General features: G+C 42.3%; 2 protein-coding genes and 1 pseudogene across 4 annotated transcripts; all 3 read right to left on the bottom strand.

Moving 5' to 3' along the window:
- Window positions 1–23,747: 23,747 nt before the first annotated feature.
- Window positions 23,748–32,160, bottom strand: SAMD5 (sterile alpha motif domain containing 5). Its single transcript, XM_066622753.1, has 2 exons — window positions 31,699–32,160; window positions 23,748–23,819 (listed from the first exon to the last, which is right to left on the bottom strand). The coding sequence occupies exons 1-2, from the start codon at window positions 32,158–32,160 to the stop codon at window positions 23,748–23,750; spliced, it is 534 nt and encodes a 177-aa protein (XP_066478850.1).
- Window positions 32,161–54,580: 22,420 nt separating this feature from the next.
- Window positions 54,581–211,941, bottom strand: STXBP5 (syntaxin binding protein 5). Of its 3 annotated transcripts, XM_066615477.1 has the most exons (28): window positions 211,766–211,941; window positions 209,714–209,811; window positions 179,148–179,229; window positions 175,456–175,556; window positions 162,104–162,238; window positions 156,473–156,536; window positions 149,836–149,919; window positions 130,079–130,202; window positions 127,956–128,034; window positions 120,446–120,600; window positions 119,572–119,644; window positions 118,588–118,735; window positions 118,438–118,505; window positions 117,707–117,747; window positions 114,900–115,120; window positions 113,387–113,565; window positions 109,828–109,953; window positions 105,959–106,110; window positions 101,728–101,793; window positions 94,857–94,916; window positions 94,711–94,758; window positions 82,011–82,061; window positions 74,876–75,115; window positions 72,684–73,053; window positions 67,266–67,431; window positions 65,765–65,876; window positions 63,007–63,227; window positions 54,581–61,977 (listed from the first exon to the last, which is right to left on the bottom strand). In XM_066615477.1, exons 1-28 carry the CDS (start codon window positions 211,919–211,921, stop codon window positions 61,936–61,938), a joined length of 3,462 nt encoding a protein of 1,153 aa, XP_066471574.1. In that variant the 5' UTR covers window positions 211,922–211,941; the 3' UTR covers window positions 54,581–61,935. The 3 variants fall into 3 exon arrangements, with proteins under 3 accessions (XP_066471574.1, XP_066471584.1, XP_066471594.1); XM_066615487.1 differs by lacking the exons at window positions 94,711–94,758; window positions 94,857–94,916; XM_066615497.1 differs by lacking the exons at window positions 82,011–82,061; window positions 94,711–94,758; window positions 94,857–94,916.
- Window positions 181,588–181,706, bottom strand: LOC136637537 (5S ribosomal RNA; annotated as a pseudogene).
- Window positions 211,942–288,358: the final 76,417 nt, after the last annotated feature.

The raw sequence follows: 288,358 nt of genomic DNA, 5'->3' as shown, positions 1-288,358 counted from the left end.
AGTCAATTACATCTGGTTCTTTGAGGGACCAATCCTATACAACTTTCCAACACTGATGCAACTGTGCCAATGGAGCATGCAATGCAGCCAGTGGGCGGGCAGTCAAGGAGCTCTCCTCAAGGTAAGGCAACATTTATTTTCTTACCTCGGGGCTGCGTTGTGGCTGCTTAAGCACTGGGAAGTTGGATAGGATTGGGTCCTCAGATTGTGAATTTTCTCATCTCAACAAAAACTGATGCCTTTCTTTAGACCACTGGCACTCAAACTTTTCAGGAGTAAATCTCCCAAGGTTAAGTCTTTGCAGGGGTGGAGGGAGGGTAGCAACGCGATCCCCAGAATTGTGCCGCTGTGGGGGAAGGGAGGCTATTTTTAAACTTCCCTTACCTGCTGCCAGTGTCTGGGGGGTGCGGGGAGCCCCATGGAGCACGCTGCATGGGTCCTCACAGCTTCAAGAAAGTGAAAGTAGCAATTGCGATCCACTTCCTGGCAATTATCATTAAATCCCGCACCCCTTAGAACCGGACAACAGATAAGGAAAGTTTAAAAACAGCCCCCTTTCCCCACAGTGATGCGATCCTAGGGATCGCACCGCTACTTTTCTCCTATCTCCGCCACTTAAAGGGAAAAAGGAAGGAGTTCTTGGGCTGGTGGGTTGCAACTCTCCAGTTTGAGAAACACTGCTTTAGCTCAGCCTTTCCAAATCAAAAAAGAAAAAGATCTATATTTTGATAGGCAAAATATTTTCCAAATAGTATCACATTTATGGGGTAGTGAATGTTTATATGATCCATCTTATCATATGTAGAAAACTGTTCTATAAAGCCCATGAATAATTGAATGTTCCTGTGGAAAAATTTTAAATGGAACCAACTCATTGCTTGTTGCTGAAGCACATAACTCCCAGAAAACAAAAAGAAATTCGCTGGACAAGCATGGATGATAGAAAAATCTGCTGATTGCCAACAGTCTTTCTATAGGGATGAAAAAGTACAATGCAATAGTCTTTGCATAATAAATAAATTGCATAGAATAAAATTATTTGGAGTCCTTCAAAATTATTGCCAGATATCACATTCAATGTAACAGTTTATGTAACAATGGATATTTAACAACAACCTGAGCATATATTAATGTTTGCGTTTTTTCATACTGTCCTCATTCAAAGGGGTGTCCTTGGTGATCTCTGATTTACTACACCTGTTCCAGGAACTGTTCCAGGAAAAATGAACCATCTTGACTGACTGTAAAAAATTACATTGACTTTTATTCTCCTGTACCCATATGACTCCTCAATGAAGCTCATAACTTATCTACAAGATTTCCATTCACAGAAGCCAGACTAGTAATGTGTATTCTTGCATCCTAAACAAACTTTTCAACTCTGTTTCAAAAGGCAACATTGGGGTGGATCCAAAATATGTCATTGGCTTGGGCCGTCTCATGCCATCACAAGAGGTTTGGTGATAGAAGGCATAATTTTTGGTTATTTCCCCCTTGCTCTTCTTCTTCAGTGGTGGGTACCATTGAGAAGTGGTCACCACTGGGAAGCATCTTTCACATGTCTAGCCTTAGAAAGCCGAGACACAAACGAGAGTCAGTTAGCCAGCCAGCCTGCCTCCAGATCTTAGTGAACAGATAAATGCATATGAAGAAAGTTGATCCTACAGGTACCCTGATTCTAAGTCATAAAGGGCCTTAAAGGCAATTACTAGCATATTCAATCACACCCACAAATAAACTGGTTCCAGCTGCACTGGTTACTAAAGAGGGGTCTTGTCCCAGGCAAGACCCAAGCAGCTACATTTTGTACCTGCTGAAGCTTCTGCAGAGGGTTCAGGGGCAGTCCTACATAAAATGCATTCTAGTAATCCAACCATGGAGTCACTACAGCCACGTCCCTCTGAAACAGTTACAAGCACAGTTGGTGTACCAGTTAAAGTTGAAAGGCACTATTGGCCACATACATTACCTGAACATCTAGAAGCAAGGCCGGGTCTAGAAGTGTTCTGACTCCTGCAAACACTTCAAGAAGACTGCAGCCCCATTAAAAACATGCTGGAGCACCACTGCCAAGTTAGTAGGTCTCCTAACCAGGAGAACCACTTTCCCATCCAGACAGAAGTTTGTTCACTTCACCTACAGTTCACCTAGAGTCTGTCACTTTACTGACTCTTGGAACAGCTTCAGAACCTGCATAGCTTCCTCAGCTGAGGATGGCATAGATATGTAAAGTTTGTTAAATTAATGACATTCAGCATTAAACCCCCCAATGATCTCTCCCAGCTGTTTTACATTCAGTGGTTCTCACACATTTAGCACCAGGACCCACTTTTTAGAATGAAAATCTGTCAGGACCCACCAGAAGTGATATCATCAAGTAGGAAAATTTTTAACAATCCTAGGCTGCAATCCTACCCACACTTACCAAGGAGTAAGTCCTATTTACTATCATTGTTGAAAACATATACATAGTAGCTTGTTAAAAGTACAGGTCTATAACATTTCCACAAATGTAGTCATATACCATGGTAGCATCAAGTCTAATATATTAAAAATAAAATACTGAAATGAATGGGGACCCACCTGAAATTGGCTCGCGACCCACCTAGTGGTTCCCAACCCATAGTTTGAGAAACACTCATGTAGATGTTAAAGATCGCATTCAGTAGTAGTATTGGCACCACAATTTAAATATGTTGTTCCATAATGAACTATTGAATTAACATCATGATCAGACACTCTTAGCTTCAGATTGTTAAATTAACTTTAGTCTTAACAGTAGAACAGTTAAGCTATAAAATTTCAGCTGTCAGAAGGCAATTGAAAGAACTATTGCTAGTTTGAAATTTCACAATCCAAATCAAGATGTTATGACTTCAGAATCTATTTGAATGAATGAAACAAGCATCAACTAAATGCTTCAGTACATCAAATAAAGACTGTTTCCCTCTGTATTGGTTGAGTCTCAGTATTCACGAGGGTTCCATTCCCAGAATTCACGTGGAGGACAAAAAATCACATTAAAGCAAATTCATTTAAAAAACAATGTCCCTTTGCTAGGCAATTTAAAAACTGCCTTGCTGACCTTTGTGATATAAGACAAAGTCATTAGGCAGACAATCCATCAATCTGTCCAGGCACTTAGAAAGGCTTCACCCCGAGCCAGCAAACCATCACTTCATCCAGAGCGCAGCGCTGAGAAAGAATACAAAGTGATTATCTTTCTTTCACATGCTCAGGGGGAAGGGAGGGGTTGCTTGTCTTGGAGTGAAGCTGTTCTAAGTGTCTGGAGAGAGTATGATCCGATGGATTGTCAGCCAGCTGCCTTCTCTCGCATTTACGAGGCTATTGTTAAATGACTTTTCCCCTTTAATTTAAAGGGCCTCATTGCGCTGAGATAAAACCACAAGTGAAAAATCCATGGATAATTAGGCTATACCTGTATTTGTTGTTAAATCTGAATACAAGTTAACAATCAACAAACCTGTTCAAATATCATTTCACTAACTAATGGCTTGTGTGCACCTAGGTTCTCATAGCAGACACATCAAACAGTGCAGTCTAATGCATTACACGATAACTTTCAGAAATTAACAAGTTAGCATGATTAAACATTCCCACTGCAAACACAGGACAAACAGGAGACTGATTTGGCATAAATGACAAGCAATTTGACACTGTAGTGTAAACACTTTCTTAAGCTGCTGGGTGAGCTGGTGTTAATGATTTCTTTAAAAAGAAAAATGTTTTCACCTTACATAACAAACAGCAAGGCACCTTGGCTTAACCTTGAACTTGAAATAAGATTAGATAGCAATATTTTACTATAACAGGTATGGTTACAGCTATTCAAGTAGATGGAATAAAAATTCAGTAACTGGTTTACAGGTTTCAAAAGTCTATAGCCTCCCAGCATAAAAATTTAAGGAATTATTTATTTTGGTCTTGATCGCAGAAATTCAAAGCACACATTTTTATTTCTCTCTTACAATTTTTCACCCCATCAAATTATTTGTTATTTATATAGCACCATCAATGTATACATCAAATGGGGAGAAGAGACAAATCTTCACCCTGAAAGATTTACAACTGAGACAGTGACCAAAGCAGACAATCAAGGATGGGGGAGAGAAGTCAGAGACTGGGTAAACGGGGTAAACATATATAATTGTTCGGTTACACATGAGGAAAGGTTACAGTGAGGAAAGGAAATGTCACCAGTTATAATATCTTGGCTTCAGGTTTCTGGGCATATTATGGAAGAGAGGAAGATAGAGGGTTCTCTATTATGGAAGAGAAAAAGACAGAGGCCAAAGAACTATGAATAAAAACAAAACAGCTGCTACTGCATTCATTCAGCCAAGGCCGGCAAACAAACGTCCAGAACTCTGCAAGAGAACCACAGCCAAGCAGCACCAGCATACTGTATTTAGATGACCAATGAAAAAAGCAGAGCAGCCCTAAAGGCTCTTAACCTTGACCAGGAAAGCTCTTTGGGTGAAGTTCCGTCCTTCTCCCAAAAAATACCCAAACATTCTATATGTTGTTGTTGTATTTTACATAAGATGTTTTAACAAGCAATTGTATTTTTCAAAACCTGTGAGCCTGTGTCCAGTGTAGAACCTGATGCCAGGGGGGTGGCATAGGAATACTATGCATTTAAGGCGTGTGTTTCACTATAGTGTCATGGCCCCCATCCTGCCCACCCCATGTCTTTGTCTTTTCACAGTCACAACTGGAAGCAATGACCTGACCAAATGTCTCAAACAGTGCCAAATATTGCCAAATATTTTTGCCCGTGCCAAAATATTTTGCTGCCTGAAAACAGAGCATAAAAGGGGTGGTCTCCTAACTTGCTTTCATACAATGGCACAACTGCAGGTGAAATTTCCAGCAACCTCCTTCCCACAGCAGCCTGTTAAAAAGCCGCTTCTAAGGAATGGATTATCCTTGGGAGTGTGAGAAGCGTGGGATGAGATGGTGCGGGATAGGGGCAAATTCCCCCAATCAGCTGCAAGTACCTTCCACAGTGGAGCATGCAAGACGCTAGTGACCAGCTTGTAAAGATTCCCTCTCCCCAGCATGCACTATATTCTCATAGGTCACCCAACCCTCAGGTATGACTTTCTAGGTGGTTCAGGGAGCTGGTGTGGAAAAGAGAGAGCGGGGAAATTTGCCAGTAGTGCCATTGTGTGAACAGGATACAATCTAATATGGTTTTGAAAAATACAATTGATTATTAAAGCATCTTATGTAAAATACAACAACTTATAGAATGTTTGGGTATTTTTTGGGAGAAGGAGGGAACTTCACCAAAAGAGCACAAAAATGTACTTGGCATGAAAATTACTACAGCAAGCAATCTTAATGTTTGCAAAGTGGAAAAGATTCATAAGAGAATATGATTTGTACCATACTGGCTGTTATAATCCCATCATTTCACTTTAACTTTCAATTAATTTTAAATAACGAAAGGGGATGCAAAAGGATACATATGTATTCTTTAATGTACAAGATTGTAATTAATATAACATCTGTTCCAAATTTATTATTATCTATTAAAGAATAAATAATTTTACAGCTTTATAATGTGCACCTCTTAAGCTTTAAATCACTTGACCATAACTAATAAGCTGTATAGTATCAAGAGTACCGTAACTACAACCTTAGACTGCACTTTTTTGGACAGTAAATCACCATCACTTTTAATGCAAAAGCAACAGCAAATCTCTATAATTACACAGTGCATTTTGAATCACTTTTATGGTTACTGCTCAAGACCCATTAAAAATCCAAAACACTGAGCTGCACAGGATATAAAACTGGAATTATGATGCAGTACAAGCTGTAATTGAAATCCATAAATTTCCTCACCAGTATTCAAAGTTATTTTGATGCCAGAAATTGCTGTTGTGCAGAAATGACTTTGAAAATATTTACTTTGTCTTGCAAAGTAGTTGTGGCAGCAAGACCTGTATTCTGCTTCAGTGCTTTGATAAGCTAAAAAAGTACACAAATAAATTTGGTGATTTGTTTCTAAAGCTTATGTTTAGCAAGAGTGAACGAATGAGCTTTCCATTTCCTTCAAGCAGCAGCAATTCAAAAATTATACCAGTTCAGGAGTCCCCATTCTTATTCCAAAGCCCCTTTCTGTACTGTAGTTCAAAAAAGATATAAGAAAAAACCTAATCTACATACAGTATAAGTTCACTAGGTTATTCAGCAGCGATCACCATCACATGATTAAGGCCTCACAAGCCCATGCAACATATGGCAGATAGCTAGAAACATGGTCAGATTTCACTAGTTTTTTCCTGAAGCACACCATATCAAATTTATGTTGCATATATTTGTTTTTCATTGTAAATACATGCTTAAAGTAGTTGCCTCAAAGGGTTTTTGCAAAGGATATGTTTGTTGACTATGAAGGGACCATGAATATAGGGAATACTTTGGGAAAGGCGGGTATGCAGCTCCATAAGAGAAGAAGGGTGAAGAGAAGAGAAGAGAAGAGAAGAGAAGAGAAGAGAAGAGTCTGGTCCAACAAGAAGCTGACGGAACATACCAAGATCCAGATCTACAGAGCTTGCGTCCTGAGTACACTTCTGTACTGCAGCGAGTCATGGACTCTTCACTCACAACAGGAGAAGAAGCTGAACGCTTTCCATGGATGCGCTGCCTCCAACGCATCCTCGATATCACCTGGCAGAACAAAGTTCCAAACAACACAGTCCTGGAACGAGCTGGAATCTCCAGTGTGTATACAGTGCTGAAACAGAGATGCCTGCATTGGCTTGGTCATGTTGTGAGAATGGGCGATAGTCGGATCCCAAAGGATCTCCTCTATGGAGAACTTGTGCAGGGAAAGCGCCCTACGGGTAGACCACAGCTGCACTACAAGGATATCTGCAAGAGGGATCTGAAAGCCTTAGGAATGAACCTCAACAGATGGGAAACTTTGGCCTCTGAGCGTTCTGCTTGGAGGCAGGCTGTGCAGCATGGCCTTTCCCAGTTTGAAGAGACACTTGGCCAACTGACTGAGGCACAAGCCCTCCCCCCACCCAGTAACGCCCCCTCCCCATGCCCACCTTTGCCACTTGGGTCGGCGTGGGAGCCGCAGCGGAGGCTTCTGCCTCTGTCCGTGCACTGGCGCATTTGAATGCGCCGATGAGGCTCCCACTCACGGAGGCACAAACGTGCTTTATGGCACGTTTGTGACCCTCCAGGGCCACCTATGCCAGCATAACTGCTGGTTAGGATTACGCCCTTACTGTCTGCATCACATAACCAGCTCACAGGAAGAAGGCGTGACTGATCTGAGCTTAGCTTCTCCAGAGCATCCCCCAACAGTTTCATGAAGACAGTTTCATGAATTCAGAACTTGTTCACCATCAGATTCTTTGCAGCTCACAGTGAGCACCTCTCTCAATTGTCCTGTCTGCTGCAAAACCTTCTGGGAGATATGCACATGAGCTGCAGCCGCTATGGAGCTACTAGGGCAAAATTGCTGACGTAGGTCTGATTAGCCGCATGTCAGGAAATCAGGCCTGGGAAGGAGGATAAAATATAGTGGTAGTCCCCGCCACCGTCCTGTCTGCTCCCTGGTTCGATCTGCCTTCCCTACCCCTACACCTCCTCCCCGCTCCCATTCTGCCTCCCCCTGCCCCACCACCCAGCAGGCACTTATTTGTTCTTGAATTTGGCACTGGCAGGCCAGCACAGGCATCAGCACCAGTGCCAGGAGCATCTGTGCTGTCATGACATGCTTTCTGGCACTTTTGGACATTGCATGTGCTCATTCCACCAGTGCTACACTGGTTAGGACTGCGCTGTTAATTTTATTAACTGCCTTGAGGTGTGTTGATTACTTCAGCAATTTAATTTGTTCTACTTAACCATTTTTCAAGGCACAAACTGGTATCTGGAATTGCCACCCTTTCCCACCAGGACTTCTACACCTTTAAGAGCTACATTACAGTCAAATAGTCAATAGCTGAAGCTTTTCCCCACTGCATCTCCACACCCAAAAAAAAGAAAGAAAAAAAAAGCTTCTACTTCTGAATGCATAAAAAAAGCTTCTACTTCATGTAAAGCATATTCTGAACTGGGAGCATTGTCTGAACAGGGACACAATGCATCTGGTTTCTCTATCATACACTCTACTGCAGTGGTTCCCAAAGTGTAGGTCACAACCCACCATAGGGAACTAAGACTGGGCCATTCCCCCTTAAGGGGAGTGGCCCAGTAATAGGTGTCCCGATGGCACCACAGCGATCATGGCACTGTGGAAACTCAGGGACTTTTCCTCTTACCTGGCGGTGTCATGCTGGCCTCAGGGACGGAATTGGGACCTCTGTAAGTCTTGGTGGGGGCAGGGCAGAGGAAGGACCTGACAGCACCACAAGGACACAAGGACTTTTTCCTCTGGGGATTGCGCTGGCCTCAGGGAAAGTCCAGGAGGTTCGCAGCCCCCACTGTGGACCCACCGATGTTAGAAATTGCTCCATTTGACAATCGGAGTACACTATGGAAGTGAGCTCCGACTGCCAAACAGAGCAATTTCTAGCATGGGGGGGGCGCAGAGGGGACTGTGCCTCCTGGCCCATCCCTGAGGCCCACGCGACCCCAAGATAAGGGGAAAAGCCCTTGGGTTCCCGCAGCACCACAATCGCAGTGGCACCGTCAGGTCCTCCCCCTGCCCTGTCCCCACCAAGACTTACAGAGGCTCCAATTCCCTTGCAGGGGTTTGGGAACCACTGCTCTACCAACGTTCAAACCAGATGTGGAAACTAAGCAAAGCTTTATGAAAAAGAGAACAGATTTACTGTGCCTTTTGATACTTCAAATTTCACATGAAATATGTCACCTGCTTCAGGCACAAAAAACTTATAAACTGTAGCAGGGATGACATTTTTCCTTTGCAGCTTAAGATAAGAAGAATATCCAGAAGAAACAAGTTACCCAGTGGCAGAAAATGATCAGGATAATAACTACCAAGCTTTTATTTTTAGATTTTTCTTTTAGGCTTATTCTTAAACCTTGTGCATTTCCTCACTTATTTAATCTTCCTTTTCTCTTTATTTCCATCTTCAAGATAGAAGCTGAAAAGAAAATTATCGAACACAGAGCAATTTCTCAAAACATGCAACTTGACAGAATATTTCTACACGTAACCATTAGAAAAAAGCATGAGAAAAGATTAGATTTCAGAACAGCCCTGCTTTGGGCAATATGAAATAAATGAGTTCAGAGGAGGTAGAACACGTAACTCCTTTCATGATGGTGGTGGTATTCAGATACAGAACTGACCCAGAAATTAGTCACATGAGCAACAACATAGACCAATGGTTCGCAAACTGCCTGTGGCCCCAGGGGGTTATGACCCAATTTCAGGTAGTTCATGAAACTGACAGGGTACATTAGGCTTTGTGCATCAAGAGTTAAACAACCTGCAACTTGGGGGTAGATTGTTGCTCAATCACCATTATAGCCACAGAGGCTTGAGTGACTGCTATAGTGAAACTTTTTTTTTTTAGATGAATCCTGAAGCTAGAAAGTTTGAAAACCAGCAATACAGCCAGCCCTCAGTAACTATGGATTTGAATATCCATCGGCTCTGAACCCATGAGGTGGGCCACCTATAGCTCTCGGAATCCAACTGGAGCTGTGCTCCGGTTGGGTCCAGAGGCCCTTCTGGAGGAAAGACATGCTGATGAATCTGGGCCAAAAATCAGGTCATGCTTTTCAGCCCTCAGAAGGGCCCCTGGACTGGAGCTGTGCTCTAGTCAGGTTTGGAGCGCTTGGGGGACCCAAAACCTGCAGATTCCAATATCTCAGTATCTGCCAAGGTTCCGGGAATGGAACCCCAGCGGATAATGAGGCCTATCCTGTATATCAATCATTGTTATGGATGTGAAGATAACTGGAGTTCAGGTGTACAGGTGTGTGTCACTTAGTGACGTTCCGCCTAACAACTGACAGCATATACAACAGTGCTCAAATGTGAATAAAACTTAATAGGCTGTAGTGCGAAACTGCTCCCACGCACCTTTCAAAAATCTTTCCAACATTTTCTTTGCTTAACTGAGGGAGATTACGGTCTTCTCCTTGCACACAGGCCTCTGAACTGCTTCCAGTCTGCCCAGATCGCTTCTGTTGTTCCCTTGTGACCACTTAACGAGCCAATGAGCATGTGTGTCAGCTTAAACACCTGATCTGCTTATTTAATGAGGAGATCAAGGCTCCTGTTGCGTGCCTGTGTCTACAAACTTGAAGGCAAAGCCTGTGCAAAGCCTACTCAGAAGTAAGCCCCACTACGGTGAATGGAGCTTACTCCCAAGAAAGTAAACATAGGATTGCAGCCTTGAGGAGCTTAATGAGCGAACCAGGATTCCTGCTGCTGGTGCACGCATTTGTTTAAACACCCAATCTGCTTGCTAGATGGGGCTGAATGTTCACTTAATGATGGAATCACATAACAATGGGGATTTGAGAGCCTATTCCCATTGTTAAGTGACGCACGACTGTATTAGTAGTCTCTAAGATTTATATCACTGGTTTAACTTATTCTTTTACTCTATCAAACCCTGGGACCTGTAGTTTAGCAAGGAGCTATAGATCTCTTACAGAATTCTCACAACCCTCGCTAAACTACAATCCTCAAAATCCCCTCGGAGAAGAAATAACAGCTAAATTTATATAAAAATCATTCTACATTTGTTGAGTAGATAAGCTCTCCTAGAAATCATTATCATGAACATTATTGTTGGCATAGACTACCCTGAAGATTTTTTGCCTATTTAAAAAAAGAGTGAACTATTCAATGCAACAAACTCAAGCCTGGCCCATCAGACAGAATATACAAATAAGCCAGAAAGCAGCAATAGTCAAGCTTTTTAAAAATGCCACAACAAAGATCAGGATACAATTGTCCTCTCCAGGCTCAAGTGCAATGTAAAATTGAAATACTGTACTCAGCAGAAAATGCCAAATGTCTTTTCCAAATGCACATGATGACATATAATCCACTTATTATTAAATAATAAACTTGGAACACCTCTATGAGATCATAATTTTATAAGAAGACATTAATGATTTCAGCCTAACCTACACACGAACAGGTGAAATACTGTTAACAGAAGAAATTGCAGCTCTTGTTTCAGCAGTAACTTCATCTTTTATACTCTGCATTTGAAAGCATTTAGATTCCTGTTTAAAAATACCTCCTCACGGAAAATATATCTAGCACGTATAATTAATCTTCATGATACTGCTTTATCTTCTGATAGTTTTGCTCTTATATGATTTTTATTATACCCTTGCTACAAATATGAGTGCCAATTTGACCTTAGAAACTGGGACAATCTATCTGCCTTAAGGATTTTGTAGAGGTTCAGAATTTGTCTATGTAGAGGTCCCCATTTAATGGGCAAGATCCAATTTCACTTTATAGTTTTTATATGGTGGCATGGAAAGCTGGATAACTGTAATTTGTAGACTGCAAGGAAAAATATTTTATTTCAGTTTCTGTCTTCTCTTCATTTAATCCCTCAGGAATAGGCATTTTAGGCTGCAATCCTATATGCACTGTTTTGAGAGTAAGCCTCATTGAACACAATAGGAGGCAGGAGGTCTGGTCCTCCTGGGCAGGAGGTCTGGTCTAGAGGGTAGAGCCTCCATTTGCCTGAAGATTAACATCCACAAGGTCGCCAGTTTGAGGCCACCGGCACCGTGCGACCTTGAAGCAGCTGGCCAGCTGCAGCTGAGCTGTTCCATCTGCTCGGAGCGTGGGAGGATGGAGGCCAGAATGTTAAACCAGATCGGAGTGTAACACCTTGAATGTAGTGGTTCTTGAAAGAAAGAACCTTCTTTCAATTTGTAAAAATCCCTGCGTGGATTTAATAAGCCTGCCTATGTAAACCGCCTTGAATAAAGTCTTGAATAAAGACCAAGAAAGGCGGTATATAAATACTGTATATTATTATTATTATTATTACTTCTGAGAAGACATGCATAGGATTGTGCAATTTGAAGTAGCTGTAAAATTGGAAATTTTACATAGACATAAAACATAAAATTATAATTTGAGATTGTCCTTTTTTGAATGCTCCTTGATACTGCCAAAAAAGATGCTAAACATGGAAGGTGAAGACACCAGTTTATGCTCTGGAAACTGTTCAGTTAGTTTTCCCATCTTAATTGATACATATCATGCAAGTTACTTCCAACACTACTTGACTTTCCTTTAAAACTCCAAGGTATTATCAGTGAAGCTTGTAAATTTCTTATTCAAAAATCTGTATAGTTTTCCTTTCTTCCACTCTTCAATTTGCCATAGCAGGAACATGCTATGATAGGCAATATATGCACAAGCAACAAAACAGATTAAAAGCTGAAGCTGGGCTACCTCTGCCCTCACCAGCTGCTGCCACTGCCAACATGAAATGGTGTAATTCACAACATGACACCACATCCTATGTCGAGTGTCTGTGAGTAAACTCACAACAAACGTAAATTTAGCTCCTCTCTATATACCTAACAGTATGGGTACATTTTCATGCAAGTTTCCCAGGTCAGGATGACAGCACTAAAGCAGTGTTCAGATTTAAAAGGAAATCTAATATGGCATAAGAATATTCTACAACACTATGGTTGGGTCATACAAACTCCATGGCTTACACTAGCTCTGCAAGGATTGCTAGAATCTGAAGGCCTGTACTCCAGTTTCAATTTCTGAATGAGCTATGATGCACACACCTTAGGTACTCAGATGTCTGCATTCACATCAGTCAAGGGAACCAATACATGTGCATTCTTTGCAAGCACAAATTGGATCCTTCATATAAATGTGCCACAATGGTCCCCTGAGGGAAGGGTCAGGAAAGAATCCAGGCAACAGGGTGTGACAGGGGCTGGTCGCACTTGGAAACTGCTTATGTATGTAAGTGCAACCTTTCCATCACAAGCTGCCACACACAATGGCATTGCTAGGGGGTGCGGGCTGCACCAGGTGACATGCCGGGGGGTTACGCGCCCTGGGGGAAGGACGCACTAACATCACGGGGTAGGAGCTACCCCGTCATGCCATACACCGTTGGATGCAGAATGGCCAGTGGAGCGCAGTGCAAAAAATGGAATTGAAATAGCTCCTTGCGTTCAAACGTTATGGCCAAAAAACCGGAAGGAAAAATGCATGGAGCCCTATGGAAAGTGAAAGTGAGCCGTATCGCGCGTTTACTCGCGAGTAGGCATACTTGCCATAGTCCGTCGGAAAGGGCAGGCTGAGAGGAATCCAACGACACCAGAATGGTCCCAAACCAATGAATGCAGCCCCCCCAAAACACCCAAGAAGCTCCCCCTCCCAGCTGCGAGTCTGAGCCCGAAATGAAGCCACCTGGCTGCGTTTACTCACGAGTAGGCAGACTTGCCTTAGTCAAGGCAGGCTGAGAAGCTCCAAGGGCATCAGAATGGTCCTCATCCAATGAGTGCAGCCCCCAAAGACACCGGAGAAGGAGATTCCTCCCTCCCAGTTGCCTCCCTCCCAGTCTATGGAGCCTTATGGAAAGCAAAGCAGCCTCATAGTCGTGTTTACTCGTGAGTAGGCAGATGTGCCTTGGCTGGTGGTCAGGCCAGGCAAAGGGGAATGTGAGAACACCAGAAGGGTCCTGATCCGATGGAGCTGGAGTGCAACAGAAGGCAGCATCCCCCCCTAAAAAGAACAAAAAAGAGGCTTGAATGGTAAGGGGAAGTTTTCTATTTTGCACTTGCAAAGGCAGGTGGGTCCTTATATGGATATATATGAATTAGAAGAACTTTAAACTGGGCACTGGAAGGGCTGCAGATCTCACTGATTCTTTTTGGGGGGTTGTTATTGCAGGCAGACTACAGGGTAAGCCCCATTGACCACTATGGAATTTACTTCAGAGTAGACATGCATAGGATTGGGCTCACAGGCTGCAATCCTACCCACACTTTCCTGAGAGTACGCCCCACTGACCACAATAGGACTTACTTCAGAGTAGATTCACTTGGTGGAACAGGACTGGCCTCCCCTTAATTAATTATTTCTTTTATTTTAATTTAATTATTTATAATTATTTCAATTTGCTTGATGATGTCACTTCTGGCCATGACATCACTTCCAATGGGTCCTGGGCAGATTGCCATTCTAAAAAGTGGGTCCCAGTGCTAAAAGTTTGAGAACTGCTGCAATAAGTTGTTAGTAAGTTGACACAGGGGTGTGTGTGTGGGACTCTACAAGTTTTCAAAATCACTAAAATCAGAATTTGGAGGAATAATACCATCATGTTATATATCAATCAATGTGTAATTTCATGCATAATGCAATGAAACAATCCACATTGAAATATGTGTTCTAACAAAAGGTACAGCCAAAAAACCAGTGGGGGCAGGGTGATGGTACATCACCACGGCCACCTGGGGCGTTGCCCCGCCCACTGCATTGGGTGATGTGCAGGCCTCCCGCACCGAGTGACGCGAATCCTAGTGATGCGACTGGCCACACACCTCCAAGGCTCCAGTAACTGGTGGGTAGAGAGGTCAAAAGGAAGTGCCCTAGATCAGGGGTGTCCAAAGTTTTTGGCTGGAGGGCCACATCGTCTCTCTGACACTGTGTCGGGGGTCAGGGAATAAAAAGAATTAATTTATATTTAAAATTTGAATAAATTTGCATAAGTTTACATAAATGAATATATTAAAGATGAACTGATATGAATGAATGAAGGTCTTGCAATAGCTCAAGGCCTATAAAAGGCCTTGCACAAAGCAAGGCTGGCCTTTCCTTTGCTGCCTCTGCTGCATCACAGACATGAAACAGCAAGCAGTGGAGGGAGCCCTCATCCCACAGCTCACGCAAGAGGTCAAACAGTCGCCCTCACGCTAAGAGCAGTTGTGTCGGGCCAGTGCGGGCTCCAACAAATCTCCAGAGGGCCAGAGGCTCATTGGAGACTTGGGGCTCCCTGAGGGCCGCATGTGGCCCCAGGGCCGGAGTTTGGGCATCCCTGCCCTAGATCAATGGCTTAGATAGTAACTTATACCAGCTTTCAAAAATGATTTCTATTTAACACAGGTTTATTTGGGTGCCAAACAAGGTGGCACCCCAAGGTGGATTGGGTGACTGACCAATCCATATTAAGACATCTATATTGCTTATGCATATCCAAACATTAGTAAGTAAGAAGGATTTCTAAACCCCAACACAGGGAGAGAGCATCCTCAAGAAAGTAAGGGCACATACATTTCAAGGCAACAGCAAAATAACAAATCTAGCCAACTCTCTGAGCCCAAATCCTAACCAACTTACCAGCACAGACACAGCTGTGCCAGGGGGGCATGTGTTGCATCCTGCACTCGGCTAGTAGTCATGAAGGCCTCCTCAAGGTAAGGCAGTGGTATTCAAACTGGGGCCTTGTGACACCCCAGCCTGTGGGTCCTGGCCTCTGCCCCCTTAAGGGGTGGAGGCAGCCGGGAGACAGGGGGAAGGCAACGGCGTGATCCGTAGGATCGCTCCGCTCAGGGGGGCTGCAGGGGCTTGGGTGCACTTGCCCAAGCCTCCTGTAGCCTCCCAGGGGTGTGGGGAGCCCTGCGCAACCTTCAGCAGGGCTTTCCAGGTCAGGAAAAATGAAAGCGGAGTGATCGCTCCCCGCTCTGCAAAACCGGAAGAGGAGCATGATCGCTCCACTTTCCCTTCTGACAGGGCTGCAGGGACTTCAGCCTCCAGTAGCCGTCCCTGTGTGCGGGGAGCCCTGCGCGAGCGCCTGCAGGGCTCGCCAGGTCAGGGAAAGGGAGAGTGGGGCGATCGCGCTCCACTTCCACTTTTGTGTAGGCAGAGCAGATTGCTCCACTCTCCCTTTCCCTGACCTGGGGCACCCTGCAAGCACTCGCGCAGGGCTCCCCACACATAGGGATGGTTGCTGCAGGGACTGGTGAGTGCATCCCAGAACCTGCAGCCCCCTGAGCCTGGGGATCGCGTCGCTGCCCCCCCCCCCGCCCCTGTAAAGACTTACTGCGGGTTTCAAACTCCTGGAGAGTTTGAAAACCGCAGAGGTAAGGGAATGATTGCTCTCTTACCTCAGAGTAGCATTGCCCTCAACTAAACCTTAGTTGATTCTCCAAGATTTGCCTGCATTCATACTTGAGGCAGTCACCCTATAACAGGCCCTATGAAGGCTGCCTTTGAAGACTGGATACTACAATTAGTGCAAAACATGACAGCCCTTCAGGTCTCAGGAGCTTAGTGATTTAACTCTGTCAGACTCCTGCTCCTGTAGCTATATAGGATACTTGTTCTGTTTCCAGGCACAATTCATATGCTGATTTTAACATTTAATGCCCTTTATGACTTTGGACCAGAGTATCTCAGGAGCCACCATCTCCCACATGAACTGGGTCATCCCCATATGTCATCAGATGCTCTACTTTCAGTACTGGCCTTAACTGAAGCCAGGGAACAAGGGGTAGGACCTTCTCCCCAGCAGTGTCAATATTACGAATCTCCCTCCCAGTGGCATTGAGAACTACACGATCACAGGAGGCCTTCAAGCAGGGAATAAAAGTGTTTCTGCTCCAGTTGGCCTTCCAATCTTACTTTTGATTTAAATGATACTATCCTTGCTATTTTTAGATTTTTTAATATTTGCTGCTGTTGCATTGTTATATTCATTTTACCTTTTATAATGCTTTGTGCTGGCTTCTATTTTGTTTCTTATGCTTTTATCTTTGTATTTAAAAGGAATATTGTAAGTTGCCCTGGATGCCCTTTTATATTTTATAAATCTTTTAAATAAATAAATAAATTTTGTTCACATGTACACTGAATGCAAAAACTGCATGCAAGGCAGATACAGCAGCATGAAGGCTATTTTAAGTATTTCCTTCTCATTCTAACAGTTTCAGTTATTCACTGATTTTAAATTACAATTTGGCTGAGACTCTTGGCTGTTAGCCTCATTAGCCATGATTAGGAAATGGAAAGAGAATGGAAGAAGAGATGTTCCTAAACAATTGCCAGCATTATAATGCAACATCCAAGTTGCATTATAGCCTATGCAATGTTCGTACATGAAAAATTCATACAGATAATGCTTAAAATACTATGGTGAGAACACCATCTCTTGCAGCTATTACCAATACTGGTAACTCAACTACACCTTATTACACTAATTATAACTAGTTAAGTAATGAACTCATTTGAACAGAGATAAAACTGAAAATTTGTGCTAAAACAAATCTAAAGTCTGCATTCAGGAACTCTAACTGCAATATGTTTTGTGTATTAAACAACTCTGTAAAATGTATTTGCATATGTGTGGATACTTTGATTTTTTTAAGAGATGGTGAAGTGTAGCAAGATTTGGGCTTGATTTCTAATTTTAGTAACAAAGGAAAAATGGGCAAAGCTCTTACAATACTGGGGCTAAAACAGGTGAAGATTCATATGGGTAATGTCCTGAATATACTGTGTTTCCCCAAAACTAAAACACTGTCTTATATTTTTTGTGGCTCAAAAAAACACACTAGGTCTTATTTTTGGGGTAGGTCTTATTTTTTTTAATGTACAACAATCCACAGTCATTCATGTACAAAAATATACTGTACAAAAATATCCCCTCAGCATCCAGGAGGATCCCTGCCTGCCAGTCTACTCAGACGTCAGTCCCTTTATAGTTAATGGGACTTAGTCCCTGAAAGGTGTGGAGAGGGTGTCCCTTAAGCGCCCAGGAGGATCCCTGCCTGCCAGTCTACTCAGAAGTCAGTCCCTTTATAGTTAATGGGACTTACTCCCTGGAACATGTGGAGAGCCTCAGAGCCTGGTAGGCAGGGTTGCTTGCTGCTTCCCACCTCAGCTCCTCCTCAGCGTCCTCTGCCCAAGGCAGCACAGCAGGCGCTTTCTAGGTGGCATGCCGGAGTGCAGCATTCCCAGTCATGTTGTCCACCTGCCCCCCCCCCCCCGGCCCTGATCACAACTAGGTCTTATTTTGGAAGTAGGTCTTATATTTCAGTAATTTTCAAAAAACACACTAGGTCTTATTTTTGGGGAAACACAGTATCTGAAGACCAGAAACTGACTTTTCTGACTACAGGGGGCCTTCATTTTCCACAGGAGTTCTGTTCCTGGAACTCCTGTGGATATGAAAAACTGCAGGTATTGAAACTCGCAGTTTTTGGGAAACCCCCATCCTCCGAACCCAACTGGACCTGGGCTCTGGTCAGGTCAGGACGGTTTTCTGAGGCCTGCAGAGGTTGCCCACAGTCACTTTTTAACACTACTTCAGGTTTTATCATAAAACTGGAAATGGTTTTATTGCTTTATAAGGCATTCTGAGGCCCGGGGAATACTCCGGGGCTTCAGAATCACTTCCAGTTTTACAATAAATCTGAAGTAGCCTTTTTTTTTTCCTTTGCGCTTTATCAGGCATTCTGAAGGCACTGGCAGCTGTCACACGAAGCCTACGCAGGCCTCAGAAAACCCTCTGAACCCAACTGGAACCCAGGTCCGGTTGGGCTCAGAGGGCTTGGGGAGGTGATTGGCACCCATGGATGACTGAAATCTGCAGATGACAAACCCATGGATAACGCAGGTCCCCTGTACTGGGAAGTACTACAATAACCTTTTTCCAGGTTGTAAACTATTTACATTTTCTCAGGTTTGATTTACAACCACAAAATAAAGGAACTCCATATAATCCAATGTGTTTGATTAAGACTGGAAATACCCACTCACCCATAAAGCTTCCTGGTTTGCTTTAGATAAGACACTTTCTTAACCTAACCAACGTCACAGAGTTGTTGTAACTGAGATTTACCACTCTTTTATTTTCATGTTCCCTTGAGTTCCTTGGAAAAAGGATAGGATAAAAATATGATAATATATTTGAATAAGAATGAATATTTTCTGGATTCTTGTACTAGCAACCAAATTTGGCATTGAAGTCTACATTCCATAACCTGTGTGATGTTACCAATAAAATTCATGATTACGATTGCTAGATACTATGCTTTTTCATTAGTGTCACCACAGACAGCCTGAGGGTCCAATCCTATCCAACTTTCCAGCACTGGTGCAATTGCAGTGCAGCCCCAAGGTAAAGGAACAAACATTCCTTTATCTCAGTGGTTCTCAAACTGGTGGGTCACAACCCACCAGTTCATGTAAAGGTTCCTCCATCCCTTTAATGGGAAGGGGAGAGGCAGGGAAGCGACCCCCAAAATCGCACCCATATGGGTGGGGCGAGGGGGAGTGCTTGTTACTTACTTTATGAAGACAGGGCTGCAGGAGTTGCAGGAAAGCCTGTGCAGCCCTCTGCAGCGCTCCCCGAGGCTTGGAACATTTGGAGAAAGCGGGAGCAAAGCACTTCTGTTCAGCAGGAGGTGCTTTGCCCCTGCTATTACAGAACGTTCCAAGCCTCGGGGAGCGCTGTGGAGGGCTGTGCAGGGCTCCCCACACCTCCTGCAGCCTGCTGCAGCCCTGTCTTCATAAAGTAAGTCACAAGCACCTCCCTCACCCCCCCTTAGTGGCGCGATCCTGGGGATCTTGTCGCTGTCCTAGCCCCTCCCCTGCAAGAACTTACTGAGGGAGTAAAGCTCCCTCAAAGTTTGAGAACCACTGCCTTATCTTGAGAAGGCATCTGTGTGTGCCCCCCCCCACAAGATGCAGCGCATGTCCCATTGGTATGGCTGCACCAGCACTGAAAAATTGGATAGGATTGGGCCCTGAACCTAAGCTGCCTCAGCACCAGTGATGTTTTTCACAAACATGCCATAAGGCAAATTTGCGCCACCCAGAGAGTAAGCAGCACCAGCATGGGAGGCCTACACAGCCTTGTTGACGCTGCAGAATGACCCCCCGGGCGCTGGCAGAGCACAGCGCTAAGTGATGCTGTTTGGAGCTGCTGCTCCTATGCTGGATAGGATTGGGTCCTTCAAGTCCTGAATTTAAAACTATATTTATCTGTAAATAAGTGGCAAAACATTCAGAGAAATGAAAAATCAAATCTTACTTTCCTTGCTTGCAGTGCTCCAGAGCTAATTTAGCTGACAGCTTTAACCTTGGAGTTCACACCCTATTGACAGTCTGTCAAAGTCAGAGGTTAGTATCCTTGGCTGAGATACAAAACGTTGATCAGACAAGTAACATGTTTTTAATTACTGCACCATATTATGTTCTCTTTCTAATCTGTGAATACTGGCAACAATACTCGTTTTCCACATACAATCAATGTACAGAGTGAGAGTTTTACTATAAGAGATAGACCACAGTGCTGGGTTGCAATGCATTTGCTAGTAGTATTTGCTAGCAGTGTTACTAAACTTCTAGTGTACCAACAGAATGGCAAATCTGAAAATGTTTTACACATCCAGCACATCCCGCTGAAAAGTATGTCTTAAAATAGCATTTCTGAGCTAAACTTAGTGCTGGCATGGTGTCTGAATAAATTAGAATTGTTACAGCATACACAGTCCTCCACAATTTGTCAAGACATGTATATCAATGTATGATGATGCGTAAGCCTAGTCAAAGACATTGACCCAGATATGCTACTTTTTAAAATAACTACCTAATTTAAACTGGCCAAGCAAAGAAAATTCAGACTTGAAGTTAATTTTCTATTCTTAAATCTTATTCTTACCAGCATTCTAGGATGCATAGAAACCATAACACTGTTTGCAATTACATTATTTCTGACACTCAAAAAAAAACTGCATAAGACAGTTCTTCCTTTAATATTATGAAAAGGGTGTGTGTGCTTTAGATTAACATTCTTCAGGGGAGTTCATTATACACAAAAATCCAAGTCACACAAACACAAATTAAAGTTGCAAACTAAATATTAAGAATGATTCCAAATAAGGTGCAATATAACTACATTAAAATTGCAACTTGACAGGTGGTACTCTTTGAACATTTTTCATTGATTTCAAAGTTCTACAGAAAAAGCAACAAGCATAGAGAAGGTGGTTTTCTAAAACTATTATAGACACCTTATCCATCCTATAAATACTTTTGTGTACTAAGTTGAGGAAAGTATCTCAGTGCCTCTTATTCTGTATAAGCTGCCTTCATACCAGTTTTTGTTTTCAAAGGAATTCTTTGAGCACAAGCTGGTAAGTTTTATCTATTTTGAGGGAGATTGGGTGAGAGTTGTGTATCGCATGAGAATAAAGAGATGTGTTTGAGAGTGATGTAGTATGTGTGGTATTGCCTTAATTTACTCCTACTTTTGGCAACTGCTCTTGATAACCTCATTTACCCCCCTATAACCACACAGATATGAAACTCAAATATCCCTCAAATATCCTACACATCAGAACAACTTGAGATGCTTACACTTTACAATAAAAACCTTAGAACAGACTTAAGATTGAAACTACAATGCTGAATTCTATATATTCATTTGTATTCTATTATTTTCCTTTTATCTTCTGAAGCAAAAGGATGCATAGTATATCTGACAGGACCTAGAAAAGGTGTGACCACAACCAATAGCAAAATTTCCCATCAACTGATGCAGATATATGCGATTATATAAGAAACTAAATACAGGGTGACCCAAAAAAAACAGAACCCACAAATCTTTGAATAAAACTGTTAATTTTAATTTTTCTTCTTTTTTCTTTCAGGGTATACAAGTCGACTTTGTGCATGAAACATTGGAACAATAATCTTCCCAATATGTCTTTGAGTTTGAGTCCAGAAATTTACTGGACCATTGTAGGATTTAATAAAAATTTTATGGGTTCTGTTTTTTTGGGGTCACCCTGTACTAGCTCTAGACCATCTTGCACAAACACATGACAAAATTACCAGACTAAGGCTGCAATCCCATACACACTTGCCTGGGAGTAAGTACCACTGAACACAATAAAACATAATTCTGAGTATATACATAGGATTACCGTGTGAGTGGATGGGGGCTGTTATTATCTACATTGGTGGATGGGGGCTTTTAATCATTCATCCACTCCCTGCTTTTTCTTCTTTATGGACAAATCAGAACAAACACCATGCACAGTTTAGTCACTGGATGCTCCAAGAACAAAAATATTACTACCAGATTCCAATACAAGCTTTTATCGTTAAAAAAAAATAAAAAATCAAACATTCCCATTTTTATTAACCATCAATAAACAAGACTCCGTGTCCTGAACCATTCAGATTTTTCATGAGCTACTATGTTTTCTTTTTTCAAAACACACACAGAGAGAGAGAGAGAGAGAGAGAGAGAGAGAGAGAGAGAGAGAATGAATTCTGGGACAATCTAATGGAGACCATTGCCTTCCCCCCCCCCCCCAATAAACTGTGCAGGGCCATTTGCAAAATGGTATAAAACTTGAAAGCACACTTGAAATCTTGTTTTGAAATGTTGTTGGAAAGCTCCTAAGGAGCTCTGGGTCTTCTCCCAATACCTTCAGATGAATGGGTGACAGCAACAGCAGACAATCTGCTAACAAAGAGCAGCTTCATCAAGAACCAGGTGGAGTGAGAAGCCTACAAGGATGGAAAGGACAAGAGTAGGGTGCACAGTGGCACTACTAGGGTTTGCATCACCCGGTGTGGGAGGTCAAAGTGTCACCCCTATGATGGATGGGCAGGGGCAATGCCCTGGGATGTACCATTGCCACACCCTTGCTGGGTTTTCTGCTATAACTTTTGAAATAATAGAGATAATTTCATTACAATAGATATTTGTTTCATTACATTCTGCATGAAAGTATGCTTTGTTATATAAAATGATGGTATTATCTGAAAATTGCAAAATTTGAAAAATTTTGGCAAGTAGTGGTATTACCCCCCCCCGTGTGCGTCACCTGGTGCAGCCCGCACCCCCCCCCCCACATCCCTTTAGTACTTCCGAGGGATTCTTCCTTTGGCAGCTGCACATAATTGGAATCGGAAAACCAGGAGACATAGCAGGAGTGCGCACCTATCTGTCCAGCTGCTCTGGTCTCCTTTGTGGAAAGGAATGAGAAAGAGAGAGAGAGAGAGCAACCATCTCATCTGCATTCTCCTTGAGGAGGCAAAGACATCAACAGTTTTGAACACATTGCCTTTCCTTACTCTGGACACAAGAATAGGCTCCAAATGCTCTGGAGGGTGATTTTAATTGGGGTTGAAAGGAAAAGAAAACAATTTCAAATCTGTTCTGCAAAGCAGTATGCTGAATTTTGGTTTTGTATTACTTCAAGGAACACTGGAGGTTTTAACTTTCCACGCCAAAGACAGAAATAAGCTTCACAGTCCAAACCTTACCTGCATCGGCACACCTAGGATACATGGCCTGCACAGTATCCAGCAAAGGTTAGGAGGCGGCTGGAGGTCTCCTTTGGGTAAGGTGATATTTTTCCCTTTAACACATGTTGAACCCCAGCCTGCCCTATGGGGCTTCTCGGATCCACGACAGCTATTTTACTGGCGCAAATTCAGGAAACCCTGTGTAACACCAGGAGGGGGGTATGGTAGGGGGGTATGGTATGGCGGAGAATACCTCCGCCGATCCTGCCCTCCTCCCAAGCTGATCTACCCCATTTAGCCCTCTCCCACCCAGAAAAGTCCCTCCGCATCACCCTCCCCATGCTCCTGTGCCTACCTGCTCTGTCTGGTGCTGCTCCTGGACATAGTACCAGCAGGCCAGTACAGGCCTTTGAGCCAGCGCTGCAAGCTCACAAGTAGCTGCAAGCATGGCATACTTGCTACTGCTCTGAGCTAGCTCAGGGATTGCTGCGCCAGCTCAGGTAGCAATTTGGGTTGTGCAATCAGTCAAGCATTGTAATGCATTGTTAGCAGAATCTGAGATTTCTTCCTTTAAGAAAAAAGATTAGGGATTAGTTATGTGCCTAGAAACCATCCACAGAGAAATCTAAATTGTTATATTAAATATGTTATATAGCTGCCTCAAGAGACAAGAATTTGGATTTGTGTTAATGTTTTGGTGTTCATTTACATCTGATCCCATGTTTCAGACAGGGTATACAGTTTTCAGCATGCACTTTCTAAACTACTTGATCACCCAGCATTTATGAAGAATGTCTCATATTACTAAGTCACAGCATATAATTTTATGAGATTTCTCTTTAGTAAATATTTAAATATCCATTAATTTATATTTACTACAGTCAAGCAAATCATTTTAATTGAGATGAGTTTCTTAAATGGATGTGTTGGCTGAAACAATTTTATTTTGCACGTACAGTACTCTGCGCAATTCTCTATGGAAGAAAAATTGAATAAAGTTCCCCAAGAATGGGTCGGGTCAGGTCAGTTATTTCAATTAGAAGGAGTAATGAAATTTCACTAAACTATTAGATACCACTTAGTCCACATATAAGATAAATAGGATGCTTAATTCCTCTTGACATGTCCCATAGTTATGCAATCCTCACTTTCTCATATGTTCAATCTCCAATTCCCATTCAGTTTTCATAATTTGGCAGCCATTTTAGTAAATCTTTATTAGCTGTATCATTAATCATTCATTAACCGAGCAGATTCCCATTACCACTGCTTTTCAAATACAATATGGAATAGTCTGCTTTGATGTAGAATAAAACTGAGCTCACCATACCTATATGGTTAACTGGTGAAGAAGCTCACTGAATAACAACCTCCCATCTTGTTTCACTAACATGAATCTCTTATTTCCTGAATTCTTCATGTCATTTCCAGAGAAAGAAATGTCCCATTTCATCTGTTTTGAAGAAGGGCTCTTACTCTAAGCATTTGGTTCTAAAAATGATTTTATCTCATACTTTTCTAAAACTGCCTAGAGTGATAATTATACATCTTTCCAGTTCATTGTACATCCTGTTTCGGTTACTCCTAGGGCATGCACCCCACCACCCAACTCTACTGATGTATACTTCTGTCACAACCTGATGCCATACAAAGCCCAACAGAATGATTGCCATGCAGTGCAACATAATCATGTTTCCTCAGAAGTAAGTCCCACTGAATTCAGTGGTGTTTACTTCCATGTAAACATGTATAGGACTGCAGCCTTAAATTCCTTTATCCAACCCCCCCCCAGCCCAGACCAATGGAGTCATTGCCTGAATTTAAAAGGCTGCATCCTACCTGTTGAGACAATGCCTACTGTTCCTTCACCAACCAGCTTATGCTGATGTGCAGGGCTTCCATAGTTCTGATTTTACATTTTAAGGCAGGGGTGCCCAAACCCTGGCCCTGGGGCCACTTGTGGTCCTTGAGGCCTCTCAATGCGGCCCTCAGGAAGCCCACAGTTTCCAATGAGCCTCTGGCCCTCTGGAGATTTGTTGGAGCCCACACTGGCCCGACACAACTGCTCTCAGCGCGAGTGTGACTGTTTGACCTCTCACATGAGCTGTGGGATGAGGGCTTCCTCCACTGCTTGCTGTTTCATGTCTGTGATGCAGTAGCGGCAGCAAAGGAAAGGCCAGCCTTGCTTTGTGCAAGGCCTTTTATAGGCCTTGAGCTATTGCAAGACCTTCATTCATTCATATCAGTTCATCTTTAATATATTCATTTATGTAAACTTATGTAAATTTATTCAAATTTTAAATGTAAATTAATTCTTTTTTTCCCCGGCCCCCGATACAGTGTCAGAGAGATGATGTGGCTCTTCTGCCAAAAAGTTTGGACACCCCTGTTTTAAGGGATTTTCATTTAATCTTCATCCCTTGGTTTTTGTGCTTTATATTCCAGTATTTTTACTGTTACATACAGCCAGTGCTTTTTTTGTAAATAAAAAAGTTCAGGAACTCACTTGTTAATCTTTTATTTATTTATTTATTTATTTATTTAAAAACCATTTTTTATTGGAGAAATAAAATATTTTTTATGTGCTTCCCCCCTAAAGATGAACTTACTTCTGAGTAGACATGCATAGGATTTGGCTGTCAATCTCCACATTCCCTTCCCCCTAGCTATTTTTTCTACACATGGGGAAAAATACTGTACAGGTGCACTTGTAGCGTGTAGTATGTAGTGTGGCACTACTTCGAGGAGAGGAAGCAGTGAATGGATTCCGAAAAATGGCTTACATGAGTTCCATGTAATAAAATTACTCGAAGCAGCTGTGGGAGTAAGAACAAAAATTCTTACACGAGAGGGGTCCTTAGGTGCACATAGAAACAGCTACGTTTGCAAACAAGCGATTAAATATGGTTTAATTCAGGTATCAGAATACTCTGTGTCTTTGAGAAGGTGCTTGGCATGCAATTGTATGTTCTCTGCTGCCCTGAGCAGCTGCTGTGCATTGCTGGAGAGGAGCTGCAAACGCTGGCTGGCGGAGGGCATGCTTGTGGGGGAAGGATGAGGAGGATCTCTGGCAAGGCTGGACAGCACGTTGTACACACATAGAATCCTTTTCACCTGCCCCTAGCATGTGAATACGGGTGCAGATATATATCTCTGCCAGGATTAAGAGCCCAATCCTAGGTATGTCTACTCTGAAGTAAGTCTCATTCTAGTCAATGGAGCTTACTCCCTGGAAAGTGCCTAGGATTGCAGCCTAAGAGCCCAATCCTATGCATGTCTACTCAGAAGTCCACTTTAGTGAATGGGGCTTACTGTGGATAGGATGGCAGCCTCAGGGCCCAATCCTGTGCCTGTCTACTCAGAAGTCAGTCCCATTAGAGGCAGTGGGGCTTCCTCCCAGGAAAGTGTGGACAGGACTGCAGCCTCAGAGCCCCTCCTGTGGCTGTCTACTCAGAAGTCAGTCCCACTAGAAGCAGTGGGGCTTTCTCCCAGGAAAGAGGACTGCAGCCTCAGAGCCTTCCTCTGCCTGTCTACTCAGGCTGCAAGGCTATGACACTTTCCCAGGAGCAAGCCCCATTGAGACCCACCCACCCAGCCCCACCCACCCAGCGAATGCCACCCTTGGAGATGGGGGCAGGAGGAGGTCATTGTGCAGTCAGGCAGGGGCCAGGCACCCGCCCACCCTGCACCCCCCAGCACCCACCCAGTGAATGCCACTATTTTGCTCCCCCCCCTCCTGGAATGGCTCCAAAGGGGAGGGGCCCCTGCAAAAAGGTGCCGGAAAAAGGTGCCCCCGCGTTCCATTAGAAAAAAAGCCCTGCATACAGCAAAGGATAATTTTAAAGATTTTAATTGCAGGTGTGCATCATTAGTGGCCTTCAGCCTAATGATAGACCGAACAGATTGAGTGCATATAGGACAGTGATGAAAGAAAAACAAAGAGGCTCTTAATGAGGCAATCCAGTCTCCAGCAGCCTGTGCAGCAAGTGTCCGCACAGCAAAGAAGAGTCTGTGCAGTGAATGTCTGGCAGAGAGTGTCTGTTTACACAACAAGGACACTAGATGGGGCTAAATGGTCACTAATGGCCTAATCACATAAGGACAGGGATCGGGATTGACGGAGAACATAACCCTGTCATTAAGTGACGCACATCTGTATTTTAAAGCAGTGCCTACAAGCAATTTTTTTCCTTTCTTCCTGCCAGGAATATCACACAGTAGACCTATAATACTGTTTCGTTTTATAAACATATAAAAACATAATACAAATATTCTTGCACAATTTTTTTTAGTGCAGGTTTGGCCTTCCCTTCAATATGAATGAATATACACAGTAGCTTGTTAAAAGTACAGGTCTGTAACGTTTATCCAAATGCAGTCACATACCATGCGAGCATCAAGTAATATATTAAAAATAAAATACTGAAAATAATGGGAACCCACCTGAAATTGGCTTGCGACCCACCTAGTGGGTCCCGACCCACAGTTGAGAAACACTACCTTAGAGCAGGGGTCTCCAAACCCTGGCCTGGGGGCCAGATGTGGCCCGTGACAAGCCTCGATCCGGCCTGGGCCAGCCTTTGATCCCCTGAGAGCTTCTGGCCCAGTTGACCAAACACAACTGGAGTTGTGCTTGTGGAGTGAGGGAATGGGGGCCCATTTAAGTTGGACTGTGTTGGTGTTTGGAGAAATCCTGGACATTTCAGCTCATTCATTCATTCATCTAAGTTCCCTCTCTAATGTATTTATTTAAATTTTATATTTAATTTTTTTTCCTGGCCCTCCTCACTGTGCCAGATATTTGATGCAGTCCTTCAGCCGAAAAGTTTAGAGACCCCTGCCTTAGAGGAAACACTGCTTGCAGGATGTTCCCTTCTCTTACTTCCTTCAAATCTCTTCTCAAAATCCATCTTTTTTTGTGAAGCCTTTGGTACTACCCCTTTGTCTTTCTACCATACAGGCAGCCCAATCCTGAGCTCCCACAGCATGTGGCTGAGGCGGCACCTAAAACAGATGCCGCAGCATCCTGCGCGCCAATGGCAGCTACAGGCGGCAACTCAGGAGAAGGGGACTTTCATCTCCTTCTCCCGGGTAAGGGAAGTAGCCCTGCAATGGGAAGAGCATTTGTGTCTGACACTGAGCCCCACACAAACACTCTAGATTGGTGGAGCAGAGCTCCACCAGAACCACCTCCCTCCCTCCCCACTCCCTCCCCCCGCATGCCTCCAACCCGCCCTCTCCCTGCCTCGCTATCACGTCTCCTCCCTGCCCTCTCCCTGCCTCCCCGGAACGCCTCCTCCCCGCCTTCCCCCTGCCCCCCTTTCCTCTCCCGTGGCTCAGCAGTCCATGTGAGTAGGTGAAGTAAAGTTAGCATAGGCATTTGCCTGGTGGTATGGCATGTTTGCAGCAGTGTGTGCCAGCGGTAAACTGGTGCATTGAGCCTAGGATTGGGATCTAAGTAAACATAACTGAAATAATCACATATTCTTCCCCGTCTAGCCTGGCACCATCCCTTTGTTGTCTGACTTGACTCTATTTTAGATCCTTGGGGAGGGACTTCTACAAAGCATGATGCACACGGGTGGTGCTATATAAATTGATAAAGAAATAATCTCCTTTCCAAGTTGTTGCAAGGATTCCTAAGCCTAAGCAAAATACTTCTGAGAGAGAGAGAGAGAGAGAGAGAGAGAGAGAGATAAAACTGTACTATATAGTACTATAACTGCAATATATACATATACTATAGTTTACAATATAAAACTATTATTTTTGGTCCCTGGAAATATCAGAAATAAAGAATTTACTATGTTGAGTACATTTATACATCAAGTATGTTGAGTATAACCAGGAACATTTATGTGGATTTATATTTAGTAAATTCATCCTGTTATATCCCTGTGTGTTACACACTGAGCAATTCTAAGCATGTTTAGACAGAAGTAAGCCCCACTAATTTTAATGAAGCTTACTCCATAGTAAGCATGCACAAGATTTCAGCCTCAAGCTAAAGATTCCTTGATTTATTCTCCAAAGTAAGCATAAGAGAACATCTTGCACAAGTGGAACAGGACTTGTCTCTTATTAATTCAGTGCTCTACAATGAAAATGTAAGGAATGTTAAAGAGGCAACAGAAGCAACATTTCTCAATTTTTTCTGAATACTGTCCAAATACAGCACAGTGACTGATCATAGCCGGAAATTAGTGGAAGAGACATTCACTTGAGGGGAAAAAAATATGAAATGGCAAATGTCTTTATTCTCTCTAGTCACAGCAAATTGTAATCAAGGAAGTGAACAGTTTATAAAACCACAATAGCAAACTTAGTTTCTGTAAAGGGTTGCATTTCTGTATTTAAATAAACGTTCAGCAGCAGCTTATTTTACATGGTTTTATGTTGTAAGCATGCCTATTTCTATTTTTAAGAAAAGGAAAGAAAAAGAAACTTGCTCTTGTACCAGATAACAGTTGATTTGTTTCAGAAGATGATTTATTTCCAGAGGATACAAGAGTTCACACACTGTCTTTGCCAATTCATGTTAAGACTACCAGTCTACTGAAACTACTTTGTTGTCAGCCACTCCCTGACAACACCAATCTATGAAGTTCTATCATCAGAATAAAGGAAAGACCTACTCCTTGACCACAGCGTCTTTTAGGGCACAATCCTAACCCCTTATTGTCAGTGCTTTCCAGCACTGACATAAGGGCAATGCAGCTGTGAGGTAAGGGAACAAATATTCCCTTACTTTGAGGAGGCCTCCATGAGTGCCACCCAACTGCAGGATGCAGCTAACGTCCCATCGGCACCGCTATGCCAGTGCTGGAAAGTACTGACATAAGGGGTTAGGATTGCACCCTTAATGTCATGGCACATAATTCCCACTAGACATACTTTGCATAGTCACAAAATCCATCTAATTTTGGAGTATTTTCACAAGCAAATCCATCTAATTTGGCAGTATTTTCTTCAGTAAATTTTAAAATTAGGTATCCAGCTTTTAAACTATTTTTTTTTTAATTCTGACACACAGTTCACAAGCACCACAGTTGTTATTTAATACCTTCCACAACTTTCATAATATGAGATGGCCAGCATTGTAAATAACTCTCTTCCTTTTGGTGTGCCACTGTTTGATAAGCTGACACTGATTTTTATCTACACACTTGTACATCCAAATGCACTCATTCATCTATTTGCATTTAGAACTGTTTTTACTGCATGCTGGCCAGTCATTCTCCACTGTGTTACATAGGATGACTGTGAAATATTTTCCAGTGAACTTGCCCATCTATGAGAAGCTTAGACTATTACTGAATTAGATCACAGATACCAATTTCACCTGTCATCTACACTGTCCAGTTCCACAGGGAAAATAAGCCTGAAGTTTCCTTACAATGCTACTCTAATCATCTAAAAAATCCCATTAAGCGTCTGACTATCCTCTTGCAAAGTCATGATTTCCCCCCCAAAAGTTAAGAATTCCTGAACTCCATGGAAAACTTGCATGTCCTTGGCATTTCCGAAATAATAATAATCATTATAGGAGCACGTGTTAACTATGACTAGGCCCAGTGACGCTTGCAAAGCACATAGTAATCATCTCTTTCCTCACGAAAGAACTAACTAGGGCTTTAACACTTTTCTCCACAAGCCTAGGAAAATTTGCACAGAACATACTTCCATTGAATCTGGAGGCATTTACTCCTGAGTAAGCATGACTAAAGTTGGATTACAAGTTTCCTTTCAAGTTTCTTGAAGCAAGTAAAAATCCATCAAAATTTGAACACAGACTGAAGTCCAGGATGTGGGGTTCACATCCTCCAATGGTCTACTAATAAATAAACCTCTCCCAAACTCCTGTGGCACACAACAATGTGCGGTGACACATTGGTTGAAAATCACTGCCTTAAGGAATGTTCGTTCCCTAGAGTGTCATAAAATTAGGAGGAAATACCTCAAAGCACCTATTTTCTTCAAAGTCATACTACTGTATTTTAATAATTTAAAAAATAGTAAGACACACACACCACTACGCTGTCAACTAGTTTCACAAGTATTCCAAGAGCAAGGTACTAACCAATATAGATATACCTTTACATACTGAACACACAGAGAAATAAAACAACATACTGAAACCCACAGGTTCTGTAGTTAACCCTCCAAACCTTGACTCCACATGGAAGATAAGTTATAGTCTATTACTGCTGGGGTCAAGTCCTTCCCCCACCCAGATCTTTCAGCAGCTGAGGCGCATGGGCAAGACAAAGTCATAAAACTCTGAGCAAGCAGAATGAAGCAAGTGACTAAGCAGAGAAGCTGTAATGACTCTTTGCAAAACTTTAACCGGACAAGCGGGATGCCTCCTATCTCCAATGAGGTACTAGAGCTGGAAAAACAGGAGAGTTCATTTTTTAAAAAGAAACAGAGGGGTAGCAATGCCTTACCTTGTTGGAGTAAGGGGGCTTGCTGAGGTTGATTCCATCCCGGATGAGTTTATCCCTAATCATGATTTTCAGTCTGAGCTTGGGGTAAGTCACCAGCTCCTTGGTGGAGATGCCCACTTTCCTGGGATGTTCCTGGGTCTTCTTAGAAGGGTGCCCCTTCCAAGTCTTGGCCTCATACTGCTCCACCAGGTGGCTGGTGTAGATCTCCGGGGAGGGCAAGCAGTGCTGAGGTTCCAAGGTGAAGTAAAGCCCGGCGGTGGTCTCGTCCTGCTCCTTCAGCCTCCGCACGGCCTCATGGATCCGGCGCCTGTGCTGGGGCACGGAGACCCCGATGGCATCCAAGTCCGGCTCGCCGATCTGCTTGCAGACCTCCAGGTCGTCATAGCCATTGTCCACGAAGGACTCGGCGTACTGCGAGAGCTTCAGGGTCTTCAGCCACTCGTACACGATGTTGGCGCACATGATGGAAGGAAGCGATGCTGGCTGGGGGGAGGGGGAGGAGGAGGAGGAAGGATCCAGCTGCAACTTTGGACACCCCCAGTAGCTTTCCTTGCAGGAAAAAGGGGGTCCCCCCAAACCAGACCCAACAGGAAGAGAGATGCAGGGAGCGGTGGTCAGCAAGACGCCATCATCCCCTGGGCAGGGGGGGATTGAATCCCAAAGCAGCTCCCACAGCAGCGAGTGGCGGGCAGTGCCAAGACAAGCGCCTGGCTAAGCCTCTCCTCTTCTCGCCCACATCAGACCCGGACGTCTCCAGCCCTCAGGAGGGGCGGCACCAGCGGCCACCCGCCGCCCAGAGGTCCCTGCAGGCAGGGTCCCATCTCCCCAGCAGGCAGGAGCGACTGCGTGGCTTTGGCTTGCTGTCACTGCTCGCTCGCTCTTCCCCCCCCCCAGTTCCTTTGCCTCCTGCCTACTCGGGAGTCAGTCCCGTGACAGTCACTCCGGGCTGCAGCCTCAGTCAGCTGCGCCCGCGAAGGATGCTCCGCTGCTCTGCTCTGCTCTGCTGGGGGCTTAGCGAGAGCGCGCGCCTGGATCCTCACCTCGCTCCAGGTTGAGGAGGGAGGGGAGGACCAGACCTCCTTCACACGCTCGCCCTCCCGCCCGCTTGCGCAACAGCCTCGTCGCCTCCTGTCCCTTCTCGTCAGGCTGCGTGTGTGCAGAGCGGTGGCGCTTTCCTCCCTCCTCGGGGCCACCCAGCCTTCCTCTGGGGACTGGCACTTGCCCGGCTTCGCCCTCCTACCTGGGAGGATGCCCAGTCAGCCGAGCCCCCCCCCCCCATTCAACAGTTTCCCAGGCTCCCGCCTTTTCAGCGCCGCGCGCCTGGGGGCTCCCTCTCACCACCTGACAACTTTGCCTGGGGAGAGGCGCCACAGAGACTGATTGGGGGGTGCAGAGCAGCAGTGGGCGGGGTGGGGAAGGGGGAAAACAAGCCGGGGGACCCCCTCCCTACCCCCAGGCTCCTCCACCCCCTGAGGAGGCACCTCCACTCCGCTGAGGGCTTGCCCCCCCCTGCACCCCCAGGCTCCTCGAGAGTGGGGCGAGCCCTCAGCGCAGCCACCGCGTCTCTCCTTTGGGTGGCAGAAAAGAGGGGCCAAAGGAAGCGGCCTCGCCGCCGGCCCTGCGACTTTCTGAGGGTGCGCGCAGAGAGGCAGGCGGCGACCTGCAGGGGTCGACTCAGGAGGAAGCCCTGCTGCGTCCGAGGGGGCTTCCTCTCAGGAAAGTGTGGCTGGGACGGCAGCCTCCTCCGAGCCCAAGCCCAGGCATGTCTACTCAGAAGCAGGTCCCATTAGAGTCAATGGGGCTGACTCCCAGGAAAGTGTGGAGAGGATTGCAGCCTAAGGGCCCAAGCCTATACATGTCTACTCAGAAGCAAGTCCCATTATAGGCAATGGGGCTTACTCTTCGGTAAGTGTGGCTAGGATTGCAGCCTTCTTCGCTTAGCCTCTGCAAAGGCTTACTCGGAAGTAAGCGTCATTGAGCTGAGTGGGGCATAAGCCTGCAGCCTTTCCTACCCGCCTCCTTAATACCCTCCCACGACGAGCCCCCCCTCCTCAGCCCGCTCCCTCCCTGCTTCTGCCCTCCGCTGCCAGCAGCCCTGGAGGGGGAAACAAGCGCTGGAGAGCCGCGCCTTGCGCTGCGAGGCGGAATGAATGGAGGGGAGGTGCCCGGGCAGGGACGCCTCCAGCCAGCCAGCCAGCAAGCAACAGGTGATTCCGGAGGAGGCGTGACAGAGACCTGGGCGCAGCAGCCTTTGCCTTGCCCACCGAGGGCAGGAGGACAAAGGGGGAGCCTGCAGCGATGGTGGGGGGTTGAGCACCCGGGAAGCGAACCCCAGCTCCAGGGTGAGGAGGAGGAGAGGCGAAGCCCCTTGCAGCCCCCCTTTCTTTCACCCTGAGGTTGAGACTGTGCGCCTCCATCCAAGAGCAAATTGCACGCAGGATGACTGCGGCCCTGGCAGAAGGTTGTTCTGCCCTCCCCTGTTAACTGGGTGACTGACTGACTACCAGCCCAATCCTATCCACACTTTACTGGGATTAAACCCCTTTGACTCTAATGGGACTTACTTCTGCGTAGACATGCATAGGATTGGACTGTACATCACTAATTCACTAAAAGAAACCAGACCGCACTATTTCGGGGGGGGGGGTGTCACTTGAATGCTTTTAATTCAGGGTGACCAGATGCCCTCTTTTTCCAGGATAAGTCCTCTTTTTTTGCCTCATGTCCTCGAAAAGAAGGCAAATGTCCTCCTTTTCCCTTGAGCAGGCAGCACATAACCTTCTTGTAATTAATAAATCATATGTAATAATAAATTATATGTATAGTTTTAAATTTAATAATGAGTAATATAGTGTTTAGCCACATGAAATCAATATACAAGTGTTTTTAGCTTGATTGTCATGTCCTGCATTTTTCTTGGATGTCCTACATTTTGAGGTGCCTGGTCCTCTTTTGCAGTTATGACATCTGGTCACTCTGTTTTAATTGGATCTCAGGGAGCACCTAAAGAGGACCATTTAAAGGAAATGCACACTAGAATGGCCCTCCCACACGCACCTTGATTTTCAGTGTAATCCCGTTACTCAGAGGTAAGGCCCCCTGTGCTCAGCAGGGCATACTCTCAGGTAAATTATAGATTTGGAAACAGAGAGAGGGGGAATAGCAGAGTGAAGAAAAACCTCCCAAGATCAGATCGTCTTTCTTCACAGCTTCACAGACAGGAAGCAAGTACTGGTGTACTTTTGCAAAGATTTGTATTTTTTCCTGCAGCTCTACCCAGATCCTCCCATCTGTACCTGTTCTCCAAGGCTGGACTCCCAGCACCCCCTGACGGCCTCTGCTGAAAATGTCCAGTGCGCTCTCTTTTAAGTGAGAGGCTGGCTTCAAATACTGGTAGAATATGTATTTTCTACCCGAGAAGCACTTTCGGCCAGGAAACAATATGAGAAGAAAGAAAAAAAACTTCTGTAGAAGGCTACCTGTGATGATTGCACACAGGCTTGCATTCATCACTTGTGACATCATGGACATAATACCATCCTGTAGCAATACAGAGCCAGAACAAACTCCAGATTACAATATGTAATTGCCCATTTAGAATTTGTTCTGTGATTGTTTTTTCCTTTTGAAAATGCAATCACATATTCAGAGAATGGCTGATGGGAGATCTCAGTCAGGTATAAGAAGAGCCCTGCAGAATCAGGCCAAAGGCCCATCTAATCCAGCTTCCTGTATCTCACAGTGGCTCACCAGATGCCTCAGGGACAAGACAACAAGAGACCTGCATTTTGTTGCCACTCCTTTGCATCTGGCATTCTGAGGTAGCCCACTTCTAAAAACAGGAGGTTGCATATACCCATCGCAGCTTGTAATCTGTGATGGACTTTTCTTCTAGAAATCTGTCCAATCCCCTTTTAAAGGCAATGAGCCAGATGCCATCACCACATCCTGTGGCAAGGAGTTCCACAGACTAATTACACGCTTGGCAAAGAAATATTTTCTTTTGTCTGATTCTCTCAACCCTTAATTTTAGTGAATGTCCCCTGGTTCTGGTATTGTGTGAGAGGGAAAAGAACATCCTTCTATTCATTCTATCCATCTCTTGCATAATTTTGTATGTCTCCATTATGCTCCCCCTTGGGCACTTTTTCAGTCCTTTCAACTCTTTTCAATATTTGACTGTGTCAGTCCATGTGTTCAGATTTGCTTCTGAATGTGAATACATCAAACATTACCATGTGAATTCTGTATCACATGTTACTTGAACCTGGGAGAGAGACTGTAAACACAGTTTGCAAGGGAAGAGGAAGGAACCCTATGCAGGGAAAAAGAAAACACAGTTGAAGATATCCATATGGAACTGCAATCAGGCAACCATAAAAACCACATGAAAATCTCAAACTGTGATTAAAGTCATGGTTGTTTTGGCTCTGACATACATGTAGAAAAGACATATAACAAGGCTATTTCCACACAGGATATTTTTCCTGGGTAGGTTTGGTATGCTGCACCACTATAGATTATAGCTAAAGATTCGCATGACAGTGTTCACAAACTCCCTACACATAAAACACTAAGGGCCCAACCCTAAATTCCTTGACTGCCAACTCTGAGCTCCAACGCTGGCACTGGATGTCACAAATGTGATGTAAGGTATATCTGTGGCACACAGGGAGGAGGGTCGCCAGAGCTAGGCCAGGGTCAGTCGATGCTGGGCCTCAGTGTCAAGTGAAGATGCTGCGAGAGTGCCCAGAGGCCAGGCAGCAGGTTTTCAGGGTGGGGGGTGTTTCAGGGTGGGGGGAGTAACTGGCCTAGGGCTCCACTGCATCCTGTTTTCCATATTGGTCTGCAAAACAGCCAGCACAGACTCAAGTAGCCCCACTGCAAGGCCAAACATCCCCTTCCCCCAAGGAGACCTATAGCAGCGTCAGCGGGATGACAGGCTACAGAGGTTGCTATTTTAGTGCCACTGGACCTAGCGGCCCTGCCAGGGATAGGATACAGCTGTAAGAACCTTTCATGATGACTGTATGGAGCCTCCAGATTTTACAGGTTTGCATCTCTAGGATAACTCTTAGACTAATTTTTGTGGATGCACAGACATGAAAATGAGTGGCAAATTGATCACTGGCAAGTCTTTAGACTGCACTTATCCAAGCTTAGCACATGAGTGGATTATCTATTTGGATAAAACATTTATATTTACGTACTTTGGGAATCATTTAGTAGCCATACACTGAATTCAAAATGTTATATCAGATAAAAGAAGAAAACACAACAATCACTGATATTGTAAATGACAGGCCAGTCCTGAGCTGCCCGGCACACTGAACTGCAGCGGCACCAAAAATGGCTGCTGCTGCATACAGTGTGCTCCAGGCAGCTGCTGCTGGCTTCTCAGGAGAAGGGGACTTTCATTTGCCTCCCCTGGGTGAAGTAAGTAGCACCGCAATGGGGCTACTCGATTCTATGGTGACCCAAAGTTCAACTTAGAATCAAGAGCCTTCTGTGTCGGGTGGCCAGCTGGTTCTGGATCCAGTGAAGTGAAGCTCTTTTCAAAATAAGTAGGTTGTGGTTTTAATACCATTGGCTTTTTTAAGTAGTTGAATAGCTGGGGTTTATTACCCTGCTAGAATAAGAGACACTACTGTCATATCTGCTGCAACATAGATTCTCTACGGCCTCTGTTTTAGACACATAAATATCACCTGTCTGCACATCAAGAATTGTGGTGGTACTTCTTGAACGTTTGTGGGGGGGGCAGGGGAAGAGCTGTGCATGTTTTAAAAACCACTAGAGAGGATACATGTGGATATCTGCCCCAATCCTCCAACAAAGGCAAGGTAATTGCAGGAGAATGTCCTGTACTAGCAAAGGGATGGTGCACAGAGTAAAATCAATTTAGTTTCAGGAAACCAGTCTTTCCAAAATCCATGCACTCCGATTTGGAAATCCTCTTCCCTAATGTACAGGGGAATCTCTATAGTATCTCAGTGGTGAGAAAAGTATGTCCTGTATCTTCTCAGAGTCAATACCTCTTATGTTTTCCAGAGCTATACACTGAAAACAGATACCAAGCCTGAGCCCTGGCAGAAATTAAGCATCTAGATTCCATGTCTGCATTGCTGGTGACTGGTGTATGCATTCTGTAAGGTCAGTGCTGTCATCCTTCAAAGTGTTTGTTTATTTGAGAGAGAGGAACAACTCAAATTGCTTATTTAAAAGAAAATAAAATGTGAATTTCTGTCAAAATGTCAAAGGCTAGTATGGAAACACGATTCTCTATTGCACTTTTAGAAAATTTAAAATCTGCAGCTATCCAAACAGTCTTAAGAGCAATGACCTTAAAAGTATACTTTGCAGCTGCAATACTGTTTATATATTTTTTGCAATAGAATGTCTGTGAATATACCTGATTTTTTTCCTATTCAGCTACGCCAATGGTCAAAAGCAATATGAAACCATGCTATGTTCTAAAACAGAGATTCTTAACTGGGGGTATGGGACTTGATCGCTGAGCAATTAAAAAAGAGGTCCCATTTCTGAACAGTCAAGAGGAACAGCGAGTTTTGTATTCCCCCTGCTTCTCAGAGCTGTGTTTCTTCTCTGATTTTTCCCCCACCTATAAATATCACATCTATGCAATAAATAACAATTTGTTCATTTGCCACAGGAGGAACTCAAATGGAAAACACACACAAAAATATCCCCCAAAGTGGCTGTATTCACTCCATCATTTAAAGCAGGGGTCTCTGAACTTTTTGGCCAGAGGGCCACATCAAATATCTGTTGTGGTGTGGAGGGCCGGAAAAAAAAATTAAATATAAAATTTAAATAAATAAATTAGAGATGGAACTTAGATGAGTGAATAAATGAATGAATGGGCTTATTCATTCAACCTCTCTGGCCCTCAGAACACCCTCCAGACACAATCAGAGCACAGTTCTGGTCATGTTCAGTTGAACGGGCCAGAGGCTTTCAGGGGACGAGAGGTTGGCTGCGGGCCGGAAAGAGGCTTGCTGTGGGCTGCGTCTGGCCCCCGGGCCGGGGTTTGGAAACCCCTGATTTAAAGGTTTGCCTTTGTATGTTTGCAAGAGGGTTATGGCATTAGTTGTTACTTCACTATGAAAATTTGGAGGGCAGTGACATAAGTTTTTGAACTTGCTGGAGAGAAGTTGTACTGGTCCTCCAGCTGTTGAGAGATTTATATTGTTAGGTTCTTTGCTTCTTATTCTGTTCATTAAAAAACTCTAACATTATTTTTCGTGCCTTTTGTCTTCCACGCATTGCCCTACATGCACATGCATGTTGCTCACAGTAACTCTCAACAAGGAGTTTTTAATCTCATTTTTCTAAATCTTGATGTTTGTATTTAAAATGCTTGCTATTTTACTGCCTCCCCATTCCTATTTGTATAATACTCAATATAGTAATACTGTACCTTAAAGCAAAAGAACAATATAAAATTGTTCAATTAGTTTAGAAATTAATTGTTCAATTAGTTTAGAAATTAGAAATTCAATTAGTTTAATTGTACTGTAGCTGTTTAGTGATGCCATTGAAAAATGGTCCAGGAAGGCATTATTGCTTTGTCAAATGGCCAGGGGAAGAGAATTCAGTGACTGGAGCCTTGATAAACTCTACATACTCACTGTTGTATGAGTTTGATGCATGAATAATCTTCTGAAGAAGACACACTGAATTGATCTTAGCTGTAATTTTGACTGCTAAGATCACTAGAGGTGTTTATTTCTGGTGAGTAACAGCCCAATCCTATGCATGTCTACTCAGAAGTAAGTCCCATTAGAGTCAATGTGGCTTATTCCCAGGAAAGTGTGGACAGGATTGGGCTGTAAGATAGGTTTACATCCTTAAGTAGTACTGAACACAATGGACTTACTTCTGAGTAAAGTAAATAACAGTTTTCAGACACCTGTAAAAGTGCCAAGTGCATTCCTTTCAACCACAGCCAATCTTTGCCTCAGTCTCTGATTATGGAGAAAGTGTTCACAGTCAAGGTGCATGAATTCCAGGTTACATGGAGCAAGACTCTGGAACAAGACTAAAGTTCCAGTGGTGAAATGCTGATTCTTTTTAGCATGACAAGAAATTCACTGTAATGGGGAAAAAGTACCTCTCCTGTTAAATGGAGTGAAGCAAGAATAAGAATGGATACAATTAGACATTATCATCATCATCATCATCTATTATTATCTATTATTATTATCTATTATTTTCATAATCATCCCTGTGCTTATCTATCTGGGATCAAACATTTTGCTTTAATATTGGTTGTAATTGGTAACAGAATAACTTGTGTTTCTCAACTCAAATTTTGTAGAATTACAAATTAAATTTTAGAAGAAATAGCTGTATTGACTAGAATATGTATTTGATTTTAAATAGTTCTCTTCCACTTTACATCTCACATAAATGTTAAAAGATGAAGAACTGCAGACAAACCAGTGCCAGGTTGCTATAGCTCTCTGGAGTTCCTACCCATGCCTCCAAATTCCTGTAAAGAGGGGAAAGAAACCACTTCCTATTTTTGTCGCAAAACTGAAAGTGGGGTTTTCCCCCTTTTTAAAGGACTTTGGAGGCACAGGGAGGGCTGCAGAGGGGATTGCAGGCTCCCCAGACCTTCCGGAGAGCAGTAGCAACCCCCAGGTAAGTTAGAAAAACACCCTCCCAGTAGCAGTGTGATTGTGGCAATCAGTTGCTGCCAATTTCTTGGCCACTCCCCTTAAGGGGGAATAGTCTTTTCCCAGTTTCCCTGGAGGGTTGCGATCCACCATTTTGGGAACCACTGCCCTCAGGTGTTTCACCATCCATCTAAATTGAAGCTTTGTCTAAACTAAAACTGTTCCATATGTTGCTTACTGTCTGGTGCAGTTTCAGGTACTTGCACAGAGATTTTTGTAGTAGAAGTCTCCCTGTAGTAGGAGAAGTAGAGAATTTCAGCCAGTTAATATATGTGAGTAAGAAAGCTCCTTTAAGGATTAATGGTTGTAAATACTGATAGGTGGGAAGATAAGAGAAGCAGTAGCTTGACAGAGACTTTTTACCCCTTGCATCATCCAAGGTGATCATTTAACGATGCTTTAGAAAACTATTCTTATTCTGTCACACTTCTGTACAGTGTCTGGGAAATGGAAATCTAGATTTTCATCAGTTTGTTAACAGCCGCCCAATGTCACACCCAGATGCTGTTTATTTGAAATTATCATTAATAGATGTAATCTCTAGCCTATCTAATTAGATGCTTTTAGATTTCAGAAAAGTGCCTAGCATAATTTGACAACACTGTCTAATTAGCACCTGATGCTTAATGGAACAATAAAGAACTGTGAAAAGCAGAAAGTGTTAAAAGAGAGAGATTCACAGGATATTTTCTTAAGCTACAAAGATAAATATTAATTATGACTGACAAGATCTAAACTGGTTCAGAGCACAGTTTTTGTTGGATATAGGATTGTAGGAGAGATTTGAGTTACACAAGCATCATCCTGCTACAGCAATCTAGGTAAGTTGCCATTGGCATCCAACTACATTACAGATTTGCTTTTAATGGGCAACATTCAGACTATAATTGGCTTTTGATTAAGAACTTTTTAGAAGTGATCCCTCTAGAACCTCCAAAGCTATTTAATCTCTTCTTCATGTTTGGTAGCAAACACATGAAGTATCTTACATTCTCAAAACATAGACAATTACCAGCCATGTATTATTCAAAGATTACTATCTGTTTTGCTCCCATAATTCAGCCAAGTGGCACCATAAAAGTGGCACAACTCTACTTACAAATCTATATTTCCAAAAGAAGTATTTCTTACTACAGAGTTTGTCCTGCATTCAATCACACTGTACCAAAACAAAGAGTTCTCCCACTTTGGAATTGACAGTCCTATTTCATTTTTGTCTGTGGAGCAAAAATGCTTGTGGCAGGAATTGTGCAGGGATGTTTACTTTCCATTTACCAGCCATACATCATAATCTCTTGTACAAAACAACTCACTGCTCTTTGAAAATAACACTCTCCTCTTCAGATAACCATTCAACAGTTCCAGCAATCCTTCATATGCCGGCCTCTGGGACTCCAAGAATTGTACTATTCCTGCAGCTATAGTTTTTCCACTTAGGCTCTAGTTTTTGACATAACATGAATTGATCCAATGATTCTGGTGCAACTCAGTGCAGCTGATTCTCCTCACCACTGGTAATTCTGATGGGAATTCTCATTTCTATCAGTACTGCACACTGGTCATTGAGGTCAACAGCCCAAACTAACTTAAAAAAAAAAAGCACTTCATTGTGCAGAATTCTTGCTAACACACATACAATTATCAGCTTGATTCTAAAAATATATATTATCCTATACATATAAAAGCTACAGGTGGGGTCTCGGTATCCACAGGGGATCCATTCTCAAACCTCCCCCCCCAACAGATGCTGAATTTTGCAGGTAATTAAATCCACGATCAGCCCTTAAGCCCTTTGAAGGCTCCGGTCCCCTCCGGAGGGCTTTCTGAAGCCCACAGAGGCACAGAGGCCGCCCAGTGCCTCTGCAGGCTTCAGAATGGCTGTTTGACAAAAACAAAACAAAACACTACTTCTGGTTTCCCAAGGGAAAACTGAAGTGATGTTTTATGCCATATAAGGCATTCTGAAGTCCAAGGAAGCCCTGGTCTCAGCATGCATTATATGGCATAAAAATGCCTTATATGGCTTCAGAAAGCCCTTCATTATATTCAGAAAGCCCTCTGGAGTCAACAGGAGCACAGCTCCAGTCGCCTCAGGAAGGCTCAGGTGGGACCAAGTCTAGCTCCACAGAGGTCCAGCAGACCCACACTGAGCCAGATCTGCAGATGCAAAATCTGTGGATATGGAGGCCCCCACCTCTATTTCTAATTTGGCTCCAAATCAAGCATTAAAAAACCCTCCCAAAACAGGCATTTCTCATGGAATAAGTGTACCTTTGGATGTAAAAGCCATGTGGGTTTCCTTTATAGGTTGAGCCTCATAATTTACGTTGGTTTCATTCCCAGAACTCAAGTGGATGGCAAAAAACACACTAAAGCAAATCCATTTAAAAAACAAAGTTCCCTTGCTATGGTGATTTAAAAACAGCCTTGCTGACCTTTGTGGTGTAAGATAAGAGTCCTTAAGAAGACAATCCATCAATCAACCCTCCTCCAAATGCTTAGAAATGCGCTTTACTCAGCCCCTCCCTTCACCAATGCAAAGTGATTACCTTCCTTTCACATGCTCATGAGGAAGGGAGGGGTCCCCTGGAGAGAGAAGTATTGATGGTCAGCCAGTTGCCCCCCCCCCGCCTCTCATTAAGGAGGCCATTGTTAAAGGACTGTTCAGTTTTTAAAACTGATTTTAAAGGGATGCATTTTTCCCCTTCTCCAGGGATCAGCACATTCATTCTCATTTTCAGGGGCCATTTGTGTTGAATCAAATCTGTGTATAAAAAATGCGTGTATAACAGGGCTGTATCTGTATTTGTGAGACATCCCAGAGATTTTTGCCACTGAGTCAAACCTTGTAGGGATCAGCAGCGATGAAGTGGATATTAAACACCACCCATGCCTGCTCCAGATTCTTCAACTAGATTTGATACTCCTTCCTCTCCTCCCAAATGCACAACATTTCAGCCAAAGGGCTACTACAGGGACCAAGAGCCATTCATGCAGAAGAAAAGTCAAGGAATGTTGGAGAACTACAAGCTGGTCAAGGAGAGCAATAATTATGGCAGTCTACGACAACCATGAACTTCAGTGTCCTTACTGTTTCCTCAGTGGGGTGGTGTATCCTACCTGGGTGGCTCAGGGATGGTTCAACTGTGTAGACATGCTGCTGCACCAAGGGACATGGGGGAAGAAACAGATGGTGAGGAAGACGTTTCCCTCACCTCAGCTACGACCTTCCCTATCAGATGAGTTGTCTGACATCCTTGCTGATTCAGGCAACAGATGTCTGTTACAAATAATCATTCCCTATTCCCTCTGGAGAACGGTTTTAGCACACAGGTTGGCCACTTGATGGACTCAGGGAGAACTAAGGTAGGAAGCCTTTTAGCTTTAGAAAAGTGTTACTTAAAACCAACACTTTGGGCAGTGGGGGAGGGGTAGAATTTCCTGCCCTCAGCATCAATTGTGACAAAAATTAGACAGGCACTGCATGTTTGCTATTCAAAATAGTGTTCTCCTTTGCAGAAATGGAGCAACAGAGAGCTCAGATGACTGCAGCAGCAAGTTGATCCAAGGACATGCAAGCATTGCAGGGATGGACCGTGTGATCTGGTGCAAGAACTTTGCCAGATGATCCAATACAGAAACTCCTGCACAGTTGCCATGCCTGGGAAGGGAGTGGGGAAATCAGCAGAACATACTTGTATCCTGCTGCTGTGAGAAAGCTGTTACAGAAGGGCAGGTGGAGGAGCTCAGAAGGAGAATGAGGAGGGACATATGGGGACACAGGAGGGATGAAGGCTGATTAGTTGGATGTTCAGTCAAACCCTGGGAGAAGATATTGGAGGTTTTGGGGTTTAGGAACAGGTTCATCTTCCCTGTTCCTGAAGAAGCAGGAATAAGGAGGAGATTGGTGGGGAAGAGAGGCAAAGATTGGGTGGTTCAGACTGCAGGAAGGCAAGGGCCCTGGTTGGAACAGCTCACTGTACTTTGAACTGAGCCAGCAGGTGAGGCAAGAGCTCATGGGCATACCATCATTGCACTTAACTCATTTATGGTGAAGTAGCTCGTATCCCTCAGCACTCAAGCATAAGCACTAAGCACTCCCCTAGCATTCTTGATCAATGCCTTAAGCACCACAAAATTTGACAGTGGTGCCAGTTTGTGATGGAGACTGTCTGCAGAGGGACAGATCAAGGGAGTTTCTTTGAGAAAGGAGGTCTGAAGCATATTTTGAACTTCCAACAAATGGTACAAAAAATAGAGAAAACACTCATACACCCCCAACCATTGTAACAGTCACCATACGAGGACATGTGCCACTCCTACCGCAGTAGGTCATCCTGGGCACCAAGCAATTAATTGTCTAAGCTTCCCATAAATGTTTAGAGAATCTTTCTGCTCAAAAGCAGGGAGGGAAACTAATTTTTTTTGAAGGGGGTCCACTTGGAGAGGACCCTGCTTTTTCTGTCAAATACTATAAATTAGTGTGGAAATGAAAATGACCGTGAAAATGACTATCTTTTCCAATGCTTAAAACTGACAGATTCTGTTAAAGATTCCCTAATAAGTCACTAAAGAAGTTTTGACAAAATTTCTGGACTTCGGATAAGTAAGATAAGCCAAGACTCTTTTAGCATTTAAGAAGACAGTTTTCAACATTTGCCGCTGGGCATATCTGAAGTTGACAACATTTCCATTTTGGAGCACCCATCTGAAATTTTATCTCTTTTGCTGATGCATTATGCATTCCTTTTTTCTTGCTTCTCTAACTATCCCAACTTGAGACTTTTGAATGTGCAAAATTTTGCATTTTCATTCTCTTGGATTATTAGCTTCTTTTCAAATGTATTTTTGTGCTCCTTTGCATATTTCTCAGCAATGCCTGAAGTCAAATTCTTCACATACAGACAGAAGAATTCAGAGAGCTGTTCCTTTGAGAACTCACACGTGGTCATGTGCTCAGTCATAACAGAATTTAATAATCACGACACAATACTCCACATAAAATTCTTTGCCTCTTTAGTTGTGTAATTTAGAGTCCTGGCATAGGTTTTCCTATTTTCCTATTCCTTGAAGACCAATTCATAGTTACAACTTCATATTAGAAAATTTTGTATCACTTTTTGTCCAGTTGTGAACTAAAAATATTTTTGGCTCCAGTTCTAATGATGAATGAAATTAAATTATTGTGTTATAATTATACTGGTCAAGACCTATAAATATATACCTTAAATTATAGAATGGTGCTTTCAGTTATTGGATAGAAACAAGTGACCTATGTCAACTTAAAAAGAAAAACTTTTCCATCATAAAGAATAGGCTTTAGGTTTTATGTAATAAAATGTTAGGTAGGGCTGCCACCCTGTGGTAAAAGTATGAATCTGAGGATATATGCTGCTAGTCACTTGTAAATTACTGTGCAAGATAGTTTGATACAATGGAATAGCCTATTTTACAAGAAACTGGACAAGTTGTCTAAGCAAAGAGAAATTAATGGAGGATTAAGTCTTCAGAAGATATGGGTACAGGCAGATAATGGGCCAGCCTATCGAAAACGAGTAATTAAGGAGATGCAAATTTACTCAAATAAGTTCCTTTAGTTTACCCCAACTTTTGTTCTAGTCAGTTTTGGTGATAATCTCTCATAAAAGCATTTTACTGGTTTCCAGTCTCACCACTTGTCTGCCATGTTCATTGATGAGCTCCCTCTAAGAGCAAATTCCAGTGTTACCAATGCCATAGCAGTGTGATACCAGCACATATGACTTCCAGTTGTTATGGTCTCCAGGTAGCTGCAGCTGGAATTTGATCTGAGACTCAGAACAGTTTCTCCCACTGTAGGAAGGAGTTGCTTGCAAAAGCAATCTGATATGCAAGTCTCACAGGCATCATCTGTGATGTTTATAAACCCCTAAGCTACAAAACTTATCTTCTGGACCAGAAATATTCCTAACCCTCAGAATTATAAATGAGCATGTGTGCACCATTAAAGATATGATCCTATGTGCACTTGCTTCCAAATAAACATTCATAATGACTGGGCTGCATGAATGTAGCCCATTCATTCTAAAAGTTTCATTTTAGACATACCTGAGAAAAATTTCATACACAGCAGGATGTTTAATGGACAACCAGCAGTATTAATCAGATATAGTAGTTGATTTTGAGTTCCAGTCCACCCATAATTTCTTAAGGAAGTATGTATTGGAACTTAAATTCCTTCCTAACCTTTCACTGGAGCTCATTCAATACATGCAGCAGGGATACTTAAATACACTTGCTTCTTTGAAACTATTAATCCCCCTCCACCTGCTTCCTCACTGTACGAAACATGCAAGTACATTTGTTGTTCCTACTGGGGCAGAGACTATCTTCTGGGATGAGATTAATTTTCACTGATAAACCTTTACATGGAAGGTAAGCATCAACCCCATCCCTGAATTCCATTGTCCACAATCCAAAATGATCCTCATTGCTATTTGTAAAATAGATGCATTCATACATCTTCATTCATCTCATTTGGCCCTTAGCTGTGTAAGATCAAACTTTATTTTACCATCTTTTTTTGTTATGAAAATGGTTTATTCATTAACATGGTGTTTACATGGTTTGATCCAACCAAAGGTCAATTTAGGCTACAATCCTGTACACACTTACCTGGACTAATCCCAATTGAACTCAGTGGGGCTTACTTCTGAGTAGACATGCATAGAATTTTGCTGTTAGTCCACTATATTATGAGAGTGGTTTGCAAGATGCTCTGGAAGTTCATCGACTAGTTCTGGCATGTCCAACAGGTAGATCACGATCTACCTGTAGATCGTGGAAAGGTCAGAGTAGATTGCCAGCCCCACTTGGCTCCATCTCTCCAGGAGCTTGCTCAGTCACTAGGAGAGAGCTCGTGCTGGCAGGTCGTCTGCCAAGGGCTTGCCACCGCCGCTGATCCTTTGCCTGTCTTTTTCCCCTGCCTGCAGGAATCTTGCCTGCGTGTGTATTGGGGGCGCTTGGTGTTTTCATGCCAATAGTTTGTGGGTACCCCAGGGGGCCGCTGCCCGCGCCCCGCAACGAGACGCCACAGGCCTGGCGTCATACCTGGTCTCCTGCCTCTCAGAATCACCCATTCCTGCCCCCGCCCGAACACCCCTTAGAAGTGTGTTATATACCGGGCAATATCCATTCGCCTGGGCTTTAACTGAATACACTTACCGTATTAGCTGTGTCGTGTGCTGGTCATTGGTCGCTTTATAGTTCACTTTAAGAACATAAGAACATAAGAACAGCCCCACGGGATCAGGCCATAGGCCCATCTAGTCCAGCTTCCTGTATCTCACAGCGGCCCACCAAATGCCCCAGGGAGCACACCAGATAACAAGAGACCTCATCCTGGTGCCCTCCCCTGCATCTGGCATTCTGACATAACCCATTTCTAAAATCAGGAGGTTGCGCATACACATCATGGCTTGTACCCCATAATGGATTTTTCCTCCAGAAACTTGTCCAATCCCCTTTTAAAGGCATCTAGGCTAGACGACAGCACCACATCCTGTGGCAAGGAGTTCCACAGACCGACCACACGCTGAGTTAAGAAATATTTTCTTTTGTCTGTCCTAACCCGCCCAACACTCAATTTTAGTTGATGTCCCCTGGTTCTGGTATTATGTGAGAGTGTAAAGAGCATCTCCCTATCCACTCTGTCCATCCCCTGCATAATTTTGTATGTCTCAATCATGTCCCCCCTCAGGCGTCTCTTTTCTAGGCTGAAGAGGCCCAAACGCCGTAGCCTTTCCTCATAAGGAAGGTGCCCCAGCCCTGTAATCATCTTAGTTGCTCTCTTTTGCACCTTTTCCATTTCCACTATGTCTTTTTTGAGATGCGGCGACCAGAACTGGACACAATACTCCAGGTGTGGCCTTACCATCGATTTGTACAACGGCATTATAATACTAGCTGTTTTGTTCTCAGTACCCTTCCTAATGATCCCAAGCATAGAATTGGCCTTCTTCACTGCCGCCGCACATTGGGTCGACACTTTCATTGACCTGTCCACCACCACCCCAAGATCTCTCTCCTGATCTGTCACAGACAGCTCAGAACCCATCAGCCTATATGTGAAGTTTTGATTTTTTGCCCCAATGTGCATGACTTTACACTTACTGACATTGAAGCGCATCTGCCATTTTGCTGCCCATTCTGCCAGTCTGGAGAGATCCTTCTGGAGCTCCTCACAATCACTTCTGGTCTTCACCACTCGGAAAAGTTTGGTGTCATCTGCAAACTTAGCCACTTCACTGCTCAACCTTGTCTCCAGGTCATTTATGAAGAGGTTGAAAAGTACTGGTCCCAGGACAGATCCTTGGGGCACACCACTTTTCACCTCTCTCCATTGTGAAAATTGCCCATTGACACCCACTCTCTGCCTCCTGGCCTCCAACCAGTTCTCAATCCATGAGAAGACCTGTCCTCTAATTCCCTTACTGTGGAGTTTTTTCAGTAGCCTTTGGTGAGGGACCGTGTCAAACGCCTTCTGAAAGTCCAGATATATAATGTCCACAGGTTCTCCCAAATCCACATGCCTATTGACCTTTTCAAAGAATTCTATAAGGTTCGTGAGGCAAGACTTACCCTTACAGAAGCCATGCTGACTCTCCCTCAGCAAGGCCTGTTCATCTATGTGTTTTGAGATCCTATCTTTGATGAGGCATTCCACCATCTTACCCGGTATGGATGTTAGGCTGACCGGCCTATAGTTTCCTGGGTCCCCCCTCTTTCCCTTTTTAAAGATCGGTGTGACATTTGCCATCTTCCAATCTTCTGGCACCGTGGCCGTTTTGAGGGACAAGTTGCATACCTTAGTCAAGAGATCTGCAACTTCATTCTTCAATTCCTTAATAACTCTTGGGTGGATGCCATCAGGGCCCGGTGACTTATTGATCTTTAATTTATCAATGAGGTCTGAAACATCTTCTCTTTTAACCTCTATCTGACTTAACTCCTCGGTCAGGAGGGGCTGTTCGGGCAGCAGTATCTGCCCGAGGTCTTCTGCCGTGAAGACAGATGCAAAGAACTCATTTAATTTCTCTGCCATCTCTAAGTCTCCTTTTATCTCCCCTTTCCCTCCCTCACCATCCAGAGGGCCAACCGCTTCTCTGGCGGGTTTCCTGCTTCTAACATATTTGAAGAAGCTTTTATTATTCCCCTTAATGTTGCTGGCCATGCGTTCCTCATAGTCTCGCTTGGCCTCCCGTATCACCTTCTTACATTTCTTTTGCCACAGTTTATGTTCCTTTTTATTCTCCTCATTAGGGCAAGACTTCCATTTACGGAAGGAAGCTTCCTTGCCCTTCACAGCCTCTCTAACTTGGCTGGTTAGCCATGCGGGCACTCTCCTGAATTTAGTGGAACCCTTCTTTCTTTGCGGTATACACTTCTGCTGGGCCTCTATTACTGTTGTTTTAAGCAGCCTCCATGCACTCTGGAGAGATTGGACTCTTTTTACCCTCCCTTTCAACCTCCTTCTAACCAGCCTCCTCATTTGAGGGAAGTCTGCCCTTCGGAAGTCAAGGGTTTTTGTTAGAGATTTGCCTGGTATTCTTCCCCCAACGTGCACGTCAAAACGGATCGCAGCATGATCACTGTTCCCCAATGGCTCAGTAACGTTTACATCTCTAACCAGGTCCTGCATACCGCACAATATTAAATCCAGAGTCACCTATCCTCTGGTGGGCTCCATGACTAGCTGCTCTAAGCCACAGTCATTTAGCACGTCAAGAAATCCGGTTTCCTTATCGTGACCAGAACACAAATTGACCCAGTCAATATGAGGATAATTGAAGTACCCCATGATTACAACCCTGTCCCCCCTTGTCACCTCCCTGATCTGTTTCCTCATTTCAAGGTCCCCATCCAATTTCTGGTCTGGAGGACGATAGCACGCCCCCAGTATTACATCGCTGCACAAGCCTGGTAATTTAACCCACAGAGATTCTACAGTGGAGTCGGATCCACCTTCAATCTCTACTTTGCTGGATTCTATCCCTTCCTTAACATAAAGGGCCACCCCACCTCCAACACGCCCCTGCCTGTCCCTCCTGTAGAGTTTATAGCCCAGGATTGCGGTATCCCACTGATTCTCCGCATTCCACCAGGTTTCCGTTATGCCCACTATGTCAATGTTTTCCCTTTCTTTAAACGTTCTTGGGCAGACAACAAAGTATCAAGAATTTGGTGATTTTGGTGGGCTTTTCCCATTTTGTTTAACTTGCCTATGCCTTGCCTTTGAATTGGTTCAAACAATTCTATTTTGCCTAGCCTTTGCATTGATTCTGCACTGTAATTTTATTTCGCCTTGCCTTTGCGTTGATTCTACACTGTGTGCATAATGTATTAAATCGCATGTGGTGGTATTTGAACTTGTTTGGCGGTATTTGATTTTATCTGGTTTGCTGGACAGGTGTTTGAGTTTTTTTGATGATTGTTTGGTGGTATTTGATTATTGGTGCCAGTATGATGAATTCTTATTTTTACTTTTAGAACTGCATGTGTGGTTTTGGCATCTGCAGTCCTTGTACTGCACATCATCCAGAGGTCTTCAGTTCCTGTTGATCTTTAATACTTTGGGACAGTGACAGTTTTGGACCAGATTCAGCCAGTGTTTATACTAACTTAGCAGATTTGGCCTTCTTACATCCAGCCACCCCAGTATAATGAAGATGAGTGTTCCAAAGAAGAGCAAAACCTACCACTTTCATGATGAATGGGAAATGGACAAGTCACTTCATCATGTGAAAGACAAGTGTTGTTGTTTAATTTGTAACGCCCCAGTATCCTTGCCCAAAAAGGGTAATCTGGAACATCATTAAAAGGCTCTGCATAGCAATAAGTTTGGTGCTGATTTTCCATCCAAAAGTGAAATTCGTAAACTGAAGCTCAAAGAACTTAAATCGAAATTGGCTACTCAGCAACAGTTGATGGCGAAGCCAAGGTCACATTCGGTCAATGCAACCATAGCATCCAGGTCAGCAATCTGATCGCAAAGAAATGCAAACCTTTCACTGAAGGGGAATTTGTAAAAGATTGTCAGCTGCTTCAAGAAAACAATCTTTTTGAAGGATTTAAAAATAAGAAAGAGATCATAGCTGCTATTCAAGATGTACAATTGTCAAGAAACACTGTCGTGCGGCGAACAGAAAAATGTGTGGAGACACAACTGAACAATTGTTGGAGGATGTTTCAAATTTTGTTGCTTTATCACTCCAACTGAATGAATCTACAGACATAAGAGACATAGCCCAGTTACTAGTCTTTACCCGGATGGTTTTTGAAGACTTCAGTGTCAAATTGAAGAAGAAGTGTCAAATTGAAGAAGACTTCAATAATACTTGGAATTATTTATTGGAAATGACCGGAGAACTACCGGTCAGGAAATATTCAGTTCTTTCCATTCTTTTGTGACAAAGTGTAATCTTCCATTGCATTGACTTGTTTCCATCACTACTGATGGAGCAAGAGCAATGACAGGTGAGGTTAATGGTTTCATAGCCCTCTATAGACAGCATGATGACTTTCCAGATTTCCTTTCTTACCACTGCATCATTCACCAGCAAGTTTTGGCAAGTAAGAGACTCAATACAAAGACTGTCATGGACATCACTTTCAAAATTGTAAATTCAGTTCGTGGAAGATCACTTCTATCTTACTCTTGATGAAGGGGCAGCGGAATTCATTTTGCACACAGATGTAAGGTGGCTAAGTAGGCACAAATTTCTGTAAAGATTTCGTGATTTGCTGAATGAAATACGTTTTTTGAAGGAGGGGGAGATGACCAAGCAGAGTTGGAAGATGAGGAGTGGTTATATGATCTGGCATTTCTCACTTACTTTACAGGCGAACTAAGTGATACGAACCTTGAACTACAAGGTAAAAACAAATGCATTGGCGAGATGATTACAGTTTCATCCTACAACAGCAAATTTGAGCTAATGATGTTGTTGTTGGCATCCTTCAGTCTCGGAAGACTATGGTGTCACGCTCTGAATGGTGGTTCTGGAACAGAGTGTCCTCTCCAGTGCGCGAAGCCTGGGTAAAGTAGGTATGGAGGATAGGCTGTTACCCATGCAGCAAATCCCCCCTCTCCACGTCGCTGGAATGGTCCAATGGAAAGGCAGAAGCCAATACGGTTGGTTCCAGCGGCATCGCAGGAGTTGCCAGAACGTGACTGTGTTCAGCCATGAACTGCCTCAGGGACTCCGGCTCCTGATTTTGCCTCGAGGTTGACTCCTGAAGCCTTTTCCATAACTGGATGTAGCCACAAGGCAGTGGAGGTTTGGGGTCAGAGTTTTCCTTCTCTCAGATGAGCTGCCTTCCCAGGCTGACGAGTCCCATCGACCCGGTGGCTGTTTAGTCGCCTCTTACGACAAGTACAGCCAAACTGAGGGTACAGTTTGGCTGTACTTAGCTAATGATGACTGACCTTGCAAACAACACTTTTGATCATTTTCCTAATACGCAGGACCATCTGGGATAATATCCAAATTTTGTTTTTCAGAACGAGAAGTATGTGACAAATCTGTTCTGTTATTCAGGAATTCGAAAATAGATTCTGTGACTTCCAAAAAATTGGAACAGTTGTGGAGTACTTGTTATACCCATTCAAAGTAGATGTGGACATTAAAGAAACTGCAGCTGCTATCAGTAAAAATTACTCATTGAACAAGCCATCTCTTGAAAACGAAATATTAACCCTTAAAAATGACATTTTTCTCAAGACGAGTGCTGAGCAAGAATCGTTTTGGAAGCTAGTGCCTAGAGACAAATTTCCCAACTTGAGAAGATGCAGTGAAGCTGTACACTCCTGTTTCAGTTCAACTTATTTGTGTGAATCTGCGTTTTCCCATCTGAAAATGATAAAGAGCACACAACGTTCCAACGTGACAGATGAACATCTCCAGGATTCCCTGAGACTGGCCCTCTCGCAATATTTACCCAACTTCAAAAAGCTGGTGGATGAAATGCAGGCTCAGACGTCTCACTAATGAGCAAGAGCAAAATATTAAAGATTGTGCAAGGTCAACCTGGATCAATACTCGACCTAAATTTAACACAAATTACTCAATAAAAGTTAAAGAAAGTTATTAAGACATTTAAAGAAAGTTATTACTCAATAAAACTAAGAAAAAATGTACCTTCCATTTCCCCTTGCAGTTCTTACTGGATCTTCGTCTCTCTGTTTTGTTTTTGCTTAATTTGCTTAACAGCTGATCACATCCAAGTGAATGAATGAAGATTCATTAAAAATGGGGGGGGGGGAATCCTCCAGTTTTATTAGGTTAAAATTTAATTTGAAACTAATTTGAAACTTAATTTTCATGGTGGTAGATCACCAACACTTTTGGCCAGAAAAAGTAGATCATGACCTGTTTGAAGTTGGACATGCCTGGACTAGTTCATAGACTAGAAAGGCGACAAGTATTTAATTCATTTATCTTATTTCTATCCCGCTTTTTCCCCCAGAGAGGAGCCATCACCTATATGTTCTCAGCAGCTAGTGTTCGGAGGTAGATTGTTCTGTATCTGGAGATCATCATCTGGAAGTTGTAGAATCATCACAACTAAAATTCGCTAAGCAATCCTGCATGGTAAATTAAGCAGCTTGACTTGCTACAAAACCTGCCTCTGAGCAACTGGGAGCCAACAACATCCCAAAACAGGCAAAATTACACCAAAGGAGCAAGTCCTTTCTGTAAGCAGAAATCAGAACACAAAAAAACCCCAAAGGATTCCCCCCCCCCAGGAGACAGTCTTCATTTTTAATCCAGGCACCTTAATATTCTGTTACTAATGGAATTACAAACTTATAACACCAGTTCATTTAACTAAGGAGTGTTTTGTGTTATGTAAAATTACTAAAATATGAAAGGAATCCTAAAGGGTGTTCATCATTTTAGTATAAAACACAATGCTAAACTCTTTTTTGACCTACTCCAATGGCACCCCAGCCATCACATTTCATTGCTAATAGATCAATCTCAAATGCACAAAATCAAAACATGTTCACATAAAGTTGAATATAGAGTGTTCCAAGTGCAATGTGTGTATTACATGAAACACTAAGATAGAGAATTATATATTAAGAAGAGAAATTGACACATGAAATCAAATTAGGTTTTTTTTCATTTCAGGAGAGATTTGAATAGTTTATTTTGCCCAGTCAGAGCCCTTCAGCATAATGACACATTCATGTACACATATGAACATTATTTTCTCAAACATTAATGTATAATACATTTTTTTTCTTTTAAAATACCAGCTGCACAGGTATTTTTTATTTACAAAAATATCCCATACTTAATTTTAATGTTATGACATAAGTTAGAATCAAGTACATTAAGTAAAATAACTACGCAATCTAACATTTCCATTTGTAACTGTATGGTTTGCAGTTCATACGAAACTATATTTGTAGACAGATGAAATTGCAATCCTAAGATGCATTTCCCAGTTTCATCTTCAGAACACATAGTGGGGCGCCGCAAGACTGAAATTAACAAGCAAAAATGAGAAATAAAATAGAAACATGTACAAAGACTAGGATACATATAAGCTAGAAGTTCTATATTAAGCATGTTTACCCAGTGAGTAATGTTAGCAACACTTACTGATGTTCTCATTTTTGTCCAGTGTTGCTTGAACAACAAAACAGTAGATAACCAGAAAACTGTGTTTGCTCAATCTAACCAATATGAAGTCGTGAATCAGCTAAGCGTAAAATCACTGTATTTGCACTTTTTAAAAAGGGAAACTAACACTCAACTGTTTCCCCACTTTGCATTACCCAATATCAAATAGTAACCTCAATGGATTATTGAATACTTCATCCAAAAATTAAACTTAGTAAAAATGTCGCTGTCAAATGGAAACATACTACAATTGCCTAAAATTTCAAAATATCAATTTCTAAGTGCTTTTCAATAACAAATACTGATTTATTAGTTGTTGATTTATTAGTTGATTTTTGATATTCAAACCCATGCCTCAAATTATTTCAAAAAATGTAAAAAATTATACTCATCGGTGGATTTGAAACAAACATGATTTCTATAGGACATGAATTTAATAATATTCCATGCACTTTTCTTGGTGTGATTCTCAATGCATGTTTAATTTCAGATAATTCACATGTACTGGACATTTAACTTTGTTTATCCCACTCCCCACCATAAATTCATTCAACATGATCTTTTTTTTCCTTTTTCTTTTGGCAGCAACATCACTAACATTCACAGAGAAATAAAATTCACAAGACCATACAGATATTTAATCGGGCTGTGGGAGTAAGTGCAGCTGAGAATTTGTACAGTAAACAAAAGGCAAATAATGAGCACTTTTAAATAATTGCAAACACACTACAAATACACTGCAAGTGCAGTCAGTCGCATCCCATATGCATCAGAGCACTAACAAATAGGATGATTAATTAGCCAGAGATATTTGACTTTAAAAAACATTCTGAAGACAAAGAGCAGTTAATGGGTATAAAATATATGCAGAAACCAGAGCTCCAAAATACAAAAGGAACGCTTTAATTGACAAAAATACATGAAACCCACTTGTTTTTGGAAATTTTCAAAGACTAAAGAAAATACCTGAAAATCTAGAATTATATATATACTCATTGAAAAATAAGAGTTATGATAAATATCCATCAAGAAGCTGCAGCTATTCCAAAAGATTTTACACTTCATATAGTATTTGTGTAAACACTTTACTTTCCCCTTGGAGCAGTTAGTTTCGATTTTAATTAAATGAGGAAGTTGTTTTAGGGGCTATCACTTTACTGTAAAGAATTTCTAATCAATTAAGATTGAATAATTTGTTGCTGTTATCTCTATATGAGATTTTATGTAAGTTAAGTTTGATGTTTATCTACACAAATTAATTTACATTCCTTGACAAACACATGTTTTATTTAAAATGTAGCACTATACATACTTTAATTTCATAAAACTATGTTCTTATAGCATTATGTATAAATAGATTATTACTATGGCTGCAGTCCAGCCATGGCTACCTGTGCTTAACTCATTAATTTCCATAGAACCAAGGCATACTTCATTGTAGACTAAATTTCAGTTGTGTAATCAGTAAACAAATCTGAAAGTGTTTCAGTAATTCAAAAATAAAAATGCAGACAAGTTGTCTTTAGTGCTTATACTATATCGCCCTACCCAGTTCCTAGCACTGGGGCTCCAAATTGCACATGGAACTCCCCTCCCCCACACACTACTGGCTGATCCATTTCAATGGAGGAAGCGGATCCATCTGTACATTTCTTACTCTCACAGATTTTCTCCCTTAGTAGAAATGGAATAGAGAAGCCCCTTTCCAGAAGGGATCTGTCCATGCATTACACAATGCACAGCTATTTGTTTAGACAGACAGTTTGCTGAAAGGAATGTTTTAAAACTGTACTTACATAAATACAGATGCATGTACATATTGCATGAATTTAAAATGCAAAAAATAAGTAAAAGGAAGTAAGTCTCAAGCTGGCATTACTTAAAGTGCAGGGAAAAGAAATTCAAGTTTATAGTTTGATTAGATCAGTGCTATAGGAAGCAAAAAGGAAAAGGTCACTGCATCAAAATTGCCTTTGGCTATAGCTTTCTAATGTTGTATTTTCACATGAGGGATCAAGCAAAAATGTGTAAGAAAACAATACAAGGACAAGGATAGGCGTTAGCTTAATTTTATACTCAATGTACTAATGAATTTGTCTGGAGAGGATGGTGTCACACTTTCAGACTTGCTTGAAATACACAGATTTACATGAACATTCAGAAGTTACAATTTGGCAGTTTTCTAAACTAAAGAAACATTTCTTCAGTTTATTATAAATTAAATATGGTAACATTACATGAAAGACAAGTAGCAGCAGATTGTTTGCATTTTATCAATATAAAAAGAATACAATAGTTTTCCTAAACTGTATATTCTCTGGAGCAATGGCAGCAAATTGCACCTATGCCAGCCCTGTTCCAGTATTGGCAGCTTGATAACCACACAAAACACAATGGAAGAATGAAGGGGCCTTGCTGGAGAAGAGCCTGTTCTCTCCCTTTCTGTAATTCCCAATTGCAGCTGCTTCCCCTAGTTCTATATACAGGTATCTGATCTGGTCATTTCACATTCAAGGACAAATTGTATTCTGCCCATGCCTCATGCAAGCACATGGACTCCATCCTTTAAGATACTGAAATCTCTTTTAATAATAGCTCAAAAAGTGATCTAGGCAGAGGAATAGGTCATGCAATGTTAAACACATCAGTATAGCTCCATTTTTTAATAATCACCTCCCAGTGGAGAAGCCAGATCAGTTGTGGGGGTTAATCTTTTTTATCCCCACTACAATACTAATCTGAATCACCCCTGAGTGCTATTTACCCAAAGCCAAAAGCTGTCATTGCTACCAAATGGTAGATAGAAGGTAGGGGGAGGGGATATAATCTGGTTGGCACCACACTGGGGAGCATGTATTTTTAAAAACCCTTGATTAATCCCAATTGGGACTACCTCTCCGGCATCTGGCATTTAAAAATTAAATACATAAACCTACAGTGATGAAATGGTCATCTCAGACTTTGCCCAAGAATAAGAAATGCATTATAGTTATCAGTCACAACAGTCGACAACAGTAGAGAGGTGTTTTGTTAGTGTTTTCTCCTCCTGCAAAACACACTCCCTGTTTCACCATTATTTTGGACAAGCACTCAGTGTGGGACAAACACTGCTCATGACACTCCTCCCAGGAGCTACACATCCCTCTTCAGCTGTTCCTTCTCCAGTACCATTTTTAGCCAGTTTACAGCCCTGATTAAGTACAGCTTTGGTGCTTTTTAAAAAAAGACTGATCTTCAACCCAGAAACAGATTAGTTTATCCATATAGCTAGACAGCAAACCAAACTTATAGGTAAGGTCCTCGTACAGAGTAATTTGTTCGCTTTCAGAAGTATCCTCAACTAGCCAAATTTTCTTGACTTTGTGATTGCATTACTGTTCCTAGAAGGAAGAAAGTGGATTTTTAAGAATGCACCAGAGAAATAGTTGAATTCTGCAAAGAGTAGCAAACTGGTGCGAAAACATGGGTGTGTGTGTGCACTTCTTTGAATCTATTCATACTTGCCCATTTTGAAATCCCATTTTGCATCAAAAATTCAAACCCTGAGAAAATTCAAGCACAACGTTAAGAGAAAGTTGCAAACACAGTTTGACTAGAAACAATCACAGACCTCAAAATTGAACTTGTATACCATGGCCAATGATAGCTCTACAGTACTTCCTCCAAGTCCCCAAAAGCTATAAACTTTATTCCCTACTTGCATTGAACAAAAGTTAACAAACGTCGACTATCAGGATAGCTGTAATTTTCTGCCCATATTACACCAGGGACAAATTCTCTACAAGTAGTTTGCATAACTATACCTTGCTTTTGTGGGGTCGGCAGGCATTGTTGAAAAATAGATACAACTGGACAAAGACCAATTTCTGCAAATGTTTTGTAGGCAAATTTTATTCATGGGCATAACCATGTGAGAACATGCGCATACAGAGGAAATTATAGCAGGTGTCTGCTAACACATCCTTTGTGTTAGCATGTGCTTCCTCATTCTTCATCATTTGTTGACAACTGTCAAATGCTTGTTTTTCAGAAAGCTAAGCTAACTTGTTTCAGAGCTTTCATCTCAAAATGATGTGACATCACAAGGAACCACCATTTCCAGAATTTCTTAAAGGAATACTGTTGCACACATCTTGATTCACCATTGATTTCCTTGTTCTGGCCATTTTTATAGGGGGCAGAATAACTATTCTATTTAATTTTTAGTACTGTATGTAGAATAATTTATTTTCATTTTTAAACAATAATATTTTAGTGTATTGGATGTTATGTTTTTGCCTGTAAATACAAAAATTAATATGTATTGGGCATAATTCCAACCATTGCGAAGTACTTTCAAATCAGTAATATGTCAGTGACAGTGCTAAGCATGTGCTTAATTCTTTCCAATTTAAAAATCAATGAAACATGAAAGTGCTTAACTTTGACTAAACGGTTCATTTATATATAAATTACAACTTAACAATGGGAAAATTAAATTGGTAATGCACAGAAAACAGTTGTGGCAAATGCATTTGTGTCACCACAACAAACACATACTACTGATAGCATTCTAATGTCCGCATCAGTTACCCTTTGATTTCTGGGTTTCATTCAATATAATGGTATATAGCTAAATAAAAATAAAATAAATTTAACACAAAACATTTTCAGGCAGCAAATTGTTAAAAAGATATGTAGCTCCTACACATGTTGCTTTGGAACCAACTCAAAATTTTGTTGCAGAAGTTTACCTGCTGCCCCCAAAATGAAAGGTTGAGGTTTCTTATGGCTGCAGAAATATTTGAACTGCTTCCTAAATGGGTTGATGGAATTTCATGGTATTTCATGGCTGCACTGCAGTGAGGTGATGAGCACATGAACACATAATCCAGGTGTCCAAGTGTTCTCACATTCTGACATTCAATCATTCCTGTAGATTGTGGCATTCCAACCCCCTGGAAGTGATCTTTGATTGGAACTAGACTCTTTCAAGTATTAGCTGCATTAAATTTGGCTGGGGGGGGTTCACCTTCTCAAACCTATTTACTTAGAAGCAAATCTCATTAAATTTAATCATATACACACCATGGTCAGTCAGTAACTTGGCATGCGCCATCCACATGAGTGTCATCCAAATTTGTTGTAAGCAAAAAACAGGAAGAATAATTTTGCACACCTCTGCTGAACTCACATCAAGGAATTTTGTTTTGGCTCTAAATGCAGTCATATGTCAGACAATTCATTCAACATGTGAAGAATCAGAAAAGAAAGCCTGAAGTTCCAACTGACCGTGTACTGGCACTTGCTTATAAATAAAGCCTAAACTAGTTAAGGCTATTTGTGAATGATCACAAATTAGTCATTATTTCCAGCTTCAGAAACAGTTATGCTTTTTCCTAAATATTTTTTAAATAAATCAATTTACTCATTACATTATGGCTTTGCTGCAGCCTTCAGTAGCTAAAAATATACTGTTTCAATTTGGCACATCTTAAATCCCTCTTACACAAATCTAAATAGCAATCTGCTAATTGCTCAAGTGGTAAAATACTGAGATTAAATTTTTGTTTTTAGTGCTGCTAAATCCACTCTGACCAACTTCATTCTGTAACTCATACAGTTAAGGACACTTACAAGGAAGAAAATTCCATTAAAATCAACGGGACTTACTCCAAGTAAATGTGCTCAGAATGTTGGTGGACACCTCTTTGCTAGCAGATCTGACTTGGCTTTATAGCCTTCACTTGTTAGTAGTTTTTTGAACTGGAGTAGACAAACTTCTAGAAGCACTTTAGCCCAATACGATTAATAAGAAATGCTTGCCATTATCCATCAGGAGTTCAACACTGTTTGCACTCAAGAATATTTCATACCTGGTAGCAAAGTTCAGATTGGGCATGTAAGCTACCTACATGTCAGATAGATCTTCATTAAGTGGCTGCACAAAATACATTCTGTTCAACACACAAAAGATGTACAGCATGAATGAAAATCATAACCAATTCAGTGTTTTATAAATGAATCCAATTGTATTTGCAGAAAAATAAAAAAATAGTTTGTTGAAAGATGACAAATATTTCTCATTGTAATAGACATTTTTACTTTTCACACAACACAGCCATAACACAAATGAAAAGTCCAGCATGATGTGCAGTTCAATCACTTTTTTTCTTTACACAATGCAAAAGTAACTTTTCTTGCTTTGCACTTGACATAGTAGGATGATGCAAATACAAGAATGCTAGATCAGGGGTCCAAGAAGAGACTATGTGCATGTTAACTATGTATAGATTCAGGATGGAGTTCACATACTTCCAGTTTGTCAGATCAGAGAGGTGGTAGCAGAATAAGTTGTTTTCAGTAACAGCTATTATGACGTGCTCTAAGGAGGGTAGGTGTAGATCAGCTACGAATAGTCCAAGAAGGTGAACAACTTTATTCTAGCTCTTGGACCCCTGATTTATTGCAGCCTCCCACAGGAGGGTGAAACACTGGTAGCAACAACAATAGCACAAAAACTTTTGGCATATGAAATATTAAACACAGGATAGATCCTGCATTGCCCCTGCTCATCGGATACCAAATTTTTCTTCCTGTCCATGTGTCCTCTTTGTTACCTCAATTCTGTTCCCAAGCTCCCAGTCTGCTCACAAGTAAGACACACAAGCAAACACACAGTATGACTGTGTGCGTGCCAGTTTTCAATATAGTGATCCTCAGTTAAAGCTGTATGACTGAGGTAAAACAGTGTGTAATTTGTGCTCGGAAACAACAGTATCCATTGGCTGACACACTTCCAGTTCTGCTGGTCCTGCAGAAGTTAATGAAAAGGAGATTTCTCTTCAAGGTAAAGTTATATGGATGAATTTGAAAATGCGTTGTCAGAACTGGTACCATTTCTTATCTTTGCATTTCAACATCATCTAAAACAAAAAACAGACCAACAAAACAGTCATATATTGGATAATGTACACTATGTAGCTTATTTCACAAGAGGAGATGGAACAGTTCTAAAAACAGAATAAAGAACGTACAAAATAAAGAAACAGAGCCAGTATAAAGAGGAAGATTTAAATAATTAAGATTAAATAATTAACAAAAGCAAATGATTACAAGGTGTGCATTATAATAAGCTTTCTTGCTATATGTCCATGATAATATAATTCTGAAAATGTAGATCCAATGTATTTTAGACAGACACACTTGGGGAATTAATTTTATTTTTGCTCTTTTCACCCCAACCTGCATATTTCACTGGTTTAGCAATCTGTTGGGGTTTTGTGTGCTCTTAAGTAGCATCCAGCTCCCTCTGCTGGCTTTCACTAGTTATGGAATCCAATATAGCCAAGTTATTTCTGTGTGTCCAAGTCCTTGTGAGTTCAAGTATGTTCCATCACGCTACTTGTACATTTTTCTACCCCCTTTCCCTACTTTATTAAAATCCCCAAAGGAAAAGGAATTAAATCAACTAGTCAATAAAATCAACTGACTCTTTGCTTGCCTATTCTATATTCACAAGTAATTCAGTAGGCTATCATGTTTGATCACTTGCAGGTGTGAGTGACTTAAATGAGAATTACCTGGGTTCTGTGCTGTCCTGAGAGGGGTGGTTTTTCCCAGATGGGCCATTTTTGCCCAGCCCACAAGCGTACACATTTGGTCCCTGTTGCATATATACAACGTTGCGCAGAAATGGTTTAATAGGTGGAAAACAGCTTCAAACCATCTCAAACTGATTTGGCAGTTTCTTCTATTTCTTTCCCATTTGAGCAGGAAAAACATCGGAATTTTCTAACAAATCTGGGGCAAGAACTCAGCAGCTTGCCCAGCTATAATTACACCCCAGGGAAGCCACTCCTATATCTCTGGAAGCAAGTGCAAACCTGAGTGAAGGGGACATAGTCCAATTTTCACCTTGTAAATAACCATTCCAAAACTATATAATGACTTACCTCATGCGCATGCTTTGAGAAAGAATCAGCACTAGCTAACATAGCTGCTGTTCGTTCTTCCAGTTCTCCCAACTTCTGTCCTCTTTCGTCTAGTGCTAGCCTTGCCCTTGCTAATTCACATACTACTCCAGATGCAGCTCCTTTGACACCTTCAATACCACCAGGTCCTGGAATATGCTGGGCAAGGCTTCTTGATGCCTTTCCAGCAGCTGATTCTCCAACTAGACATTTAAAAAACAACAAATAATATATTCTTAACTTTCTTAAAGGCCCTTTAACTTTCTTAAAGGCCCTTTCAGATGGAAACTTTTACTAGTAGGTTCAATTAAATGCCAGGAGATCTGATGCACATTATGTTAACAAGACCAAATGGTAGGAAATCTAAGAAAATAGGGCCATAAAAACCTTGAGCATAGCCAATTTTTTGCTAAGTGCTGTTATTTTTCCTCTTCATGCTTCTGTACTGAGTTATTTCTTGCTCGGTTCTTTTAAACCCTGTTAAAAATTTCCAAATGCATAACATTTGATCACTTCCTCAAGGTTTGTAAAAACAGGCAGGGGTCTCAATACTGAGTTTCGAGGGACTGTGTGCAGAATGTACAAAGACAAGATAAACTATTTAATAAGCTGCATGTTGTGGTTGTTAAATCTATTTGGACAAAAAGAGTGGCAAGTGCACTTCTTAAGTTCATATACTGTGAAATGACAAAGTTAAAGCTATTGTTGGCCCAAGAATTGTAGCTACGTACAAGTATAACCAAATTATCCATGCATTTTTCACCCACGGTTTTATCTGAAATCAATGAGACAGGCACTTTACATTAAAGGAAATAATCAGTGGGTTGTACAGGTGGGACCTCAGTATCCACTGGTTTGGTATTCACTGATTTAACTCATCACTGATACTGAGGTCCACCTGTAAATGCCTTGTAACAAGGAAAAAAGCTCCAAAATTCAATTTCCTACCTTTGCACAGTTAAATAATTATAATTTTATTCCATTAGATTCAATTATTTACCCCATCTAGTGGCTGAATACGGTACAGTATCTTTACCAATGCATTCTGGGGCGACAATAGAGGAGCAAGAAACCTGGAAGTGGGAATGGAACCCCAGTGGATAATAAGGCATGACTTTGCAAGGAGTTAAAGGAAGGTTTGTGTAAGAAAATTGTCTCTCCCACAGCAGCTCACTGCACCCTGCTAAAGCTTAGGATTGGCAAACCTCCATAAAGGGGTTGAGCAGCAGAAGAAATAAAATCCAGGCAAGACAACCTCCATGAGAGGAGCTCCAACTTCTAAACTGGTTCAATTAGTACAAAAGAGGAATCCAAGTTCCCTGAACCATCCAGGGTGGTTGCTTTCTGCAGTCTCAGTTTGGGGCACTGGAAAGTGTTGAAACTTGGACTGCCAACAAAGGCCAGTGGTTGCCTTTTACAGCTTGAACTTAAGAGCGCATGTATTCCAAATGGCAGCTTCTTGGCTTCAAAGTTCTTATGATCCCTTGTTGACAAGGGCTTTGCTGAGCTGGAAAATCTTTCTCCTGGGTGTGCAAAGCCTTTGACAACCAGGAAATATGGCCGTTTGGCAACTGTATAACTCCTGTCAAAAGGTTTTTGATCTCTCCTAACTGAACAAAGCCCTCAGGCTTTTGACTACTGTATAAACCAGGGATAGTGTGTGCCCACCGAGCTATCAGCGTATACAGTGGGTGTTCCTTATCCGCAGGCTCGGCATCTGCCTCCCCTCACCTCAGAATGTGTCCAAGAAGCAACCTCCAATTTGTATCCACAACTTCCAGTCACATCAGGGTGGTGTACTGAGGTGTGAGGAGGCCCACAGCCCACTCCATTGACAGCTCTGCAGCTCAGAACACCCTTGGAAGCAAACCAAAAGTTGTGGACATGAACCAGAAGTTTTTTCTGGTCTCTTACTTGAGGCATTCTGAAGTGTGGGGAGACCAATGATGTGAGCTGTAGCCCAGTGCAACCTCAGGAGGGCCTAGCATGACCTCAAAGTAAGGTGCTGCAGCAGCGCGACCGTGCTCCCACTTGACCTTCATCCAGGACTCCAGCATGCATGGATTTTGGTATTTGTGGGAGGTCCTGAAACCAATCCCCTGCCGATACCGAGGGCCTACTATGTGTTCTCTAGGGCTTACTAAGCATCATAGACCTGTCCAGCCCCAGGCACCTCTGTAGGAGCCTCCAAAGCTGGGTGATTCACTGCTTCAGCAGCTGGGGAATGGGACTGACTTCACCTGCAAGAGGAAATAATTTTTTTACACCTATGAAAACTAGAAATTCTCCTCTGGCTTGCATTGGAAGCACCAGAGGTCAAGAATTTGGGTTTATAAATCTTGACTCTCGTTTCAGATGGGCTTTTATGGGTTTAGTTTCCAAGCCTGACTCAGGAGAACATTGTTAGGATTCCTAGTCAAAATACAATCCAGTGGGCTCAAACAGAACTCACTTTGCATAGGGTTGGATTTAGAAAAGTTCAATCTGCATTATTTCTGATTTAGAAAAAATTGCCTGATACCGAAGTGGTAACCACAAGCACATGGGTTCTATACTAATCCAGTAAAAAATATCTGTAATGAGATACAAATTATTCTAGAAGAAAACACAAATCTAAATTGCAGCTTTAACATCATTGGCTTTATTTTATTTTTGACCTGAACTATATTTGCCAAAGGGATTCTGCATGATTTTCCAGTTTCCACCTGTGAAAAGTTATTTAAAAAAAAAACAAACTTACAGAGTTCCTCTCTGTCAAGTGACTGTGCACCACCTCCAAATAGGCCTTTGAAGAACCCCCTGTTTGGTGCTTCTGGTGTTTCTACTGGTGTGAAGAGTTCGCCCAACATTTCCTTTAGAGAGGGAGGAAACCCATTGACAGAGTGATAGTTAGATCTCACAAGAAAGCACTTCTAGCACACTTTTACAACATTCTCACTTGAATTTAGATAGAATCTCATCATTCAAACTGCTCCAACAGTTCAAAATTGTTAGTTCGTAGTAAATGATTGAGCCTACCATTTAGCATGTATTTGACCTAGGCCCAAATCCTAAACCACTTTCCAGCACTGGCATAGCGGTGCCCATGGGAGATGTGCTGCATCCTGCAGTTGGGGGGCACTCACGAAGGCCTCCTCAAAGTAAGGGAATGTTTGTTCCCTTACCTCAGAGCTGCATTGCCCTTATGTTGGTGCTGGAAAGTGCGTTAGGTTTGCGCTCCTAATGTTCAAACATTTGGTCATAAGTGAAGAAACAAGAGTAGACTGGATTTCACAAGTTTTAACGTGTAAGCCACAGTACATTACTCCTTGTCTAAATGGATACTTACTCTTACCTAAGCTAAATACGAAAAAGAGCATCAAATCTTTCATGTTCTCTCACTAGTGAGTGAGCAGCTTTGGGCAGAAAGGGAAAGGTTTTCTAAACGTTAACAAATCCTAAATATGATTTTGCTCAGGTTTATCCTAATCCTGTTGCTTTTCTCCCAGAGACAAAACAATCAGACTGCAAGTGGAATAAGGGACTTCTTTGCCTCAAATATTCTCTTGATGACCAAAAGTTTTAAGCAACTTAAAACTTTTACTGTAAAAGCCGCATTATCTATTTGGTTAAGCCGCAAACTCAGTTAGTTTGAACCTTTGCCTGCTGTCTTAGGAAGTGGAAATGCCAATTAAGAGTGTGCTGTTTACTGAGGCATTGGTTAAGCAATCACCCAGCCCCCTCCCTGGCAGTATTTCCCTTTGTAGGGCCACTTTGCTCTCCTTCCTTCTTTACAAGGATCCCTAGAAGAGAGATGATGTTTCACTTCTTTCCTCAGAAGACCCTTTTGAGGAAGGAAGTTCAACAGGTCTCCTTTAGAGGACCCTCATAAAGGAAGTGACAAAAGTGACACCACAGAGGGAGTCCAGTCAGGAAGGGAAGGCTCATATGTCTTGTGAAAGCTGTGCTGTGCAGCATATTTGCTTAACAGGCAACTCCTGTTCCCTGGAAGAAGAAAGAACACTCACTGCTCACCACTCAGGCACAGCATGCATATTTGGAAGGTTGGTGGCACTTTTCCAATCCTCCTATTGACATAGAAGATGACCTGCTTCCCCCCCACTACCAAGTGAATATAAGGCAAGTGAAGGAAATTCTGCCTCTCTTTAACCCAAACTTCTGCCAGCCAAGCTTATGCGACTTGAAGAGAGTATCCTTCAAAGCGTGGTTTTTGAAAGAAAAAAGATGCAGAAATACTTTACCTGGAGATTTTCACACGTTTCTTGACTATAGGTGATTCTCTGGATTTCTGTAGGTGAGACAAGGTACAATGCCTGCCCATTGTTGGTGAAGCAAAATGTTCTTGCTATCCGCATGTTGGTAAGTGGCAGGTAATATACATCCAACAGCGGCCTTAAACTTGGCAAACTTGAGAACAGAAATAAAAGATAATTAAAATGAAGCAAAACATTTTATCATGCTCTTTCTAAAACTTGCTAGTGTAGTCAACGTTCTTTCTCTTATGTTTTAAAACTGATACATGTGGGCCTAGGAGAATTTTTAGTTCCTTGCCCTAAAGTTCAGCCTGCCTGAATGTGTGATATATACAGCACACCTTTGCTATGCAAAAAAATTTCCAGTAAACATAAGAATACATTTGGTGGCATGCTGTCCATTGTAACTAAGAATGGAGCCACGACTGAACTGAATTTGATTGGAATTTGCTTCTATAATTTGAGACTGGGAACAAGTTTGTTTAACTTGCTAGTAAAAATTGATAACATTTATTTGTCCAGACTAATGTTCTATCCTCTTAAGAATTTAAATAAAGAAGCCAACCTAAATTTTTCAGTATTAAATGTATACCTACAAGCCACTAGCTAGAACCAAAAGAGCTACTACAGGGGTTTGTCGCTTAACAACCTTCCACCTAACAACGGACCGCATATATGACAGTGGTCAAAGCACAACAAAGAGGCTCTTAATGAGGCAATCAGGTTTTCCATAGCCTGCAGCAGAGTGTCTGTTTACACAAAACAGAGGCTCTTAATGTAATGAGGCATTCGGTCTGCAGTAGCCTGTGCAGCCAGCAAATGTCTAGCAGAGAGTGTTTATAGAAGCAAGGCACTAGATCAGGCTGAATGTTCACTCAATGACCTAACTGCATAACAACAGAGATAACAGAACGTATCTCTGTTAAGTGACGCATACCTGTATAGGTTCCCCCCCTTTGAACTATGCTTCCTCCCAACTATTCTATAATCACTCAGGCTGCAATCCTAACCACACTTTCCTGAGAGTAAGCCCTGTTGAACAAAATAGAACTTACTTCTGAGTAGACCTGGTTAGGATTGTGCCCTCAAACTAATAAAAAATGCTGCTTTATTTGGCCCCAAACTAACTGGTCTTTTCTATGGGGCTAAAAGTATCGGGATATATAGATCCCTAAAAATATAAGTCAAACTAAACTGACCTTAACAGAATCCCATTCTGATCCCAGATCCCAGAATCCCAAGTCTTCAATTTCAAAAGCAGTTTGCCATGTAACAGAAGGGCTGTTATTTGAACACCACAAGCCTAAAACTCAAATTAGACGTGCAGAACTAGTTGTTTGGTTCTTTTTATAACAGTCACCATAGAACACCCATTTTGATCCTGCCAAGACTGGAAGTGTCAACCTCACATTACATTGCATTAGCAGATACTCCTAAAAGACTCGTCAAAATAGTATACCCTTCAAAAATTAGACAATATTAAGATTACTTAAAGAAGTAGATGACAATACTGTCAAATTTATGGCACCTGAAACCTGTGGAAGTATGAAATGTTAGTGCACTTTTTCCAGATGTAACACATGGATAGTATTCTTAAGCAGGTGGTTTTAGGGTCTATCGGCTTGCGCTGAATGGGGTTGCACTCCCCCTGAAGGAGCAGGTCCGCAGCTTGGGGGTCCACCTGGACTCGCAGCTGCTCCTGGATTCCCAGGTGGTGGCTGTGGCTGGGGGGGCCTTCGCTCAGCTTCGGCTGGTGCGCCAGCTGCGGCCGTACTTAGATCGTGCAGACCTGGCCACAGTGATCCATGCCTCTGTGACATCGAGATTAGATTACTGTAACACGCTCTATGTGGGGCTGCCCTTGAAGACGGTTCTGAAACTGCAACTAGTGCAGAATGCAGCGGCCTGTGTGGTTACTGGAGGTAGGCGGTTCGACTCTGTCAGTCCGCTTCTCAGCGGCTGCATTGGCTGCCCATTCATTTCCGGGCCCAATTCAAGGTGCTGGTATTTAAAGCCCTATACCGCTCTGGACCAGGGTATCTTAGAGATCGCCTGCTCCCGTACAATCCGGCTCGTACTCTTAGGTCATCAGAGAAGGCCTTTTTACAAGTGCCGCCGCCTAGGGAGGTACGTGGGGCGGCTGCAAGAAATAGGGCCTTCTCAGTAGTGGCACCAACGCTATGGAACTCCCTTCCCCCTGACTTAAGAATGGCTCCCTCTCTTGAGACCTTTCGGCGAGGCCTGAAGACCCTTCTGTTTAAACAGGCCTTCTGAATTCTCGGCCTTTTAACATCTTTTAACATCTTTTAATATTTTTTACAGGCCTGATTCTGTTATGACTTGCTGCTGCTCTATGCTCTTTTTACCTATTTTTTACTCTGACTGCTGTTTTTTATGATGTGTTAATATGTTTTTATTTGTTTTTAAATTATGTTTTTAATATGTTGTAAGCCGCCTTGAGTCCCTTTGGGGAGAAAGGCGAGATAAAAATAAAGTTATTATTATTATTATTATTATTAATCCTATTAACCCTCAGTGTTGGCACTGAGCTTCAGTGATGCATGGAGGGCTGGCCGGCACTCCTGCAGTGCCAACTGGCAATGAGTATTTTTGGGGCAGAGGGAAGTGGGGAATGAGTGGAATAGGGTGGGTGGGACAGGGATAGAAACCAGGGCAGGAGGGAGGTGGGACCAGTGGAGCTCTGTTATGCCATATACTATCCTGTATGTCGGGATGCAAAGCCCGACATGGAGGCTCTCAAGTCTGCACCAGCAAAATAGCCAGTACAGACTTGAGAAGCCCCATTGTGGGGCCTGGGGCTTTCCTGGGGGGAATGGGACAAAAGTCTCTTTCCCCCAAGGAGACTTCCAGCAGGACTATTGGCTGCAGTGGTAGCCATTTTGGTGCCACTACACCCAGCAGAGCTGCCAGGAATAGGATTAGTCATTTTTCATGGTCATGATGTGGTATAAAATGAGGTGGTGATCACCACGGAATAACTTTAAACCAGTTCAAGTTTTCATAGGTTATAAAAGTCAACCAATTTTTTCTCCTCAAGAAATTACTAGGCTGTGTTGACTCTTGCAAGCACATCAGAGGTGGATCACTGTTTGATGGCGAATACAGTGAAAAGTTCTGTTTAAGGTGAACTGGCAACTGTGCAGTAGAGTACATGCTTGCATGAAGAAGGTCCCAGGTTCAGTCCCCAACATCTTGAGATACAGCAGAGAAAAATCCCCATTTGAAACCCTGGAGAAGAGTTGCTGCCGCTGCCAGTTGGCACTACAATACTGAGTTAGATGGACCAATGGTCTGATTTAGTACAAGACAGCTAGCTACAGATTTTATTTGACTAAAAATAAAGACTTTATCAAGTTAAAACTCTTGACACACTTTTAGAATTCTACAAAGAAGCCTATGACCTCTTTTAGCCACATATTGTCTAATATTTATGCCAAAGCAGGTTGGTTTTTAAAAAAAAACACACACAAAGCCACAGCTTACTTCAGACATCACGCTGAACCACGGCTAAGAAAGTATATGATTTAGGGCACAATCCTAACCAGGTCTACTCAGAGGTAAGTCCTATTTTGTTCAATCGGGCTTACCCTCAGAAAAGTGTGGTTAGGATTGCAGCCTTAGTGTAGTATTTCACTTGATAAGAAACTAGAGTTTGAAGTGGGTTTCCAAACAGGGTTTGGCATAATTTCTATTGATATCAACAACTCTAAGCCCTGGTTTGCCTGTAATCTAGGAAGCTGAAAATATTGTCTTGATTTGATTAGTGCAAACCATGAAGTGATGCTAGAAGGTCAAAACTCTTACTGGCACTATTGGATGCAGCGGTAGCCATTTTGGCACCACTGCACCTGGCAGAGTTGCCAAGCAGAGAATTGGGCTTGTTAAACTGGACTGTAACAAGGATAGTATTTTAAGTAGTTATGTTAGTCAAGTCAAATTGCAGATACTGAATAAAGACTGAAGCAGAAATGGGCCTTGTTACCAAGTCTTTCAAAAACTCTGCTAGATCATATAACCAGGTAAACTGCATGCAGGTTCACATACTATCCAGCATTTCATGTGTAAATGGTGAAGCAACCCTTGGGACCAAATGCCCTCCATACTGCACATACAACCTTCTAGATTGGGGTGCCCAAACCCTGGCCTGGGGGCCATTTGCAGCCCTTGGGGATCCCCAATCCGGCCCACAGGGAGCCCCCAGTCTCCAATGAGCCTCTGGCCCTTCGGAGACATGCTGGAGCCCACCCTGACCCAATGCAACTATTCTTAGGGTGAAAGCCAACTGTCTGATCTCTCGTGCGCTGCTTGCTGTTTCACATCTATGAAGCAGCAGCAAAGGAAAGGCCACTTTTGCTTTGCACAAGGTCTTTTATCTATCACAAGACCTTCCTTCATTCATAAAATATCCAACTCTAATATATTCATTTATGTAAATTTATTCAAATTTAAATGTAAATTATTTTTTTCCTGGCACAGTTATTATTTTCCTGGCACAGAAATTATTTTCACTCCTGACACAGTGTCAGAGAGATGTGGCTCTCCTGCCAAAAAGTTTGGACACCCCTGTTCTAGATGAACTGAAGGCAACTCTAACACTCCTATGTAGATTAGGGTGCAATCCCAACCCCTTATATGTCAGTGCTCTCCAGCACTGACATAAGGGCAATGCAGCTCTGAGGTAAGGGAATAAACATTCCCTTACTTTAAGGAGGCCTCCAGGAGTGACAACCAACTGCAGGATGAACCACATGGCCCACTGGCACTGTTATGCCAGTGCTGGAAAGCATTGACATAAGGGGTTAGGATTGCACCCTTAAATACATAAATAAATGTAGATTAAAGTGATAAAATCAGCAGCTTAAAAAAATTGAAGTAGGAAAAGCTGAAAACTATAAATTCTCAATTATATTCTGATATAAACATCTTCATGAATGTATTCAAAAAGCTGTCAGTCAAAGAACAAATCCAAAAACACAGGCTACAATGGTTTGGCCCCCTATGCAGAATGAACAGCAGTCAGCTGCCACACAAGCTCCTCTGGTGAGAGTGACCTCCCTAACTGGAGGGTTCAATGGGCAGCGCCAAAGAAAAAATGGTTCAAACACATTGAGGAAAATTTAAGGAACCAGTGATTGACCATCAACGAGGCTAGAAATATTGCCAACAATCACCAAGAGTGGAAGCATGTCAGGAATGACATATGAATCCCAGCAGTACCTACAGCAGCGTATTGGTTGAGAGGATAACCTCCTCCCCAAGCACCAGCTAATGATTGAAGAAGAAGAAGAGATATATTCTTGTTTATGAACATTTTCCAAGAATGTGTGTACATTTTATCATGTATTATAACTCTTTTTCACCCCCAATTAGCATTTGAAGTCTTACCTAAAAGTCATAATATGTCCGTTGGCACAGAAACACGCAAGGCAGATACTGTTACTCAGTGCCACTACATCTCCACGAAGGACAAATGAAGTCTCTGTTATATTTTGCTTATAAGTACAGTTCTGTGAGGGCAGTGAAATAACTTTTGCTTGTTTTTCAGAACATATCACTGCATATTGGTTTTCACTGATTTCCTGAGAGGAGGAGGGAGACACTGAGACGGGCCGCCGTTTTTTCAACTTATCCTTTTCATCTTTGTCTTCAGGAACATTGGGTTCTCTCCAGGGTTCATATGCTGGTGGAACTAATGACCCTGTAGTGTCCAAAAAAGCCATTCTCAGGATTGCCCCTTTCAGCCGTAGAATGGTTCCTAAAACACAGATGTTAAAACACATTTCTAAATCTCTAGATACCAAACATTTTTAATCAAAGCATATTTTAGCATATACTTTAATGCAGTTTCCAAAGCACTCTTAAATTATATATTCCAATAACACTATCGCATGTAGCATATGCTACTGCTACTCTCTCAGCACCACTGAGTTGGCAGGACAGGAATATCCTCAACCTCCTCTTGTAATCTTCTTAGCAGAGTTCAGAGGTAATGGTGGTGAGAGTTTCTCATCTCAGCAGCACTAAGTGGCAGAAGATCACTGCTTTTTACCTTCATCAATGTCTGGGAAGGAAAAGGCAGGAGTCTCACTGGATATGTTTTCCAGAGTGGCACTTCAGGCAGGCAACCAAGGAGGAGAGATAATATCATCTCTAATGTAGTTGCAAAGTTCACCCAACTATTGTTTCCCCAATATACTAGCATCTAACCCCTTTAGCCCTTGTTACAAAATGCAACATTAAATACTACCACTAGCAGAAATCCTTAGTACTAGGAACTAAATATTATTTATTACATGTTAAAACCTGCAAAATATCAGAGAATGTTCAGAGAACACTGGCTCCTTGCTGTTAGCTTGGGAAACAACTTCAGGTGTCAATATCAATAGAAAACCAAAGGCTAAGAGTTATACAAATCTCAATTACAGGTACAAAGATTGAAATTAAGGCAAAAAATACTGTAGAAAACAATAAGTTGTATAAAATATTTCTTCCATAAGGGATCTGAAGAAACAGATGTTGGAATTGGGATGTTCAAAAACATTGTGCCAACTGGTGTCAACACTGAGACTGCAGGACAATTCTATTCCAATCTGACAATTTTTTTGCACAATGTGTAAAGGAAAAAAAAATTGCCATCGTTTTTGGAGAGTTTTGTTTTATAGTTGTATGTTTTTATATGGCACAACCTTCTGGTCCCGCTGGTTTACAGTGGGGCAGGAAGAGGACCGGAAATTTTTCCTCTCTTCTTCCAAAAATAGGACTTTTGTGCATACCTCAGGATCCCTTTCATCTACAAGAGCCCCCTCTAGCCTTATCTTTTCTCTACCATTTTAGTCTACCTGCACACGAGACTCCCCTTTTAGGAAAATGATAAGATTATTATGGTTGTGTGTAGAAATGTAAACCATCCTGGGTGTTCCTGGGGGGGGGGGGAGGGAGCAGGGCAAACATTTCTTCTAAATAAATACTTAAGCAAGCTTGCTCTCTGGTTAGGAAAGACTTCTGCCTGAGATCTTAGAGGGGTGCTACCAGCAGCAAAATGCTAAGACTGACAACTCATATTTTTAAAAAATCATTTTGGAGGCGAAACTTATGCTAAAAGCAGAAGGTTAGAGAGTTTATATTGCCCAATTATTATGCTTCTTGCAGAAGATCATACTTCCTGATTTGTGCAGATGAGCATCATAACGGACACTGCTCCAGGTGTCACTGCCACCTGAGAGGGAGGCAACTGGAGAAAGTCTTTCGGTTGCGGCAACCCATTGGGGAAGTTGCTGCTCAGGGAAACTCATCAGGCATCCATACAGATATCCTCTTGGTGGACAGAGACCTTGCTATTTTCTCAGTTCTTTTAAGATTTTATTTTTAGCTGCTGTTTCTAACTGCTGTTTTAATATTATGATTATTTCGTGCTTTTAAACAGTAAAATGCCTTAAGAAATTTGTTTGAAAATGTGGTTCATAAATACCAGAAATAAATAAAAACAATATTTTCTAATACAACACATTAATTACACATAATACCTCACAGAGATAAAACCCACCACCTTTCCAGAATATTGCATATGAAATACATACCACTGGGGGATACAATTACTGGCTGAAGTAGTCTTTGTTCTCCTCCTGGGGGTAAATTCAATGCAATGACTAAAACCGTGCCCAAAGTAGTTCCAACCCACAAGCATGGTGAGGGGGCTGTATCAGCTTTTCGAGTGAAAGTCTCACAGAAGTGAAGAGCCGAAATTGCTTCTCTTGATTCCTTATCAATGCTGGTTACGCTAGAACTCCTGGATCTGCTGAAGGAGTTGTCTCTAACATCTGAAAGATTTTATTTTTGTTATAAGACATTTCAAAATCACATTACACTTGTCATGTCATACAATGTGTTACAAGCAGCTTCATTACATGGAATCTCTAAAAACTCAAATTAATATTGTTAGGTTCATGTTACATATTACATCTTTAGGTGTACAGTTTACTTAAACAAGTACAAATATGAGAAATATGCTTAGAAACCTAAGTATCAGAAGAAGGTACACTCATGAGAGAAGCAGGTTTGCCTACAGCAGCCTATCAAGTGAAGACACAATCACTGGCGTTGCTAGGGGGTGCGGTTCGCACCGGGTGACACGCCCAGAGGGGGTGATGCACTAACTTCGCAGCTTTAGGAGCTACCGCATCATGCCATACACCGTTGGTATGGCCAGCGGAGTGCATGTAATGGAAGATCAGAAGATCATCAGGTGGATGATGTGGTGTTGACAGTGATCCCATGTTTTGACAGCTGTTTGATAGCTCTGGGAAGGGTAGGGCTGGCTCCACAGCTGTAATAAATCAAGGCCAATGGAGACCTGGTTGGACACCTGAGCTGCATTTGACCTTGATGGGGCTTTGAATGAGCTAAGGAGGTAGCTCACAGCTGAGCTGCATTTGCACTTAATGGGACACAAAGGATAAAAGGCAGCTTCAGAAGGACCAAAGGAGCCAGGGGCGGGATGCTGACCCAGCCGGAAGCGGAGCGCTGACCCAGAGGGAAACCCGGACCCTGACCCAGAGGGAAACGCTACCTGATCCGGAGAGAACCAGACCAAGAGGGCTACCTGACCCAGACCTACAGGAGAAGGGGACTGCTAGGACTCTGCTGGAGGATACAGAAGACTGGGAAGACTGGACTGTGCTTTGGAGATCAGATTTGACTTGAATTGGAGGCTTCAGACCTTTACCCACTGAGTTAAGTGGAGTTTTGAGGAGGGAAAGCCGCTGGACAAGAGGACTTTCAGGCAGGGTCTGTGTTCATAGCAATAAATTTGGGCAGTTGCTATAGATAAGGAGTTCTGTGTTCATTCCTTTGCACACCACAGCGGTTGTTCTAGAGATAGAGAGGGTGTTAATTAGCCAAAAAGCAGGCATTAGAAAGGATTCGAAAATTAGGATAGGACAGTGCAGTGCAAAAAAATGAATTGAAATAGCTCCTTCAAAAGTTATGGCCAAAAAACAGGAAGGAAAAAATGCATGGAGCCCCATGGAAAGTGACTCGTATCGCACATTTACTCATGATTAGGTGTACTTGCCATAGTCTTTCAGAAAGGGCAGGCTGAGAGGACTCCAATGACACCTGAATGGTCCCAATCCAATGAATGCAGCCTCCCCAAAACACCCGAAAAGGTCCCATCCCTTCCAGCTGCGTGTCTGAGCCTGAGCTGGAAATGAAGCCATGTGGCCGCGTTTACACGAGTAGTCCTTCAGAAAGTGCAGCTGATAGGACTCCAAGGATGTCAGAATGGTCCTGATCCAATGAATGCAGCCCCCAAAAACACTGGAGAAGGAGGTTCCTCCCTCCTAGTCTATGGAGCCCTATGGAAAGTGAAGCAGCCTCACGGTCGCATTTACTCATGAGTAGGCAGATGTGCCTTGGCTGGTGGTCAGGCCAGGCAAAGGGGAATGTGAGGACACCAGAATGGTCCCGATCTGATGGAGCTGGAGATGCTCCAGAAGGCAGCCCTCCCCCACCCCCCACTAAAAAGGACAAAAAAGAGGCTTCAGCTGGTAAGGGGAGGTTTTCTATTTTGCACTTGTCAAGCCAGAAGGGTCTTTGTATTGATATGCCTGAAATAGAAGAACTTTAAACTGGGCACTGGGGAGGGCTGGAAATCTCACTGATTCTTTTTTTTGGGGGGGGGGTGTTATTGCAGGCAGACTACAGAGTAAGCTCCATTGACCACTATGGGATTTACTTCAGAGTAGACATGCATAGGATTGGGCTCACAGACTGCAATCCTACCCACACTTTCCTGAGAGTAAGCCCCATTGACCACTATGGGACTTACTTCAGAGAAGACATGCATAGGATTGGGCTCACAGGCTGCAATCCTACCCACACTGTCCTGAGAGGAAGTCCCATTGACCACAATAGGATTTACTTCAGAGTAGATTCACTTGGTGGAACAGGACTGGCTCTCCCTTATTTAATTATTTCTTTTATTTTAATTTAATTATTTATAATTATTTCAATTTGCTTGATGATGTCACTTCTGGCCATGACATCACTCCCAATGGGTCCTGGACAGATTGTCATTCTTAAAGTGGGTCCCAGTGCTAAAAGTTTGAGAACTGCTGCAATAAGTTGTTAGTAAGTTGACAAAGGGGTGTGTGTGTGGGACTCTACAAGTTTTCAAAATCACTAAAATCAGAATTTGGAAGAACAATACCATCATGTTATATATCAATGAATGTGTAATTTCATGCAGAATGCAATGAAACAAACCACATTGAAATATCTGTGTTCTAACAAAAGGTACAGCCAAAAAACCAGTGGGGGCACGGCGATGGTACATCACTACACCCACCACCTGGGGCGTTGCCCCACCCACTGCATGGGATGATGCGCAGGCCTCCCCCACCCGGGTGACGCAAATCCTAGTGACACCACTGGACACAATAGAGAATGTAGCATTCTACCATATATCATGACAAATGGCTTACAATGTGTACTGTACCCTGGATAATCACTGTGCATGGTCATCTTTTGGATTCGGCAAAAATGACAGTGGTGATCAAGTACCCCCTTTTTTCCCAAAGGAGAAAATATATGATAATATTGCATGATACACCACCTTCTCAGTCATTTTCTGATCAGTGACTCTAAATACTATGAACTATTTTATTTATACAGGTATTTATATACTGCCTTTCTTGGTCCTCAGTTTTCTCCTCAGACTTTAATCCAAGGCGGTTTACATAGGCAGGCTATTCTAAACCCCCATAGGGATTTTTTTTACAACTGAGTAGTTCAAGTCTTTCATAGAACTCCTAGTTCCAGCTGGATTCCTTCCCGGTCTGGCCTCTCTCTGGCCCTTCACCTCCCACGCTCCACTTGATGGCAACTCCTCTCTGCCACCTAGGGTCAGCTCATCAGTATATCAGCGTGTTGTCAGTTCCTGGGTACCTCTGGTTGTTTTGAACTGGCAGCCTCAGATCTTCAGGCATACAAGGCAGCAGCTCTACCAACTGAGCCAGACCTCCTGCCCTTCACTATACCAGTGTTATTCAAACTGTAAGGCGCGGCTCTTTAGGGCAGCGCCAGGAACTCAAAGGGGAGGCGCAGGATGTCCTCTCGCAGCAATACAGTCACACCCCTGGACAGAATATAAGTCTGTCTTCTGCCTGTCATCTGCGCTTTTTTTTAAAGCAGAAGAAACGGGAGTTGCTCAGCTGCGAGAGTGGCTGCTGCTGCCCCGCCCTCTTCCGAGCATGCTCGGCTTGCAGTCCTTAACCCTTGCTGATCCTTGTCTGGTTGGTTCCTAGTTCCCAGCCTGGGATCGATTCTCATCAAAGTGAAATCTCTCTTTTTAACCCCCTCCCTCTTCCACTCGCCCCTTCCAATCTCCAAGCCTTCCCACTTTCCTCCCCCTCCCCAAATAAAATGCTTCCTATTTTACCAGTCATCAGGACTCTTAAAGTTGTTTCCATGCAGCTGGCAAAGGGGGAGGGGAGAGACAAGCACACACTTTACTTGGCCAGGAGCAGAAAAAGAGTACTGTTTTTAAAGTGATTTATTAATCTTGCTGTTTGACTGAAGAGGAAAGGCTGTATTTTTAAAGTGATGAATCTTGCTATTTGAAAGGAATACTTATCAGCCATTGATGAAGTGATTGCCAGCCCAATCCTATCCACACTTTCCTGGGAGTAAGCCCAATTGACTCTATGGGACTTACTTCTGAGTAGACATGCATAGGCTTGAGCTGTGCATCTCCTAGTATAGGAGACAAATCAGCTTCCTAACCAAACCTTTATCAGCTCTGATATATTTTCATGGTCTATTTTTGTTTTCCCCACCCGCTGCTGGAAAAATTTAATTTCATTAAATGAATAAAGGGTTCAATCCTATCCAAGGAGAATGGGAGAAATGACTAGTTGGATTGGGGTCCACAGGGGCGTGCGTGTGAAATGTTGGTCAGACTGGTTGTTCACAAAGTTCATTTGATGAAACAATTCTATTAGTATGCTTACAAAGTTTAAAAAAATGAGTCCTCCTGGACCAGACAAAATCTACCTACTCTAGCATCCTGTCTCCAACAGTGATCAGCAGCTGATCATTTATAAAGCATGTATATTGCTGTGTATTAATAGTATATTTTTAAGATCTACATTTAATTAATGATATGATTAATATAATTAATATTAATATAGTTAATATATATTTAATATTATATTATAATATAATAAATATAATATTATATTATATTTAATATAGTTAATATTTCTGGCCACTTCCTGTTTAATGATGTCACTTCCAGCCCTCAGGAACATGATGGGGAGTCATGGCCAACAGTCACAGGGGTCAAGGGAGCCACTGGCTGGAAAAGTTTGAGTACCACTGAACTATACTATACTGGAAAATAGTGTTTTAAGAATAAATTCATTTTTAGTTCAGATAAATTCTCTTGTCTGCTTATGTGTTTTGTTATTACAGTTTTAATATAGATGATTTGCTGATAACATGAACAATGATGAAATGAATGCACTCTATTTGAAACTGTTCAAAGCAAACAAGCTTTAAGCCAGGATCACAGAAAAAGGACTAGAGTCCACTCAAACATTTATATATCCACACAGCACAATCGCCTACAGATATCCGGAACATGTGTTTTTAAAAGGTGAGTAGATAGGAAAGGGGTGGCAGAGTAGAGGTAGGATATAGCTGCCTAGTTAAACTTAGAACATTAAAAAAATGTGACAATTTGTCTGAAATCTCTGCAAGGTGAGAAGCTGGTTACTTGCTTACCATCTTCCCAATGTCCCTTGCTAATTCTAAGTTCCTGCAGGCCTCACAGCCTGTTGTAGGCAAAATAATTTAACTTGTAGGAAAAGGATTCCTTTGCAGTATTTCTCTAGGTGTGAATACATTTGAGAAGGGGCACACATTTTAGTATTGATATTCTCACACACATACACTCATGCACACAGAGTTAATCTTACCACATGACTGTTCGATATGTATATAAGGCAAGTCTGTTGTTACCAGAACTGTGAAGGCTTGCCTAGGAAAGCCTTGCCAGTTACGTTTCCTATTTGTATTAAGTAAGCTCAAAAAGACCTCTCTGTTCTAGCAGACTTTTGATGATGTTTTTAACTAATGTTGTGCTGCCACCTTGCTATACTGCCTTGTTTTATTGTTGAGTTCTAAATTGGTATTTTAATGCATTTTGAGAAAAACAAATTTGAAAGCAACCTTATGTACAGGATACAAGTCTGAATAAAAAAAGTGATAAAAGAGGTTAACTAGATACTCCTCAAACCTACAAATATCAAGATTCCCAAATTGCTTGTGCCACAAGAGAAGCTGAACCGTGACTTCAAAATTTAAGCCACAATGTTGAATGAATCCACCATTCTATGGAGCTTCTTGCTAATGGAGCATGCAGCATTGTTTCCCCACCTAACATCAAAATATGGGAAGATTATTCTGAGGGAGAACGCAAGAATGCAGAGTTGACCATACACTTGGTCTATGTGAAACTGTTTTCATTGGATGCAAGGTATGAACAATATAAACAAAATTATTTCTGAACCATAAAATCCACAGCTGATCATAGTGCCCTTCTCAGAGAATGTCTGCTTTAAGATCAAATTATAACAGCATAATTCTAAACAAATTGATATAATTAATATTTTCTTGCATTTAGCACAAGTCAAAGAATCACATAAAAAACAGTATCTGTTAGAGAGTAGTAAAGAATAATGAAATTTCAAGAAAATCTGACACTCATTACCAAGAACAAAAGAAGTCTTATAACCCATTTTAATTAGGAGATGAGTGTGACTTCTTGAACATCTGGATTTTAGCTTGCATGTACTTTTGTATTGCTTTATATGGTAATTTTCTGAGCAACACATGAGTGTTTCTACAGACAGGTAAATTGGCCAATAGGTGGCTTAAGAAAGTGGCATGCTACTTGATTAAGGAATTAAAGAACAGATTTAAAGTGAAGGTTAGCTCTATAACCTACAAACTGGTATGGATGCTAGTACTCCAACATCAGTGAAATTATATAATAATCAATACTCCACATTACACTAAATTCCAATGGATTTTAAAACCAGGGTTCTCAATACCGAGGCCGCGATCTGATGAACCATAAACTAGTCACCTTAGCAAAGCGAACTTTCAGATAGGGGAAACTCATTTCAAGAAACCTATCCATCCCCGTGTTCCAAAGCAAACCAGCTTTAAAACTGTGTGTAACAAAAGGTGGCTGTTTGGATCTTTTATCTATTTCTTTAATAATTTAAAAGTCAACCCAACAAGGCACCCTTGTAATACACATAACAAAAGAGTCTGACCCTCCAAGACAGCTGTTTACTGACTCTACAGTCTACTTGAATTAAGACTCAAGCGCTCAGTGAATACCTAGGTACCATATGGAATCTGAGAAGCAGCCTGCTTCGATAGCTATACAGAATTCCTTTATACTATTCTGCTGGTCATACAGTGTTTTAACAGGAAACAAAGTGACTGCTGTAACAAAACTAATAATTATATTCTTGCTGTGGGTGAAATTTTTTCAGGACTTTTAAAATACTGGAACATAAAAGTAGTTCCAAGCAGATGACAACACATTCTCTTCTACTTAGGCAAAGTCAAATCACTAGGTTTATATTTTTTGAAAAGCTATGAAAGAAACATTAATATAGGCTTTAAACCAATACCTACCTAACTCAGGCTTCAATTCGGTTGGTAAGCTTAATTTTCTAGACATCTTTGCTGAAAAATAATGTATAGTTTTATAATAAAGCCAGAATGATATTTTCACATAACAAACATTAAAACTGTCAGTTTTCAAGTTAAGAAATTAATCACATAATAAATTGCATCATAGACTGTATGAATACACATTTGTAATGCACTGCACATGTAATTAAGAAGTATGACAATTTCCTTCATTGAAAAATGACCATTTTAACACATGAGTATGATTTTTAGCTGCTTGAACATCTCTCTTTTAGTATGTTTCAGGACCATGCAAATTATTTCTAATATGCGTGTGCGCACACATGGAGCATGACATTAAATGGACATTGAGAGAGGGACTCAGTTATTTAAAACAACCTATCCTACCGCCTCCTCATATATTGAATACTGACAGAGAAAAGATTCACAGAAAACTGCCACAAAACAGAGTGGCACATAGCTACAAAGAGGCTTAACTCAGAACTCAACTTGTGGAATTTTAGAATACAGTACAGTCAAAATTACACAGAGAAGTTAAATATCATAAAGATTGAAGAGTAGACTATATGATCCCTGCTCACTTGCTCAGATCTTTTCCAAAAACCTGCTGTTTGTGCCATTCCTGTTAGATTAGAAAGCTGCTACAGGTGAAAGGGGCCTTAATGGGAATTATGAAACCCTTTCTCCCAGAGGCATCTCTCCAGTCTCCTCCCATTTAAAAATCAATAAATAAAATTATGGGAGGCTAGTCTGTGGCAGACATTTGTTTCTAAATCTAAATATCTAAATAACTCAACCAAGAAAAAGGGTAGATTTAAATCAAATTATCAACTTTCTAATATGTTTTCTGAACAAGTAATTATATTAGTTGGGTTGCGAACAAATACAACCTTTATACTATGAGCAAATGAATATAAATAAAAAAGGCTACCCAGAAGCCAAAATATTTGGCATGCAGCCACATCCCTGTTGTACTATAGAAATAATTTTTGAGTAGACTAATAATCACCTACTTACACAGTTGTCAAGGCAACTTGCTTAAAGAATAGGGGCTAAACGACACACACTATGGGCAGTCTTGTGGTTCTCTACATGTCTGTCCTATTTCATACCTAAACCTGCAAGGATTTTTTAAAGTTTATACACAAAGTTAAAAAAAATTCTAATTTTATATACAACATGTAAACACAAAAACCACAAAAGCTGCAGACCAAGCCAAAAGAATAAATTTGAATCTATACTATCAGTAAGTGTTATGAGAGTGGGGGACTTAAAGTCAACATACAAGATGTTGCATGCTCTGTTGGTCATAAAACAATTCCAATATACAAATGTCAATTATTCCCCAAAATGTCCACTGAGTAAATTCCTCTTTCCTAGAGGTGTTTATGTGACTTTATTCAACAGCATACAAGTGCATACTTTATCAATGCTCAATACTAATTTCAGACTTTTGGCAAGCATAAGTCAAGCTGCTATTAACAAACCTCCATAATTATACATTATTTCTTTTCAATCTATATAAATTGCCCCACACCACAAGTAAATAATTTTCTGGTATTGCATTAACCCAGGGTTTCTCAAACTGGGGCATTGTGACGCCCCAGCCTGTGGGCCCTGGCCTCTGCCCCCTTAAGGGACAGGGGCAACCTGGAGGCAGGGAGGAGGCAGCGGCGCAATCCCCAGGATCGAGCCGCTCAGAGGGCTGTATGGGCTTGGGTGCACTTACCTCCTGCAGCCTCCTGCAGCCTCCCCAGGGGTGCAGGGAGCCTGGTGCAACCATTGGCAGGGCTCCCCGCTGCAGTGAAAGTGGAGCAATTGAGCTCCACTTCTGCTTTAGCGGAGGCAGGACGCAATTGCTCCGCTTTTACTTTCACTGCTGCGAGGAGCCCTGCCAAAGGTCGCACCGGGCTCCCCGCATCCCCGGGGAGGCTGCAGGAGGCTTGGGTAAGTACACCCAAGCCCCTGCAGCCCCCTGAGCGGTGTGATCCTGGGGATTGCGCTGCTGCCTTCCACCCGCCCCGTTGCCTCTCTCCAGCCCCTGCAAGCACTTACAGTGGCTCAAACTCTCCCTGAGAGTTTGAACACCACTGCATTAACCTATGGTAGGAGTCAGCAACCTATGACCCACAACCAAATTGGTCTCCCAACTGAAGTCATATGGCCTGAGTGTCCAAAACAGGAAGTAGCAGGTGGCATGGATGATGTGTCAGAAGCATACTGGCACTGCTGAACAGAACTGGAGCATGTGAGGGCAAAATTTTGATTGGGGGAAGTTCTGGAATGGAGAGTAGCTGCTGCTGACTTCTTAGCCTCTGCTACTGCTACTTTGGGGCTGTTGAGCAATAGCATAACAGTATCCTCATAGCTAGGACCCAAAAGTGGCCAACTGCAGAAGACACCCAACGCTTGAGCCATGCCCACCAACTGCAGTTTCTTTACTGACAGAGCATCTAATTAAAATGAATGTTTTTGTGTTCCAGCCTGTCATGAAGATGTACCATTGAGACCTAAGCCTGAACCAAACTAAAGGGAGTTGTAAACAGTTTTCACAGCTGTGGGAAAGAGAGCAATTAGCTGAGGGGAAAGGAATGTGTTGCCTCCCTTTTGATGGCCAGAAAAGGCAGATAACAGAGTAATAGCCAATTAGTGTGCAAGGTGCCTCTTTGGGCAGAACTACTCTCATCAGAAGTGATTGAGTCCAGCTGTGTATCTCCAGATGGGAGAGGTACTAGTTAGGAGCAGTAGCAACAGGCCTTCTTTGAGAAGTTGGAGTCATCAAGGAGCCTGATTGGTCAGTAGAATAATTACACAGTCAACTCAGTAATTATTAGCAAAAAGGTGTAATAATGGACCTCAAGCGGTGTGGTATGTTCCCTCTGAACAGAGTCTTGGGTGCAGCATCACCTGCTAGTCGTGGTTAGCTCCAATGTCCAACATGGGCACCTGACCTCAGAGGTAACCCTGGAGCCAAATGATCTTCAGTGGGGAACTAACCCAGGTGAGAGGTAGGTATTAAGTTAGAAATAGAAAGTTGGTTTTATTATTTTAGACTGTGTTTCATAGATGTTTTGTGCCTCTAGCAACTGCTGCCTTAACTTTGCTTGTGTAACCTTATGTACTTTAATAAACTAAAATATCTTTTATAAGCCTGTGTTATTGACTACTGGAACCTAGAGTCCAGAATCCTGCCTAGCTGTACAGTCAAGCTATCAAGTACTCGTTGAGGTCTACAGCCTTGAGGGCTGAGTCCTAATTGGGTAAAGGAGCTTATTGCAAGGGCTAGCAATAAGCTGGGATGGGCCCAGTTTCCTTGGATTGGTTCACTGGCTAATACAGGGTGGTGGCAGTACTACCGAGTAAGAGGGATTTGAGGTCAAGTGGACCTAAGCCCCTTGTTTTTATGACACAGCCTGACTTGGGTTATTCTGCCTTGTTCCTATTTCAGCCTCACTCAGTCTGTTTTGAAATCTAAGTGGCAGTGGCACTGCCTGGACTTCATTCTTGAGCTATGATGGGCAGGTACCTTTTCTGAGAGTTCAAGGAGAAAAGGGATTTTCTCTGAGTTGCACCCCTGTTACTTAAAGCTCAGTAACTGAAATTACTAAAGGCTCGAGTACTGAATCCAGAACAATACCTATGTGCGTAGTTGGCGCCCCCCCCCAATTTGTCTTTATTGTCTCTATGCCTCCCAAATCTCTCTTCCTTTCTCCTGCCCTTTGCAGGAATTTGTGCTTTTTCAAACACCTGTTTCCTGGTGCTTTGCTCCTTGTTGAACTGAACTCTCCCCCACAATTGCTAAAGTCACCCAATCCTTTTCTGCATGGCTGAGGCTCTGAACTTAGCAATTGTGAAGACTTGCTATGTGATCCGTGTTTCACAGATACCTGTCACCAATGAGGTGGGTAGACACCTGCCCAAAGGGCCTTTGATTAGCAGTAGAGTCCTAGGCCCAGAATCCAGGCATTGTCTTCTGTCATGGTATCATCTTCTCTCCTTTCTTCATAGCAGTGGAGTGCCAAGGTTCATCCTGGCACAGAGTCTTGCTAACTGACAACTTCCCCTCTGACATTCAGAGCCAGGTGCTTGAGCCACATGAATACAGCAGCAAAATTGATAGTTGAAATTGAATGGGTGGGGAGTTGGGGGGCAATATTCTGGCAATGAGATTCAGCCCTCTTGCAAACTGAGGTGCCCAGTGGCCCAAAACACCACAAAGATGAGCTCATTGTGATGGTATCTTATCCACAGTTCTAGGATGCTTTCTCCAATATTTTCAGTGCTTCTGATCAGTGAAATTTTTATGGGAATGAGGATGCACAGGACTCTGGCTCACTTGCAGATATATTGTGTTTCCTGTATTAATTTGCCCTGCTGAGAATCCTGGACAGTGATTTGACAGGTCTGGGCAGGATGTGCTGCGTGCCAGCCAGATTGCTGAGAAAGGGGGGAACCCTCTCTTTGCTTGTGGTTCTCTGGATCATTTTGCCTGACCTCTTCATGAATACTCTCAGCAAAGGGATAGTGACTGATGTAGCTAGAAGAGGCAAAAACACAATCTTGAAAGATGCTCACTGCTTGCCTTGAACAAATGTTGAGGCGGAAGGGAGGCGCATCTTCTTGCCTCCCCTGTTTATTGCCATGGAAGAAGGTTGCTGGTTTATGATTTATGGCATCTTTGATACAATGACATATTTTGTCAATGTTTTGTCCAATTCACATTTCTATCAAATAGGAGCTAGAGTGACCCTGCCCTTCTGATATGTCCAACACACAGCAGGGAATATTTTTCATAATCTGTATGTGGTATAATACCATCTATATTGTAATTTATAAAACGTCTTATAGAAGTAACATAATAGATCAACTTAATAGAAGATATATAATTTTCCAAACACGGTCTTGTATTGCAGTACTAAACTTTCCCAATTATCCTTTGCAGTTCTATATTGATTATTAGCTTGCATTAGAAGTACATAAATATCTAGAAAAACATTTTTTAACTTCTTGGGGAGCAGCAAATGTTCAAACTGTATCTCAAGAGTTTAATATGAATGGGCATTGACTAGGTTTGTCCATAGTTTCATACCTTAAAGCAGTGACATCAGTAGGGTTGGCATCACCCAGTACGGTAACTCATGGTGTCACTCCCATGGACCTCCTACATATACAGACCACACCCCCAATAAAAGGTAACCCTGGGACTTTAAATATCTTGGCGCATCAACCCTTGGAATTTTTCCATCAGTTGAGCTGCAAAAGGGAACCAAGAAGGATGAAGTGGAAAAATCCTCCTCCCATCCTTATCCTATGAAGGTAAGTAGCCCAACCCAATCCCTCTGGCAACCAAAAAAGGGAACTGTGCTGTGCAACAGAGTCATTTGTCCAAGTATTTCCTACCGTCTCCATCCCCCACAGGATCGAACAAATGCAGAATTCAATGACAAAAATATTGTACCCCTCTACATTTACCTGACTTTACCTGTCTTTCCTTCATTTTCTTTCCTTACATGTCCTTCAATATTAACTGGCATCCATTCTGATTTTGACCAATTAATTTCATAATCCAATACATGACCAGAAGATCAGGGTTACCGGTAGGGTTACTTGTGATAACATAGTCAGTAGTCATGAGTGCAGTACCTTCATTTTGTTTGTTCTGAATGTGCATCCCTAGTACCAGAGCTTCATTTAAAACCTGCAGTGCCATTTGTTTCAATACAGAAGTGAAAGGGAAGAAGGGAAAGTGGGGAACCCTGCCTTCCACCTCTTTGTGATTTAATACGGAGATGAATGACAATTTATAATAGTTTAAGCAGGGATGGTGGAGTAGATCGTGTCTATCCAGTTTCTAAAGTTATTCCCTGGTCCAACTCTTTCAGAAACAAACAATCCATCAACATCAACATTCACAAAGCTTTTTCAGCATCTACAAAATAAAATAAAATTATTTGTGCCTGCTGCCTTATGCTAACCATTTTCCTAATACTCCAACGTAACAAAGAAAACTACTTGCCTTCCCCTATAAATTTTTAAACTTTATATAGTATCAAGTCTTAGAATGCTACTAAATGCCATCAACCTATAAGTCATTAAATTCAATATACTGTACACTTGATAAAGTTAACCTGATTCCATCAAGAACAGAATAATTTTTTTATCACTTTTATTGCCTTCAACCTCACACAGACAGATAAGTAAATCCATGTTTGGTTCACATCCCACTGTGAGCACAGGAATCCATGTATTCATTGTTTCCTGTTATTCATTGCGGATTCATCTGATTTATACAACAGACTAAAAAAAAGCTGCAAATTCCTCTGCCATATTCCAGTCTGTACATACCTTATCCCCTTTTGGCTTTTGAATATATCTTGTACCTTTATTTTCTTTCTTATCAGCTAGCAGATTTGCCAACAATCTTCTAGAACAGCAGTCTTCAAACTAGAGACGGCTGTGCTCCTAAAAAAGCCCTCCCTGTCCCAAACAGTGCTTACTGTTCTATAATGCTGCTGCTTTGTTTTCCTCTCAATCTGGGCACAGGGACACTCTGGATAGTTGCATCTGCCTGAACAGTCTGCTGCAAAGCCTGCTGGGACATTGGGTAACAGACGTGACTGCTCAGAGCATCCAAGTGCCCATATTGGGAGGAAAACAAAGAGGCAGCATGGCAGAAGCAGCAATGCACACGGGGGCTCTTGCCAAACACTGGACCCAGCCTGCAGGTTTGGTGAGAGCTGTTCTAGAATATCTCTGGCCATATTCAATTACAGCCTACAGATTAGACCAGCAATTTTCTACCTTTTTAATGTCATGGCACACTGACAAGGCTCTAAAATTATCAAGGCACACCATCAGGTTTTTGAAAATTGACAGGGTATACCATGCTGCCAGCAGGGACACGTGGTGAGTAGGGAGGCAGGTGAAGCAGAGTCTTTCCACCGGATTCCTTTGAAACGTGCTGCTGTCCTACATGGAGCCCAAGTACTCTCAACCCACAGAGCTGGAGCCCCTGCCTGAAGACCAAGGGCCTCAGGTTCTGCCTCTAGGGAGGAGGACAAGGGTGTCGTGAATCCCTTCCCCCTGGCTTGGTCTGAGGCTTTCCCTGCAAGGAACCCCAGGGAGGTGGACACCCCACCCAGGGGTCCCAAGAGACCAGCCAGCCAGCCCTCAGCACCCCGCCTGGTGACGCCCAGAGACCCCCCTTCCTGGCAGCCTAGTGTGGAGTTCCCCCAGGAAAGGGGTTAGGACACAGTAGGGCAGCACACTTACATGGTCCCGCCCCCTCCCAGGCCCAATCCTCCCCTCACTGCACCCTCCCTGCCCACCCCCAATTCCAAAAACTCTCTCCCAGCACCCACGGCACTCAGTGCAACCTTACTTGTGCTGGCAGGTAATGGGATGGGATGTGAGGCTGGCGCTGCCATCTCACAAGTCATCACAAACAAGCCTTATGGCACATTTGCAACACTCTGAGCCAGCACAGGGATCGCTGCACTGGCTCAGCACAAAGTTAGGATAAGGATAGTCATTGGCAGTCTCATTTTGCTCTGAGCAACTTGCCTTATGCTCTAGTTCATGTTACTTAATATCCTACATCAGTGGTTCTCAAACTGGTGGGTCGCAACCCACCAATTCATGTAAAAGTTCCCCCTTTCCTTTAAGGGGTGGGGGAAGGGGCGACATGATACTCAGGATCCCATTGCTAAGAGAGTGCTTTCACTTACTTTCACTACTGTAAGACTTGCAATGCAACCAGGAAGTGCTTTGCGGTCGCATATTTCACAAAGTTCCAAGCAATGGGGAGCCCTGCGGAGGGCTGCGTGGGGCATTCCACACCTCCTGGAGCCTCTAGCACAGGGGTGTCAAACATAAGGCCTGGGGGTTGGATGCGGCCCGCAGAAGCTTTTTGTCTGGTCCTCAGGCTTTCAGCTGCTGAGCAATGCTGAGGTGACACTGCTGAAAGGGTGGCCTGCATGATAATTGGGCTCTTCCATATCTTGAAATATGACCAAGATTTGTGTAGTTTTTCCCGTCATTTGCAGCTAATGAGTTCCTACACAAGAACAGAGTGCTTATTTCTGGTTTTGAATTGTTTAATGACATCACTTCCTGTGTAATGGCATCATCTCTGGCCCTCAGCAGGCATCATGAATGCTATTCGGCCCTCTGTATGAAATGAGTTTGACACCTCTGCTCTAGCAGCAATACAGTAGTGAAAGTAAGTGAAAGCACCCCCCTGCCCCCTTAGCAACGCAATCCTTGGGATCACATCATGCCCTCCCCCCTCCCCCACAAAGACTTACTTAGGGAGTAAATCTTGCTAAGAGTTTGAGATCCACTGTCTTACATTATTAGACCCCTTGTTTTTTATAGCAGGAAACCAATATTATAAAAGCAACCTCTAAATATATTCCAGACTAGCAAATGTTCTGAGAGTCATTTACTTTGTAACTTAAATCCTGATAGTACTTTAGTTTGAAAGGGCATTTAAGATTCCCATTTTTATTGCTCTACCAAATCTTTATTATAAAGCATTCATTTAGCTTCTAATAGGTCATATAGACCCAAACCATCAAAAATCTGTCAGTCAGGCATGATCCACCTACAAGGTGACCAGATGTCCTGTTTTTTTAGCCTCATGTCCTAGAAACAAACTTAAATGTCCTCCTTTTCACTGTGAGCAGGCCCCTGCAGGCAGCACATAGCCTTCTTTGAATTAATAAATTCTCTGTAATAAATTCTATGTAACATAGTTTTAATTTTAATATTAAGTAATATACCGTTTAAATTAACCACATGAAATCAATATACAAATGATTTTAACTTTTATGTTATGTCCTACATTTTTCTTGGATGTCTTACATTTCAGGGTACCATGTCCTCTTTTGTGGTTATGACATTTGGGTCACCCTGATCACATAGATCATGGTTAAGATACTTATATTACTAGTTTCCTAAGGTGGTAAGACAGTGAAAAAACAAGTATATCCTGGTGTCTGGGGCCCTCAGTACCCCGACATGGCTGCTGCAGTGGGGGAGCAGAAATCCGCAGCTACCTGCCCTGCCTCCTAAGAGGAGAAGGAGTTGGCAGCAATGGGTGAGCTGCAGCACATACCCTGGTGAACCCTGCCCCCAATGGCAGAGTTACAGGGCCTTCTAGGGTGAGCTCCAGACCCAGAAGCCAGAAGTCTCGGCCTAGTGCCACTGCACCTCTCCCAGCTTGACAATGAGGCTGCAGGACCCTGGCTGGGTCAGGTGGAGACAGGTTGTGCTGTGTCCTCCTCAGAGGCACAAAAGTGACAGGGGAAGCCTGGCGGCAGCAGCAAAAACACAGAAGGGCAAAGGGGGTGGAGCAGGTTAGGAATCCTCCTTTAAATCAGACCATGGAGGGGAGTGGGCCAAGCCCATGGACCAACCCTATTTAAGGCCAGCTGGTAGACCGATGAGGAGGCTAACAGCCCAATCCTGAGCTACCTGGGGCGCCCAAGCTCGACGGCACTGAGAAGGGCTGCCGCCGGATCCTGTGCCTCCCGGGCTACCGCGGGAGGTGCCTTGGGAGAAGGGGACTTTCATCCTCTTCTCCCAGGTAAGGTAAGCAGCCCTGCAATAGGCTGCTCACTTTACCGCCTTGTGTAGGGTGTGCAGCCCTACACAAGTGCCTTGGATCCTGCGGAGCGGAGCTCAGCGGACACACCTCCCATCCCTTCCCCAGGTACACCTCCAGCCCGTCCCTCCTTCCAGCGTCACTTCCCCATCATGCCTCCTCCCTGCCCTCTCTTCGCCCCCCGCCAGCCTCCTCCCTCCCCAGAATGCTTCTTCCCCGTTCCCACCTACCGTGCCGTGGCTCCGCGGTCCAGGAGACCACCAAACCATGGAAGCTGGGCGACTGCCCCTTGCTAGCACATTTGTGACAGTGCTCGGCTGCATGGAGCCGTGCCGCTGAGCACAGGATTGGGCTCTAAGTTGTGAGATGAAGTTCCCAGTGACTCACACAAGAGGCTAGAGGCTCAGGAAGAGGGCACAGGTGCTAGAACCCCTCCCCCGGCCATATCCGAAACCATTCTACTAAAGGGGATATTCCTGAGGGGCCACCAACATTCACCCCTGAACACCCAAGTGCCTCACAACAGACCGAAGCTCTGGGGGCTGGGTGGCACACAGCACCTGGAACACATTTTGTGCCTATGTGAATAAAACAGTCTCTCCTCCCCAGATAAAAATTCCCCTAGGTATCCAACAACAAATTACTAACTAGTCAATCTGGGAAAATCTTGGGGTTTAACAAATGATTATTTACTTTAGAGACATTATTTCAGAGACACTGAAATGCTGAACTATCCTGTTTTGGAGGGGAGCTTAGTGAGGTCCTTTCAATGTGCTCTGAACTGAGGCAAGGCTACGTAAAGAAGCTTCAGATGGCCAACTGTGTTTGACTTTTTACCCTCATTTCTTTTTAACTACCTGGAGTTTTATCTTCCCTATATGGAGAGTGGCTTCCAAGAAGTCAGGGTGACATCAGGCAAGGAACAATACAAATGACAGTTAGAGCTATCAGCCAGAACTCTGAGATACAAGTATTTGAGGGATGGAAGCAACTGCAGAGATTAATAACTGGCCCATTCCTTGTGCAAACAAGGATTTGTGTGATGGCACTAGGGAGATGTGGAAAATGTGGTTGTTTTCTATCCTGTGCAAGTTCTTTTGGCATGTTCTTTAAACAAATCGTTCTCATACCATCGTTCCTAAATTATCCATTCCTCCCCACCCAGTTTTGTTGTATGTATAATTTCTGTGGTTCTTCCCATTAGAACCCAAACCCATTCTTCTCATTTCTAATTCTATCTACCATCCCAGACCATTTCTGTGTCTGTGTTACTTCTGTGTACTGGAGTCAAATAAAAAAAAAAAGTATTATACTTCCCCCACTCAGTATTGATTTCCTTAGAAAACACCCGCAGTGATCTTTCTGAAATTTTTCAAGGAACTATCCAAGGACAAGCCTTACATTTTCTGCAACTTTGATGAGAATTAGAAAGAAAACAAATAATAAGCTTAAACCTCTAATGCTGTTTTTATTGGTAGCTCTGGTTCCTTTGCAGGTATTTTTCTAAAGTTTCACAGGGATCTTATCTGGGGACATCTCCACATTTTATACAAGGGTCATGCAGACTGAATACAAAGACACAGCAGGACTAAAATAAATATTTTCAAAGGATCACACTTTAAAAACTGTCCTTTGGATGAACTTCATTGGGTTCATCCCTCCCCTACCACTTGAAAGTTTTTCTTCCCTACAAATATTATCCCATTCTGGCAGCGGTGGTGGGGTATAGTCAATTCAATTTTTCCCATTGAAATTAATTCAAAACTACTTAATTAAAAACTAATCAGAACCAAAATAAGATATCAAGCCAACAAATCAAACAACCATCACACAACACAAAAAGTGAAACAAATTTTCTTTTTGCAGATCTCTAGGCCTAAAACAAGGATGAAAGTTTAAAAGGTTTGTTGCAATTTTGTACAAAATACACCCAATTCTACTAGGCTGTTTATACATGAATATTGCCAGCCTGAACTTAAAAATGTATTTGCTTCTCTCATTATACAGTGTTGTATAAATAGTTTCAACCTGATCCTTCTACTGAACACTAATTACATAAAAAGCAATGATGCAAGAAAACCACTTATTTCTCCATAGCATCAGGTTACCTGGACAGATGATAATTTAACCACATCTACAACATATAATATTTCCTCTGACACTCAATGTAGTGGTAAATTAAGTACAAATATTAAAAAAGAAATGTGATCAAGAAAATATTAATTTGTTACATGCTGTGAATATGCAATTTAGAAGAGAAATAAGCCAATGTTTACTGTGTAAATGTACATTTGTATTAATAAAGTGTCACTACAAGTAAGCAATCAGAGAGACTTACAAACAAAAATGTGAGGATGAGCCTGCAAAATAATTTAAATTGTTTGAATAGACGACCAATGTGTTTAACAAATACGCTCTTCAAAAAAAATAACCACCATTTCCAAGCAAGAAGGTTTTCCTTAGTGCCCCATATGTTAATTCAGCATCCACCATATTTATATTCTTACAACTGAAGGGCTCAATCCATTTGGTTTATGCAGTGCAAACCTGTATGCATGTTTTGGAAGTATTTGCAATTTGTCATTCAATTCAGTTAGCAGTAAGGATACAAAGAAGTATTTCTGAAGATTATGACTGGAAGTGTGACATACTTTTTCCTAAAAAGTAAAAAATTCTAATCATTCATATTAGCATAATCCATATTGTGTCACTGGCATCAATACTTGGAGGCCCTATGTAAAAAATTTGTTTTGTTAGCAATGCATACTGGATTGAACCCTTTCAATGTTTTTGTACAGAAACCAAAATATTTGTAAAGGGATGTATATATGTATATACTGTATATACACCCACACAATCAGAGAAAATTAAACAACCCAGTCTCCTTGATTGTGTTAATCATTGAGCCCAATATATTAGCAAAGAAGCAGCCCAAAAGAACACCACTTATGGTTAGGAGAAGGTTAACTTAACCAATAATGCAATGCACCTTTGCTTTGTTTTATTGCTGGGTTAAAGCTCTGCATAAAGGAAGGTACCAGATAAGGAGCAAAGGAGAATTTTTCTAGTTCCTACCTATATCACTGGCTACCATCTTGGAAAACTTTCTGCTTTTGGTCTTCACTGCAAATAATATTTTGATACAAAATGTCAATGTACTGTACTAAGAAAGACAAACTATAAAAAGAATTATAATTCTTTTAAAAATAAGAATACTGTACCCTTTTCTATAAAATTATTTATTTTTTGATCATCATCAGAATTGATGGGAGAACCAGAACCTACATGAGTGAAGACAAGAATGAAAGGGATATACAAATGGGTATTCATTCCAAACAAAAAATTATGACAGATGACAAAATTAAGACATAAGAGTAAGTCCTAGCCTGTATCATATGCAACAATTAAAGTCCTGACTAATTATCTACAACCTCTCTTAAGATAATATGAATGATTTAATTCCAGGTTTTTTTTCCAAGAACCTCAGAATCTCCACAAGAACATGCACTTTAGAGACAGATCTTTTACTTCCCTAGGTTTCCTTTGCAAAGGAACTTCCCTAGGTTCCTCAGGTAAAACTGCACAGTTAATAACTTCCTTTAGCACCCCTAATTATGCCAAGAACTTGTATTAAAGGCAACACCCTACAACCATAAGAAGACTGCAGAGGATATGCTTGGCCAGGGACATTGGAAAACCTGGTTTGGAAAGATTGCTTGTATTCACATTAACAAAAAGCACACAGATTAGCAGTACAGCACAACAGCAGAAAATGTAATTCCTATTTTATATAACTATGCATTGCATGACATGCTAAATATAATTCAGAAGGGGAAAAAAGAGTAATCTCAAGTATGTATCTAAAACCTCTATTGCAAGTGTCCTCAGATAAATTTTCTGATTTATGTAGGCATCAACTTAAATAGTTTTCACTATTTGTAAATAACACAATTTTGACTATACGTAGATGTTTGGGCAGGGGCAAGAGGAGCCATCCGAGCCTGACACTCACCATTCTTGGAACAAAGCAAGAAATGCAGGGTGTTCCCTCTTTCATTTAAAGAGCACACCCAATTCTCAAAGCCCAGTGACCTGACTCCTTGCCTTCCCAGTGGAGGAGAAAGCAAGGTGGGAAGACAAAGGGTTAGACTGCTGTGCTTCAGGAATCACGCAGCAGCATTTTGTTGCTTTTGAGATAGAGAGTGATATTTCTTATGCCTTTCTTTTAGTTCTTCCTACTAAAAAAACTCCACAGTCAGGGATCCTCTCATGGATTGAGAACTGGTTGAAGACCAGGAAAGAGAGAGTGGGTGTCAATGGGCAATTTTCACAATGGAGAGAAGTGAAAAGCAGTGGTGTCCCAAGGATCTGTCCTGGGACCAGTGCTTTTCAACCTCTTCATAAATGACCTGGAGACAGGGTTGAGCAGCGAGGTGGCTAAATTTGCAGACGACACCAAACTTTTCCGAGTGGTGAAGACCAGAAGTGATTGTGAGGAGCTCCAGAAGGATCTCTCCAGACTGGCAGAATGGTCAGCTTCAATGTCAGTAAGTGTAAGGTCATGCACATTGGGGCAAAAAATCAAAACTTCACATATAGGCTGATGGGTTCTGAACTGTCTGTGACAGATCAGGAGAGAGATCTTGGGGTGGTGGTGGACAAGTTGATGAAAGTGTCGACCCAATGTGTGGCAGCAGTAAAGAAGGCCAATTCTATGCTTGGGATCATTAGAAAAGGTATTGAGAACAAAACGGCTAATATTATAATGCCGTTGTACAAATCAATGATGACAAGTTTCTGGAGGAAAAATCCATTATGGGTTACAAGCCATGATGCATATGTGCAACCTCTTGATTTTAGAAATGGGATATGTCAGAATGCCAGATGCAAGGGAGGGCACCAGGATGAGGTCTCTTGTTATCTGGTGTGCTCCCTGGGGCATTTGGTGGGCCGCTGTGAGATACAGGAAGCTGGACTAGATGGGCCTATGGCCTGATCCCGTGGGGCTGTTCTTATGTTCTTATGCCAAGAGGAAGAATGCTTTGCTTGAGCAGTGCAAATTGCCTTCTCCATCAGTGCTTCTCCCCCACAGCTGCCATAGTGCCTTTAAAGTTGGTTCACTATTGCTCAGGGAGGGATGTTAGCCCCTCCAGCTGCATATTGTGAGGAAAAACAAAAAAGTTAGCCTCCCCTTTAGGCACACTTTCTTGTCTTGTTTTGTCTACAAAGTGGTGAGCGTGGGAGGCTCCCTTTGCCTCTGTTCAAATTTTGCTCACCTGCCTTCTCTTCCCTCACCTTTTTCCATGCTCATCCCAAACCCTTCCACATAGCTGCACATGTGCAGAAAGAGATCCAACATGGAAAAATGGACTTCTGTAAGAGTGTCTGTAATGGAACCATTATGTAAGGCAGGGAGTGTCTGTAGTGACAAAAGCACTTTTCTTCACCTGAAGAGGTGGAAGGCGCCTCTGCTATCTTGTGCTTATTTTAGTAATGGTTTTACAAACTGAGAACAACATGGCAAGGGAATTGAGCATTACAACATCTAATGCTCCAGCTCAATTTGTTCAATATAGACAATAATTGATTAGGACCCAGAAAGAGTTCCTCAAGGTTGTAAACCATAACAAGTTGATTAAGGGCATAAGGGCATAAGATTATTATTGTCATTTTCATGTGATACATACACCTAAGCCAGAGGTTCTCAAACTGGGGCATCACAACTCCCAGCCTAAGAAGCTCTGATCCTGCCCCCTTATGGGGCGGGGCAACCATGACAGCATCGCCAGCACTTCTGCAATTGTGCTCACACAGGGGACACTGGGGCTATTTTAAGACTCACCTAAGCCTGCAGATGCCCTCCAGAGGGTGAGGGAAGTCTGCAGGACCCTCTGCAAACCTCCATGCACTTTAGAATTGCTGAAAAAATGTTTACGTGACCTACTTCTGATTTTGCGACAAAACAGAAGTGGGTCGTGCAAGCATTTTCCAGAAATTCTAAGGTGCAGGGAAGTTTGCAGAGGGTCCTGCACCCCATCTTCTGGAGGGCATCTGCAGGTGAGTCTAAAAATAACCCTAATGTTCCCAGCATTGGCATGATTGCAGCAGCAGAGGAACCACCACCTTCCCTCCCTAGTAAGGACTTACAGTGACTCCAACTCTCCTGGAGAGTTTGAAAACCGCTCACCTAAGCCCTATAGTGTGTGCTGAAGTTGTAAACCTTTAATTACAAGATACTGGACAGCATGTATACAGTGAGTGGCCTATAGTAATATCCATCCTGCTCTGTTTCGGAGTTTCCCATTGTCATTTCATTGCTAACTATTGAAGACAGAGTGCTCAATTGATCTTGCGTACGCAGTTCAAGTGCAAAGATCTGTGTAAGGTATTTGTTTCCAGTGAGTAAGATAGCATTACAGCCTAAGCCTTTCTGAACACAATGAGCTTACTTCCACTAAATAACACTATTTTCAAACATCTATAGTTATGCGGCAACAAGATCTGTAACTTTACCATTACAAATCCTGAAGTTATCTAAATTAAATCAAGGTCTGATACTTAAGCAGAGTCACTGCAATAACTAAAATGAAAATATAGTTACACTTACCAATCTTCTCACTTTCAACCTTAGCTAAAAAAAGATTTAAAGTATAGTGGCTTTCCTATGCGCTACTTTAAAAAGCAAAATACCCTTTACAGGAAAAATAAGTACATGATATGAAGTGTTATCTGGAACTAGTAATGTGTATGTGTTGATTTTCTTCAGAAGTTACATCTATTCTCTACTAGTAACATGCAACAGTCCTCTTCCTCTTGCTTAGAAGGCCTTGGCAAACAGATTTTTTGTCTTCTCTTTGAACTAATTTATTCCAAACCAGTTACAACTTCCACAACACCATCAGGCTTTGGTAAGAATCTCAATGGACTTTTAATGTAAGTGCCAGCTACAATGAAATTGCAAGCCCTCAACTAAACAAGTATCAAACTGTCTCGCTCAAATATTTATAAGCACAACTGGGACAAACAGAGCCCTGATCCCGGGGCAAGCAAACCAAGAGATCAAGACTGTGTTTGGACTAACCCTACAAACAGTCCAAGAACAGTCTTGAAAGAGATTCTAGCAGCTAACATCAGTTGCAATGGCTCCATTTTCTGTGGGTATATCCTTACCCATGAATGCTTGACTCATGCACAGTCACTGCATAAACTGCATCTCTAATACTATGTTTCTCTTTTTAAGAGCTTTCCTCACAGTTCCTTCTTTACAATTTGAAAATAGGTTATTTTGATAGTCACCATACAACACAATAGTTTGTGTAATATTTTGGCTTGTACTGGAGGACAAGAGAAAAACTTGTAAAGGTACAGTAACACATGTATTTACATTTTGTCTTGATACTGGGGGAGAGGGAAGAGTGGAGACAGTGAACATTAGTGTTTTGAACCTCCTCCTACTTGGCAGGTACTTTTCTTCTGGTTCACCAGAGGCATAAGGCAAAGACCAAAGGGCTCTTTGTTTTCATCACCTTCTTAGTGCCACTCCATAGAGGAGCGAGAAACACTGCATAAGAGGTGCACTTCTGAAACTTCCATTAGTCAGAAGAAAAAGTGAACCATTCATGGCAGTAACAACTGTCACAGAGCAGCCAAAATCCAGATAAGAGGGAAGAGAAAAGATGCATGCATGCGCATGGCAGCAGCAGACACCCCCAGCCTAGTGAGAACTGAATTGCTTCAAGGAGAGATGTTTCCCTGAGATAATCTGGATGATCAAGTGGCAGCTGTGGCCGGGGTGCGTGCGTGCAGAATACTTTAACCACCTTAGGTGAACAAGGCAGCTGAGACTATATGCAAGTCGGTCAGATCTGACCACAATAGTCTATGGTTGTGATGCTATTGCTTTTCGTACTTTACTGGATTTTTTAAGCTTGCGTCTTTTTTATGAAGGGAAAGGACAGGGTATAAATGTTTTATAATAAATAAATGAATTCACAAAAAGTGTCATCCACTAAACCACCACAGTGACCTTCTACTCCTATATTTGGTGACTACCACAGGTCTGCAACTGCTTAAGAGTAATTACCCTCATAATAACTATGCATGACTCTTCCAATCAAGAAACATGACTACCGGTGAGTGCTGCTTTGTGATGCTTCAACCAGTGATTGGCCACATATGCAATGCCACCGCTGGTTCCTGCACATACACCCCCAAGCATCTGAAGGTGGAGGCTTTTCTGAGCAGGGGCTCAGAATGCCCAAATTACAGAAGAGACACTACTTCCAGTTTCCTCATGCGCTGCCTCTGCAAGGCTCAGAAAAGCCTCTGGAGGCAGGGAAGAACAGCTTGTCTTTGGAAGTTTTGTGTACAGTCAAACTTCGCTTGATGATGGCGGTCCCGTTCCGCATCCCTGTTGCTAAGCAACGCAAGACTGTATTTACCTTCCCTCTCATGGAACACACTAATCTGTCCAGTGACTACTTCTGGAGAGGAATGGATGTAGGGCAGTGTAATATAACTAAAGAAGAAGGGGCAGACTACAACAAGAGAACATTCAAAAGAAACAGCGTCTTCCAATATTGATTCCAGCTGACAACTCATCATGGCTTGCAGGTCATAAAAGTGACCCCATCTGGGAACAGTTTGAAAAAATCTCTTCACTGGGTAAAAAAAGGGAAGATGTAAACAGCCCAACAAGATCCAAGGGCCAGATGCCAGGATGCAACATCAATTCAAAGTTTTATGGCATAGCAATCAGTATGTGCTTGTATTTAGAAAGTACAATAAATAGAAAATTTGATAAAGTGAATCAGTTCAATTGGCCTTTGAATCCAATTTAAAACCTTGCCCCATAGCTGCTATGGGTTCAAATGCCCTCCCCAGAAGCAGCTGGTTTTGCTCCCATGGTGGCAGAGAGTATCGATTGCTTCTGCAACCATTTTCCGGGTGTCAAAAGGAGAAGAGACCTTCCCGTCAGTGAGACCTCAACTAAGTTAGCAGGTGGATTGCGAAGAAGTATTCTTTTTTAGCTCTGATAAGACTCTGAGGCAGATGAACACAGAAAGCTAGCATCATATTTAAAATGAGCCAAGCCTCATGTACCTTTGCTCTTTTCCTGTTGCTTCTCTTCCTTCCCGAGTCTTTCCCAGTTTTGTTTCCCAGTGATTATTTAAAAACCATATGAAAATCACAAAGCAAGGTTGGCTTCTTTTTTTTTTTTAAACACAGAAGAGGGTCCCTGTATCAACTAGTTTCAGAAGCAGTTTTCCAAACAATCTGTTTCAGAAAGTGTATTAATACTTTCAATAGGGGAAAAATAATTTACGTATATCATATTGGTAAGAACAGGGTGAACCGTAGTGCAACTTAGCAGATATAGCAAGAAAAAAACATGCTAATATTTTCTCTTATGGTAATGCATTCAGAATTGTGAGGAGACTATAACAAAGAATATTAAAAAAGGACATTTAGAAGTAAGAAACAGAAGTAACTGTTTTTACTCATAAATATCTGTTTCTAGAAATTCCCATTATTTAAACCTCAGTAACTTTTTAATAAAATGTCCCTATAAATCTAGGAAAACAGATATTTAAGATATAAAATATATCAAATATAAAATATAAATGTTGACTTCATATATTCAAATGTACAGTTGAGTGCAATTTTTAACCCACTACTAACTATAACATGGGAAAAATTCCACTGCAATGTTTAGTATGATTTTTTTTAATACTTCTAGGGAAATGAGAACTGTTTGCGAAATCTGTGATAACGTGAAGAACTAGAGCAACAAAGAGAAAACTCTATAGAGCAATTGAGTGGTAGGCATCACTACAACCAGCTGCCTCAACTCCACCTGCAGCTTCTTCTATAGCCTTCTTCCCCTCTGAAGGTAAGCTATATCATTTGAAGCTATATCATCAATTGTCAGGATCCAGAAGATGCCGCCACATGCATCCCCATGTATTCATTCTATAACTTTATCTTTGTGGCCTTTTATGTAAAAGCTGCTTTGGAAGCAAAGCAAAGCATGCATGCAATAAACAAGTTAACCTGTATTTACAAGTAAGTGCTGTAAGAACACCTAGTTACCTGAAGTGGGCGACTTGCAACGATCTTCCTGCACTGCCGAACCTTCATTAATATCACAGAGACCCGCTGCAAAATAACAAACAACACTTTACGATTCTATAGAGAGAGAATCTTAGAACACAGAATACTATATTGGCTCCCAAATGCTGTGGCCCCATTCTCCCCCCCCCCCACATTTTCCCCGCACAGTATGTACATCCTGCATTAGTGACAGTAAGTTTCTTGGCTAGCTCTCATGAAGGCCAATACTTACTCATTTTAGGAAGTAAGTTCCCCCATATTATTTACTGAAATTCTACTGCTTATTATGCTAGAAGTAATTTTTATAGTTTTGAGTGTGCTATGCACAGAGTTAATTCTCAGATACCAATTGTTGTTCTGCTCTCTGCCATTCAGAAATAATGTTTTCTAGGTTGTGTCTTATGACGAAGCAAAACAGCCTGTATGAAACCATCACTGTAACTCACTGGGAAGTTGAGCTAAGTTCAGTGGGACTGGCTCAAAAGTGAGTGTGGCTAAGACTAGTGGCACATGGAAGCTTGTGAGCTTGTGCATGTTCATTTAGGATAAGGTGAACCGGGGCAGACCTGTAAATGATGTCCAGCTTAATGATGCATCTTGAATGAATACACTTGTGAATTTGAAATTTTTCCTATTGAAGAATGGCACCTTTACATAAAATGCCCACTTTGATGAGACTGAAATCCTTCCTGGGTGCTGCTTTCAGTGGGACATGACTCTCAACTAGACTGCAGCATCAAAGTACAGTATTTTGAGCGGGTGTTTCTCCCATGCATTTATTCACCTCTTCAGAGTATTTACTGAACAAACACATCTCTCAGTTTGCAGGGAAATGTGGGGTGATGAAATCACTGTTTAGATAGTATGCACATCTGCATCCTAGACATCCTTTTTTTTTAAGAGCAGAAAGACAGCTTTTGAAAAATAAACAAATATTGTCAACACATCATTTAATAGCCCAGATTACGTAGATGAATTTACAAAGGTTCAAGAAGTAGAAGCAAAACATAGTACCCACTTCCAAAATATTTCTCTATATGTAAATATATATTTAAATCACAAAGAGTAGTATTTGTCTTCTTTGAGGCATTATCACATTGCTGACTTGTAGCTACTTTATGAATGATCAAGATTTGCATATTTTCTCTTCTGTTATTTGCAATTAATGAGTTCCTAGATGAGAACAAAATGCTTATTTCTGGTCACTGCCTTCTTAGTGACATCACTTCCAACCATAAGCAGGTGCCATGAATATTATTCAACCCACAGTATGAAACAAGTTCGACATCCCTGATCTAGATTGTTCAAAGCCTCCCCAGCATTAGATGGTATGGAGTGACAGAGCTGGGTGTCATCTGCTTATTAATAACCCAACTCCAAAATCCTGGATAATCTCTTCCAGTGATTGCATACAGCTGTTGAACAACCTGTAGAACAAAACAGATCCCTGCGGTACCCCACAAGTCAAAAAGCAGAGTGCTGAACAGGAATCCCCAGTATAGCCTTCTGTTGGCCAAGAAGGATCAGAGGCACCATAAAAGGTTACCAACCTGCCCAGAAGAGCAGCATGGTTGATAGTGCCAAATGCCACTGAGAGGTCCAGCAGGACCAACAGGAACACAATTCCCCTGTCTAATTCCCAAAGTAAATCATCTATTAGGGTGACAGGGCTATTTCTGTCCCAAAACCAGAGCTAAAATAAATTTTAAAGGGTCCATTTAATCAGTTTCATTAAGGAAACTGGAACTGAAGCATCACCACCAATTAATTACCTTTCCCAGAAACTGAAGACTTGACATCGGCCAGAAATTCTCCAGTATAATGGAATCTAGGGAGTGCATTTTTGTTTTGAAGCAGGAGGTGAACTATCAGCAATTTCAAAGCAGCAATACCTCCTTCTTCGAACATGCGTTACCACCCTCCCCGCATAATTGGACAATCTCAACACTCCACAGGATCCTGTTCACATCCTCAAATCATACAAACTGAAAAGAATCCATAGCAATAAATGCAGACAGAACATTGCCAGACACTGTCAATGTGAAATCCAAGTCATGGCAGATGCAAACAATTTTATTGGCAAAGTGTCTAGCAAGTTGAACCGTGAAACACTGAGTTGTCTCCACTCCTCCTCAGGAGCAAGTTCTCATCATGGTAGAGACTGGACTGGGTATCTACTAGTGCTAGAAGACTAAAAGCTGCAATTTTTCATCCACTGTATCCAGGCTGGATTATGTAAACAGTTTAAAAAGTGAGCACCAAAAAAGTTTCAAGTAGCTTAAAAATGACTGTGATGACCCTCGAGGGTCTCATGCTTTTGTTTTACCTAATTAGAGACGACTACTGCATCTGTCTAAAATACATTTACAGTCCCACCACTTGTCTAAGGGCAACATTATCTAGAAGGGAAGCATCTATTAACACATTTGATATGATTGTTAAAGGCAAGTAGATCTATATCAAAGTAATTTTATATGCCATGAGATTTAATGCTGGGAGCTTTTTGTGACACTCAATCAAGGGCTATTTTTGGACAGGTGGAAATACAGAGGGAGTTCACAGATTACTGGAAAAAGGGTACTTCTGTGTAAGCATACAAGTTCCATAAAACATATAATAATTTAAGATGATTATAATTTATTTATTAAAGACAATTTCCACTTTTGTCTGTAAAATACATGAAGAGTGAAATCTTGATCATATTGTAGTCAGAATTTTACATCAATGCCATCTTAGATAAAAGTATATCGTTGCATAAATATAACGCATCTCTAGGAAAAACGACTATAGAAGATTAAAGTAAAAGGCTAACAAAGTCAAGTTTCAGGATGAATGAATGCATATAATCAAGCTGGATGTAACACACTATTAACTATTATGAGACGACTTACTTATATAAGAGGTGCGAAGTTTTTTCACAGACTCTGAATATAAGTTAGAAAGGCCACACATGCAAGAAGAAACAGCCATCATGCCTTAATGAAGCAATGAGGAAGGAAAGAGACACCAACACAATAGGTTTGGAGACAAAATCTGCTGCAGAACTTGAATTGTGAATATTCTGTGTATTTGTCAGAAACAGACTTGTTAAAGCAACACACACACACACACACACACACACACACAGAGAAGATTTTTAAGTTTATATTCTGAATTCACACATTATTGTGAAGGAGCTTCCTGCCTGTAGAGGTAGAAAAGAATGTTCTAGAAGGAAATGAATCTTATGTTTACACTTTATGTACACTTATGTACATAAAATTATTTTCTCTCTCTCTTTAAAGCCCCACCACAAACCTCCACTGTAAATTGTAGTTCTTGTTTTAGGCTTTGTCCATACCAATACTGTTATAAATTTCACCTCTGAATTCCATTGTCTAAGCACCAAAAGCTACTTCGTATTTGTCAGCTTGGTTACACTGGTGCCCAACCAATATTTATTCTAGTAAACATGATGTATGAAGGGCACGTCTCCATTATTTTGAATGAATTATGTCTTCTCTTTTACTTGATTATAGGAACAAACTACTGTGGAACCCTTCAACTGTCAAAAGAAAGTGTGAAGTAGGTCCAAAAATTTCCTGTTCATATGCACTTATCCTTCTCAAAAATTTCACACTTGCATCTCCAGCCTCTCCCAATACTGTTAAAATTTGTGTAATTGTACCCACACACCAACACATTAAATTCTGTATGCTGAAAAAAGCATGTCCCAAATGGAAGAGCATTATTGTGAAATAGGTAGAAGAAATTAGCAGGTTATCTATGGTGGAAGGTTGCACAGCTGCAGTAGCATAAATTCAGTAAGAATGAAAATAAAATATGGATTATGAAAGAAGGAGCAACAGAAAAGGTAATGCGAAACTCATCTGGAAGAAACTCAGAAAGCCTGAATCTCTGGGTGAAGTACAACCTTTGGTACTGGAAGTCACAAAATAAAATGCTAAATGACAACAAATAATGATGGGTCATAGATGTGGCAAGCAGTATGTCAGCTCTTAGCTCAATTTGCTTTTGATAATTATGAAAACATTGTCTGTCTGGACACACTATTAGAAACAAGAAAGTACAATTAGAAGATTTTGCTATTTTTATGTATTTGCATATTTTTCAAAGTGACTAGTACACTGCACTCTTGGACAATTATCAGATCAAGTATTAAAAAACTTCATCTGAAAATTTTTTTTACCTGCAAGTGTTTGCACCTTACCTCCTGATGGCTGTCTGCTCTTGCGTGGTGATCGAGGTTCTCTCCTATAGGGATCATTAGAACCATACAATTCAACCGTGCCAAGGTTTAAGAGTATGGTCTTTTGGACGTAATCGATCATTGCGATACCATTACAATTGCCAAAAACTACTCTGAAAGAAGATTTGTTGGAAATACAATTTTAATGAATGGTTTGCTGGCCACATATATTATTATACGAAGTACTATATTTTATTGACATCTTTATTGATTTTCATATTTACTAAGTCTGAAATCTATTCTTAGAATTCTTAAATGCAAGTTACATTGAAAAACTTTGCTTTAGAAATAATTGCTGAATAACAGAACACAGAACTCAAAGTGACTCAAAGAGGCTTCTTTCAAATTGTGTCCTCTTATATTTAGCAGGTGGAGAGAAACTGTCCCTCTTCATCCCAGCATGGCCTATTTTCCTATGATTGTTGCTGGCATCTCCTCTGTACTGTTTTTTGTGAGTCCTTTGAGGATAGGGAACTATTTATTGATTTATTTTATTATGTAAACCATTTGGGAACTACTCCTGTTTAAAAGTGGTATGTAATATATACAAATTCTTAACAAATTTGTGACTCCAGTTTACACAAATGCTCAGTTTCAGCATCTTCCTCAAGGATTGAGATTTTTGTAGCAGTGAAAGCAAACTCTTCAACAGCTGCCCTGTTGAGCTGTGCACCTGATTTGAGTTTTTAAATTAATTTACTGTAAGCATTACTTCAAGTCAGGTTATAGCAATATACATATTTTAAACAACCAGCAAGATAAATACAGCAGAACCCACACACAAAACCACTACACACAGTAAAAATAACTTGTACTATGCATTATGTTGCATATCCAAATAATAATTTTCACATAATCCAGTCCCCCCTGTTCCTGGCTGCTACACTGCATACCTTGCTCTGCCACCATACTTTTCCCTCTAGTCCTTTTCTTCACAATTTCTCTGTGCTCCTCCACCCTGCCTAAAATGTTTGATTACAGTGGTTTGACTTGCATCTTCCTGCATTTGGTTTTACCTGAAAACATGGCTACACTTGCTTCATTCTCAGCACTCCATTACAACCTCCCACTTCATTCTCACTCTCTTGTTTTCATCTCAGGCAACTGAGTCTGTTTGCTAGTAGAGCACATTCTTGTATCCTCCGTCACATTTCCTTCTCCATACCCTATGGCCTGTTTGCCTCATCAAGAATTTGGACTTCTGTCCATGCCTGTCTTTTTTGTTGTTGTGAAGTTCATAGCATACTAGGGAACAATGAACTTGTATGTGGTGCCATTTAGAAAAGACAACAACCTACAGATCTCATTATAGCAGCAAATGACAATCTATAATGTCATATTTTATCAAACACAACATGTACCCAAATTTCCTTTAAAAATGGCACATGATGAAGTTTCAAAGAAGTTGAAGCTAAATTTAAATTTATGGAAAGTATTTAGATTTCTTTATATTCAAATAATTCTCAAGGTCATTAAATACACCTGCCTTTTAAACAAACACACATCCCATCTCTCCAGCGTCTCTTCAGAATATCACTGTACTTCACAATAGTACACTGGTTGTGCATAATTGCCTCATCTACCACCAAGGTTGTCACAGTAAACCTAGGGCTTTGACTGCCTGGTTTGCTTAACTACAACTCCCCATATTTGGACAAAATAGGAAACTGCAGTCGGTAACAAACCATAAATATCAGCTTCAAATTGTGTGCAGAAGAGGAGAGAGCACACAACATGCACAGCCCAAACCTATACTAACTTTGTGCCAGAGTGAACAGTATATGTCATTGGATGTTGGTACAATGAATTCCCACTAGTGTTAACAGATGGACCATCAAGAGGTGATCCACGAATGCCAACAAAATGACACACTAAGGGTGCAATCCTAACCTCTTATGTCAGTGTTTTCCAGCACTGACATAAGGGCAATGCAGCTCTGAGGTAAGGGAACAAACATTCCCATACTTTGAGGCCTCCATGAGTGCCCCCCCCAACTGCAGGCTGCAACACATGTCCCATTGGCACTGCTATGCCAGTGCTGGAAAGCACTGACATAAGGGGTTAGGACTGCGCCCTAATATACTTCCAATAGGCATGGCAAAATAAGGTTTGTTTATCTAATCTGCCACAGTGCAGCAGTTAGAAGTGATCATTGGTACCACTACAACCAACAACTACAACTTTGTAGTTCCAGAGCTATTTTCCACTCTCTTTTGACCCTGCCATGAGCCTTTCTGGACAGTCATACTAAACATAAATGCTTTGCTGGATAAATAAAAAGCCCATTGGTTTAACTCAAGCATTTCTTACCTGGATCTCACATTGAGTCTTTTGTGCAGTAGACTACCAGCACCCTGACTAACATGAATGCTGTTGAAGCTCCTCTGGTGACTTATGCCAGTCACTCCACTGGCAAAAGGGTCCTTCCAGCTAAGGGACTCAAACCCTTACCACAGAGAGACTTGTATGCTTACATGACTGCCCCCTTCCAGGGAACTCTCTCATCTTTTACTCTGCTGTGGTCAAAAAGTTATTTCTTGGACAAGTGTGAATGGCATAAGATGACCTGAGTACTGGGTGCTGGGATTCCTAGGAGTTCTCTGCTTTTGTCCCTTGATTTAGGGGATGGTTGCTTTACTGGGGCATCTCCTCAAAGTGGGCACTGCGGACTGTTTCTGTGGTATTCATTCCTAGGAGCCACTGGGTGGGGCATCATTCCAGCTTTGGTTGTTCATTGGACCTGTGCCTACCTTGCCCCCTACTTGGTTCACACTGGCAGTACTTCTCTGATGACCAACCTAGGTAGATGTGGCAACTGGCTCCTTGCCAGCCAACATTAGATTGCCATTCCATGGTTGATGGGCTGTGTTGAGGTTTCCATGGACACTGGCACCATGCCTGACAGGGCTGGGGAAGCATGGTATTGCCTACATTTTGGTGATCCTTTTCCCCCTTCACGCTGTGGGTAGCAGAAGTCATTTGGGTCATTCTGCCAACATTGTGCTATTATTGTTGCGCTGCCAACACAGTGTTGGTATAGGATTGGGCTACAAGGCTTGTGCAACGAAGTCCCATAGTTAGTATAGCATTACATGTTAACTACGCTTATTTAACAGGAGGGTAGGAGGTCTGGTCTAGAGGGTAGAGCCTCCGTTAGCCCAAAGATAACATCCGAAGGTCACCAGTTCGAGGACACCAGCAGCTCCCTGAGGGGCTGAGAATGGCGAGACCTTGAAGCAGCTGACCTCCATGTGAGAGATGGAGCTGTTGTCAGCCTGCGTGGGAGAACTGCAGGCCAGAAGTGAGACCAAACCAGGAAGATTCATTCTGAAATGTAGGTTCTTGAAAGAGAGAACCTCTATGATTGTAAAAATCCCCTTGAGTAATTTAGAAACGCCTGCCTATGTAAACCGCCTTGAATAAAGTCAGAGGAGTAATCCGATGACCAGAAAGGCTGTATATAAATACCTAGTTAATAATACTAATACTAATAATACTAATACTAATTATTATTATTATTTGTTGGGAGCACACACCACCATGTTTTCATTTTTGGTAAGATTCTGTGTATCAGAACAACTGTCTGCTCCGCCTAGTAAACAAAAGTGAAAAAAGGACACTATTTAACTGAAAGGACACTATAAACTGCAGTCTATTCATATCCTGAAACAGGCTTTGGGTGGTTGTGCACAAAACCTTTTAAAGTAACTCTCTACTGCATAAATGGAAGGAAATGCTACTTCAAACATGTACCAGTAGCTTAACAATGTTATATGGCATTAGCAAGAGAACAACTATTAGAAAAACAGTACAACACAAAATATACTTACAAGCCATAGGAAGAGTTGATTGCAAGACTTGTTATTTGCTGAGGAGGTTCTCCACTCACCCACACTAACTGGATAACCAGTTCAACCTGGTAGCCCGGAGACTGTTTGAGGGGAGAATTTTTAACTCTGCAATATAAATGCAACATATGTTCTTTATATTACTGTCTCCATTTTGTCTTCTTCTTGGTAAAAAGGTTACCAAGATAATAAAGGCTAGTTGAGTTGTATCAAAAAATGGAATATTTCACAAACAAGTACAGGTGTGACCTTGATATCTGCAGATTTAACTCACCGCTGATACCAAGGTTGCCATTTAAATTCATTCAAAATGAAAAAAGTGCCAAAATTGAATTTTTTACCTTCGTGCGGTCAAACTGTGCGGCTTCCAAGCCTCTCACAGCTAAATATAATTCAAGACACTCAAAACAGAATAAGTTCATTTCATTCCATGGCATTTCACTCAGCATCTCTAGCGGCTGAATGTAGTATAAACCAAAGCTGGGAGACCAGGAAGGACGTCTTTTGAGTTATTTTTAGCCCCAAGACGCTTGGAAACCACACAGTTTGACCATGCGGAAGGTAAGGAATTGTTTTTGGTGCTTTCTCCCCATTTTAAATGCACTTAAATGGTGACTGTAGTATCAGTGGATTTTGAAATCTGCAGAGAATTCTGGAATGGAACCCCTGTGGACATCAAGGTCAGACTGTATAGTGTCACTGAAACTGAGTTCAGTTGCAAGTTTCAAACATTTACTTGAAGAGACAGATATGAATAATACTTAGATCAAAGAAGAAGCTGATTGGTCTCTGCAGCTAGACCAGTGAAACTAACCAGGTTTGTCAGTTTTACTGGGTTTCTCTGGACCAGCTTCAAAGTTAGAAGAAATCTGTCAATTTCATCAATGGTTTAAAAATATTACTGTGCACTACAGCCTTGACTTGTTCTTAGTCCCTTTAAAACCAAACAGCCCTGAGCTGGGTATGATTTGTACTTGGGCTAGTTTTTTCAAAGTGTTCACCAATTGTGTGAGATCCGCAACATCTGACAGACTGAAATGCAGGCAGAGAAATGCTTTCTTCACTTTCTTAATCTTCATCACTTTTATCTATAGTGTGAAACAACTTCCTGCCTGCTTCTTAGACAGTAGGGCAGGCAGAAGGTTTCTAGCTCTCACATACACATTAGATAGTTTGAAATGTATTCAGGGCAGGGGGCATAGCAGTATATATTGTAGAAGTCAGTCCATGAGCCATTCTGGAGTTGAATAAATTCCACAGAGTGGAATAAATTTATTCTCTGCCATGTCAGATACCACCCATTCTTAATTTTTTATCTTCATATGATTGATGGGCATTAGTAGCTAGCTCAAATCCATTAAGTCCATGTCTGAACTGAAATTTGAACCAAGGACTTCTACATCATTTTAAATGGGACCAAGAAGAGGTGGGGCAAGCAAGTGAAGAGAGATTAGAGTAAGATGGTTTATATTATTAAAGTACATGATTGAGACTCATAACAGAGTTGCAACAAAGAAGGAGTTTAAAAGGACAGCAATTTTATTTTTCATTAAAAACTTGTGCAGCTGATAGTCTCTATGATAAAGAAAGCCCCTGTCTCATTCTTAATACCAGTTATAGCATTTGGTATTAGGTCTTCATAGGACCGAGAACGTATAAGCAGTTTTTAAAGAGAGGAGCTTTTAAAGTGAGGGTACTTTTCTCTTTAAAAAGCTTACAAAAAATGGGATTGTGGTCTGACTTGCTCTTCTGTGAACTGAAGGCATTTCCATTCAACCAAGAAGGGGAACAATTTTTGCCAATTTCCTCTTATTCCTGTAGTACTAGGTGTCCCATTCTGTACTGTTCTGAAGTGCCCCCAATCTTCTGGAGTGGATTTTTGGGACACAGATATTGCTGTACTGAGAAGGGAGTGGGGAAGGTTACAACCATGTTATGCTCTTTAGGATACAACCAAAGTACATTTGTAGACATAGTCTTGTTGATATTAAACTTTTGGTACATGCCTGAAATTTACAAAAGAAAAAGAGTCCTTTCCTACCACTCTACAAATTCTTACAGACCAATCCTAAACTGTACCAGAACAGCCAGGCCACATGGCCTGCACTGTATCCTATGCAGGTCAGGAGTAGGCTGGAGGTCACCTTGGGGTAAGGAGATATTTTTCTCCTTAAGCAGTGTAAGACCCCCAGCCTGTCCTATGGGGCTAATCGGACCTGCTCTAGCTACTTAGCTGGTACAAATCTGAGCAGCCCATGTAGAGCTGCCCAGGCTGGGCAGAAGGGTTAGGATATTAGGATATCCCACCCCATTCCAGGTCCGATCTGCCTCCCATTCCACCCTCCACCCGCTCAGAAACTCCCTCTCCCCACCCCTGGAACACTCTTCTGCCACCCTCTCCCACCCCTTACACCACCGAGCTCAAACCTATCTGGCTCAGCCAGCACAGGGATGGGATCTGGCACCTGCAGGCCAGTACACATCCTTAGGTTGGGATGGTCTGCTCCCGAGTAAGTGCAAATATGTTTTATGGCACATTTGCGACTCTCGAGAGCCAGCAGAAGGCATCAGTGCTGGCTCAGCATTACAATCCTATAATGCTGCAGTTTTCAAACTCTCAGGAAGTTTGAAAACCGCAGTAAGTCTTTGTGGGGGTCGGGGGGAGGCAGGAGGGGCAGGGGAAAGCCAGTGACTTGATCCCCAGGATCGCGTCGCTCAGGGGACTGCAGGGACTGGGGTGCAAAACCAGAAGCTGAGCGCAATCTCTCCGCTCTCACTTTCCCTGACCTGGGGGGCCCTGCAGGCACTTGCGCACAGCTCCCCGCACCCAGGGACGGCTGCTGTGGGTGCACCCCAGTCCGCTGCAGCCCCGTCAGAAGGGAAAGTGGAGCGATTGTGCTCCGATTCCGCTAAACCGGAAGCGAGGCGCGATCGACCCACTCTCACTTTCCCTGACCTGGAGAGCCCTGCTGAAGGTCATGCAGGGCTCCCCGCACCCCCGGGAGGCTGCAGGTGGCTTGGGCAAGTGTACCCAAGCCCCTGCAGCCCTCCTGAGCAGCACGCCTCCTCCCTGCCTTCTGACTGCCCCCACCGCTTAAGGGGAAAGATACCAGGACCCTCAGGCTGGGGCATTGCGACACCCCAGTTTGAATACCACTGCTATAATGGTAAGGATTGTGCTCTTACCGAATTACTTGCTGAAGGAGATTTTTTTAAGAATTATCACTAAGCTTTGTTTTTTAAGATACAATTTGTGAAGATTCAACATGGAATGCAATTTTTATTCCTGATGCAACTATTATAATCAAAAGTTGGCAGGTATACAAATGGTTTATATGTGCCTGTAAATGTATATATAAAATGACAGTGTACAATGATGCAAGCACAATACTGACGCTTTGTCTTAGCATATTTTTACTATCCCACACTCCAGGAAACCAGTGCATGTCAAAAGGCATTAAAGTCTTTTCTACAATTATCTGACTCAATAATGTATGGAAGCAAGACAGGATGTGCAGAAATATACTACACTTACAATTACCTTAAACATGGAACATTATCACGAAGTCCATCAGATGAGCTGCTGCTAGTTGATGGATGAGACTGTGGAGCAATGGACTGAGGATTAGAACCTGTGCCTGGAGTAGGCAGAGGTGGCACTTGCTCAGATTCTGGAGATTCTATATAATTTATTTCATACAATAGCCGTACTTCAAGCATCTACAAAGGAGAAGCAAATAATTTTCAATCAATTCTCAAGTCTGACAACTACAAACATGCCATTTTGCTCTCAACTGCCTTACATAAGGCACTAAACAGTTTCCAAATTGCATGAAAAATCATAATTCCAAACTATCTATGAAACGATTTTTTCCTAACACACACAGAGGAAGAATGCAGAAGTTATTCAGTTACCAAGTATCCCGTGGCTAGAGAAAAAGATTGAGCAAAACTTCCACAGATTTTGGAAGCTTGTGACAGAAAAGTGGAATTAAACCATTTTTCCTGGTAGGCAGATCATTTGGCAGTTGTTTGTAAAGTATGCAGCAGTTCAAATGCACCAAAGAGCACCAACTGCTTTGCAGGGGTTAGGAGACAGTTTTAAGAATGGTACAAGTATAGGCAATTTCACATGTATTGAATAAATATGCCTCTATTCTGTTATGAGGTTCAAAAATAACTCCTGCCTTTAAAAACTAACATCCATGAGCAAATGTGTTGGTAAATTAATTCTAAAGTAGCCATGGGTAGCTAAGTTGCTCATACCAGGTACTTAATGAGAGGAAAGATTGAGTTTGGTCATATCAGTAATCAATATTTCAAAAGTTCAAAAATAAATCAATGACAACTGCCAGGAGTTAGTCTACAAAAACCAAAGCTGTTCCTTCTATAAAGGAATGAAGAATGCCATAGCTATGTGTGTGTGCAGGAGTTGCATGAACCCTGAATCAGGGCTACTAGGAGAAAACTTGTCTTTTCGCACAACATGCATTTCCTGGTACCAACTCTCATTTTTATTTAGTCTATTTGACTACTTTGCTTGCTTTAAAAAAAACAAAACACAATATTTTCATGTGCATTTGTATAATGGTTAGCAAAATTACAGTGCCTTTGTGCTGTGGTCTCAAACACTATTGTATCAAGCAATACCACACCTTTGGAAATACAATTCCAAATGTTGAGCAGGTAAAGGAAGCAGATCTCTTCAAAATCTATTATTACATTTATCAGGGAGCATCATAAGCAGCCCACAAGCTATTAAAAGTGGCTGGACAGGCTGAAATATTTTTAAGGAGGATCAGAGTGATCAGTTGATTGGTGGAGTCCCCCCAGTTCCAATCATAATATTAAAAATTTTCCACTTACTGATGACACTTCAAGCCCTCCACAGGAACCATGAATATTATTTGACCCACTGTATAAAATAAGTTTGACCTCCCCTTATCTAGCCAATCATCATGATCAGGCTTCCATTAAAAATGAATGACTTTTAGATTTGATGGAAAGAAATCTAGAGCTGTATAACTGTATTTTAAGTATAGACTGTCATTTACCGGAATGACTTCTGTTGCGACTTCCTGTTTGCTGAATCTATAAATAATTACATGTGCAGAAACTCCTGATATGCACAGCATCCTGCTTTCTGGACACCATGAAATGATTTGAATGGCATATGGGTCTTCATCTACAATGTCTGTGCTGGGCCTGTCATCTTTATTTCGTGATTTTTCAAAAACTTTTGCTGTTTTTAGCTTGTATAATACTTGCAATGTTACTAGGAATAAAGAAAAATAAAGTTAGCTCTATAAAAACAAAAATGGCCACCCTAGATCAAACCAAAGGCTATCATATCCCTGCAGTACCCAACCAGATGTCTCCAGGAAATATAGAAGAAGTTGAAGGTATATCCTACCACTGTTCCCCTGCAATTTGTTTTTCAGAGGCAAACTACCAATGAACCTGGAGGTAGCATATAACCATCATGACTAGCAGCCACTGATAGACATTTCCTTCATGAATTTGTCTAATATCCTTTAAACTCCTTCACCACATCTTGCACCAATGAATTCCACAGATTAACAGACCAATCCTAACTAAATTCCCACACAGCAATGCAGTGGTGTCAGCAATGGTGCAGGCTACACTGTATCCTGCAGAGGAATTTTGGTTGCTGGACATTTCCCCAGAGTAAGGGGACATTTGTCCCCTTGCCCCTAGATAAGCCCCCAACAGCTGCTATGGGTCAACTCTGACCTGTGCCAGCAATATTGCTGGCGCAAGTCCAAGTTGACCCATGCAGGCAGATCAGGCCTGGGAAGAGGAATGGGATATGGTGCAGACTGGTGCTGCAAAACCCAGCTCCCTCCTGGGCCCAATCTATCTACCCTTGAATCTCCACTCTGTTCCATCAGTCCCTACCCTCCCAATGTCCCTGCACCAGACTTACCTGGACTGGCAGGCCACTGGCATGTCAGCTAGAATTGATGTCGCAAAGGGCTTTACAATGCTTTCATGACAGCAAGCTAGCGGAACACATATTCCACTGGCTTAATAGGATCAGACTGCAAATTATGCCCTGAGTGAAGTAGTCTCCTTTGTCTATTTCAGGGGTGCTCAAACTCTGGTCTGGGAGCCATTTGCAGCCCTTAGGGACACCCAATCTGGCCCACAGGGAGCCACCAGTCTCTAATGAGCCTCTGGCCCGCCAGAGACTTGCTGGAGCCCACACTGTTCCACTGACACGACTGTTATCAGCACGAGGTCTGACTGTTTGACCTCTTGTACAAGCTGTGGGCCAAGGGCTTCCTCCACTGCTTGCTGTTTCATGTCTGTGAAGCATCAGCGAAGGAATGGCAGGGGCTGGGATCTGGCAGTTCAAGCCGCTCCGCTCTTCTTGAACTTCCTTCTGGCTGAGCCGGTTTAGGCCCCTATCCTGTGCTGGATACAGCGTAAGCCTCCTGGCTTGCCTGTTCCAGCGCAGGGTAGGATTGTGCCCTTAATAACACAGGTCAGAGAGATGATGTGACCCTCCTGCAAAAAGTCTGGACATCCCTGGTCTATCCTAATTACCCCACTGGCAAATTTCATTAGGTTAGGAATTCCTTCTTCACTCTCCATATTACCAATTACACAGGCCTACAAAATTGAGGGTCAGGAAAACTTTTCCCAAACTTTATGGTGGTTTGATATGAATTTGAAAAGCCACGGTGTAGGCTTCCTCATGAGGAAGCTGCTTGAACCATTCACTAATGAGGCTATATTATATCTCCAAAACTAGACTTAGAATTAGCACCCCAAATATACCCAGGAATTGGTGTAACATTTAAGGAAGCAAAATGTGTGTTGGCCTGTGTTATTTCATAGGTCTCAATCACCTAGATTGAGACCTGTCTAAGCTAAGCTAGTTAAACTAACTCAGAAGTTCCAAATGTTGTAGTGCTCCAAAGCATCCAGTCTGACAACCAATATACACTTCTCTAGTTCCTGATCAACAGCAAAAACAGGAGGGGGTTGTCTGACTACTGCTTAGTCACATGCCTCCAAAACACTGTTTTGCACAATTTCAACATGTCCCTTTCCTGCTCAAGGCACCACTACTGAGTGGGATTAAATAAGCTTCTTTGCCCCCCTCCCTAGTGCTTCCTGCTCTAGAGCAGAAAGACAGAGAAAGAGGGTTTTGCTTGGTGGGTGAACATCATTTTGGCTGTCAAGGACAAGCTACAATTGTAGACCCCTGAATAAAATGGTACATGCACATGTGCATGCACGCACACACAGGTTACATCAACTTTTAGTGAAGACAAATTGTTCTTCCAATATTTCCAATTTGTGTATTGAAAAGGGACAAATATCATACAGGTTGTTCATTACATATCTCCTTGTTCAATGACAATTTTTAATCTGATCTCCTCCATCACCTTCCTTGTGAGCATCAGTATATTAAGCTACAAAGAAGCTTTAGGGAGCAATTCTAACCAACTTTCCAGCACTGGCATAGCTGTGCCAGTGGGGCATGTGCTGGATCCTGCAGTTGGGGGGCAGTCATGGAGGTTTCCTCAAGATAAGGCAATGTTTGTCCCCTTACCTTGGAGCTGAATTGCCCTTACCTCAGTGCTGGGAAGTTGGTTAGGATTACACCTGTAGTTTGCTAATAAGTTATTTGTGATTAATAAGTCCCAGTAATTTAAAATGAACTTAATTTCCATTTGATAGTTAAATTAGAGCCTTAATATTTGTGAGTGAGATAGAAAGGAGATTAATAATTCCAGCAGTAAATTCATGATTCCATTTTAAAGCTGAATGCAGATTTAAGAGCAGTTTCCTTACACAGGAACCTTACACAACTTCACAAAGCACTCACTTGCAGAAGCATCCCAGAACTTGATTGACCCATCCGCATGTCTATGAAAAAGAGAATTTTTTTAAAAAAGGTTTTTAGAAATGAACAGTAAGTGTGGTTAGATTTACAGCTTCTCACACAAAATATAGAGAAGTCTTATAACTGTACTTGCTTCCTTACCATTAAGAAGTTATAGCAAAATGCCCAACATTATTACAGGCACGTTGTGTGTTGAAGGCTTGCTTTGTGTAGAAAGTTTGTGCAAGTTGTAATGCACTCAGCAGTACTTTTGAGTACAGCAATATATCATACGTCCAAGAAGTTCCTAAGAGTTAATCCAGACCATATAGTATTCTAGGCAGTGGGCAGATTTACTCCTCAGTGTCCTGACGGAACTAAGCTCAGTGCTTAACTTCTCTCAATAGAAATTGATGGCAGCTACGCATACAAGAGGATTGCACTAGAGTCTACACTACTTGGGCAGAAGTTGAATTCACATGGTAGCATCCCTAGCATATTCCAGGGTGGGCAGGTTCCCCATCCTGCATCCAGCTATAGAGCAGATTACAGTTTACTTTGTTTACAAAACTAAATGAACACCACTGCAAATCAAGTCAGTCCTTTCTTGATTCCGTTTCTTAGGCATCAGAGTCACAAGTAGATTTTATTTGTATGAAATGTAAGTGTATATTTAATTATCATAATCATGCTCTCACGGCCTCTGCCAAGTTGACTACTATCTTGGTACTTACCCAGTAATAATGATTTCTGGATAACTTTGTGTGACCAAACCCCAGTTTCCACCATTGATGGGCCATTCCTAATTGAACAAACAAATAGATTAAATACAAACATACCTAACATAATTGCTAATAAATAAGATTATAAACTCCATTTGGTACCTTTTTACTATAGCCTTGACGCTTCTGTCGAGCTCCAACTGAGTAAAGTGCTGGAATAAGGTCCACAGGACAATCCGCAAAATATTCACAACATGTGACGGGAGATTCATGTATACTCAAGGGATAGGGATTCTCAAATATAGGATACCTTTAATGAGGAGAACATTAGCAAAACATTAAGCTATCAATTAAACAAAAAATCACTTTCCATGTCCATAGTAGGTTTCAACTACCACAGAATGTTAACTCAAGAGTGTAAAAATTAGTAACTGAATGCAAGTAACATTGTACACAGGCAGCAAAAAAAGCTGAAATATTTACATTTCACTTTAATAATACACTATTCATGTAAGGTAATCACTGAACTATAAGTCATGTTTAAATAGGAGAAAGTAATTTTAATGACAAGCAATATTTTTATTAATTATTTAATGTTTTATGACAGATTGCTTTTAATGCTGCTGCTTGCCACTTGTTGGCTTTTATAGTGTTTTTATGTGTTTTACAATTTTTATGTGTATGCATTTTTAATGTATTGCAAGCTGCCTTGGGTGCTCTTCCAGGAGAAAGATAGGCTATACATAAAGGAAAAAAATAAACTCTGTTGCTTAGGTGCTGTAGTTATTGTAGTCACAGAAGTGCATGTGTATAGTCCACATCATGTTACATTGTAGATATGAGGACACATCAGCAATCATGCTCCTCTACTACGAATACACAGGAACAGCAAGAGTGTTAACAGGGCTAAAGTATGAAATATTGAGTTCTTGAAGAGCTATAGTTCTTTATTCCAGATTAAGAGAAAAAAGTTCAGTAGTCATTTTTTAAAAAATTGTTTTAAGGTTCACTAATTTAGTATCAAATGATACAGAAAAATATTTGCAAACATATGGAAAAACTTTAATTGCTAATCTGCATTTATGCCATAATGCAGTTGTTTAATACACCTCCACATAGTAATCTCATTATATCCTAAATTCTTACCCATTTTGTGCAAGGTCGATAAGTACTAAATCTTTTTCTAGAAGAACAACCACAGCATATGGCTCTTGAAAATCTAAAGAAAAAACAACCCAAAACAAGGCAATTTCTTATTAATATGCTTTCGCTAAATAAGTATACACTACTGTGTATCCTACCTGATTCCATGTGTACTCCAGACATCATTTTCAGGTTGCGAAAACAATAGCTTGCCCTTACTTCTGAATCTGATAACAGCTAATAACTAGTTACTGCTAGTCTCCAAACCCACTGCTAGTGTCCAAATTGACTGCTATGGTTTACAAACCCACTTCAAGTCATTTAAAATTCATGGGATAATGGACTTTTAAAGGAATGCATATAGTGTAACAGACACTATGGACTGGTTCAGACTAAATGCCTTTGTAGTTTGGGAACAAACTGTGGGATTATGCAAGCCTTCTTCCTGATAGTTCCCCTTTGCATGTGAATTTCCTCACATCATTTTACCCAGTTTCAACATTAGTTATGGGATCATCATGATGTGGTTTAAAATAAACACATTTAAACTCACAATGAGAACCCAAATTTAAAAACCAATTCTCAAAGTTTTGTAGCCTACCTTTGTTTCATTGTAACATGTATTAGTGATGGTCATAACTAATACAGAAACTGGGTAGAGGGGAATTGGGTATTGGCACAAGAAGCAGAGGAGGTGAAAAAACTATGTCCATGGCCTGCTCCAGATGTTTAGAATACTGGCTAAGCTGTACTGTTGAACTAGGTGAAGGTCTGCACCTATAAGAATTTGAAACAAGGAGACAAAATTCTAGAACATAGTAGCCAAGATTTACTACAAACTACTCAAGAGGGTGGAAATAATCCTTTCAGAACATACCATTTGGGTATGGAGTTTCACAGAGGGTTAGAAAATCAACTATTGAATAATCCATTTCTAAAACAGCAGTGCTCTTTCCGTGCATGACCGTTAAACAGGGTCTTCTTCCTACAGTGTCATATGACAAGCCACCTGATAAAATGATAAAAGGTTCTCTGAAAAGATAAAACACAAGAGTTAAGATTATGAAAGTCTGAATTACAATACTAATGATTATGCACTTATAAAAGATGTCTGAGATAAAGAGATTGCTTTATATACCTAATGTAAGACCAGGAACTCTCTGTACAAGGCCCGTTTAGATCAAGGCTGCCCAAACCCCAGACCCCGGGCCACTTGCGGCCTGCGGAGGGCCCCAATCCGGCCCCCCAGGGAACCCCCATCTCCAATGGGCACCCGGCCCACTGGAGACCCGCCAGAGCCCTCGCTGCCCCAAAGGGACTGCTCTTCACAGTGACAGTGAGGAAAAGGCTAAGCACTCATGGGAGAGCAGGAACCCTGCCCATTCACAACGCTCCCATTAGGTTGGGAAGGCTGCAGCTGAGTGCAGGCGTCGGATGGGGGTGAGAAGTCCTGGATCTGTTTGTCCTACTTGAGTTTGGCTTGGGGGGGGGCAGGCACTGAGGAGGGAGGGGAAAATGAGTCTATTTGTGCTGCTTGCGTATGCTGGGGCAGGAGCTGCAAGGGGAAAATGCTGGAGAGCATGTCTACTCAGCAGTAAATCCAATCAGACTCAGTGGGGTTTACTCTCAGGAAAGTGTGGATCCAATTAGACTGTGAGTGTGCTTGGGGTCGGGGGCTGGCACTGCAGGGGAGAAGTCCCGGGGATGTTTGAATGCAGCTGGAGAGCATGTCTACTCAGCAGTAAGTCCCATAGAGTCAGTGGGGCTTACTCCCAGGAAAGTGTGGATCTGATTGAGCTGTGAGTACTTGGTGTTGGAGATGGGCGCTGCAGGAAAGAAATTGCAGGGATGTTTGAATGCAGCTGGAGGGCATGTCTACTCAGCAGTAAGTCCCATAGAGTCAGTGGGGCTTACTCCCAGGAAAGTGTGGATCCGATTGGGCTGTGAGTGCTCAGTGTTGGAGGTGGGCGCTGCAGGGAAGAACTCATGGGATGTTTGAATGGGAAGCTCAGTAAAATTCATTCATTCATGTAAGTTCCATCTCTAATATATTCATTTATGTAAATTTATTCAAATTTGAAATGTAAATTTTCCCCAGACCCCGACACAGCGTCAGAGAGATGATGTGGCCCTCCTGCCAAAAAGTTTGGACACCCCTGGTTTAGATTAAGAATTGTACAAAAGCACAACTGGTCCTTACCAATACACTTCTCCACACTGTATTAATCAACACACTTTAGGTATAATACACTTCAGGTATAAGCCTGGCTGAAATTCAGTCTTTTAAACAGTATTTTAAGCTGTTGGACAAAATGCTAATCAAATATTCAGCAGATATATATTATCTTAGACCCTGTTCTAACAATGAACATGCAAACCCTCCTGACAAGTATAGTTAGCCTTATTAACTCTACAGGTTTGCTTCCCTTTCATTCAACAATCTCCACTTACAGTTAAAGGCCAAATTTGGTGAGAATTCTTACATTATTATCATTATCATTATCATCATCATTATCATCATTATTTTCATTAACAGTACTTATATACTGCTTTTCAACTAAAAGTTCACAAAGCGGTTTACAGAGAAAAATCAAATAACTAATGGCTCCCTGTCCCAAAAGGGCTCACAATCTAAAAAGATGCAAAAGAACACCAGCAGACATTCACTAGAACAGACACTGCTGGGGAGAGGTGGGCCAGTTACTCTTCCCCTGCTAAAAAAAAAAGGAGCACCCACTTGAAAAAGTGCCTCTTACCCAATTAGCAGGGGCTAGTTGGATCCTTTTCCTCTGTATGAAACTACAACACTGTAGGCACATAAAGTCAAACTGCTTACATTGCATTGTGGCCACAGTAATTTGAAGATATTATTTGCTTCCAATTATCTTTACATGAAAAGGATTTGTAGAACCTTGGAAAACTGAGACGGATTGTAACATAAACCCTTACACACTAAATTCCATTTTATCAGATACTGAAATGTTACACTCAATTGGTAGATACAGATGAATGTATTTTACACACACAGGTACAGAGGAAAAAAATATAAATGAGGGCTAATGCCCATGAAATGCAAGTCATATAGTCTGACTATTCTTGTTAAGCTTAAATGTAAGTATGGTAAGTACAAGAAGAATTCACAACAGTAGTACAGTTTCCCTTTGTTTAATGCAAGGGTTACATTCCAGAGTCAGCAAGTAAAGTTAAAATATACATAGAAAGAATAGGCACTGTCCCTTTAAAAATTATGACACATGCACAAACTGATACTGACTGAGGGAATGGCAGCTTAATTTTCTTATTTCAATCATGTACTTAGCAAGTAGATTTGCCTTCACTATTTAAACAGTTTTTGCTTGCTTTGCCAAGCCATATACAGGGGGGCCCTGTATCCACGGATCCCCTATCCATGGATTCACTTATTTGCAGATTGGGTCTGCACGACCCCCATGTGACCCCCTCCAGACGCAAGGGAAGCTCTGTCCCCTCACCTTTGAAAGGTCCTTTGAACCCAGCAGAGGCCATGGATGAACATCTGCAGACTCTGCCGGACTCAGACTGAGCCCAATGGTAAAAAAAAAAAATGCTACTTCCAGAGAATCCAGAAGTGATATTTTTAATGCCTTATATGGCATTGGGAGGCCCAGGAAGCCCCAGAGAGTTTCCCTGGGCCTTACAACACATTAAAAATGTCACTTCCTTTTCTCCGTGAAACCAGAAGTAGCATTTTTTTTTTTTACTATTTGGGTCAATCTGAGCCCAGCAGAGGTCGCGGACATTCATCCACAGTCTCCGCTGGGCTCAGAGGACCGTCCAGAGGCGAGGGGAGCACCCCTGGAGGGTGGTGGGGCATTCCCTAGTATCTGCAGTTTCAGTTGACCATGGAGGGTTCCAGAACAGAACCCCTGCAGATACTGGGGCACACCAGTAGTTGAATTTGTGCAAGTCAACTGTTCCTAAGATGACTGTAATTGGAGATAGCAAAACTATAAAAATTATATTAACACACAGATATACAGGGCCACAGAAAACTATTCTATTCAAGGCAAAACAAACAGAATCAAACTTCATAAATTCTATTTCAATAGGTTCATATTGGAAATACTCTCCCTTTGATTTTGAATATTGCCATATTTGGTGTCCAGTTTGAATAGAAATTAACCAGTTTGCCCTACAAAGACCAAACAGCATTGTTGGAAGGCAACAGCTTATATCACATTGGAAGAGTAAGCAAGTGAACCCCCAACAGTATGGCTCACATCATTACTTCATATGATAAAATTTCCTGAGTGGATATGGACGCAGAGCTGGAATCTGCATTTATTGAAGAGGTTGATCCTGTATTGCATTAACTGTTACTGCTGATGAGTAGCTGTTTCAGGTTAAATGATTGTCTGTGAAAGGACAGACCTACTACCCATGGACTGTGAGAGGAAAGAGTTGGGTTGTGCATCAATGATACAATGAAAAGGTTTTCAACTGGGAGATGCAGGTGACAACAGCTGGTATTCTGTCATTTTCTTTTGTTTGTTGTTTAGTATGATATCCCTAAGTATGAGTCACACTGAATCTTTTAAAAACATTATTCATTCAGATCCTATTTCCCATTCTTACATGTGGTCATAATGGTTCCCATACAAGGGATGGATCAGTAGACTCAGTAGACTCAGCAATGCTTCAATATCAGTTGCTCTCAGACACCAGGCACTCTATATGGTAACATCTATCTTTTATTGCATGATGGCTTCTATACAGTTTACAATTAAACTGTTGTTGTAGACATAAGTATATTCCCATGAAGCTCTCCTCCACTACATCCTTTAATGAAGGAAGGGAAAGCATTTGATGCAGTCCGCCCCCAACCAATAATTACGGAGTGAGAAGGCCTCAGTGCATTTTTTTCATCAAATGGCCAAAGTATGTTTTGCTTTCTTTCCAGCGCTTCAGGACTACTGAAGCCAAAGCAATTCCTTTTCTAGAAAGCTTCAGAACATCACATCTATATTTCTACATTAATGCTTATATACAAAACATTCAATTTATTCATTTTAAAAAAATGTAACACATTTTATCAGACAATTAATATTATGTTCAAATGGCCAAACAAAGGAGCACAGCAATGGCAGATAAAGATACAGAAATCTTTATCTTTATATGAAAGTTTGCACTGTCTCTAAAACATCCCCACCTGTATATTTATATTCCATACCATGATACAAATGTTAAACAACAAGAAAGGATGCCAGCAGAAATAACAACCTGAAAAGACCATGCAATTTTACAAAGATAACGCCCATATTTTAAATCACGGCTCTCCAAACTCCGACACACAGGGCAGATCCAGAATTTGGAAAGAGCCTCCCCCACCCCGTGAGTGGTGCTCATCATTCTGCTGTGTTGCCTCTTATCTTGCAAGTTGATCTGTGCACAGGGATGCTCTGGGCAGTGGGCAGTGGTGTCTGCCTAGACATCCTGCTGCACAGCCTACTGGGATACTGGGCAATAGACGTGACTGCCCAGAGCATCCATGTGCACAGTTCGGCTTACTTGATAAACAACAACACAGTGAAAGGATAAGCGCAGTTCAGGATGGGTTGGGCTTTCAGTACACAGCAGTCTCCAGTTTGGAGACTGTTTTAAATTATAGTCATTTATACATCACTTTTAAATTAATGTAATCAAAACATGCATAAGATCAAAACAGGTAAAAATACATAAATTAAAAATAGAGTGCAGTTGCTTAAGAATATAGAAGAGAGCAGAAATAAAAGCTTTCTAAAACAGCATGGTCTTTTTGATTTATTTAAAGACAGAGTGAAAGGCTGCATAATCATGTTTACAGAGGAAGTTCCAGAACTGTAGTGCTACCACCAAAGATATCTGCTATCCATCAGCTGAAACTCTCTTAAAGGTAAGACAGGGAGTAGGAATTAAGTTATATGCCTCTATGGGTTTTTGAATATATTTGCCATATTTCAAATCTTGAAATGCCTTAACAATAATATCCCCAAATAAATGCAATTGCCCAGTACATGAATAATGACATTTGCTAATTATGCCTTTTCAGTAGGTACGCACAATCATTAGGGCAAGAAATACATATTAAAATAGATAACAGAGAGATTGCAACTGAAAACCTCATTTTATGAATCATTACAGACAATTTGGGCATGATCCTGCCAAAGTTAAGCATTTTCAGATTCTACTTACAGGTGCAGCCTATTTATCCACAGATTTTTAATCTGCAGATTTGTCTCAACATGACTGGGGTGGGGTACTGAATGTCACACACACCTTTGTCTCCTTTGCCCTTCGATGGCAGCCAAAAACACCGCAAAAAGGCTCTGCCTTGCCCAGGCAAGGAATAGCCCTGGAGCCATGGAAGAGGTTCCCCTTGCAAAGGAGCAGTAACATTCCTGGAGCCCCTGAGCCAGCTGAGGCTGAAGAGGGGAAGGGGGGGCAAGAACCTCTGTAGCCAGAACACGTGCAGCGAGGTGGACATAGAGTTCTCTCTCACTCCCACTCACACACAGGGGCAGGTGCCGTAGCAACAGAGGGGATTGCTTTAAAAGAGAAGAGGGTATTGCTTTAAAGAACCCAGAGAGTGTTCGCTGAATTCTCCCCCCCCCCCATGGTGCAGGCTATCACAACGCCTTCCCACAAAGCAAAGCATGCTATTTACAGCCCAATCCTCTCCACACTTTCCTGGGAGTAAGCCCCATTGACTGGAATGGGGCTTACTTCCAAGTAGAAACACATAGAGCTGGACTCTTAAAAGATCAGCATCCCCCCTGTGAAAGAAACTGGGCAGCTGGCAACAGGGAAGGCTCAGGTGGGGGAGGCAGGAGGCGGAGGAGAGGGGATTGCTTTAAAAAACCCAGGGAGTATTTGCCGAATTCACACCCCCCCCCCATGATGCAGGCTCTTGGGAAGCCTTGGAGAAACAAGTGGCATTGAGCAGAGAGCCGGACTACAAGTCCCAGAATGCTCCAGGGCAGAGGAGTTTCCATGATGGTGGTTGGGAGGATTGCAGGAGCTACAGCAGCGAGGAGGAGGAGGAGGAGAACCTGCAGCACTGTTGGGAGGCCGCCTGGGCCACAGAGGCTTCCCAAGCAAGCTCACCATTCCAACTGTGAAAGAAGCAGGACAGCTGGCAACAGGAGGGGAAGGAATTGAGAACAGCTGCCTTAGTTTCCTTCCAACCAGAAGTGTCAGGCTGCAGCCTATTTGCTCTATGGACTCAGCACAACGCATTTTTTGTTAATCGCGTTGAGTCACGGAATGGAACTAATGCGGATAAATAGGCTCTACCTGTATTTCAATGGGAGAGATTTAAGCATGTACTTAATTCAGCCTTTGGAGCAGATGGTCTTACAACAGGTACTGTTTTCACTGGGTTAATGCCCTTTTAGATTTATATGACAAACAAGTAGGCTTATGTAGCAGAATGCTGTGATGTATTTTGAAGCACCAAGTCCCAGGTCAACCCAACATCCACACTGTAAAATCCTTGGAGGAAGTTGTTTCAACTTTCCCATTTTCTATCTCCCTAGAGTACCTGTAAGAATCTAAAGCAGTGTTTCTCAATCAGTGGCAGGGGTACCACCAGTGATACTTGAGGTGGTGTCTGGTGGTACTCGCAGGACCCCTGCTGCCCAGCAATGAGACCAGGAAGGTGATGCAAAAAACAGAGGTAGGAGGTTTGGATCAGTGGACAGAGTTTCAAAGTATGCTTTCCGTGCTTGAAAAAGCCCTCCCATGCAACCTGAGTCTTTTACTGGTGTTTGTCACTTTGGGGACCTCCCAACCCAGAAGTAACTGGCAATGATTTCATCACCAGTTAGTTCCAGTTGTACTCTGAATAGGTGGTCTGTGTGAAGTGGTACAGCAGAGGACAAACACTGAGAAATACTGAACTAAAGACAACCTCTGCTTTCCAGGATACTTTAAGATCTTAATAGCAAGACCTCATTTGAATCTAGAAGACCGATGAAACTATGAGAGCCCTTGGGGCAAGGGGAATTGATTAAGAAAAACAGCACTTTTTACAGATTTATACCCCACTTAAGGCCAAAATCCACATAGGGAAGCTTCCAAAAATCTACACACACAGTAAAATCAAGCATCAGTTAACAATACAGCCACAATAAAAACATCCTCTGAGCACAGTTGTTTTCTCACCCAAGAAGTTTTTAAGCTGCCACAGGACAAAGCCCTTAAGAACTTGTAACATTCCTGCCTGGGATTGTACTGGATATTAATATTTGGTTTTTGAAAGTTTTTGCTATTATTTCACTAGCTGCTTTAAAAGCTTTTCTCTGCCAAGCCCATTTTTTCCCCCACTACAAATACTCAAAAAGACTGAAAGTTGTTTCCCCAATTCTTACCCAACTCTGGTAGTCTTGTATTCCACTTTAAGAATAGGTTTACAAGGCTCTGGCTTCTTTCCGTCTTTTACCTGCTTTCCTAAAACAAAATATTTTCTTATTTAAAAAATAATTTGAAAGATTAAAATCTTAAACTACATCAACATTTTAAAGATATTCTTACAGATTAGAAGATTTTTTTTTTTTACAAACAGGAACAGTTACTTCCTATTCTTGCAGATTTAATATTCAACTAACTTACCTACATATTTTATAAACAGATAATGTTTTTCTAGATGAGCCTTCAAGCAATCTTGTGTAGTCTATACCTGGAAGTAAGTCGCACCTAATTCTTACTCTCATATACATAGGCATAAGATCAAGTTGGGAAAAACACTAACAAAGAATTCATTTCCTTCAATTCGTTCAGGCAAAATTATTAACATTTTGTTTTGTTTCTGTTGGAAACAGAAAGTCAGTTCAATTATGAAGCTGTCTTTTACAAAATTACAAATGAACTGAACCAGTGTAGTACCTGTTTTGAAAGTTGTTTTTATTTCTTGTACTTTATAAGACCCATGGGTCCACAGGCTAATTATTAAGGGAATTTTATTTTAAATTTCAATCATACTAGAACCAAGTGTGACCATACAGAATGCAAAACAATACAGGTAAAATCTAGATGTCCTATTTTCTGATCAATGCACAAATCTGATACAGTGTCACTTGAAACACATAGGAAGATGTTGACTGAGCCTTACAATGGTAGGGTATATCAATGGTCTGTCTTCTGTGAAAATTTAAGATGCTAAATGTTTTCCCTAGCACTTTTACATTAAATAAAATAAATAAGTTAAATAAGTTTAAATAAATATTAAATAAGTTGCAATGCATGCAACTCAGGGTTGCAATGCATGCAACTCAGGGTAGACATAAACAATGGAAAAGTTTCCAATCAAAAGTTTGCTACACTGATCTGATACAGACTGCTCTTTTCCTTGTTCTCCAATACCACATCAAGCCCACAATGTTTAAGAGCCCAATCCTGGGCTTGGCGCTGCAGCTTCGTGCCACTGTGCATTGTCGTACCACTGTGCATTGTCGGTGAGGCTCGCAAGGCATGTTTGCGAGCCTCACCGCCACGCTACCGCCTGTGTTAGCCCAGCGCCGGTGCTGGGCTAGCGTCAGGTTACTGCAGGGCAGGCACCCAGCCTCCGCCACTCGGCAGTCTCATGGACTACCGAGCCAAGGCACGGTAAGCGAGGGCGGGGAGGAGGGGTTCCGGGGGGGAGTTATGGGGAGGGTGGAGATAGGGCGGACAGGAGGCGTGACGGGGGAGCGTGAAGCCAGGAGGCAGGTCTGGTGGAGTCCTGCTCCACTGGATCCTGTCCGGTCATGGAGGGCTCGGCGCCCTACACGAATGCCTTTACTTTACCACCAACCTTTTGGTCGACAGTAAAGTGAATAGCTCCATTGCGGGAATGCTTCCCTTACCCGGGAATAGGGGACGAAAGTCCCCTTCTCCTGAGGTGCTGCCTGCGGTAGTCCAAGGTGCACAGGATCCGGCGGCAGCTGTTCTTGGTGCCACCGAGGCTGGGTGCCCTGGGCAGCTCAGGACTGGGCTGCCCAATGGCTAACTTCTGAACCAGTCCCTGTAAATGTCTCTTTAACCATTTGATTTGAAGAAACCAGTGGGCAATAACTTGTAGCTTCATGCTATGAAGCTCTTCATCTGCTGATTTCTGCCAAATCAAACCTTGTACAAAAATATTTTTTCTGGCCAATGAACAGCTCTAATAGATTATCAAGTACACTGTATCAGCTCCAGGATCCTAGATTAGTTTTCTTTTATTATCCCAAGGACAATCACAGAAGTAGAACTCTTCCCTTAGCTCCAAAAGCAATGGAATGCCAAAATCAGTGCTAGATTAGAGGAGACAGGGCAGATGACATAAACAGCAGCATTTTTACAAGTATGGTAGATTTTTTATGGTTCACAGACCTAAAAAAACTGGGTAGGGTGGAGGTGAATAGCACCCCCAAGAAACAAGTAAATATTTCTAGGTAAGCAGGTTAGATGATCTGCCTTACAAAAATGGCACAAAGGCAATATTCAACACAACTCACATTTATCTTATACTTACCATGTGGAGTGATTGTCTGCAATGGCTTGGTAGGATTCTTTACATTCCATATAGTCAAGGTGCCATCCGAATGGCTACAAATAAACTGCTTTCCTTCATGATGCCAAGCTACAGAGTGGATTGCCTGAGCAGGGGAGAAAAGTCAGAAGCCATTAAACAGAAACAGACACATTTCAATTTTTTTTTTAAAAAAGCAAAACTCCTCTTCCTGTAAATGTTAGAATAGCAAGTTGAAAAGTATGAGATTACTTTGAGTTTTCTTTTAATGTTTGATCATTGCACACATGTTCGAATGCTGTTTTTAATACAATTAAGAGTCCAATCCTATGCATGTCTACACAGAAGTAAATCCCATTATAGTCAGTGAGGCATTTCCCAAGTGTGAACAGGATTGCAGCCTAAATGAGATAAATCAGCTTTCATACACAACACTGAATCTGAAAAGAATTATTTCCTTCTGAAAAATACTGCATTGTGTTGTATTCAACAGTTTTAACACCATCAAAGTATCATTCTAGTTAGTTTGAACAACTGTTGTAAATTAAATACAAGAACACACTAAAGTGGTGAAAGGGAGAAAAATAGACCTATCTACTGCCTTAAAAAAATGAATACACTCATCTCTTACTGTGGCCACTAATAAAGTTTACATAGACATATCTGTCCACAGCACTACTGAAAGGTTCACAGTTATCATAACATCCTGGTTTGGGATGCTATGATGCTCCTGCTGCAATGTACTCCACCCTAAGCTGCTCTTAGTTGATGCATTATGATTTAGCTATAATAGATGTGATGTGTAGATATCTTTTCAAGACAAATGCTACCTTACAAAAGTCATTTCCAATGTTTGACAGGCCAATGAAGACTGTATTATATGATCATCTGTCAAATTCCTAGTTGATCAAAAATACTCATCCTCCCCTCAACTCCCTGCAATGTTAAACTATATGTTTAACATAGTTCTTGATAAGGGCTTTTAACAAAATGCTGAGAAGTCTCCTCACGTAGAGCAGCATTAACACCTACCTGTGCACAATTGTATTTAACTGTATATAAGTACAAGATATTTAACAAATTAAGGCAATAAAAAACTTGTAGTAAATGCAAATCATATATCTATTCAAGGAAGCAATTGCATTCCAGTAAAATTATAGTAAATTTGTTTAAAAATGAATTTCTAAATCACTAAGATCACTGCCACATCAAAATACCAGGCCAATGAGGACTTCCTGATTTTAGGAATGGGTTAAGTCAGAATGCCAGATGTAGGGGAGAGCACCAGGATGAGGTCTCTTGTTATCTGGTGTGCTCCCTGGGGCATTTGGTGGGCCGCTGTGAGATACAGGAAGCTGGACTAGATGGGCCTATGGCCTGATCCAGTGGGGCTGTTCTTATGGTCTTATGTTCTTACTGCATAAGTTAAAGTGCAGGAAAATATGCACCTTACTGCTTTTTTCTAGCGACATTTGAAAATCTCAGCACTGTAAACGGCATAAATACACACAGAATGCAGTACCAACCCCTATTATAGAACAAGCAAAAATGCAAGACTGAATAGTAAGCACAAGTATTCAGCTGACATAGCAAAATTCATTTTAAGTATCATATGATGAAATTTTGGTAGAAAATACCTGTGGTTTTTCAATTTTTTTTTTTTGGGAAACTGAAATATTTGACTACCTAGAAATCCCTGCACATTGCAAAAGTTCTAAAACACACTCTTAATTTATCTGGCATACTGAACTTAATTTATCTGGTTTCCAGTCAGGGCACCGCTCTTCTGGAAACTGCATTCTAGAACACAGGAACACATTCCACCTGTGACTGCATATGGCAGAAGAAGAGTCCCTCCCAGTACCAAACTGTCCTTTCATAGTAACCAATCATTAAGGAGCCCTGATAACACAGGCCAAAACACATTTTGCTTCCTTAAATGTTACACCAATTCCTGAGTATATTTGGGGTGCTGATTCCAAAAGTGGCATCTGTTTTGTCCTATCACGACTAGTTTTGGAGATATATTATAGCCTCTTTAGTGAATGGTCCAAGCAGCTTCCTCATGAGGAAGCCTACACCATGGCTTCCTCATGAGGAAGCTGCTTGAACCATTCACTAAAGAGGCTATAATATATCTCCAAAACTAGTCATAATAGGGCAAAATGGATGCCATTTTTGGCATCGGCACTTCAAATTCATACCAAACCACCATAAAGTTTGGGAAAAACTTCTGACCCTCAATTTTGTAGGCCTGTGTAATTGGAACCCCAATGATGATAAGCTTTCAAGGAACAACAGGGGTGTCCAGAACAGTTTGAAAATCACTAATCTGTTTTCTCTAATATCATTTACCTTATATAATAGCGTTAATCTTGTGTGTATATTGTATACACACACAAAGCATTAACCTTGCGTGTGTGTGTGTGTGTGTGTGTGTGTATAATGTGCGTGCGCATGTGTGTGAAGTTAGAGAATGCATATAGTGATAATAGCATTAACCTTGTCTAAGTAAAGTAGCATATCTGAAGTTTTCTAACTGTAAAAACTCAGAGTCAGTGATATGCTACATAAAAGCACATTTGCAGACATAGTAAAGTACAAATAGATAATACTGTCAAATCCACTTACAAGCCTTGTCCTGAATATTCCAGTTAATGTCTACTATATTACTAACTGCTAAGAAAACAAAAGCTAGTGAAAATAGCCATCTACCATTTTTTTTTACTCTTAACTTTTAACAGGAATTGCTGATTTCCTAAAAAATACCCATTTTGTAGCTTGTAAAATGTGGAGCCTTTCTAGTGTCCAAGTCAACTTTAGCGTCACTGAAGTTTTACTACTAGCCAGTCCCCCAAGGCTACTCAAATGTACCTTCCTTGTATTATATTTGCTTCTAACAATATGGCATTTTTAAAGCATTATACTGCTTGGATGCAATATCAGCATACTTTGATTTGAAACTTCATACACTGAATTTGACACTAGAAAAGTTACAAAACAGAATTTTAAATACACGACAGAGCCAAGAAAGGGGGGGGAAGTGACTCAGCAGCAACCCAGCAAAAGTTGCTTCCATAGCTATGCTCTGCACTTCCAGATTCTGGTCTCACAAAAAAGAAAAGTTAAGTATGTAAGAAGTTACTCTTCTCCTGTAAAACTGAAAGCAGAATTTGCTTTATCAAAACATCCTCCAGTGTGGAAAAACTTGCTATATCACTCAGTGCTGGTTATCAGCTCTGTTTAGATGTTCCCCCACACAATTCTTGTAATTGCAGCCCACAGAATCATGAAAAGAGGCGAATATGTGCATGCTGGTGAGTTCTACTCTTACCACACTCCCAAACCCCATTTAACTACATCAGGGGTGCCCAAACCCCGGCCCTGGGGCCACTTGCGGCCCTCGAGGCCTCTCAATGTGGCCCTCAGGGAGCCCCCAGTCTCCAATGAGCCTCTGGCCCTCCTGAGATTTGTTGGAGCCCACTCTGGCCTGACGCAACAGATCTCAACGTGAGGGAGACTGTTTGACCTCTCATGTGAGCTGTGAGATGAGGGCTACCTCCACTGCTTGCTGTTTCATGTCTGTGATGCAGCAGTGGCAACAAAGGAAAGGCCAGCCTTGCTTTGTGCAAGGCCTTTTATAGGCCTTGAGCTATTGCAAAACCTTTGTTCATTCATATAAGTTCATCTTTAATATATTCATTTATGTAAACTTATGAAAGTTTATTCAAATTTTAAATGTAAATTAATTCTCTTTTTCCCCGGCCCCCGACACAGTGTCAGAGAGCTGATGTGGCCCTCCTGCCAAAAACTTTGGACACCCCTGAACTACATGATCAGCATTTGTCTACATTACAACAACAGTCAGTAAATGAAGTGCCCATTCGGACCAGCACTTACCATTCTGCGAGGCGGCTCAGAAGAAGTCCCTCCATCTTCATCGTGTGATACTCTGGGCAGTCACATCTGTAGCCCACTGTCCCAGCAGGCTTTGTGCCCGGATATCTGAGCAGACACGACTGCCCAGATAGTCACATGATGAAGATGGAGGGGTTTCTTGTGAGTAGTGCGGTGGAACAGTAAGTGCTACTCACAGTGGGGAGGGATTCAGCATCAAGCCAGATCTGGCCCTCAGGCTGTGGTTTGATGGATGCTGGTCAACAGTAACCCTGAAAAGAGGGAAATCCTCCCTATGATTGTCAACCGTGGAAAGTTCCAAGCTGGTAGTCACAGGAAGCAACTCTGTCTTCATTCAGCATTTGTCACTGCAGAGAAACAATGACTGTAGGAAGGGTAAGGCATCAAAAGCCTTGCTGGCATGCTTAAACTCAATGGGTGAAGGAACAAGTCATGGGAAATGTCTGATCAAGGATATAGCGTAAACTTATTAGCTTATTTCCCTATTCAGCTTTGGATAGCGGCTTACTACTTGGTGTCTTGTTTGACTAGATACAACTTAGTAAAATCCACAGCCATGGTACAAAATACGCGAGAACACATCCTTCAACTCACCATCTTTTAGAGAAAAGAACCTCAAGCCCAGTAACCACGGATCAAATCTCATCAGTTTACATCCTCGCCAGCACTATTTCACAATACATCCTACCCTCCCCTAAACGTCCATGAACAAGAACAGGGCACCTTAAGAGAGAAAAAGAAAAGGGTGAATGGACACCTATCATATTTGGTGAAATGGAATAAGCGGAGGTTTGCCACATGTGTGCTTCTAAAAGAATATCTAATGACTCTGTCTTGCATCACAAAGGTCAGCAAAGCTATCTTTAAATTGCCTAGCAAAGGGTCATTGTTTTTTAAATGGATTTGCTTTAATGTGATTTTTGCCATGAGTTCTGGGAATGAAACCCTTTCAAATAATGAACTCAAATGGTAAATATTAGACTCAATACTCTAGAACAGTGATTCTCACACATTTAGCACCGGGACCCACTTTTTAGAATGAGAATCTGTCAGGACTCCCAGAAATGATGTCATGACCAGAAGTGAAATCATAAAGTAGGAAGAGTTTTGACAATCCTACCCACACTTACACAGGAGTAAGTCCCATTTACTATCATTGTTAAAAGAATATACATAGTAGCTTGTAAAAAGTATAGGTCTGTAACATTTCCCCAAATGCAGTCACGTACCATGGTAGCATCAAGTCTATATATTAAAAATAAAATATTGAAATGAATGGGGATGGACCTGAAATTGGCTCGCGACCCACCTAGTGGGTCCCGACCCACAGTTTGAGAAACACTGCTCTAGAATCTACATAGCTCAAGCTCTCAGAACTTATGCAAAGGGAACTCTAGATATATTGCTACTTTTTGCCGTCTTTTAAAAAATACGTACTGTAGCGTGTTAGTGTAGAATATCAGGAATCCAGAATAAAGGCCCAGGTTGCAGTAAATGTGATTATGCAAATTTCAGCTTTCCCATTCACCAATAGGTCTTTCAGATATAGAAACTAAGAGCTTCTACGGGAAAACGTCTGTTCACTCTTAAGTCCAGGGAAGATAAAGATTAACTATAGTGCTATGGACTCCTAACCTAATGGTACTCACTAACCTTGGGTGTAGGGCAAATTCCAGTCTTGGGGTACAGCTGAGGGCCACATTAGTGACATCCCACACCAAAAAATAGGCTTCCTGAATGGATTGAAGACTCTCATCATAAGTTGTCCTAAAAAAGGAAAATATGTTCTCTCTTTTATAGAATGCTCCCTTAAAAATAGCCAATATGCTCCTTATTTTGGAGTTATCATGGTTACCAGGGCAGCATCTAGTTTGAAATACCAGAAACTGGTATTTGTCTTTAAATGTCATTCTGATTAAAAGAAGCTGAGAATCATTATCATCTTAGTTTCTGTGACGGTTTCAGTATGGCTAGAAATGGGATTGTGAGTATTCTTATGAGACTTTAAGATTAAAGACTCTTGGCAGACAAAAGGATTCATATAAACAAAAAAATCCCTTGCCCCTTCACATACACACAATTTATTTTGCAAACTGTGTTACAAAATAATGGTGGTAGACTGTTAGGTCTAGAATTATTTCGCTCTGTAACAAAATGTATACTTATTTGCGTTCTTTTCTACAAATCTTTATTAAACTGAATATACTCTTCTAGTGAAGAAGTGAGACTCAGCACATTAATATGTAAAGGAAAACTTCTGAGACTAGTTCCACATGCTAAACCACCACTTCCCAAACTGTGGGTTGCTCCCTGATGTGCCATGGGTCACAACCCAATGCTCAAATCTGCACCTAAAAGCCTTACCTAGGCTTTCGTCTCCCTGAGGCTGGTTCCAGTTCACGTTGGCCCATAGTAGGCCTCCACCGGCCACTGTGGACCTCACAATGCTTCCCAGATGCAACTGGAAATTATTCCCAGTTTGCAGAAGCTACTTCCAGTTTATTTCAGCAATGCCCTATCACATGCAGGAGGCATTCTAAGGCCCACAGAGGCCAATGGAGGCCTGCAGTGTTCCAGCATGACCTGGAAGCAGCTTCCAGGGGCTCCAGGCAAGGCTTTTTGGCACAGAATTGAGCACTGCATCATAACCCACCAGGGATCAGGAGGTGAGTCATGGTGCTCAAAAGTTTAGGAACCATTGCAATAAAATGTTTTTATTTACTATTGACAGATATATTAGCAATTTGCATTTTACAAGTCTTTAAACATAAGCATAATTGTTTTGTTACACAAAAGAATGCAATTAAAAACATTGTTAGCTTCTCTGCTAGGAAGTAATGTTTAATAGGCTACTGTGATTTGTTAACAAAAGTATTTAAGTCAAACTACATTTGTTCCATCTCCAATTAGCAGGTTATTTGCAACTGCTAAAAATTGTTACAAGGGTTACAAGTAACAAAGGGAAAATGGGTTACAAAGAGACAATACACATTCTTTGCCCCATGACATAGTCTTAAAGTAATCCAATCAGTTTTTGTATGGTTTAAATGCTAATGGCACCCACCTGACTGAACTAATCTGCATTTAAATATATAGCTTCATATTGAAAAAAGAGGTAGATGGATGTAAGTATACATAGGTCCAGCCCAGGGGTGCTCAAAATTTCAACTTTAGGGATGCTGGACCTTTAACAAGTGTATAGAAGAGAGAATTTCAGCAGGTGCAACTTGTCATCCCACAGATGACAAGTTGCACCTGCTGAAATTCTCTCTTCTATACACTTGTTAAAGGACCAGCATCCCTAAAGTTGAAAGTTTGAGCACCCCTGGTCCAGCCCATTATGCAACACAAAAACATATTACATTAATATCAATACACGCCATTGAAAGAACTTGTGCCCCAAGAAAAAGGAAGAAAGAAGAATCCTGAGGCTGGAGAATTCTAGTCAGCTTCTCACAAGAGAGTTCAAGACAATTCTGCTTTTTACGTTCTTTAATATTCTTGTTTTAGTATTGTAAATGGGTGCCTCTGCTAAGGTAGAATAGTTGTATATTAAAAAATCTAACAATTAATATTAAAGACTACCTGTTGAAAGAAAACGAAGTCCACAAATATACACCATATGATACTGGAGAAGTTTTAGAAGTTCCTATTAAATACAATTTCCACATCCACTCCATTGAGCCACAGCTGGCATAAGGCCAACACAGTACTTCTCAAAATTTCTTAATGTTCCCCCACATTCCAGAAATCTTCAAACTTGGTTAATATCCAGCTTAAAGCAGATACAGTAGACTATTATGGATAATAAAAATTAAAAAAGAACAAGTACCATATTAGAGATAATAAAAATGTTCTAAATTAAAAGACACTTTTCATAGCTGGCACAAAGTACAGTAAAGCTCCAAAAGTCCAGTAATCCAGCATCCAACATTATGGCACTTCCGAGGTCCAGTATCAAACAGCCAAGACCTCAACTTCCCATTCTCTTCCTCTGTTCACAGGGCATCCTGGGGAACACATTGTAGAGTGCATTCCTGCAGCACATCTGGGCGGTGGCACCCCCCAGTCATGCCTTTCCTCCACTAATCCCATCTGCTCCCTCCTTTCTAAATGCCTTTGGATGGTTTGGGAGGCCCTCAGAAGTTCTTCCAAGGGCATAAAAACATCACTTCCGATTTCCCCTGAAAAACCGGAAGTGATTTGGGGGGGAGCCTCCGAAGGCCTTACAAGGCATTTGGAGGTTCAAGGAGGCCGCATGTGGCTTCCTCCAGCCCTCCAAAGGCCTCTGGAAGGGAGGCAGTGGGCAGGGCTGGTGGAGGTGGTGGCAATCCGGTTGGTGGGGGGGTAGTTAGTGGTTGTGACCCTGGGTAGCATCGGGCCAGGATCACCACTGCCTTCTCAACAGTCTCTCTCAGGCTCCATGGTCACCATGAGGCCACAGAAGCTCTGGATGAGCATGGGTCTGGCTTGATAGCCTGGCTGGGTCAGCTCTGGGGTGCACTGCAGCGGAGTGACTGCTGCACTCCAAGTACAGTGCCAAGTATAGTGCCAGCATCAAAGAGTGGCAAGCTCACACCAAACTGCTGGCCTTTAACAACTGCTCTGAACTGCTGTGGCTGACTAAGGGTGCAATCCTAACCCCTTATGTCAGTGTTTTCCAGTACTGACACAGTAGTACCAATGAGACATGTACTGCATCCTGCAGTTGGGTAGCACTCACGAAGCCCTCCTCAAAGTAAGGAAATGTTTGTTCCCTTATCTTGGAGCTTCATTGCTCTTATGTCAGGGGTTAGGTTGACATCTTGACCCAACACAAGTCTCTTCTCATATACCTCCAATAATCCAGCGCCCGATAGTCCAGCATATCTAATAATCTCAAAGGTGGAAGATTATTGAAGGTCTATGCTAGATGTAGTGAAATATTCTTGATACGATACAAATCACTAAAGTCTTTTAAACTGAGAAAACCCAATGGACTGCTGATCCAAGTTAAATACATTTAAAAACAGTGGTTCTCAAACGTTTAGCACTGAGACCCAATTTTTAGAATGAGAATCTGTTAGGATCCACCAGAAGTGACATTATCAAGCAGGAATATTTTTAACAATCCTAGGCTGCAATCCTACCCACTCTTACCCAGGAGCAAGTCCCACTTACTATCATTGTTAAAAGCATAAACATAGTAGCCTGTTAAAAATACAGATCTATAACATTTCCCCAAATGTAGTCACATACCTTGGAAGCATCAAGTCTAATATATTAAAAATAAAATATTGAAATGATTGGGGACCCTCCTGAAATTGGTTTGCCACCCTCCCAACCCACAGTTTGAGAAATACCGATTTAAAACATTTTCTTCACACACCCCCCCATAACCTGCATGAATACAATAAAAGAAGAGCCTTGCTGGATCAGACCATGGGTCGATCTAGTCCAGCGTCGTGTATCTCACAACGGCCCACCCGATGCCTCTGGGAGCACTCAAGACCACAAGATTCTTATATTCTGTTGCCAATCCCTTGCATCTTGCATTTAGAGGCTTTTTTTTTTTTAGACTTGCAAAACCAGGTGGATCCTGACAGTGGTCTGGTTTAAACAGAAGAAAATAGAACTGGGCACTGGGTAGGGCTGAAAACCTTACTGATTTGGGGGGGGGGGTATTGCAGGCAGGCTGCAGAGAAAAGTCACTTGGTGGAACAGGTCTGGTTTCCCCTTATTTAATTATTTGTTCTACTTTAATTTAATTATTTATCTTAATTTGCTCGATGATGTCACTTCCAGTTATGACATCACTTCCGGTGGGTCATGGACAGATTGTCATTCTAAAAAGTGGGTTCTGGTGCTAAGAGTTTGAGAACTGCTGCAATAAGGTGTGACACCTGGGGGGGGGGTTGACACCACCAGTGACCAAAATCACAGGTTGGAGGAATAGTACCATCATGTTATCTATCAATCAATGCGTAATTTCATGCACAATGTAATGAAACAAACATTGAAATACAAAAGGTACAGCCAAAAAAAACCAGTGGGAGCAGTGTGGTGGTACATCACTATGCCCATCACCTGGGGTGTTGCCCCGCCCACTGCACAGGGGTGACGCACTGGCCTCCCGCATCGGGTGACGCGAACCTTAGTGACACGGCTGCCAAAAGGTAATTCCCATAAAAGTGCAACTGCCCCCATTCTCCTCCCCCCAACCTGTTCAGTTAGGAGCATTTTCAGAAAGGCTAACATTACCAAAGAAGAGATGTTAGGTCAGTAATATGAAATTGTTTAAACTGCTATGAACTGATTGTGAGAGGCTAGAATTCACACTATGACAGGAACATGGAATATACCAATCCTGCTAACTGCATTCACTTTGCTATGCTTCCCTCTCTCCCTCTTCCTTCCTCTCCATGTCATATCTTCAGGGGCACTAGGGAGCTTCATCATATTAAATACAGCACTTTAGTAACACACATTAATTTGTATTGGGAAACACTGATTTATCCTTAACACAATGGAATTATTGCACTTTTATAAGTAACTGATTTATGAACAATTTGCCACTTTGAACAATTACGGAGACCTCAGAGTCTATTAAGAAAGTAGAGAGCCATGCAGGGTCTATACACACCTCAGTCACATACAGGAGGTAAGAAAGTAAAGAGTAATAGTTACCATAAACTGAAAGAAAACCTGATTAGCCAGTGAGGAGGAGAAAGAAAGAGGTGTTTACACAAGACTTGCATGAGCATTCTTTTTACCCCAGTTTGGGGGTAGGGAGAGGGAGGAGGAAGTTTCTACAAGAAAGACTCCTCTCAGAGCTTCTTTCTGCTCACTGGCCAATTGGTGTTAGGGACTACTGCCTGAGAGGCAAGCCAAAGTCATTGCACTGCCACCTGCCCATTCCAGTAAGTTAACAGGTAGGAAGAAGAGAGGGAAAGAAAGAGGAAGCCACATATGAAGCAAGAAAAACTGGGATCACTTGGGGTATAGTGCCTGAGGGCCGGGCATCTACCCTATAGTGGAACTTACTTTGGGATAAGCATGAAGATATACAAGAAATATAAGTTCTTGTATAAGTTCAGAAACATAGGCTGAATAATGCATCCAAGTGCTGTGGCCAAATCCAAGTATATGTTGGCAAACTAACAGCCCAATCCTAACCACACTTTCCTGGGAGTAAGCCCTGTTGATTCTAATGGGACTTACTTCTGAGTAGACACACACAGGATTGGGCTGTACAGGTCCCAATCCTGTACAAAATACATGGATTTCTTATACATGGATTTGACTCAACACGAATGGCCCCTGCAAATGAGAAGGAGTGTGCTGATCCCTGGAGAAGGGGAAAATGCACCCCTTTAAAATCAGTTTAAAAAACTGAACAGTCCTTTAACAATAGCCTCCCTAATGAGAGAGAGAGAAGGCAGCTGGCTGACAATCCATCAATCCTTCTCTCTCCAGTGGCCCCTCCCTTCCCCCTGAGCACTTGAAAGGTGATCACTTTGCATTGGTGAAGGGAGGGGCTGAGTAAGCTCTCAGCTCTTTGTAAACTCTTGGAGGAGGACTGATTGATGAATTGTCTTGTTAATGAATCTTATCTTACATAAAAAAGGTCAGCAAGGCTGTTTTTCAATCAGCAAAGAAACTTTGTTTTTTAAATTGATTTGCTATAGTTTGTTTTTTGCCATCCACATGAGTACTTGGAATTGAACCCATGTGAATAATGAGGCTCAACCTGTAATTCTGTAATTTGAAGCCTAGTGAGAAAATACTGTTGCACCTTGAAGCTCTATACTTGGTATTGACTTAGTTTGACTTTATTTCTTTTCAGAGGAAAAAATTCAAATAAACGGGAAAAAATGTTCTTAATATTTTTGTAACAGGTTCAGAAGACTTTAAAATTTTAACCTAAAAGCTCTAATATTCCAAAGCATAATGGGTGCAACAATTTCTCTCTGCAGGTTGAATAGATATGAATGATTCTTTATTAATACATACTACAGTGTAGACCAGGGGTGCTCACACTTTTTTGGCTCGAGAGCTACTTTGAAACCCAGCAAGGCCCGGAGATCTACCAGAGTTTTTTTTACAATGTTCGCGCCATCATAACATATAACATTTATGTGTACAATGTATGTTGGTGTACCTTGAGCCCCAAAGTGTATAACAGGACTTACTCCTGAGTAGACATGCCTAGGATTAGGCTGTGAGGCTGCAATCCTAGCCACACTTACCTGGGAGTAAGCCCCATTGAGTACAATGGGCCTTACTCCCAGCGTTTCCTCCCAGAGGCACCTGAAGGGGGGGGTCGGCACTCCGCGATCTACTCATTTTGCCTCGCGATCTACCAGTAGATCACAATCCACCTATTGAGCACCCCTGGTAGACAATGAATTGAATTTACATGTTGTAAACTAACCTGTGAAGAAGCCAAAATGCATTCAGCAGTTTTCACAGGATCAAGTTGACTTCTTGAATTAGAATTAGTGTCCGATTTGCAAATTCTTGCTTAGCTCTTCTTATAAATCTTATAAACTCAACTTGTACAACCAGAAGTGGAACTTAAAAAAACGTTTTGAAAATAGATTCTTTTCTAGATATAAATTCACTTGAAGGTCTTAAAATCTTACTTGATAAAGTTTTATTCTATTCTGTGTTTGTCTGTGGAAAATGTGTTAAAAAGAGATGATTAGATTAAATTTGTATATTACAAGATCAACTTTATAAAGCACAGTATTGTAACTTGTAAAATGAAAGTGCGTGTTGGATTATCGCCACATTCACTTGTTTTTCCTAATTTGCTTGCATGACATATACTGTCTACAGTCTCTTCGAATTGACCCAAGTAAGGCTGTAAGTGTTCCAACAGTGACTGGCACCATCAGCTGGGGGAATCTTGCTGGGCCTGCAGCTGACAAGAATCATATGTTGACAGGCCCAGTTGATTGGTACCAGCTTTTAAACACCAAAGAAGGGAGTGAATAAATGTAAGCAAGGCAGGAAAGGGGAAGGGGAAGAAAAGCAAAAGTAAAAAAAAAGAATAGAGTGGCACAAGGTGGAGACAAGGAGCAGGGCAGAGCCAAAAGGTGCCACCAAACTCCACCCCAGACTCAGAACCCACAGAAGAGGCAATTGTGGAAGGTGGTCAGAAGTACCTCACCACAGCAGGAATACTCTTGAAGCTCTCCTGAGACCAACCATTGCCCCATGGGTGGAAGGATCCTACCTTCACAGACAGAGAAGCACATCTAAGACACCAGATGAGCTAGGCCCTTCTGCACCCCACCAACCTTGGCAGAAAGTTCTCAACAGTTTGAGAACTGCAGCTATACATGCTTACCTGGGAGTATATCCCGTTAAATTCAATAGGGTTTACTTCTTAGTCAACATGCTTAGGCTTTAAGAGGTTGTTTTGCTTAATATGTATTATTTGTATGTGTCAATACAAATAAAAAAATCTTGAAGATTTAACTAATAATGGATGGGTAGAATAAAATTTCTCTCCTAAGCTAATTTGTTCTATATATGCCTATCCAAATTGAAGTCTTGATGCCGTTATTAAAACTGTAGAACTGATCTGAGCTTGTATATGTAATGAAAAATAGTTTACAACTTCATTTTCAGTTTTACTAAAGTCAGAAGTCTGAAAAATCTTTTTTCTATGAACAAAAACTGCAGTAGTCTCGGACTGGTATAATAAAAATAAAGGGATTAAGCCTGAAGCAATGATGATCCACTACATCAGGGGTCTCCGAACTTTTTGACCAGAGGGTTGCATCAAATATCTATACAGTGTCAAGGGCCAGAAAATCTTTTTTTAATATAAAACATAAATAAATACATCAGGATTTCTCCAAACGCACACCACAGAAATAAAGTACACATTCAAATGGCGCACCATTCCCTCACCTCCCCAGCCCTCAGAACACACTCTGGACACGACTGGAGCACAGCTCTGGTCGTGTTCGGTTGAGTGGACCAGAGGCTGGCCACGAGCCACATAGAGGCTCGCTATTGGCTGCATCCAGCCCCTGGGCTGGGGTTTGGAGACCCCTGCACTATATCAAACTACAGTTTATTGCACACTAATGACAACTTGTTAAATTGTTTTATGGTTTTTAATGGTTTTTTATTTTAAAAATTATTTTGACAATGTAAACTGCTTTGAATGTCTAGAAAAGCGGTATAAAATCTTTTAAATAAATAAATAAACTAAAGAACTACCTTAGAAAACACTTGAGGTCTTGCAATTTTGCACTCTTAAGGAAAAAAGACTTTTTTTCTAAATTTAGTACAGATTCTTGCCAATTAACCTCAATTTATTACAATGAACAAATAGGAAATATGAATACCTGGATGTTGTATAAGATTACAAATATCTATAGACAAGAAATGGAATGGTCTTATAATAAAAACAAATACTGGATTCCAATGTGACAGAAAACAAGGTTTGCACAAGGAATTTTCCCCACCACCCTGTCCACATCAGTCATATTCTCTTCACAAAAAGTTTGTCCTAAGGATTAACACACATTCTAGAGCAGGGGTGCCCAAACCCTGGCTCAGGGGCCATTCACAGCCCTTAGCAACCCCATATACAGCCCACAGGGAGCCCCCACTCTCCAATGAGCTCTGGCCCTAAGGAAACTTGCTGAAGTCACACTGGCCCAATGCCATTGCTATCTGTATGAGGGTTACTGTTCGATCTCTTGCATGTGCTGTGAGCTGCCTCTACTACTTGCTGTTTCACATCTGTGATGCAGCAGCAGCGATGGAAAGGCCGGCCTTGCTTTGTGCAAGGCCTTTTATAGGCCTTGGTCTATTGCAAGACCTTCATTCATTTATATAAGTTTGAGGTTTCATTAAAGTTTCATTCATTAAAGTTTCCATCTTTAATACATTCATTTATTCAAATTTATTCAAATTTTAAATGTAAATTAATTCTTTTTTTTCCGACCCACAACACAGTGTCAGAGAGATGATATGGCCATTCTGCCAAAAGGTTTGGACACCTCTGTTCTTGAGAAAGAAATGGAATATGGCGAGCTGCAAACAAAGGAGAAAGCAGCTAACATGAGCATAAATCAACAGTATAATAGGTTAGACCTGCTGTTCTCAAACTCGCAGGAAATTTGAGGACCGCAGTAAGTTCTTGCAGGGGAGGGGGGGAGGCAGCGAGGGGAAGGCAGCAGCATGATCGGCAGGATCACATTGCTAAGGGGGCTGCAGGGAATGGCATGTACTCACCAGTTCCTGCAGCAGCCTCCCTGGGGTGCGCACTCCACTTCACAGCAATCACACTCCACTTCTGGTTTTGCGGAGAAACGGTGCAACCGCTGTGCTTTCACTTTTTAAGCTTCGGGAGCCCTGCAGATGCTCACGCAGAGCTCCTCACACCCCAGGGAGGCTGCTGCAGGGACTGGTGAGTACATGCCAGTCACTGTATCCCCCTTAGCAATGCGATCCTGGGGATTGCGTCGCTGCCTCCCCCCTGCTCCCGCCCCTTAAGGGGAAAGAGGCCTGGCTGGAGCGTCGAGACACCCCAGTTTGAAAAGCCCTGGGTTAGACATAGAATTAGCTTCCTTTGAATTTTGTGCAAAAACAAACTATTGCATACCATTAGTACAGGGGCCTCCGAACCTCAGTCTGCAGGCCAAATTCAGTGTCCCCAGGTAACCTGTCTGGGCATGACGATGGTAAAGTCTTACAATTCCATGCCATAGCCCCCTCTTTTCACAGCTGTTTTTTGCCACAATTTGTGTCAGACAGCCACTTCCTCCCCTGGAAAACAGAGCATAGAGCCTGTTGGGGCGACATGCAGCAGAAGCAGCTGCAAGTTGTGACAAAGATTAGATGTGAAAAGTGAAGGTTTGCATTGCAGAACAGTAAGGCTTTGCTTTAGCTGCACTGCGCCCGGATGTGTTATCTGGGGACACAGTGGGCCACAGTTTGGAGACCACTAAGAAAACAACAGGAAGCAGGAAGCTTCCTATTAGTGTTCGGGTTGTCTCCCTCCTCTAGTATTCTGGCTGACTGCTTCTTGTGTTCTTCCTCTAGATTCTATAACAGCAAGGGTTGCAAAAAGAGGGCTGTAAAGACAGACAGATAAGAAACAGTGTTAACAGGAAGGGCTTGTGTGGTGCCACAAAGTATAGGGTTCGCTTTTATCCAGTTTCTTATCCACAGGGGGAAGCAGGAATGTATCTCCCCATGGATATGGGGGGTACTAGTATTTTGTTTATTGTGCACTGCCTTGAGTGTTGTGCTAAAGGGAGGAATCACAGTTGTACAATAAATGCTGTTCAGTAAATGGTGTTCAGTTTGTCCTGGATTGGGTTGCACCCCTCCTTGATAGCGGTTTGTAGTCTGGGGGTGCAGCTTGATTCACAATTGTTATTCAATGCTCAAGTAGCATTAGTTGCACACAGTCTTTCATTCCAATTTTAGCTAGTGTAACTATATCATCACTTTTTGGAGAGAGATGATTGGATCACAGTTATGCACGCTCTCATAACAACCAGACTAGAGTACCAAAATGGTTTATACATACAGCTACCTAAAGAGAATTCAGAAACTCAGCCTGGGACTGGCCATCATGAACATATTATGCCAGTTTGAAAGAGCTCCATTGCTGTTCCAGTTTCCAAGCACAACTCAAGGTGTTAACCTTTAAAGTCCTAGATGGCTTGAAGCCAGGATATGTGGAGAACCACCTGCTCTTATATGAACCTGCCCTGCTATTAAGCTAACCGCCCAGTGTCTAAGCTCCAAAATTCAAAGACAATCTGGCAAGAAAACAGTATATAGTGAAAGAGAATTTTAGGACTAAAAGTTCACAGAGAAGATTGCAGAATTCTTACAGCATCCAATTCAGGAACTAAACAAACTTAGTTCTTGTTAGGGTTAACAAGATTACTGCATCATGCCTTCAAACTGTGCTTTTAGAAATTTATACTGGAAGCACCTGCTTTTGAGAATGTTTGAATGCCTTGTTTCTCCTATCTAAACTCTTTCAGCACCAATTCCCCTTTCAAAGATATTCATGATTGGATGAGTGATCATATAATGAATATAACATTTTGACCCTCTATGGGTAAGTAGATTTGGCTGCATGCTGACCGCACCAATGCCAAATGAAGCTGATAAAAAGAAAGGGCATGCTTTCTAGTCCCATAAAGGATTCTAGCCAGTCAGGAAAGGATAGTAGAGCCTATTTAGGGCAATAATTTCAGGACAGATAAGCAGTTCTGTTTTCTAGATGACTGCAGAAGTAACATTTCTGAAAGCAAGGGACAACTTTCAACCTTGAAATTGTACATAAGAATCCCATTCCCCTTTGGCTCAGATCCAGTTTAAATGGAGAAATTATAGCTTTCAGCATAAAGTAACAACGAATCAATTTTCACTCTGTGCCTTCTTTGGGTTTTTTTGCCCTTCATATTTAGGCTTCCTGGATGCACTGCAGACTTATTCTAAGATGCTCTATCATCTAGTAGTAACATTACACAATATAATTTCACAATATATTTTGAGGGCCCTTAGAAGACTGAAAGATGAAATAAATAGATGTATCAATCATATATGCCATTGAGAATCACAATGGGAATATACATACATGAATACCATAGATAATCACCTATAAGGCGAGGAATTTTTACCAAAAAATCCAATGTAGACCATCTCTTTGTCCTATCTGTGGTTCACTCAGGCAGTCAGGGGTGTTGCGGCAGCCAGGAAAAACCCAGAGGAGCGGCAGACACGAGCTCACCCTGTGCAATATCACGTTTGGCTGGCCTTGCTTTACCTCTCCCACCAGCTCCCTCCTGCCAGCACATGACTAGGCAGCATGCTGCTGGGTCTTTAAACCTGCCATCTACAAACTCAGTACAACTGCAGATCCAAAAAATTTCCTCACTTCTCTCTATCCTGCCTCCCTCTGGGCTGTTTCATTAAGCAGAAGAGGGGACTGGCACACAATAATGTCTTCAAAAACAGTGGTGAAACTCAAATTCTATCCCCCCTTTCAATCAGGCTCCAAGGTAAGGTACAGCTCTTCCTCACAAGCACCTTTCCCTAAGTTTTACCCCTGACTTATCCAAGAGTCATGGAACATTCCATGATTTTTGCCTGAAAACCTGTTGTAAACTTATCTGTGAGATCGCCTTATAGGTGAGTACCTCTGGTATATTTTCGGAGGGGAGCATGAATTACTTTAGGTGTGCCAAAGATACAGGGTGCCCCCTTAACCATAGATCTAGTATCTGAGGTTTCAGTTATCCTCAGTGTGCAACCAATTACAGGAAGGGTTAGAAGGCTGAGAAGAAGGGAATGCTCTGTGGGGGGATTGTATTTAAGAGCTGTTGGGTTGCTGTACTTAAAGGAACACTACTGTTCTATTTCTACATAAGTTGCTGCTATTGCAGCCTGGGGGCAAAAGGGTTAATCTTCTAAACCAGGGGTGTCCAACTTGTTTCATACTGAGGGCTGAATAGCATTCATAATGCCTGCTGAGGGCCGGAAATGATGTCATTAGGCAGGAATTGATGTCATTAAACAGGTCATAACCAAAAATAAGCACTTTTTTCTTACTTAGGAACTCATTAACTACAAACAGAAGAGAAAATACACAAATCTTGATCATATTTCAAGATATGAGAGACCCCAATTTTCATGTGGGCTGCCCTTTCAGCAGTAACACCACAGCACTGCTCAGCAGATGAGAGCCTGAGGGCCGGATAAAAAGTTTCCATGGGCCGCATATGGGCCCCAGGCCTTATGTTTGACACCCCTGTTCTAAACTGTGCTGAGCCTGTGGCACCTAGTCTTTTATAGGCTGAAGTTCTAACATGGTTAACACATTTCGTCCCAGGGTTAAACTTCTGTATAAATGTTTCGTAGAAAAGTGGCCCAATGCTGTCATTTGGCAACTCAAAAAGAGACAGGGGAGCCCTTATTTATGTCGTAAGATTAGAGGAAGATAAATAAGGAGCTTCTCTAACCTAGACTTCCTGGGTGGAGGAAGATGTCAGGTTCAGGAAAGTAAATGAGGGAGGGGGAGAGAGAGCACACCCCCCATTTGCTTCACCCTCTGCCAACCCATGCTATTGCCTTGGGGCCCCCTTCATGGCTCCCCAAAAGAGTGCCTCTCCTCTGCCAGCCCCTCTCCTAGTGCTCACCTGCCCTATTGAGCTCCCTGTGTCCCACTCAGCTGCTCTCCAACTCAGATTTCAGAAGATCCATACTGGTCTTCAAGCAATTCTGCTTTGAAAATGGCAGAGGACAAGGCATGTTTGGGGAAACTTAGTGGAGAGACTGAGGGGTAAGGGAGAGGAAGCAATCCAGAGAGCTGAGTCTCTACTGGGGTAGCCTTGTCCAGTCACTTGCCAGCACGCATCTTTGAGGGGGCAACTCCGTCCTCTTGACTTCAGTGGCTTTGAAAGGATGCTGCAACAATCCCAAATGACGCTTTGTGGCCCCATAAGGTCACAACCCACAGGCTGAAGAACACTGCTATATAAGATACGCAAATTTATTAGCTATAGAATTATACTCCCAACTCCTGCATTCCTATCATTTAGATCTCTATCAAGTCATGGAGTCTCTTGAACAGCTTCCCTGGTCATGTATCAAGATGACATAGGAAAGGTACAGAGAATGCCCATGTGCTGCTCCAACATCCCTACCTTTGTAAAACTCTCATACATATGCACTTACATAGACAAATGTAAATGTTTTGTTTTTTAAAAGAGTGGCTACATTAAATGTGCCCAAAGTAAAACTAAATTAATGCTCATATACTCAATGAAAATTACAACAAAGCATCTGCCAGAGGAAAGATTTTCAGTTACCTCATCATGAGTGTATCTGTAATCTGCTTTCTTTGACTTGAGATCCCACAAGGCAACTGTCCCAGATTCAAAACCAATCAATAGCTGTAATAAATCACAACAGAATGTATTATTCTTCTAGGGTCAAAAAAATGTTACTTCTAGTACTTAACTGTGTGTGATTTGATTAGAAGACCTGCTGTATGCAGGTGCTTAGGATAACTACACAAGCACAATAATAAAGCGAAACATAATCACGATATTGATACCAGGCATACCAAGACAGGATACCATTTTCTGCATGTCAACTGATTTCAAGATTCCAATACTCAAAGCAGTTTCTTTTATGGTAGTTCACAACATACTAGAAAATCTACATAAATCAGGATTAGGCAGGAACACTATGGTCCCCAGTGTCACCACATGACTGATTCAAATAACTGAAGCATACTTTAAACAACTTCATGGTCTTGGTTGGTTGCATGGTAATACAACTAGAATTGTGTGACTCTACTCAAACTTGAACAGAAGTAGCTTTAAAGATATGCCATAAAACTGAAAGCCAACACAGGGAAGAGTGGTTGCTCTGTCTATGCAGATTCTTCCAGCTTGTGAAAAGACGTTTATGCAAATGTACTGAGTTGAATTATTCTGCATATTATTTTGTCTGCATCACTGGATTACTCCTCTTATAGTTAAACCAGCTCCAAATAGGAGAAGTATTATTTGGGGTTTCAGAAGTAGTTTTTACACATTTTGCTTTGCCCCCTGTCTTTCTGCCCCACCACCCTCTGGTTTGTCATCTCTTCTTCTTGAGAGTATGCAAAGCCATCTACAGTTCTTCGCCTCACAGTTAGCCTAAATTATAGCATGTAGTACTAAAAATTACTGCCATGATGTGCAAAGAAAAAATATCTGAGAGCCAATTCAGATGTACAAAAAAAAAGCACTAGGCACACTGCATCCTAGACTGCACCAGTTTATACATTATTATATCTCTGAATGCAGCTTCATAACCACACTCCCAGTATGCAGGAAGCTTGTCCCTCAACTCTTAAACAGAGCCATGAAACACCATTTAAAGAAACACTTCTGAGCTGCTTTTTTTTTTTTTAGCAGAACAACCATGGCTATCCATTCTAACAGTGTGTCTCTTCCAGCAGCTCTTTGCTAGCATTGTTCTTGTGCACTTCTCAGATTGCAAATTCCTTCTAGAAGACAGGGAGCCATATTCATTTTTTTTAATAAGGAGGATTCAAATTGAATCTCACACCTTGAATCTGAAGTGGTACAGTCTAGAATGGATGCACTAGGTGTTTTTCATATTTAAATAAGATCTAAAATAATAATTTTCTGTTTTGTAGCTTGGGATAATTAAAGTGGACCACAAAACACTGTCTGGAATGCTGCATAATACCCAGAGCCTGCATGCTGTGTAGATCTCACGTTTTATAATATCTGATACGAAATCAGACTACTGCAAACAAACAACTTTTGGACCCAACTTGAAAAAAAGCAATTAGGCAGGAATCAAGATTCAGTAACAGAAAGCAACAGAATCAAAGACAACAGGAAAAAAGTGCTGGCTAGACAGATGCAGTCCTTTCATAACATATGTCTTTCAAGCAATAATCTTCTGTCACTACACGAGAGCATGTTCATTTGCATACAGTGATCCATCAAGAGAAATGGATAAAAATTCCATTTTTTTCCCATACAAAACCAAAAGAAAGATTGGGTGCATTTGTGAAATGCATGTGGGTGCATATAAACATTATAAGGGGGGTTTTCATTATTCAAGAAATAAAAGCAGCTCTCAGAAATTCTAAAAATCTCTGACTTGAGAAATCCCAGAACTGAAAAATTAGCATCTAATAGAATAGCCCTCTTTATCATAAAGTCTCATATCAAAGGTATTAAATTATAGCTATGCTTCAGCCATTACAAAATGACTACAGATGCTTTGGAATAATCTTCTCCAATTTGGTTTGCACAGTTCAAAAAGGTACTACGTGAGCTCTTTTATACAAATATCTCCAATATTTTTATATCCATTTAAAATTCTAGTATCAGACTATCAGATGATTCTCTAACATGTATGAATTATACATAATCCTGCTCAAACACATTCTGAAATACTAAATAAATTCCATTTAAAAGAATATGAAAAATTAGACAACTTAAAAATGTCACTTACTACAGGAGAACCCCCATATCCATGGATTTCAAATCGATGGATTCACTTATCCACAAATCGGGTCCAGGCTCCCCAGCGTGCACCCCTCCAGAGGTGAGGGGAGTTCTGCCCTAGAGGGCTTCCCCAGACTTCCCAATGCCTCCCTAATGCCTTATAATGCCTCCTCCCAATGCCTTATTTCTTATAACATCAATTCTGATTTCTCTGTGAAACTGGAAGTTGCATTTTTTCGCTTTCAGAATTCAGTCTGAGCTTGGCAGAGGTCAGGGACGGATGCAGCCAAAACTACTTACGCATAGAGCTCAGAAGCGCCTCCAGAGGCAAGGGCAGCAGAGCTCCCCCCATCTCTTGAGGGGGGCCCTGGGTCCACAGAGATAGGTGTTCACCCGTATCTGTGGTTTCAACTATCTTTGGGGAGTTCTAGATCGGAACCCCCACGAATAAGGGGGCATGCCTATATACGCAAAACACTGGATGACTGCCTAACCCAGTGGTTCCCAACCTGGGATATGTGTACCCCCAGGGGTACTTGCCAGGACTTTTATGGATACTCAAAAAAAGAATTGAATAATGGCAGAAAACGACAGGTCTCAATTAGAATGGGCTGGCAAGGCAGGAAGGAAGGCAATTAGCTGGCTGCTAAGGAACAACCAACTGCTAGTTTTTGTTCATCAGTTCATGTATTGTCAGACATGGATCAGAGGTTGAAAAAGCTGAAGTAAAAGCACAGTAAAAAAGCTGAAACTTATTGTGGAAAGTGATCAATCACTAAGAATTTCTCAGGACATGCCTAACACTTTGGTGCAAAACAGTGGAAAGGCAGAGTCTTCAGTTCTTCAGACAGGTTAAATGAGTAAATACTGCAATGAATACAGTACCTGAAGTATGGGTTTTTGTGTTTAGGAGATGAGGACTGTCCTAAGCCCCACTGTGTAGGGCAGCATGAATCCTTCCTTACTCTTGTGGCATTCACAAACAAAACATGCCAGCTATACAAACAAGGATATGGAGCTGATGGAGAGGGCTCTCTCTTGTGCCTTGTGGCAGGGTGAAGGCAGCAGCGCGATCCCCAGGATCGCGCAACTCAGGGGGCTGCAGGGGCTTGGGTGCACCCCCCAGGGTGTGGGGAGCCCAGTGTGAACCTTTGGCAGGGCTCCCCACAGCAGTGAATCGCACCCCTCCTCCACTAAAGCGATCATTCTGCTTTCACTTTCACTGCTGTGGGGAGCCCTCCCAAAGGTTCACACTGGGCTCCCCACACCCTGGGGGGTGCACCCAAGCCCCTGCAGCCCCCTGAACGGCGCGATCCGGGGATCATGTCGCTGCCTCCTCCCTGCCTCCAGGCTGCCCCCGCCCCTTAAGGGGGCAGAGGCCAGGGCCTGAAAAGCCATGCTGTATTGTATCAGTTGAACGTGATTTCAAAAAAACTATGTGCCACAAAATAAGCTTAAGGATCACACCGAACATTTGTTGTGTATAAAATATTTGTGGTTTTATAAAAATTATTCCATTGTTTTTTAATCCCATTATCAGGTCACAAGAACATAAGAACAGCCCCACTGGATCAGGCCATAGGCCCATCTAGTCCAGCTTCCTGTATCTCACAGCGGCCCACCAAATGCCCCAGGGAGCACACCAGATAACAAGAGACCTCATTCTGGTGCCCTCCCTTGCATCTGGCATTTATTTACAGTTACAACATATACATTTGAAGTACAGGTGTGCCCCCAAATCCGCAGGGATTCCATTCTGGAGCCCCCGTGGATACCTGAAAACATGGATGCGGGCCAATGCCCCTTCCCACAGTCCAGAGGCCACCTCCCACCCCCTGGAGGTATGGGGAGTTCTGTTTCCCTTGTCTCTGGAGCGTAGTCTGAGCTGATCTGCCAGGCTCAAACTGAGCGGTATAGCTCAAATCACGTGACTTCCAGTTTCACGGAGAAACCAGAAGTGATGTTTTTAATGCTTTATAAGGCATTGGGAGGCCTGGGGAAGCCCTCCAGGCAGGAGTGTGCACATTGGGGGGGGGGGCCCAGACTTCATTCATGTATAACTGAATCCGTGGATATGGGATCTGCAGATATGGGGCTCCCGTAAGCGACTTAATTAATTACAAACGTTTTGCTAATATGAGGAGTACGATTTATGAAAATAGGCTACCAAGGGGTACACAAGTGAAAAAAGGCTGGGACCCACTGACCTATATGAATAAAATAGGTCAGATATTTCAATTTAAAGTGAAAGGGTAAGCATTTGTGCTCTGAGCATAGGTTTTAGAATTTGTATTTTTGGAACAGTATTAGTTGGGCATCCCTTATCTGAAGTGCTTGGGATCAGAAGTGTTTTGGATTTTTCCATATTTGGAATACTTGCATATACATAATGAGATATCTTGGGGATGGGGCCTAAGTCTAAACACTTAGATGATGTTTATGTTTCATATAAACCTTGCTCATACATGTTTAATGAATTTGAGAACCCATATTTAAATTTTGTATATGTTGTGATCCCCCTTCCCAATTACACAGTTACTGAAATGAAATTTTTTGCTAAGTATTAGTAGTAAATATATCCCAAATGACTGCATACTCAGTAAGTGAAAACTGAAAAATACTAGAACAGTGGTTCCCAAACTGTGAGTTGGGAACCACTGGTGGGTTGCAACCTGATTTTTGGTGAGTCACCAAAGGGTGATGGAAAGATCAGGTAACTAATTGCCTCAAGCCCTGAGGCTACTGAAAAGTCAGATACTGTAGCTGCTAATTACCCTGCAAAGAGCTCAGCTCCTGCAGTTTGCAAGATAGTTGCTAACTGGCCTGCAAGGAGCTACGCTCCTGCAGTTTGCAAGCATGTGTGAATACAGAGAGATAAAGTTTGAGGGACGTTTTTCTGGTCATTATTACATAAATAAAATATTTCTTTCTAGATCTCTCTTTTTTTTTTAAAGCCTGGTAAACCTAGGTGGGTCCCGACAGAGCAACAGTTCTCAAACTCTCAGGGCCCTGAGTAAAACCCTTGAGCCCTGCTGTAAGTTCTTGAGAGGGATGGGGGAAAACAGTGACGTGATCGCCAGTATCGTGTCACTTTCAAGCAGTGCAGGGGCTTGCTTTGACTTACCAGAGCCTGCAGCAGGCTCCCAGGGCTCCCCAACATGCAGAGACAACCAAAATAATGATTGCGACCTACTTCTGTTTGCAATCGCTAACCAGAAGTAGGTTGCGATTTTTATTTTGGATGTTTCCGCATGTTGGGGAGCCTACATACGCTCACACCCCTGGGAGCCTGCTACAGGCTCTGGTAAATCAAATCAAGCTCCTGCACCCCTCAAAAGCAAAGCGATCCTGGTGATCACATTGCTGCCTTCCCCCTCCCCACTCCTTAAGGTGGCAGAGGCCAGGGCTCTCAGGCTGGAGTGTCATGATGCACTGCGATAGATTTTTGTTTTAAAAAGTGAATACTGCTGCTAAAGAGTTTTGGAGCCACTGCTCTAGAACATTACAAAAGCACATTTATATATAATAGTGGCCTGATGCCATTTGCAAGAAAGGAAACAGCTTGGGTGAGAGTCGAATTTAGTGTGCAAAAACATCAGGGAACAGGAGTATCCGTACCCTTTTCCTTAACAATGATTTTTCTGCTCACGGTCACATCTCCCAAAAGCTTCTACCACCACACTTTGGCAGCAGTTCTCAAACTCACAGGGAGTTTGAGCCCCGATGTACATTCCTGGGGGGGGGGGGTAATGCAACTGCCAAGATCACGTCGCTTTGGAAGGGTGCAGGGGCTTGCTGAGACTTACCAGAACCTGCAGCAGCCTTCCGGGAGTGTGGAAAGTACTGTGGCAGCTCTGCAGGGCTCCCCAATGTGTGGAGAATGTACAGATAACAATTGCAACCCATATCCGATTTGCGATCACGAAACTGGAAGTGGGTCGCGATTGATATGTGTGTCTCCACATGTTGGGGAGTTCTGCAGAGGCTGCCACAGTACTCCCCGCACCCCTGGGAGGCTGCTGCAGGCTCTGGTAAGTCTCAGCAAGCCACTATGCCTTTCCAAACCAATGTGATCCAAACCTGGTGATCACATTGCTGCCTCCCCCCTCCCCACCTCTTAAGGGGGCAGAGGCCAGGGCTCTCTGGCTGGGGCGTTACAACGCCCCAGTTTGAGAACTACTGCTCTACGGAATTTCCAACTATATATAATCCACAAGTGTGTACACAGGGGGCTACTTTATAAAGCAGAAATAAAATACTTCATTCAGGTGTATAATTTTATCGATTTTGTCAGTTTGCCATAATTTTAATTATAAATATGGCTCTTTCACGAATATTATCACATAGCATTTCCTTTTTACAGACCAGTATCTCCAAAGGGCTAACTACAATACTTTACCATACTTTAAACACTAAGAAGGGTGATAACCCAAGCAGCTGTTTAGTGGCTTTATGAAATTTAACATACCTTGCCTTCATCCATAGGATTGTCACTAATATGGACTATAGGTCCCGGATGAGACTTTGATGACCTGAAAATGTAAAAATTAATTTTAAAAAATAAGACAAGAATATTTTTACGTAAAATGTTACAATCCCTACAGCCTACACACACCTCCACTACAATATAGATAAGCAGGCACCAAGTTCAATTAGACACAGAGCACCAAAGAATGAACATGCAAAGAAAGATGATGGAAAACAGTGCTAAGGGCCCAATCTTATCCACTTTCCAGCACTGCTGTAGCTGCAATGCAGCCTCAAGGAAACTTGTGTCCTAAGAGACAAACTCACTTGCAGCTAAACCATAGGCATGTCTACACAGAAGTAAGTCCCCTTGTGCTCAATGCAGCTTACTCCAAAGAAAGTGTGTATAGGTGTATATAGGATTTCAGCCCAAATGGCGCTGCAAAAGGTACTCCATCTCAGTTTGAGATGCAAGATGGGGATAGTAGTTGTGATGAAAGATTACATCACGGTTCTACATGTGAAGCACATTGCATACTCAAAGAACACTATATAAATGCCAAGTAGGGGGAGAATTGAGGCCATCTAGACAGAAAAGGGTTTTACATTAACCAGTTTGATTTACCACAATTGCATCTAAAGCAACTGTTACCAATATTTAATTGTTGATAAAACTTCTTTGAATCTCTCTCTCACTCACTCTCACTCACAGATTCACAACATGTAAACACATTTTGGGGTAGTTCTAAAGGTAACACTATTCAAAACTAAGAAATATCATATTCATATATCCTGGAGAGTAACATCAGGAAGACCTACACCACATCAATTTATTGTTTAAGGACAATATTTGTTAAGAAGGAGCAAATCCATGCCAGTCCTAACGTGTAGTCTAGCCTAGAACAGATTTACCAACCTATCTTCCATTTACAATCACTAAGCCACATAACTATTCCCAGAGGCGATCCTGGCCCCTGTAGTGCCTGGAGCAAAGACCGCAGGCTGCCCCTCCGCACTGAGCTACTTCACCCTCCCACACCGAACTACCACCCTCCTGCCTCACTTTTGGAGTCCCAGGGAGGTAGTGTGCTGCCTGGATGAATGCCCGCGCACTACTACTGGACAACACCACGTCCCACCGGTTGAAAAATGCTGCCCTAGATAAGCAAACCCTTGTACCGATAATATCCAAATCTCATGAGCAAGTCTGATCAGCTCCCATGATCCGGCCATGTTCTGCATACTGTATGATGCATGCATATGATGCACTCTCTCTCTATCCCCCCCCCCTTTTCTCAAGGGCTAGAGAATTGGATACAAACAGCATACAAACAGCATCAAAACTAACTACACTATTCCCAAAATAAAAATAGCTTCTAATCTAATTTCTAATTACAATTATGATCAACTTAAATCTTTGAAAGTTACAATCTCAGTAACTTCAGTGATTACAATAAAGTTTTTCTTGCCCCAAGATCTATGCTGGTTGACAAAAGATAGTTTCATAGTATACCAATGCCAGTCTTTGGTAAGCTATCATGGGTGTTTTCTGTAACACATTAATTAATTCTTGTATCTCTAAAGGTTTATGGAGCAATGGCATATATTGATGGAAGTTCCTTTATGAAAAATGGCTGACTATTCACGTACAGTGATCCATGAATTTTTTCCCTCAGACAAAATTTATACTTGTGTATAAAGCCCCAAGCAGTAAGGGGTATTTTACAGTGAGAATGCATTAGTGAGAATATTGTCACCACACTTTTGTCACATAGCAAACCAAGCAAACCAACCAACACTTCTTGAAAGTACCAAAAATTCTGACACCAACTGCAAATTAGCTTGTTTGTGCAGGATTTTGCAACAAATCTAATAATCAACAAAAGTTGGGTTTAAAAAAAACACTACACTATCTTGATGCCTGAAAGGGATAGTTTGAGGAGTAGCAGCTTTGTAATTCACATATTAATGTTTGCCTCAAGGATGCCGGATGCAACTGGAAGTGACTTCTGGTCACATCTGGGCAGGGCCGAGAAGAGGGGCGTAAAGGGGGTAATTTGTACCTGGGCCCAGGGTCAAAAGGGGGGCCCTGGTGCCAAAGGAGGGGGCCCAGAAATTTCCTAGAATCTTATATTTTCCTATCTACTCTAACTTGTTGCCTGCTGGGGACACTACCATGACTGGGGATATTGGGGACACTACTGATGCCACATGGGTTGGTAGACCTGGGCTTCAAAGACTTTTCCAGCTGTCTCTATCCTCCCCCTGCCCTGTTTTGCCCCTCCCTGCCCCTATTCTGCTTGCCCGTCACCAGCCTTCCTCACTCTGTTTCACCCCTCTCTCTTCGCAAAGGGGCACAAAAGAAACTTTGTAACCCCTGATAAAATTCCTTTCAAAGGCCCTGCATCTGGGAGGTATTCTGAAGGTAGGTCATGCAAGGCCTCCCCACATATATGAAGGCCTCCCAAACACTTTGAAAGGCACTTCTATTTGCTGGTTTGGGGTGCTCTGCAGATTTAATGGATTCCTCCATGGATACTGGGGGTCGACTGTATTCTAATACACCTCAGGATCAGCTCGTACCATATTATGCTGGCTAGAAGATAAGCCAACACCTAGTAATTTTTTCCAGACCTGTTTGTGTCTTGATTTGCAAGCACTTCCACTGTAAAATAAGACAGACTTTGCATTTCACATCCAAGATGGGTCTTTGATACAAAGAAAGGTAAGTCTTCCCTCTCGGTTATCCAGGGCTGGAAGAGATTCTGTGATAAGCAAAGAGTCTGCCACAAAATGCTAGCTACAGAGGCTAGACTTTTAGGGCAGTGGTTCTCAAACTGGACCAGCTTGAGAATGAGTGTCTCTGGCACTTTAAGGGTTGGGGAAGGGAGGAAGGCAGCAACACGATCCACAGGATTTCATCACTGCTGGGTTTGCAGGGCTTTTTAAAAAACTTACCCCTGCCCACAGAAGCCTCCTGGGGTGCAGGGAGCCCTGCAGAGTCTTTTGCAAGGCTGCCCACACCTCAAAGTAATAAAAAAATGTGATTGCAACCCACTTCCGGTTTTGCGATTGTGACCCAGAAGTGGGTTGCCATAGCATTTTAAAATATTATTTCAAGGTTCAGGCAGTCTTGCAGAAGGCTCCGCTGGGCTCCCCACACCCCCAGGAGACTGCTGTGGGCAGGAATAAGTTATTAAAAAACCCCTGCGAGCCTGGTAGTGATGTGCTCCTGTGGATCACGTCACTGCCTTTCCCCTGCCCCTGTCAAAATTTATCTGCAGTCTTGAACTCCCTGTGAGTTTGAGAACTGCTGTTTTAGAAAATGGTATGGGAGGTACTGGCTGCAATGCATGTCCAATATGAAATTAGGGAAGAGTTTTCCTAGGTGGAAGACTGGTCACAGAAACAGAGAAGCCGCCACCATCACCAAAGACCATACAGACAACATTCTTAGAGATAATGGATACTAATAATGAGAACGTTTTGCAATCCTCTCTCTCTCTCTCTCTCTCTCTCTCACACACACACACACACACACACACACACACAGCTGGAAAGGCGGAAGACACTGATTCTCATTTCAGAGCAACAGAGAAATGTTTACACTAAGTTAGTCAGAGGTGAGGAAGTTCCAGTTATATGAACTATAGACTTACACAGCTAAAGAGCTTGAAATCACATGAAAATGAAGCAATAGTGAAACCCATAAGAGCAGGCTTATGAGAAATTGAATACATAGCACATACGTACATGGTACCAAATATTTTAGCCACACAAAGTTGTATGTTTAAAGTTTTAACAGCTCATTATGTACTTTTCTCCAAAGCAGACAGTAAAAGATTTAGAAAATTATTCCGCTAGCATTTCAACACTAGGCTCAGCAGACCAACTTAAAAAAATGAAATCCCAGACCTCTTTGGATTTCACCCATGCTTGTAACAGCAGTGATACTTTTCCAGGACATAAACATAAGTATAAAAAAAAAATTTCACAGCAGAACACAAAAATTAAACATTCATAATCAGTGCTATCTTTCCATCAAAAACACAGAAAAGACACAATGTCCACATGAACAATTGCTTTCACTAGACAATTGCTTGTGGGTGTCAATGGGCAATTTTCACAATGGAGAGAGGTGAAAAGCGGTGTGCCCCAAGGATCTGTCCTGGGACCGGTGCTTTTCAACCTCTTCATAAATGACCTGGAGACAGGGTTGAGCAGTGAAGTGGCTAAGTTTGCAGACGACACCAAACTTTTCCGAGTGGTAAAGACCAGAAGTGATTGTGAGGACCTCCAGAAGGATCTCTCCAGACTGGCAGAATGGGCAGCAAAGTGGCAGATGCGCTTCAATGTCAGTAAGTGTAAAGTCATGCACATTGGGGCAAAAAATCAAAACTTTAGATATAGGCTGATGGGTTCTGAGCTGTTTGTGACAGATCAGGATAGAGATCTTGGGGTGGTGGTGGACAGGTCGATGAAAGTGTCGACCCAATGTGCGGCAGCAGTGAAGAAGGCCAATTCTATGCTTGGGATCATTAGGAAGGTTATTGAGAACAAAACGGCTAGTATTATAATGCCGTTGTACAAATCTATGGTAAGGCCACACCTGGAGTATTGTGTCCAGTTCTGGTCGCCGCATCTCAAAAAAGACATAGTGGAAATGGAAAAGGTGCAAAAGAGAGCGACTAAGATGATTACGGGGCTGGGGCACCTTCCTTATGAGGAAAGGCTACGGCGTTTGGGCCTCTTCAGCCTAGAAAAGAGACGCTTGAGGGGGGACATGATTGAGACATACAAAATTATGCAGGGGATGGACAGAGTGGATAGGGAGATGCTCTTTACACTCTCACATAATACCAGAACCAGGGGACATCCACTAAAATTGAGTGTTGGGCGGGTTAGGACAGACAAAAGAAAATATTTCTTTACTCAGCGCGTGGTCGGTCTGTGGAATTCCTTGCCACAGGATGTGGTGCTGGCGTCTAGCCTAGACGCCTTTAAAAGGGGATTGGATGAGTTTCTGGAGGAAAAATCCATTATGGGGTACAAGCCATGATGTGTATGCGCAACCTCCTGATTTTAGGAATGGGTTAAGTCAGAATGCCAGATGTAGGGGAGAGCACCAGGATGAGGTCTCTTGTTATCTGGTGTGCTCCCTGGGGCATTTGGTGGGCCGCTGTGAGATACAGGAAGCTGGACTAGATGGGCCTATGGCCTGATCCAGTGGGGCTGTTCTTATGTTCTTATGTTCTTATGCTTTCACTAGACTAGGGGTCTTCAAACTATGGCCCGGGAGCCACATCTGGCCTGCTACAAGATTTTATCCAGTCTGCAGCAACCAGTTTTTTTGGGTCAGAGCATTTGCTAATATTTGACATTTTTACTCATTATATATCATTTCTAAGTTTAAGCACATCATTATTTCTTTGTGTCACATTTCTCTTTTGTTCTGAATCATACCATGCTGATTACAAAAAAGATCCAAGTAAAATTTATTCATTTATGATATGATAATTCATATCAAATTAATTCATAAAACTTTTTTTTTCAGTCCGCAAATAATTGTAAAATATAGGAAGTGGCCCTGATACTGAAAAGTTTGGGAACCCCTGCACTAGTCCATACTCACAGTTCAATGGCTTTATTCCACATGATGACATAGCCTGAGAGAGTGAAGGACTCCACATTGACAATGTGTATATTTCCTCTTTCAGTGCCCACATACAGCCATTTACTCTGGAAAGGCAGATGGCAAAATGTTATCCTGAAAGAGAACAATGGAGAGAAATGGAATTAAGATGACATCTTAAGATGACACATGGACACACACACACAATATCAAGGAAGAAGGAACATACTTAAATTCACACTTGGATAATTCAATCCTATCCAAGCTAGATCTGTACTTTTCAAAAAACAGTAACGTACAATTAAGATCATTTCCCAAACCCGTCGTCAGAGCAATGCTCTGAATTATCTTCCTCCTATAGTGGAAGGAATATGTGCCTCTATAAAAGGAAAAGAATATTGAATTGTGCTAGAATCCAAAACATCATGACAGATAATGAAACAATTCAGGAGAGCTAGAACAAGGGGATTCTGCAAACACTAACAACTGTACACACATTACTACATTAACACACTCATGAATAAAATTCTGTTTTTACTAAGAAAAGTTCTGGTTTCTCTTTTTAAGAAGATAAATGGCAACTATTTAAATGTTCAGTTTTAATGCTAACTGGATTTAATGTAAACAGACTGCTTGTATAAGACAATATGAAACATCCACTAGATTTTTCCCCTCCAGAAACTTTCATGTGAGGCACCTCTATAAACAGTAGCTTAATCCATAAAAACACAGGTTATGTTAGATCTGCAGCCCATACAAGACACAGTCTAGGTTTCTCAAATCTTTCTAGCTTAGCAGTGGCGTAGCTAATAAACATGTAGCCCACTGCATAGCTCAAAATGATGCCCCAGAAGTGATGTCACAACCGGATGTGACATCACACCCGGGCTTTTTAAAAAGTGCAAATTGGGGGGGGGGAATCTGCCTTCTCCCGCCAACAGTTCACCACCCACTTGATCTGCCACCTCCCCCCAGCCAGTGGCATAGCTAAGGCATCTGCTACCTGGGATCAAAGAAGATTTTGTAGCCCCCCCATAAAAAAAAAATCAAATTTAATAAATAAATAAAAAGTGTGCCCTTTATTGATTAGAGACACTGCTGGGGTGAAGAGAGACTGTTTTTCTCTCCCTGCTAAATATAAGAAGAGCACCACTTGAAAAAGTGCCTCTTTACCAGTTAGCAGGACTAGCTGCATTACGATACATGGAAATGAGAGCTGACTCATTAACACCTTAGTGGTTCCATGCTGTATCAAGATAACATCTCATTGGCTCTCAGTATAAGATGGGATCTTAAAGCATCCCCTAAAAGAACTTCATTTTGAAATCTCAAAGACTGATCAAGAAACCAAATTACTTCACTGTATACCCTCTGTTTGGCTAACACATTTCTAGCTAGACACTTAACTGGGTGGCAATTTATATTTTTGTTAAAAATTTTAAAAAACAGGAATTTTTTTCTTGGAACTAGCTATTTTTATACTGTATGCAATCATGAACAATTTTCTACAGGATAGAACTAGAAATACTGTAAAAAAAATGGGAACAAGACAAGAGAGCAAATAGATTCACACATGTGACACGACTTTTCTGATGTTTTCCCCCCAAACAGTAGTGTACTCAGATCTATACCATAGGTTGAAAGCTCTTGCAGTCAAAGGAAACAATATAGAACAGTGTTTATCAAACTGTGGGTAGGGAACCACTAGGTGGGTCGTGAGCCAGTTTCAGGTGGGTGCCCATTCATTTCAATATTTTATTTTTAATATACTTGATGCTATCATGGTATGTGACTGCATTTGGGCAAATGTTACAGACCTGTACTTTTAACAAGCTACTATGTATATTCTTTTAACAATGATAGTAAATGGGACTTATTCCTGGGTAAGTATGGGTAGGACTGTAGCCTAGAATTGTTGAAAATTTTCCTGCTTGATGATGTCATTTGCAGTCATGACATCACTTCCGGTAGGTCCTAACAGATTCTCATTCTAAGAAGTGGGCCACGGTGCTAACTGTGTGAGAACCACTGGTATAGAATGTATTTCACAGATGCAAAAGAACTTCAGAGAGGGTCAACAGCAGCACAAGCCAATTTTATAGAAAGTTATTATGAATGAAAGGCAGAAACAGGGACCATCCTGATAGCTATAAGGAGCAAGCTTCAGTGGCTGGTGTCACAACCAAAAACCTCATCACAAGTTGCTGGCAATCAGATGTCCAACAGCAGTGATTCCATTAACAAGACCATTCAAAGCAACCTCATGAGACAGGAGAATTCATACCACAGCATGGGAAGGGGAGGAAGAGATAGTAGTTTAAATATCTTGGTCAGGAAGTCCAACATGTGGCCCATGGGCCATATGCAGCCCACAAAGCCTCTTTTGGTGACTCTCAGAAAGTCCTCTCACTCCTCCTGCTTCTCATTCGCCTGCTTCTCCTGCCACTTCCTCCTTCATGTAACTTCAGTAGCTTCGAACTTGGAAATAACTGGCAGTGATGTCATCACATCACCACCAATTATTTCTGTGTCTGGGCACTCAGGGGATGGTGCCAATATTAGAAGTTGGACCACCCCAGTCTAGGTCCTACCATTAAGGGCTTTATAGTACCATGAGCACTTTGACCTGTTCTCTAAGTTGTACAGGGAACCAACACAGGTGTTATATGACATGGTCACAATGCCTCATTCAAGATAAAACTAGGAGTTGCATTTCATACCAATTGAAGTTCCTGACAGCTCCAAGTACAGTTAATAACAGCAGTCTAACAGAGATGAAACTAGTGTGCAGTTAACCATAGCCAGATTCACCTACTAACTTATCTGGAAAAGGATGACAGTCCATTTTCTGATTTGCTCATCTCCTGACAAATAGCTCCTCAGATTTAATTTTAGCTAGTTAACCCTCATCCAGTTTATAATGGATTCACAGCCCAATCCTATCAACACTTTCCTGGGAGTAAGTACTATTGACTCTAATTGAACTTACTTCTGAGTAGACATGTATAGGATTGGGCTGTCAAACATCAAATCAGAATTTCCACAGCCTCCTTAGCCAGATAGAAAGAAGAGACAGAGTTGACTGAGCATACTGATGAGACCCAAATCTAAATCCCTGATGACATTTCTGAGCAATTTCATGTAGCAGGTGTGGTCTGGTGGTTGATTAGAAGGCTGTTGGAAAATGGTCCTGATTGAATTTTGGATGAGAGACTGAAAGCTGAAAAAGCTGTCATGAGACAACAGAACCAGGAGGAGTCACTGTTTACAGCTTGGCTGACTTGAAACTGCTCCTGCTAGAAGCTCGGAAGACATACCCAGATGCCAGATGATACAACCACACCATGAACGATTCCATCTGGAAGAGAAGTGTTCTACAAGCTTGCCTGCACAGAACAATTATTGTACAAAAAATTCCCTTTGTACTCTACTAGGAAGCTTTGTAAGCTGCCTTGGACATTTGCTTCAATATGAGAAAGGTGGGATATAAATCTCTCAAATAATAATAAATGAAAAGCATGGGAAAATAGAGCCCTACCATCTTCTGAAATCAGGCCGCAAGCGGGGATTGGAACACTGTAAAACAGTGTCCAAGACCCAACTAGGCCAGGTGATCCAGAAAGATACTACAGGGTGTCCCTTGTTATCTGTGGGGGTTTTGTTCCTGGAACCTCTGTGGATACCTAAATCCGTAGATGTTTAAATCTGTGGATTTGGGCACCCCAAGGCCGCCAAACCCCAACAGAGAACAGGCCATTCTGAGGGCTAAAAACGATGACTTCCGGTTTTTGGCCAAAAACTGGAAATCATCCTTTTCAGCCCTCAGAAGTGCCTCCAAAGGGGTACAGGTGTCCCACCCCATGGGTTCAGAACCCATAGATATTCAAATCTGTGGGTACTGAACCTGTGGATATGAAGGGCCACCTGTATAGTCAGTGACATCAAAAGTAGCATAGAAGATCAGCAGAACCATACTACCCCCGTCCCACTCTTGGCATAGGTTATTTACAGAGGCTTTTATTCCAAATCCCAGTTTGAAGCTGGACTGAAAAGGAGCTGGATAATCTGTTGATCCCTGGATTCAAAACATGAGTTAAGATTACCTGAAGCAAACACTTGAACATTACAAACCAACACTCAATATAAAAAAATTTGAGCAATGTTCTCTTCTTGCCTATCCTGACAGGCAGCAACTCTCCAGGATTTCAGATAGCAATAGATGCACTAGAGCAACGGTGCAACAAACCCAGCCCTGGGGCCACTTGCGGCCCTCCAGGACTCGTAATGCAGCCCTCAGGAAGCCTCCAGTCTCCAATGAGCATCTGGCCCTCTGGAGATTTGCTGGAGCCCACGCTGTCCCAATGCAACTGCTCTCAGTGTGAGGGCAACTATTTGACCTCTTGCATGAGCTGTGGGATGAGGGCTCCCCCCACAGTTTGCTGTTTCACATCTGGGATGCAATAGCGGCAGCAAAGGAGAGGCCAGTCTTGCTTTGTGCAAGACCTTTTATAGACCTTGAGCTATTGCAAGACCTTCATTCTTTCATATAAGTTCATCTTTAATACATACATTTATGTAAACTTATGTAAATTTATTCTAATTTTAAATGTAAATTAATTTTTTTCCCCTGACAGTGTCAGAGAGATGATGTGGCCCCCCTGCCAAAAAGTTTGGACACCACTGCACTAGAGATAAACCTGGAACCCTCTGCATGCAAAGCATGTGCTTGACTCCAAGCTTCAGCAGACCTATTCACAAATCTTCTTGCCTGATCCAAATTCCTCCATTTTCTGAAGCATGTAGAAAAAATGAGTATGTGTCGGGACATTAATACCAAAAATCCAGAAATAAGCTAAGGTGAAATGGTAGAGGAATTTGTTTCAATTTGTGCAAAGCAAGACTCTGAAGCTCATAAAGCTAAAATATAAGTTCAGAACTGGAATCTACTGAACTTTCAGAAACTCATTCTGATTAGCAAAAAACTTGAGGTGATAGTGTTTTTCAAGGTTATATAATTTAAAATTACACAATAGGACTTTGTGGCTAATTTTGTTCATTGTTACTATGGCACTTACACCTTATCATAACACTGAACTCAGTTGTAACTGAGGGTCAAAACTACATGTTCAACTAAATGCAAGTTTAAGAAGCATGCTTAAAACAGAAAGTATTTCTTCCTTCACTAAAATCAGCCTCAGGAATCCGATTCTGATTAGAACAGGGGAGGGAGTGACTAACTCCTACCCTACAGCTAGCTTCCAACCAAAAAAGGTCTCTTCCAAAAGCTGCTCTTTGCCCCCGTGGTGTGTGTGTTTTGTTTTGCTTTTTGCGCAGCAAATACAAACAAGGAGTAAGAGACAGTCATTTTCTGTGAGAAAACAGCCCCAGGTGAAATGCATACCTCTTCCCATATTTAAGATGAGGCTCTTTTCTCACTCCCTCTCTATAGCTATCTGTCAGAAAAGAAGCACTTCCAGTTTTAAGCACACTTCTTAGTGTAAATATACCCTATCCAGTGGATTGGGGCAAATTACATATCTCACTATTTGTAGCCTCCCTTACTCCCTGAGGCTACAATCCTAACCACACTTTCCTGAGAGTAAGGCCCATTGAACAAAATAGGACTTACATCTGAGTAGCCCTGGTTAGGATTGTGCCCTAAGGTAACTTAAGCTAAGCCAGGCCTCAATAAAACTGCTGGCGGAAGGGGATTCGTGCTGCCTGGATCCTCTTCTTATATACTTTCAGTGAGTAAGAAATGGATCAGAATATTACCAGAGCAGAAGCCGGCTGGAAGGGGTGGCAGACAAATGTGGTATGCAAGACACTCATTAATTCACTGTCTTCCAACTCCATGTAAGAGTTTCACTCTGCATTATCAGTGGGTCAGCCCTGGACTATAATAATTTTCCCAAGGCACTTGTTAGTTTCAAATCCTACTTAGTTTTGCAACTTGAATTTTGCACATCCATACACCCTCCCATCAAACCAAAATGGCTAGATATTTTAATGGACTTAGTTCATCAAAAATTCCCAAAATGGTAATAGAAAAGAGTTGAAATCAAGAACTCAGGGAAAAGATGGCCAAAAAATTATGGTCAATTCAGCAAGATAAGCTGTACTCACAGTACAGTCAGGCCCAATTCAGACATCACAAGTCACCAATATGGAAGCTTTAAGTATGATTTGATGCACTAGCTGAATTGACAAAACATAATCTAAGATCAGTGAAAACAACCAAAACTAGGTACACTGTTATGAAAAAAAAAACTGTAAACCATGATTTGTGCTACCTATAATCTGGCATGTCTGAAAAAACAAACCATAATTGTGGCCATTGCTGTGTATCTGGAGCGACTACTGCATAAAAAAACCCCTGAACAGATGGAACACACAGACCAGCAGCTTTAAGTCATGATTTGCATGCACATGCACAAGCTTGAAACACAAAATGCATCAGATAACTGTAGCTCTTGGAGTTAGTTTGGAACTAACTTTTGTGCTCTAATTGCTAAGTATTCTTTACTCACAGTATTTTTTAAAATGAGCTTAAATACAGACAAGGTCCTGCACTTAATGTTTTAAATTTAACATTAAGCCATCATTTTAATAACTTAGTTGAGTGGCTGGTATGTAGTTAAGAGACTTTTAACTGACTGATTAAAAATGGATAGTCAAGCATTTATGATGCATCTTTATAAAATTATGTACAGTCTGGTTAGTTAATGGAAGTTACTATGAACTAGGTCATAAGCTCATCTTTTTCTTCAGCATTCTTTTGTCACACCAATTCTCCTCCATTTATTTAGCAACATATTAAATTCCTCAGGTTTGTTAATTCTTCAAAATGTGGAAGTGTTCATAGCAAACAATTCAAAGATTTTCAGTTCAGCAAAAAAAATTTCAGCAATATTAACTGCTTGGATAGTTGGGGGTGAGGAATTATACTGTTCCATTATGGCAATCTAGTTTCATGTTCTGATTGGCAACAAGTGTAAGAGGCTTTCATAGTAGCCCTACTCACATGAACCTCTATGCCTCTCTCTAAATAAAAAGGTTGCCTTTTTCCCTCTGAGCAAATTTTTCAACTTCTTGTCTTGGCAATACTATTACACCGCAAATGCAGTTCTGAGCATTCTAGTAATTCTTTTACTCACTTCTTGGATATATATGAAGTTTCACACTATATTTCAGTATTTGTCACCATCTCTACTTAGCAAGGAAGGGAACTAGAGTCAGCTGACTTGGACTCAAGTTCCAAAAATGCGCATTTTTTGCTGACTTGTGAGTCACATGTGGAAGACTCCCCAGGCATGCAGACTCAAGTCTGTCTGTGTCTGAGCGTGCTTGCATACCACTTTTGCAGCATGAAAAATCTTGTGGGGCCATCATTCCAACCAGGCAAGTGGCAGGAAGGTTTCAGCCATGAGGCAGGGAAGGGTTAATGTTTGTATTTGCATCTGAGCGGGGGGGGGGGGGGAAGGCGGGAGTGGGCTCTCTTGCCCATCTCTGATAGGAAGAAAGGAACCAATGATAACTGATGATCACTGGACAATCACTGATCACTGGATGATCAGATGGGCATCTGATATTTTCTTTGGCTGGGGATGGATAGGAGGAGGAGTCAAGATCCTTCTTGCCTTAAAATTGACTGCAGAAGCCCAGGAAGGGGGAAGGAGGTTTTTTTGTTTTATAAATGGGGGGGGGGGGAGGCGGCTCCTAGTCATCCCAGAGAAATTCATGGCATGGGTCTAGTAGGCTCATTGAATGACCAGCTGCAGTGGGACTGCTGCTGAGTAGAGTTGCCAAGGATTGGGTCATCCTGGTAAGACTTGCAGCTGCTGTACATGCATGACCCTCCTCCCTCATTCAAGTTCCATTCAAGAATGGAACTTGCATAGGCAGAAAGTTAACTTGCTGCTTCCTGTGAACATTCAAGTACTATCTTCAAATGTTCAGGCTGCCCGCCTGCACATCCTGCTATAAGTTTACATGCTTACAGTGTTCAGTGAAAGCAAGAAACATTTTTTATAGGTGCCAAAGGTAAGAACTTAATGGGTGCAGTGAGGTGTGGGGAGTACATAGAGATAGGGTTCCCTCAACACACACAGAGGTTATATCTGCTTTCTACATCCACATTTTCCAAACTGTGGGTCACAATCTGATTGTTGGTGGGCCATGAAACAAGCTAATATCTTTCAAGGAAAATATATTTGAGCCCTATGGAAAGTGAAACAGCTACACAAGCATGTTTACTCATGAGTAGGCAACCATGCCTCGAAGGCCACGCAAAGGGTGAACACAAGGCCACCAGAATGGTCTCAATCTGATGAACATGGAGATTCATGAAGGTGCCCAGAAGGTGCCCCCACCATAGTAAAGAGAATAAGTACAGAGACTTGAGCAGCTGGTAAGGTGAAACTTTTTTTTCCAAGTCTCAAAAAACTAGGTGGGTCCTGATAGAGCAGGGTGTCAAACGTAATGCCCGTGGGCTGGATGCAGCCCCTGGAAGCTCTTTATCTAGCCCCCATGATAATTTGGCTTCCTAGCACTGCCCTTTTGGAACACCAAATCTGCCGAGGCTCTGGGAGGGACAGACAGTAGGAGGCCACAGAAGGCAAGGAGTGCTACAGAGGAAGGGGCAGACCAAGCAGAATTCGCACTGCTGAAAGGGTGGCCCATGGGGTAATTGTGCCCTCCCATATCTTGAAAATATGACTGAGATTTGCACATTTTATCTTGTCATTTGCAGCCAATGAATTTCTATGCGAGGACAAAGTGCTTATTTCTGGCGTAATGACATCACTTCCTGTTTAATGATGTCATGTCCGGCCCTCAGCAAGTACCATGCACACTACTCGACCTAATACCCCTGCGATAGAACATCATTTTAAAAATTGGGCCTGATGCTAAAAAGTTTAGGAACCACGGTTCTAGACTAGATTTTAGTACAATCTAATCCTAATCTTTCGACTTCATACACTAGAACTGAGAAAACAGCTCTGTTTTAACATAAGAATGCCCTTTAAAATGTTATTTACTTAAAATAGGAAACAAGAAACCTTCCTTTCTTAACCCTGAAATTTCAGCCTAGTTACTTTTCCAACCACTTAGTAATCTTTGTGTCAATACAGCAAAAATGACTATAATGATACTTCTAGTACAGAGATTTTAGCAATCAGGAATTCAAGTTGTTATGCTATGAGAAAAAGTGCTCTTATATTCAAACCATATCACTATCAGGACATATCTAGCTTTACATGTCTAAAACAGAAAAAAACCACCTTACCAGCTCAAGCCTCTGTTTTTATCCTTGGGGGGGGGGGCTGCCTTCTGAGGAAGTAAAAACGCAAGTAGTCAAGTACTTGACATGCTGTAATACATTGCTGGTTGCTTTTGGTTTGGGTTGCAAGCTGTGCAAATTTGCTGTGGCAAGTTTCTGACCTTCATCACTGAATTTTATTAGCAGGAGGTGGAACTGTGCTCCCAGTGCATCATCCTTCTCTCCTCCTTGCTTGTGCAGAATGTGCAGAAAGTCCAGACTATGTGATTGAATTTAAACATGCACGACTGTAGGAGAACTTCCCAGTCCCATCTCCCCTGCCTCACAAAAGCCACTCCTAAGGTTCAGGGGTACCTCCAGGAACTGTGTGGAATGAGATGCAGGCATGGCTGGCCTACTAACTGGCTTCTGTGAGCAATGAGGTCCAGCGTAGCACTTTGACAGGGCAGCTATCACTCACCAGCTGCCCAGTGCACTGGGGCTCTTTAGCAAACAGTTCTGTGGTCTCTTCTTCTCTCACCTCCCTATCTGAGTTTTAAAAAGACAGAGGCTGGTGGAAGAGAGGAAGAGAAGCTGCTCAAATTCAGTAAACTGCTGAAATTCAGCAAACAGCAAAATGAAGATCTCTTCATTTACCTTTTTCCCCTTTCCTGCCCTCTATGCCTTTTGAAATAGCAGAGAGCAGGGAGGAGGAGGATGAGCAGGAGAATGGTGGCAGTGAGCTGTTTGGAATAAAAACGTGCGTGCTGCTCTCTGCATGGCACTGGAGGCACAATGAACCTTGAAATCCTAGGTAGAAGGTGGACTTTAGCATTTGTTGAGCTCCACTTTCATCAGATTGGGACCATTCAGGTGGCCTTGCATTTCCCTCTGCCTGACCTTCAACATGAGCCAAGGCAAATTTGCTTACTTACAAGTAAACATGAACGCGTAGCTGAGTTTCACTTTCCATAGGGCTCAATATATTTATCACCTTAGAGCAGCGGTTCTCTAACTCAGAGCAGTGGTTCTCAAACCCCACAGTAAGTCCTTGTGGAGGCAGGGGGAGGCAGTGAGGGGGAGCGAAACCGTCTGCAGGGCTCTCCGAAGCTTAGAAAGCGAAAGTGGAGCAATTGTGCTTTGCAAAACCGGAAGTGGAGTAAGATCACTCCGCCTGCACTTTTCAAGACCTGGGGATCCTTGTGGAGGGTCGTGCAGGCCTCCCCACACGCCCGGGAGGCTGCAGGAGGCTCTGTTAAGTCCAGCCAAGCCCCTGCAGCCCCCTTAGTGAGGCAATCCTGGGGATCGCATTGCTACCTCCCCCCTGCCTCCTCACTGCCCCTGCCCCTTAAGGGGGCAGAGGCCAGGACCTACAGGCAACGCCCCAGTGTGAAAAGCCCTGCCTAGAGGGAGGGACTAGGGATTAGGGAGGGACCTCAACAAACAGGTCTCAAATTCACAGTTTGCGAAACGCTGCCCTAGAGAAGGGGTGTCCAAACTTTTTGGCAGGAGGGCCACATCATTTCTCTGACACTGTGTTGGGGGTGGGAAAAAAATGAATTTATATTTCAAATTTGACTATATTGACATAAATTAATACATTAAAGACTGAACAATCAATTGAAATAACCCACAACCTTCGGACCAGCCAAGACTAGTCAGATACGCAGCATTCATTGATTTAAAATCTGCTTTTGACTCTATTTCTAGAGTCAAACTGTGGGAGAAGCTGGAGAGTTTGTCCATTGATCGCAGATTATTATTTCTAATCCGTGCTTTATATTCCAACACATCACTTAAGGTGAGATGTTCCAGGCATGGACATCTCTCAAATGCTATTCCAACTTATAAGGGTGTAAAGCAGGGTTGGGTTCTTCCCCCCTTTTATTTAACATCTACATAAATGGCTTGGTCGATCACCTGAGCTCTCCCATCCTCCAGCTTTAGCTAACTGTAAGATATCTGTTCTATTGTATGCAGACGATACAGTTACCCTTTCAAGGACCCCAGTGGGACTGAGAAGGGCCCTTAATAGTTTTAGTCTTTTTTGTGAAGAAAACCAGCTGGTCACTAATTACCAGAAAACCAAGATTATATCCTTTGGCAAGAGACCTAAGTGCAGGCTCTGGAGTATTAATGGCCATAAGATAGGGCAGGTGAGTTCCTATAAATACCTAGGTGTAATGCTGCACTCCACCAGAAGTAGAACCGCTCATCACGAATCTGTGGCTGCGACTGGCCAGAAGTCTGCAAGTGCAATAACCAAGTTCTTTCGTGTTAAAGGTGGCCATTATATTCCAGCAGCAATTAGATTATATCTCGCAAAGGTCTTGCCCCAACTTTTGTATGGAACAATTTTTGGTCCCTCCTCTTCTTCCTTCGTCTCACTTGAACGTGTTCAATTCAAATTTTTAAGATCTATATTTCAAGTGTCCAGCTATGTGTCTAATGCAAGCTTACATCTTGATTCTGGCCTGTTAAAAGTCGAGGCCAGGATTGCCTTAGCATCCATTTATTTGTGGCTCAATCTCAATTTTAACACCCAAGACCTAACATCTTTGGTTTTAATTGATAATTTTCAGTCTACCTGGCTCAAGGCGGTACACACGAAGCTGAGACACTTGGGGTTTTCACCAGAGACTGTTCTGGCAATTGATTTGACTCAGGCAAGAGTGTTTATAAAACAGAGACTGAGGGACATTGAATGACAAGAAGATGTCAGCAGCTCTCCAGATTTTCTTGCTTCTGACACAAGGTATATAGCTGCCCTGGTCACTTATCTTTCATTATTAGAGCTCCCTGGGCAGAGGAGAGCTTTCTTCCTAGCTAGGTGGAGAGCTCTTCCTTCGGCATTTGTCAAGGGCTGTTTCATAAAGATCCCCATCTCCGAAAGACTGTGACCCTGTGGTTCAGGGGAGGTTGAGACAACTTGAACATGTCATGTTCTGTTGCCCATTTTATCAGGGGATCCGAGACAAGTTCATTATTCCAATAAGCAGAAAATTTTGGGGCGTGTTACAAACAGAAATGGCCAGGGAACTTCTTTCAGGTGCTAATTCTCAGCTTTTAAGACCAACTGCATGTTTTTAGGCTACTGCTTACAAAACCCGGATGGGCATTATTAATAATGAGAGGAAATTTTAATTGCTACTCCTTATTTGTTCATGATGATACATGATGATACATGATGGCTATTTTATTGCATTTTAATCTTGTATTTTAATGTTGAAATTTTAATGTTTTTAAATGTTCATGTATTTTAATGTCTTAATGTTGAAATTTTAAATTCCACCTGTTGTAGGGCAGTATTGTGTGCTGGTCTTTGACCGTAACAATAAATATCTATCTATCTATACATTAAAGATAAAACTTATATGAATGAATGAATTCTACTGAACTTATTTATAATACAAATATTTCTAGGCAGACACATCTTAGCAAGGCAGGGACACATGAGGAAAAATATTTTTAGGGAGAAACTCATCCCAACAAGGTAGAAACACATGAGGAAATGTTTTTCACCACCCCCCCCCCCCCGCACTTTACAAAAATGCACAGAACCAAGTATTTCAGAACCAACAGAGTCCCACCATTTGTGGATTGCAGGAAGCACACACCCAAATACAGCTGAACATAGAATAAGGATCTCACAAGCAATAGAGAGAAGGGGGTGACGTTTCTGACTTGCAGGCGACACTCACTCACCCACACACCAGGAGTAAGTTAACACGGAATAAGAATCTTACAAGCAACAGGGAAAGGGGGGGGGGTTTCTGACTTGCAGGAATCACCCGCTTACCCACACAGGAGTAAGCTAACACAGAATAAGGATCTCACAAGTTTCTCCCTCCCACTCAGCACTGTCCTCACCCACCAAAGCAAGCCAAGCCAGCATGTCAACCCCTTCATAAACAGATCAGTGCTACTCCGTCCCACTCAGCACCAAAGTTACTCACCCCCACCCAACATGCAGCCTAAGCTGGGGGCCAGATTGGGGGTCCCCGCGGGCAAGGGTTTGGGCAGCCCTGCCCTAATGCACTGCAAGAGAGAAGCGCTCATATTAAGAAAGAAAGTAAACCCCAATTCTTACCTCTCTCTGTTAAATTTTAGTGAGTGTAGTATAGCAGGCCTCTTCTGACGCAAGTTCCATAAGTGTATGGTATCATCAGCCAAGGCACTCACAAGAGCTCCCTGAAGAGAATACAGAATGTTTTGTCAAGAGCTTGTAGAGATTTGGGACTGGGAACATGTATGTTACAATTACCTTTTATAAGAGCCATTAATTTACATTTTTAAACTTTAAGAATATTTTTGAATTAATGTGCTCGGTTTTGCATCATAAGAGGGCAATCCAGACACTGTTATTAAAGATAGATTGGAGAACTCTATTTTTTTCTGTTATGAAAACTAGATCATGAAAACATAAGGCCCATGGGCCCACTTGATAATTGGGCTCTCCCAATTATCTGCTGCAGGGTTGTAACAGGAAAGTCGAAACAAGTTGCACTTGTCTCTTTTGACTGCTCTCTAATATCCCTCATTCCTACTGGGGAGAATCTAGGCTATGTGTGCAGATCACTGATCACAAGTGATGCAGATCACAAGTGATGCAGGTAGTATGCTGTACAGATAGAAGTCCACCTCTGTCTCTCCCATCTCTAAAAATATCATGGGAAAGGCACAAACCACCCAGTACCTTTTACAGAGGTGCAAAGAAGGGCTACCAAATGATCAGGGGCTGGACCTTCTGGTAACAATCCTTATTTGTAGTCTAAAAATGCAATCCTATACACACTTTCCTAGGAGTAAGTCTCACTGAACACTGTAGGACTTATTTTTCAGTAGCTATGCATAGGCTTGTTCTGTAAATCTGTTTTCAGAGGCTCTGTTAACATTTTAGCAGAATACCTATCATTCAGCAGATGGAGGATATTTTTGTCCATTTGGAATAGTAGAGTCATGCAGCAGCAGACCTGCCATAGAACGAGACGGGGCAAAAGCCCCAGGTGCTGGCCGCTAGGACCTTGTGGAAATCTGTCTGAGGCTCCCAACGGACGGAACTGTGCTTCCGGGAAACCGGAAGCACAGTTTAAAGCATCGGGAAACCTCACAGAGGTTCACCCGATGCAGCTGGAGGTCGCACGAGGCTCCATGAGCCTCAAGTGGGGGGACGCGGCTTTTCGAGTGAGGGGGCAGCGACAGCCCGTGGGGGGGCCATCACGGACCTTTGCCCCGGGCGCAGGGCTGGGGAGGTCCGCTGCTAGAGTCATGAAATATTGTATGTTATGTATTATAGTTCTATGTAAACATGCCATCTGACCACTATAAATGTGATGCATGAGCAGTACCTCACTTATTGCCTAGAGCTGAGGTTCTCAAATTGGGGCATCATGACAAGCCTCAGCCTCTGGCCCCTTAAGGGGGAAAGGCAGTAATGTGATCCCCAGGATTGTGCAGCTGCCAGGGGCCAAGAGGGTTTTTTTTTTTTTACTTACAGGTCAACATAGTAGCCTCCAGGAGGTGTGAAGAGCCCTGTGGAGCCCTCCACAGGGCTCCCCAAGCCTTACAATACAGTAGAACCTCTTTAAGTTGACCACCCAAGGGACTGGAGGAAATTGGTCAACATAGGGAGGTGGTCAACATACGGGGAAAAAATTGTATTTAAATATTATCATGTTTTGCTCCCAGGACAACAAATGCAAGGCCAAGTTATTATTTAGATTGGATTTTTAAAAAGTTTTATTGCAAATATTAAAGAGAATTGATCCTCTTGTGATGCTTACTATTTATATCATCTATATCTATATCAAGAGACAGAGACAGCCCACAATCAGTGCTTAAAAAAACTCCTGAAAATTCACAAGCTTAAAAAAAAATGTATGTTAAAAAAAATACTTGGTTTCATAGCAGACAGGCAGACCAATGCTATCCCTTGCCAGCCCATAGTATGTAGCATGTTACATAGCCCCAACAGCTAAAAAAACAAACACTGTTACTTAGGCTGCCTGGCCTCCACTGGGTCTCCTCAGATTCACTAAATGCCAGAAGGTGTTCGATACGGTCCCTCACTAAAAGCTATTGAGAAAACTCCACAGTCAGGGAATAAGAGGACAGGTCCTCTCATGGATTGGGAACTGGTTGAGGACCAGGAAACAGAGAGTGGGTGTCAATGGGCAATTGACAAAAAAAGTGGAGAGAGGTGGAAATTGGAGTGCTTCAACGATCTGTCCTGGGACTGGTGATTTTCAACATCTTCATAAATGACCTGGAAACAGGGATAAGCAGGGAGGTAGACAAGTTTGTGGATGACACTAAACTTTTCTGAGTGGTGAAGACCAGAAGGGATTGTGAAGTGCTCCAGAAGGATCTCTTCAAACCGGGAGAATAGGCAGCAAAATAGCAGTTGTGTTTCTGCTATATATGCGTAAAGTAATGCACTGGTGATGAGAACCAAAGTGAAAGGACAGTGGCTTCACTAAGCACAAGCAACCTCAAGTCCCTCACAACTTGGTACATTTCCAGGTATATACAATCGGCAGCCGGCACAGGTCTGTTGGCTATGTGCAGTATGCCCACCTATAAAAACCCTTTCACAGACGTGCTAGCAGGCGTAGGGGAGGGATTGTCGCTTGGCTTCTTGCTTTTCCAAGATGGGACAAATGAGACAAAACACAGGCCCACAGTATTGTGTTCAGTGGGCAACTTATGGAGGGTAAATTAATACTCTGTGCAATGGTCGAAGTGGTCAAGATACAACTTACAGAGATGGTCAATACAGAGAGGTTGATCTCACATAGCATATATGCAGTGTCTGTCCATATTGTGAAAATTAGGTCAACTTAAGGAGGTGGTCATTATAGAGAGGTGATCAACTTTGGAGGTTCTACTGTAGTAAAAGCAAGGGCTTGGAAACTGCTTCTGGTTATTATTCCTACTATTATTTTTACTAATCTAAGACGTGGGGAGCCTGTGGAGGGCTCCTTGGGGCTCCTCACACTCCTTGGAGGACACTGCATCTGCTTGTAAGCAAACCTCCCCTTGGCCCCCAGCAGCACGATCCTGGGGATTGCATCACTGCTTTCACCACTCCCCTGCCAAGACTTACCCCGGGAGACTTACTCCCAAGGAGTTTGAGAACCGCTGGCCTAGGGATCAGACTGGCCATTGCCCAGATGAGAATGGTTATGTACTGCTCAGGTCATTAACTGCTACACATGGTAGGGAAAATATTAGAGGGAACACTGTTCGGCAGAAGCAGCATCACTGAAAGGGCAGCCAGTGTGATAATTAGGCTCTACCATTGCTTGAAAATATGATCAAGATTCACATATTTTCTCTTCTGTCATTTGCAGCTGGTGAGTTCCTAGGTGAAGAATGCTTCTTAGATGAGGAACTATCTGCTTCATGACATCAATTCCAGCCCTCAGCAGACACTATGAATGCTATCTTTGGCCCCCAGTTTAAAAGGAGTTTGACAACCCTGAACTAGATTCTAGGAAAATCAGCATACAGAAAAAAGGTGCTTAATTAAAAACAACAATCATTTTCTTTCAACAACTGATTTCTTGCATGTATTTGCATTGGAGCTGTTCAGCTCACTAAATACTTTTACTGTCACCAATTGCATGTTCTCCTGCTTTAAAACATAAACATCTACTGTTTCAATATACCAGACAGGCTAAAATGAACTAAGAATCTTCAGTACTTGTTTTATGATCTACTTTTTCAAGTTGTGCTCAAAGTACTGGACAAAACAGTGTTATGCAAATAAAGCTTACCAACCTCATTAATCAGGAACTGAAGCTGGATTACTGCAGCTCCACTGTCATGTTGGCAGTAACATTCAACTCCTGGTCGGCCAAATCTGGCATTAATTTCATTAAGAAATATTAGTTACAGTATAAATTTGCATAGGAAACAGTGTTATGCAGAACTTTCTATTCTGAACATTTTTCATCACCACCATATGCTATAAGAACTTCTCTCCCTCTCCTAGTTCAAAAATCAGCAAGCCAAAAGAATAAAAAATTAAAACTAAAAAAACCCTTTCTGATTTTCAGTAGGCTTTCCTGAAAGATAGCACTGAAGTAAAACTATCAGAAAGTACAAAGCAGTTTCTCCACTAACATTTTAAATCATTGGAATGCTGGTTCAAACTTGAAACGTTAATAAGTCTGTTAAAATTTAAGCCTCAAGGTCACCACTATTTCTGAGGTCATCGGTTTGGTATTGATTCTTAGGACAGATGTAGCATCTTGATTTGCCTCATGCAGAAACACTATGATATGCACACTATCACATAAATGCAGAGACAAATAGCTTAATCAATGCTTTGAGTTGTCTTTCGTGAAGTCACACATATGAATCTATACCAGGGGTGTCCAAAGTTTTTGGCAGGAGGGCCACATCGTCTCTCTGACACTGTATTGGGGGACGGGGGGGGAAAGAATTAATTTACATTTAAAATTTGAATAAATTTACTTAAGTTTACATAAATGAATATATGAATGAGTGAAGGTCTTGCAATAGCTCAAGGCCTACAAAAGGCCTTACACAAAGCAAGGCTGGCCTTTCCTTTGCTGCCACTACTGCATCACAGACATGAAACAACAAGCAGTGGAGGTAGCCCTCATCCTGCAGCTCATGCGAGAGGTCAAACAGTCGCCCTCACGCTGAGAGCAGTCGTGTCAGGCCAGTGTGGGCTCCAACAAATCTCTGGAGGGCCAGAGGCTCATTGGAGACTGGGGGCTCCCTGAGGGCCGCATTGAGAGGCCTCAAGGGCCGCAAGTGGCCCCAGGGCCGGGGTTTGGGCACCCCTGATCTATACCAACACACAGCAGCATCTCAGAAACATCCAGGGTTTAGAAAAGCCTTTGAGCCCAGATCCTTCAGGAGCCATTACAAGCCTTGATGAGAAAAAATACAAAATCCAGTGAAAGCTGAGAAAATATTCTTAGAATAATTCTGAACAAAACTTGCTGAACCTCTATGCTAAAGTCCTGCTGAGGGGGCAGTCAAAAATGTCTGAAATAACGGCACTAACACAATTCTCTTTGCCCCTTCCTGTCATCAAAGAAGGCGGTTACTGAGTACTAACTGATCCTCAGTAGCCTGAGATACACTGCATGAAAGAATTCCTGAAAACTAAGTGGAGGCATCTTTCTCAGTGATGTTCTGTTATACACCACTGCCTCCTTTATGCTGCATATGAATTTGCCTAGAGTCTTAGACCAATGGCTCCCAAACTCTCCAGAATTTGGGAACTGGGGTAAGGGCGTGCAAGGGAGGGGCAAAGGCAGCAACACAGTCACCATGATCACGCTGCTTCTGGAGGGGAAGGGTTTTTTAAAACTTACCTGGGGTCTATGGCTCTCTAGACCCCCTCTGCAGTCCTCCCTGCACCTCCAAATTGCTATAAAAAGGGAGGTAAACTACTTCTGGTTTTCACTGCAAAAATAACAATGATCATATATGATCATTGGATCATAATTTCTACAAGTCACAATATATAAAATTACATGGACTTACCCAAAATGTGAATGCTAGTCTTCACACAATATATGCAAACATTTTCTGAGATCCCTGGAAATTTCCAGCACCCCTCCACTGGCTCCAGGTTCCTTTCTGATCCCAGACCCAGGTAGGATGTACCCCCTGCACCCCTCCCTCTTGGGCCTGGTGACATAAAAAAAGGCAGGAAATTTTTTGGCCCTCTCCTTTGGTCCCTGGGTGCCACTTTTTGACCATGGGTCAAGGTACAAATTACCCCCTCCATCCCCCTCTCATGGGCCCTGTTCTCCAACTAATACAAATGTAACTTGTAACTTCTTGTAAAATGCAACTAATACAAATACAGCCTCCCACTCATCTCAGCTGCCTGTAAGTTTCGTGTGCGTGTATTTTATCCATTCAATCATGCTCGACTTTTGGCAACATTATAGGTGAGAGCTCTCCATGCTACCCTGTCAAGCACGGCTTCTTTCAATTGTTGGACATTCACCTTTGTATCTGTTTTGATGGTATTAAGCCAGCACATTCTTTGCCTGTCCCTTCTTCATGTTCCACTAACAATTCCTAATATCACTGACCTCTCTAATGAATTCACACACATTTTATGTATGTTGTGGTATTGATGTCAAAATAAAAGATAAAATTTTATTGCATTTATTACAGGGATTTAAAAACTGGTTGGCAACCTTCAGTCTCGAAAGACTATGGTATAAGCCTACAGCACCCAGTATTCCCAAGCGGTCTCCCATCCAAGTACTAACCAGGTCTGACCCTGCTTAGCTTCTGAGATCAGATGAGATCCAGCATGTGCAGGGTAATCTGTATAAAAACAGTGCCCTTCAATGGTCAGTACAATGTCCCCTGAAGTCTGCACCCTAGGCAGCTGCCTAGTTGTCCTAATGATAGCACTGACTTTTGCACGTCTTTCCTCAGTATTTTTTCAGCTAGGGAGCCCCTGACAAGGGGCAAGGAAGCAAGAGAAGAAAACTCTCTGAAATCCAGGGCTTTCATCATAGTGGAAGACATGCTAGTCATTTTTCCTGCACTGCAGTCAACCTCTGGCAGACTTCCTGACTCTAGGAAGCACAGGAGCCCTTGTAGTGAGCAGTGCAGGAGCTTTCCTCTGAGGCTTTGCCCCTTTGAGAGCAGGAAACTAATCGGTGTGCCCATATTATCCGACTCCCCACTCCAACTTTCACATGGAAGTTCTTCCCCACATTCTGCACCTGTGGTTTTCAACCAAGGAAGTGGGGTTCCCCTAACAGGAAACACTTTTTGTAAGGATGCATTTCCAAAACCTTGCAAGGATATTTCTTGCAAGGATATTTCTCAAGAATTAAGTGAAGTTGGGGTCTCACTGCTGCAATCCACTGACCAAATCAATTGTTGAGCACAATGTATCAGCCAGCACTCAATACATGTCCCTGCTTACATACATGCACGGGCTTGCTTCAGAGATAAGCCATAACTGTACTAAGTGTACTAACAGTACCATGACTAAAAACTCACATTGTAATTCAAAATTCCAGAAACTATTTCTAAATCATGATTTGAAGTGACTTGTCTGCTTTAGGGCAGAATCCTAAGCAGGTCTACTCAGAAGTTAGTCCTATTTTGTTCAATGTGGCTTACTTTCAGGAAAGTGTGGTTAAGATTGCAGCCTTTGCCTCTCATTTGCTAAGGAGTCAACTTCATAAGTTCACTCCCATTTCCATGATATAGCAGCCCTCCTGATATGAAGCAAAGATTCCATTTTTGATTTGTCAATGTTCTGAATTCAAACAGCAAACCACAGTAGCATAAACTACTATTTACAAACCAGCTTCAGTCCCTAGTTTGTCAGTCCCAAACAAGTCATTGTTTGTAGACAGAATCAAGTTCTGGTGGAAAAACCAACCGTGATTTCATGTTACATGTTAACCCAGTCAATGTAGTAGTAAGATTCCTTCAAGTTTGCTTAGCACAACATTGGTTGTATGACTCCATCAGATTCACAGCCCCATGTCAGGCTTCCTAGCCGAACACAGGGCTGCTTTACTTTGTGCCAGTTAAATAGCCGGCACAGAGTCGAGTAGTCCCATTGCAGGGCTGCTTCCCTTACTCGGGGGAAGGGCACAAACGTCCCCTTCACCTGAGGAGACATCAGGAGCCACCAGTGGCTGCCTGATATCCATAGGATTCAGCTGCAGCCATTTTGGCACCGCTGCAGCCCTGGGCGCCAGGCAGTTCAGGACTGGACTGTCTATTTCCTCAAACCGTATGCCTTGTAAATTCCATCCAAAATGAAGGCAGCACATTAAAAAGGATAATGACAGATTATGTGTATTGCATTCACTGGCTAGCTTAATACTAGGATTGCAATGGACGTCACTAAGTCAATCACTTGTTTCCTCAACAGGGTTCAGGCTAGCAGAATAACATTCAAGCAAGATCAAAAGACAGTACCAAAGAACATTAGTGCCATTTTAAAGCTTTTAGAATACTGGTAAGAAAACAAAGTCAAAGTAAAGCATTTCAAATTAAAAACTACTTCAATGCTCATCAATATTGGCTTCACTATGTACTGGTACATAAACCTTGCTGAAGATAAAGAAATGAATTGATGTTTAACAATTTGCTAGGTGATGTAAGATACAACTAACAGATGTCAGAGAATCCATCATTCTTCATAATGCCAGCTTTATTTTGCAGTTAATTAACAGTTTGGTGCAACTTTTCAATGGCATCACACATAGCAGTTTGCTATTTTATATACTTGACACATCATACACTCACAAATCCCATGTTATAAACCTCAGTTACTGACAGATATCTGCTCTGGCCCTTATATGCAACAGCTGTATTTATGATCTCCAACAGGTAGGTACCATAGATATTCAAATTTTTGCCAAGTAATCAAGCTCCAATTCTCACTTAGCCTTATCTCCAGGTCAATCAGAGGGCAAAGCCTTTCAACTCTGAACAGTTTGTTTCTCAGCTGAGCTGTAGCTCAGCTCAGGCAGGCACCTCCTTAGTTGCTACAGTTATTTTCCAGGGACAGTCCAGCCAAAGTTAACCTTTTATTCTCCTTCCTTCTGCTGCAGCCTGGTTCTGCTTGGTAAATGCTTGCAAAGCAGGTCTGTTTTCTGAAACACCAGGATGGGAATCCTCCTTTCCATTTGAAGCAGGCTACAATTCAATGCACCCTTACTTCAGAATAACACCCATGGAAAGCAGTGGGTCTACTTTTGAGTAAAAAGGGTTGCAAATGTCTTATCTCTCTGCTGTGAATTGTACACTCTCAGTTATGTGTTATGGGTTGTATGTTGTATGTAGAACTTCTGGCTTAACACACCAGACACCTTAAAGGTGTCTTTGATTCATGGTTCTCCTCATGTCCACCTTAAAGGTGGATTTGATTCATGTATCTCCTGCAGTGGTTCCCAACCTTTTTCACTTGCATATCCCTTGGCAGCCCATTTCCATAAATTGTACCCTTCATATTAGCAAAATGTTTGTAATTAATAATACAAGCCTTCATCTCCTCCATATGAAAGCCCAGACTTCATGTATTCATCACATAATTTCTCTTTTTATCTGTTTGAAGAACAGAGGACTCTGCCTTTGCACTGTTTTGCACCAGAAGTGTGCTGAGAAATTCTGGGTGATTGATCACTTTCCATATTATGTTTCAGCTTTTTTACTGTGCTGGTTTTCAATTACTGGTTCATAGATGAATTAATGACCAAAAACTAGCTATTGGTGGGGCTTTCACAGCCAACTAGCTACTTCCCGTCCTGTCTTTTGGTCCTTGCAAGGCCTGGACCTTTCTGGAGCATGGCCTGCCTTTTTCTGCCATTATTCCATTCTTTTTCAATTACCCCTAAAGGTCCTGTTGAGTGTCCCTGGGAGTACGCGAATACCAGGTTGGGAACCACTGTTTTACTGGTATGTAGTTTACAGTGCACTTACTCTGATAGTGCTTACAAAAAGGTGGTGAAGACCAGAATTTAGAAAGAATAAAAATGTATCTTATGATCTTTTACTTTTTGTATTGGCAACCTTCAGTCTCAAAAGACTCTGGTATCGCGCTCTGAAAGGTGGTTCTGGCACAGCGTCTAGTGTGGCTGAAAAGGCCAATCCGGGAGTGACAATCCCTTCCACACCGGGAGCAAGTGCAGTCTGTCCCTGGTCTGTCTCCCTGGCTATGGGCCTTCCTTCTTTGCCTCTTAGCCTCAGACTGTTGGCAAAGTGTCTCTTCAAACTGGGAGAGGCCATGCTGCACAGCCTGCCTCCAAGCGGGCCGCTCAGAGGCCAGGGTTTCCCACTTGTTGAGGTCCATCCCTAAGGTCTTCAGATCCCTCTTGCAGATGTCCTTGTATCGCAGCTGTGGTCTACCTGTAGGGCGCTTTCCTTGCACGAGTTCTCCATAGAGGAGATCCTTTGGGATCCGGCCATCATCCATTCTCACAACATGACCAAGCCAACGCAGGCGTCTCTGTTTCAGCAGTGAATACATGCTAGGGATTCCAGCAGAGATTACAGTTCTTAGGTAACAATCAGTCGTGGGTTATTTTTCAGGATCTGGCCTCGAGTAAAATCAGACAAAACTATAGTCAGACACCCCCCTAAGTTTAACCCCCGACTTATCTGAGGGTCATAGAAAATTCCATGATTGTTGGCTCAAAACCTGCCCTCGACTTATCTGTGGGGCCGACTTATGGGCGAGTGTCTGCGGTGAGTAGGCTGTGAGCCAGTACTATTTAGCAAGATAGACTTTTTAAAAAATAATCTCAGTTAAAATCAGTACCATACACTTATAGACAGATCAGTGGGGCCAGTTTAAATAAATGAGTTTAGGATCATGATACCAGTTTAAGGTTTGATCTCCCATTGTTCCAGAACTACACTAACTAGCCAACATACAGGCATGTGCTCACAGAACCAGTTATTTATTCCAATATCAAAATATACCAATAGCGAAACTGAAGTTAGAAATGGCTCCACAAATAAGGCTGTATTGGAATGCAGCCTTACATTGGAATACTTACATTGTATAGTTCAATACTTACATTGGAATAAGTATGATTGAACTTACCAGGAATTAATTCTGAGTAATCTTGGACTGCATATACCACTAGGTTTTTAAATCAGACATCAGTAAAAACAAATCATTTAGTACCTCCATAATATTATACAAACTAAGACACTTCAAAAATACTTTCTAACCCTGCTTATGCTTTCAATGTAACCATCCACATGCCAAAAGTTTTACTAGCTAATGCTTTCTCTCAAAAATGAGAAAGCACATGCCAAACCTAAATATAGTAATTTATGAAATTTTTCAACAATTACAACTCAAGCAGAAAGGAAGTTAAAATTGTTAAATTATTCAGTGTGAAAGCATTCATTCAGCTCTGAATAATACACAATCATCAGTGGTGCTTTTGCATAAGCAGTCCTATGACTGAGCATAGTTGTGACTTTAATGGCAGCAGCAAAAGCTGACAACTGAACTTCTACTGCGAGACAATTTGAGGACAACATCTATCCCCATTTATCAAAATACTGATTAGCTGCATTATTCTTAAACTGTAATATGCAACTGTAGACATAGTCACTAGAACTAGCAGACAGAGACAAGATGCAGTGTACTTTCACATATCCCCTGCTGCTTTAGTACGATCATGGTTGAATACAAAGTTTTCACTCCTTTCTAGCACAATCCATGTTTACTCAGCACTAAAACCCAGACCAAATGCATAGAAACTCACATAACACATGAGCATTTTTCATAGAATAAAAGCATGTTTGGATATAAAACCCACATGGCTTTCCTTATCTGTGAAGCTCCCATGAGTTTTTTGCCACCAAATATCCAAGTACCTCTTTCCCACTCATTCCCCTCTTAATCCATGAGTTTGGAGCCTTCCACATGGGCTTTTGAATATATGGTTCAAAATGATATCCATGAGTTTTGAGGCCTTGGAGGAGGCAAGATAGCACTCTAGACTGGTTCCTAGTGAATCCCTCCTTCACTGTAGCTCATTCTCTCAATGTTCTCAGTTTAGCCATCTCTCCTCCTTGATATGGCAAGTAGGAGAGACAGCAGCAAATGTGGCTTTTGATCTTTTGGTCTATCTGCTTGGAATTGGAAAGTGAAAAGAAGATAGTCAAGGGAGCTCTCTCATCAGCACTGATCTTCCCACTGGAGAGAGAAGGAGAAAGGTGCTGCTGTTTATGTTGCCGTATATATGTCTACTAAGAAGTAAATCCCACTGCATTCAATGGAGCTTACCCCTAAGAAAGCATGTATAGGATTGTAGTCCAGGCAGAGGCAACAACGAGGCACCAACGGCACCTTTCCTATCCTCCTCCTTCCCCTCCCCGACTCTATTCCAACTAAGGGATGACAGCTCTCAGTGAGACAATCCTACCAAAATCATCCAATGCATGCCTACACAGCATTTTCATTGTATGACACTGCATTCAATTGCAGCCCAAGTTGTGTAGCAGTAGGACATGCATGAGAGAGGCAGGGAAGGAAAAAAAAACCCTGAAATATCTTTGTTTGCTTGTCTGAGTAACAGACAGGTGAATAGTGCAGGGGGGATAGGAGGGTACCTGCTTTGGGAAACAATACTATGCCCAATTGATTAGAAGCTCCAAGGAGTTGCCAGCAGTTTGCTCCTGTGGGAGCAGGTCAGCCCTGTACATGTCAGCAAACAACAAAGCCTGTGAATTCTGCTGTCGCTGGCATGAGTAGGATATTTATTGGTCTTAGGAGGGCAAACCCTCATTCCTTTCAGCTGGCAGTGCTGCTGCAATACATGCTGGCCCAGAAAGTCTGCTGAAGGATGACTGCCAGCACTAGAGGAGGGACAGCACAGCTTTTGCTTTTAAGAAAGCTGTAAATTGCAGGGAACATGTGGTCACAAATCTCACGTAGGCTGAAAACCAGATGTATTTTTCCCAGAGTAACTGTCTGTTTGGTTTGAGTCGAAGGCTACAATTCTATGCACACTTACTTGGGAGTAAATCCCATTGAAAGCAATGGGATTCACATCTGAGTAGACATGCATTGGATTGTGCTACAAGTCTCACAAGTTCAATAGGACATACTTTCTACAAAAGTGCTTAGGTCTGTAACCTTTATCTACTCAAACAGGCAGTAAATACTGCAGCACTCAAACTAATTGTTCAATTAATTGCCAATTAATTCAACTAATTGCTTAAAAGTTGCACTCACTCATCTGAGAAAGAAGGTTTCATTTCCCCAAAGCAGAACTGAACTGCTGGACAGATGGTCTATCTGCAGTACCAACTAAATATCAAGCATGACATATTATACACGACATAGAACTAGGTAGGATGCATGGCAACTTGCTCTGGATTTCTTGGCTTCCCTATCCTGAGCATAGAAATGGTTGCATTATATTACCAGCTAATTGTATCACCAAACACAAGCCTAAAGAATAGTTACTTTGGGCTAACAAGCCATCTATATATCTTCCACAGATAAACCAAATTGCTCTCCTCAGCACCACAATGGCTCTTTTAGCAACTACAACAAGTTTTTTCCATTTAAACACCAGTGTGTTCGGCACTGCAGTATATAGAAAAAGAATTTAAAAGTCCTTGACAAGAGAGCTCATTTTCTTCTCTCTAGCTGCTAATCATGATCTGTGCTAAGTTTAAACATTCAAAAGTAGAAAGAGCTTTTAGTAAGTAGAGAGGTACCTTATATATCATACTACCTTACAAGCCATGATAACTGCATGCAGCCACTGGGTTTTAGAGGTAGCTACCTCTGAATGCCAGGTGCAAGATAATGACAACTGGATACAGATTATCTTGCTTCTGGTAGCACACAGACAACATTTGGTGGGCCAATGCAAGATAAAGGAAGTTGGACTAGATGGGCCCTTGGCGTTATCTACCAAGTTTCTTCTTACCTTCTTATATTTAGTGCACTACTGAAAAACCATACATGCTAACTTCAAATTCCCTAGATCAGTGGTTCCCAAACATTTTAGCACCAGGATCCACTTTTTAAAACACTCTATTGGGACCCACCTAGGTTTACTAGACTTTAAGAAAAGATCTAGAAATAAACTATATTTTATTTATTTATTACTATCTGAACAAAAGACCCTCAAACTTTATCTCTATATTTATACACGCTTGCAAACTGCAGAAGCTTAGCTCCTTGCAGGGTAGTTAACAGCTACCTTGCAAACTGCAGGTGCTGAGCTCTTTGCTGGCTAACTAGCAACTACAGTATCTGATTTCTCAACAGCCTCAGGGCTTGAGGCAGTTAGTTATCTGATCTTTCCATCACCTTTTGGTGACCTACCAAAAATCAGGTCACCTACGTACATGGTCTCGACCTACCAGCGGAACCTGATCTGCAGTTTGGGAACCACTGCCTTAGATGCTGTCCTTCATTGCACAATACTTGAAATGTGAATGCCTTTCACTTATCTAGTCAGATTCAGGCAAAAGATTGACATTAGAAACTCGAAATATTTATCAAAGCAATTTTATTCTGCATTTTAAATATACACAGGAGTGCCTTTAACATTAAGGTGAACAGCATTCCATTCCTATAAGTACTGCACTTTCTCTGTCATAAAACCTGCCATCCAATCCTCCTGAATTTTGGCAGGGCATATTGAAATCATTCTCTAACACCCGCTGAATGTGGATCAAACTACTTCAGAAATAGTACCTAATCTTGATGACCCCCACCCTAATATTTGCAACCCTTTATTATTAATACTATACCACCAATATTGCCTACCTAGTACACTTTTAAAGCAATTATTTATAATTGCAATGTAAATTCTGAATAAAAACACAATACAGCTTTCTGCACTTCTAACTTTTCAAAATACCAAAATCCACAAGAAAAAAAAACTCATACCTCTAGCTATAACACTGCAGAGCATTAGATAGAAGGAACACAGTTCATGTTTGACACCAAGTTATGCCATCATTTCATCTGTCATGTGTGCAGTAATGAATAAAGATGCTTGACTAACTCCCCCTGCCCCCAAACTCGGTCACACTTAGTTTGGACATCTGAAAAAGGTAACTTGGCTTCTGTTTAGTAGTGAATGCTTATATTCAAAACAAACAAAGAGATGATATTGTGGGGGAAGATGACATATGAGAATCATGTTTACTTACCAACTTTAGGCTTATTTATTCTGTACTTTTCTGAAAGATCTCTAAACTCAAGTATACACATGTTACTTTGCTTCATCCCTAACTTATGTTTTTTAAATCTCAGTTTATTAGTCAACCAATCAAAAGTTTCCATTCTTTCCTGGAACAGATGGTAGCAAGAGACATACTGAATTAAAGTAAACACATCACAGTTATTATCACCTGAAGGGGAAACAGAAGAGGGCACAATGAAGCCAGAGATCCACAGCAAGCAGATAATTTGTTCCCAAAAAAGCTGTGAGTGACTAGGACCTCCATATAAATTCTATACAAGGGTAACCATCCAGAAAGCTTCTTTTAAGCGCACTCTAGAGCAGCAACTAACCAGGAGGACTTGACTTCTTTGAACCATCCTCAGTCTTTCGAGACTGAAGGTTGCCAGCCAACCAGCCAACCTCCCAAAGTTCCACTCATTACAAGCTACTCTCCAAATGCTCCTAAGTTTCAAAGATAATACAGAATATGGTCATTTTAAAAATGGGGAGAAGACAGAAGCCCTTCTGCACATAGCATTATACAGTTGTGCCTTCAATAACATACTTCCTTTAGTGCCAATTCACGATAGCAGTGTTATTCAAACTGTGAGGCTCAGTTCTTTAGGGCAGCACCAGGAACTCAAAGGGGAGGTGTGGGATGTCCTCTCATAGCATCCCTCTCACAGCGATACAATCACACCCCTGGGCAGAATAGGAGCCCGTTTTCGTGCTCCTCTTCCAAGCATGCTCGGCTTGCAGTCCTTAACCCTCGCTGATCTTTGTCTGGTTGGTTCCTAGTTCCCAGCCTGGGATCGCTTCTCATCAAAGTGAAATCTCTCTTTTCAACCCCCTCCCTCTTCCACTCGCCCCTTCCAATCTCCAAGCCTTCCCACTTTCCTCCCCCTCCCCAAATAAAACACTTCCTATTTTACCAGTCATCAGGACTCTTAAAAGTTGCTTCCATGCAGGTGGCAAAGGGGGAGGGGAGAGACAAGCACACACTTTACTTGGCCAGGAGCAGAAAAAGGGTACTGTTTTTAAAGTGATTTATTCATCTTGTTGTTTGACTGAAGAGGAGAGGCTGTATTTTTAAAGTGATGAATCTTGCTATTTGAAAGGAATACTTATCAGCCATTGATGAAGTGATTGCCAGCCCAATCCTATCCACACTTTCCTGGGAGTAAGCCCCATTGACTCTAATGGGACTTTCTTCTGAGTAGACATGCATAGGCTTGAACTGTGCATCTCCTAGTATAGGAGACAAATCAGCTTCCTAACCAAACCCTTATCAGCTCTGATATATTTTCATGGTCTAATTTTGTTTTCCCCACCAGCTGCTGGAAAAATTTAATTTCATTAAATGAATAAAGGGTTCAATCCTATCCAAGGAGAATGGGAGAAATGACTAGTTGGATTGGGGTCCACAGGGGTGTGTGTGTAATGTTGGTCAGACTGGTTGTTCACAAAGTTCATTTGATGAAACAATTCTATTGGTATGCTTACAAAGTTTAAAAAAATGAGTCCTCCTTTGGACCAGATAAAAACAACCTACTCCAGCATCCTGTCTCCAACAGTGATCAGCAGCTGATCATTTATAAAGCATGTATATTGCTGTGTATCAATACATTTTTAAGATCTGCATTTAATTAATGATATGATTAATATAATTAATATTAATATAGTTAATATATATTTAATATTATATTATAATAAATATATTATATGATATTTAATATATTTAATATAGTTAATATTTCTGGTCATTTCCTGTTTAATGATGTCACTTCCAACCTCAGGAACATGATGGGGAGTCATGGCCAACAGCCACAGGGGTCAAGGGAGCCACTGGCCGGAAAAGTTTGAGTACCACTGCACTATAGCATTCTTTGTCCTTGTGTACTTAACAGTCATTTCACACAATGAGAGCAGTACATTCTAGGCTAAACAGTACCACTCTCCTGCCTGTCAGACTATTCTGTAGACCTGTTTTGCACAGCACTTGACTTTTGGAGAACATACCCCCAATGCTATTGGAGGTAATGCTGTACATACTTTAGTCATGTATCACGCTAACATGGTGTCATGAAACTGCTACAAATGGAGTAGTATTTCTCAAGAAAAGTAGAAAAAAGGCAAAACAGTTTACAATATTAGCCTTCACAGTTTAAAAAAAAAGAATTATCAAAGAGACAAGACTGAACCAACCACACTGCGTTGCCTCAATAAGTATTCCTAGCATAATTGGTGGGTGGGAAGGAAGAAAAAGAAAGTCGTCAGCCAATAGCAGAAGGCAATTTTCTAAAATAAATCATTTCTAGCTCCCGATATTTGACTGCTACACTTTATCGGTGTAAGGGGGAAGGTGGCTGTGCTACTATCATACACAAACCTATTGGAGAAAACCTGTATCCCTTCCAAGAGCCACTTCTAAAGGTTGTCACTCCCTTCAGATACATTAATTCATTTAGTTTTTACTTCAGGGGCTGCACAATGATTTTTTTTTAATAGCACCTGACCATACATCTCCCATGGCTAAAGAGATTTTTCAAGTCCTCATGGCTGCTGCCTGGACAACAGGCTAAACCTATCGCTTTCCATGATGCAGATGAAGTTATTGCCATCACCATGGCCAGCACTAGTAAAAAGAATGGAAGAATATGAGAGGATGCTCTATCAAGAAGTAGCCTCTATTATGTTAAATTGGAATACACAAGAAGGACAGGCCCATTTGCTACTTTATAGTTCAAAAAGATATATGTTTAAGGAGTGTGTTTAAGGTAAACTGGGGGGAGAATGCAAAGCCTCCTAGCAATCTTCTAGGTCACATAATTCCCAAAACGTACTTTAAAACTGACATCACAAAAAATCTCAAGAAAACAGCAGCAGGAGACAACGGCAGCAACAGTGGAACCCTGAGAGGAAGTTTAATAGCAGACATCTCTTTGCTGTCTTCATAGGATTGCCATCTAGTTCTCAGAACTCCTCTCAAGGAAGGTGTCTCTACCCCATTTAACAGATTTCCCATCATTGGCATCATATTCAAAGCAACACTTTTTGCCCTATCACAACCCTTCAGCCCACTCCTCCAACCTTTATCAATGTCTTTCATGAATTTCTGTCCACAACGCAGGATACAAACTTTTAAATGCAAAGTCCAAAACTTGCATTTATTGGCAATCAGATTTGAGTCACTCACACCAATGTGCATTACTAAAATTAAATGCAATTCATCTTATGTGTGTAGTTTTCTAATGAAAGTTTGTTCAGAAGTTCCTGACACTGAACCAATTCAAATCATTTCATTATTTAGTAGTAAGCCCAATTTATCATATTTCACCATAGACCAGGGGTGTCCAAACTTTTTGGCAGGACGGCCACATCGTCTCTAACAGTGTGTCAGGGGCCAGGAAGAAAAGAATTCACATTTAAAATTTGAATAAATTTACAAAAATGAATATATTAGAGATGGAATTTATAAGAATGAATAATGATAGCTTCATGATAGTTTCATGATAGCTCAAGGCCTGTAAAAGGCCTTTCGCAGAGCAAGGTCGGCCTTTCCTTTGCTGCCACTGCTTCACAGGCATGAAACAAGCAGCAGAGGAAGCCCTTGGCCCACAGCTCACACGAGAGGTCGAGTAATTAGCCCTTGAGCTGAGTGCAGTCGCATTGGACCAGCACGGGCTCCAGCAAGTCTCTGGTGGGCCAGAGGCTCATTAATAATAATAATAAATAATAAAACTTTATTTTTATCCCGCCCTTCTCCCAAAAAGGGACCCAGGGCGGCTAACAACATATAAAACAGATTAAAACATAATTTCACAAACAGATAAAAACATATTAAAAAACACATTAGCAGAACCCATAAAAACAGTAGTCAGAAGAGTCAAAAATAAAAGAGCATAAAACAGCAGTTCTTAGAGGAATTGGGCCTGTAAAAAAGCAACTAAAAGATATATAAAAGATGTTAAAAAGGCCATAACGTCAGAAGGCTTGGTTAAACAACAAGGTCTTCAGGCCTCACCGAAAGGTCACGAGGGAGGGAGCCATTCTCAAGTCAAGGGGAAGGGAGTTCCACAACGTTGGTGCCACTACTGAGAAGGCCCTATTTCTTGCCGCCGCCCCACGTACCTCCTTAGGCGGCGGCACTTGTAAAAAGGCCTTCTCTGATGACCTGAGAGGACGAGCCGGATTGTACGGGAGTAGGCGATCTCTAAGATAACCTGGCCCAGAGCAGTATAGGGCTTTAAAGGTCAAAACCAGCACCTTGAATTGGGCCCGGAAACGAATGGGCAGCCAATGTAGCTCCCGGAGACTCAGTGGAAACTGGAGGCTCCCATGGGCCAAAGTGGGGGTCCCCGAGGGTCCCAAATGGCCCCAGACCAGGGTTTGGGCACCCCTGCCATAAACCATTACTACTAGCATCCCGTCTTTTTTTAGTATTTACAGCAATAATGTTGTCCAACAATTGTCTTCAGTTTTTTTCTTGTTATCATTTGGAGGCTAGAAGGGCACTGTATTATTTGCAGAAGATATGGTACTGCTCTGTGACCCAGGTGGACCTTGGAGACATTTAAAATTATTGTAAGAGAAAGCACCTCACCATGAAGGTGGCAGTATTTGATGCGGGTTCAGAGAAAAAAATGGATATAAATCTGGATTCACACATACACTACAGCTCCATAGTAACTCTGCTAACAGCCCAAACCCAATAGATAGCAGCCTAGCCAGTATATGATTAGACTAGGATACACCAGTTATACTGGCAAAAGTGTTTAGAATCTATTTTAAAGCAAAATTTTAATAAAACTACATTTTATACCCCTAAAATCATCTCTGTAGAAATAAACTAAGCATACCCAATGTGTTTGTAAAGAAGTGAGCTTCCATAGTAATTTGAGGTTTTTCAAATTACTATGGAAGCTCACTTATTTACAAACACATTAGGTTCCAAGGGCGTGTTCATAAGCAATTTTGTTTATAAGCACAGTAATGCCTGTTGCTGTCCCTTTCACTCTGTATACCATCAGTATCACTTCAGTTGCAGGTTTTATTCCAAATGTTGTGAGATTCACTTCTCAACTTGTCAGATTCACTTGGGGCATAGTCAGTTTCATTGTGGAGCTACGGGGAATGCTCCTGAATAGCTTTCATACTCAGCAGCATTGGCTGCTAACCAAGCTGAAAGTCCGTGTTTGTAAACTGAACATTCTTAAGTAGGGGAGGTTCTGTACAAGCATGAGTATTGTATGTATTATTCATCTATTGTTAATTTTTCCTCCATTTTCCCTCGCTGTAGTGGCTACCCCACTGCTAGTCTTAGAGCCCAATCCGGCTTTCCACCGGAGCGCACTGTTGCAAACGTGCTGTAAGGCACATCTGCAAGGCTTACCGCCAGGCCAGCGCCCGTACTAGTCTCATGGTCTCACAGACCGCCGAGCCATGGCACAGTAAGGGGAGGGGCAGGGAGGAGGCGTTCCGGGGAGGGGGGAGGCAGGCAGAGAGCAGAGAGAGGGCATGCTGGGGAGGTGGAAGGCGGAGAAAGGGCAGGTGGGAGGCGCGTCCCACAGAGCTCCACTCCACCGGATCCAAGGCGGTCGTGTTGGGCTCGGCGCCCTACGCGAACACCTTTACCTTACCATCAACATTTGGTCGGCAGTAAATTGAGTAGCCCCATTGAGGGGCTGCTTCCCTTACCTGGGAGAAGGGGACGAAAGTTCCCTTGTCCCAAGGTGCCACCCGCAGCAGGTTGAGGTATGCAGGATGTGGCAGGAGTCGTTCTTGGCGCTGCTGCAGCTGTGCACCCAGGGCAGTTTGGGATTGGGCTGCCTGACTGCAAGCTCTTTAAAGTAAGAACCCAGCATTGTCTTCTTGCTTATGTTACTCTGAAATACTATATACATTAAATAGGAATATCAGGAACCACCTCTACTCATTTTTACTATGTACTTTGCTAGAACAAACACTTTCAGGAAGTCTGACCATAGAACTGTTATTTACAAAACTTGTACTAGACTGTTTTAACATAAGAAATATTAAACAATGGTTCAACACAAAATGCAATCTCACAACATAATATACAGACACAATTAGTCTGGTACTTAGACCTTTCAGGCAAGTGACCAAATATTTTATATTGCTGCATTACATCTATCAGTAAAGTCATTCCTCCTTATGCAGCAACTAAAGTAGAACCAACACACCTTGTCAAGAAAACATGCAGAGTTATCTATAAATGCAGAAAGAAGAGCTGAACTATGACTTTATCAACACTGCCTGCTCAATAAGTATTAGAGCAAACTGAGGTCAGACTACCAGAAGGTCATAAAGAAACACATCCTAGTAATTGTTCATAGCACATACCATGATAACCCAGAAAATTTAGAGTAAAATGTTCACCTGATTTAACCAAGTGATACTCCCTACCCATGGATATAATAATAATAATAAGGGCCCAATCCTGTTCAACTTTCCAGCACTAATGCAGCTGCGCAAAGGGAAACATTTGTTCTCTTACCACAGGGCTACATCGGCACAGGAAAGTTGGATAGGAGTGGGTCCTAAGTGTTGCAAGATCATTCTTGATACCATGATATACAGATAAATGAAATATTATAGCTACATGAATTCCTTGGGAAATTGTGGTATACAGATGTCATGAATACATTTTTTACTACATCATTAAAACTGTTCATATCCACCCACCTCCTATTTTCATACATTAACCTCCATATAGCATACTTGGGGCCCAACACTATCCAAATTTCCAGCACCGGCACAGCCGCAATGCAGCCCCGAGGTAAGGGAACAAATTTTTCCATACCCTGAGGAGGTCTTTTTGACTGCCTTCCCAACACAGGAAACAGTGCATACACCATTGGAACAGCAGTAATGGCACTGGAAAATTGAATAGGCTGGGACCCTTACTCAAAAACCATCCCCTTGCTCCAAAACAAATATCCCAGGACATGGTCTTAAAGCATGTGATACAGTTATCTTTCCTGAAACTAAACAGATTTAACTGTGGCCAGTACCTTGATGGGCAACTGCCTTATATATCCTGCTTTGACTGGCCAATGGGAAAAAATGTAAAATGTAAACATACTATAGGGGTCATGTAGTAACATTAATACCTATACTAGCCAGTAAACACAGATTTCTTTTTTTTACCTTGCACCACACCTTCTCCTCTTAGCATGGGACACCCATCCATTTCAACATGAGCCATACAAAAACTTAAATTCTAAGAAATATTACATAGTCTAAGCACATGTTGGCAGGCCAAATTTAAGACAGAAGAGGCATACCCAAAGCCATGATTTCTCCCACAAAGTTTTCCCCTCTAAATTAAACATTCCTAATTTTGGGCCCATAATTTCATCTTCACAATAAAATCCACACATACCAGAACAAGATCAAAAGCTCCTAAAACCACATTACAGGATGACCTTATAACAAAATTAAGCATAGCCTATTCTACCAAAAATAGGCAATACAAAGTTACGGTAAATCCTTTTAATAAAAGCTTGTGAATCAGCAGAAAGACAACCTGAAGTCAATGAAGAAGTCACAGCAGTATTTTGATGGAACAAAAGATGACTGAATTTGGTGCAGGGCTTGTTAAGATTGCCAGAAATGATACAGCATCTTTGATAGCTTATAGTCCTCCAAAAACAAACCCCTAAGGCTTCCGGACAAATGCAGTTCCACTCAGGTTCTTAGATGTATAAAGAGAGTCTTCCTCCAAGAGTACTCTAAAAAGATTTACCAGGTTCAAATGATAAAAAGGGGATACACAGATTAGAGCAGTCACATGACAAAGTAAACATTCTGGTCCTTTAAAAAAAAAAAAGGATGCAAGAGCTTTAGTGCCTGTTCTTCTGAACATGTTTTAAATACCCTGCAGCTGGATGGGCAATCCGATCCACATTCCAATCCAGCTTTTCTCTTCTGGCTGCAATGTTAACAATCACCAATGTTAAATGACTCAGCCTCTGGCAATGGACTGCATGATGTCTCTCTACAACAGTGGTTCTGAGGTCCTCTTAGGCAGACTTTTCTTATTACAAACTCCTAGATAGAAGCTAGCTTCCTACTCCTCTGCTTCCTTCCTCCTCCCATCTTCAAGTTCAGACATTGGCTAGGAACTCTTCAGGTTCCCTTCAGCTAAGCATCAAAGTAGTTACACAAGCTCATTTTAATAAGTTCAAGCAGCAATGATTATTTCAAGAACATGATCAAGATATTTTTAGAGTTCATACACAATATGCAGGCATTAAAAAAGCACAAAATTTCTGTTATTTTTTTCCTCTCAGATTTAAAATTATGGATTCAATATTATTCTGCATAAAGTATATCTAAAACAGTTTCAAATATAAAATACTATGTTTAAAAAAATTTAAGAAGAACTAAAATTAGAACTATCCTAGATTATTAAATACCCTGGTTTAAATTAAACTGAAGTACCAGTAGGTGCATCTGTGCTTTGACTTAAGCTTTTTTCAAACAAAGGAAGAAATGTTGAGCAAGCTTGATTAAGACAATAAAGCTCATATAACAAAGTATGATGATTTACAGAAAAGGGCAGGCAACACAAAATTACAAGAATCATACCACATCTAAAACACGTGCCACACAGTATCTTTAGGAAGCATCCCCTCAGCATCTTCAGCAAAAAAAGGAAGCGCCACCATCACTAAGAACTGGTTAAAAATGAATCATAAATCTAGGAAATAAGCCTGAACCTAGTGAAACTGTCAGATGACAACACACCATTTATATGATGCCTGTGAGATCCAAGTGTTCAGGTTAGAGCAGTCTTTCTCAATCAGTGGTACTTGTACCACCAGCAATTCTTGAGCTGGTATCCAGTGGTACTCACGGAAGACCCAGAGCCCTGCCGCTTGGCAGCAAGATCAGTAGTGCAATATGACAGGCAGCAGCAGGAGGCTTGGCTCAGCAGGCAAAGCTCCAGCGTGCACTTTTCGCATGATTTAAAAAGTTGTTCTATCCGCTCCAAGGCTCCTACTGTTGGTTACTTCCGGATTGGGAAGCCAGATGCCATGTGATAATGACATCATCACCACTTCCAGCAATACTTCCAATAGGTGGACCATGTGAATTGGAACAGTGGGGGACAAACACTGAGAAATGCTGGTCGAGAATCTATGGAGGTTATCTCATTCCTAAAGAGCAGAGCTTCCCAAACTTTTTAACACCGAGACCCACTTTTTAAATGACAATTTATCAGGACCCACTTAGCTTTACTAGACCAAAAAAGAGACATAGAAATTTTGATTTACTAATCAATTATTAATAATAATTGGGATTCTGTGCTCCTGAGGCTGCCAGAAACATTACATATAGTATGTATGTGTAGTCATTTTGCTAGACTCTCCCTAGAAATGGAGTTCAAGGGCTGGAGTTCAAGATGTGCAGTTAGGGACTTATAGTAAGACAAAAAGCTGAAACTGGGTTCACACATGATCTATGGTAGCCAATTACTAGAGAAAATTGGCAAATGTGACATTTTAATTTGGAGTATGGAGATTAACTCATACCACAGGTTAGCATTCCAGCCATGAGAGCAATCTCTCTATCCAGATTGCCTGCTGCAAACTGGGCAAGGATGTTTGCAAAGTTTTTTTCTCAGTTGTGGCACCATGCCTCTTGGACCAGCTGCCAGAAGACCTTATTCATCTGTGGATCTATAGGGGGTTCATTCATTACACTGTTTATTTGTTTACCAGGTCGAAATGATGTCTTCCTTTTACAGGTCACTATAAGCATGCTAGCTTATAGTGACTTGCAGGCAGGCTCCAGGCAACCTGGAAGCTTGAAAAGACTAGATCAAACGCAAACAGGAAATAAACCGTTCCCTGTTTGTGTTCAGTAGTCTTTTCAAGCATTCAGGCTGCCTGCACACTGCTATATGCCTGCATGCTTAAGGAAGACACATTTTTCCCCAGTAAAGAAACAACATCATGGCATGGAGCTGAAGGGAGGGCATAGAAATAGGCTTTCCCCATATCTACAGTTTCTGTATCTGTGGGAGGCCCTGGAATGGATCCCTTGTGGATACGGGGGCGGGGGGATGCCTGTACTAGGAAAGCTAGGAGGGAAAAAGCACAGTGTAAAGACGGATTTTGAGATTTCTGAAAAATACATACGAATAGCCCAGAAACCAGATAAATTTATTTTACTAGCAGGTTTCCTTGTGAACAAGTTAACTCAGAAGCTTGGCACTAATGCCGTATTCTGCAAGGAGTAAAGCAATGTATTTTGACTGGACGTGCAGCAAATATCATCATCTATAAATACAAATGTGGCTAAATCTATGTTCTTTAGCAAGGTCACAAAAGGAAGAAACAGTATTTGATGTAGCTGCACGTGAAGGACATACCTCAAGTCAATGAAAGTTTAACTGGACTAATCTGAACCTTGATTTGTAATGATCAGACACACTGTTCAACAGTGAATATTACAAAGCATTTTCTTCACATTTCAATTGCAGATGAGAACTAAAAAGCTAGAACTAGAACATTTCTGTGAATGAAAGAACCACTGAACTTTGACTAGGGGCCACAACTATCAATTCTGTGAATGACTAGGGTTAATTTGGTGCCTTGGTTCAACCAGCCCCTTTTTGCTTCTAGCTATCATAACACAACTCTTAATATAGGCACCAACCTTATATGTCAAATGCTTGAATAAGATCTTTATATGAAAAACTATATGGCAGGAACTAACACTATAGGTAGTTTTCCAAATTTGACAGAAAACCCGAGAAAAGAAGCAGCTGAATTGGATCTCCATGAACAGAAAACTAAATCTGAAGAAACAGCGAGTATAGTGGCAGAACCAAGTGAACAAACAAGCTTTAGGACTGTCATCCTTAACTAACATGTGAACTGCAAATACAAATTCACAACAGGACTGAATTTGACAGAATACCAAATGCTTTGTGCTACAAAGCAAATTTATTTTTATGTTACAGGATTTTTATCTTCCATAATTAGCAAAATGTATTTTCCAAGAATTTTAGGAGTGTTGTCTCAAATGAGATAAACAATTGCCTGATAGTTTAGTCCACAAGTTGCCTGAATAGTTCCTGGAGCAGCCATATTTCCAGGACCTGAATTTATATCTAGCAGGGGAGAGTAACTGTCCCTCTTCACCCCAGCAAAGTGTCTTTTCTAGAAACTGTTTGCTGGTGTCTCTTCTGTTATCTCTTTAGAGTATGAGCCCTTTTGGGACAGGGAACCATTTGGTTATTTTATTTTCTCTGTAAACTACTTTGTGAACTTTTTTGGTTGAAAAGCTGTACAGGACATAAATACTTATAATTAATATTTTCTAGGCATTTTAACTGCATATGTTCTGTGATGCCAACCAAAAAGCTCACAGTAGAATCAAGCATCTCCAGTATAATGGGAAAATGGAAAGAAGAATTAATCACTTCATATGAGAGAGGAGACCGAAGAGTGATGCTTCCACAAGCCATATTAATGGCAGCATGGATGTTGTACAGAAAACAGAAAATGTTGACCTCTATATAGTAATACCATCTGCAATGTTGAGGATATGATACTGGGAAGTCAAGTACTGTGTGAGACAGCATGACAGAGATAGATTGCAAAAGATATTGAAAGAAACTGGTGCAGATGGGCCAGCCCCAAGCTTCTGAGAATGCACTGTTCACATTGGCTACAATACCTGTCAGGACAAAGAGGACTGTAATAAATCAGTGCTAAAGGAAGTACAGTAATATTATGGGAATTAATACAGTGTGACCTGACTAAATTATGATGTTCTGGATTTATACGACAGCAGTATAGCTTATAACACTGCTTCCTATAACACTATTTCATTATAACACTATTTGACCTGTGTGAAACTTGTACAGTATCTCTCTTTTATAAAAGGCTAAAATCCATAAAACCATTCAGAAGTCTGATACAGAAAAGTACAACTGTCTGCAGTATGCTTTCAGCCGACAGCAGCTGTGTATTCTAGCTATAATACACTTGCTTGCTAGCTACCAGGAAACACTTTGGGGGAAAACAACAGGAAAGACTATCTTCACTAGATGTCTTCTACAACCAGAAGCCCAAGGACGAGTCTTAACCTGGTACATCCTCCAGGGAGCAGCTCCTCTCATCTTCTACTGCTGCCACGTGAGAGGAGTCAATGATGGTGATCAGTTATATGGCAGGTTCCAACCTAGCAAGTACAATACTGTGAATATGTCTGCATTTGAACCATGCTATAATTGCCTCCTATAGCACTGCTCCACATAGCACTCTTTTTTTCCAGGAACTTATCCACATTGCTGCAGGAGGTATTACTATACTGCCAACAGAAGGCAGCCTTTGTGGTCATCTGAACGACAGACATGTTGCAGCCCTGAAAAAAATATCAGCTGGCTTCCCTCCACCAAAGCTACTGCTTTCTGAAAGCAAAAGGTTGCACTGCTTATTTTCAGAAAGACACCTTGCAAGCTTGTTCAAGTTTCATGACAAAAAACTGTCAGATAGTAGTACAAATCAACTACAGTGTTGCTAGGCCAGTGGACAAACTAGAAAGATACACAAGTATCTGCTTCAAGCCATGGTAAACTGTTTGGATACAGAGTTTTATACAGTTTTCAAACTGTACAGGGCAAACACAGAGGCCCAACCATTGCCAAGGAGATGTTTGACAAATCACAGATCTGTTCTGAAATATATTGGCTAAGACCTCCCTTATAAAGAGAGGATCAACATGAGCCGCTATTTGGGCTATGATGACAAAAATCTAAGCTCAATTTGACCAGCACCACCTTGTCACACATTTACACTTCAGATGTGCTGCCAGTATAAGAACATAAGAAAAGCCCCGCTGGATCAGGCCAAAGGCCCATCTAGTCCAGCTTCCTGTATCTCACAGTGGCCCACCAAATGCTTCAGGGAACACACAAGACAACATACATAACCTGCATCCTGGTTCCCTCTCCTGCATCTGGCAATCACAGACAGTCTAAAACCAGGAGCTTGCACACACCTACCATGGCTTGTAACCTGTGATGAACCTGTCCTCCAGAAATTTGTCCAATCCCCTCTTAAAGGCATCTAGGCAAGATGCCTTCACTACTTCCTGTGGCAAGGAGTGCCACAGACTACTTACATGCTAGATAAAGAAATATCTTCTTTTGTCCTAACAATCCCAACACTCAACTTTAGTAGATGTCCCCTGGCTCTAATGTTAAGTATTTATTAATACTGTTAATAATAAGTGAGAGGGAAAAGAGCATCTCTCTATCCACTCTATCCATCCCCTGCATAATTTTGTATTATGATTAAATATCAAAGATTAACACATGCCTCAAACAAATTAGAGAAAATTCTGGGTGATACAAAAGAAGTTGGCAAAGATTGTAATTCAAAAGCATAATAAAAAAAATTGTTTTCTCAATACCTAGAGAAAGACTTCTGGAAGCATCTTCTTTTAAAAACCAACTAGAGGAAACCTTGCTGACACAGAGAAAGATCTCACTACAAAAAGCATCCTTCGCACGTTTACATGTGCTATGACCACAGTAATTAATCTGGAACTTGTCTCAGATCAAAGAACAGAGTGCAAACATTAAGATTTGATTCTAGATGGGGAACATATAAAGGTGGGTATTCTGATTAAATGTCAAGACCTTTAGAAAGTCAAGATTTGACATTCTTCTGCTCACAAGCAACAACCTGAGGATTTCTTTAAAGATATATTATTTACAAGTTCACTGCTCAGCAGGAAGTTTAGCTGGGATGATTTGGGAACAGATTTATTCTCATCACAATTTACTGACAATATTAGGAAGAGTAGCTCAGTCATCTAAAGAGTTTGAAACAATCTTGACAGAAATAAAAACAATATTAAAACCCATTTTTGCCCAGCCCACAGGTGTACACATTTGGTCCCTTTTGCGTATATTCAACATTGGGCAGAAATTGCTTAAACTAACCCAATCACATATTCATTAAGACAGCGGTTCTCAAACTCTCTAGGAGAGTTTGAGCAGCAGTAAGTCCTTGCAGGGCTGGGAGGGAGGGGGGTGCATGTGCTTACAGTCCCTGCTTCAGCCTCCTGAGGCTGCGGGGAGCCCTGTGCAACCATCTGCAGGGCTCCATAAAGTTTAAAAAGTGAAAGCGGGGTAACCGCATTCCACCTCTGCAAAACCAGAAGTGGAGCGCGATCACTCTGCTTTCACTTTTTAAGCATCGGGGAGCCTCCCAGAGGGTCACACAGGGCTCCCTGCACCCCTGGGAGGCTGCAGCAGGGACTGGTGAGTACATGCCAGTCCCTGCAGCCCCCTTAGTGATCCCCAGGATCACAACGCTACCTCCTCCCTGCCCCCTCCACTTAAGGGGGTAGAGGCCAGGGCCCTCAGGCTGAGGTGCTGCGACACCCTAGTTTGAAAAGCCCTGCATTAAGAGAAAGAGGTTACCACTTCAACTTCTTTCCTTGGGGAATGAAGATTAATAATTCTGCTTCTTCATAAATACCCAATCCTACACAACAAGACCCAAGAGGAAGTTTCAAAAAGACAAAGACTGACAAACATTGATGAGCTCAAGGTGGATGATATAGTCAAAATTCACCAAGTTCAAATGCCCAAAACACATGGAAATTAAAAGAGCTGAAGAAACATTCCATTGAACAGACAACAGAATTCACTCATGTGCTGCGCTTCTGCCAACACAAATGGTTCTGAGAATGCCTATTAAGGTTCTAGTGGACATAATATCTTAATAAGAGGAATAAAGTTGCTACAATTCATCAGGCCAGAGGATGCTGAAACCCAGGGTGCATTTAGTTAAGGAGAATAAATTAACAACTGCACAAGAAGAGACAGAAACAAAATCAGAGCAAAGGTTTTTTTAAAAACTAAACTTTCAGAAAGATTGTGAAAGGCTGCAATTGTATGCTAAAGGAAAAGCTTTTCATCTTAATTGTTATGGTTAATATTAGTAAATAAAAAAAACCTTTAAGAATCTAATCTATCCAGAGGCATACTCTGCCAGAGTTCTGTAACCTTAGACTGCTACAACAGAAGTATATGAATGACCAAGCACAGATGTGCAACACATGTCTGTCACCTAGGAAGGCATTTTAATAGTTTGCTTCTAGGTTTTACTCTCTTCTAGAGAGTAGAAGCAATCCAACCTTCTCTTCCTAGCTCCAAAAAAGCTGTTATTCACACTTCCTCCCTAGCACTGAGAAAGAGAAAGAGCCATACAAAGCCCATATTTCCATTAAGTATACTAGCACAGAATTCTTGGAAAGAATTACCTTACTGTGCAATTGCTCTCAATTTTGGGATATAACTAAGAACAAGGCCAAGCATCAGTGCTCCAACAATGACTAGGTTCAGAGATAACATTTAAACAGAGAAAAGTGGTATCACTACAGCTTGTGTCACCCAGTGCAAGAGGTCAGCACATCACCCCTATGATGGACCTTCTCCTATGCAGTGGGCAAGGCAATGCCCCAGGCGATAGGTGTGGTGATGTACCATTGCCCCACCCCACTCATTTTTTGGCTGTAACTTTTGATAGAGATATTTCAGTGTAGTTTGTTTCACTGTATCCTGCATGAAATTATACATTGATTGAAATATAACCTGATGATATTATTCAAAAATACCAGGACTTAAAATTTTTTTGTTAGTAGTGGTGTCACCCTCCCTTTGTGCATCACCCAGTGCGGCCCACACCCCCCTAGTGACCCCACTGACTGGGGTGGCCAACCTGCGGCATGTGTGTTCACTAGTAGCACATGGACACTTCCTAAGTGGCATGCGCAAAGTCACCTGTCATAGCTGTGCTGGCCAATGCAGGGCTTACTTCTCCTGGTGTAAAGCCCAGAAAGGGAGCAGAGGCTTGGCAGACCATGTGGCCTAGTAAAACCACCCAAACAGATATGGAGAGGGCCAAAGTAAGGTGTGGTGGCACATTCAGGATTCTGTACTTTAAAAGTGGCATGTGGTATTCTTCAAGGTGGCATTAAACCATGCACTAAACCTGCATTAAACCATGATTTAGTATTACCAGAACAAGCTGCAGACACGCTCACATCTCTACATATAAAGGGTCAAAACTGTAGCTTCCATTCACTTTTTAACGCAGAGATTTGGTGCTGTGTCCAAACCCAGCAAATCCCAGTTTCTTCTAAACACAGTTTGTGAACAGACCACAATATCAAGCCAGAATTAGATAGCTTGTTGACAAAGTATAGGTAGAATAAACTGGCAGTTTGGCAGCTCAGGTATTTGTTTTAAACCATGAAGGGAGGTTACAACCCTAGTGTGTAAAGTGGAGAGAACATGCAAGACAGAGGATCATGCTAGTAATGCTAAACCATGGGCTAGGGTTACATCTAAACCCAACCAACATCTACTTTGAAAAATATGTAATTCCCTCTCCCTGAAACCCAAAATTATTTTTCTATGAATGTGACAGCAAATCTGTTATTTTAGTACATACCCATAATACTCCTCAGCACAATCCATTCCTAGTCCTTAACAAAATAGAGTGAGCATGGAAATAAACTTCTAAAGCTGCCAATGTCTACTGATGTTAATGGTCAGTTTCAGATGTACTATTTGACATTTTATCAAAGGACACAGAGTATCAGGATGATGTGAAACTAAAACACTAATTCATATTTCAGATTATAACGAAATGTTCAACAACATTTGAAAACATTCAGCCAGAGGATGCTGAAACCCAGGGTGCATTTAGTTAAGGAGAATAAATTAACAACTGCACAAGAAGAGACAGAAACAAAATCAGAGCAAAGGTTTTTTTAAAAACTAAACTTTCAGAAAGATTGTGAAAGGCTGCAATTGTATGCTAAAGGAAAAGCTTTTCATCTTAATTGTTATGGTTAATATTAGTAAATAAAAAAAACCTTTAAGAATCTAATCTATCCAGAGGCATACTCTGCCAGAGTTCTGTAACCTTAGACTGCTACAACAGAAGTATATGAATGACCAAGCACAGATGTGCAACACATGTCTGTCACCTAGGAAGGCATTTTAATAGTTTGCTCCTATCAAACCACTTATACTATCTCCAATTCCATTTATTATCACAGAAGTCTTACATTTATGTTTTCCATTCCTTTCTACAAAATTCCAGCACAATTAAAAGGGAATTCCTTCCACCAGAAATAGCATCAAGAAAATCTTCTGCAGAAGTTCACTTCTTGTCATACGTTAAGAATTGGCTTTCATACACTGACCTCTCCTCATCAGCAGCTTTCTTTAAAAATAAGTCATACCTTGCCAGCTCTGCCAGAAGCAACTACTTTTCCCTGTTGGGTAAAAGGTAGCTGCTACTGGAAACAAGGAAGAATCACCACTCACTGTGAAACTGAATAACTACATCAGTAAAGAGACAGAAATACAGATTCAATATTGTGAGTACGAACTGACAGATGAAAACCTTAAGATGACACAAAAATATTTTCCCAAAAATATATATCAGAAAGCTTACTTCTTTCTCTTGATATGCAAACTGAGTCTAGCCATGCTTCCTCAGAAGTAAATCCCACCAATGTCAATAGAGTTGTCTGTAGCCCTAAGCATACTTGCCCTAGCATGTAGCCCTAGCATGTATGCACTGCTGAAACACACGCCTGCATTGGCTCGGTCATGTCATGAGAATGGATGATGGCCGGATCCCAAAGGATTTCCTCTATGGAGAACTCGTGCAGGGAAAGCGCCCTACAGGTAGACCACAGCTGCGATACAAGGACATCTGCAAGAGGGATCTGAAGGCCTTAGGAGTGGACCTCAACAGGTGGGAAACCCTGGCCTCTCAGCGGCCTGTTTGGAGGCAGGCTTTGGCCTTTGGAAAGGCAGCATGGCCTTTCCCAGTTTGAAGAAACACTTGGCCAACAGACTGAGGCAAAGAGGCAAAGAAGGAAGGCCCACAGTCAGGGAGACAGACCAGGGACACACTACACTTGCTCCCAGTGTAGAAGGGATTGTCACTCCCAAAACAGCCTTTTCAGCCACACTAGATGCTGTGCCACAACCACCATCCAGAGCGCGATACCATAGTCTTTTGAGACTGAAAGTTGCCAACATAAGCATACTTGAAAGACTTTTTACGTATTGCCACCACAGAAAAAATAGTTACTGCATATTTATTCCTTTAATTTTGCTCCATCAATTTTTTAAGTTTATACTTCAGTGTAGGCTTCTACTGATTAATCACATAGCATATGAAACAGTTCTGTCAACCCAGCTTACTGACTTATTCCAGGTACTCTCCTGCAACTCAAAGTTTTTCCAATTATTAACACAGCAATGATCTCCTAACATAATGCAAGAACATGAAGTATATCATTGCTATTCCAACTACTTCAACCATCTTTTTAAAAAATGCACGTCTCCGATACTAGTAGCAATAATGTAGCAAATGTACATTTCCAAATCTCTTCAATTCTGCCAATAGAGTTATATTAAAAGTTTTTTTGTGGGGGGGGGGGGGGAAGCAATAAGCATGCAAAAAAATGGACAATATTTTCAATTGATATTAGTCAATTTTGAGTTTTAAAGTTTAAACAAGCCTTCTGAGTTATCGGCCTTTTTAACATCTTTTTAACATCTTTTATATTTTTTACAGGCCTGATTCTTTTATGATTTGCTGCTGCTCTATGCTCTTTTTACCGGACTATTTTTTATTTGACTGCTGTTTTTATGATATGTGTTAATATGTTTTTATTTGTTTTAAATTATGTTTTTAATCTGTTTTAACCTGTTGTAGCCGCCTTGAGTCTCTTCAGGGAGAAAGGCGGGGTAAAAATAAAGTTATTAATTATTATTATTATTATTATTATTATTAAAGTCACAAATACAAAATTATTATTCTTCTGAAAAAAAGAGGTAGCAAGAAACAGAAAATATAAGAAGAGCCTCACTGGATCAGACCAAAGGCCCATCTAGTCCGGCTTCCTGTATCTCACAGTGGCCCACCAAATGCTTCAGGGAACACACTAGAGGAAAAGTTTGGCCCACCAAATGCTTCAGGGAACACTGAAAAGAGGAAAAGTTTTTACTTGGAAAGAAACACACACACACACCCCTACCTCAAAAAGATCAGCAGTTAGGAACACTGTAGCAAATTCACAATAGAAACCCACCCAAATACTAAATAAGAATTTGAACTACATTTCAGGTCACAAATGGTAAAGAAAACATGCTATACAAAGTATACATATTTTGTACTAGTAACCTTATTTGCTCCTTTAAAAAACACACCATTATAGCATTACAAAACAAGTAACAGCTACAACAACTTTAATCAGATAGCACTTCCTTGGTACACACCCAGCAACTGAGACCAAATAGATCATTAACTAATTTCCACTTCACTATCTTAAGAAAATAGGCGGCAAAGTTTCCCAGACCATCTTACAATGTATTGGTTCGAATTTGCTGCTTTTATTCACATAAAATAAACAGATAAAAGTAAATACAACAGCGTTTTCCCCTTCCCACATTCGAAAGCATACCTGGCTGCCAGAGTGCTTTGTCACAGTAAGTCCAATATTGCATAGTAGACAAGGATAATCTTCTTAGTAATTTCCTCTTTAAAATATATTTTAAAAGGATACAGCCTTAAAGCTCCAGTCTGAGTTCCAATGGCCAATATCTTCTGAACAGGATCAAAAGCCAAGGCTGAAGGCTGATAAGGGAAACCATGGCGTACAGTCTGGCAAGTCAGAGCAGTGAAGCAATGATGGATCAGGCAGGAGATGAAAAATAAAGGCAGAAGCACATATTAGGAAGAAGTGATTTCATCTTAATTAAAGAACCACAAGTATTCAAAATAACAGAATAATCTAAATGGCTTTCACTTGATGTTACTGACAAAAAAAGGATGGGTGCAGAATCTATTCAAACCTCACCGAACAAGGTGATGCCAAATGAAACTGTAATTTGATCCTTCTCATGCATGTTTAAAATTAAACAATCTATCCATTCACCTTTCACCTCTATGGTATTCCTTATCTAATTTGTAATTATCTCCACAAATAGCTGTGGTCATGGCATTTGAATTAAAATCTGAGAAAGACTCTGGAAAATGTGATGATGCAGTCAGTCCTGTAAATTAAATGACCACTAATTATTAAAATGGATCTTCAGAGAGCCATCACTATTTCTCTAAAGCAAACCCTAGATGACATAAACCTGCTACTCCACAGTAGCTTTTAAAATCTCTTGCACACACACACCCCTGCAACTCTAAATTGCAATGCAGGCCATTTTTGTATAAAATTTAAGTAATGTATTTTTTTCTTGTTATATTCTGTTCATCAGATATTGACCTCAGGTGTAATTTAACTGTAATTACAGTTAAATTATAGTAATAAATGTGTCAAAGTTCAATGTTTTATGACATTAACATGAATGTCATTTAAAAAAATCCCACAAAAGCTTATTTTAATGAAATACAAGCACGGGCTTATGCCTTCCAACTGCTTTAACTAGTGAGAGGTTACATAGGAAAAAGAGGGCCCAGGACAGATAATACTCCTTAAATTTTTTTCTTTAAGTTCATACTCTTTCCCACCCTCCCTATAATTTAGAGAGATAATTAGAACCCCAAGCAAACCATACTACAGCAGCTTAGGCTACAGGTGTTGTAAAGGTAGAGATGAACATTAACATTCAAATCATTTTGCATTTCAGCTTGGCATGGCTGGCGAATTAATTCGCTGCATCATCCTTTTGGAATTTAGACCAACTATGTTATGTACTCTTCCTAACCAGAACAGAAATATTAATAATCCACTTCTCTCCCCCTCCCCCAACTCTAAAAAAAATCATTAAGAAGGTTCTCTAACGCGTGCCGGAGCCTCATACAAACCTATATTGCCCATAATGCAGACAATTGGGTACCTTGCCTCATTCTCCTATCAAAAGCACATTCTATGTGCGTTCAACAGCAAGACACTGATGTACCAGTTGGATTATTTCTTCCCCCCACCCCCACCCCCACCCCAAAAGAAAGCAGCATCTCTATGTGCGCACTTTAGGATCAGCCTAAACTGCAGGAGAAAAAAAAGAACTGCCATGAGAGGAAAAGGCAAGGCTTTTTTAAATAAGCCTTTCAATCTACATCCCTTCCTCCTATAAACCAATGTAATTTAGGGAGGGGGGGTGATTAACAATGCAATCTTATAAACCAATGTATTTGGGGAGGGAATTACACTGGTTAATAGGACTACATTGTAATGAGAGGAATTACAATGTAGCCCTACAAATTAATGTAATTGGGGGGGGGGAATTACAAAGTACCCCTATAAACCAATGTAATTTGGGAGATTACAATGTACCCCTATAAACCAATGTAATTTGGGGGGAGGATTACAATGTAGTCCTATTAACCAATGTAATGGAGGAAACTACAAAGTAGTCCTACAAATCAGTGTAATTTGGGGGGAATTACAGTGTACCCCTATAGAACAATGTAATTTAGGGGGAGGATTACAATGTAGTTCTATAACCCCGCGTAAGGGGGGGGGGAAGAGAGAGAAAATGTGGATTGATGGGTTTACAGACCCCAAGCCCAGAGCCTGCAGAACCCATCATGGCTCCATCCTCATCCTCCCCCCCCCCCCATTTCTTCCCACCCGGCTGTTAACGGCTGCAGCATCATTCACCTTGCAGAGCTGGAAGTGTTCGGACTGGAGGGTCTCCTGGATGTCGTTCTCCCGGGACGCAGCCTGCTGCTGCTGCGAGGAGGAGGAAGCCGAGGAGGAGGACGACGAGCCCGCTGTCAGGCCGTCCAGCACCTTCCTGATGTTGAATTTCCTCATGGTCTCCTCGGCGGCGCACCCTGTTCTGCTCCCCCCTCCTCTCCCCCTTCCTCTTCCTCCTCCTCCTGCCCACCCCCCTCCGGCCGTGGCTCCCACTCCCGCCTGCTCACACACACCTCATCGGAAAAACCACCGCGGGAGAGGCGAGGCAGGGAAGAGGGAGGCTGCGGGCAGCAGGACGCGGGTCCGGGGGGAGGGAAGCAGCGCCCCAGGAAGCCTCCGCCTTCTCGCATCCACTCACCCTCAGCCCAGCATCGTGCCCAGCGAGGGGGCGAGCGGGAAAGGCTTCCAGAGCCAGACGCGGGAGGGAGGTAGGGAGGGAGGCAGACACCCTGATCAGGTGCGGGGAGGGAGTGGAGCTGCTGCTGGTCGAGGAAGAGGAAGGAGCCTGACGGGAAGGGAGGAAGGGAGGGAGGGAGCGGGAGGTCAATAAATACAGCGCGAGATGAAGGAGGCAGCGCCGCTTCCTCCTCCCCGACACCCTCACACGCGGCCGGCTTCCCTCCGCCAACAGTCCCCTCCTCCGCCGCACCGCCCGGGGAGGCCGCGGGCTCTCCCCCGCCTCACTGCGCCTCTGCTCCGTCCGAGCCTGGCTGGGCCTCCGTGGCTCGGGGCCCGCCCGCCTTCCTGCCTCCCTCCCCCGCTGCTGCTCGGCGCCTGCCTCCGCTCAGGAGCGGCTGCGGAGCGAGAAGTGGCAGCCTGCGCTCCCCACCCCCCTCGCCTCCTGCCGGGCTCCGCGCGCTGTCATTCCGCCCGGCGCCCCCGCCTCGGGCGCCGCCGTCAGGCAGCCGCTGCCTCAGCGCGACTCCTGCCCCGGGGTGTCAGCGGCGGCGCTCCCGCACGCCCCCAACACCACCCCCCGGCCAGGCGCTCCTCGCCCGACTACGCGGCCCCACCGTGAGGGGGCGACGGAGCGAGCCTCCTCCTTCCCCACCGCCGCTGTGGCAGCTGCTGGGGAGCCGGGACCGCCGAGCATGCGCGCCCGCAGGCCTCCTCCGGCGGCAGCACCCGGATGTCGCTGCCTTCCCGGCCCGGCGAGAGCCAGCCCTGGACCGGGGGAACGCAGAGGTTTGGGGGGTCGTAGTATCCTAGTAGTAATAGTCTTCGTGCCCGCGCGCACCCTGGTGGGGGAGCCCCGTGGAACTGAGGCTGCAGTCCTGGGCCCGCTTTCCTGAGAGGAAGCTCCACTGACTACAGTGGGACTTACTTCTGAGTAGACAAGTGCTCGTAGAGCCCAAGCCTATGCATGTCTACTCAGAAGTAAATCCCACTGTAGTCAGTGGGGCTTACTCCTAGGTAAATGTGGTTAGGATTGCAGCCTTGCTGCCCAAGCCTGTGCATATCTACTCAGAAGTAAGTCCCGATGGAGATTACTCACAGGTAAATGTGGCTAGGATTGTAGCCTTACAGCCCAATCCTATGCATGTCTACTCAGAAGTAAGTCCCATTGAGTTCAATGGGGCTGACTCCCAGGAAAGCATGCATAGGATTGCAGTCTTAGGCTGCAATTCTGTGCTCACTTACCCAGGAGTAAGCCCCTTGGACTGTCATGGGGCTTACTCCTGGGTATACATGCATAGTATTGTGCTCTCAGTGTGGCTTACTTCCAAGTAAAAATGCGGAAGTGCACTGTTGTCAGGGTGGGGGGCCAAGCCTTTCTGGCAGGGAGCTAAGGGGGCTTCAAGAGTGTGTATGTTTCCTTGAGAATAAGCCCCAGTGAACCCTGGGACAAACTTCTTCGGCTTCAATCCTATCCATGCTTATGTGGAAGTAAGCCCCATTGACTACAATGGGATTTATGTCGGAGTAAATGTGCATAGGCTTGGGCTCATAGGAAGCTTGCACAGGACTGTGCTGCAAGGTAGCAGTCCCATGCACCCTCATAATGTGTGAACAAAGCCCCATGGCATGGAGCACACAGTGCAGTTGACCCCTAACTGCATAGGATCGGGATGTGGACCACTTAGACAGCAATGACACCTCAGAGCTTATGGATTTCTGCTTCGCCCTCAAGCTTGGATGTGCTCATCCTGTTCTCACCCCACCACAGGGATGGCCTTTGGGGTGCTGTTCCTTCCAGGGCATCTCGCAAAAACTTTTGGGAGTGCCATCAGCACAGCACAGGAGTGCTTCCCCCAAAGCATGTGCATCTTCACAGTGTATCTATCCACTTGTCTTTTACCTGCGCTTCAGGCTCAAGACTGAGAGCCCAATCCTTTACATGTCTATTCAAAAGTAAGTCCCATTATAATCAGTGGGGCTTCCTCCCAGGAAAATGCAGGTAGGATTGCAGCCTGAGTCAAGGGCTGGATGAGAAGAAGCTCCCTTAGCCAGGGTGGTGTTTTTTGTGTGTGTGCTGGTTTGAAGGGACTCCCATGTTGGGATGTTCTTCTCTTGGAAGTACTACCTTGTGTGAAAGGGCTGAGGGAAGCAGTGAAGCCTCAGCTATGATGCTGGTGCCAGTAGATTATCTTTTTCAGGGATGGAGCCCTGTTGTAGTAAAAGCAAAAGGCAACGTGGACCATAGGTCTTGGATGTGAGAGGCATGACTGAAAACCCCTTTAGCTATAGAGCTCACTGAGTGACCTTGGGTAAATCACTGTCTCCTTGAAGCCTAAATCTGAGGGCTGTTCAGATAACACTTGGGTAACACTTTTAAAAATGCTGGAGAAGAAGATATTGATGATAATACATGTTCTCATCCTGTGGTGTGTATTGGCAGTATCTTCCAAGGTGGGATGGAAATATTTGATTCTGCTTGAGGCCAGCGAAGTGTTGTTTTATTTACGAAGGGTTACGAAGGGTTCCCCCCCCCCCAAAGCAAAAATAAAGCATACCACAAAGTAGAAAGACAATTTTCAACTGAATAGATTAAAAGACCAAGGATAAATATTGAGCCTTGTTTCCATGACAAAGAGTGCTAGATACTTCTGTACTGGTGATTCAATGGGACTTGCTCTTTGATTTGCAGAGTTAGAAGACATTTTCACATGTGATATTGTGGCTGCAATCCACAGCAGTGCTAACAGCAGTATTTTTCAAACTGTGGTTGGGACCCACAGCCAATATGACTGAATATGGTAGAATTTGTTTAGGAGTGGGCATGTAAAGGATCAGGCTGCAAGAAGTTCATTTGAGTCTCTGTACTTTTAGTTTTGTGTGTGGATGTTGTCAAATCAAAGTTAAATCCCAGCTAGGGTGGGTCTGACATTCCTCTTAGGCAGGGATCTCTAAACTTTTTGGCCAAAGGGCTGCATCAAATATCTGGCACAGTGTCAAGGGCTGAAAAAAAAGCTTAAACATAACATTTAATAAAAGAATGAATGGGCTCAAATGTCCAGGATTTCTCCAAGCACCAACACAACCCGAGAAATAAAGCACACACTTTAATGGACCCCCATTCCCCCACCCCACAAACACAACTCTGGTTGTGTTTGGTCAACTGAGCCAGAGGCTTTCAGGAGATCTCTCTAGCCGCAGGCTGAATAGAGGCTTGCCATGGCCTGCATTTGGTCCCGGGGTCCCGGGACGGAGTTTGGAGAACACTACTCTTAGCCACTGATTGAAAACAAAGCCAATTTAAGCTTTGTATGTGAAAATATCATCATCATCATCATCATCATCATTATTATACCACTCTGTTGAAAACAGCTTTGTTGAAAAGTTGTTCACAAAGCAGTTTACAGAGAAAAATAAATTTGTTGATATGCCCAAAGCGACAGGGAGCCATTTAGTTATTTGATTTTTCTCTGTAAACCGCTTTGTGAACTTTTAGTTGAAAAGCGGTATATAAATATTGTTAATTATTATTATTATTATTGTGCTTCCTTCTTTAAAACTCTTCTTTTTTTGTGCCAGAAAACTCTGGAGACTTTGGTCACATTCTATGACAGACATGCATTTAAATTGTTGTGAGGTTGGAATTTGATGTTGTGAATTCGCATGGTGCTAGAGCCAGGCCCTGAGGTGCTTACTTGCTTAGCCAGTTGCCTTGAATGAACAAAAGGGTTAACAGGTGTTAATGGCCCAAGAACCTCCTTGAATGGAAGCCTCCATCAGGGATTGAGAAGCCTCCATCAGGTTGAGAAGACCCTCAACCTGAGAGAAGGACTAAGGCATACAATCCTCCTTCTCTTAGGGTGCAGTCCTAACCCCTTATGTCACTACTTTCCAGCACTGGCATAGCGGTGCCCATGGGAGATGTGCTGCATCCTGCAGTTGGGTGTCACTCATGGAGGCCTCCTCAAAGTAAGGGAATGTTTGTTCCCCTACTTCAGAGCTGCATTGCCTGCATTGGGTTAGGATTGCACCCTTAGTGAGGGGCAGAAAGGGGCAGATCCTGGAAGAGGCAGAGGAAATGAGGATTTGATCTCACAGAGACTTCAGTGGAAACCAAGAGAAAGAGTAAGCAGCTAACAGCTATAGATATTCTTAGAACACACATGGACCTGATGTTGCTTGGAAGAGCATGTGTCCTAACTGCACCTTGCATCTGTATATTTGTAAATAAATAGAATATTCAGACTATAAGCCTCCAGTGCTCCCTCTCATCCAATAGTAACTCGAACCTTTGTTGTGTTGCAGCTCCTGGAACTTCTTACCACACAGAGATGTGGATCATGAGCACACTACAAAAACAATTGAAATCAGTGGCCATAAGCATGCTTAACTCTTCTTTGACTTCTGAACCTAGTAAACTTCATTTTGGGTAGAACTACATGTACAAGTTTAAAAATGGTCCACTGTCATCATTTTTTGCCCAGAGCTCTTTAGATATTGAGCTGTTAATGTTGATTTTTAAAGCATGAAACCAAATTATCTGAAGCATGGACAACACATGCAGCAGAAAGATGTGCAGCAGGGTTATGGTACGATGCGCTGCTTTAAACTACAGGTGTGGAATCACATTTCTGACAGCTCTCCTTAGAAAAGCAACAACAACCCACCCTCCCTGCAAGTCGCAAGCTAGCATATCAGGGGGTGGGATAGATAAGAACCACAATGAAGGGGGAGGGGGCATAATTCAGTAGTAGAGCACATGCTTTGCATGTTGAAAGTCCCAGCTACAATCCCTGGTATCTTCAAGCAGGGTAGAGAAATTTTTCTGTCTGAAATTCTGGAAAGCTGTTGCCAATCTGTGTTGACAATACTGAGCAAGATGGACCAGTGGACTCAGGATAAAGCAGTTTCCTGCAGAATACTAGGTTTTTTGGGGGAAGGGAGTCACTTGTAAAGAATATTTTACACACACACACACATATATATATATAGGAACAATTTTGGGTATGTTGGTACTCATTTTTGATACATCTTGGATATAGGAAAAATCTGGTTTCCATATAAAAATCATACTTCCTCTATAACAGCAAGCTAGCATTCATCATGACCACCTCAACCATCATGAGCCTTGCACAGAAATCCCTCAATCCAAAGTTTCTTAAGTTAGTCAGATCATATAAGTACATATACACTTTTTTAGGAATTTAACTCTTTTAAACCTATTGATCTTAATGGGAAAGCTAAGAATGTGTTTAATGCTTTCCTTTTGTAATCCTTGACTTAAAAAAGCTTAATTTTGACTGGATAATACCCACAGTGGCTAAAGGAGGCTAGCAGCACAATCCTATGCATAACAACTCAGAAGTTCAGTATATTTCAATGGGACTTACTGCTGGGTGTGTATAGAATTGCAGCCTGAATTTCCTCAGTGGTTGGTATCTGCAACCTTTATGTATGTACCAAGATGGGTTGACAGTCATTACGTTGCATCATGCAGTATGGTAAGCAATGAAAGATATGAATGTAGGAATTTTGAATATGGTTAGACTTTTTAAAACAAATATAATGAATTTAATCAGATGGATGTAGACCAATGTTTTCAGGAAGGTCTTATACCTATTTTAATTTGTAGAGTAATATGTTGTTAAAACATCAAAGGCATTGTATTTGTAATTGTGTATTTTATGCCATTAAAATGTGCAGTTGATCCAGTCATGGGAGCCGCAGCAATGGAAAAATAAATGTTTAGGATAGAACACAATGTTGGCTTTACAAACATTACAAGCTCTGAGTGTCAGACTACAATGGTGTCATGAGCCCACTGAGGATTCCATGTAAACATAGCAATATAGATTTGCACTGCTATGCCAGGCACATTGCAGCCAGTATGGTGTCACAGAATGCTGTTTTCTGGCACAATGATGAATATAGCTGAGAAAACTCTGGGTTTGATGTAGGTAAGCAATATTATAAAGGCATTTTGGCCATGACATTGACACAACACTGTGTGCCTAATGATTTGTAGTAACTATTCATGGCAGGATTGCAACTGACAGGCCACAGAACTGAACAACCACCTCACTTATCAAGCAAAGGCTAGTGTTCTAGTTGTGACAGCACAAGCTAGAAGCTTCTTGGTTTGCCATCAGAGCTACAAATATCTGAAAGACTGGTGCCTGGAAGATGGCTCCTTTTGCAGGTGTCTCAATTTGTTCTGATTAAAAAAGGACACTCCTTCTGCTACAGCTTAAGGAAGAGGGCAATCAAGAACCTTTTGCATGTGCCACCCTCATTAGGGGCTCAAATGGGAGTAATATGTGAAAGGGCTTTCAGTGTTAGAGGATCCAACTGATGGAACTGCCTGCCATGAGTGGCTAAATTAGACCAAGTCTCGGGGGTTGCTGTCTGACAGCTCTAACTAACTTTTCCATGCTGATGCAGTCATGCCAGTGGGATGCACATTGCATCCTGTAGTGGGAAGGCAGTCATGGAGGCTCTTCTAGGTAAGGAAAGGCATTGCACCTGCATCGGTGTGGAAAGTCAGATTGGGCTGTGAGATAGGACAGTTCTAACTCATCCACCCAGAATTAACTGACTGAGGGCCCAATCCTATTCAATTTTCCAGCACTGGTGCAGCCACAATGCAGCCCCAAGGTAAGGGGGTTCCCATACCTTAAGGAGGCCTCTGTGACTGCTGCCCCACCACAAGATGCAGTGCATGTCCCATTGGCACAGTTGCACCGGCATTGGAAAATTGGATAGGATTGGGCTGTGAGAAGGCTCATTCAAGCTTGGTCTTCATCACACTATTTGGGTGTGACTTGAGAAGAAAACAGGAGCAAAAGTGAACTGCTTCTGCTTCAGAAGCATGTGGAGCCTGCCCACAGAGGATGGGGTGAGAATAGACCATTTTCTCTGAGATCTGCCACCCAGGACACCAGCACAGTTTATGTTAAACAGGATGTATTTCACTGCAAATCCAATGAAATAATTAAGGGCGCAATCCTAACCAACTTTCCAGCACTTACATAGCTGTGCCATTGAGGCATGCACTGCATCCGTTAGTGGGGAGGCAGTCAAAGGGGCCTCCTCAAGGTAAGGGCAGGTTTGTTGCCTTGTCTTGGGGCTGCATTGCGGCTAGGTCAATGCTAGAAAGTTGGTTAGGATTGCACCCTAAGTTGTGGCCCATTTTCAGTCCAATGCTCTTGTCCCATCTCTTTATTCACTGCTCTGTCCGCAAGTAAACCAACAAACTTCACAGAGCCATGAGGGGCATGCTGGCCTTACATTTTCTTTTTCTGTACACATACATCTGGAAAGAGAAGCGCATGGGGGGACACTGCATAGTCCAAACAGCCCCCTACAATACTTACATTGGCACAGATTGATGCCAATAATTACTGCATGCCCCTGCATGAGAATTAACATTGGACTGTGCTGTGACATGGGTGAGGAAGAAGGGAAGGAGCTGAAAGTAGGATGAATCTTGTGGCTGTTCTTGTTGTAAAGTTAAGCAATCACAATGGCCTTGCGGATGGTTAGGTGGTAGTACTGCAGCAACTCCAGAGTTTAGAAACTCTGTTCCAGTCCTCTCAGGCTACTTATGTTTATGTAACTGTCCAAACCTCCAAAATCATGGCTGCTGTGCATCCTCCCCCCTCCCCCCATCTTTTCTGCCAGGGCACCAGATTGTATTTTTGCATTCAAATCTCTTTTTTTGTTCCAATTCTTTCCTCATTTTTAGTGTTTTCTTCTGGATTTCAGCTTGAATGCCTTTGCAGTGAATTCCCTGAGGTTTCACTCTGGCTATTCCTGTAATTCTATCACTGTTTGAAGGAGTAATTTATTTTTCTGCTTATCCAAATCTTCTTTTGGCTACTGCAAGGACTTAATTAATTTCCTTCCCACAGTCTAGAAATGCGCAGTACTCTGTTTCCTTTCCTTTTGTTCACATAGTCCATTGAGTTCTTCTTGCTTTTCTGTGTTCCACTAAATATCAGTATTGGCCAGCTTGGAATTGACAAGGACATCTTCTTCAAGGGAGCAGTTGCATCTTCTGTCCCCAGTAGAAAATAAAAAGAAGTTTTGTGACCAACTTTAGCAGAGTTCAGATATAAGCTTCAACTTTATCAAACAAGTATTGTCCTTTTAGCAGTTCTTCATAGTGCACCTTATGTATACAATTTTTTACTCCTTAAAAGTAAGCAGCAAATTTTTAATTAAACAAGGTTGTGTCAAAAGGTTGGGTTGTTTGGTTACACTGATTTCTGTGACCAAATTTCATGAAATAAAAATTTCAAAATACAACAGTAAATTGACTGAAACTATCACCAATGTTTTTGCAATAAATTTACATTTAGATCTGCAAAACGATACTCAATAGCCAAGTATTGGGTACATCTCTCTAAAAAAAATTAACCACACTCACGCACACAAAAACCATTTTTGAAGGATAAAAGCAAGATAACTGTTTTAAAGTGATATCAGAATAGTTACAGTATGCTTGAGCGCTGCACTTGCTGTCAACTGGGGCAAGTATATGCAATTGGGGGTCCAATCCTATCCCCTACTATCCTATGAAATGCAACCATGCTGCCAGACCATATACTGCATCCAAAGAGGGAGGTGGATGGGTGGATGGATGACCAGAAGGCCTGGGACAGGTAAGTTAAAATATTTTTTACTTTCCTCTCTGTAGGCCACCTGGCTGTCAATGGATCTCTTCAGACCTACACCAGCTATTTTGCTGGTATAAGTCCAAGGAGAGGCAGGAAGTGTGAGACTGACAAAACAAAATAGGATCTTGGCATCCACTGCTATCACTGAGATCCACCTCTGAGCCAACCCCTGCCTGGCCTGCTCCAGAACCATCCTGAACTAACATCCCCAACTGTTTGTGAACCATTCCACTGCCAGCTTACCTGTACCAGTACAACATCTAGGAGCTGCTGGTGCACATTAGGAACTTGTAGCCATTTGCGTTGGTGAGCCTGCAGCTTAGTACTTAGTTGGCAACCTTCAGTCTCGAAAGACTATGGTATCGTGCTCTGAATGGAGGTTCTGGCACAGCGTCTAGTGTGGCTGAAAAGGCCGATTCGGGAGTGACAATCCCTTCCAAACTGGGAGCAAGTGCAGTCTGTCCCTGGTCTGTCTCCCTGGCTATGGGCCTTCCTTCTTTGGCTCTTTGCCTCAGTCTGTTGGCCAAGTGTCTCTTCAAACTGGAATAGGCCATGCCGCACAGCCTGCCTCCAAGCCGGCCGCTCAGAGGCCAGAGTTTACCACCTGTTGATGTCCATTCCTAAGGCCTTCAGATCCCTCTTGCAATGTCCTTGTATCACAGCTGTGGTCTACCTGTAGGGCGCTTTCCCTGCACGAGTTCTCCATAGAGGAAATCCTTTGGGATCCGGCCATCATCCATTCTCACGACATGACCGAGCCAATGCAGGCATCTCTGTTTCAGCAGTACATACATACTAGGGATTCCAGCTTGTTCCAGGACTGTGTTGTTTGGAACTTTGTCCTGCCAGGTGATGCCGAGGATGCGTCGGAGGCAGCGCATGTGGAAAGTTTGCAGCACACCATTTACAACACCATAAAATGACTTAAAGCTGCAGATTGGAAAGTTCACCACCATAAGCCCTCCATAAGTTTAGGCTGTAAAAATAACTAAATTTTGTTCATTGTTTCCTTGACTGAAATTTTGTGTTATTTTTTTTAGCAGCGTTCTTTATTTTAATAAATTTTTAAAATTTATTGTAAACTTTTAATTTACATTCAGTCCAATCCTATCCACACTTTCCTGGGATTAAGCCTCATTGACTCTAATTGGGCTTACTTTTGAGTAGGCGTGCATAGGATTGAGCTGTTACTTGATTTGATTTTGCCATAAGGGGTGTTAAAAATTTTCCTGCTTGATGATGTCATTTCCAGTCATGACATCACTTCCAGGTTAATGGCATATCCTGTGGGTCCCAAAAGACTGTCATTCTAAAAAGTGGGTCCTGATACTAAAAAGTTTGAGAACCATTGCTGTAGATGGTATCAGCTACTGGTTTTTATAGTGACATCAGTCCCAGCAGTAAAACTAGGGTATCTGGCTTCTTCTAAGCCAGTTTATTGTGACCCCAGAGTGCCAGAGTAAGGAGGAATGAGGACTCCTCAGAACAACCTAACAATATCAAATCAAGCCAAACCGGACCTTTCTTTTTCTTGTTAATGCTAAAGTATGACATAATGCTGGGAGAGTAGGATGGAGTGCTTGGAACAGGCTTTTATAGAGAGAGATAATATATATGATGAATCTAGATTAGATGTAATAAAATGCTGTAACCTCTGCAATATATCTGCCAAAAATAATCCTGAAGAGGAGTAAGCAAATATATAGCAAAAATTTCCTGATTTATCTGTTTCCAAATTATTATAGTGCTGTGTTTTGAAAGCATCTTCCTGAAGCCGTGTTCATCTCAATTCTTAGTATGTTACATAAATCATACAGTGATTCATTGTAAATGACTATCTACATGGTAAAAGAAATATTTAGCATTATATTATTCTCACTGTAATTGCAACACATTTCATTGAAAATGTCCACTGGCATCTTCACTTCATTGTATGTTGACATATTATAGTAATATTCTTTCATAAAACAAATACCCAAGGAATTTCTGCACAATATTTATTAATATAATTGCTGCTGCTTTAAAGTTTTGATTGCAGATAGTTCAAACCAGAAGGTTAAAATGATGCAAGGACCGGATATTAATGATGTGAAATACTCCAAGTTACATAGCAACCAGAACCTCGGTCATGAATTGTGTGAAGCAAACAGAAAACGTCTGCAACCACAAATATGAAAATTGCAACACTGGAGCTGAACATTCAGCTAGAAGACTACAAAGAGGATGTCCCTCAGTTTAATAATCCCTACATATTACTCATCTTGGTTTTACAGATAGAACCGTATTAAATATCATATATCAAGCAATGGGGGCCTGCTAGTCCACCTTTTCAGTGTCTTTGTGGCCTGTGTTCAACAACATGGATTGTTTTATATACCTTGTTGGATTGTGTACACCTTGTCGGGATTACTTCCTACATATGATGCGTTCCTGTCATGACCAGTAAAGCGACTATTGGCTGTGACAGTTTCAAGAAGATCGGCTAACTTTTAACAGGAATTAACAACATTGGGACAAAAATAGATCCAGATGGAAATCCTTTCAATGTGGCCATCATCAAGGTGACCTGCTTTGTGCACAAGAACAAAGGAGCAGCTGATGATTGTGAGCTTCATAACTATTCCCATAAAGCTATTTGTTTGGATGGCTGCAATAAAGCTTAGCAGTAATGCTTTATTGTATCATCCAAGGCAGCTCAGATCAATACAGATATCTATGTATCTATCAACAGATAGGTAGATGGAGCACCTTAAGTGTACAAAGCACAGTTATTACCATTTTAATCCTCACATTGTCACTGTTAAGTCAGCAACTCAGCTCCATTTATCTGTAAGAAACAGGTGCTTGCACCGGACACAGACCTGGTAATAATCGTTTATTGATGGTAGTAGTTAAGGTTGGGTCTGCATATCAGTTTTACAGGAGATCAGATATGCATCCAATGAACATCTAAATTCCACAATCTATATATACACTTGTGGTTTTGAAGCTACATTTGTGCCCAATTTGTTGCTGCACATCCACAGTGCAGACAAATGCAATGGCTGGGATGAGCAAATGTGCAACTTACATGTTTGGCACAGGGAAAAAGATTCCCTTTTTATCAGGCACTTGCTCTGTCCATTCTCTGCCATTATGGTTTTGTGTGAGTGTGTCATGCAGACCCACTCTAAGCACCCCTGATGGTTCAGAGTCGTAGTAAGATTCAATGGTGAGAGCATGTATTTTGTATCATGAAGTCTAAAGATCAGTTCCTCCCTGGTATCTCCAGTTAGAATGATCTCAGAGACAGAACTGCTTGGAGAGAGCCACTCCCAGTCAAAATAGATTAGGGCTAGATGGATCAAGGTAGCCAAGTATTGTATGTCTTATATCAAACTGCTGCAATGAATTTGTTTTAAGTGCCTGCATCTTAAGAAGCATGCACTGCATGATTGTTATTCCTCTTCTATGGATTTGACACCCAGGTAACAAGCTCTTACTATCCTAGCACTCCACTAGGGCTTAAACCTATGGTTTTGAGCTCCAAGGTTATCAAATTGTTTGACCAAGCACATCTGTTTTCTGTTTATAACATTTTTTTTAAAGGACACAGAATAGTGTGGGTCATGAAAAGTCTTGGGTTATTTGTCACAGTGATGTCTAGGAGGTACCAACCAACTTGTCTAGCCACATTCCACACATCATTTACACTTATAGTCGTTGTGCTTGCTGGCAGGGGACAAGGGGAGGATAAGAGTGGTTCATGTTTTCCCAGAAACAGGACATTGTGATTTGTATGCAGGGGATTTGTTATTTCCTAGAAAATAATCCTCTTGCAAGAGGAGGACCAATAACCTGGTTTCCCAAAAAATGGGAGATAATTGTGCAGTACCCTCCCAACAGCCATGTTCCCATAGCCACATCTCACTAAGACAATACAACAACAACAAAATCAACTTTGAATTTCTTCTGTGAGACTTACTCTAAAGTAAATTGGCATTGGATTGTAACCTTAATGTAATATTTGCAACATACTGTTTGTCAAGCAGCCCTTGTGAAAGGCAATGAACCCTAAACTTTAACATATGCTCCTAGGCAAATTTCTCAGTTTCCCTTCTGCTAAGGCTGATGCCTTCCTTGGCTAAGGTCCTTTGAAAACAGTTTCAGAGGCAGCTCCTGAGCACTCCTACTGATGTCACCACTTCTGCTGGAGGTCTGCAGTTCCCCCCTTGACTACAACCATGGTCTTTAATCAGACATGGCTATAGTATACTATGAGTATCATGAAAGGTTCCCACTCTTTCCAATTTGATATGACCTCAGGTTTCCCCAGATGAGTTCAATACTTTCACCTTTCTACTCTGGCATTTAAAAGTAGTCAAAATGCTGTGCATAAAAATATACTCTGAGCCAGTTATCCCCTGCATGTATCCCCAGCCTTAATGCACTCATGAAACTCCTTTGTCTAGTGGATGGGTAGCTGTATACTCAAAAGGAGATTATGTGCGAAGTGCAGATTGAAGCAAATGGGGAAGCCTTCTCATGCAGAAGAACAGCCCGCACGTAAGAAATGGTAAAAGGAGAGGGTATCTTTTAATACCCTTTATGAAGGAGCTTTTAAGAAATAGTGAGACATGGTTTATTCATGCCTCTGTCTTCAGTGCTTACAAATACTGTCACAAAATAATATTCAATATTTGTTACACAGACACTTTTTGCTGGGAGTGTGTGGTCAAAGTTCACTTCATATATTATGAATTTATTACACAGAAACTACTTTCATATCAAGAAGCACGAAAACTGTTTGTAGGTCACAGGACATGTGTAACAATGATATATGCTTCCATTTTGTTGCATGACATGTGGCGATGCAAGGTAATGATTGGCCAATCATATACAATGAAATAATTCCCCTTCCTACCTCTCCCCTACCTAATGACACTTCTGGTGTAGGGGGTGTGATAATCTCTCACTGCTTGAACAGAGGGCTTAGGTGACCTCTTGTGCTGGCACCGGAGACCTAATCTTGTTTTCTACTGACACTGGATAGTAAAGTTTAGGATCAAGTTCTGAAGCAAATAGTGACAGGAAGAAAATCTGCTTCTTATGTGCCCATAAGATTTTGTCAGCCTTGCTTTGCTTTGCTTTGCTTGTCCAATCAGTGCATTGAAATGGAACAAATAAGCAATGAGAACCAAATATTAATCCTCTTCACCAGCACTCTAGAAATGTACTCTGATTTTCAATGCAGCCTTTTGGCTACAGCAAGGACTGGGAAGAAGATGAGTTCTGCAACATGACCTGAAGGTCAATAAATGCAGGCTCTAGTGGATTAACTAAGAAAGCACATTCTAAGACTGGAGATCCTTCAGTGAAAATGCCTTCATCCTTTGGTGATTAATACTGGAAGGCTGTGACTTCAAGCTCTTTGCTTGATCCTCTGTAGTATTACGAGAAGATTGTTTCTCCATCTCAGGTACTAGAGGTGTGTGAATTCTCCTTGGTTCAGTTTCTATTCACTTTTTGTGAGATTTCTTTATAAGTACTCCAGAACTTCATTGAGTCTTTTTAAGTGCTTGCAGTAGATTGCAAAACATTAGTGAATTAAGCAGTCTTCCCCGCTTCCACCCCAGTGATCCCTCCACCTTCCCTGTTCCTTTTCCTAAGCTTGACCTGGTGGCAGAAAGAAAGGGCACCTAGAAAAAAGCTTCAATAGCAGTGTCTTGGGTGAATGGAGACATGGGAAAGATAGTTCTCCAATGTTTCTGTGTTCTATTTTGACTTGGGAGAACTTGATTCCTTAGGCCAATGGTGTCCAAGTGGAGGCAGGGAAAGTATGACCAGAGAGTTAATTATCGAACCCCTGCTAACTGGGTAAGAGGCACTTTTTAAGTGGGTGCTCTTCTTTTATTTAGCGGGGAGAGAGTAACTGGCCCTCTTCACCCCAGCACTGTCTTTTCTAGTGGCTGTATGCTAGTGTTCTTTTGCATCCTTTTACGTAGATTGTGAGCCCTTTTGGGACAGGGAGCCATTAGTTGTTTGTTTGATTTTCTCTGTAAACCGCTTTGTGAACTTTCCATTGAAAAGCAGTATAATAATAATAATAATAATAATAATAATAATAATAATAATAATAATATTGTTATTGTTATTGTTATAGCAGCAGGTTAGGTTTCATATACATTTAGGCAGTGTTGGGAAAACCCAGCAGGGCTTGACTTGAGTTGAATTACCAAGTCACCACCCCCCACAACTCAGCTTGAAAAAGAGTCCTAACAGGGTCACTTTCCGAGTCACTTTTTAGTGACTCTAATGGACTTGAGTTGAGTCGGGGCCCCCCTTAAAAAACCTGCCATGGAAAAAAAAGGGCCTGCTGCCAGGGAGTGTGTGTGTGTGTGTGTGTGTGTGTGTGTGTGTATGCCTTGGAGTTCCCTTTACTCACTCCCCTGATGTTCCCGCACATCTGTAAAGAGGGCAGGAGGGGTGAGAGGGACTGCAAGAGAGCCAGAACAGTAGCAGCAAGAGGGAGGAGGGTCACAAGCAGCAGGACAAAATGATCCTTGCAGCTGTACTCAGAAGTAGTTCCTCTTTAGTCACTCATTCAATGAGGGTCCCCCTCCCTCCCAAGTAACAACACAGCCATGCCTGCAAAGTGTGATTTCCATGAACTCCTCCCTTGCCTCCTCTCTCTCCTGGGCTGAATCGCCCCCTTAAAAAGCCTGCCATGGGAAAAACAGGGCTGCTGCTGGGCTCTGTGTGTCTGTGGGGTTCTCTTCAACTACTCCCCTGCTGCCCCATCCCATCCGTAAACAGGGTGGGAGGGGTGGAAGGGACTGAGTGAGATCCGGGACAGAAGTGGTGAGACGGAGGAGGGTCATGCACAGCAGCTGGGAGGCTTATCAGGATGACCTGATCCACGCAGCTCTACTAAGAAGTAAACCCTCTTCAGCCTCTCATTCAGTGAGGCTTCCCCTTCCCTGCTCCTCCTCCTGCCCTCCTTCAGCCAATGGAAATATGAGAATGCCAATCCTTTGTCCAGTGATCATCCAATCCTTCTTTCCTATCAGTGTCAGGGAAAATAATTTTTCCCGCCTCCCCCCCCCCCCCACTCACATTAACCCTTTCCTGCCTCCTGGTTGGAACTCCCTGCTGCTTACCATCAGGATGCTTGCCCCATGAGGTTTTCCATGCAGTAAGAAAGCACTCCCAGGCAGACTTGAGTCAGCTTGCATAGGGACAAAGGGGAGCCTTGACTCGAGTCTTTTTCAGAGTCTTCCACATGTGTGACTCATGAGTCGCCGAGTCATCCCAAACCACTGACCATCAATTTTTGCGACTCAAGTCCAAATCACTGACTTGAGTTCCCAACACTGCATTTAGGTTGGAATCCTATGCATGCTTACCTGAGAATAACAGCCCAATACTACACTCCTAGCACCCAGGGCTGCAACAGCGCCAAAAATGGCGGCAGCTGCATCCTGTGCGCAGCGCAGGCAATGCCAGCTGTTTCTCGGGAGAAGGGGACTTTTGTTCCCTTCCCCTGGGTAAGTTGAGTAGCCCGGCAATGGAGCTACTCAATTCTATGATGACCCAAGGGTCAGCGTAGAATTTTGGGCCTCCATATCAGGCCAGTGGCCTGAAATAGAGGCTCAAGATTCGGTGGAGCAAAGCCCTGCTCCCTCCCCCCAGCAGGCCTCCTCCCTGCCCTCTCCCCGCCCCATGCCTGCTTCCCCTTCCCTGGAATGCCACCTTCCCACCTCCCCCCACACCCCCACCTACCACTCTGCTGGCCAGCAGTCCCTGCGACTGCCAAGCAGCGGAGCTTCAGTGCTCGCCCTGCACTAGCCCAGTGCTGGGCGAGCACCAGCGTTCCACCAGAGTTAAGGCTCGCAAACGTGCTTTACGGCACATTTGTGATAGCGCATGCCAGCGGTGAGGCGGCATGCACTGTATGGGATTGGGCCCTAAGTTCCATTGAATTCAGTGGGGCATTAAATTCGATGAAAATTCAGTAAGTCTCATTGAATTCAATGAATTCAAGTTCCATTGAATTCAATGGGGAATCCCATTGAATTCATGTAATCTAAGTACTCTGGTTGGTTGATTTAATTATCTTAAAGATATGACATCAACATTACTTCAGGAAAACAGGCCTACTTGCATTGTTGATGTTGTGTGAACTGCTGTTACCATGGGTGCTCTGGGGACACATGCACAACCATAAATGCATGCACTCACAAAAGACATGTCAAGGGACCTTTGACTATTGGCCATGGTGCATGCATCCTACAAATCAGTACCACAGAAAGGGACAGGGAAAAGAAGGAAGCTGGAGCCGAAACTGGTGCAAAACAATAATAACTAGTTTATTGAAGGAATTAGTTACAATAGATATGTAAATGCATGATTTGCATGCACATAAAACAACACATCTGCAAATATCTGAGACCCACCAGAGAGCTGGTGCCACTTGGTGAATACCAGAGGGGGAGGTAATAGCATCTGTGGGGTGTGAGGAGTTAGCTAGGAAACATTTAAATGTATAGTACATGTCTGTAAGTGATGGATCTCCCAGGAGCACAAAGGGTTTTTAGGAGAGGCAAGGCTCGTGAGATAGAAAGGGAGAGAGGAAAAACCTACAGATGATTGAATAGACAAAGCAAGGGGTGACCAGAAACTTGGTGGTGAAGTTTCTGTGGGTAGCTATGAAGTGAAAGGTTGTGGAAATGAGTTTCAAGTACTCTGGGTGCATGGAACTCTCTTAACCAAGGCTCCTAGGGTCTCTTTTTTGCTTGGGGGGAGGGGTTAGGGCTTTATGATTTCAGCTCTGAGGGTGGAATGGGGCAGGGGAGGACAGTGATGAAGTGGGGGTGGCAGACTGGGCCCAAGAGGGCGTGAAATAGGAAGTACTGGTACTCATTGTATCCTGTTCCCCTTCCTGGGCCCAATCCACTGACATAGTTCAATGCAGACTTACACCAGCTATGTAGCTGGCATAGGTGCGAGTTGACCAACTGGCCATTCCCTTTCCCTGGTGCAAGGGGATAAATGATGTCTTACCCTGAGGAGATTTTCTACCTACATGCTCCTTAGCATTTATAAATAAGGCAACAGACTCTAGGACCTTAAATTTTTTTGAAAACTACTGACCTAGGGTCTACCTTTGCGGACAGGTGTTTGTCCAAGAGCAAATCAAATACACACAGGACTGGGACTGGCAGGACCCTGGGTGTGGTTCAGTAAGCATTGGCCCTGTGGTGTTATGATATTTATAGCATACACCCTTATCCACTATATTGTACCAGCCTAGTATCAGTTATATTTGAAAAAGGTTCATTTTCTTATACCATCACTCTCCTAAATATGTCATGCCAAGGAGCTAACTTCCTAGAATGCAGTTTAAATTGGTTTAAGTTGCACCGCTTATATTTCACAGTCTTGAGATAATGATTCAACCTGACAAAAGCTTGATAATTAGGGGTGCTCTCAGGGCCAATTCACACAACCTTTGGGGCATGTCGCCAGCCACTTCTTTTCCCTCTGGGCTGACATTTTCATCAGCCCAGATGCTAGCAGGCTCACAGTAAAGCAGTCTTTCAAACACACTGTCATGAGCACAAATCCTGATTCAACATCACTGCAAAACCCCCAGTAAATTCTGTTCAGCAACAGCAAGCTGAATCTCAGCGCCAGGGACAGAGGGATCAGATAACCAGGGGCACAGTAGACTCCAAACTGACAGTAAAAGCCATAGTTAGAAAATACTTGGTCAACCATGCATAGGAGCATCATATGACTCAGTTCTTGTGTTCTGTTCAGTCTCTTAGGCACTGCAGAATAAGCACTGGAGAGCCACTGAGGACCTACTTCACATGGTATAGTGATCACACTAAGGCCACTTAAAATGTGCCTTACATGACAGCTTCATGTGTGGCCTGCTGCATAGATTGGCTATTTGCATATGTTTCCAGGATGCCACGTGCCATCACTTCCAACCAGCTTAGACAAGAGTGGTCACTGCATGAAACAGCCACCACATATTGTCAGTTTCAAGAATCCTCCATGGGGTGGCTACATTACAGGAAGCATTCTTACTCTGATTGGCTACAAATGAGTATTTAATAAACAGTGGCCATCTGTGGACCCACTGTGACCCTGCAGTACATGGCACCTGTCTATGAGAGTGATGAGGTAAGTTCTACCTTGTTACTGAAACCATTTGGAGGAGCATACTTTCTGAACATGATTGAAAGTACCTTATCTCACCACGCGACAGATAAACAGCAAAATAGACTGTTGCACAAAGGTGAGTTTAAATATGAACATCAGATGGCCCTGATTAAATATGGTGATTTGTATCCAGTTTTAATCTAGCCTGACCATGCCAGAATGTTGCTTGCAATGTTCATATCCAACTTAAATTAATTCTGGGGTGCTTAATGCAAAACAGGAAAACTTGTCTTCCCCTTTATTTTATTATTTTATCAACTCCCTGCTATCACTTGAACTGCTTTCTTCTCAGCTGGGCTCCAACTTTCAGAAAACTTTGCAGGAAGATCTGCTGCCTATTTAATTTCACATCAGTCAAGGCTGATGCCAAGAACCTCCACCACCCACCTTGGTCAATAAATATCATTACTGCAAACAAGTATGAATTGGAAGAGCAGAACAAATCAAGAAGTGCTTCTGACAGGCTTCCCTGGCAGTGTAGGAGGATATTCTACAATTCTAAAAATACCTTCAGCAGTTTTCGTTGACAATTTGCAATGTCTCCCTTAGTTCTTACTATAGATGGTCCTAGAGCCCATATGCCAAAACTGACAAATGGCTTATAACAACCTTTTTGAGCATTACATTTGTTTCTTGTCATATTCCAGCTGAGAAGCCAGTGGGGGGGATCAACAACCATGAAAAGCATTGTTTTCATTCCTTAATAGGTCATCCTTGGATTTACATAAGTGCTACCAGAATCCCTGCACCTTCCTCCTTAAGTCCTTGTACCTTTACATTGTGCATGCACCTTTTATCTGTTCATCTCAGTGGTTGCCGCTACATTCTGGTGGGTTATAACACGTAAACAACAACAACAAAAAACAAACAAACATAGCACTATCTATGGGGATCAGTGGCCTACCATACGACAGATATGGAAAACCGGTGGCTACATCTGACACTGAAGAAATCTTTCCTGGTCTCTGGTGAATTTACCAATTTTAATGGAATCCATTGCCAAAGGATATGGTCTCACTTAGATTTGATTTAAAAACAGACTAGATAAATTCTTTGAAAAGAGGTCTATCTCCTGCCATTAGTTATGATGGTTTTGCAGCACCCCCATATTCAGAAGCAGGATATAACTGTTGCTGGGAGGGCGGGAAGGTTTACTGCTTTCATGCCCTGCTTGTGCAGGGCTGGCCCAAGTCCTCCTGAAACCTGAGGCAGCTTGCCAAATGCTGTTCCCTCACCTGATGATGCACCAGCCTCTCTCCAGTGTTGTAGATCAGCACTCCCCTCCACATTTCCTCTTTCTCTCTACAATGGAGGCCAGAGATGGGCATCCCTTACCAATCTGCTACCTGAAGTTCAATGCTTCAGTTGGCATTTGATGGTCTGGTGCTTGTGGCCTATTCAGAAGCATCTGGTCAGGGTTGGTCTGATAAGAATAGTATTTTTTATTATTTTCTGATTATGCCATGCCCTTACATTATAGTTATGGACAATATAAGCCTTGCTGCAAAAAACACCACCAGTAGCCTTGCTTGCCAATACCAACTGATGCCATTTTATAGCATGGACTGTTTCACTGGGAACCTATACATAAAATGGATAACTTGACACTGCTTTGACGAAACCTAGGCTAGTGGCCCAATCCTGGCCACTGGTGGAATGCATGTTGCACTAGCAGCAACTGCTTTATAGTTGTTGTAAAGCAGCCACTGAGGTTTATGCTGCCATACCACCAATGGACAGGCTAGAGAGTCTCCTGGACACTGGCAGATGGCCAAAGATCCATTGAATAGACCTCGTGGCTGGCCATGGTCTCTTTGAACTCATGGTCTCTTTGAACGCAGCTTTGTAGCTAGTGTATGTCTGAGGATAGGTGGGGTGGGGTAGGCTGGAAAATAGACAGGATCTGGCATGCGCCTTTGCCGCTGAGATCCACCCCCTCCAGCCCACCCCCTGCTCTTCCCCTCCCAGAATACCCCCAAACCTTTCGCTCTCTACCCCCATAGTCACCTTACCTGCTCCAGTTTGGCTTAAATGGGCTGATGGTGGATGCATAGAGCCTCCAGCCATTTGCACCAGTGGCTCTGGGGCATGCGACGGTGCTGCACCTTTTTTGCCACCTTAACTGGATTTATGGCAGTGGATTGTGAGATCCACTGCTGTAGGCCCAGGATAAGACTGGGCCATAAGCCTCTTCTTTGAAGAAGGGGGATTCTCTGCATTATGCTGATCTGTTACCCAATTCTAGATACGTATTATCAAGTCGACTTGCATACTTTATTTTGGCTCCATTTTCTCTCTGAAAGTTACAGTAAGGGCTGGTCCCCCTCTGCCTTTAAAGAGAAATATGTACAGAATTAATATTTTTATTTGCCAGCTCTTTTGGTAACATGTTACTGTATGAAACAGAATGCTTAATGATGGATATTTGGCTTGATCCAGCATGAGTCTTTTTAAGCTCTGGAAAGGAAAATTACAAATGTTGCTCATCCCTGCTTTATGAAAACAGTCATCTCGATCCATCTAAAGAGTCCTATGCATGGACACATCACTTTGTGGTGCTGGTGCCAGGTTGCTGAGGGCCCTGGGGCAAAGATTCTTTGCCCTGCACCGATTCTCCCCACCATGTTGCCTCCTGCTCAGCCCCTGATGGCAGTATTACTGTCACTAGTCCTGAGAGTTCAGGGTTCAGCCTGGATAAATGGGGATTTTGATGGGGACTTTGATGGGCCTGGGCTCTTTGCCAGTTCCCAGCCTGGTGGATCTTGAACACAACTACTAATTGGAAGCCATGGACCTAAGCAGGATGTGCATCCAAGTGAAAATGCAGACTGTATTGCTTTGTATTTCAAAATCCATGCACATTCTCATCCTAATTCTCACTTATATGTTAACATCCTTTATCTGACCATCTGTGGTGGAACAGGCAGGCCGGTGGGCCTGTGCTGTATCCAGGGTAAGTTTGGGGCTGGTTGAGGCTTGGCCTGAGGCAAGGGGAAAAAATTCCACTTACCCTGTCTTGCACTGCAGCAGCCCCAATGAAATCTCGGATCTGCCCCAATCTACTGGAATCTGCACTTCCTAAATTGGTGGTGCAAATCCAAGAAGCCCAGAGCTGCCCCGGGTTGTCCAGGAATGGGGCTAAGAACTGGCATAACTGCTGGATCCTGGTCCTGCCTCCCACTCCCTGCCCGCCCACCCACCTATGGGACCACTTGCCGCTCTCCATCCCTTGCCCTTAAATGCGTCATCCCCATGCTCCCCCCCCCAGACCCACACGCCAACCTAGAAAGGCTGGCGCAAACTCACCTGGCCCGGGGCTTGCATTGGTGCAAGGAGGTTGGTGCACATCCTTGCGCTGGCCTCTCCAACTCCAAAGTTGGCATATTTTTGACAATCCCGGGCCCCTTGTGCCAGTCCAAGAGTGCTTTAGGATTGCGCCCTAAATTGAATACAGAAGGTTTCAAAAGTGTGAATCCTTAAATCCATGTGATAGTCTTACAGGTTGAAATGATCTTCCTCTTCCTTTTTTCTTTCTTAGAATATCTTTTGGTATTGCCCTCAATGACAGTGACGTGCAGTGAGATCTAGGTGAGGGGAGGCAACACACACACTCACTCTCCCCCTCCCTCCCTCCCCCCTGAAGCTCAGTCTCTGCAACACACACTCTCCCCCCCCCCATCCAGAAATAAATAAAGCTCAATCTCTGGAAAAGTTTCTCTCCCCCCTCCCCCAATAATTTTTTTTTTAAACTTACGTCTTCTTCATCCACTCGGAGCTGGGGAGAGCTCAGCACAGGCCTCCTAAAGCAAATAGAAAATGGCTGCTCCTGGGGCTTTAGAGAGCCAGTCCATTGCACAGGCTCCTTCCTGCTTTTTCATGGATTTTTTTTTTAAACAGAAGAGAAGCAACTCTTTCAGCTGCCTCCTCAGAGCTTGCTGATGCAGACATCCTGCTATTTTTTGTTTGGTCAGCCATCATCCTATTTGTTTTTTCCCCCCACTCTTTGGTAGCTAGCTATGAATACAGCCCAACCTGCTGGAGGCAACTCTTCCTGATGCCTCCCCAGAGTCTGATGACATAAGTGCTGGGCAAACAGGTGGCTCTCCCTGGTTGCATGGGCATTCCTGCCTATTTTGTCCCTTGCAAGCTACCATAGCAATTGAGCTGATTGGCAGCTCTCCTTGTTCCCTCCATCTGTGTGTGTGTGATGCTTTAAAAATGGACTGTGTGTCACAACAAGAGAGAAGCAGCTTGGGAAAGGTAAAAAGTGTGTCTTCTTTTTCTTGCTGGGACAGGCGAGGTCCTGCCTACCCTGACTGCATGTCACTGCTCAAGGAACACGTGAGACAGGAATATAAATGAATAGGTACTTACAAGGAGGGGAAAAGACCTGTAGCAGGGAAAGGATCATGTGCATCATTGGCTGTCATATGGGTGGCTGATTAAAGGGGGTGGCAGCTGTTTACCTCTTCCCCAGTCTGGGCATTTTCCCCCTGAATCCAAGCTGCACTCTGTGACAAAACAATGCACACTTATCACTGTCAATCCCATAAGGGGGCAAAGATGGCTAGACTGCAGATACCCATCCCATGCCAGAAAGCATTTGAGGTGGCCTCTGCAAACCAGAGCAGTGGACTTGCCCTACCAGTCCCTCAAGCCAGCCAGCTAGCCACTGAGGGATGGGACCAGGTTCTCCCACAGCCGTTGCTTGACTACAGGGTGCACATTGAATGCCCTACTCCAGCCTTCCTGCTCAGAAGCGACTGCTGGGAGGCACTGTTCTCCAGCAACACTCTGCCCTCTTGCCAGCCCAGGACCAACCTGGGCTGATCCCATTAAGTCTCTGTGATGCGGAGGCTGGTCAAGGGCGATCTGTGGGTGCCTGGCACCACACGGATTGGAATTCTCACCAGAATTTGAAAAGTACCTTTTCTTGACACAACTGCTCTGTTTTGTAACTTTTTATCCACTTTTGAAATAATAACATGCAACACTTGGTCTAGAATAGATTGCTGATTTTATGTAATAAACCTAATAATTAATAAAATAATAAAAAATAGCAGTCAGTTCTAGACACAATAGTGTATGTTACTACCTTGAAAGCGTGTATAAAGTCACAAAACAGAACAGTTGTAATTTTTAAAATGTATTTTTTCAGATGATTGTGAGGATGCCAGTAGAAGGCAAAACACAACGTATTGCCCCTATTCATCATATTCTGCTGAGGTTCCCACAGTGCCAATAATTTAATTAATCGGTTTGGATGGAAACAGCTTATTTATTCATGCACATTGTCATCACCCTGTGCCAGATTGTTGGTATTCTATTGTTTGGACTAAATTAGCTTTAGGAGTACCAGTGATGGATATTCCATCAGCTCCTCTGGGAAACAGCTCCACAACGTAGCGGATATCAGAGACAATAAATTTTCTCTCTAAGCAACTGTGCCACTTAGGAGTATGGGAGTGGGTTGTTCCCCTTTCTTGGCTTGATTCAGACCCCATACGCATATTCATCAGGATACCTATATTTGTGGTTCTACACATTGATTGTTATAAACAATTAAATGGAATGATATGAAGCAGTTATGCATACAAAAGGCACATGTCCTTTCTCTCTCCCGCCCCCCCCCCCCAGCACAAAAGAGATGACTGTTCTTTGTGGATAATTTTATATGAGGTATAAATGTTCTTTCTTTCTTTTGTGGATAACTTTATATGAGGTATAAATGTTTTCTTTCTTTCTTTCTTTCTTTCTTTCTTTCTTTCGCAATTTAATCTTTAGTATACTGTATTCAAATAAGGTTTTGTCCCTTATGGTGAACCTCATTGCTGTAGAACCTCTTTGGGCCCAATCCTATCCAACTTTCCAAGACCGGTGCAGCCGCAATGCAGTCCCGAGGTAAGGGAACAAATGTTCCCAAACTTTGAGAAGGCCTCTGTGACTGTCTCCCAAACACACGATGTAGTGCGTACACCATTGGCACAGCAGCACCTGCACTGGAAAATTGGATAGGATTGGGCCCTTACTCTCTTTGCTAAAACCCACAATGGTACCCTTGCTCCTGGGACTCCAACCCTTTGTCCTTAGCCTGCCTTGTCCACAGAGATATCTGGTTGTATAAGCCCCTCTGAAGTTAAGGAGACTTACCCTCATAGAGAGCACTGAGACATTATTCACACTCATAAGCCAAAAGTATTCAATTAGTAATGAATAACACCACCAATGACCCTTTCCCTTGAATGTTATGCCCAACAAATAGTTACAAAAACATTCTTAAATATTAAATCACTCTTTTATGTCAACTGTAATTCAGCTAAGCTCAGAGTTCAGGGTTTCAACTTAATCCTAAACATGTTTATGCTGAAGTAAGTCCCTTTGATTTCAAAGTCATGTGTGCTTAAAATGGTACTCTTAATTGGTCATGGGAGAGATGAATGTATGATGCTTAATTTCATGATATTGGGTGGATTCCTAAGGGTGCTAGATTTTTCCATGAGTAATTCTAGCCCAGAAATAGAGTTACAGGGCATTACTTACCTTACAGTGAAGCAGCTTGTTTTCAATGAGCAGGCTCCAGAGGAGACAGCCATTATAATGGTTGCATTTTCTTGCATTTTCTTATTGTGCCTTTATCTCCATTTTGGTGTCTCATTCAAATAACATGAGCTGTAGTCCAGAGTAGGATGGTGATGATGTCTTTCACCGCAGGTGCAAAAATATATTTTACTACAAAAAGTCTTTAATTTGCTTAATGTACAACAACAAAATTAAAAACAAACAAAACCTGTGTGCACTGGTCTCCTAATATGGTCTCATTTCACATAGTTTCAAACTGGAAGTTTGCTACAGTATAGGATTTCAACTCTCTGCACATTTACCTGGAAGTAAATTTCATTAAACTCAAGGAAACATTCTGCGTGAACATGTATATGATGAACATGCATGTCCAACATATTAGAATGTCAATAAATGATTAATCATAATGATTCTAAAATTGTACCAAAGTTCCTTGGAGCAATTCAAATTTTATGAGAAATGACAAATGAAGATGAAAGTTTATACACATGGTGCATGCTTGGGTTCCTTAGTCTAAGTACTGTGTCTTGAAATTTTCTTTATTAATGCAAAAAAAGTTGAACATAATTTGCTTCTCTGTTGCAACAAATCTAACTAGTTCACTGTGTTCATGTAAATGTGTGTGAGATGAGAAAATGATTGCAAACTAGCACAATAAGATTGATTCTTCTTTCAGTGTATAAATTCACTCCTCCAGGGCTGACAGAGAGTTAAGCGACTGTTTCTCCTTCAAGCTTCTAGTATGGCAAATAATCAAACATGTTTGACAACAGCCAGAAAAAATGCTGTTCAGAGTTTGAGGCAGCTGTCAGTTATAAATACATGATTTCAACAATATTCTTCCCTTGTAAGAGACCAGATTTAAAAAAAAACAACTCATGTTGTAGTGCAGGTACCTGAATCTATACACTGATTCACTGAGGTTTCATTTTGCAACAGGAACGAAGGTTGGTCTTGCAGCTTTGGATCTCAGACACAAAACCTTGAAAACAAGGTTGATTTGATACTTCACAAATGAACAGTTGCGTGGACATTTTTAAAAAGATGTTATTGGCCTGGGAAAAGGGAAAAAGAGAAGAGAGTGGGATGAGCAGAGAATGGGGAAAGTGATTCTTTACTGGCAGGATGTGAAAAGGGAACCCGTCCTTATTTTCCTAACATGCTAATAAAACAAGGGAGAAAACTAATTGGATAAGATTAAAAAGGAAACCCTTCATATGAATAGAGTGTAAAAAATAATGACTGCAACCATATATTGCTCACTTAAGCTCTCGTTGCCTTGTAATACATTTACTTGCAAGCAAGCCTCATTGATATTGACCAGACTTCCACGGAAAGTTCCTTACTTTCCATAGTAGGGGCTTTTTAGCACTGCTATGCAGGAGCTTTGCTCTTCTGCAAGCTGTTGGATCCTGTACTAGAACTGTGGTTCCACAAGTACTATATTCCCCAAAAGGATTCAAACATACTGGTCTCCATGGAAAAAGAAAAACATGTGGTCCATTTCTTACTGGCAGCCCACTCCTATATAACTCCACATGTGGCGATGCAGTGAAACCAATATGATCTCTGCTGTATCCCATGGGGGAGTTCCAATCTCTGGAGGTGGGGTGTGGTAATGTTTTTGTGCATGTGAACATGTTCTCTTACAGTCTGATGTGTCTAGGTCCCTTTAACAGGGTTGTCTCTTTTGCTTTCCCACAGGTGATGCCATAAGTTCCTTCAGAACCAGACTGACCAAAGGCTGAGCTATGTCTCTGTCCTTCAGGTAAATTGTCCCAGGGTTAGCCCTTAGGTAGGCCTCAGTTGCCCAAATCAGGGGGCCTTTGGGGTGGTCTAGCTTGGGGCTTCAATAGCCTGGCTTTGGGCATAGCTGGTGCCACTGGGCTTGGCCCCAGCACCCTACGGTCTTCAACCTTCATTAAGGTTCCCAGAGTCTTGAAGTCTCCCTCATTTTCTGGTCAAATTCCTCCTTGCTACCGCAAGCCAGCTGTCTACCTTCCCCCAACTCTCAGCTCCATCCTTTAAAGAACCAGCTTGTTTTCTCCCTAGCCAATATGCCTAACTGCCACTTAACCCTTTCTGGGCTCTGTTGGGCCATGCTGACCAACCCAGTGTCCGCTTGAACACCTGCTTAGCTCCTTTTGGCCCCTCTGGCATCTCCTTGTGATACTGTTGTGTTTCCTGCTGATACGGGTGTTGTGCAGCAGTAGTTTTGGGGCCTCATGTCAGCCAGTCTGCTGATGTGGGCCTCACGCATTCCATTCTTTCTCAGAATTCCTGTGATGCTTACAAGGTTAGGAACCCCCAATGTAGACCCACATCTAATTATATTTTAATATGATCTATTAGCTCTGACTGTTCTCATGGCCTGTGTGATAGTGTATAGGTGTGTGTGGTGCTGCATGTAAGGAAAATGAACATCTGGAATGAATCTAATGCTCACTTCCTCTTCCTCCCAAACAGCTGATCAAAGTGGATGGTGCTCATCATTTGTTAGCAGCCTTGTCTGCTCCTACTGGAAGAGATCTGTAAGTAGAAAACAATTTCCTTACATAGATCCGACTTTCTGAATCATAGTGATAAAGGCTTCTAATTACAGTAGGCAGATGTATATAAATCTTCATACATGCATTCTTGTTCTTAAACACAAAAACACAATGATGTCAGAAACAGAAAGACACCAATTATATCACGAGACAAACTCTGGCAGAAAAAAACAACACCCTCATATATTAGTAGAGCACTAGTTAGGTTAATATCAACATTTCTGAAAGAACACAGCTATTTGTTTATCACATATCCATCTCTTCAGTAATCCTGATAGTCCTGCAAAGAGCTCAGAGTACGGTGAGTACATATAGGGGGTTATTCTATTACACCCTCACAACACCCTTATGCGGGCCCAATCCTATCCAACTTTTCAGCACGGGTGCAGCCCGCGGTAAGGGAACAAACATTTCTTTATCTTGAGGAGGCCTCTGTGACTGCCTCACCACCACAGGATGAAGCACATGCCCCATTGGTACAGCTGCACCAGCACTGGAAAATTGGATAGGATTGGGCCCTGAGATAAGTTAGATTCAGAGGGGATGACTTGCCCAAAGCCACCCTGTGGGTTTCACAGCTGAGTATGAGTCTCCTTCCCTGCGTAACTATGAAAGAAATGACTTTTCAAAGCAGGGGAAATTCAGAGGAAAGGGTGATTAAAATTTATATTTTGTTTCTCATCCAAGACAATGTATGGTGGGCTAACCATTTTATTAAATTTAAAATTAATGATTATAGAATTTGATCTGATCATGGCCCTGTCCAGCTGAGCATCATGCCTCTGGTGGTGGCCTGCGAGCAGCAAATGAATAATTTTCCTAAAGCAAGGAAAACTTCAGAAGAAATATCTCACCCTCTGGAAAAAAAAAATCTAAACAATTATGCTGCATATAAACTGAAGAGTCAGGAAGGAAAGATTCTATCCAGCACCCTGCAGGCTGTGTTCATTTTCTTGTGTCATTTTATTTGTTGGGTTTTCTTTTAATCACAAAAAGTTTGCAGATGTTATACAATCATGATTGGGGTTTGAAGGTCTGTGGAATTGGAAAATATTGTTCTGTTTAAAAATAGAAGCTATACCTTTGTTTCAGTGGAGTGCCTTTTCTCCCCAGTAACCTGAACTGTCTCAAATTAACAGGCTTTTCATAACTCATTTCTGAGTCTGTCTCTCAGCCAGCTCTTTGTCCCCATTTTAGGAACACTGCCTCCAATCACTAGGCCACAGAACTGACAAGTACTGTGGCGATGTGTTTTTTTCTTCACCATTTCCTGACACAGAGCGTGGTCCTAATTTAGTGACACGCTGCACATCTTTTTCTATGAGGCCACAAACTAATTGGTGTGTATATAGTTCAATCTGTAGAGCACACAGGTCTGAATACGATTAGATTGCTCAAAACTGCAGATTGGAACAGCACAGGCAGAGGAAGAAAGGACACAGATTAATTCAAGCTTGCTGCCACTGGTAAATATTTTCTTCTCTGTCTAGGAAGACTCGTTCCTGTTTACAGGAGACATCACTTTGTTCACACTGGGGCTGGTGCCAGGTTGCACTGGACTCTGTAGCAGGGTCAGTGGCATATATAGGGTGTGGCGAGTGGGAACATGTGCCTTGGATGCCAGTTGAAGGAGGCACCAGATGCGGACTTACAGTGGCAGCAAGCAGTAGTGTTCTAAGGGGTGTGACTGGGGTGGCATGCTTTCCCTCCACAGCGCTCTGGGTGTTTCCCAGGCTCCTGGGAGGGGGTGCAGAGTGCTCATTGCTTAAAGTGGTGAGGTCTGTGAAGTTGGGCCCATCCACCCTCCCTCGGCTCTGTTTGATTCACCCGCCCTCCATTGGCAAACACCTCTCCACTTCTGGAATGGCTGCCAAATGCAGCCGAGGGAAGGTGGGTTGCCCCAACTTCGCAACACTGTCGCTTTAACTGGTGAGCACTGCACATTTCCTCCCCTTACCTGAAGAGAACCCAGGAAGCACTAGAAGCACTGCAGAGGGGAGTGTACTGCCCCAGGGCTCAATCCTATCCAACTTTCCAGCTCTGGCGTAGCCACAATGCAGCCCCATGGAAAGGGAACACATGTTCCCATATCTTAAGAAGGACCCAGTGACTGCCCCTACACCACAGGATGCAGCGCACACCCTATTGGCACAACATCACCAGCACTGGAAAATTGGATAGGATTGGGCCCCAAGTCTCCCCCCTCCCGAGGGGTGTTGGGGGGCGGGGAAGAGGCGGGTCCACGGAGCCGAGCTCCGCAGGATCCAGGGTGCTCGGGCAGGGCTGCTCACCCTACACGAGCGCCTTTACTTTAGCGGTGACCAAACAGTCGCTGCTAAAGTAGTCCCATTGCGGGACTGCTTCTCTTACTTGGGGGAAGGGGACGAACAGCATGACAGTCTAGAACTAGACTGTAGAGACACATTGTACTTCTAGACTTCCTTAGTTGCTTATAGACCTAAGAAAATATCGACTCAGTGGGCAAGTCTATACTTTCTATTTCAAGGGAGCCCAAAGTTGTATAGCAGCTCCATGGTGCTGGAATGTCCCAAGCCTTTGCCTGGCCATCGACCGTCCAGTTCATGCTCCATAAAACCTTAGATACTGCCTCTGGCATTACCAAATATTAATAAATAGAAATAAAATGAGCATTTTAAGTGTCAGAGTGATGGGTGTATAGTTGAGATGACTTTGACAGAGTTTCTCTTTGGATCAGCACTGTATACAAAATAAGTTGGTGCCAAAGAGCCAGCTGGAACTGTTCAACCAACCAACCAACCAACCAACCAACCAACCAACCAACCAACCAACCAACCAACCAACCAATCAACCAAAACATCTATGCCTTATCTCTCAATTAAAGATTCCTGAGACAGCTAAAAACATATCTGAGGATAATAATGAAAGAAAATACACATTACTGCTTAAAACACATCATACAAAAGAGACAAAACAGTTCATTGACAATAGCACTAAAATCAAATGCCATTACAAGCTACTTGGAATGAAATCACCTTTACTTGTTGCCTCAAAATAATCAGTGGTGGCATGGTGGATGAATAAGAGTAGACCCAGGAAAGAGGTGCCACCATTGAGAGGACCATTGAGTGGCGTCGCTAGGAGTGCGGGGGGTGCGGGCCGCACCAGGTGACGCACACGGGGGGGTGACGCGCACTGGGAGATGACGCGCTAAAATCACAGTGGTTAGGAGTAAACCCCATCATATTATATGCCGTTGGATGTGGAATTTCGAGCAGAATGCAATGCAAAAAACCAGAATGAAATATCTCATTTCTATCAAATGTTATGGCCAAAAAACTGGAGAACAAAAAATGCATGGAGCCCTATGGAAAGTGAGCTGCAATGCACGTTCACTCGTGAGTAGGCGAACTTGCCTTAGTCTTTCGGAAAGGGCAGGCTGAGAGGAATCCAATGACACCAGAATGGTCCTGATCCAATTAATGCAGCCCCCAAAAACACCTGAGAAGGAAGTCCCTCCCTCCAAGCAGACGGTTGTATTGAGCCTATGGAAAGCGAAACTAAGCCTCACAGTAGGATTTACTCACAAGTAAGCAAACGTGCCTTGGCTGGTGGTCAGGTTAGGGAAAGGGGAATATGAAACCACCAGAATGGTCCTGATCTGATGGAACTGGAGCTCAACAAATGCTCCAGAAGGCAGCCTCTCCCCCACTAACGAGGATCAAAACAGAGACTTCAGCTGATAAGCTGAACTTTTTTGGGACTTGCAAAGCCAGGTGGATCCTGACAGTGATCTGGTTTAAACAGAAGTTCTTAATTGAACTGGGCACTGGGTAGGGCTGAAAACCTTACTGGTTTTGGAGGGGGTGTGTTATTGCAGGCAGACTACAGAGGAAATTCACTTGGTGGAACAGGGTTTATTTTAATTATGTACTTATTTATTTTAATTTGCCCGATTATGTCACTTCCACCATGGCATCACTTCTGGTGGGTTTTGGACAGATTGTCATTCTAAAAAGTGGGTCCCAGCACTAAAAGTTTGAGAATTGCTGCAATAAGGTGTCAGTAAGTTGACACCTGGGGAGGGTGTGTGTCACAACTAGTGACCAAAATCACTAAAATCATAATTTGGAGGAATAATATCATAATGGTATATATCAATCAATGCGTAATTTCATGCAGAATGCAATGAAACAAACCACATTGACATATCTGTGTTCTATCAAAAGGTACAGCCAAAAAACCAGTGGGGGCTGAGTGATGGCACATCACCACGCCCACCACCTGGGGTGTTGCCCCGCCCACTGCATGGGGGTGACGCGCTGGCATCCCACACCGGGTGACACAAACCCTAGTTAAGCTACTGGAGAGGGCCCTTGCTACCCACTGCAGCTCAGAAGGTTGAGACATTCCATGCAGAGCCTCTAAAGAAAATTGTATTCTTTATTGGGGAGATTCATATGGAATTGTTTGAGTAGCCTTGGCTCAAGTCATTTATGGCACTTTAGGGTTAGGTCAAAACTTCCACTTTAAATTGTGCTTCAAAGCAAATTGATACATACATTGATACACTGATGGTCCATCCTCATTGGCAATCTTTCCAATGTGGCCCACACTCGCTCCATGTTTTTTGGTCTAGTGTGATTGTTGTCCAGTGCGGCAGTTCCTGCTGTTTAAATGACCTAGAAAAGGTACCTGACCAGCAAGTAGCTGGTCAGCCGGGGTTCTTTTGACATGGTATGGGATCCAGTGTGTGATTCTGGTGCTCCATCAGTCGTCTGTTCGGCGGATGACATATCCTTCCCATCTGTGCTTTGAAGAGGCCGTGTACTTGAGTGGGTCGCAGATCTTGGACTCTTGCCAGAGGTCTTGATTTCTGAGACCATGTTGCCATTGGTTTCGGTGGTTCGTCCCAAGGAGGCATCTTTCAAGTGCCCAGTGAGTGGTTCGCATGGCAGTAACTATGGTCTTGTTATCAGTCCATGTTTCTGTAGCATAGCAAAAAGCCAGAAGTATTGTGGAGTCAAACAGGTGGGCTGTCAGCTGCGGATCCTGGATCTGACTGGTGATTTCTCGGATTGATCCCATGGCAGCCCACGCAGCTTTCCTTCGTCTCCCGATCTCAATCATTAGGTCGTTGGCCATGTTCACTTCACGTCCCAAGTAGATGTTGCTGTCAACTTTATCCAGGGTGATACCACAGAGTTGCACGTTGTCATTGTCGCACCGTTGGTTGGTCATCATCTGAGTTTTCTTCATATTCATCTCCAAGCTGATAGCTTTGCCTACTTTATTCGGCTCGTTCAGCATCTCGTTCATCTCCTTTGTATTGTTGCTGATAAGCACAATGTCGTCTGCGAACCGCAGGTTGATCAACAGACCCTTATGGTCCCAATCAAGTTGGCTCATGGCATACTGAAGGGCTGAGGTGAAGAGCTTCAGGGAGATGGTGTTACCCTGTCGGACTCCTTTTTCAATGGGGATGCACAACTTGCAGTCGAACAATTGGATGGTTGTTGATGCCCCAGTGTTGAATTGTTCTAGGATGTTGATGTATGACGGGTCCACTCCGATGTGCAGGAGAGAGTTGAGGACGGCGTTGGCTTCTCCTGAGTCAACTGAGCTTATACTGATGTTTGTGGACTACAAAAAAAATTAATGATAGATAAATAATATTTGAGTTTAGTTAGTGCCTTCAGAAAAATGTACTGCGGATCTCTGTTAGGGGTGAATCTAAAATTGGTAACAGAGTTTAGGAACTCTGTCAGACTTTAGGAACAGAGTTTAGGAACTCTGTCCTTGAGGGCTGATTACTGTAGTTGTCATTATTGTTATTTTTGTTGTTGCTTTGTTTTTTAATAATGTAACTTCAATTTGAACCTCTTCCTTTTAAAAAAAATGGTACTCAACTAATTTTGAGGAAGCGCTTACACCCAATCCTAAGTATAGGAAGTGCCAGCAGAACGTGTGTTCCATCAGCACAGGCTGCCACAAAGCAGCCATAAGGCACTTTGGGGAAGTGCAAGATGCTGGAGCACTAGTGGGAAAACCGGAGCCTTCCTATGTGCATCGGTGGACTTTGGGTGGCCCACCAGAGAAGGTAAGACCAGTACAGGGGGTGAAATGGGATAGGGGGCAGAATGGAGTGGTGGTGGGCAAATAATAATAATAATAATAATAATAATAATAATAAAACTTTATTTTTTATCCCGCCCTTCTCCCAAAAAGGGACCCAGGGCGGCTAACATATAAAACAGATTAAAACATAATTTCACAAACAGATAAAAACATATTAAAAAACACATTAGCAGAACCCATAAAAACAGTAGTCAGAAGAGTCAGAATAAAAGAGCATAAAACAGCAGTTCTTAGAGGAATCGGGCCTGTAAAAAAGCAACTAAAAGATATATAAAAGATGTTAAAAAGGCCATAACGTCAGAAGGCTTGGTTAAACAACAAGGTCTTCAGGCCTCGCCGAAAGGTCTCAAGAGAGGGAGCTATTCTCAAGTCAAGGGGAAGGGAGTTCCACAACGTTGGTGCCACTACTGAGAAGGCCCTATTTCTTGCCGCCGCCCCACGTACCTCCTTAGGCGGCGGCACTTGTAAAAAGGCCTTCTCTGATGACCTGAGAGGACGAGCCGGATTGTACGGGAGTAGGCGATCTCTAAGATAACCTGGCCCAGAGCAGTATAGGGCTTTAAAGGTCAAAACCAGCACCTTGAATTGGGCCCGGAAACGAATGGGCAGCCAATGTAGCCCCCGGAGAAGCGGGCTGACAGAGTCAAACCGCCTAGCTCCAGTGACCACACGGGCCGCCGCGTTCTGCACTAATTGCAGTTTCCGAACCGTCTTCAGGGGCAGCCCCACATAAAGCGCGATACAATAATCTAACCTCGATGTCACCGTAGCATGGATCACTGTGGCCAGGTCTGCACGATCCAAGTACGGACGCAGCTGGCGCACTAGCCGAAGCTGAGCAAAGGCCCCCCTAGCCACAGCCGCCACCTGGGAATCCAGGAGCAGCTACGAGTCCAGGTGGACCCCCAAGCTGCGGACCTGCTCCTTCAGAGGGAGTGCAACCCCATTCAGAGCAAGCTGATAATCCAGCACCTGCATCGAGGATTTCCGAACCAGGAGAGCCTCTGTCTTATCCGGATTTAATTTCAGCTTGTTAGCCCCCATCCAGATCCTCACTGCTTCCAGACAGCGCTCCAGGCCCTCAACTGCCACCCTGGAGTCTGGAGGAAAGGAGAGATAAAGCTGGGTGTCATCAGCATATTGATGACATCCCACTCCAAACCCCCGGATGACCTCTCCCAGCAGTTTCATGTAGATATTAAATAGCATGGGGGACAGAATTGAGCCCTGTGGCACCCCGCACCTCAATGGCCAGGGTGTCGAACAGGCATCCCCCAGCACCACCATCTGGGACCGACCTTCCAAGTAGGAGCGGAACCACCGCAAAACAGTGCCTCCAACTCCCAACTCGGCCAATCGGCCCAGAAGGATACCATGGTCAATGGTATCGAAAGCCGCTGAGAGGTCCAGCAGGACCAACAGGGACGCACTCCCCCTGTCCAGTCCCCGGCATAGGTCATCCACCAAGGTGACCAAGGCAGTTTCCGTCCCAAAGCCCGGCCTGAAACCAGATTGAAAAGGATCCAGATAATCCGCTTCATCCAAGACCCTCTGGAGTTGGGCCGCCACCACCCGCTCAATTACCTTGCCCAGAAACGGTCCCAGGTGGGTGGCAAGATTGATGGCAGCACACATTGAATTCCAACCCCCTTCTTGGTCCTGATATACCTGTATGGAGCAACATGGACTTGCTCATCATGGTTGCTGGGGCTTACCCAGGGCAAGGGGTAAAATATCCCCTTACCCCAGGGAGATGTCCAGCAGCCGGAAATCCCCTGTTGAATATAGTGGAAGCTGCACCAGCACTGCTGTATTGCTGTGCAGGGCTTAGGGTAGGATTGAACCTTTAGAAACTCATGTGAAAGGAAGGGAAGAGTGATAAGAAACTGCAAACTAACTAGGCTGTCCTGGCCTAACTCTTTTCCTGCTGGCAAAGAGAGTTCTATCAATATGCATTTGCAAAGTTGCATTTTTCTCTCTATTTTGACTTTTTGCCATCTCACTTTTCAGTGCCCATTTATATTACTTTTTAATTTTAGATAGCAGCCAGTGCTGGAGGGCTGTCACGGATCAGCTTATTTAGGTAAAATGTATTTATATTAACTTATTTGAATTTTATTGGCAATGAAACTATATCCCATTCCTGTAAATCTGCTTTAGCTGAAGTTTGCATACATTAAGGACCACTTCACAGATTACTTTTTTTTGTGTGCATGCTCACCTAAGATTTTTTTTTTCCCACCAAAAAGTGTGAATATGATTAAAGCACATGTGCGAGCACCTGTATTGAAGAGGAACATTTGTCTGAAAGGACACAGCCCAACCCAATGCAGAATTGAGTTTCTGGTTGGAGTGCATTTTGACAATGAGTTTCTCTGTCTCAAAATGGCCACCAACAGTGTGCAGAGTGCTCTGACACGATCATTTTGGAGCACAGCCACGACGCGTGGCAGTCAGACCTCACCACACCCACTGCTGCAAATCCTGTCCCTTCAACCAGATTTTTGGATATTGGAACGTTCTAGTGATTAATTATGATTTGTTTAACACCCCCTGATTTGTTTAGCACCCCTGGGTGGACACCCCCTGAGCATTACAGCTAATAAAATAGTAATAACAGCTCTAAGTACAGAGAAGACAAAATGATCTGATGTGTCAAAACATCAACTGTTACCTTGCACATGCCTGATCTCATCTGATCTTGGAAGCTAAGCAGGGTCAGGCCTGGTTAGTACTTGGATGGGAGACCACCTGGGAATACCGGATGCTGTAGGCTTATACCATAGTCTTTCGAGACTGAAGGTTGCCAACCATAGCAAACCTTTTAGGACAAAATAGTCACTAATTCAAAAAATGAACACAATCACCTAATACTTCTTATGTCTGTTTGCTTTGGTTAACAAGAAAAGATATTTATTGTTCGCTCTGTGAATCTCTGTGTAAAATGAACTCCCAGTGAATGCAATGGAACACAATTTATTTCTGAGTCAACCTGTTTAGTAGTGGGCACAGGGCCAAATCCTATCCAACTTTCTAGCCCTGGTGTATCTGTGCAAATGGGATGTACGCTGCATCCTGTGGTGGGAGGGTAGTTATGGTGGCTTCCACTAGGTAAGGGGACATTAGTTCCGTCGCCTAGGGGCTGCATTGCTGCTGCACCAGTGCTGGAAAGTTGGATGGGATTGGGCCCACTGGCTGTTAGCAACGAACAGGTGATTTCTGTTTGCATTTAGTTCATACAGTACCATTGGCCATTTTAGAACAATTTTGTTTGTATGAATGGTTACAATTTACAGTTCTGCTTCATGTCCCAGTCCAACATCCTGTTTTATAATGTCTGTTAGTGTCTAAACCCGTAGATATTTGCATGGGCTGTGCAACATTTCAGTTCTGTGGAAAGGCTGTGACTACCACAAGTGTTGACACCGAGAGATAGGAACAGGAAGGCATTGCTGTAGGTTTGCAAGAAGACATTTTGATGGAGGCAGGCAGAGCCTACATTTCATTTCAAACCCAATGTATGAATGGTTACAATTTACAGTTCTGCTTCATGTCCCAGTCCAACATCCTGTTTATAATGTCTGTTAGTGTCTAAACCCGTAGATGTTTGCATGGGCTGTGCAACATTTCAGTTCTGTGGAAAGGCTGTGACTACCACAAGTGTTGACACAGAGAGATAGGAACAGGAAGGCATTGCTGTAGTTTGCAAGAAGACACTTTGATGAAGGCAGGCAGAGCCTACATTTCATTTCAAACCCAACTTTGCAGCACTCATGGAGCAAAACAACTTATATTTCATCAGTGTCATCACAGTTTTAAGGTTAAAAGAGAAAGGGAATAGCCGTTGATTTCATTTAGTTATCTAGTTTGTGGAGCATGGACTGAAATATACTACATCTGTAATATCTACTTGAAACTCAAGTGTTTTGTTTGCATAGCTATATTGTCTAATTAGAAGTTCTCTGTTAGTTTAGTCACTGTCCCTATTTTAAAATAGGCCAAGTCCTTTTCATCACAGTTCCCTTAGATACTGCACAGAGAAATACATACAGAGACAAGGATTTTAAATTAATAATATGGCATCATGATATTAGCCTACTTCAAATCTAATGTAATGTATTTGCTGTACTGCAGTTGGGACCTGCATTAAAACCTTAATTTTTTTTTAATCACAGAAAGTGGCAAAACCAACACGACGTACTGTATATTTTAATACTATTTAATTTTTCATTGTAGACCTCTTGATAAAAGATGGCTAGGTTTTCTTTAAAAAGACTCTGTAACTCTGCGAGCCATTTATTAAACATTTGTTATGCATTTGTTAAGAGGACAAACACTGTACTCAGGGAGAGCTCCTCTTTATGATGAGTTCTAAGCACTGAATCCTATCCTGCGCTGTAACAGGCAAGCCAAGAGGCTTGTGCTGTATCCAGCACAGGATAGGTGCCCAAAGTGGCTCAGCCAGAGGTAAGGGGAAACTTTTCCCCTTACCTCCAGTTAAGCCATTCTGGCCCCATGGGTCTCCTTGGACTTGCGCCACCTCCGAGGAGAGCAGAGTGGCTTGAAGCTGCTCTGAACTCCGTGGGAAGGGGGGTTGGGATCCAGCATAACTGCTGAGTCCCAGCCCTGCCTACCTCTCCCCACCTGCCCATCCTCCCCTGCCCCGGAATGCCTCCCTCCCTCCTCCTCCTCCCTCCCTCCTCCTCCTCCCTCCCTCCTCCTCACCCACCCTAGAGTCTTGCATCAGACAAGCTCGGCTGATGCATGACTCAGTGCCTCCGTCAGCATGGAGGCTTGTGTCATCCTCTGCAGGCTGGCGCGCCTCTGCTCACCAGCCTTGCTGACTCATGAGGAGGTGCAAATGTTTCTTATGGCACCTTTGCGACCCTCCTGGGCTGGCGCAAGGGACTTGCGCCAGCCCAAAAGCTGGTCAGGTTTGCGCCCTAAGTGAACTGCTACAATAAATAGATCTTCCGGCTTGTGAAGGAGGTGAAGAAATCACACTGAGCATGTTTTGTTGCTAAATAAACAATGTGAGCATCATTTTGAGGTCTCACCTCATCTCACACCCCCCCCCCCCCCATTTTCTCTTCCAGACCTTTTACTGCTGACTCTATTCTTTAAAAAATTATTTTATTTTTGTTTGGTAGAAAAATACCACAGGCAAAAAAATTTTTTGTTCCAAAAAAATTGGGAACAATTTTTGTTGGTGAGTGGCATGGTTCAAGGTAGAAAAAAATGAGAAAGATGGGAAGCGATCCATGAGGGCCTAACAAAATAACACATTTAGGATGCAATACAATGCAAAATTGATTTATTTCTGGAAAAAAGTGCTTAGGCTTGGGTTGTGTGACAGATACAGCTAATCCTGTTTGGCTAACCCATAACAACAATTGAATAGTACTAGGATAACAACAACAGCTGTCTTTAAAAAAAAAAAAGCCCAAACTGATTATGAGTAAGAAAAAATAGAACTATATGAGGGAAAATGTTTTGTGTTGGTTTGATTTGATTAGTATTCACGAATTTTTAAATGTTGATGAAGTGTACATACAAGTTTAATCAACAAATAAAAGCCCTTAAAACTGAATATCAGTATCTAGAACACAAAATGTAAAATGTCAATATAGTATGTTTTGAAAATATCCCACGGACTACCATCTGTTTGGTTGATGCTTCATTAATATTTTCTAGTACTGAGCAATAAATTTGGTTTGTGGAGAAAACGAAATACCACATGTAGTATTCAACAAATAGAATGACTTGTTTTACAACTGGCTGCAGTCCAGTACATAGTTACATGTCCTCCTGTTGAGCATTTAAACATGAGCTGTAAACATACAGAATCACACTTTGTATTGTGTCCATTGCTGTTTTCTGGGTCTGTTTGATACATGGACTGCAAATGACATGTGCTTCATCTGTCAGATTCTCAGGCCGGGCAGGGTTTCCTCATCTTCATTGTGCAGTCCACTGACAATGAAGCGGCCAAAGCAAGCAGCATGCTGACTTTCGTTGGAAGCAATGTGTGATCCAAGAAATGTTGAAGAGATGAGTCAGGAGGAATCAAGGGTCCAGAATTTCAACTAACATGACATTCTGAGGTGAATGTAGATGTTCTTGTTTAGCGAAGGATTTGGAAACAAAAGGGGCATTCTGCATTAAACTAATGAAATTTTTTTTTTGAGGGGGGATCTGCACATTTGTTCTTGTGACATTAGGAGTGCTGGGTTGGCCATCTGTTTCTGTTAAAAGAGGAGTGTGGGCTGAGGTGTGCCCAGAATCATAGGGGATACTGGGTTGTGCTCATATGCCACTTCAGTATTGCACCGCATCTTATTACCATGAAGGCTCTATTTCTTTTGTGTTCCTGCTTCATTCTATGATGGAACTGAAAGCAGCATACATTGGGTAAACAGATACTTATAGAAGCACACTGCTTAACTGCAGTAGGATTATTGCATCATGTACCTTCAGACTATTGCCCTTCCTTACTTATGGTGGTAAAATACTGCCCAAGATATGTCCAAAATAGGTCATGCAAAAAAGCTCAGCAACCTGTGGTGGACTGACCCATTGCCTTTGTATAATTCAGCATGGTTTTTAAAAAGTGTGGCCATTCCTATTAATGCTGTCCTGAAGTAGAAAGAAAGCAAATATGTTCACATGGGCTGTCTCTCTTTTGAATACATTTTTTAAAAATAATATCCTAATTTTGTTGTTGTGTCTTTTCCTTGTTGTTAAGGATCTCCTTTACATGGGGCAGTATGAACAGGGTTTTAGAACTTACTAAACAGACTTTTGCTTAAGTTGCTTTTGAGTCATACTGCCTTTTTTTAAGCAATCTGAATATTTTTCTTGACACGTTGAATATTTATAATGAGGTTCCAGAAAAGTATACTGTACATATTTTCCTTTTTCATAGGGCCTAATTGCCAATTTACCTCTCACAGCTTGTCTTGTGTAAAAAAAAAAAAAGGAAGGAAGGAAGGAAGTGTCTGCACACCTTATCATTGGCATTCTGTGGTCTCCTGAGGTCTGTTTTGTTTCATGAGGTTTATGCCTAATTGCTTAATTTTGTGGACTATCTCTTTGCTATTTTTATATCTTTTTTTTTAGTGTTTTGTAGCTTTATCTGCTGTTCATGTGCCTGGTTGTTAGTTTTGTTTTATAATAGTGTTTTTAAACTTGTTAGCCACCTCATATGGTTCTGATTTTGAACCAGAAAGGCAGGCTGTAAGTTATTTTAAACACTAATAATAATATTATCATCAAATGTTTGCCCCAACAATATGATTTCATTGTCAGGGAGTTCTACGTCATATCCGCCATACTCCATAAAGTGACAATACAAACAAAATTGGTAAGTGATTTGTTTTGGTGTTTTAAAATCATTTCCAGTATATATTTAAGGACCACATACTGGTCGTCCCTCGTTATCCGCTGGGGTTCTGTTCTAGAACCCCTAGTGGATAAAAAAAATCTGTGGATAAAAAAACAGTGAAAAAATAGATTTAAAGACCCATTTCCAGGTTTCTTGGTCCTTCATTGCTCCTAATGAAATAAGGTCGTGCCTTGACATCCACAGGGGTTTGATGCTGGGACTCCCTGCTGATATAGTAAAATGTGTTAAATAAGAACAGTTTTTTTAAAAAATTAAGAAGTGCGTCCCTTTGCAATTGTGATTTAAAAACAGCTTTTCTTACTGTTGTAGAGAGGCAGTCAGCAATTAGAAATGCAAAGGACCCCCTGCCTTTGCCTGACTCTGCTGAAGAATGGCCTGATCGCTTGCATGACTGTCTCTCTAAAACAGTAAGAAAAGCAGTTTTTTTTTTTTTTTAAACTGTGATTTTAAAGGGGTGCATTTTTTCCCTTCTCCAGGGATCAGCACATTCCTTCTCATTTGCAGTGGCTATTCATGATGAGTAAAGTCCATGTGGAAAAAATCCGTGTATAACAAGGTTGGACCTGTATTTTCATGTGTCTGAAACTTGCTTTCTATTTAAAAATCCTTAAAGTGCAACGTTATGTACGAATGTTAGGTGTATTTTAAGATAGTGAAATTTATGTCATGAGATTACAGTATATGAGGTTTATAGCGAGTTGGACCATTGTTCATCCTAGCCCAGTATTTTTTTTTTTTTTTACTAACAGTGGGTCACAGGCAGAGGTCTTCATCAGTCCTGCTGTGTGGCATCATTTGAATTGGAGATGCTGGGGTGGAATATCACTTCTTGCATGCAGAATATGTGTTTTGCTACTGAGGTATGCACCAGATGTCTTATCCCACTGAACCCGAGTTTCCCCATACTGTATTTACTTGACTATCCCAGTACATCAATGTTTTCAGCACCATGATTGTGTTTATCTTCTGAGAGAGCCTGCACTCTGATAGCAGCTGGTAGAGGTGACCATTATACAAAATTCATAGAACACCTTACTAAATTGGTTAGTGGTGCTGATGTATTAGAAGGGGCTAGAATGAAAATGCGGCTGCCTGTGAAGTGGAAGGAATGAAATAATTCTCCTGAAGGGAGCATCAAACTGGGACAAGAACGCTAACAAAGGGTTCGTCGGCCACACTGAAGTTATACAGCACACAATGGTGAACATTACATATGTGCCGAATGCCACTTGCAAAGCACTTAATATTTCTGGAGCTCCCCTTGCTTTTAAGGGGTGTGGTTGTTCTTTGCATTTTCTTCTGCATTCCACATTCTGCAACCATCACACTCAGGAAATGGTAAGTGGGGATTTAAGAGCCCAGACAGTAGCTTCTTTTGTTGCACCTGAATATATCTCTCGGAGAGATAATTTATTTTTAAATTGCACCACTTTGAGCGGAAGCAGACGTTCCCGTCATAACATAACATGTTTCAAAAATATGTGTAGAATGTCAGCTGGATCGACCTCTTCCTTATCCATCATGGGATGAATACAGATTATTGTTAACAACTTCTTGGAGTGTGCAGGCAACCACTGGGTAAATTAGCTTTTTGCATGGCTTTTCCAAGAGGTGAGGAGAATGCTTCTCCAAACTTCTTTGCTTCCCCAAATTCCTGACCAGGTGTGGCCTGGCAGAGTGATACAGAAAGCTCAAAGAGATGCCCAGAATATCTCATGATGAATCCTCTCACCCGATGGCACCCTGGTTGTTTGTATCATCCTATCAAGTGAAATGGAGTGTGGGTCCAATCCTATCCAGTTTTCCAGTGCTGGTGCAGCTGTGCCAGTAGGGCATGCGCTGTAGTCTGTGGTGGGAAGGCAGTCACAGTGGTCTCCTCCAGGTATGGGAACATTTGTTCCCTTACCTCAGGGCTGCATTGCAGCTACACTGGTGCTGGAAAGTTAAATAGGATTGGGCCCTGTGTTGCCTTATCACATTTTTTTAACAAACAGTTGCATATATAGTTACTGCCTGCTAGACAAAAGGTGTAGGTGTGTGCTCAGTGTTACAAATTCCTGGCAGTTGAGGAAAAAATTGTAGTGGTTGACCTAAAGAAGTTGAGACAAGAAGAAAGGGATGAAAGTGAGGTTAGTATATGATGTAGAGGGCCCATTACAATACTGACAGTTCATGATCCCTAAAACTACCAAAAGGATATAGGGTCCAATCCTATCCAGCTTTCCAGAGCTGATTTAGTTGGGCCAATGGGCATGCACTGCATGCTGCTGTGGTGGGAGGGACAGTCGCAGAGGCCTTCTCAACATAAGGGAACATTGGTTTGCTTATCTCAGGGCTGCACTGCAGTTGCTTCAGCTCTGGAAAGCTGGATAGGATTGGGCCTTTATTCTATTTTGAAAGGTTAGGGTTTTTATTTTTATTTTTTTAAAAACACAACCAGAACCACCATGATTCCAGCATCATCAGTCTCCTCTGGTCATTATGAACTGTAAAATCTGAGGAGAAATTAGGTAGCGGGGAATTCCATAAGCAATTTGACTACCTGCTTTCACTAAATGCTCTTTCAGATTCTATAGTCTGTGTCGGTGTCTTTCAGCTGGAATGTATACTTTGGATCCATTACCCATAATCAAATGACTTGCTACTGACTCCAGCTGAATGTCAATATGTGTTAGGTTTAGCTGAGAGCCCCACAGGCTCATCATAACCTGGCCAGAACAGGACAATAGCCAAAAATGACTTCCTCAGTATACTAGTATCAGGTTTGCTTGGTGAATCTGAACAAATCATTCCTGGTAATATTGCAGCTTAGTGACAACTTAGTTAATATCTAGCACATCTTGTGCTCTGCTTTGTAACAATGTTGCTTCATCAGTCTCCTGAGCAATCAGACACGGTGAACCACTTCTTGGAGTGCACACGCATGAATGGTTCAGTGGCTTCTTGTATGTGAATGCCTGGATGATGAAACATGGAAATGTAAGCTAAAGATGCAGATAACCAGACCCAATTATGCGACATTGTTTCCACGCTCTTGACTTCAGCATTTTTAATTGTTTTCAGTCACAAATTATACACGATAAAGGTCAACATGAACATGAATTATACCATGTCATGCTGCTCTGGCTTGCTTGAAAACTGGTTTGTCAGCATTTCTCAAAACAGCAGCTGTATGAAAGGACTAAATGGAGCGAGTCTTTCCTTCCCTTTAAAAAGAAGTTTTAAAAATCCATGTAGGATTTTGCAACAAATAGCTCAGAGCTAATAGTAGAGTTTATTTATCTAAATGCTAGAATCACTCCAGTCTTATTATAGCAACACTAATATTTACATTAATCTTTCCTATGGCCAAAGTAGATTATGTGAAATGAAATTAGGTCCCTTGGCACAAATAAAATATAATTATAGATAGCAAGTATCTGCAGAAGTGCCCGTGGCCTCTGGGACACCCAGTGGCTCTGGAAACTAAGTGCCAGGTAAGGCACCGCGAGTTTAGCATCTGGGTGAGTTCAGCAGCAGGGTGAGGAGGCCAGGGACCCAGGCACTGCCCTTCTCTTCCCTTGAGAAGAGGGCAGCAAACCAGTGAAGGGTTTTTTAGGTAGCCCTAAATAAAAAATAATAATAATAAAAGCTATGCAGTCAGACAGCCAGCAGCAGGGTGGGGGCTATCCAGTGTTCTGCATCGAGTGCCACATGTATGACTATTTGCCTCTGGGGCATAAATCATGGGTGTGTCCTCGGTGCAAGGAGCTCAGGGAATGCGTCCGCTCCCTTGAAGCCTTGGTGGCTGACCTGGAGAAGCAGAGGCAGGCAGAGAAGGACCGAGGGGAGACTTCCATGGACGATCAGGCTTCGTCTCAACCTCAGGTGTGCAGCTCCTCAGCTGCCTGGGTGGGAAGTCTGCTGGCGCATAACATTAAAAAGGTGGCAGAGCAGCTTTTAAGCTGATCCCTGGGGGAAGGCCGACAGAAGCCGAGGGGCATCTGGTTCGGGACTCCTCATCCCTATGGGACGAGGATGGGGAGGTTAGAGAACAACAAGACAAAGGCAGAGTAGGAGAAGAAATTGGCAAAGGTAGCGTGATGGGATGTGATAGATGGTTTGGCACAGTGAGAGGATGAGGAGACAAAGGAGCAAATAAGCAGCCCATCCTGGGGCATTCCATGTACAAATGCTTTTATGTGAATCCCCAACATCTCCGAGCAAAGATGGGAGAGCTGGAATGTCTGGTGACAAGGGAAAACATTGACATAGTGGGCATAATGGAAACCTGGTGGAATGCAGAGAATCAGTGGGATACCGCAATCCTGGGCTATAAACTCTACAGGAGGGACAGGGAGGGGCGTGTTGGAGGTGGGGTGGCCGTTTATGATAAGGAAGGGATAGAATCCAGCAAAGTAGAGATTGAAGGTGGGTCCGACTCCACCGTAGAATCTCTGTGGGTTAAATTACCAGGCCTGTGGAGCGATGTAATACTGGGGGCGTACTATTGTCCTCCAGATCACAAATCGGAAGGGGACCTTGAAATGAGGAACCAGATCAGGGAGGTGACAAGGAGGGACAGGGTTGTAATCATGGGGGACTTCAATTATCCTCATATAGACTGGATCAATTTGGGTTCTGGTCACAAAAAGGAGACCGGATTCCTTGACATGCTAAATGACTGTGGCTTAGAGCAGCTAGTCATGGAACCCACCAGAGGACAGGTGACTCTGGATTTAATATTGTGCGGTACACAGGACCTGGTTAGAGATGTCAGTGTTACAGAGCCATTGGGGAACAGTGATCATGTTGCGATCCGTTTCGACATGCATGTCAGGGGGAAGAATACTGGGCAAATTTCTAACAAAAACCCTTGACTTCAAACATGCGGACTTCCCTCAAATGAGGAGGCTGGTTAGAAGGAGGTTGAAAGGGAAGGTAAAAAGAGTCCAATATCTCCAGAGTGCATGGAGGCTGCTGAAAACAACAGTAATAGAGGCCCAGTAGAGATGTATACCACAAAGAAAGAAGGGTTCCACTAAATCCAGGAAGATGCCCGCATGGCCAACGAGCCAAGTTAGAGAGGCTGTAAAGGTCAAGGAAGCTTCCTTCCATAAATGGAAGTCTTGCCCTAATGAGGAAAATAAAAAGGAACATAAACTGTGGCAAAAGAAATGTAAGAAGGTGATACGGGAAGCCAAGCGAGACTATGAGGAACGCATGGCCAGCAACATTAAGGGGAATAATAAAAGCTTCTTCAAATATATTAGAAGCAGGAAACCCGCCAGAGAAGTGGTTGGCCCTCTGGATGGTGAGGGGAAGGGGAGATAAAAGGAGACTTCAAGATGGCACAAAAATTAAATGAGTTCTTTGCATCTGTCTTCACGGCAGATACCTCTGCCCGAACGGCCCCTCCTGAGCGAGGAATTGTCAGATAGAGGTTAAAAGAGAAGATGTTTCAGACTTCATTGATAAATTAAAGATCAATAAGTCACCAGGCCCTGATGGCATCAACCCAAGAGTTATTAAGGAATTGAAGAATGAAGTTGCTGATCTTTTGACTAAAATATGCAACTTGTCCCTCAAAACAGCCACAGTGCCAGAAGATTGGAGGATAGCAAATGTCACGCCTATCTTTAAAAAGGGAAAGAGGGGGGACCCGGGAAACTATAGGCTGGTCAGCCTAACAGCTATACCGGGTAAGATGGTGGAATGCCTCATTAATGATAGAATCTCAAAACACATAGACAAACAGGCCTTGCTGAGGGAGAATCAGCATGGCTTCTGTAAGGGTAAGTCTTGCCTCACGAACCTTATAGAATTCTTTGAAAAGGTCAACAGGCATGTGGATGTGGGAGAACCTGTAGACATATATCTGGACTTTCAGAAGGCATTTGACACAGTCCCTCACAGTCAGGGAATTAGAGGACAGGTCCTCTCATGGATTGAGAACTGTTTGCAGGCCAGGAAGCAGAGAGTGGGTGTCAATGGGCAATTTTCACAATGGAGAGAAGTGAAAAACGGTGTGCCCCAAGCATCTGTCCTGGGACCGGTGCTTTTCAACCTCTTCATAAATAACCTGGAGACAGGGTTGAGCAGTGAGGTGGCTATGTTTGCAGATGACACCAAACTTTTCCGAGTGGTGAAGACCAGAAGTGATTGTGAGGAGCTCCAGAAGGATCTCTCTAGACTGGCAGAATGGGCAGCAAAATGGCAGGTGCGCTTCAATGTCAGTAAGTGTAAGGTCTTGCACATTGGGGCAAAAAATCAAAACTTTAGATATAGGCTGATGGGTTCTGAGCTGTCTGTGACAGATCAGGAGAGAGATCTTGGGGTGGTGGTGGACAGGTCGATGAAAGTGGTGACCCAATGTGCGGCGGCAGTGAACAAGGCCAATTCTATGCTTGGCATCATTAGAAAAGGTATTGAGAACAAAATGGCTAATATTATAATGCCGTTGTACAAATCGATGGTAATGCCACACCTGGAGTATTGTGTCCAGTTCTGGTCGCTGCATCTCAAAAAAGACATAGTGGAAATGGAAAAGGTGCAAAAGAGAGCAACTAAGATGATTACTGGGCTGGGGCACCTTCCTTATGAGGAAAGGCTATGGCATTTGGGCCTCTTCAGCCTAGAAAAGAGGCGCCTGAGGGGGGACATTTTGAGACATACAAAATGATGCAGGGGATGGACAGAGTGGATAGAAAGATGCTCTTTACACTCTCACATAACACCAGAACCAGGGGACATCCACTAAAATTGAGTGTTGGGAGACTTAGAACAGACAAAAGAAAATATTTCTTTCCTCAGTGTGTGGTTGGCCTGTGTAACTCCTTGCCACAGGATGTGGTGATGGCATCTGGCCTGGACACCTTTAAAAGGGGATTGGACATGTTTCTGGAGGAAAAATCCATTATCGGTTACAAGCCATGATGTGTATGTGTAGCCTCCTGATTTTAGAAATGGGCTATGTCAGAATGCCAGATGCAAGGGAGGGCACCAGGATGAGGTCTCTTGTAATCTGGTGTGCTCCCTGGGGCATTTGGTGGGCTGCTGTGAGATACTGGAAGCTGGACTAGATGGGCCTATGGCCTGATCCAGTGGGGCTGTTCTTATGTTCTTATGTAAGTATGTTTGAGATACTTGCCATTCTCTGAACTTAGTATAAATTCACGCATTAAGAGCACAATTCTAACAGAATGCACTACCAGAGGGTTGCGCAATGGCAGAGGTGGCAATCCCCGTTGGGGCCGCCTGTCGCCAGGTTGTGGGGCTTGTTTGCCCGCCCCAGCCGCCCGTCGCCCAGGAGGACGCTGCCCTGGCTTCTTTCCCAGGTGAGCTCCCCCTGCCTCGCTGGGTTTCCATGGGTGCGTTTCCCCGGTCATGGCAAAATGCCTTTAAGAAGGGATTAGACAAATTTCTAGAGGAAAAGTTCATTAAGGGTTACAAGTAATAGTAGGTAAAAGATGTTAAAGTATGAGTTGTTTTTTCTAAACTAAAACCTCAGTATTCAGGTTAAATTGCCGTATTGGCACTTTTCAATAAACAAGTGTGTTTTGGGTTGTAGTTTGGGCACTCAGTCTCCAAAAGTTTCGCCATCACTGCCTTAAACCATCAGAAAGTTCATATGACCAGTGCTCCATCAGAACCCAGTGGAGTGGAGCCCCCTAGAAACTCAGTGCAGACACAGATATCAGAAAATGGGAACCTGCTCCCCCTGTCCAAGTACTGTGGGGCATGCTTTATAATTGCTGGATTATACCCAGAATGTTTATTTTTAACAAGTAAAATTTCCCTGCACTCAGTAAGACTTTTCATTCTGTTCTGCCCAGCATTTATGTTGACATTTCATTGGCTTGACTAGCTTGTCATCTTGTTAGGAAGAAAACAAAAGCCTACCTTGATTTTTCTTCTCAAATCAGCACTGCAGTTTTCTTACAAAAAGTATGATGCACTCTGAAGATCTTTCCCTTCTGATTATAGAAGAGGCATTCAGATTTTTCCTTGCCCTGAAACTATTCAATATGTCAACTTCTGGAACTCAAAACATACAGTACTTTCCGCCTGCAAACAAAATGCTCATTGCAATAAAAATTGCTTAAGCCCCAAATTCATGATGACTGGCACTCTGTTCCTAAATTTTTGTGCAAGCTCTTTTTCCAGTGACACCAGCACGATGCACAGCGATGCAAGTAGATAGAACATAATATTTTCCAATGCTGGACAAGTCCAGCTTCCTCCCTCACACACACACACATTTACTCTGTCTAAAAGATTTATATGCTAGCCCTACAAAAAACAGGAGACCATAATAATAGGACAACTTTCAAGGAATCTGGTTTAGTTACCAAATGCACTGTAGAATGTATGTTTATTGACAGATTTGATTGTCATTATGTATGCAAACTATACATTCAACCATGTTCAGAAATATCATTGTGTTGTGTGAAATTAATCACAAGGATCTCACACTGATCTACAAAATGAAACCCATGAAAATGAATTAGGTTAGTGAAGTGGTTCTCACACTTTTAGCACAGCAATTCACTTTTTAGAATGAGAATCTGTCAGGACCTACCGGAAGTGATGTCATGACTGCAAATGACATTATCAAGCAGGTAAATTTTTAACAATCCTAGGTTGCAATCCAACCTACACTTACCCAGGAGTAAATTCTAATTATTATCATTGTTAAAAGTATATACAGAGTAGCCTTTTCAAAGTACAGGTCTGTAACAGTTCCCCAAATGCAGTCACATACCATGGTAGCATCAATATATTAAAAATAAAATATATTTTTATATATTTAATATATATTAAATAATAATTTATAATTATTTAGGGTCCCTTTAGGGAGAAGGGCAGGATATAAATAAAGTTTATTATTTTTATTTATTATTATTATTAATTATTAATACTATATATAATTAATAAATAAAATATATACAATAAATTATAATAATCTAATATATTAAAAATAAAATATTGAAATGAATGGGGACCCACCTGAAGTTGGCTCATGACCCACCTAGTGGGTCCCGACCCATCGTTTGAGAAACACTGGGTTAGTGGTTTTCAAACTTTTTAGAGGCCCTAGAAGCTGTTGCCTGATTCATAAATGCCAAGGGGTGTGGCTATAATGGTGACTGGGCAGCAGTTTGCCCCCCCCCCATAGCAGCTTGTTTAACACTTGATGCACAGAGCCTAATCTACACTTTCAGTTTCGCAAACCACCAAAAATTGGGTCATGACCTGCTGGTGGGTCCCAGACCCACGGTTTGAGAACTCCTGAATTAAGTCAGTTGAATTGCATCCTTAGTTATTTTCAGAAATATGATACTTAAAGTTGTTCTGTTGTCAGAAAAATTAGGCTATACCATTAGGTCTAAAAATTAGGTCTATACGCAGATAGACCAGATTGTGGACAAGGTGGACATCTGCAAAGATAGGGCTCTTTTACTTTAGTAGTCATATAGAAGGCAAACGAGCAATTAAGCAATGGGCAATAAAATGCTGAAACTTTTTGCTCTTGCTCAAGTAACAGAACAAGAGTGTATGACAAAAATGCTTCTGAAAAGGAACAACTTCTTAGGCTGGACCCAGATGATTGTTTTTAAAGAGCTGGTGGTGGTTTGAAAGGAGAATTGTCCCTCATTGTGTGGATATTTGTCCCATCTTCCCCAGTGGAAAAAGACTTCGCAAGTGTTTGCATTATTTTAGAAACGAGCAAAACCTATTTGACAGAGTTAAGAGGAGGGGAAAAAAACTGTGTGTGTACCATGGGAAATGATGACTCTCTCAAATCACTTTCACCTTTCTCAGAAATTGTCTGCTTCCAGCTTGGGAGACAAGGGCAGCATTTTTAGACTGTACAGACAAAAATGAGCAAGACTAGATGACAGGGAAGGTCATCTGTATATTACAATGGGACAAGACATTCAAGAGTTGGTGAAAAATGGAAATATATAAGATCTACAAGCCTGGGAGGGACAGTTACAGAAGTTGAGGAAGGGGAATTTGATGGTATTCTATTTTGTCCATTTTTGATATTGCTGTTCTCAAAATCAATGAAAAGTGAAAAATGTTGAAGCAAGCTATTCTGATCTTGGCAGCCAAGTGTCACATCAGCCCTTATGATGGACTGATTTGTGTGTTCTGCTGATGTCTAGCTTACCAGAAGGCGAAAGAAAATTGTAAATGCATTGTTTTTTAAACTTCTGAAAGTACTCTGGATATTTTATACATCTGTGTCTTGGGGGTGGGGGGAATGCAAAGCATCCAACCAGCTTGTAATTTTTCAAGTTCATCAGGGTGGGGGGGGGGGAGATAGGGTCTATAGTTGCCTGGTGGGCTAAGAGGTCTCATTAAGCAGGCTGTCCCCTCTCTTTTGCTCAGAGTACCAACGGCATCCCAGTCTTCCTGTACATCTCTTCTTTATTTTTCTCATTCAGTGCAGCAGTTAACATGAGAGATGGCACAGTCAATTAATAGTAGCTGGTCATAAAAAAGAAAAGGGAGGAAGGAATAGCTGTGTTTCCTTAAGAGCTGCAGTGGTAGAAAATGCATGACCCAATCCTATACTCACTGGCTGTTGGTGGTACTTCTCTTCTGCTGGAGCAGTGTGAAGATGACGACAGTGGAGGTAAGTTGGCGGGTGAAGCAGGAGGGTTGGGGGAGGAAGGAATGGGGGTGGGGGTGGCAGAATGAAGCTGCAACAGGGGTGGGGGATGGGTAGATTCGGTCAAGGAAGGGGGTGGGTTCAGTGGCAGTGGACCTGCACCAACTATTTAGCTAGCACAGGTCCAAGTAGACCCCCTGCGCTGTGGAAGTTTACCCCTGAGTAAGGGAACAATTGTTCCCTTTACCCAGAGGAGATTTCCTGGACTGCACCCCATTGCGGGATGCAGCAGAAGCCATGTTTGCACCACTGCATCCGCAGGAGGGAACAATCGGATTGGGATCATAATTGCTGTGACTCTCCTGTACCGAAAGCACAGCAGAAAGGCTGCCTTGCCTTTCACGACCGCCTCTCCACCCAGCAAATGTTCGTGCTGACTGGCAAGCAGAGAAGCAAAGTGATCAAACACCTCCCATTATGTGCCAAACAGTAGGCACAGCGGCAGGCTTGTTGCTATTCTGCTTTCTATGCAGAGGGGGGAAAAAAATCAAATGTCATTTGTTTGACTCTGGCTGAGCTGATATTTCACATCTTGGTTTTGACTCTTTTTCATCTTCAATCTATTGAGTGCATTTCCATCCACAATAACAAGCAAGCCTGCTGAGGAGCATCACGAGAGAGAACAGTGTGAGGCAAGTTTCATCATAATGGCAGCATAATGGGGTCCCGAGAGGCCCCGAGCAGAGCGCGTTGGGACTCTCTCATACAAGGTAGACTTTCCTGTGGAGCAGCAGTTCACCATCTCAACTGTAAACAGACACACAAAAAAATCTCTGCTGTTTACATTCAGTTGCTAGCTGGGAATCTGCATATTGCTTACTGAATTCTAGCGTGAACTAAACAAATAGCAGCATTGCCCATTGTCTAGAAGGACTAGATGCCATTTGCCCTTTATAATAATAATATAATATACAGTATTTATATACCACCTTTCTTGGTCTTTATTCAAGACTTTATTCAAGGCGGTTTACACAGGCAGGCTTATTAAATCCACGCAGGGATTTTTACAAATTGAAAGAAGGTTCTCTCTTTCAAGAACCACCACATTCAAGGTGTTACACTCCAATCTGGTTTAACATTCGGGCCTCCATCCTCCCATGCTCTGAGCAGATGGAACAGCTCAGCTGCAGCTTGCCAGCTGCTTCAAGGTCGCACGGTGCCGGTGGCCTCGAACTGGCGACCTTGTGGATGTTAATCTTCAGGCAAATGGAGGCTCTACCCTCTAGACCAGACCTCCTGCCCCCTCTAGACCAGACCTCCTGCAATAATATACATTGCCACCATGCACAATTTCTCTGCAAGTTAATGTCTGTGGGAAACCTTGAGAACCGGACGTTTCTCTGCATTTCTCTCTTTCCAGAGCACATACCCATGTGTCCATAAACATGTAAAACACACAGGCTCATGCAAAACATAGGGGGTCAGATATTTTTCATTCATAGTGGAGACAGTTTGCTTTAGACAATAATAGCTGACTCTTCCTGATCAGGTGGCAATGAGCCAGTGCAAATTCATTTCTGCAAGGGCTGAGAGAGAGAAAGAGAGAGAGAGAGAGAGAGAGGTAAATTCTGCTAAAAACACTAGCGGTGGTAGTGTAGCATTTGGAAGCAGGATAACCTGTGGAGAAATCAGCACTGTCCTCTGGATGACATTCACAATCAGGAAATATGTTCAGAAGATGATTTGCAGTTAGGGATTTGAGAGAGGGAGATGGTATTGCAATGCCAAGACAGGAGGTAAAAATGTTTGGAGAGATGTTTTATTCTAGAAAACAAATGCAGTCATTACAGTAGAGGAACTAGGACTTTTGTACCGTTTGCATCCAATTTTCGAGGCTTTAGCATGAGAGCACAAATAAAATTCATATCAAGAGAACAGATAATAATAATAATAATAATAATAATAATAATAATAAAAATAATAAAAATAATAATAATAATAAACTTTATTTATTGCCCGCCCTTCTCCCCAAAGGGATCCACGGCGGATTACAACATGTTAAAAACAGATTAAAACATAATTTAACAAACAGATAAAAACATATTAAAACACATTAACAGATACCATAAAAACACTAGTCAGATAAAAAGAGCATAAAGCATGCTTAATTTGTAGAAGCTTGGGATGGAGTCATAGCTCAGCAGAAAGAAGGATATTTTGTACACAGAAGGTCCTACACTAGACCTGGTTCCTGGTCTGTCCCAAGAAAAAGGAACTCGGGTAACAGGACTGAGAAAGACTTTGGCTTGAGACCTTAGATGACCGCTTCCACTGAGGGCCAAACTACATGTAAAACAGAATGCTGTATCTTCATCGAAATGCATTTTTCTTTGCTTTAAAACAGCTAAAGGGAGAAGGTACTAATCTGATAGGAGAAGCAGCATGGCGGAGGTCCCTGATCAGTATGCACTGCCCCTCCTCAAGTCGCTATTAGCCTATTGGAGGAAAATGACATGTAGAATAAACACTGGGTCTTGTTGCACATTTATTGTAATGTGTTGTTTGGTCCTTAGGCTTGGATTGGCTATCCTTACCCTTAAATCTTTTGGGGGAAGGGAGATGAGGAACGGGGCAGAGAGGGATGTATGTCAAGGCCAGGAACAAAGTGGTACTGGTAGCAGCACCTTCACTGAGCTGGCAAATCACGTTCTTCAGTTTAAGCAAAAATACCTGTGCTGCCATTGCTACAGATGAAAAATGAAGGTACTGTAACGGGTGCAGGGCAATCCCCTCTGAACCAAAGATAACACAGGCCAACACACATTTTGCTTCCTTAAACGTTACACCAATTCCTGGATATATTTGGGGTGCCAATTCAAAAAATGGCGTCCGTTTTGCCCTATCATGTCTAGTTTTGGAGACATGGCATAGCCTCATTAGTGAATGGATCAGGCAGCTTCCTCATGAGGAAGCCTACACCAAGGCTTCCTCATGAGGAAGCCGCTTGAACCCTTCACTAATGAGGCTATACTATATCTCCAAAACTAGACGTGATAGGGCAAAACGGATGCCATTTTTGGAATTGGCGCCCCAAATTCATATCCAACCACCATAAAGTTTGGGAAAAACATTTCTGGCCCTCAGTTTTGTAGGCCTGTGTAATTTAAACTGCAGATACCGGATCTGCGAATATAGGAGTCTGCCTGTATTTTTAGATTAACATATTAACTACAAATCCAAAGACACAAATATGTCCTCTAATTACTGGGCATGTTCCTAGCCTGCACACTTAGGAAATAAGAACTTCTGTACGTAAATGTGACCGCTGTGTATGTAGGCATTGGGTGTAATATCAGTTGCAACATCTGAACATCTGTAAATACCTTATGACTATATAATTACTATTTTTTCAACAGGGATTTCAGGGCTGTCTTCGTAGGTACTTCACCCAGATTGGAAGGTCAGTTGTGTCAGTATCTGGAGCAGAATTTATGAATTCGCTCCCCTGAAAAGTGTGTATTTGTGATTGATTTGGGATGGCTCGTTCCGGCAAGGCACCATGGATGGTCCAGGTCCTTCTGAAACCTGAGGTGGCAGACCAAATGCCGGTCCACCTTACCTGATCAGGTGCCAATCTCTGCTTCTTCCACTCTCCAGTGTTCTATCCCAGCATTCTTTCTTCTTCCGTATTTCTTCTTCCTCTCTGTCCTCCTCCACCTTTTTCAATCCAGGGTGTGGAAAGTGTTGGAGCAGTGGAGGCAAATAGGTGAACAGGAATGGGCACCCCTCCCCTCCTGTCAATCTGCTGCCTGAGTTGAGGCAAGTTGGCATGATGGATGGGCCAGTCCTGCAAAGCACCACTGGATGCTGTAGTTAGTAAGAGATAAATGTGCATGCCTGAACCAGCCTATGTTAAGTGATGCTTACTTGCCCATGCTGTCGGTGAGGTTTGTTTTTTGGTTCTTCTGATAATAACTTATGATAATAATAAAGTGTGATAAAAACATCTAGTAGAAATCATTCTGTTCTGGATGGGCACTGGTCTGTAAGAAGGGCAGGTGGCAAATACAAATGTATTATTTTCACTTTGAAATAGCAGTGCTTGTTAAAGGTAGGTCTAGAAGCTGTTGTTCTACCCTGGCAGAAGTGCTTTACCTGTTATGGATTATTTTGGGCACTGAAAGCAGACTCCGGAACTTCCTGTTGTCTGATTTAAACTCTTCAGAGCTTAAAGGCAAGTCTCACAGAAACTGGAATTCTATCTTGCACGAACAGCAGTGGAAATTAATTTTGCTAGCCTCGTACTGAGTAATCTCAGTCGTATATTCCAGTTAAAGCAGACCTGGAAGTATTAATCGGAACTTACAGTTGAAATTTAATCAGAACTCCTCTTTTGAAAAGATATTGAGGGCTGATGGAATTGTTGCAAATAATAAATGTGTCTCTTAGTTCAGGCACTGTATTGATTGAACCAGCAATAAATGGTTGTGTTACTTAAGGTCAAAGGAGGGGTTCCCAAAAATACATTATTAAGGGTGTGCCTGTACAGGCGACCCCCAGTATCCATGAGAAATACGTCCTCCTCCATGGATATAGGTAACTGTGGATAAAAGGAAGCCCTATCCCTATGCCCCTCCATGTCCTTTACCTTTGTTTATCTTCGTTAATGTTGCACCAAGCAAGAATGTCTCTTCCTTTTACAGATGATGATGATGATGATGATGATGATGATTTTTATACTTTATTTTTACCCCGCCTTTCTCCCCGAAGGGACTCAAGGTGGCTTACAAACAAGGTTAAAACAAGTTAAAAACATAATTTAAAAGCAGATAAAAACATATAATAAAAACAGTAGTCAGATAAAAACTAATCAGGTAAGAGCATAGGGCAGCAAATTAGAAAAGGATCAGGCCTGTGAGCAGATGTTAAAGAATGTTAAGAGATGTTAAAAAGATGTTAAAAAGGCCAGGAACTCAGAAGGCTTGTCTAAACAGAAGGGTCTTCAGGCCTCGCCGGAAAGTTACAAGAGAGGGAGCCATTCTTAAGTCAAGGGGAAGGGAATTCCATAGCGTTGGTGCCACTACTTAGAAGGCCCTATTTCTTGCCGCTGCCCCACGTACCTCCCTAGGCGGCGGCACTTGTAAAAAGGGCTTCTCTGATGACCTAAGAGGACGAGCCGAATTGTACGGGAGTAAGCGATCTCTAAGATACCCTGGCCCAGAGCAGCATAGGGCTTTAAAGGTCAAAACCAGCACCTTGAATTGGGCCTGGAAACGCAGATGGCATAAGCACGCAAGTTTATAGAAAGACAAGCATGCAGGCAGCCTGAATGCTAGAGGGATACAGGCAGAATGTTAACAGGAAGTAGGAAGTACTGGCATAGGGGATGTGCAGGGTACGCATAGAGAACTGTATATGTGGATACAGGGGGATGCCTATACTCAGAAACATATTTGCCTTCAAAAAAGGAAGTCATGGAGGTCCTGATCCTGATGAGGACTGAGGCATCCAAAGACAAAGAGGTTAACTCTTTTCTCTCATGCTATTTTTTTTTTGCCCAAAATAGAAAACTACTCTGAAATGGTTCATAGTAGCAAGGAACCACTTTGGGAGGCAGCTTCAAAAATGTGATTTTTGGTGGGAAAATGACATGACGAGGGTAAAGAGTTACCTTCCCCTATTTCAGGTCCCAAACTGAATCACTTTCTCTCTCCATCCCTCCAGCTGCTGCTTTTTTTTTTTACCCCAAAGCCTTTTTGCTTCTGGATAGAACTATAGTTCTTAGAATAGTATTTACAAAACTCTTAGTATAACCCATAGTCAAGAAAAAAGTGGCACAAATTGTTGCAAAATGTCATCTGTATAAAAATACTGTAATATTTATTTTAACTCAAAATAAATCAATAGAAGACAGTTAATTGTCTAAAAAAATCTTTAAAGTGGCTGGCAGTATAAAATTAAATACTACTTCAAATGACTGATAATGTGTATTATCAAGGACTAATTTTCAAAAAATTGTCCTTGATAGCATGCTACTTTTGTGGTTATGCTTCTAGCATTTCTTTAAAATTCAGATTTTTTTTTAGAATGGTACAAGTTAAGCATAAGTGATTCTCGTTCTGTTCTTTGATATACACTTATTAGAAGAGGTACTTCCTAGATCATTAACTATGCACAAGTTTAATCGCTTTGAAGTTTTAAAGCAGCTACTTGATAGATCACCACATTAGTACTGTCAGATTGATTTTATTAACACTGCATTTTGCTATTGTTATCACTTTTCATAATGACACTGCCTTTTCACAAAGAGGAACCAAGAAGATCCTTCTACCAAAAATGGTTCAGAAACTCTATACAGGCATGCATGCTAAAAACTGAGGTATCTAGATACCTGAGATGCATGTAATGTTTAGCTATTATCGGATCTTTGCTACATTATCAATAACAACTGATAATGAGTAAATATATCATTGTGATCATATTGCAGCTGACCTTGGCGGAACAGATCTGGTTCTCTTTTTTTGTATTGTCAAATACTGATCAAGGAAAATAAATAAAGCTGAACAGCCATTTCTTAGGGTTGATGCTAGATCTCTATGTCTAGATAGAACCCCTTGGGACATACTTTTACAATTACGATTGCTGCCATTTTCAGTTTCGTTTGTCATGCTGCCCAATTCACATTAAAACTTCTGCTTATGTGGGTCAGCTTTCTGGGATTTTTTTTTCCACAAGCCACAGTAGTGGTACCCAGACCCTTGGGAGGTGTGTTGCTGTGTAACTGGTGATTATACCAGGGACCTGAACCACATGGGCAGAAAACATATATCATGGGCAGATCACCATAGCAGCAACCTCAGAAGCAGCAGTAACCATGCCAATAAGAGTATCCATAAAGGCAGTTTTATCACAGCATCTTTGACAGAACACAAAACTCGGTTTATTTTGAAAGAATCAAACTATAGGACATGCTACATAGTGAAAGAAATGGTGCTTCTGCCTAAGAACAATGAGAACGTATGCTTCAGTGCTGATATATGTGGAGACCCCTACTGAGCTTTGGTTCAAAGAAAATATGTACAGGACAATCACCAAACATGAAAAAACGATCCTGAAAATTAAAGGTGGACAAACTTGCCCAATCATACACCCCACCATTGGAGCCAATGCAGCCATGCTGACGGAGTGCATGCTGCATCCAGTGGTGGTGGTGGGATGACTGGACAGCCAGCAGCATCCCCCCTCCCCCTACCCTTTGCTTCCCCTCCCACAACATGCCTTTGCTGCCAACTTATTGGCAGTGACAGAGGCCTCTGGAGCCGCTGCTGTACATGATTGCTGCTGCCTGCTTGCAGCAGAGGCCTGGAAGTGCACAATGGCCACCTGGTGCCACCATCAAAGGCCTTGTGCTGCGGGGATGCTAGTTCTGGCAGTGCAACCCACAATAGGATTGGGGCCTAAGGCAGATCGTGTAACACAAACTGAGTCTAGAAAATCATTCAGGTCAGGACTGCTCTTTAGGTTTGAGGCACAAGAGGACTGAGCTTGCTCCTCATTTCTGTCTTTTTTTCATTTTGCCTTTCTTAGCTAACTTTTGTATCTTCCTGGCCATGTGAATAATGCCTTGAACATAAAAAATTTAGGATGCACATGGCCAACAATGCCAGCTTCCACTCTTAATATTGTCTGTTTCGAGCCTAAATTTGTTCTTTCCAAGTCACATTTTGGATAAACATATCCGTTCTTAGTAGCTGGATCCACACAAATATTGATTACAGGCAACTACTGTATACGAAAGCCTGCTTTTCTTAAATTGCACATACTTGTAGTAGTGAAAAACTGCTGCAGCTATATCGGGAGGCAAAAGAGCTGTGCCCCATACTGTTTAAATTCCGTGTCAATAATATTGATTTGCCGTTACTGCAGAATTTCTCATGCTATAGGCTAAAAGACTGATTAGTGTTCTAATCAAATTTTTTTTCTTTGGATGCTCCTTTAGTAAACGGGATCTGTTTCCTGGTCAAAGGACAGGATGTGAAAGGACAATGAAAGATAGGCATGTTGACATCTTGTTAGATGTGATGAAATCTAAGAGCTGAACTCTAAGCTTCAGTCTTGCTATATTCAACGCTACTTATAGCACAATCCTACCTGCTCCGGTTCTAGTGCTTCTTCTGCTGGCATGACTGCCATAAAGCAATTGAGGCTCGTCGTAAAAGCTGTGTACCAGCAGGAAGACCAGAGCCCTCCTGCAGGCTCCAGAGCTGTGCAAAGATAGTGATGACAGAGGTGAGGTGGCGGAGAAGCGGGAGAGGGTGGAGAGGGCAGAATGGGATGGTGATGGGGCAGTGAAGATAGTGGAGGTGGGCAGATCAGTCAGAAAAAGCTCATTCAGTGGCAGTGGCTGAATCCTTACTCCCTTTTCGAACCTGATCCCTGGCAGGAGACCATGCAAACCTGCACCAGCTATTTAGCTAGCACAGGTCCAAGTAGACCCCCGGCACTGTTGAGCCTTACCACTGGGTAAGGGAACAATTGTTCCCTTTGCAACTGCCCCCCACCCCAGATGTAGTGGTAGCTGTGTTGGCACCACTGCATCAGCTGGTGGGGGGAATAGGATTGGGCTCTTAGGATCACATAACTTTCTCTGGTTTAGGCCCGAAGACTCCAGAAGACTTCTGTTTTTTTTAAAATCATTGTCAAGGTTTCTTTCCCATGCCTCCAAGCAATGCTCCTTCTTTACTTGTATGTTGCAAAGTGCCACTTTAAACTTCGACTGGAAGGTTTGTTCAGAGCACTACATCATATCAGTGACAGGTTTTTTTAAGTGACATCTCATCCAGTTGGATCTAGTAACACTCATTCTCATCTGTCATGAGTATTGACATGGACCAGTATTACCCCTGTGGCTGGAGTTAGAAACTGTGAAGCCAAAACTTTGCAAAGAATGACTAATGGCATTGGCAACGGTAATTCAAAGGCCAAACGTCTTGCTACAGGATTACCACCACCAAGATATAATGTGAAGAGATGTAGAAGGAACACAGCAACATTGCCAATAATGCTGCATGATGAAATGATAGTAACAAGATGACACAGGACCTCCAAAGTAGATCCTGTTCTGGTTTTTCAGTCAGTCTATTCAAAGAAAAGCAGGTGACTTCAGTTGTGGCACCCTTTGATAGTCTCCAGGGCTTTGTAGTGCTGCTTGATAAAGTCTGCATAAGCAAAAGAACGGTTTATACGTCTGACAAAACCACTTTTATGCCACTGTAACCTCTAGAATAGCCTCTATGCACAGAAAAGCTGTATCAGGTTCTTACCAAAGACCACAAGGCTAACTATAAAGATGCTTCTACAGAGAGCATGAAACCAGAGAATGAATTCTTTTCCTCCTTATCCCCTCTGTCTGACGATGAAGCAAATTTCCAAGTAAGAGAATACATCAGAGCAGAGGACATTCTGCTTTGTAGATTGCAGCGGCGTTAAAACAGGATATCCCATTTCAAACGCATCTCCTCCTAAAACACCCTGCCTTTGGCCGAAAGGGGTGAGCATGCAGCTAACAGGGGTTTTCTGAGATGTTTGCTCAGCAACCATCCCAAGTAAATTCCTCAAATGCTATTTTATCTCCCCAAAGCTTAAAAAGCTGCTTGGGAACTCTTTAAAGGCAAACCGCATGAAAAAAACTCACAAAGCACACCACTGGTGCCCTTGGAATTGTGGCCGCCGCCATATCAAGGAAGATGTTTTTTGCTCTCCTTGCAACTTGTTCAGGCTTTGTCTTCAAATTCAAGTGCCACCCAAATCAAATACATAAAATAGATAATCATCACGTCTCACTAATGTGTCCAGGCACACAGCTTGAGACTGACTGTGTTGATGAATCTGGATCCTGGCTTTCATAACTTGTGAAACCATTCAGCATGCCAGCATTTACTTTATGTTAGGGTTGCCTGTTGACAGATGCCAAAGTTGGCACTCTCAACAGGGAATTGCAATATTCATGATATAGTGGAGGAGCAAGTTGGGTTCATTTCTTCCTGAAAGTAGCAAATGTAGACTATGTGCTGTAAAAAGGTTGCAAAAAAACCAGTTTTGTTTTGTTTTTTCTTACAGCAAAAAACTGTAAACTCAGTCATGCTGGAAACTAGACACCTGAAAAGCAGCCAAAAAACTGCAGGGAGCTCTACTGGCATTCTTACTGGCTATTTCAAGATAAAGTTCTATACACCACTTATCTGTGAAACTTCCTACAGTAGTCTTGCCTGTCACATAGCCTTCTGGAGAATTAATCTGAATAGGCTGAGAAAACAATCTAGAACAATTAGGAATCTTGAAAGAGAACCCTACCCTTATGTTCTTCTAAACCAGCAGTTCATCAAATGTAGCCATTGGTATGTTGTGTTCATGCCTACTTTGGAGTCTGATGTCACAAATCAGAACAAAACAGTAACACTGCTATCATTTAAGGATAATGATTAAGGCACAAGGTATTTCCTGGAGGGTAGATAACCCATTGAGAGGAGTTAATGGTCTAAAGTTATGCTTTGGATTATTAAACCCAACTGGTTATTAATCCCCAGGTAATGTTCCGTGCTAAGGCTCTGGCTGTTCTTTGAAAACAACATGAGTTTTCATTCTGTAATTCTGCATTTTTTAAAATTAAGAGCTTTGTTAGATATGAGCATGTTTGGCTACTGCTTCATTATGGACCAAGACAGATTTTTGAAGGCAATTGTCATAATCTTCTGCTGCTCGTAGACCAACAAGATTACTGAATAGGTATAATTATATACTGTGTTTAAAAAAAGAAAGAAAGTAGTTTACAACCTGGTTTACATAGCCAAATAAATAAATAAATAAATTCCCTGTATCCAAAGTACTCACATCTAAAAAGGCACAAAAATTTGCTGGGGTGAAGAGGGACAATTGCTTTTTCCCCTGCTAGGTATAAGAGGACACCACTTTAAAAAGTGCCACTTAGCCTAAAGGTGACGTTCTCAAACTGGAGTGTTGAGACACCCCAGCCTGAGAGTCTCCTGTCCCCTTAAGGGGTGAAGGAAGGAGAAGGCAGCAGTGTGATCCCCAGGATTGCACCGCTGCCGGGGGCCAATCGGGGGTATTTTACTTACAGGGGGATGCAGTGTGCTCCAGGAGGTCTAGGGAGCCCTGTGCAGCCCTCCGCAGGGTTCCCCAAATTTTAGAATACTAAAAATAAGCTATTGGAAACCACTTCCCGTTTTGTGATTGCAAACCAGAAGGAGACTGGGATGTGGCAGGGAGTGGATTGAAGCTGGGAAGGGGCCATTTCAGTGGCAGCACTGCTGCTGCTATCCTATCCCCCTTCCTGGCCTTGAACCACCAGTCCAGGTCCACTTGGATTTGCACCAGCAAAGTAGCTGATGCATGTTCAAGTAGACCCATTGTGGCAGTGGAGGCTTGCCCTGGGACAAGGGAATAATTGTTTCCTTATCTTGAGGAGGCCTCTGGGACCCAAAACTTCCTTGTGGGATGCAGCATGAACCATTTTGGCACAAATACATCTGGGCAGGGGGAGTTAGGATTTGACTGCCCATCATTCGTAGAGAAGAGCTGCCATATCTGTACTTCTGCTTAAAAGAAATGGTTATTCCACTACATGGCTATTTATAGAGAAAACATAAATGTAAGATAAAGCAATTGATGCTAGGCTGTTGCATCTTTGAGATAATCACATGCAAAGATTTTCATAATGCCCAGTAGAAGGTCAGTACATTAGTCCAAAATACTTGCAGAACAGTGTTACAGATTCACACATTTAATTAGTATTTTGTGTGTATGTCTGGTGGAAACGAGACATTTGTGACCAGAATAACAACTCACCTTTAGTATCTTTCTACAAAATGTAGTCTCTTAAGATTAGCATTAATAACCATTACTCCTTCAGGCTATATATTTTTTGACCTGAACGGAACTAGACTAGGCATTAATATGACCCCAGTGATATGAGGTACACTCTGGATGTTGAGACAAATCGAATAATCTCTTTTTAAAGATGCCCATAGTTGCAAGTTTGCACAAGTCATCTTGCATGAACTGTAATTCCAATTTTGGAAGTCAGGTCTGACACACCAAATGCTTTGCCAATTCTAGTAATTATGATGCCAAAAAGCTCCTACTACATAGGGCTTTACATTTGGGTTGAAATATATGGAACCTTTTTGTTTGAAATGCGTGCAGTCAGGAACATTGTTCCAGGTCTTGTTCTTTCTCCAATCCATTTCATTCCCTCATAAAAACAGCACCATGACGCTCTTTTTGATAGGGACGGGGGAGAGAAGTATTCATTCATAATGATCACTCTCCATAAGGTTCTCATGCCAATCATTCCAAAACATACACATGTCTATTTCAGAACTACCGGTTGTTCTTCTGTTTCTGTTTTCCGGGAGTAGGTTGAAAATCAGTAAAATAAGGGCACTGTAATAATAATGTCTTCAAATTTAAAAAAAAAAAGAAGTCAAAATTTGTACCACTTCTGCTCTATGTTTTGTACAGAAAGGGATGATACAGAAATCTTTCTGGGAACAAATTGCTTTTCTAACTTCCAAGGTATGTTCAAACAGCATTCGGAAAACTAATTTTAATCAGAGCAGTTATGGACTTTGGCCCATAACCGGTCCTTTGGCCCAACAGGACTAACACATCTCTCATGTAGCGCAGCATCCGCTATTTGAGATAAACAAGGCTAAAACCCATTTGGGTTCACAGAACGCATTTCACTAGTCTTTGGATTCTGGCCATACTTTTTGGTTCTGTAAACACAAAGCTCTGTGAAAGGATTGATTGATTTTTATTTGTATCTCATTCTTCCTCCAAGGAATTCAGAACAATGTTTTATGTTTACCACAAACTTATGAGGAAAATTAGGTTGATACAGACTAACTTGCCCCCCAAATCTAAAACAGTATGTCTCAAACTGTGGGTCAGGACCCACAAGGTGGGTCATGAGCCAATTTCAGGTGGGTCCCCATTCATTTCAATATTTTTAATATATTAGACTTGATGCTACCTTGCTATGTGACTGCATCTGGGGAAATGTTACACATCTGTACTTGTAACAGGCTACTATGTATCTGCTTTTAACCATGATAGTCAATGGGGCTTACTCCTGGGTAAGTGTGGCTAGGATTGCAGCCTAGGATTGTTAAAAATTGCCCTGTTTGATGATGTCACTTCCAGTCATGACATCACTTCTGGTGGGTCCTGACAGATTGTCATTCTAAAAAGTGGGTCCCGGTGCTAAGAGTTTGAGATCAATGGTTCTAAAATGTGAGAATCATAGTTGAGAACTGCACTTTTCCCCCACATACATACATAACACTTTCTAATTTACACGGGTGGTCGCGTTTATTATGGAACAGCATTGTTCGCACGCATTGTACAATGTTGGCATATTGCCAATTCTGCCTATGAGTGCAACAAGGTCTCCGGCACAGTTGCTAGTGGCTGGGCCTGCTCATTGGTAGCAACAGCACCATTTGCCAGTGCTAGGTGTGTTGGCAGTGGGTGAAGAGGAGGAGGAGGGAGTGGGAGGAACAGGGGCGTTTCTGGGCAGGAAGGAACAAGGGTAGGGAGGAGGCAGGAAGGGTGGATCAAGCAGCAATGGTGCACGCTGGATCTTATCCCCTCCTTTGAATACCTCATCCCAGCCCCTTTCCTCTCCTATTCCACTAAAACAGGAGATCCACTTTAAGGAGACGAAGGCCAAAATCCTAACCAACTTGCCAGCACTAGCCTAGTGGTGCCAATGGGACGTGTGCTGCATCCTGCAGTTGGGTGGCACTTGTGGTTGTCTCCTAAAAATAAGGGAATGTTTGTTCCCTTACTTTAGAGCTGCACTGCCCTTATGTCAGAGCTGGAAAGTGGGTTAGGATTTTGTCCCCATTGGATAATAAAACCAGAAGGTAAGTAGAAAATGTTTCAACTGATTCCCCACCACCACCAGCATAGGATGCAGCATGCACTTTTTTTTGGCACATGTGCATCAGTGGGAAGGATTTGGATAGAACTAGAACCTAAAAAGAGGAAATTTATTACATGTAAAGCTGTATGATGGGTCCATGCTCAGCTGATTTCAGTCAGTTTCATTGACTGAAATCAACAGCATTAACCAAGATTATTTCCATATTTTAGACCTTGTCTCAAATATCTTTACAATGAGTATTCAAGTATCAAATGGTAAGCATTTCAATGTTTAAGAAATAAAATGCCAACATTTTAAAAAGCCTACTGTTTGGAATGTAAGTATATCAACATTCTGTATACTGTTCTTTATACTGTTGTTAGTGCAATGTAGTGTGAAGTCCTCCAGTAATAGAGTTCCAAGTAGAGACACTTTTCTAAAGCGTCTAGATACCAGCTACAGCAGGTGACCTTTTATTACCTTGGTTTTCACTGGCTATATATAGATGATTGCCATGTAGACAAGGTATTTAATTGCTGCTGCATTGATTCATGGAAGTAAAAAGGGTAAACAGATTAAAGTCTAACATCTAAATATAATACTTGACAAGCAAAAGCATGCTGCTGAAATTTACCAACAGAAACTTTCCAAGGCAGAGATCTTTAGACCGCTAGGAAGAACAGGTGCATTGTGAAATTGTTAATTCATTTTTACAGAACTAGAACTTTGTCACCACGCCTGCTAGCTGGATAAAGAGGCACTTGACGAAGTTGTGCTCCTCCTATATTTAGCAAGGGGAAATGTAACTGTCCCTCCTTACCCCAGCACAGTGTGCTTCTTAGGATGCAATCCTATCCTGCACTGGAACAGGCAAGGCAACAGGCTTGTGCTGTATCCAGCGCAGGCCAGGGGCCAGAATCATCTCAGCCAGAGGCAAGGAGAAACTTTTCCCCTTACCCCTGGGTAAGGAGCCCTGGCCCATATGGGTCTCCTTGGACCTGGGCCACCTCCTGAGGTGGCACAAGTCCGAGGAGAGCGGAGTGGCTTCAAACTGCTCCAAGCTCCCAGGCAACAAGGATTGGGATCCAGTATAACTGCCAAATCCCAGCCCTGCTTCCCGCTCCCCACTCACTTGACCCCAGGGCCACCCACTGCCCACCCTACCAGCGCCCAGGAACGCCTCCCTCTTGCCTCCTCCCCGTCCACCCCAGAGCCTTACGTTGGCCCAGCTGGGCTGACGCAAGGCTCAATCCCTCCATTGGCGCGGAGGCTTGTGCCAGCCTCCACAGGCTGGCATGCCTCTGCGCGCTGGCGTTATGGCAAGTTTGCGACCCTCCTGGGTTGGTGGAAGGGACTTGTGCCGGCCCAAGGGCACCCCTTAGTGACTGTTTGCTGGTGTTTCTCTTACATTATTTTTTTATCATGAGCTCTTTTGAGACAGGGAACAATTTATTTGATTTTCCCTGTAAACCATTTTTAAAATCAAAAAGCAATGCACAAATATTCATAATGTTCATCATAATATTCACAACAATTCCCACTGTACAGAGGAGGAATATATAAATTCAGACCTTTCCTTGTTTTCAGAAAAGCTCAGAAAGCTCACCTGCACAAGTTCAGAAAGAAAATCAGCCTTGAAAATTGGAATCTCAGAGGTGAAATGTTTCATTATAAGATGATTGTTATGGTGGATGTTCAGCTATATAAATGCACTGTATTTCAAATTCAAGTCTTTCACTGGATAACCCTCTCTGTGCTGTCCCTAGACCTGCCAGGACAAAGGAATAGGTCTTTCTGACATGGAATAGGACATCTAACATGCATCACTGGGGAAACAGAGAGGTTTCATGTGAACAAACAATAAACCAGCATCAGAGCAAATTGATTGAAAATCAGGTGGCAGCTAGGCAGGTAGAAGGATGAGATGCTGGGTGCCTGCCAAAAGTCTTCCCAGACTTCTTTGCAACCCAGGTGTAACCCCTGGGTTTATCAACTTACCACTGGATGTGCCTTTAAGAGGCCAGTTAGAGGCCCTAGAAGCATCTCTATCCCTAGAAGCCTCTAATGGAGCTCCCTGGGTTGCCAGGGCAATGGAAGTAGAATGCGCAGTCTGAGCAGGGGGGAGTGGGCCACATATGCCCACATTGCCCAGGAGGGTTTAAAACACCAACCATGGCCAGTGATGGGACAAAGAGTACAGGAGAGCTAAGCTGCTCAAAGCCTCTCCCCTCCTCTTTTTGCACTAAGGCACCAGGGTCAGGAGTGGAGCCCTGAGGAGTAGAGGCATTCTGCATGGGGATTATTCAAGAAGAAGAATTTTGCCATCTAGCAGGACGTCTCTTGGTAGACTGTGAGCCAGTTACTCAGGGATGACTGATCAGTGGTGGTGTGAATAGAGAAATTATAGTCTTCACCCCTTAGAGCAGTGTTTCTCAAACTGTGGGTCAGGACCCACTAGGTGGGTTTCAGGCACTGGTGTCACTAGGGGGGTGCAGGCTGCACCGGGTGATGCGCCAGGGGGTGACGTGCCCTGGGGGGAGGATGCGCTAACATCGTGGGGTAGGAGCTACCATGTCATGCCATACACAGTTGGATGTGGAATGGCCAGCGAAGTGCAATGCAAAAAACAGAATTGAAATCGCTCCTTTCATTCAAAAGTTTTGGCCAAAAAATGCATGGAGCCCTATGGAAAGTGAAAGTGAGCCGTATTGCTCGTTTACTCATGAGTAGGCGTACTTACCATAGTCCATCGGAATGGGCAGGCGAAGAGGAATCCACGATACCAGAATGGTCCTGAACATAGATTCTTTTATGCTATGTAGGGCCCTGTAAACCCCCATGGGTCTACTTGGATCTGCACCAGCTCAATCTCTGGCGCAAATCTGAGTAGACCCGTGTAGGACTTTGTGGTGCAGGAGGGGGAATAAGATGCACAGGCAGCCTATGCTGCCATCCCCACCCCCTCCCGGGCCTGAACTGCTCTCCCCACCCAATTTTGCCCCCTCCCTACCCCAGAACACCTCCCCACTGCGTGGTGGGGAAATTACTCTGACTGGCTCACGTTGGTCATCCAACTGACATGGACGCCTAGCACCTACTAGTGCCTCCATCATTGTGGCCACCACAACATGCTTTATGGCATGTTTGCAATTGTCATCACCTGGGCAGTGCACAGGAGACTGGTGCTGGCCTGGGATAGGATCGGGCTGTTAGTCAGTAGACTCTCACCTGTGATACTTTGGTCATATGACAAATAAACTTTGATGATTCAATTGAATACAAGGAATATAAAAGTACAGCTGAGTGATGAAACAGTAATCATTTCTCTACTAACTTATGGTCATTGTTAAGGTGAGGGAATAGAGGAAGCTTGGAACTTTCAGATTTTTTTTTCCTCAGAAAGTCACTGAAGAAGAAAACATGGATTCTTCTCTTTCTGGATATACAGGCATGTCAATAACAGCTCATAGTCAGCATTAACAAAGACAGCTGCTACATCTAATAACATCAGAACAGACACCTGATTTACTACTGTGCAGATCCTATGTTATATACAGGACAGTAAATCAAGTTAAGAAATCAGAGATATCTAGATGCAGCTGGAGTGACACAAGGACTCATAACAATACATGGCAGACTATATGATGACCGTTGGTCAGATTTCCAGTGCTCAACTAGTGATTTGTTTTCAGTAAAAATGGCACGACTATTTCATTAAAGAACAAAACAGCAAGGGGAGTTGCAACTGGGGGGAGGCAATTTGCCTTTTTGTATATTTTTCTGTCCCAAACTAATCCAGGGCCCTTTGATTTACACAGAGAACTCCTGTAAAAGTTTTGGGCTGCCCCGGGGGGGGGGGGGGGCGGCGCAGCTTTATGCATGCAGCAGGTGAGATATCAAAGCCGATTTGCTGGATCAGCTAAAGGCCTATCTAGTCCAGCATTTCATTTCCTACAGCAGCCAACTAGATTATGAGGACATCAAGGTGATAGAAAGGATTTGTCCTTGCGAACTCGAGATGTGACTTGAGTCTCTTTAGCAGGTTGAGCAGCCTAAACGTTGAAGTGCAAGGATGCCACCTAGACTTCAGTACAACCTACTTGGGGAATTATCAGCTGATCTTACAGGCTAGTCCTTGCTCACCCAGGCATATATTATTGCCTATATACTTGAAGCTGCACTTGCTGTCAAGAGTGGAAATATAAATTCCTGGTGCCTTGCCTTGCCTGGACAGCGTCCCCCCCCCCCGGGGGGGGTTCAACTTTTGGTCTGGTCACAATCATATCCCTGCCTCTGACTCCTGGGATTCTGATCTGTCTCATCTTCTAGAGACGTTGACCTTGCCTGCTGTGTCTCTGATCCCCTGGCCTGATAGTCACTTTCCCTGGGTCTCAGCACTCTGGAACAAAGTTTTGCGGAGACCTGACAGTCCCTAGCAACTGGATCTCAGTGTGCTACTCCTCAAAAAGTGGGAGTTCTGTTTAATTACCACCAGGAATCCGTACAAACACTCACTGTAGTAATTGCTGTTCCTAACGAAGGCAAACCTCCCAACACAGGACAGCAAATAAGGTGATGGTGAGGATGAGGCTTAGGCAGCTTTCAAAGATTACTATTGTTGGGATCATTAGCACAATTTCTAAAGGTCTGGACATGCAGGAAACCAGGCAGTCTAAAGCTATATTTTGGAGGTAGTACCAATGATATTATCTTTGATAATCAAAGACAGCAGGCACATTATAGTGATGTGGGGGGGGGGGGACATGCTGGGCTTCAGCCTGATCTTTTAAACATTGTTATTCATTTCATCACAATGCATGTGAACAGTTTGCAATGTCAGAATTTAAAGCATTTGCTTCTTCTGAACTTTGACTAAAAGAACTAGCAGAGTAAAAATAGTGAATGGAAGGGAACGTGGCTGAATATTTCTCTCCTTTTCTTTGATAGGACTTCTAGCTAGGGTTAGAACTTCAGAAGAGTAGAGTGAGCATTTTGAAATGGTAATCATTCTCTTGAAGATCATTCAACTTGTTAGGAATTCAAAGGTTGCATTCCAGCTAGCAGAAAATGCTTTCTTTAGCAAATACCAAGGGCATGACTACAGTTTAGGGGTAGAGCGTTTGCTTTGCATGCAGAAAGTCTCAGCTACAATCCCTTGCATCTCCAGGTAGGGCTGGGAAATGCCCTGGTCTCCCTAGATAGCTGCTACCAGGGAGATCTTTCCTGTGTAATGCTGGTGAACAGTCCAGAGACAAAAAATGCATTCAAGCCTTATACTTTCAAGCCCAATCCTATCACCCACCAGCCTGCACAATGCAAAAAAAAATTTTTTTTTAAACTTACCTCCCCATTTTTACTTACCTCCCCTAACCACCAGTGGGTCTTGTTGGACCTATGCTAGCTACTTAGCTGGTGTATGTCCAAGGAACCTTGTGGGGTGTGTCAGGTCAGGCAAAGGGTGATCGGATCTTGCCAAGCGCTGCTGCTGCTGCTGAGGTCCTCTCCTTCTTGCCCCAAATCACTTTCTGTCCCAGTTCTCCCTAGAACCACCCTCCATCACCTTACCTGCTCCTGCTGAGTGGGCTGAGTGAGTCGATGGTGTGCATGCGGGGGCTCTGGTCATTCGTGCCAGTGGCCCTCAAGTACAAGATAGCAACTCAGATTTTGCAGATTGTGAGATCCACTGTCTTAGGCCCTGGAAGGGATTGGGTCAAAATTGCATTTCCATGTGTAAAGATACTACCTTGCAGGCCAGACTGTTTGTTTGAAATCAAGAGTGAAGATAGACAACATAACTGTAGGCCAGACTGTTTGTAGCTTTGTTGGTTACATAGAATGACTCACAACTATCTTTTATTGATGCCGTTAACGAAAAGTACAGCAAGCTGTGGAATCAAGTTAGTGCAGGACTTTCCATTTCCTGTAACAGTCCTACAAATTTCATTCATTCTTGATTATATGATTGCATTAACACCTACCCTTTACAACTTACATTCAGGAGTCAAAGCATAGCTGGTTATGTGCCACTGCGTCGTTGCTTTATTAGGGTGATGGCTCCCTGACTTTGGGCCCAATCCTATCCAACTTTCCAGCCCTGGTGTAGCCATGCCAAAGGGGTGTGCTCTGCATCCTGTGGTGGGAGGGTTGTTATGGAAGCCTTCACAAGGTAAGGGAACATTTGTTCCTTTGCCTTGGGGCTACACTGCATCTGCACCAGCGCTGGAAATTTGGATAGGATTGGGTCCTGTGTTGGATTACGTTGATGCTATGTATTCTGCCTTTGGGTTGCTATAGTAATTTTTGAATGTTCTGTGTTTATTGTTCAAGTCAAGTCAACCTTTATTAGGCATAAACATTTGGTAGGTGAAGACTCTGTACTGTGTTTATTGTTTTGATTTTGGTTCATGTATTTTAATGATGCTTTTAGCTGATTTGAGCTCTTCAGGAAAAAAGTGGGATACAAATCTTTTAAAACAAATACCATAAAATAAAATAAAATAATTCAGTGAGTGAAATCACCTACAAACTCATTCCTACTGAGTAGGTAACCCATAAGATACAGGCCCAGAGGAAAGCAAAATGAACACCTAAAAAAGTTGTCACTCTGTTAATTTGCTTTTTCCGCTCTGTGCTCAAGGCCGTATTGGCATAAGTTATCATATTGTCCAGATGGTCTCTCTCTTCTACTTCCAATAGATGCAACCTTTTATTTTTGCACAGTCACTGAATGCCAAGTTCCTGTTAAAAAATGTAACTTTTCTAGGCTTGAAAGATCTTTTAATTCTTTTAATTTTTGTTTCTTTTAATTCACTCATCATTTTGTACTGTTAACTGGGAAAAGGAGAGAAATCACTGAAAAAAAAGCTTCATTTCACTTTTTTTGTTGTACTTAATGCCCTACCATTTCAAGAATAGAATTACAGGAAAGATTTTTTAAAAGCTGCATATGTTTACATGGGCATGACTTATGAAGGTACCTGGGGGTTTTCATTACACTTCCAGCTACAGCTTTTGAAGATTTTTCTTTGAATTTTAAATTGAAAGATGGTATATTTAACAAGTGGTGGAAATTTCCAAAAAATGTCTGAACCTTCAAAATTTCAATCTGTTGTTTTCATTTCAACAATAAATAAATTGTGGCCTTAGATACCACATGAACATGTTCCAGAGAGCACTCAGAGCTAAATCAACATTTTTACTTTTGGAGCATTAACTTCTTTGCTTTATACTAATATCTGCAACACAGGTGGTACAGGTGGAAGGAGGAATATTGACAAAGTAAACCCTGTGTGACATTGTATTTGTGTGTGTGTGGGGGGGGGGGGGGAATACTGCTTCCCAATTAGTGCAAAGCACTCAGATGAAAGTCCTATGTAGATATGGCCTAAAGGCTTCACTATAGCACTAGTAAGGTTGATCCCAGCTGGTGATTTATTCTTGTTCTTTTTTGGTGTCTTAAAATTTGCAGGGATAGATTAGGTAATGGCTTGTTCAGCTTGTGGTTCCCCACACTGAATTCTGGCAGTCATGTCCTGTGGCCTGCCAAGGACTCGAGAACCCTCCTGTGTCTGCAGTACTTTCAAAAATGGAAGGTCAGTCAAGCTTCTTTGTGGGTTGCCATACAAAGCTGTCAGGCTGTGTTTGGCTTGATGGCTCACACTTTGTGTAGTCCTGGATTACTGCACACTTGAATGTAATTTTTAGTCACTATTTATATTCTATTGATTATAACGAGACACTTAGATATGTATTGCGTTTAGCTCTCCCACTGAGAATCAATGAGAATTAGATTTTGAATTGCGTGATATATGGTTGCTATCTCCTAACTGCTCAGTTGAAGCTGTTCTGGTTAAAATGAATGGAATTTGCACTGGACGCACTCCAGAACCACCTTTCAGAGCGTGATACCATAGTCTTTCGAGACTGAAGGTTGCCAACAAGCACTCCTTGTGGTCTTTAGGGCTTTAATCCTTTAATTCCACACAGCTATGCTAATTAGTATAGTGTCTTGAACAATTAAAATAAAATTTAGTGCAATCTCATGTGCTCTTGAATCCTGTCTGTTTCATTCAGAGGTTTTCTGGATCACAATAACCTCCAAATGGGGAAAAAAATATTTATTCTCTATCAACAGTTCATATTATTGAAGAATAACTTTTGAAGAGTTAAGTGAGAATAAGGGAAGAGAAAAGGTCTTTCAAATGCTGATGTTGCAAGAAATTCCAACCGTCAACTCATTAAAATTGACAGTCTAACAAAACTGAAAAGCCTGCAGAAAACACAGTGAAATAGTTTAATGAATGCAGACTTGTGTGACTACATTGCAATTTTATTTTTAATACAGTTTAGGTGTATGGCATTTTAGTAAGGGGGAGAAGATCTGTAGAGAAGATTTCCTGCATAATCCCCACTGAAATGAATAACAGCAGTATATGAGTGCTCTTGTGCTGCTCCCTTTCACTGAAGCTCTCACTGCTGTAGGAACTTTCCTGTGGATTATGTTGTGCATTCTATCATATATCACTATTTATTTCACTCAGTCACCATTTTAGCTCTTGCTTGCTACCAACCTTTTTATCAACTCCTAGATACAAACAATTACTATCCTTCCTCTTTTGTTCAGTCCATAGTGAGACATTGCTCAGGCCTTTTATAGCTTCAGCAATAAGCCACTTGTAATGTTGCACGGCTTTTCCAATAAATCCAGGTGACAGTTTCAGTTGGTGCAAAATGATGTTTAAAAACCCTGTGCTCCAAGGCACCTTATTCCTCCTTTTAGAAACCTCTGTGGTTGCAGTTATACTTAGCCAGTAATAAGCATGACACAAGACCCCTTTGGCTCTTCCTCAATGCTATACATAGCTCAGAAGGCTCTTGGTTCCCTTTATGTAGTATGTCATACGTTGTAATCAGTTTCATGTCTCTTCCTCTACCTTCAGTTCAAGATTTCTGAATTTCATTTTGGGGCACTTTGTTGATTCTGTCAAGCTTGAGAGCCTTTCCCCTTTGAGCCTGCTGCTACTGAACTTCACCAGTTATTCTAGGTTTTAAAAAAAATTTTTTTAAAGAGCTACCAATCCCTTTGCTACTATGTAATTTTGCTGAGGATCATTATGTGATGTAATTTATTAATCTTAAAGAGGGTAGTTTTCAAAATCTAACTTCTGAGAACAATGGTAACCTTTTCCAAAAATTATATTGAGCCTAGAAATTCAGAAAAATTGACTCAATTGTCCAAGTTGACACTCATTTTTTAATTAATCCTCCAATTTTATACCCAGACTCTTATTATTTTAAGCAAAATTATCCAGAGACTTCATCTGTTCAATTCTCTTTCTAGATTTTAAAATGTCAAGTATTTTATAACAACTTATAAAAAATGGCTCATTTGATAGTATTGGAAATCCTGTCACAGTCAGATGAAGGAAATGAACAGTTGATCCTAGCCTGATTTGACATAGTTTAGCTTTGGGGTGGGAATCTTGTTTAAGCACTGAGAGATGTATCAGAAATGTTTTGTGGGCTGAGTTTTGTTTTGTGGGCAGCTTATTATGTATTTTAATTGTATCTAATTTTTATCATTGTCATGACTGTGGCATATGTCAAGCTACAGTAGGTGGGCATGCCGCACTTACTGTAATTCTTTAATGTTCTGATTCAGAACATATTGCTTGACTATTCTACTTCTATCTGCTTTGGTGGCTGAATTCCAAATTCATGAGAGATTAAACACAATCACAAAAGAAGACCTCTGTTTATTTGTATTTGTGCCACTGGCATCACTAGGGGGGTGCGGGGGGTGCAGTCTGCACTGGGTGATGCGCCAGGGGGTGTTGTGCCCTGGGGGAGGATGCACTAACTTCGTGATTTTTGGAGCTACCCTGTCGTGCCATACACCGTTGGAAGCAGAATGCCCTGTGGAGTGCAATGCAAAAAACAGAACTGAAATAGCTCATTTCGTTCAAAAGTTATGACCAAAAAACCAGAAAGAAAAAATGCATGGAGCTCTATGGAAAGTGAAAGTGAGCCGTATCGCGCGTTTACTCACGAATAGGCATACTGGCCATAGT

Source organism: Tiliqua scincoides, chromosome 1, assembly GCF_035046505.1.
Source record: "Tiliqua scincoides isolate rTilSci1 chromosome 1, rTilSci1.hap2, whole genome shotgun sequence".
NCBI lineage: Eukaryota > Metazoa > Chordata > Lepidosauria > Squamata > Scincidae > Tiliqua > Tiliqua scincoides.
The sequence above is the reverse complement of the archived record's forward strand: the minus strand, read 5'-3'. Positions and strand labels throughout refer to the sequence as shown.

Bases quoted from the DNA above. Each gene is read 5' to 3' on its own strand.
- SAMD5 (XM_066622753.1), bottom strand. From the start codon at position 32,160: ATGTGCGCCAACATCGTGTACGAGTGGCTGAAGACCCTGAAGCTCTCG. The intron at 23,820-31,698 runs GTAAGGCATTGC...TTTTTCTTAAAG, and splicing joins AGCCCCCTTACTCCAACAAG to GAAGAAATCTCAGATTCTGC.
- STXBP5 (XM_066615477.1), bottom strand. From the start codon at position 211,921: ATGAGGAAATTCAACATCAGGAAGGTGCTGGACGGCCTGACAGCGGGC. The intron at 209,812-211,765 runs GTGAATGATGCT...CTGACTTGCCAG, and splicing joins AACACTTCCAGCTCTGCAAG to ACTGTACGCCATGGTTTCCC. The intron at 73,054-74,875 runs GTATGTATTTCA...TCTGTGTTTTAG, and splicing joins AGTAATTGTATCCCCCAGTG to GAACCATTCTACGGCTGAAA.